Source organism: Bos taurus, chromosome 12 (genome assembly GCF_002263795.3).
Source record: "Bos taurus isolate L1 Dominette 01449 registration number 42190680 breed Hereford chromosome 12, ARS-UCD2.0, whole genome shotgun sequence".
Classification (NCBI taxonomy): domain Eukaryota; kingdom Metazoa; phylum Chordata; class Mammalia; order Artiodactyla; family Bovidae; genus Bos; species Bos taurus.
In genome coordinates, this window is record NC_037339.1 from 21,500,962 (window position 1) to 21,714,808 (window position 213,847).

The 213,847-nt window shown below is 42.4% G+C and overlaps 4 protein-coding genes, 2 non-coding genes and 1 pseudogene across 13 annotated transcripts; 3 read left to right on the top strand and 4 right to left on the bottom strand.

Annotated features, from left to right (window-relative positions):
• Positions 1 to 2,933: 2,933 nt before the first annotated feature.
• LOC112449028 (serine/threonine-protein kinase Nek5-like) lies at positions 2,934 to 46,839 on the bottom strand (annotated as a pseudogene).
• Positions 46,840 to 50,898: 4,059 nt separating this feature from the next.
• NEK3 (NIMA related kinase 3) lies at positions 50,899 to 74,224 on the bottom strand. 3 transcript variants are annotated; one of them, NM_001083643.1, is made up of 16 exons: positions 74,171 to 74,189; positions 71,093 to 71,263; positions 70,121 to 70,214; positions 69,929 to 70,026; positions 68,328 to 68,411; positions 67,584 to 67,651; positions 67,403 to 67,489; positions 64,951 to 65,005; positions 63,327 to 63,527; positions 62,862 to 62,934; positions 59,514 to 59,560; positions 55,536 to 55,638; positions 54,725 to 54,841; positions 54,313 to 54,447; positions 51,921 to 52,047; positions 50,899 to 51,486 (listed from the first exon to the last, which is right to left on the bottom strand). In NM_001083643.1, the coding sequence occupies exons 2-16, from the start codon at positions 71,207 to 71,209 to the stop codon at positions 51,405 to 51,407; spliced, it is 1,488 nt and encodes a 495-aa protein (NP_001077112.1). In that variant the 5' UTR covers positions 71,210 to 71,263; positions 74,171 to 74,189; the 3' UTR covers positions 50,899 to 51,404. The 3 variants fall into 3 exon arrangements, with proteins under 3 accessions (NP_001077112.1, XP_015329242.1, XP_010808974.1); XM_015473756.3 differs by lacking the exon at positions 63,327 to 63,527 and having other exon boundaries at positions 74,171 to 74,224; XM_010810672.4 differs by lacking the exons at positions 71,093 to 71,263; positions 74,171 to 74,189 and having other exon boundaries at positions 69,929 to 70,045; positions 70,121 to 70,194.
• Positions 74,225 to 80,340: 6,116 nt separating this feature from the next.
• On the bottom strand, positions 80,341 to 106,232 carry CKAP2 (cytoskeleton associated protein 2). Of its 4 annotated transcripts, none has more exons than XM_005213627.5 (9): positions 106,075 to 106,209; positions 105,064 to 105,148; positions 92,533 to 92,611; positions 91,551 to 92,410; positions 90,667 to 90,871; positions 89,071 to 89,241; positions 87,066 to 87,135; positions 82,055 to 82,307; positions 80,341 to 81,609 (listed from the first exon to the last, which is right to left on the bottom strand). In XM_005213627.5, the coding sequence occupies exons 1-9, from the start codon at positions 106,142 to 106,144 to the stop codon at positions 81,354 to 81,356; spliced, it is 2,049 nt and encodes a 682-aa protein (XP_005213684.1). In that variant the 5' UTR covers positions 106,145 to 106,209; the 3' UTR covers positions 80,341 to 81,353.
• An 8,256-nt stretch (positions 106,233 to 114,488) lies between these two features.
• On the top strand, positions 114,489 to 146,360 carry VPS36 (vacuolar protein sorting 36 homolog). Of its 2 annotated transcripts, none has more exon segments than NM_001098939.2 (14): positions 114,489 to 114,640; positions 123,540 to 123,608; positions 124,962 to 125,032; positions 128,603 to 128,717; positions 130,171 to 130,260; positions 131,004 to 131,090; positions 136,761 to 136,793; positions 136,914 to 136,991; positions 137,613 to 137,747; positions 139,371 to 139,436; positions 140,964 to 141,028; positions 141,633 to 141,717; positions 142,796 to 142,872; positions 142,966 to 146,021. In NM_001098939.2, coding segments are annotated over 14 exon segments (1,161 nt in total). In that variant the 5' UTR covers positions 114,489 to 114,544; the 3' UTR covers positions 143,060 to 146,021.
• Positions 146,361 to 150,446: 4,086 nt separating this feature from the next.
• THSD1 (thrombospondin type 1 domain containing 1) lies at positions 150,447 to 178,294 on the top strand. Of its 2 annotated transcripts, NM_001014967.1 has the most exon segments (5): positions 150,464 to 150,542; positions 153,588 to 153,726; positions 157,190 to 158,152; positions 171,224 to 171,382; positions 176,678 to 178,290. In NM_001014967.1, coding segments are annotated over 4 exon segments (2,550 nt in total). In that variant the 5' UTR covers positions 150,464 to 150,542; positions 153,588 to 153,668; the 3' UTR covers positions 178,048 to 178,290.
• LOC112449168 (U8 small nucleolar RNA) lies at positions 175,103 to 175,234 on the top strand. Its single transcript, XR_003037656.1, has one exon. It is a non-coding gene; the product is annotated as a U8 small nucleolar RNA (small nucleolar RNA).
• A 32,480-nt stretch (positions 178,295 to 210,774) lies between the features above and the next one.
• Positions 210,775 to 210,846, bottom strand: TRNAM-CAU (transfer RNA methionine (anticodon CAU)). The gene has a single exon. It is a non-coding gene; the product is annotated as a tRNA-Met (tRNA).
• Positions 210,847 to 213,847: the final 3,001 nt, after the last annotated feature.

Here is a 213,847-nt window from a genome sequence, read left to right on the forward strand (position 1 = left end):
CAAACTCATTATACACGCAGACCAGAAACCAGGAGTCTCTCAGGGCAGTTTCATTTTGTATTTATCCATTATGATCGAAGTTGAACATACTTTCCTATTTTCCTCTGTATAAGGGGCATTTGATCCTTCTGTAAACTTTTCCACTCATTCTCTGCCAAGTTCAAATTTAATTATCTTTTTCCTTCTTTATTTTTAGGGAATTCTTCATATGTTTGGGAAATGATGAGCTCTTCGTGAAATGAATTGAATTCCCTCCACCCGCATTTTTCCATTTGTCCTTTGACTCTACTTGTGGTATGTGTGCGTGCTAAGTTGCTTCAGTTGTGTTGGACTCTTTGCGACCCTATGGACAGTAGCCTGCCAGGCTGCTCTGTCCATGGGATTCTCTAGGAAAGAACACTGGAGTGGGTTTCCATGCCCTCCTTCAGGGAATCTTCCCTACCAGGGACTGAACCTGCGTCTCTTATGTCTCCTGCATTGGCAGGCAGTTTCTTTGCACTAGCACCACCTGGGAAGCCCACTTATGGTATATTTTTGCCTTATGAAGGTTTTACTTTTAAAGAAGTAGATTTATAAATGTGTCAGTGTTTCTAGTATGGACTCTAAAAGATTTTGAAATGCATGAAAGTAAAGAAGAATTTTTTACTATTATTATTCCAAACACCATCTTCCACAACTACTTCTGTCTCCCAAGGGAGTGGCATTCTTTCTCTTCAAAGTAGATTTTTTGGTAATCTCCCTAATGAATCCTGTAATGTGAAAAGATAAACCTCAGAGGAGTAAGGTGAAGAGAGGAGAAATAATTTGCTCTGCACAATGAAGTAAAAATTGTACATTTCCAGGAATACTTCAAATAGGGACTCAAGGGAGGAAACGAGAACTGACCAATATTGCTAAGTGGCCAGTGAGCCAGGAGCAGGAGACCAATGGAGGATTTTCCAGGTGGGGAGGGGGTTGTAAAGGCGGGGTGGGGGATGTGCAGTTTTATGTCCCTGCTATGCTGCGCTACAGTGTAACCCCTGCATTACTTCCAACCACAAAGTGCGGACAGACAAGCCAAAATGAAGAGAATGGGGTGAATGGGAGCAAGAGAGTAGAGGCCCCAAACAAATTTTCAGAGAGGTCAGGTGAGAGGCTGCAGCCAGGGTGACTCAGAAGTTATTCAGGAGACAAATTCTTTCCCCCAAATAGCCTAGAGCCATCATTTGCCAAACTCGGTTATACATTAGAATCACTAGCAGGAGGTTTTCAGAATCACAAACACCTGAATTTCACCCAGACCAATTAAAATGAGAGGCTCTGTAGGTGGGACCCAAGCTTCAGGAGGCTTTAGAAAGTTTCCCAGGTGATTCTGACATACAACCAGGGTTGAAAACTGCTGTTCTAGGTCAGTGCTTCCCAAACTATTTCAAGTATGCAAATAAATCATCCAAGAATAGTTATAATTCAATTACGAATCATTAGCAGGTGGCCCAAGATCTTGCATTTTTAACAAGCTTCTGGTTGATGCTGATGATGCTGGTCTGAGAACCATGTTTCAAGTAGCAGGGGATGGAGGTAATTGACATGTGGGTTAGTGGTAGTGCTCAGTTGCCTTCCAGGGGGTTCTAATTTACCCTGAGTTGAGACTGCTACTTTTCCTACATCTATCTTCCCTTCTCTCCTGATAGTAAACTCATTTTCAGCTGCACACTTGGCTAGATAGAATTTTTAGCTTTTAGCTGTCTTTAGAGCTGGCATACTAACGCTTGGCATACTAAGGTACGAGTAGAAGTCATCTTCCAGGGAGGAGATGTGGCTGATCCTCTTCTCACCCTTCTTCCCACTGGTCCAGGAGCAGTTCAGGCAGCAGTTGCTCAGGAAACCTTTCTGAACTGAGTGGAAGCTAAATGCTGAAGATGGCAGTGAAATAGAGAAGGAGCCTGGGCACCTGGCAACAGAGTCTCGTTCCAGCCTGGTGCCACCTACCACTACAAGTCTCTTATGTGAGAAATAACCTTCTTTCTTTTAGCAGACTCAGGTTTGGACATCCTGGCTCTTTTTTGTATATTTTTAAAATTTATTTAGCTGCACCGGTCTTGTGGCATGTGGGATCCAGTTCCCTGACCAGGGAATGAACCGGGGCCCTCTGCGATGGTAGCATGAAGTCTTAGCCACTGGACCACCAGAGAATTCCCCTAACCTTCTCTCTTTTTACAGCATTATTCTTTGGGGGTTTCACTCATAAGCAACTGAACCTTGTCCTAGAGATACTTATGCCTTCTGGCAGATTGTGTGTCTGTTCTGTATCTTCCCATCTGTGACAAAGACGAGGTGAAGCTGGATCTTGAAGAACAAGCGGGAGTGTTCCAGTGAGAGAAAGGCCAGAAGGCTGAGGAGAGAGCAGATTGAAAGACATGGAACTGCAAGAGGGCCTTGGCCTTTGTTCCTTCACTGTTGCTGTAGAACAGCCCCCTGGAAAACTCAGAGGCTTGAAATGAAAAGATATCCCATGATTCTGTGGGTTGGCTGGGCTCCATGCAATCTTGCCTGGGAATGCCTGTCCAGCTGCATCCAGCTGGTGGAGGGCTGGTCTAGGAGGTCCAGGAAATCCTCTTTCACACCTGTGAGGCCTTGGTGTGGGCTGGGGCACCTTGGATCGTCTCCCTGTGACCTCTCTCTTCCACATGGTGTCTCATCCCCCAGGGCCTCCCTCATAGCAGCATAACCTCGACCATGCAAGACAATTCTGAGACCTAAGAGGTGAAATGGCAGCTTGTCCTCCATAGTGTTAGGCCTGGGTAATGGCCGGCCTGCCTGCACCTCCTCCTCTGGGCTGGGCTGGCTTACAGTGGTGGGGATAGGGGCTACGTCTCCGTGGAAGGAGTGGCAGGGAGGGCAGCCGGTGGAGACTTACCCACTGCCTGTGCTTGTAGTGACAAGTTCCCTTTAGCCTACATCTCCTGTGGGATGTAGGCTAAAAGAAACAGGCAGGAAAAGAGTGAGCCTGTAGAGGCCCAGGCTGTGTCTGTTGATGAGTTCTGGCTTCCTCTATAGACAAAGCAGACTCCAGCCTGTGTGGTGGCCAAACCACACTCTGGCTAGAGAGACAATGAGAGCAAGTGCTGATCAACCACTCGCCCATGTTGTACAAGCATTATCTTTCACAATAAAGGCGGGCTTATCTCGGGGCTAACAGCACAGAGCCTGGAGCCAGATGGCCTGGCTTCAGAGTCCTGATTCATCATATATTAGCTGTGCAATCTCCATCTAGTTACTTGATTACCCTCTGTTTCTGTTTCCTTCTCTAAAAAAAGGAATAATCGTGGCAGACCTGCCTTATATCATTGTAAGGACTAAGTGAGATAATACATGTCACATTGCCCTCTGTAAGCATCCACTCTTGTCCTCAATAGTCTCAGTAATTCTGGGAAACAGGTGTTAATACTCTCATTCGGAAGAGAAGTAACTGAGGGACCAGAAGCTTAAACAAGATTCAAACCCAGACAAGTGATTCCAAAACCTGTTGCTTCCTAAAATTCCCACTGGTTGTGTTTTGATGTGTTCCCTAGCTCCAGGAGACAGAAGGATGGTGTTTTGTCTTTATCCTGGAGTTATATGAGCCTGGAGTCTCCACTTATTATTCCTCAAAAGCTCTCTGCTCCCTTAGCAGCCTCGCTCAATGTCCAGGCTCGGGCTGATGTTTGCAGAGGGACCATGTGGAGATCACTGTGAAAATACTAACACCTGGGTTTTTTTTTCTGAGCCTGTGCCAAGTGTGCATCTCAGAGGGTAGAGTCCTCAGGGGAAGACTGAAAGCCTCTCAGGTTGGAAGCTGCCTTGAGCATGGGCCGCCACAGAAGCCCTTGGTGCACGCTCTCGCCCATCTTTCTGCCGCAGTTTATTGACTGCCGCTTTGTGAACCCGTGAGTTACATTTGCAGCACTCTGAGGCTGAAAGGGTTCCTATAAATGGTCCACGTAATTAAGTATAAACAAAGCAGCCAGCCAGGAGCACAATGCCCAAAGAAATCTTAGCAAACCTCATTGTGTTCTCTTTATTTCTCCTCTCTGTTTCTATCCATCAAGAGCTTCAAAAGTGTAATCCTCTTTAATGACAGATTCATGATGATGAGGCTCTTATTTTTTGGTATTGCAGTTTTAAGAAGTGACCAGAAACAAGCTTTTAAAGTAAGCTTTTAAACCCACCCCTAACTCCTTTACCCCAAGCAAAGGACCAGATTAAAAGAGCCCTGGCTTATATGAATATTTATGCTAGACCCTCTACCAGATCAGATTTGAGGAGTTCATCCTGCTAAGCAACCACAGATTCTGTACTCAGATTTAATGAGAAAAACTGACATGTTAGTAGCATATTGATGCATTCATTTATCAGGAAATCTATACATTTGTCTCAGGGCCTAGGAGAAATGCTGCCTTAGTCATTTTTAGTTCTACCAGGAAAGCTTTTGTTGCAATGAGAGGAATTCCAAAAGACATCCCGCTTTACTCAAGAGATGAGGAGTGGGGGTTCTAGTCTAAATATACCTGGGAAATTCTCTCTGGATACTGCTGGTGAGTGTGTTAGAGGTTGATTCCTCTTCATAGCATCTTCCAAGGTGTTTCTGTAGACCATGATGCCCACCAGTGTTTAATAGCTCTCCTTTGAGGAGAAGGGGCTCTCGGTCAAAACTGCTGGGCAAATGATGAGCTAAGCAGATCTTTTTACTGTAGAACTTTCACCCTATGACTTCCCAGGAAGCAGATAAATTCTGCTGTGGCTCCCAGACATTTTAGACCGTGGAGTTCTTCCTTCTCAAAGCAGAACACCCCAGAATGTATGACTTTGTGTGTTGTCCATGCAGCCCTTTGGGAGGCTGGGCAAGCTGGAGATCCTTTCTCAGAATAACATTTTTAATTGCAAACACAAAGGATTACAAAAAGAAACCCTTCGTATCGAAATGAAAGTATCACAGTACTAAAAATATTTTGAAATATTTAAAAATGGGCGTCCATTATTGGGGTATAGCCGATTAACAATGTTGTGGTAGTTTCAGAATGAAACAGTGAAGGGACTCAGCCATGCATATGCATGTACCCATTCTTCCCATATGTACTTCTTTTACATTGGGTCTAATAACTACAGGTGTTTCAAAGTACTGATGGCCATAAATGATATTTCAAGATATGGTCATTCCGCATTATTCACAAATTCTGGATCTGTAAATTCACATACTGGCTAAAATATATTTGTAACCTCCCAATTAACACTCACGCACTTTTGCGGTCATTCGAGCAATGAGAATTTCCATCACCTAACCTGCATGTTCCCATTGCTGAGATTGAAAAAGGCAGGACTTTGACTTCTTGTTTCAGTTCTCCACACGGAAAACAAGAGTCCTTTCTACAACGTATTTACTGCCTCATTTTGGTCGTGTTTATGCTTTCTGTTGTGATTCCCACTGTTTAAAATAGTCCCTGAGTGCAGAGCTGAAGCGCTACATGTGTGCTTAAGTGCAGGAGACCAAGATGTGCCTTATGAAGAAAATAGATGGGTAATTAAGCTTCATTCAGATGTGAGCTCTAGGGCTGTTGGCTGTGAGTTCAATGTCAATCAATCAACTATAAATTTAAAAAGGTGTCTTTAAACGAAAAACCACACATTAAAAAAAGATTGTATATTGATTGATTCACCATGATGCTGTGACCAGATTCTCACAGGTATGTAACCCTGTATTTCCCCTAGGACCAGCAGTTCAGCATTTGCTAATTCAGTGTCCAAGGTGACTGTAGAACATAACTGTCCCAAGTAATGAAAATTGATTGCATCTGCAACAAAGTGAAGTGAAAATATTTGTGATCGACTGCTAACAATACAGCTATAAACATACAGTGTTTTGTTGCCCCATTCATAATTAAAGGAAATGGTGAATTTACCCAGAGGGTACTACAAACATTTTTCCCATTCAAGTTCAAAGGCCCTCTTAATTCTGGAAGAGGGTGGTTCCCATAGACTGCATTTCAGAATCCATTCTCTTGTGGGACTAACTCAGGGAGAGGGTGGAGTGGCGTAGCTGCTGCAAATTCCTGGGGACTCTTGTCCCATGATGTGCATGCATGCTAAGCCACCTCAATGGTGTCCAACTCTTTGCAACCCTATGGATTGTAGCCTGCCAGGCTCCACTGTCCATGGGGTTTCTCCAGGCAAGAATACTGTAGTGGGTTGCCATGCCCTCCTCCAGGGATCTTCCCTACCCAGGGATTGAACCCACATCTCTTATGTTTCCTGCATTGTTGTGTAACAAATCTCAGATAAGATTTTTTTAATTGATTTGCTCTTGCTTGGGGTCTGATTTTATTTTTCTACGAGAGCCTGAACCCAAAAGGCTCTACCAAATGAAAAACGCCCAGGAAGTGGGGATAGAAGTTCTTGATAATTATTCATGTGGAAAATGAGGAACCAAATTTCAGTAGCAAAGGATGAGAGAAGTCTTTGATCTGAACAAAAGAGAAACAAATTACAATATAGTGTTGGGGAGTTTAGATGAAGATCATGCCTCCCCACCAAGGGGGCCCAGAAAGGAAAGCATTCCCTGTGTTGATTGCTTTTCTCTTTTACCTTTCTCACCAAAAGGAGTGTGATTCAATGGGACTAACTCAAATGTGGCAGAAAAATGCTCCTTTTTTTTTGCCTAAATAGCAAGATATAAGGAAATGTATCCTGGAGAGCAACTCTAATATCTCATTCATTCTTTCACTCAGTAGTACAAATCGAGCACCTCTTCATGGACAGGTATTGTTGTAGGGCTCTGCATACAGAGTGAACCTGACTGGCCAGGTTCTCGTCTTGTGGAGCTTCTGTTCAGGTTCAGGTCCTTGTCTCTAGGAGGTCACTCCCGGATGGGGGAAGGGCATGGAGAGGGGTGCCAGCCACACCAATAAAGGGGTGCCTCTCAGAGGGCAGCACCCACATACTACGATTCTGAAAAACCAGAGGCTGACAATAGTAGCTCAAGGGGACAGCAGTACAGAAATACGGGATAGAAGCTGTCCCCCATGGCTCCACGATAAATTCTGGACACTCAGAAGTCATCAGACGTACACACAACACCTTACAAGGACAGGATATCTCCAAGCCAGAGAGAAAGCCACAGTGGGATCTCAAAGAAAGAACATGTCTGGATTAGAGCATATAGAGCATGCCCTAAGTGGACATGCCTCAGTCTGGACTCCCAGTCCAGGGAGTGGACCTGACTTGGGAGTCCAGTTCTTGTGGAGACAGTAGTGATACCTAGTATTTATTTTGTGCAGTATTTGTGAGAAAGGAGTACCATCTTCCCCCATCCTTTGGCTTCTTGGTGCTGTGCCCAGGAAGGAGGCCAAGGCTCAGAACCCAGGGGCCTCCATTCTCCCATCTGAACTGGTTCACATGGAGAATGAGAAAGATGGAACTGGTTAAATAATCCCTAAGGTGGGAGTTCAGTCTCTAAGAGAATTTAAACAGGAAAAAGGAGCAAGGACAAAGATGACATCTGGGGTGGGAGACAGGAGGTGATCAGACTCAGGACAGTCCTCCCTGGGAACCCCCTCCCGGGACCCTCTAAGTCTCCCTATACCCTCTTCTAGTTTACCCCAATAAAATAACTCCATTCCTTCAGGGCCTTCTGGAAAAAGATCAAGGCCTGAAATGAATTCTCCATGCCCCCAACAACAGCAAAAGCAATACAAGATGATCAACTTCACTGGTACTCTGGGAAATAAAAATTAGAATAGCAATGAAGTAACTTGGAAGCATTTTAAACAGAGGGGATTGAATAGAATTCTTTCTAAATGAATACAAAATTTTAGTGCAGTGTTCTCTGGGTATATTTTGAGACTGAATGATTTAGATTTCAGATTTAAAAAAACAATAACAAAACAACACGAGTATTGGTATTTTAGTGCTTAGAAGTAAGATGAAATGTTGAAACATCAGAACCAGGAGGAGACAGGTATACCAGGTGTCCACAGCGCAACACCTCACATCTTTAATCTATTCTCCAAGTTCCCTTGTAGTTCAGTGGGCAAAGAATCTGCCTGCAATGCAGGAGTCTGCCTACAATGCAAGAGACCTGATTTCAATTCCTGGGTCCTGAAGATCCCCTGGAGAAGGAAATGGCAACCCATTCCAGTATTCTTGCCTGGAAAATCTCATGGACAGAGGAGCCTGATGAGCTCCAGTCCATGGGGTCGCAAGAGTCGGACACGACTTAGCAACTAAACCACCACCACAGCCCAACACCTCACATCTTTATTCTCCAAGTTTGTATTTCCTGCTTCAAACAAGCAGCCTCCTGAGGAGACTTTTGGTCCCCTGCTGATCTACCTCCTGAGGACATGTGCTGGTCATTCTGAGCCAAGGATCCTACTTCAGGTGACAGAAATTAATGGGTTGAACAATATTTTAAGTGTGTTGGCCCTCCAAACACAAACCTGGCAGATTAATTGACTTGAGCAGAGATGGATTTACCATAAAATCTAAGAAAGATTAAGTTTTAGAGTTTCTTCCAAAGCCCTGGAAAGGGCCCCAACAATGAGTTCACAGGGTCCAATGCTTTGTAAAATTGGCAAAGTAAGATATTTTAAACACAATTGCTTCCTCTCTCAACAATTTCCCTTTTATCTGGTGGCTCTGGAAAAGCCATGGGAATTTTGGGGGAGTTGAAATGGAGATCCATTTAGGTTGCACTGTGTGTGTGGTTAGCTGTTATTTCTGTGCAGGTTATGCAGCCATCCTGGGGCAGGAAGGACTTCAGGTACGCTCCTACTGTCCACCAGCATGGAGACAAAGTGCAGGGCTGGTGGTCAGATCACACAGAGAAAGTGAACTACAGCTCCTGGCACGGGAAGTATGTGGATCATGGAGGAGAAATGAGATGTGAAATGCACAAATCTGGGAGCTAGTCTGGGGTAAGGTCTTCCAGTCATGGATACGATGACTGCAAGATGTGGTTCATGCTGGTGCCTGGACAAAATAGAAGTGTCTCCCTATCAGGAATAAATAAATAAATTAAAAATAGTAAAGTAATAAAGCATACACAATTATACACATACTGTCATTATAATTTCATCTTTATTAAGACAAAAATTTGGGTGCAGGTGGTTTATTTGGGGAGTGATCCCCAAAAGTGGGAAAGGAGAAGTGAGGAGAGTGACACAAGGAAGGAAGAAGAGTCATGTAGGGCGACGGCTCCTGTGAGCAAAGGAGGCTGATTCTGTCGAGACCCTCTGAGAAGCACACAGAGTATATTCCCAAACTGAGCACTAAACGGAGAGGCTGGAGCCTTTATTCCCCGGCCCCTGAGAACCCTGGTCAGAACTGGCCCACACTCTGGGCTGTGCCAAGCAAGCTCCTGAGGGCAGAATGTAGAAGGGCAGGCCTGCTCTGAGGTGGAGTGCTGGCGGCACACAGACTCTGAGCCCCATCTCCATTAGCGCCGGGAAGTGCCACATGGGTGAGAAGGATGTGCAATAGAATCTATCAGAATTCTTATATGTGTGCTTATATGAGCACAAAGCTTTACCAACACTACAGATAGGGTGTGTGTCTTTAATGACTCCTCCACAAAAGAAATCTGATCGAGGTCTTCCCAGTTGGAAAACCATCCTAGAAATTTACACAGCTTTACCAGTGATGAGTTGTGTAGCTGAAAGAAACTCTTCTAAACTATCAATAATAAGAAAAAAAATTTCTGTTCTACCTATAAACAATCATATTATAAAATCATTATTATAGGAAGAAGTAATCAGATTATGTAGCCAAAGAATGTAAGAAAATCTTTTAAAGTTGTCATTTTTTCCCTAGATTTTGTGGCGCTTATATTTGTTAACTTCTAAAAATTTGTAATTTGTTGTGATTTCTTCTCTCATTTCTTCTCTCATACATTTAAGTAAGTATTTAAGTTGTACCTAATTCTGTGTTGTAGTTGCATGTTCTGGTGTGAGAGGCCTTGGCAGCCAGCCAGCAGCCTTCCTGGGAAGAGCCATCTTTAAGGAGTCAGCCACAGAAGGAGGGTCACTTCCTGACACACCAAGACCCTGGGGAAGTTGCTGAATGTCACTCAAGCAGAGTTCTTATTTATTTTTTGGAACAACTAGCCATTCAAGGGTGCAGACAGATACGCTGTGACTCAGAATGGCACCCAAAGCACTTCATTCGGGGTCACTTGAGGGTTACAGGGGCACTGATCCTGGAAGCACAGAGTCACACCATTATTTAGATGAACTCTTAAATGAGAGAAAACCAAGATGATGCTATAGAGGGTCCTGTGAGTTTGTGACAGGCAGCCCTATAGCCATTTGTTGAATGAGTTTAGCCAAGTTGCTGCCTCCCCAGAAGCACATGTCCTTGGGGCCTCAGTGCCCCCCTTGGTCTCCAAACACCTGCTCAATCTGCGGATTGAATGGATTCTCCTTTCCCAGGACGTGGGGCCACTGGTGCTGCATCTTCTTCCAGAAGTGATCTGCCAACAGCTGTAAAACCACCTGCAAGCAAGAACCCAAAGGAAAAGGAAAAGGGGGATTATACCAAAGTAAAGAACTTATCGGCAAGATTTACTCTATTCTTTGAGTGGTGGACAGACCTTAGGCTGGCTCCCAAGGATTCCTACCTTTGATGTGGGTGGAACCTATCACCTGGTTCTAAGCAACAGAGCACAATAAAGGATGTCCTTTCAGTGACTGTCGTGTTATCTATGACTCTGCTTTGCTGGCAGACTTGCTCTCGAGACCCTCCTTCCTGGGATGATGAAGTTAGAAGCCATGTTGGGAAGCCACATGGCAGGTAACAGAGGGTGGCCTCTAGCTCACATCTAGTAAGAAGTTGGGCCTTCAGTCCTACAGCCACAAGGAAATAAAGTCTGCCAACAACCCAAGTGGGTATGGAATCAAATCTTCCCCAGTTGAGTCTCCAAGTGAGAACGTAGATGTTAGTCTGTGAAATCCTAAGCAGGGAGCCCAGTGAAACTGTGCCAGTACTTCTGACCCACAGAAACTGAACCAAGTATGTATTGTTTTAAGCTGCTACCTTTGTGGAAATTTGTATTTGGTAATAGACAGCAAATATACTTTCTCAGAAAGCCATTTATTCACTTACCTATGGGCAGCTAACACTTACTACAGGCGTAAGGCTTGGGTTTTGGAGATAAACAGGATGAATTCTTTCTTCAAGGAACTCCCAGTCTAGTGAGGGACTGAGACATGCAGAATGATGCTACCAAAGCCATAGGGAGGGCTGTGAGGGGTGCTGGCAACTCTGCTGGGTGGGAGGAAAGGATAGGTCCACTCTGTAGAGTGTGATAGCTGAGCTGAATTTTCAAGGAGGAATTCACCAGATGGATCAAGAGGGAAGTAATATACATGATAGAGGATGCAGCACACACCAAAGCTCAGAGGTACAGAAGAGAATGGCCCATGGGTGGGGACCCAGGGATGCCTGGGACATGAGGCTGAATGGGTGCCCTGGCAGGGCTGTGGGCATGAAGAGTGTGGCTGGAGTGCCAGGGTGAGGAACGTACAGGCTTAACTCACAGGTCTGTCCCTGGCTCTCCCAGCCCAGTGCCCACTCCCTGGTTCCATTGTTGTATGTCCCTTTATTCACAATGTCACCAGGATCCATTCTTGGTGTTCAGTCCTCTGGCCTGTCATTAACATGTCTTTGATGAGGAGTCTTTCTCTGCAGATAATGCCTTCATTTAGCAAATGGGGCTTGGACAAGCCTTCAGGCCCCAGATGGCTACATTTCCCTGGGGTTGGGTAGGGGGTGGTTAAAGCTGAATGAATAGAGGAATGTGATTGCTGAAGGCTTCAGAGGGGAACATATTGTTCAGCGCGGATGCTCAGTGATGTCCCTGACTTATTCAGAAGCACATGGACATTGTCTTCAAAGGGCACATCCTGTTCATCTTGCCAATAAGCAGTGCTGCCAGCTCCCTGTGGATGTGCAAAGCCCTCTTCTACTCTCTGGGCTGAAATTCTCTCGTTTGCAAAATGAGTGAATGATCTGATGACTTATCTGGGTCTAAACTTTGCATAAGATTTTAGCACTTAGAAAAAAACTAGAACTGGTTGAGTCGAGATATTAAACATCCTTGGTATTTTAATACATTCTGAGCCTTCTGAGGTGGATCCCAAATTCCATCCATCCACCAATGTAACCTGGATTATTTCTGTGTGGTGTCTAACACATACACACCCCAACTGCCACTATCACATACAACATGAACCACACACACACACACTCAGACCTAAAGAGGCTGTCAGGCCAGCAGGTTTACTGGACGATCTGATCATCTCTCACACACTAAATCAGTCAGTGTTTTTTCAAAAGAGAGGACTGGTTTCAGACTGTTTTTCCTGCCACTTCTCAACATAGTAGCCTCCTTCTAAGTCTGTGGAAAATTACGAGTTCTTATTTTTTGGTTTTTGCATTTTACCTTGATATACCTAAGCAGTCTTCCTAATAATTATGTGGTACCAAGGTATCTGTGGTCATTTATTTCCCGGTCTGAATTAATAAGGGAGGAGATGGGGATGAGGATAAGCAGAGGAAAGTTAAAAGGAAAGAACTCAGATTTGAGTATGGGTAGCTGTTTGGTTTGAAAGCAATTAGTTGGCTGTCACTCTAATGGAGATTAAAATATTCATGAGTGTGCACTGCTGATATTTTGGATCTAAAATGAGAATGGCATCATTATTACTAAACTAGAAATTTGTGATAAAATGACCCACTATAATTATTCATTGGTCTGAGAAACGTGTACTGAGCACCTACTATGAGCTTCTTAAAACCAACCTTCTCTGGTAACTCCCATGATACACTGCTCAGCACAAGGCTCAGCTATCCTTATTACCCTGGATGAGCTGGTCCTTAAGCACAAATATCTTTTGTGCTTCCCTATTCACAATTTAAAATATTAAGGCAATACCTATACAGTTGAGAAAAAATTTAAAAGACAGTTAAACAAAAAGAAAAACAGGATACAACACGTCTTAGTTGAATAGAGTCACTGTTAGCATTGAGCCTTTCTGAGCCACACACACATACATACACTGGATCCCTCTGTAAATATTTTATAATCTGTCCTTTTTGAGGAATAATTTACACACAGTAAAATTAACTCTTTTTGGTAAACAGTTCCATGAGTATTGACAAATGCATTCAGTTGAGTAATCATCCCACCAATCTTTAATCTGCTTTTATTAATTCGTTCTATATTACAAACCTATTTCCATGTCACTGAAAATAGATCTCTATCGTTTTTATTCATGGCACTATACTCCATCAGATAAATGTAAGCTAATTTATTTCACCAATAGAGATTCTTGCCACACATTTCCCTAACATCTGTCCTCAGGTCGGGTAGAGACAATTTCCTGCTGCCGGTGCGTACAACATCTGCAGCCCAGGGTGGGTTCACAGGCTGCCTCATTCACTACCCCTGCTAGACACGTGCACGGAATGAAACTGGTCCAGCGGAAAGCTAGGGGACATAGGGTCCTGGGTAAGTGGAATATTGTGGTGAACAGGGTCAGGCTCTTCCTTGTCTCTTCCTCGGCAGTGACTCAGCTGCCTGTGCTCTCGCAGGGCCCCAGCTGCAGAGTCCAGACGGTTGCCACAAGAGTGGTGCTGCTCTTGTCCAGGTGCCACTCAGTTCTAGCAGTGCAGCCCTTACTCTGGGTAAGTCCATATCAGATGGGCACTGGTGCCGGTCTGCAGGCCGCCCTGCAGCCCCAGTGCTTAGGTGGGGCACTGTCACCCACTCATCTGCCTGCTGCAGAAGCCTTCATGGTAGCAAAACCATGTGATGGCTGTTTCCTCTTTGAAAAGTTTGCAAAGTTTCCCACTGCAAAGTTTCCTCTTTGAAACTCTCACAGAAGGGGTGACCAAGCAGGGTAACTTAACCTCCCATTGTTTTATGTATTTTAGTGAGCAGCTTTTTCAGTTTTTACTTGCAGCCTTTGCTCTCTCTAGGATTTGGGCATGAGTCCATGGAGAGGGGAGTTGGAGGGTGGGGACTTGGTGCTGTTTCTTGATTCAGTCCTTGATGACAGTCACCATGTGATTTTAGAATTGCTCTCCCTTCTGATGACAAGTTAAAATTGAGCCACATTTCTTTGCCTAACCATATTTGTACTTATGATGAGTTCTTCCCAGGCAGTACTGGTCCTCCAGGCAAATACACCATGCCAGATTCAGCCCACATGCTCATGATCTGCTCACATATGCAGACATGATAGAAGCCCAGCAGTGCTCATAGCTGGACATCATCTGAGATTCCTCCACACTCCCACTTCAGAAGATATTTGTATATACTTTTTTCAGTTCAGTTCAGTCACTCAGTCGTGTCCAACTCTTTGCGACCCCATGAATTGCAGCACGCCAGGCCTCCCTGTCCATCACCAACTCCCGGAGTTCACTCAGACTCACGTCCATCGAGTCAGTGAGGCCATCCAGCCATCTCATCCTCTGTCGTCCCCTTCTCCTCCTGCCCCTAATCCCTCCTAGCATCAGAGTCTTTTCCAATGAGTCAACTCTTTGCATGAGGTGGCCAAAGTACTGGAGTTTCAGCTTTAGCATCATTCCTTCCAAAGAAATCCCAAGGCTGATATCCTTCAGAATGGACTGGTTGGATCTCCTTGCAGTCCAAGGGACTCTCAAGAGTCTTCTCCAACACCACAGTTCAAAAGCATCAATTCTTCGGTGCTCAGCCCTCTTCACAGTCCAACTCTCACATCCATACATGACCACAGGAAAAACCATAGCCTTGACTAGACGGACCTTTGTTGGCAAAGTAATGTCTCTGCTTTTGAATATGCTATCTAGGTTGGTCATAACTTTCCTTCCAAGGAGTAAGCGTCTTTTAATTTCATGGCTGCAGTCAGCATCTGCAGCAATTTTGGAGCCCAGAAAAATAAAGTCTGACACTGTTTCCACTGTTTCCCCATCTATTTGCCATAAAGTGATGGGACCGGATGCCATGATCTTCGTTTTCTGAATGTTGAGCTTTAAGCCAACTTTTCACTCTCCACTTTCACTTTCATCAAGAGGCTTTTTAGTTCCTCTTCACTTTCTGCCATAAGGGTGGTGTCATCTGCATATCTGAGGTTATTGATATTTCTCCTGGCAATCTTGATTCCAGCTTGTGTTTCTTCCAGTCCAGCATTTCTCATGATGTACTCTGCATATAAGTTAAATAAGCAGGGTGACAATACACAGCCTTGACATGCTCCTTTTCCTGTTTGGAACCAGTCTGTTGTTCCATGTCCAGTTCTAACTGTTGCTTCCTGATCTGCATACAGATTTCTCAAGAGGCAGGTCAGGTGGTCTGGTATTCCCATCTCTTTCAGAATTTTCCACAGTTTATTGTGATCCACACAGTCAAAGGCTTTGGCATAGTCAATAAAGCAGAAATAGATGTTTTCCTGGAACTCTCTTGCTTTTCCATGACATCACCAGATGGTCAACACCAAAATCAGATTGATTATATTCTTTGCAGCCAAAGATGGAGAAGCTCTATACAGTCAACAAAAACAATACCAGGAGCTGACTGTGGCTCAGATCATGAACTCCTTATTCCCAAATTCAGACTTAAATTGAAGAAAGTAGGGAAAACCACTAGACCATTCAGGTATGACCTAAATCAAATCACTTATGATATACAGTGGAAGTGAGAAATAGATTTAAGGGCCTAGATCTGATAGGTAGAGTGCCTGATGAACTATGGAATGAGGTTCGTGACATTGTACAGGAGACAGGCATCAAAACCATCTCCATGGAAAAGAAATGCAAAAAAGCAAAATGGCTGTCTGGGGAGGCCTTACAAATAGCTGTGAAAGAAGAGAAGTGAAAAGCAAAGGAGAAAAGGAAAGATACAAGCATCTGAATGCAGAGTTCCAAAGAATAGCAAGAAGATATAAGAAAGCCTTCCTCAGCGATCAATGCAAAGAAATAGAGGAAAACAACAGAATGGGAAAGACTAGAGATCTCTTCAAGAAAATTAGAGATACCAAGGGAACATTTCATGCAAAGATTGGCTCGATAAAGGACAGAAATGGATCTAACAGAGCAGAAGATATTAAGAAGAGGTGGCAAGAATATACAGAACTGTACAAAAAAGATCTTCACAACCCAATAATCACGATGGTGTGATCACTGACCTAGAGCCAGACATCCTGGAATGTGAAGTCAAGTGGGCCTTAGAAGCATCACGAGGAACAAAGCTAGTGGAGGTGACAGATTCCAGTTGAGCTATTTCAAATCCTGAAAGATGATGCTGTGAAAGTGCTGCACTCAATATGCCAGCAAATTTGGAAAACTCAGCAGTGGCCACAGGACTGGAAAAGGTCAGTTTTCATCCATTCCCAAAGAAAGGCAATGCCAAAGAATGCTCAAAATACCACACAATTGCACTCATCTCACACGCTAGCAAAGTAATGCTCAAAATTCTCCAAGCCAGGCTTCAACAGTACATGAACCAAGAACTTCCAGATGTTCAAGCTGGATTTAGAAAAGGCAGAGGAACCAGAGATCAAATTGCCAACATCCATTGGATCATCAAAAGAACAAGAGTTCCAGAAAAACATCTACTTCTGCTTTATCGACTATGCCAAAGCCTTGACTGTGGATCACAACAACTGTGGAAAATGCTGAAAGAGATGGCAACCAGACCACTGACCTGCCTCCTGAGAAATCTGTATGCAGGTCAGGAAGCAACAGTTAGAACTCGACATGGAACAAAGACTGGTTCCAAATCAGAAAAGGAGCACGTCAAGGCTGTATATGTCACCCTGCTTATTTAACTTCTTGCAGAGTACATATGAGAAACGCTGGCTGGAAGAAGCACAACTGGAATCAAGACTGCTGGAGAAATATCAATAACCTCAGATATTCAGATGACACCACCTTATGGCAGAAAGTGAAGAAGAACTAAAGAGCCTCTTGATGAAAGTGAAAGAAGAGAGTGAAAAAGTTGGCTAAAGTCAACATTCAGATAACTAAGATCATGGCAATCTGGTCCCATCACTTCATGGCAATAGATGGAGAAACAGTGGAACAGTGACAGACTTTATTTGGGGGCTCCAAAATCATCGCAGATGGTGACTGCAGCCATGAAATTAAAAACGCTTGCTCCTTAAAAAAGTATACAACCTAGACAGCAGAGACATTACTTGCCAACAAAGATCTTCTATTAAAGCTATGGCTTTCCAGTAGTCATGTATGGATGTGAGAGTTGGACTATAAAGAAAGCTGAGTGCCAAAGAATTGATCTTTGAACTGAGGTGTGGAGAAGACTCTTGAGAGTCCGTGGACTGCAAGGAGATTCAACCCAGTCCATCCTAAAGGAAATCAGTCCTGAATATCATGGAAGACTGATGCTGAAGCTGAAAATCCAATACTTTGGCCACCTGATGCAAAGAACTGACTCATTTGAAAAGACCCTGATGCTGGAAAAGACTGAAGCAGAGGATGTCGTACAAGGGATACAGAGGATGAGATGGTTGAATGGCATCACCAACTCAATGGACATGACTGAGTAAACGCCAGGAGTTGGTGATGACAGGGAGGCCTGGAGTGCTGCAGCCATGGACTTGCAGAGCGGACACGACTGAGCAACTGAATGAATGAATGAAAAATCCTGCTGTTCTATTCACAATGTTAATGCATTAGTAATTTTTCTCTTTAATGTCTGTCTCTCTTACACATACACACAAACACATACAGTATTTCATCAGCTGATTCCTCACACTGTCACTAAAGCAGCTCCCCTATTTCTCATTACCATAAGGTATCACCTGCTTTCTTTGGGGATCGCATAGTAACAATTCTCCTACTGTTACCAATTAGGTCCAAGATCCTAACTTCAGCTCAAACCAGCCTCTGCAAGAGAACTCTTAATCTCCAGTCCATTCTCTCTAGTTCAATAACACAAGCTTCATCTCATGATTCTGACTCTCTACCCCTTCCCTACACAAAAGTTAAGCTTGGATCCTGCCTCTTTGAGCATCTCTTTATCAGCAAATCCACTGCTTCATCAAGTTTTCCTGACTGATGAGAGAGAGGAGATGAATTTTCCAGGTCATGAATGAGCTAGATGTACAGGCACGCCCACAGGTCACCACTCAACAAAAATTTTCTCCTGTTTTATAATGCTCGTGCATGCTAAGTAGCTTCAGTCGTGTCTGACTCTGCGACCCTATGAACTGTAGCCCATCAGGCTCCTCAGTCCATGGGATTCTCCAGGCAAGAATACTGGAGTGGGTTGCCCTGCCCTCCTCCAAGGGATCTCCCTGACCCAGAGATCGAAACTTCATAGGCCGATTTGGCAGATTTTCCAGTGCAGCTAGTACAAGCCTCATAAAGTAGACTAGAATTGTCTGGGTTTAATATAAAGATGTTGTAGGTCTCAGGCATTAGATTAATAAGAAATCATCTATTGCTATAATAAATTCATCTCATGTCTCCTGCATTGACAGACGGGTTCTTTACCATGAACACCACTGGGAAGTCCTGCTTATAGGCTCATATTAAAATGTCACATTCAATAAATCTGAGGAATTTCCCTGCTAATGTTGTCAACATATACTATAAATCACTGCGTGAGACACACACAATAAGTATCTTTGGTTGCACAGTTAAGTCCTTCTTACCAGGGGCCACCTTCCCAGCAGGTCGAGAAGCAGATGGTCTTGCTTTATGTAAGAGTAGGTGACTGAATTCTTCGTGAATGACCTAAAATATAACAGTGTATCAGACTCACTAGACCACAAATATCTGTCAAAATCCAAACAGAATCACCTCCAAACTCACCTCGGGAGTCAGGTATTTGGCAATAAATCTCTAAAAAGGGCCTTTTCAAAATGGAATTGATAGATGGACGATCTCGGGGAGATACTTCAAAAGAGCTGGGATAGTAAGAACTGTAGGTCACGGGAAAACCTTGGTTGATATCGGAGGAACATGAGCTTGACAAATCTTCAGAACCAGCTGCTGTAAGTTGTTACCCTCAAACTGAAAGGATAAGCAATGGTGATACTAAATCAGAGAAAAATTCAATCGAATATTTAAAGGAATACCAAGAGGGACTTCCCTGGTGGTCCAATGGTTAAGAACCTGTCCTGCAATGCAGGAACATGGGTTTGCTCCCTGGCCGGGGCACTAAGATTCCACGTGCCACGGAGGGACCGAGCCTGCCTGGGGCAGCTACTGAGCCCTCCTGCCCACAACTAGAGAGTCTGTGCAATTGAAGATCCTGCAAGTCCCAACTTAAGACTGGACACCATCAAATAAGTAAATAAATAAACACTGAAAATAAATAAATGTTAAAAAAGAGGAGGGAGTGAAGTGAAAGTCGCTCAGTCTGTGTCTGACTCTGCTGCAACCCCATGGACTGTAGCCCACCAGGCTCCTCTGTCCATGAACTCTCCAGGCAAGAATACTGGAGTGGGTAGCCTTTCCCTTCTCTAGGGGATCTTCCCAACCCAGGGACTGAACCCAGGTCTCCTGCATTGCGGGCAGATTCTTTACCAGCTGAGCCACAAGAGAAGCCCAAGAATACTGGCGTGGGTAGCCTACCCCTTCTCTAGCAGATCTTTCTGACCCAGGAATCAAACTGGGGTCTCCTGTACTGCAGGGGAAATTTTTTTTTACCAACTGAGCTATAAGACAAGGCATTTAAAATCTTTTTAATTTTTAAAAAGTAAATAACTTTGAGAAACAAAACAGTGTTAAAAGGTTTCATTAAGAGTACCATGGTCCACCCTGAATTGTTTCCATCAACATGTAGCCAGTTATTCAATGAGACATCATATTACTTAAAACAAGGGGTTTTTTAGTTTATTATCAAAATGTTTACTCGTTTCCCAAAACTAGAAGGTATACGAAATTATAAACAGGGAAAATATATACAATTCCACCACCCAGAGATATATTTTCTTCTAGCCGTTTAAAAAATACTACTTATTTTACAAAGTTGAGATCATACGATATGAAATTTTTATATCTTGCTTTTTTAAATGACAGAGGAGCCTGGGGTCGCAAAGAGTCGGACACGACTGAGTGACTAACACTTTTTTCACGCTCTACGTACTATTCTCCAACTTGGATTTTGTACTTAATAATATAGCTTGGATATCATCCCATGTTGGTATACATGGAGCTATCATTCTTGTTAATATCTTGTTCATATAATTTTTAACAATCTAATGAAACCAAACAACCTTTTTCTTTCAGAGGTTATTTTAATTTATATACTTTTCAATAATTCAAGATAATCTGATGATTAATATACTTACAGGATGTCTGAGTGTGCAGAGCTCATATAAGACACAGCCAAGAGACCAAATATCCCTGGGAAAGATAAGAGTTTATATGCCAAGAAATATCGATAATTCTCAATTTAAACTTTTATCCTTACAGTCAACTATATTTGTGTATCTTTACAATTTTATATAGGGTGACCAGTTTTCACAAATGCTTTCAGTACATTATCAATTCTTACTCTTACTAAGACTAGAGAAAAAATTGTAGCTTGTCAGAGTCCCAGCAGAGAAAAGGTACACAAGCTTCGCTACAATCTGATGGCTCAATACTTACTTTAACTTCATGTGATGAGCTCAAAGAAAATGTGTGCGCGTATGGAATTTTGAGCAATTTGGAGGAGGGAGGAAGAACTCAAATGTGGATTACTTGATTCAACAGGTAACATTTGGTTGATTTAGAAAGGAACGTTCTACTCGAGGCTATAGACAGAACCAAAGTTAGATTAAGTGATAAACAGAGTATCTGGTACTCAATGAACTTAAAATGTGTTAAAACTGGGCCTGTGCAGGTGTCCAATAAATGACCTTTGACCTCAGAGGGCCAAAAATAACCCCTCCTCAGATCATGCTAAACACTTCCATTTTTGAACATGCATCCTATGAAGATTCACGAAACACCTATGTCTGCACAGAACACCAGTTACCTCACCCCTAATCCCCTTTCCTCATGCCTAAGACCATGCTGCATTGCAGGCGGATTCTTCACCACTGAGCCACCAGGGAAGCCTGCCTAAGACCACGATGCTTCTTCATCCCGTAAATATCTCAAATCCCTCGCCTTCGGGGAGGCAGATCTGAGACTTGTTCTCCAGTCTCATCTGGCTGCCTTTCTTCCTCTGCTGCAAACCTCAGTGTCTCAGCATTTGGCTTGCTGTGCATTACGTGAATTAACCCAGTTTGGTAATGATTTATTACTAGGAGCTTCCAATTATTCAAAGCATCAAATCAACATATTTAAATGTTGACTTAGATGCTTAAAAAGTCGTGCAAGGCAACAAAACAATGCTGCTGCGCTCTGCTCTCGAAAGCCTGCCCTTCCACCCTGGCGACACTAACTGCATTCCAGGTCAGCTTGAGGCCAACCCCCTTCTCTAGGTCAGAGGATATCTTTCAAAAATGCCCATTCTTCTACTATGTGGAGAAATGTTCACCACTCTTCTTTAGGGCTTTGCTTTTCAATTATCTCTTTCAAAGTCAGTCAAATATCTCTTGGGTACTTTTCTAAATAAATAGACAATGAACACCACAAAGGAACTTGGTCTTCCTGCAAAGCCAACTAGTTCAACTGGAAGACAGCCTTGAAAAGTGAAATGTTTTCCTTCTCCTTCCATGGAAGTAAAAACTATCTTGGCTTTATCTTTTACCACTGTGTATATTAACATTAAGGCTGCTTGTGAAGCTAGTGGTAAAGAACCCACCTGCAAATGCAAGAGATGTGGGTTCAATCCCTTCTCCAGGAAGATCCCCTGGAGAAGGGAATGGCAACCCACTCCAGCGTTCTTGCCTGGAGAATTTCATGGACAGAGGAGCCTGGCAGTCTACAGCCCAGGGGGTCACAAAGAGTTGAACATGACTGAGCGACAAACACTTTCACAAACTATATTAATATTACTCCTAAACAGTAGGCTCTACTACCACAAATGTCAAAGCTTGTTGGTTTTTAAAGCTGGAAGATGCCTTAACAATTACCTGGCCAACACCACCTTTGTTGAAGAAAGGGGAACTGAGACCCACAGAGACTGACTGACTTGGTCGAGTTGCTGACGGAGTCAAGGTTAGGATTTCTGGCTCCTAAACCTGTGCTGGTGACCTGGAAGGTCACCAGACCTTCCGCCTGACCCATCTACAACACTTTCCCGCAATAGGCCCAGCAGTGCTTAGAAAGCCTGATAATTGAACACAAAGATGGACATCACAGTGACCTCAACTTTCAATGTTATTCTATCACTTCTATCATCAGATGAAGAGACATATCTCTTTTCTAAATAAATTTGAAAGCTTTAGGAAACACTGAAGTGGTCAGAGGCAGTCACAGAGATTCTCGTTTCACAGGTGAGGAAAAGGAAATTATGAAGCACCATAAGAAAGAATCCATAAGATTTTACTGAGACTTTCAAACCAAAAGCCAGCAACTCACGTTTTATTGTTGTAGGGTTTATTCTGACAGATCTCTGGGGACAGGTAGTATGGTGTTCCAACGCAAGTTCTAGCAAGTTCCATGGTACTAGCAAAGTTATATTAAACAATAAAATAACATAGTGTATTACTGAAGTAAGAAAAGGCTTAAGACATACACATACATGTAAGAAAAATGTATAAAAAGTAACACAAAATTTGATGTATTCATATATTAAAATAAAATATTATTAAAATATAGTATATTAATAATGTAGTAATAAAATTAATTGATTTTAAGCTTATAATTCATTTCCCCAAAATCTACACAATAAAAAAAACTTATGGTTTAAAGACTGCACGAAAAGGTACCATTGTTATTTTGCAAACTCTCACATGTAAAAATTTCCCTCATTCCAATGACGAAAGTAATGCAATCTCATGATTTAAAATTTGGAAAACAGAAAAGGGAATAAAGAAGAAAAAAATTACCAAGAATCTTACTACCTTCAAACAACTAGTGCTAAAATTCTGATGTATTTCCTTCTTGTCTTTTTTCCATGCATATTTTCCACATAGCTGTGATTATAGTGTATTTGAAATACAGAATTCTTGTTTTTAAAATTTTAAATTTAATACAACAAACTTTGTTCTCACATTATCAAAAAGTCTTCAAAATCATAAATGTCAGTGGCTAAACAATATTCAGGTACATGACTGTGCCAAGTTTTATAAAATTTAACTATTTCCCAATTTTTAGGCATTTAAACTATTCCAAATTTCAAATTATTCCCTTAGAACAAATTCTCAGAAATAGAACATTTAAAATCTCTTGGCATTTATTATCAACAAACTGTCTTTTGAAACATTTGCATCAATATACACTCCTAAGCACGTGTTAATTTTCCTGTTTCACAAAATGCTCACTGACTTTACATACATTTCAGTCACATCTCATTTGATCAGCTTATATCACACTATACAGCATTGCCAACACTTCTACTATGCCAAGATATGTCTCGCAAATTTTAATCTCAACGTACCATCTGAATACTTTAATATACTTATATAAACAATTATCCAAAATTATTGAGAAACCAAGCTCTTAATACCTTCTTAATTCTTGATACCTAAAAATACGTATTTTGGCTGTTATGAACAGAAGGAAAAATGATTTTTAAAAGTACTTACTTGTTCAAGACCCTTGCAATACCAAAGTCCCCAAGCTTTGCAACCATTCCGTTCTTGCTAAGAAAAATGTTCTGTAAGTGCAGAAAAGGCTATGTTGTTGGAGATATTTCAAGAAAATAAAAGATCTATTCTTCTTGATTCTGTCTCTGAGCCGTTACCTGTGTTTTTATGTCCCTGTGTAAAACCTTCCTGTCGTGAATATGTTTCAGTCCTAGAGAAATCTGTACAAACCAACTCAGAATCTGTAGAGGGAACATAAAACAAAACTAGTGAGCAGTCTGCTGATCACTGAACTATCTTCAGTGATAGCATGCACAAAGAGAGAAATAATATATTTGTGTGTGGTTACACGAATGAAGTGAACAGATATACCATCATACCATCCTATGTTCTCCTTACAGCTGGAAAAACGGAAGTGTGAAAAGGCAATCCAAACATGTTGGTATGAAAAGGAACACTGCATACAGAAAAAGATAAACAGGGGACTTCCCTGGTAGTCCAGGGGCTAAGACCGCACTCCCAGAATGCAGGGGGCTGAGTTTTATTTCTTAGTTATGGTTTATTTCTTAGTTATAATTTTATTTTATCTTAGCTGACCATGAGCCTTTTTATTAAACTGATCTGCTGCTGCTAAGTCGCTTCAGATCAGATCAGATCAGATCAGTGGCTCAGTCGTGTCCGACTCTTTGCGACCCCATGAATCTCAGCACGCCAGGCCTCCCTGTCCAATACCAACTCCCGGAGTTCACTCAGACTCACGTCCATAGAGTCCGTGATGCCATCCAGCCATCTCATCCTCTGTCGTCCCCTTCTCCTCCTGCCCCCAATCCCTCCCAGCATCAGAGTCTTTTCCAATGAGTCAACTCTTCGCATGAGGTGGCCAAAGTATTGGAGTTTCAGTTTTAGCATCATTTCTTCCAAAGAAATCCCAGGACTGATCTCCTTCAGAATGGACTGGTTGGATCTCCTTGCAGTCCAAGGGACTCTCAAGAGTCTTCTCCAACACCACAGTTCAAAAGCATCAATTCTTCGGAGCTCAGCTTTCTTCACAGTCCAACTCTCACATGCATACATGACCACAGGAAAAAAACATAGCTTTGACTAGATGAACCTTTGCTGGCAAAGTAATGTCTGCTTTTGAATATGCTATCTAGGTTGGTCATAACTTTCCTTCCAAGGAGTAAGCGTCTTTTAATTTCATGGCTGCAGTCACCATCTGCAGTGATTTTGGAGCCCAGAAAAATAAAGTCTGACACTGTTTCCACTGTTTCCCTATCTATTTCCCATGAAGTGATGGGACTGGATGCCATGATCTTCCTTTTCTGAATGTTGAGCTATAAGCCAACTTTTTCACTCTCCACTTTCACTTTCATCAGGAGGCTTTTGAGTTCCTCTTCACTTTCTGCCATAAGGGTAGTGTCTTCTGCATATCTGAGGTTATTGATAATTCTCCCGGCAATCTTGATTCCAGCTTGTGCTTCTTCCAGTCCAGCGTTTCTCATGATGTACTCTGCATATAAGTTAAATAAGCAGGGTGACAATATACAGCCTTGACGAACTCCTTTTCCTATTTGGAACCAGTCTGTTGTTCCATGTCCAGTTCTAACTGTTGCTTCCTGACCTGCATACAAATTTCTCAAGAGGTAGGTCAGGTGGTCTGGTATTCCCATCTCTCTCAGAATTTTCCACAGTTTATTGTGATCCACACAGTCAAAGGCTTTGCCATAGCCAATAAAGCAGAAATAGATGTTTTTCTGGAACTCTCTTGCTTTTTCCATGATCCAGCGGATGTTGGCAATTTGATCTCTGGTTCCTCTGCCTTTTCTAAAACCAGCTTGAACATCAGGAAGTTCACGGTTCAAGTCACTTCAGTCATGTCTAACTCTTTGCCACCCCATGGACTGTAGCCCTGCAGGCTCCTCTGTCCATGGGCTTCTCAAGGAAAGAATACTAGAGTGAGTCACCATGCCCTTCTCCAGGGGATCTTCCTGACCCAGGGATTGAACCGAGAAGGTAGATTCTTCACCACTGAGCCACTGTAGACAGATTCCCAAGTGGTGCCGTGGTAAAGAATTTGCCTGCCCATTCAGGAGACGCAAGAGATGCAGGTTCGATCCCTGGGTCTGGAAGGTCCCCTGGAGTAGGAAAACACAATTAGGCATACATGCTTGCACTCAGACACCTACAGAGATTTATTTAAACAATTCTAAACTTTCAATGGTTCCTTGTCCACCAAAACAGAGAGAGGAAAACAATTGAGGGAAAAAGCTATATTCCAGATATGAAGATTCACTTGTAATTTTTTTTTTTTTTGGCTGTGCTGTGCAGCATGTGGAATCTGAGTGCCCAGGGCATGTGTGTTAAGTCGCTTTAGTCGTGTCCGACTCTTTGCGATCCCATGGACTGGATCCCATGCCAGGATCCTTGTCCTGGGGGATTCTTCAGGCAAAAATACTGGAGTGGGCAACCATTCCTTTCTCCAGGGATCTTCCTAACCCAGGGATCGAATCCTGGTCTCCCACACTGCAGGCAGATTCTTTACTGTCTGAGCCACAAGGGAAGCCCTTAGTTCGCCGACCAGGGATCAAACCCTTGTCCCCTGCACTGGAAGTGCAGAGTCTTAACCACTGGACCACCAGGAAACTCTATCAGTTGTAATTTTAGTTCTTTCTCAACAACGGGAAATGTAATTCAAACTTATGTAGAGAAAAGTATTTTTATTAAATGTGGCAAAATAATACCCAGATAAGAAGAAAGGAGGGTTTCTACAACTATAGAATTTAATATATAATGTCAATGAGCATAGGGAGAATGCTTGATTAAATTTACAGAGGTTAGGGATATTGATTCTTTAATCATTCATACATTCACGACATTGAACTTTAAATCAAAGAGGAGAGTATCTGGGCTGTTAAATGCTAAAAGAGAACAACGAAACAAAGGGCTTGAAGAAAGCTGGCGGGCCACTCTTGTGTCCTGCTTGTGGCCGAGGCCTTTCCCTTCAATCACACAGGCCGGGAGTCCATTTCTTCCCCGCTACAAACATCTGTCTCCTTCATGAATAAAAGTTCCAAGAGGGTATCAAAGGATGCTAAATGTACAGAAGAAAAATGTGTTTGTGCTCAGACAAAATCGGAATTGAGGCCATTACTCTTCACCTTTTCTCTTCTCTCTCTTAATAACCAATGAGACTAAATAGCCATTGCTAAAAAGAGCTTCTATCCTCCCCAGCAAAGTGGGAAATCTATTTTAAAACAGCATACTCACTGGTAAAAGGAAGAAGAGTGAAGCTATAAATACATCACATTTTAAGTGGCTAAGGAACATTCTCATTCACTTTTTTCTCAGCCATTAAGATCCATCTTAGGGGCATCCTACATGAGATTTTCCAAAAATAAGATACTGTCCTTTCTCAAGCAAAGTTCACTCTCAAACAGAGATTCAATTTAAGTTCAAATTCAAACATGTTCTCAGTTCAGTTCAGTTGCTCAGTCATGTCCAACTCTTTGCAACGCCATGAACTGCAGCACGCCAGGCCTCCCTGTCCATCACCAACTCCTGGAGTTCACTCAAACTCATGTCCATTGAGTCGATGATGCCATCCAGCCATCTCATCCTCTGTCGTCCCCTTCTCCTCCTGCCCCCAATCCCTCCCAGCATCAGAGTCTTTTCCAATGAGTCAACTCTTCGCATGAGGTGGCCAAAGTATTGGAGTTTCAGCTTCAGCATCAGTCCTTCCAATGAACACCAGGACTGATCTCCTTTAGGATGGACTGGTTGGATCTCCTTGCAGTCCAAGGGACTCTCAAAAGTCTTTTCCAACACCACAGTTTAAAAGCATCAATTCTTCGGAGCTCAGCTTTCTTCACAGTCCAACTCTCACATCCATACATGACCACAGGAAAAACCATAGCCTTGACTAGATGGACCTTTGTTGGCAAAGTAATGCCTCTGCTTTTGAATATGCTATCTAGGTTGGTCATAACTTTCCTTCCAAGGAGTAAACATCTTTTAATTTCATGGCTGCAATCACCATCTGCAGTGATTTTGGAGTCCAAAAAGATAAAGTCTGACACTGTTTCCACTGTTTCCCCATCTATTTGCCATGAAGTGATGGGACCAGATGCCATGATCTTAGTTTTCTGAATGTTGAGCTTTAAGCCAACTTTTTCACTCTCCTCTTTCACTTTCATCAAGAGGCTTTTTAGTTCCTCTTCACTTTCTGCCATAAGGGTGGTGTCTTCTGAATATCTGAGGTTATTGATATTTCTCCCAGCAGTCTTGATTCCAGCTTGTGCTTGCTCCAGCCCAGCGATTCTCATGATGCACTCTGCATAGAAGTTAAATAAACAGGGTGACAATATACAGCCTTGAAGTACTCCTTTTCCTATTTGGAACCAGTCTGTTGTTCCATGTCCAGTTCTAATTGTTGCTTCCTGATCTGCATATAGGTTTCTCAAGAGGCAGGTCAGGTGGTCTGGTATTCCCATCTCTTTCAGAATTTTCCACAGTTTATTGTGATCCACACAGTCAAAGGCTTTGGCATAGTCAATAAAGCAGAAGTAGATGTTTTTCTGGAACTCTCTGCTTTTTCCATGATCCAGCGGATGTTGGCAATTTGATCTCTGGTTCCTCTGCCTTTTCTAAATCCAGCTTGAACATCTGAAAGTTCACGGTTCATGTATTGCTGAAGCCTGGCTTGGAGAATTTTGAGCATTACTTTACTAGCGTGTGAGATGGGTGCAATTGTACGGTACTTGGAGCATTCTTTGGTATTGCCTTTCTTTGGGATTGGAATGAAAACTGACCTTTTCCAGTCCTGTGGCCACTGCTGAGTTTTCCAAATTTGCTGGCATATTGAGTGCAGCACTTTCACAGCATCATCTTTCAGGATTTGAAATAGCTAGCTCAACTGGAATTCCATCACCTCCACTAGCTTTGTTCCTAGTGATGCTTCCTAAGGCCCACTTGACTTCACATTCCAGGATGGCTGGCTCTAGGTGAGTGATCACACCATAGTAATTATCTGGGTCGTGAAGATCTTTTTTGTACACTTCTTCTGTGTATTCTTGCCACCTCTTCTTGATATCTTCTGCTTCTGTTAGGTCCATACCATTTCTGTCCTTTATCGAGCCCATCTTTGCATGAAATGTCCCCTTGGTATCTCTAATTTTCTTGAAGAGATCTCTAGTCTTTCCCATTCTGTTGTTTTCCTCTATTTCTTTGCATTGATCGCTGAGGAAGGCTTTCTTATCTCTCCTTGCTATTCTTTGGAACTCTGCATTCAGATGCTTATATCTTTCCTTTTCTCCTTTGCTTTTCCCTTTCTTCTTTTCACAGTTATTTGTAATGCCTCCTCAGACAGTCATTTTGCTTTTTTGCATTTCTTTTCCATGGGGATGGTCTTGATCCCTGTCTCCTGTACAATGTCATTAGGCTAGGTTAATTTCTCATTTAAATGTTTTCTTCTCTGCAGTCGCCCTCTGGTTTTTCAGTCTTCTAACTTTACTGAGGCCTTCAATGGCTAAGTTGAAGATCTCTCTTGGTAAATGTCAGACTGCACTCTAAAGTATGTGGGTTATTTTCAAATATCTTTTGATATTGATTTCTAACATGATTCCACAGTGATAACAGACTCTGTATGATTTTAATACCTTTAGACCATGAAATTTCTTCACTCTGTTTTATGTCCCTGGATCTATTCCAGTGGTCTCCCTGTTTATGGTCTATGGTAACTTGAATAGAATTTGTATCCTACTATTGTGTGAAAATTGTATAAATCTTAATTATGTTGAATTGGTTCTTCGTGCTTTTCAGGTCTACCGTATTCTTCCACTTTTATGTATATTCATTCTATAAATTTTTGAGAGTTTGATACTGAAACTCCCACTAAAAATCTTAATGTATCTGTTTAAAAAAATAATTGTATTAATAATATATAGAAGGACCATATGTAACTTTGCCCTGTATTTTCCAAGTCTCCTATAAATGTTTTATCATACTTTTCATAATTTAAAAGATAAGAAGAAAAAGAAAAAATAAATGAATATTGACATTGTAAAAAAAAAATACCAAGCCATTATTTTTATAGTTCAAATTTCTCTTCCACCAATCATGCTTCATATAAACACAGTCTATTACTTATGAAATTATAAATTTAATCCCCAATATAAATGAACAGGGAAATTGGAAGAGTTTCTACCTGATCTTCACTAAATAACACTCCCCGTTGTCTTCTGATCCTTTTCATGAGATCCCCGCCATCACAATACTCCATCACAATAAACAGTCTGTTGTTCTCTGTAAAAAAGGGCATCATTTGATGCTGTATAGGTTTCAAATATTTACTAATTACTTGCCTTTCAAGTTCTAGAAGGTGGAGAATGCAACAGAAAAATGCAGAATATAATAGCTAAAAACTGGCTGTAGAATCAAGATGGACTGGGCTCTAATCCCACTTCGCCACTTAAATTTCTTAGCTCTGTGACTCTGGGCAAGTTATTTTAATTTTTATGGGCTTCATTATCTCATCTGTCAGATGGCGATAATAATGTAGACACTCCTCTTGGGATCACCTCATCTTTGTTTACTTCAACTTTTAAATGAGTTAATCCATGTCACATATTTAGAATAATATCTGCACATAATGAGAGTTCAATAAATGTGAGCAACTATTTTTAATATGTCCCTGCAGGAGACCAGAAATGGGCTGTAACACAACAGCTGTGAATCTTTTTCAACACCACTAAAAGAATGATCAGACCCTTAAATTGAAGTATAAACTTCTATTTATACTGTTGAGTACTGGTGACACTCACTCTTTTTTTAATATTGTATTTATGTATTTGGCTGAGTCAGGTCTTACTGCAGCACTCGGAATTTCACTGTGGCCCATGGGCGCTCTAGTTGGGGCACATAAGCACTCAACCCTAGCAGTCGCGGTGCACGGGCTTAGTTGCTCCACAGCACGTGGGATCTTAATTCCCCAACCAGGAATCAAACCTACATCCTCTGCATCACAATGTGGATTCTTAACCACTGGACCACCAGGGAAGTCCCAGTCAAATTTCTTTTAACTGACCTCTGCCTGACCTACACACTAGATTGCTGGGCACCATCCATGACTGTTGCTGCTCAAGGTTACCCTGGTGGCAACTAGACTCAACTATGCTCCCTCTGTCCTCACTGATTCTTACCAAGATCATTGCATGCATTCCCAAATCTATCTGAAAAGATCCTGATGCTGGGAAAGATTGAAGGTAGGAGGCGAAGGGGACGACAGAGGATGAGATGGTTGGATGGCATCACCGACTCAATGGATATGAGTTTGAGTGAACTCTGGGAGTTGGTGATGGGACAGGGAATCCTGGTGTGCTGCAGTCCGTGGGGTCGCAAAGAATCGGACATGACTGAGCAACTGAACTGAACTGAACTGATACTTGTTATTATAATTTTTATATAAAGTGATGAGAGATGAATGGAAAAAGATGTGATTGTTTCCACAAGAACTACATTGAATGCCATGAAGTAAATGTGAGTAGCTTTAAAAATGTGAGTAGCTTTAAAAAGAAAAAGTCATTAAGCTAAATGCTGGGTGGGACAAATGGAAAATAACTGGGAAGCTTTCAAAGGAATGTACACAGAGAGAGTATCTGTGAATTCTTACTCCACTCTAAAGACCAGAAACTGGAAATTATAAATTGCAGATGACGGGCACCTATAAAAGAAAGGATACTCAGAACTCCAGTAAGTGGATTCATAATCAAAGACAAGGCTTTGATCTTACATCAAAAGTCTGGCAAATGATCGTGCATTTACAGATTAAAATAAGTTTGTATGGTTTTCTGCTTCATCAGCTTTTTTCTTTACCAAACAACTATTAGATGGGTTCTTATTAGGTTAAGGACTTCTATTAACTTGCTTGTTTCTCCCACTAGTTTGTTCCCTGAGGAGAGACTCCACACTGGGATCTTTTGCATTCCCTGTACCTGGCACATGGAAGGAGCTTAATAAAGGAATCACACAAAATCAGACTTGCTACCAATTGTTAATCTTTCTAGCATTTTGCTCTGTAGTTATTTGAGTATCCACTAAATGTCAGACTCTTCTTGCCAAATTCTATCATTTGCTACCTCTTTCTTTCAAGTAGCTTAAATCAACTTTAAAGGGGTTATCAGGGACTTCCTGGATGATCCAGTGGTAAAGACTCTGAGCTTTCAATGCAAGGGGCCAGAGTTCAATCCCTGGTCAGGAAACTAGCGCCCAAACGCTGCAACTAAAAGCTCACATACTGCGATGAAGATCAAAGATCCTGCAGGCTACAACTAAGGCCCCATGAGGCCATATCAGTAAAATATATTCTTTAAAAAAAAATTTTAAAAACAAACTACATAATGTACTTATAGTTGTATTTACATTTATTGCCTGTCTAGCGCTAGTGGTAAAGAATCTGCCTGCCAATGCAGGAGACATAAGAGACACAGGGTCAATCCCTGGGTGGGGAAGATCCCCTGGAGGAGGAAGTGGCAACCCACTCCAGTATTCTTGTGGGAGAATCCCACAGACAGAGGAGCCTGGCAGGCTACAGTCCATAAGGTCACAAAGAGTCAGACACGACTGAAGCAACTTAGCACACAGCACCCCTCATTTTACCCCTGGAAATGTGAACACCACAGCTGAAGAGCGGGTAGAACTCTCAGATGACCCTAATGCACACACCCTGTGAACTCTCTCCCCTTGAGTGAGAATGGAACCTGTAAATGTGGGATATCACTCCATCATTATGTCACATTGCATAGCAAAGGGGATTTGCTGATATAATTAAAGTTACTAAGCAGCTGACTTTGAGTTAATAGGAAAAGGAGATTATACACCTGGGCTTGACCTAATCACAAGAGCCACTTAAATCTGGATCTAGAAGTCAGAAACAGAGAGATGCCATGCTGGAGAGGGCCTGTTGCAGGGGCCACGTGACAGGGAGGGAGGCTGGTCTCTAGCAGAAGACGACCACCCCCAGTTAACAGTCTGCAAGAAAGCAGACGTCTCAGTCCTACAAGTGCAGTAAATGAAATCTCGCAACAACCTACATAAGCCTGGAAGAGTACTCTGCGCCTCGGGTGAGGGAGGTTGCAGACAGAGTCACCATCTTGATTTCAACTATGTGGGACCCTGTGCAGAGAATCCAGCTAAACCAGGCCCAGGCTTCTGGAAGAGCTAGAGAAATTGGGAGGTACCTATTTAAGCCACTAAATTCCTGTTCGCTGGTTATACAGCAACAGAAAAGAGCAGTGCGGGGATGTGGACCCATTTTGCTCACTGATTTACCCCCAAGACCCAGGCTGTGTTCAGCCTATTAGAGGTACTTGATAAATATTTACTGAAGGAATTTTAGTGGAATTAACTGAGCCTGATGGGGACTTCTCTGGTGGTCCAGAGGCTTACGACTCTGTGCTCCCAATGAAGGGGGCCCAGGTTCAATTCCTGGTCAGGGAGCTAGAACCCACATGCTTCAACTAAGAGTTCACATGCCGCAACTAAGACCTAGCACAGCCAGATAAATACATATTTAAGTATTTTTTTTAACTTAGCCTTAAGAAAATCTTACTGCATTCTCCTTATTTTCCTCATGCTGTTTCAAACTTATAAAAACTTCTACTTTCCATTGACAAACACGTAACGCACTAGAGCCGTGGCTCTTTTGTTTAGAGATGAGCTGTTGGAGGATGAACAAAGGCTTTCCCCATACTCTCTACAGCCAGGTGTTACAAAGACGTCTGAGGCTTTCAGACAAGCTCAGTGTTTCGAGTTCCAACAATCTGCCAGGCAAAGCACAAAGGCATCACAATAGCTCTGGTTTTCCTAAACACAGAGGTGCTCTAGTTATGAAAAGGAAGAGGGGGTCATAAGAAAGTTTAGGTTTACAACATAAACAAAGTCGGCGAAGATTACTGATGCTGTAAAAAATGACCTCTCATTTGATAAGGGTATCCAGCATAAACCAGCCTCAAATGTCCAAGTCGCATGGTGTAAGGTCAGACTCCACTCTCCTAAATGGTCCAGGCAGCCCCAGTATTCATTCCACTAATGTGCCTGAGCACCTACTACGTGCCAGATGCTGAGGGGCAAGTGGTGAGCAAAAGAGTCCATTCTGTTTCCTGTCTCAAAGGGAGACAAATATTAGACCACTTCCTAATGGACACACTCACGGTACCGAAGTGCTGGCGAGATCCCGCAGAGGGGACTGCAGCTTGGACTGTGCTCTCAGAGAAGGCCTGACAATGAGTGGAGACTTACCAGACGGAGAGAGCCAACAAAAACCCACAGAGTGAGGGAAAGGAAGGCTGTCGTCTGGTGTCTTTGTAGGAACCAATGAACAGGAATAGAGGGCACCGTACTCTGCGGCTGCCCCTTAAAGTTACTCGATACAACTCGGCTCCCCGTTCATGTGTACTGCCAACTCCCAAAGACCTCAGGAACGTCCTGAGCAGTCTTTTAGAGGCTGTACCCAGTTTTCATTTGTAAGAAACACAGAAAGCTATTTTGCATGCAGTGGTTTAATTTGTAAGAAACACAGTGCCCAGCAGAGCGCAAATGCTCAAAAAATAGCTTTTAAATTTTGTTGACTGGGGCTTCCCTGAAGCTCCAGTGATTAAGACACTGCGTTTTCACTGCAAGGGTGTGGGTTCAATCCCTGGTCAGGGAACTAAGGCCCCACATGCCACAATGAAGCCAAAAACAAACTTACTGATTTTTATGAACACACCCCTGATGGTGCTTGAAGATACTAGGTAATATTCCTGCTCCATGAACTACTTCCAACCTCTGAATTCAAGTACACACTGCCCCACCCCTTACCCCACCCCGTGCTGGGTGCTGGCCGAACTGTGGGCATATACAGCCCCGACGCAGCCTCGAAACACCTGACATGCTGCCTGTGTGTTTATGGTCTGTCTCTTCCCACTACAATGTAAGAGTCACAAAGGACAGGAATTTTTGTTTGTTTTCTTTATTCACGGATGTATTCCTGGTACCTAGAAAAATGCATACAGTAAGCACTCAGTAAATTTTTGTTAAGTGAATGAATGGTCTCTGACCATTGCTTTCTTTGTTTTTTTTTTAACCTCTGGAGTCGAATAATGGATGAAGGCAGAAGAAATGTGCTCAGGTGCACTGAGAGGAAGGCTTGCTTCCTTCAAGGTTCCCCTCTATTCCGGCCAGCAGCTTGGCTGCCTCTCTGAAAGAGGACTGCACTGCCCCATTTACTGGCCCTGGGCACACAAGGACTCTCAGAGTCAGCGCAGCCTCTGCCAGCACCACCCCGTTCTCAGGGTTGGCTGAGCGTCTGCTTTGCACCCAGAATTTGAGCATATGGGGGAGGTAAGAAACATGCCACATGCTAGCAGGGCTCTGAGAGGGAGGACGCGGCGGGCTCTGTGTCCTGCCCTTTTGTTCAGAACAGCCTGCTTCCTATCTGAGCTGCTCCTTCAGCTGGGGCCCCAGCTTTAAATTCCCCATCAGGGAATTCCCTGGCGAGACCAGTGGTTAGAACTTGGTGCTTTCACTGAGGTGTCCCATAAGCTACATGGTATGGACAAAAAAAGTTCTTAATTTTTTAATTAAAACATAAAAAAGACCCCCCTCAACCACAGCCAACATGTAACATGAGTGAGACACAGATGGTATTCTTGTAGGCCTCTGGAAGTTCTTACTGGAGCAAAGCTAAGACAACCATTATTAACTATTTGAGGGAGTAAAAATTAAAGACAGGTGGGAAAACTTAAGGAAATTTAGGAAAATTGTCTACAAAAACTCAGCAGAGTATAAATCAAGATGATGAAAAATAAATTTAAGTAAATGGGACAATGAATCCAGTCACAGAAATTAATTTATACACAGTTCTCAGGATCCTATCTTATATGGATATCTACATGCCGACACCTGATTAAAATACTTTAAGAATATAAGAAGTCAAACCTTGAAATGAATTGAAGAAGGTTACAATGTTGGGATGTTTCATCTTTGCCAGAAGAATGACTTCTTTCTTGGAAGCTTCTTTTTCTTGGATGGGCATCTAAATTATATTAAGAGACAAAGTAGTCTATAAAGATAATTGCTTTCATGAATAGGCTTTCTGCTCACCGTCATCGAAAATTCTCCAGGATTTCACTGACTTTAATGGCATTTCTGAAACTGATCTCTCAATGGCAGGAAATGACCTTTCTAGAATTAAGAGTGTCCTGTATCTGGTCAACGGTTTGCCAATGACAATCAGTAACAAGAAAATAATTCTGGTAAAGTTCTGCTGCGTTATAAGCTCACTTGAATTGGTGTACTGTGTCAATTATTTAGTCATCTCAAGGAAAGTTCTTTTAATATTTATCTTTCAGCAGCAAAAGAATTGGTTTAAAAAAAATGCAATGTTCCAGCAGCAATCACAGCTGAGAAGAAACAAATGAAATCTAAAAAAATTAAATGTCACACATTACATAAATCAGACCAGTAAAGTTCTATTAAGATTACTACATTTTTCGTTTTCAAATAAAATTTGTCTCTTGTGACTTCATTTTAGATTTGATATATTTCCTTTTCTTTATTAAAAAACTAATTAATTTGCTTTTATTGTTACCTTTCCTTCCAGTTTTATTGATATAATGATATATAGCACTGTATACTTTTAAGGTATATAGCATAATGATTTGACTTACACACACCATGAAATAATTAGAACAATAAGTTTAGCAAACATCCATCATTGCATATACATACAAAATTAAAGAAATAGAAAAACAATTTTTTTTACCTTGTGATGATAGTGCAGGATTTACTCTTAACAACTTTCATATATAACAAACAGCAGTGTTAATTATATTTACCATGTCGTACATTACATCTGTAGTTCTTATTTATCTTATAACTGGAAGTTTGTACCTGCTGACCACCTTCATCCAATTCTCCCTCCCCATACCACAATTTTGATCTAATTGACCTAAAACACTATGTCAGTTTTCATCACATAACATAGTGATTTAAAACTTCTATGCATTTCAAAGTGATCTTCATTAGTTACCATCTGTCACTATATGAAGATATTGCATAGTTCCTCATGACGTTCCCCATGCTGGACATTTCATACACATAACTCCTTTATTTTGCAACTGGAGGTTTGCACCTCTTAATCTCCCTCACCTATTTCTCTCCTGCCCTCACTCCCTGATGTATATTCTTATTCTATTAATCATCTATGGACAATATTTTTCAAATGTTTTGGTGCCAGTGCCAGTGGCCACATCTCATTTCTATCTTTTCTTCCTCATTCTTGATGCCTCATCATTTCTACACTGACTCCTGGTCCGGCTGTCCCACCTTCCGAGTCACTGGTCCTCTCCACTGTTCCCTCTGTAACGACCTTCAACATTTGGCTCACACATAATGTCGAGCTCCCCGATTTCTCATCCTCATTTAGATTTAACAATTTTTTAAAAAAAATTAACATTCTTAATCCAAGCTTTACTGTCTCCTAGCTATGTATCCTGGAGAGGGCAGTGGCACCCCACTCCAGAACTCTTGCCTGGAAAATCCCATGGACGGAGGAGCCTGGTGGCCTGCAGTCCATGGGGTCGCTAAGAGTCTAGAACGACTGAGCGACTTCACTTTCACTTTTCACTTTCATGCATTGGAGAAGGAAATGGCAACCCACTCCTGTATTCTTGCTTGGAGAATCCCAGGTACAGAGGAGCCTAGTGGGCTGCCGTCTGTGGGGTTGCACAGAGTCGGACACGACTGAAGCGACTTAGCAGCAGCAGCGGCAGCTATGTATCCTTCAGTAAATTACTTAAGTCTTCTGAGCTTCGGTATCTTTCTCCCCAATTTAAATTGCATAATTAGTACATATGAATTTCAAAATAAAAATAACTTGATTATGCCTATTGGATGAACAGATTTAGCTACTTAACTACGTTAATTTATAACTACTATTTTTTCAAAAGAATATTATAAACAAAATTGAAAGGAAAAGATAGGCATAGAACTGCATTTTTATAGTTAGGTAAAAATATTGGCAATATGTATGACAGATTTTTGTATTTATAACATTTAAGGAGTTCTGGCAAATAAAAAAAAAAGCAACTATGTATGCCAATAGAAATATGGGAAAATACATGACTAGACAACTCTCAAAAAAATAAAAGTTAAAAATGGCTCAGAAATAGAAAGATTCAACCTCACTCAGTAATCAGAAGAAAAAAGACTAAAACAAAATTTAATATAATGTTTCATCTGTGAAATTGGTGAAGACAAAAGCATGTTAATACCCATAGTTAACCAGAAAGCAGAAAATGGCACTTATATATTTCTCGGGTAAATATTTATATAAGATGGTAAAAATCTTTCCAGGAAAACAACTTTTTAATGTCTAAAAGAGACTTTAAAATGCTCCTATCTTTAACTTATTAATGCTTCTAGAAATTTATCCAAAGAAAATAATCAGAAACGTATGTGCCCAAGTGTTCTCATACAAAAGCCTTCATTACAGTGCTTTACTATTAGGTTTTTTATTATTAGTTTTCAATTAACAATATATACTTATGATTTGAAAAAACATTTTAAGTCAGATAGAAGTGAATAAGATGAAAGTTAAAACTTCCCTCTCTCCTTCGTATTGATTCCTTAAAAGTAATTGCTGTAAATTGTTAGACCTTTTTATTTAATGTACATGTAGATAAACATGAATACACAGTTTGCTTAAGAAAAGTAACTTCTTCTATATATTAAATGCTATTTAATCATAGCAAAAAAATCAAGCAATATAATTATCTGAAAATAGAAAAAGAGTTAGATAAATTATGGTACAATATTTTGAACCTAATGTCACACTATGCAGTCATCAACAATCCAGGGAAGAACAGTGTTACAGCAGAAAGAGCAGGGGAAGAGTTAGAAGGGTCTGAAGGAAACGGCAACCCACTCCAGTATCCATGCCTGGAAAATCCCATGGTGGGCTACAATCCATGGGGTCGCCAAGAGTTGGACACGACTGAGCGACGTGTCTGTGTGTGCGTTGGTCAGTAAGCAAATCACTTAGCCTCACTGAGCCCCACCCCTTTCACCTGAACAATGAGGACAGTGAGATCTACCTTTTAGGGTTGTTGTGAGGATTAAATAGATTAGTACAAGTGAAACACCTGCGATAACATGGCTTGCGCTAGGTGTCCACTACTACTGTACACATTTGATGTTACTGCGTGAGAACACTTTATTACATGAAAACATTGAAATGAGAAAATGTTTACAATATACTAAGGGTAAAAGGTGATATAAAAGAGTGTATCCAACATGACATCAATCATTCTAATATAGTCTAGTAACTTATAAGGTACGTTTATGCATTAAAAGTAGCCTAGAGAGAAGTTCACCATAATGTTAACAGTGATAAAGACAGTGGTTGTGATTTTTTATTTTCCTCTAAATAGTCTTATTTTTCCCTACAGTTTTTTCAAAATTTCTTCAATGAATATTTTAATATTCACAATAAAAAGGATACGTTTTTGAAGGCAAGATATAAAAGAATATGCTTGATAATGGTAGGATGATAAGAGAAAATGAGTTCGTTTCATGGAGAGGTGCTGGAGAGCTGAGAAGACATGTAAATTTTTCTAGATAAGAATGAAAAACTACAATAGGGTAGAAAGGAAGAAGTAAGAAATATTAATTCTCTGACACAGATGTTGCCAGGCAAATTTGATAACACAAAGAGATACAGGAAAACAATGATAACAACAGCCTCCCTCATATAAATTCTACTTATTTACAGCATGGAGACTAGGGTCTTCATGAGTGAAAAAATTCAGTGCTCTATTAGAAATATATAAAGTCAGTTTGTTTAATTATATACTAAAGAATGAGAGAGATGTTAAAAACGCATTAATATATATTTCTATAGCGGATTCACCTCCCACATGGCTTTTTCTTTACTTAGAATTTAAATGGTTTTATAATTTTTAACACTGGTGCTTTTGACACCGAAGAATTGATGCTTTTCAACTGTGGTGTTGGAGAAGATTCTTGAGAGTCCCTTGCACTGCAAGGAGATCCAAACAGTCAATCTTAAAGGAAATCAGTCCTGAATATTCCTTGGAAGGACTGACGCTGACACTGAAACTCCAATACTCTGGCCACCTGATGTAAAGAGCCGACTCATTTGAAAAGACCCTGATGCTGGGAAAGATTGAAGGTGGGAGGAGAAGGGGACAACAGAGGATGAAATGGTTGGATGGCATCACAGTCCATGAGGTCACAAAGAGTCGGACACGACTGAGCAACTGAACTGAACTGATAATTTCTAAGACGCTTGCTCCTTGGAAGAAAAACTATGACAAATCTAGACAGCATATTAAAAAGCAGCGATTTTGCTGACAAAAGAATGTATAGTCAAAGCTATGGTTTTTTCAGTAGTCATGTATGGATGTGAGAGTTGGACCATACAGAAGGCTGAGGGTCAAAGAATTGATGCTTTCGAACTGGAGTGCTGGAAAAGACTCTTGAGAGTCCCTTGGACTGCAAGGAGATCAAATTAGTCAATCCTAAAAGAAAAAACCCTGAATATTCATTGGAAGGACTGATGCTAAACCTGAAGCTCCAATACTTTGGCCACCTGAAAAGCCAACTCATTGGAAAAGATCCACTGAAGGCAAGAAGAGAAGGGGGCAACAGAGGATGAGATGGTTGGATGGCATCATCGACTTACTGAATATGAGTTTGAGCAAACTCCAGGATATAGTGAAGGACAGAGAAGCCTGGCGTGCTGCAGTTCATTGGGTCGCAAAGAGTCAGACACAACTGAGCAACTGAACAGCAACGACAAAGTATGTACCAGCTTAACAACAGAGCTAGAAGGCCTGCAAGTGTCTATGCATTGAATTATCAACCCAATAAGGATTTACGGAACCGCTGCTGGTGCGAAGCATTCTTAGCTGCTGTTTGGAATATCAAGATGAAAAAGACACGGATTCTGCCTGCAAAGAGCATAAAGTTTGGAGGAGAAGGTACAAAATAAACAGCTAAAGCACAGCAAAGTAGAACACATTCAGTATCATAACAGCATTATGAATAAAATCTATGGAGTTGACAAAGAGAGATTACTTAGAGTGGGAAAGTCCTGGAAACTCTCCTAGGGCTCAGCTCTGAACAAGTCAAGTCTTGTTGGGCGGGCAAAAACCTTCTTGGAAGAAAGAGCCCCTTGGACAAGCACAGAGGCTGGAGTGGGAGGGATCTGTACGTAGGAAAAAAGAAGAGGATGTGAAGAGGAGGTTGAAATGGAATTTGCGAACAAATCAGAGAGGACTGTCAAAACTAATCTGCAGAGTGAATTGATACAAAAGCACAAGGCAAAAATTACTCATAACCCCACATTCCACCTAGATAAAACTATCTAGTATGTTTCTTATACCTATGGGAATATATCTGTGGGAATATACATACCTATATACAGAGAGAATGCATATATTTTTACAAAAATTGCATCATTCTACACATGTTGTTCAGTTGCCCAGTCATGTCCGACTCTTTGTGACCCCATGGACTGCAGCACACTAGGCCTCCCTGTCCCTCACCATCTCCCAAAGTTTGCACAAGTTCACGTCCGTTGCATCGGTGATGCCATCCATTCATCTCGTCCTCTGATGCCCTCTTCTCCTTCTACCCTCTATCTTTCCCAGCATCAGGGAGAGAATGAAGGCAGACGCCCTCTTTTCCAGTGATCCACTGTTCACATCAGGTGGCCATTCTACACATACTATTTTCTTAATTAGCAAAAGTTTCTAGGGAATTTAGCCAAAATAATTCCTCTTAAATTAAATATATTTAATTATTCTCCAAAAATACCAGATTAATAATAATATATGGTTTCCTTCCATTCCTTCAATGCATTTCATATATATTTTTGAGCAATATTCTTGAGCAATATTATGTGCCGGCACGGTTCTGCATGCTGGAGGAGACAGATAAGAAATAAATGAACAGAGTAATCCCAGATCATTGTAAATGCTACTGAGAAAATAAACCAGGCTGCTGTAATAAGGAGTGATTAAAGTCAGGGAGTTGTCTTAGATAGGATGTTTGGGGAAGGTCTCCTTGTGGAGGTGACCTATATTAGGAGTGACAGAGGAGATGCGCCACCCTTATGCAAAATAGAGAAGTCAGAGCGAGGGAGGTGGGGCCTCCCATGCCATAGGATATTAAAAGATGTTATCACTGTAAGGAGTACTATAGCAGACAGGGTGATAACATTGTTTTTTCTTTTCTTTTGAAAAAAAAAAAAACATTTCAAACTTCCCTGTTGGTCCAGTGGTTAAGACTCCCTGCTTACACTGCAGGAGGCATGGGTTCAATTCCCGGTGGGGGAAATTATCCATCATGATCCCTCATGATGACAGTTGCAGCCAAAAAATAAAATTTTAAAATAAAAACAAGATCACTGGTTGCTGTCTGGACAATGGATTTAGAAGACGGAACAAACAAAAGTCAATTCACTCATACTTGTTAAAAAAAGAAAAAGATGTGTTTCCTTGACAAATTGGATTAAAAGCCAGCTGAATATAGCACTGAAAATGAACAGGAATTGTAACTTGTTAACTTTACCTTTTCAAAATTGATCTCTTTTATAACACAGTGCTCGCTGTCCGATTTCCTTTGGGCCAAGTATGCTTTCCCAAAGGCACCTTCGCCAATGGCTTTAATCATGTCATATTGATCCATGGTCTCCAATACGTGGAGTCACCTGAAATGAGGGCAATGGAGCTTTATTGCACATGAAGTCAGAAAAGTGACCACTACAATGTAACAGAACTTGTTTTGCTAAAACTTTGATTCTAATTTTGCCAAGACTAACTCATCTAACTTTCCTTGTGGCTACAGGTAAAACGACCAAAGTGCGACGGAGCCTCTTAGCAGGCCCGGAGGTCAGACTTGGGCTACAGCTCTCCTTTGATACAACCTAGTGTGGTGATCTTGGGCAAGTTACTTAACTTCATAAAACCTCACTTTCCTAATTTCTAAAATGGAAATAACAATTCCTGTTTTTCAAGTTTATTCTGAGAAAGAAAACATAATATCCTGATCTTGGCACCTCTAGGAAGCACAGAGCTTCTGCTTGTGTGGTTTTACAGTTGCCTTTCTCAAAGGGGCAATGGCACCCCACTCCAGTATTCTTGTCTGAAAAATCCTATGGACGGAGGAGCCTGGTAGGCTGCAGTCCTTGGGGTCAGATATGACTGAGCGACTTCAATTTCACTTTTCACTTTCATGCATTGGAGAAGGAAATGGCAACCCACTCCAGTGTTCTTGCCTGGAGAATCCCAGGGACGGTGGAGCCTGGTGGGCTGCCGTCTATGGGGTCGCACAGAGTCGGACACGACTGAAGCGACTTAGCAGCAGCAGCAGCAGTTCTCAAAGGGGAAGCACTGTCCCCTACGGGACATTTTGGAAACTTCCAGAGTTTTTCCTGTTCCCAGAGATGGGAGAGGCAGATACTACCTCATTTTGAAGCCATTGGCTTCCCTGGTGGCTTAGACAGTAAAGAACCCGCCTGCAATGCAGGAGACCTGGGTTTGATCCCTGGGTTGGGAAGAGCCCCTGGAGAAGGGAAAGGCTACCCACTCCAGAATTCTGGCCTGGAGAATTCCATGGACAGAGGAGCCTGGCGAGCTACAGTCCATGGGGTCGCAAAGAGTCAGACCCAACTGAATGGCTAAGCAAAGCACAGCAAGGTCTGAGATAGGACTTCCCAGGTGGCTCAGTGATAAAGAATCCACCTACCAATGCAGGAGACACAGAAGATGTGGGTTCAATTCCTGGGTCGGGAGGATCCCCTGGAGTAGGAAATGGCAACACATTCCAGTAATCTTGCCTGGAAAATTCCAGGGACAGAGGAGGATAGCGGGATACAGTCCACAGGGTCGCAAAGAGTCGGACACGACTGAGCACACACACACAAGGTCTGAGATACAAAGATTCTGTAATGCAAGGGATGGCCCTGCATAGTAAAGGATTATCCAGCAGCCTCACCACTTTAGAACGTCTCCGAACACATTCGTGTGCGTGGAAATCGGTTTATAATTGTCTGTGGCTACTACCAAACTATTTTACATCTAAATGCAAAATACGTTTAGTGCAATTTTAATTAATACTGGATTTTCAGGGAATGCAACTACGTGTCAATTGAGGCTTGATTGGACCTTGTTTTGCTCAGATATTTACCAAGAACTGTTCATCTTTTTGGAAAAATCATTCCTCCATTGGCCAGACTGCTCCTGGGAGCAGAGATCTAAAAGTTTGGGCTGTCCTTGTCAGGTGACTCCCTGCTGCCTCACTACTTCTTCTAGTGTAGTAGTACCAAGCAGTGACAGACTGAAATATAGACTTGATAATAAAGACAGGCACTATGGCATTTAGATTAATCTGATAAGATTCAGGATGGCAAGAGGACCCAAAAGCCCCATCCACGCCTGCTGGGTCAGTTATCTTCAGTTTTTAATATAAGGCCTGAAATTCCTTTTGCACTTAAGCTCCTTTGGTTTCGGTTTGTCATCCTCAGCCCAGGATCCTGGCTTCTTGAGAGGGGAAGGTGAATTCCCCCTGGGTAGTAAGTGGGGTGATCCCTTCTCCTCCACTAATCTCTTGGGAAACACTGTGCTTATAACACAGACACACCCTCAATAGCCCGTGGGCAAAAAGATGGGCCAGTGATTCCCTTCCGGTTTCTTTTCTTTTTTAAAAAATTTTATTTATTGTGGCTGTGCTGGGTCTTTGGTGCTGCGTGGGCTTTTCCCTAGTTGCAGAGAGCAGTGGCCACTCTACAGGGGCAGTGCACAAGCCTCTCATTACAGTGGCCTCTCTCATTGCAGAGCACAGGCTCCAGGGCATCTGAGCGTCAGCACTTGCAGGTCCCGGGGCTCTAGAGCACAGGCTCAGAGGTTCTGACTGATGGGTTTTGACTGCTCCCCAGCATGTGGGATCCTCCAGGGCCAAGGAGGTGAAATCGTTTACCTCCAATTAAGACTCAAACCCATGTGGCTGGGACTCAAACCCAGCCAAAACCCACAGTACCTGGTTTCAGGACTTAATGTAGCTCAGGTTCTTGATGCCTTATCGCTGAAAGAACTCAGTGAGAGACAAAGTAATAGGTAAGAAGTGGATTTATTCAGATTCAGAGAGAAGCACACTCCACAGACAGAGTGTGGGCCATCACAGAGGACAATGTGGCTGTGAAGTGTGGCATGGTTAGCTTTTACAGGTTGGGTAATTTCATATGCTAATAAGTGGGAGGATTATTCCAACTATTTTGGGGAAGGGGCAGAGATTTCCAGGACTGGGGACATCACCCACTCCTTGGTCTTTTGACGGTGCCTTGGAACTGTCATGGCACCTCTGGGTGTATCATTTCACTTGCTGATTGAGGATCAAGGTCTAGTCTTGTCTGCCATCTTGGTTCCATTCGATTCTAAATGGTTTATGTTGTATCCTTGGGCTATGTCATTCTTTCAAAAGTTGTGCCCTGCTCCTTTCTCTCCTGTTTCAGACGGACCAATCCCTCTCCTGCGTTGGCAGGCCACTGAGCCACAGGGGAGCCCCATAGGGTTGTTTCTGAACTGTCTTTGGCAGGTCCTGGAGGCCCAGGACTTGGCTCTGATCACCTCCCACCTCTCTGAAAGCTGCCTGGTCTGGCACCCCTCTGCCAGCCTCCAGCCTTGGGGGCTTTGGGTGAACTGTTCCTTTTTCCCATTAGACTATGGTAGCCACTACTTAGGAGAAGGCAATGGCAACCCACTCCAGTACTCTTGCCTGGAGAATCCCATGGATGGAGGAGCCTGGTAGGCTGTGGTCCATGGGGTCCGGAAGAGTCTGACACGACTGAGCGACTTTGCTTTCACTTTTCACTTTCACGCACTGGAGAAGGAAATGGCAACCCACTCCAGTGTTCTTGCCTGGAGAATCCCAGGGACGATGGAGCCTGGTGGGCTGCCGTCTATGGGGTCGCACAGAGTCCGACACGACTGAAGCGACTTAGCAGCAGCAGCAGCAGCCACTACTTTCTTTGTGTCTCAGAAGGCAAAGATTCTGCCCGCAATGCCAGAAACCTGGGTTGATCCCTGATTGGGAAGATCCCCTGGAGAAGGGAATGGCAAGGAGCCTGGAGAGTTATAGTCCGTGGGGACTCACACACACACACACACACACACGACTACAGTTAGGGCATCATGCTGATTTTCAAAAACTGAGTGAGCAGACAGGTTATGTTTCTGAGTAATCTGTGTCAGTGTAGGAAGAGGGGACGATTAGGGATATAGAGTGGCAGCCAGCTCCGCAGCCAGGGGACGCTGGGGACACCTGAGGGCCCAGTGTTGACGAAGGCGAACGCGGAATGGGAACTTAAAGCCACCAGCGTGGGAACTGAGCGACCGAGAGGCGCCCGCCCAGGAGGCACCAGCGGGTGGAAACCCGTAAGTTTCGGGGTGATGGGAAAATCTCGCTCCGTTAGGAACACTCCGGGTGGCGGCGGGCTGGAGGGCTGCAGACCTCCGAGGAGCCAGGAGCCAGGAGCCCGGAGCGCCGCGCGTTGCCATGGAGACCGACGCGGCTCGGGACCGAGGCAGCTTCCCCAAAGAGCGCGCCTTCCCAGGCGGGGGCTCCACCCTTCCCCGGGCTCCCGGAGCCCTGGGGGGCAGCTCCGGGTCCAGACTGAGGGCGCCGCCTGTTGCTTACCTGCTTCGCGGAGCGAGATAAGCGTCCTGCGTGGAGCAGGGCTCCCCGGGCCGAGGCGCCTCCGGGAGGGCTGCAGGGGCGGAGCTGCGCGCGGGACGGGCGGGGCGCGGGGCGGGAGCGCCTACAAGGTCCACCCGGAAGAGGGCTGGGGGCCGGGGAATTTGCTCGGTTGCTTTAGGTCCGGACTCCTCTGCAAACACTCCGCAAGCATTCGGCTCCCGCTCGCTGAAGGTGTACCAGATGCTTTGCATATATTATCTCTATACTTTGCAACAACCGAGCAAGGAAGGTAGTTTTACAATTGAATTTTCCCCAGTTTTAGAATTGAGCGGGATTTGGAAAACTCAGCAGTGGCCACAGGACTGGAAAAGGTCAGTTTTCATTCCAATCCCAAAGAAAGGCAATGCCAAAGAATGCTCCAAGTACCGCACAATTGCACTCATCTCACACGCTAGCAAAGTAATGCTCAAAATTCTCCAAGTGAAGCTTCAATAGTATGTGAACGGAGAACTTCCAGATGTTCAAGGTGGATTTAGAAAAGCAGAGGAACCAGAGATCAAATTGCCAACATCCATTGGATCATTGAAAAAGCAAGAGAATTCCAGAAAAACATCTACTTATGCTTCATTGACTATGCTAAAGCCTTTGACTGTGTGAGTCACAGCAAACTGTGGGAAATTCTGAAAGAGATGGGAATACCAGACCACCTGACCTGCCTCCTGAGAAATCTGTATGCAGGTCAGGAAGCAACAGTTAGAACTCGACATGGAACAACAGACTGGTTCCAAATCAGGAAAGGAGTACGTCAAGCCTGTATATTGTCACCCTACTTATTTAACTCATATGCAGAGTACATCATGCAAAATGCTGGGCTGGATGAAGCACAAGCTGGAATCAAGATTGCCGGAAGAATTATCAATAACTTCAGATATGCAGATGACACCACCCTTATGGCAGAAAGTGAAGAGGAACTAAAAAGCCTCTTGATGAAAGTGAAAGAGGAGAGTGAAAAAGTTGACTTAAAGCTCAATATTCAGAAAACAAAGATCATGGCATGTCGTCCCATCACTTCATGGCAAATAGATGGGGAAACAGTGGAAACAGTGACAGACTTTATTTTGGGGGGCTCCAAAATCATTGCAGATGGTGACTGCAGCCATGAAATTTAAAGACACTTACTCCTTGGAAGGAAAGTTATGACCAACCTAGACAGCATATTAAAAAGCAGAGACATTACTTTGCCAACAAAGGTCCGTCTAGCCAAGGCTATAGTTTTTCCAGTAGTCATGTATGGATGTGAGAGTTGGACTATAAAGAAAGCTGAGCACTGAAAAATTGATGCTTTTGAACTGTGGTGTTGACGAAGACTCTTGAGAGTCCCTTGGACTGCAAGAAGATCCAACCAGTCCATCCTAAAGGAAATCAGTCCTGAATATTCATTGGAAAGGATGATGCTGACACTGAAAATCCAATACTTTCGCCACCTGATAAGAAGAACTGAGTCAATGGAAAAGACCCTGATGCTGGGAAGGATTGAATGTGGGAGGAGAAGGGGATGACAGAGGATGAGATGGTTGGATGGCATCATGGCATCATCATGGACATGATTTTGAGCAAGCTCTGGGAGTTGTTTATGGACACAGAAGCCTGGCGTGCTGTAGTCCATAGGGTGGCAAAGAGTCAGACACGACTAAGCAACTGAACTGAACTGAACTGAATTTACCTTGATTTATGGACCTAACATTCCAGGTTCCTATGCAATACTGTTCTTTATAGCATCAGACTTTACTTCCATTACCAGTCATATCCACAAGTGGGCATGGTTTTTGCTTTGGCTCAGGCTCTTCATTCTTTCTGGAGCTATTTCTCCAGTCTTCTCCAGTACCATATTGGGCACTGGATGACCTGGGGAGTTCATCTTTCAGTGTCACATCTTTTTGCCTTTTCATACTGTTCATAGGGTTCTCAAGCCAAGAATACTGAAATGGTTTGCCATTCCTTTCTCCAGTGGACCATGTTTTTTTCAGAACTCTCCACCATGACCTGTCCGTCTTGAGTGTTCCACATGGCATGGCTCATAGTTTCACTGAGTTAGTCAAGGCTGTGATCCATGTAATTAGTTTGGTTAGTTTTCTATGATTGTGATTTTCATTCTGTCTGCCCCTGGATAAGAGGCTTGTGGAAGCTTCTTGAAGGGAGGGACTGGCTGAGGGGCAATCTGGGTCTTGGTCTGATGGGCAGGGCCTTGCTCAGTAAATCTTTAATCCAATTTTCTATTGATGGGTGGGGCTGTATTCCCTCCCTGTAGTTTGGCCTCCTTACCCCCAGTTAGGGTTAATGGTGACCTCCTTCAAAAGGACTCATGCCAGCAGCTCCCAGGTCTATTGTATTCAGTCCCCTTGGCCCTGCAGCAGGTCACTGTTGACCCAAGCTTCCACTGGAATCTCCTGGAAACTCACAGGCAAGTCTGGCTGATAGTCTTCAAGATAGTGATTAAAAAAAAAAGAGCTAACAAGAGCTAACATAAGTCATTCTGGGAAATGGTGTTTTGACTAGAAAGTGTAAGGCTAAAGACAATAGGAGCAAGACATAAACTTTGTATTTTAGTTGGTAAATTGTTCTTTCCAGGGGTAAGGGTTAACAATTTGGAAACTGCTTTATATGCATACTGGAGTTGAACAACTAAGTAAGTGGATGGTGGATGGTACAAGCCAAGTTTCTCACTGTCAAAGAGAAGATACAGAAAGGGGAGTGGGGAAGGGAAGGGAAAGATTAGAATGACCCCAGTGGTATTGAATCAGAATCCAAGACATCAGTAAGAACAAACCCATATTGAGCTTAAAAAAAAAAAATACAGATTGAGAGATACAGAAATCACCTCTGGATATGCATGAAAAGTGTTAGCTGCTGTGTCCAGCTCTTTGCGACCTCAAGGACTGTAGCCCGCCAGGCTCCTCTGTCCATGGGATTCTCCAGACCAGAATACTGGAGTGGGTTGCCATTCCCTTCTCCAGTGGATCTTTCTAACCCAGGGATTGACCCTAGGTCTCCTGCATTGCAGGTGGATTGTTTACCTTCTGAGGCACCAGGGAAGCCTCAAGACAGGGAAATGAACCCAGGCTTCGGCGATAAGAGTTCCGAATCCTAACCACTAGACCACCAGAGACTGTCACGTACAGGGATGTATATACATGTATTTCCTAGCTCTGTCTGCTTAGAGGGACTATAAGCAGTGACATCACACCCAGAACCCAGATCCTGGTTTCTAAACCCATGAAAGGAACCAGCGCTCCTCAGAGAAATGGCTGATTCTGGGGCTGAGGCAGAGAAGGTACTAGATGACCATCTTCTTGTAGTGCCAGAAAGTAAGGAGTTGCTCAAAACACAAAAAGGATGAGGGCATGTCAAAGGGACATAGGCGTCAACCTGAAATAATTCCTAATGGCCAAAGTTAGAACAAATCAAGCCACAAAGCAAATGACTTAGTATTGGATTATCCACCCTCTTCAGGAGGTGGGGCTTAATTCCTGTCAATGACACCCCACTCCAGTACTCTTGCCTGGAAAATCCCATGGACAGAGGAGCCTGGTGGGCTGCAGTCCATGGGGTCGCTAAGAGTCGGACACGACTGAGCAACTTCACTTTGACTTTTCACTTTCATGCATTGGAGAAGGAAATGGCAACCCACTCCAGTGTTCTTGCCTGGAGTATCCCAGGGACGGGGGAGCCTAGTGGGCTGCCGTCTATGGGGTCACACATAGTCGGACACGACTGAAGCGACTTAGCAGTGCTTGAATATAGGCTGAACTTAGTGACTCACTCAGAGTGACCAGAACATGGAAATGGAACATTAGTAACTGACACTGGAGACCCTGGTAGACCAAGGACAGCTAAATGTCTGAGTACAAATAATGGATGGGGGTGGGGGTGAGGTCTATACCAGTTTTTGTACATTAAGATTAAAAAAATATATTTAACTCTTTAAAAGATAGATGTATCCCATATTTCAGCAGATCTTTATTAATGATCCTACTGTAGTCTCACAACTCTCTCCCACTATGTTGACTTGAGCACTGTTCTGTACACCAGGCCAGGCTGATGCTATTCTCATAATTGCCTATGTGGGCCCCTGGAAAGAGTCAGTTTCTTTAGTAAAGTCTTCTCCCCTCACTAAAGCATCACAGCATGAAATGACACGCCCCAGAATACATGTGTCACGGTGACCCATGCATGTTGGGGTCCTGCCCCCTCCATGAGTTCCACAACACTCTGGCTTCCTGCTACTTCCTGTATGGACCCCTTACCTTTGGCCCCATTCCTTTCTTGTATACAGGACCACCAACTACTGGCCAGATCTGTACCTTACCCCACTCTTCCCATGGCTAATCCTCCGATCTGGGCTCTTTCGTACATCCTGTGAGAAGCTGTATTTAATGACAGCGGGTGATCACTGAAGATGATTGATGACTACCCAGAAATAGGTCTTATAGAAAAACACACATTTATGATGTTATAATTAAATATATTTAGATCCTCAAAAATTTTAGAAGATATAAAAAGAGCTACATAGTAATAAATCATAACAAGGTAATAAAGCAGAAATCATAACAACGCAAATAATGTTATGGGCTGTCGTGATGGTCTAAGGTCAGCACCCATATGAGGTAGGCATTGTTATCATCATTTTGTAGTTGAGGAAATTCAGTCTCAAAGAGGTTAAGTAATTTCTCAAAACCACGCAAGCAGTAGGTGATAGCATTCAACATCTGTTCTGACTGCAAAGCCTAAACCTCAGACCCATTGTGCTATGCATTCTCCTCTGAATTCAAAAACCTAGATTTTGTTATACCCTATCTTACTAACCAGGAATCATTTTAAATATTCAGTTTCCCTCTGTTCACTCTGTTTCCAAGGAAAATACGTATTCCATGAGTTAAGTATTATTCAAATATCAATTCCTCCTGTTAAACATCCCCTCCAGGTGACTAATGAATATTCCGTTGGGCGTTATCCATCAGATACTCCTTGCCAGCCAGTTCGCTGCTTCAGTTCTGACACCCAGTCAGCACTGTCGTCTTCCTCAAAGTCCCTGTGAAAAAACAATTTGGATATTAAGCTTCCATTTAAGAAGCACAGTAAGTATTTGTTGATGGGATCAAAACAGAATACCACCATACCAATACTGACATTTTTGAAAAATGAACTTCATAATGAAACTGAACAGAGGAAAAAAAAAATGGTTAGCCTTCCAAAGGTTCACTTCTATCATTGTTTCTCTAAATGTTTCAATATAAAATCTTGTCTACTAAAAAATAAGTCCAAGCTGATTATAAACACACAGCTCAGTCAAGAATTCTATGAAAATACCGTAGCACATTACCTGTGCCAGATAGACGATCAAGATATAAACATTCATTTATGATGTAAAGTAACATAACCAGCTCCTACTAAACCAGGAATTATTAAGGTACAACTTAAATGAACACGCGCACACACTGCCAACTGTCTGGGTACTTCACGTACGTATCCTCCTCATCCAGCCCATGTTCAAGTCTCTCTGGATCCAAAATGACAGAATCCCAACCTCCATCAACATCGTCCGATGCTTCTGTTTCCTCAGACAGGGGGCCTTTCAAGAATCCTTCTGCGCCTTCAGAGGAATATTAACAGAAATTATGCCAAGTTAAGCTGTCTTTATTTATTTCATGCATATTTTTGCATTAAATTCCTCCAAAGGTTTGTTGGGTAATTGAGAGCACTGCCATGCTCTGAGGTTTTCTATGCATGTGTGTTCAGTCTCATCTGACTTGGTGACCCCATGGAGTGTAGCCTGCCAGGCTCCTCAGTCCATAGGATTTTCCAGGCAAGAATACTGAAGTGGGTTGCCATTTCCTCCTCCACGGGATTTTCCCAACCCAGGGATCGAACCCAAGTCTCCTGCATTGATGGGTGGGTTCTTTACCACTGAGTCACCATGGAAGCCAGTTTATGAACCCATATTAAAGCATTAAAAGTTGTCTTTGGACAGCTGGATAACAGTTGACTGTTTTTCCTTTGAGCTCTTCCCTCTCCCTCAAGTTTTCCTAATGGAGGGAAATAAAATTAGGGAGTTAAGGGCATATGCACACTATAAAAAAGTTTTTCCAGATGGTATTATAATTACTTTCAGGTTTTTGCTTATAAAACAATAACCTAAATGTGGGTTCAGTCTCTATAAAAATCCTTTCACAATAGAGCTGTAATGCCTTTTTTATATAGTAACTTTCCTGAAATGACAAAAACTTTATCATTGGACCAGAGACAAAATCTGGGACCTATACTGCTAAAATGAAAGTCAATCATTGGGAATTCCCTAAACATTCAGTGCTTAGGACTTTCCAGGGTCCAATCCCTAGTCAGGGAACTGAGAGTCCGAATGCCAACAAAATAAAATAAAAGTGCAATCATTAGCCTTGCTTAACACCTGCCTCCCAGGCACCCACCTGTCCTTGGGGCCCATAACTGTCTTCACACAGCTCTATCAGAACATGTGACACACAGCTTTACAATGCTCTGCTTGTTTGCTGGTCCCCCAAATTACAAATGCTCTCAGGGAAGGAATTATATTCTTTTTTTAAAAAAAATCTTAAATCTTAACTTAGTATATGTTGCTGCTGCTGCTGCTAAGTCGCTTCAGTCGTGTCCGACTCTGTGCGACCCCATAGATGGCAGCCCACCAGGCTCCCCTGTCCCTGGGATTCTCCAGGCAAGAACACTGGAGTGGGTTGCCATTTCCTTCTCCAATGCATGAAAGTGAAAAGTGAAAGTGAAGTTGCTCAGTCGTGTCCAACTCTTAGCGACCCCATGGTCTGCAGCCCACCAGGCTCCTCCATCCATGGGATTCTCCAGGCAAGAGTACTGGAGTGGGGTGCCATTGCCTTCTCCGTAGTATGTGTTAGGCTCTCAATAAACACTGACCACGTAAACAATAAAGTGAATCTGTTATAATACGTAGAGTTGAGACTTGCCACACCATGACATGCTCTACTTGGCACAATTTATCTTAGATCTTAAACCAAGCAAGATGGCTTTAGTAACTGCATTGTGAAAATTACACACACATGTACCCCCAACGTACACACCCTTAATATAGTCCTTTGGCCTAGATTCCTAAGGGTAGTATCATAAAATGTTACGCTGTATAACTGTAGTGAAAATGTCTGTTGAAACAATAAAAAAAAAATTAAATCCTAATTGTTCACCTTTTTCTGTGTTCTATTCAATATAACAATTCAAGTACAGAACCAAAGAAATCTTGAAGTTCCTCAGTTTACCAGGATGGAGTCTGAACTGCAGAGCCAAGAAAGCAGGGTGTATTTGCATGATAAAAATGGACCACCCTCAAAGTGGCTACGTGATTATTAAAATAAGCAAACAGGGACTTCCCTGCGGTCCAGTGGCTAAGAATCCATGTTTCCAATGCAGGGGGCCTGGGTTCGATCCCTGATGGGAGAACTAGATCCCACGTGCCACAACTAAGACTTGGCACAGCCAAAGAAAATAAATAGAAATATTAAAACAAGCAAACAAATGAGCAAACAGAAGGAATGAAGCACTATAGGAAATTTTAATTATGCATCAAACTGGCTAGAAAAGAGTCAAGGAAATCAGAAAAGACAATGCTCTGAAATATTTTATAACTTTAAGATCGAAGGGTTTCTGGGAGCGGGGAACAGGGAATCATCTAATGGGTACAGAGTCTTCGTTTTGGAAAAGTTCTGGAGATGGACCGTGGTGATGGCTGCACAGTGTGAATGTACTCTGTGCTCCCGAACTGTACACTTAAAAACGGCTAAGATGGAAACTTCTATGTTACATATATAATTTTTTTTTTAAATCAAAGGGTTTACACAATTATGTAACAGACATGAATCACCTGGTCTATATATTGTGTATGTTTGAAAGGCCAAGCTGAGGTCAGCATTCTTAAGGATGTTCAACAGGGTTTCAGAGGTCTCCTTGAGCCACTGCTTACGGGTATTGTTTTCACTGTACTTTATTACAGAACCACCTAGTTGAGAAAAGACAAAAAAATTCGTGTCAAGTAAAAAAGATTTCCAGCATATAATATCTTCTAGATTATATTAAAGCCCATATTTCAAGCGAAACTAATTAACTCTCTACATAAATCTGTTTCACTTGCCTGTATAAGTGAAATACACGCACTCTCATGTGTGACGCCAAATACCCTTCAAAGGGTGACATTAAAAAAACATAACTCTAGCTCAATAAACAGCGATTAGAGAATGTTCTATGATAACATAATAGGATTCAATCTGACTACTCACCTCTGTCGTCTTCTGCCGTTGAACTGGAGGTGAGTATGGATGCGTTTTCCAAAGCTCTAAGAGCTGTACCGGGTACGTGTTTCTCCCACTGCCGCCTGAGAGGACCTGGTGACCTGGCTTTTAAAGTGTAAAGAAGAACTGCTGAGCATGTACTTCTACTTATTCATCTATATCCACACACAATTGTTCTAACAACACTACAGAAGCACTTCTTTTCTCTTTCAAATTCGGATCTAACACCCTTCCAAGGCTAAGTTCAGTTCAGTCGCTCAGTCGTGTCTGACTCTTAAGTAGTAAAGGGAATGAAAAAATCCAAATGGAAAGGTAAAGCTAATCATTAAAGTGAATTTAAACAAATATTATGTATATACTCACATATTACACAATATATAAGAATAAAGGCCCAAGAGGGCTTACAGGCACACACTGTATGCTGCACTTTTTAAAACACTTGGCTGTGCCCCACAGCATGTGGGACCTCCATTCCCTGACCAGGGATAGAACCTGTGTCACCTGCCTTAGAAGTCTTAACCACTGGACCACCAGGTAAGTCCCTGTACGCTGTGCTTTTTATGGTAAAGAGCACGACAAACATTATTAATGCTTTTTTCTGAAGGCTCTTATTAATAAATACAATTTTATCTTTTAATAGGTAAATAAAATATCTCTGTAACATTAAATAAATTACTGGATAAGCAAATATAAATGTCTACTTGCTTATGATATCTTTGACCTAGTAAGGCAGAAACTGGTATTCCTTCTATATCCCCAGTTTCCCACCTATACAATGATTAGAATTTGAATAACTTACCTTTCTCCTCTCTGTTTACTCTCCTCAGTGCACTTTCAACCAAATTTTTATTAATGCTTTCTAAGTCAGTGTGGCTACACTTTCCACCTGGTTCCTCCCTTTGCTTTAAAAGAAATTTAAAATAAAGATTAAGATATTCTTGAATTGCTACCAAAAAAAAGGTAAACAAGTAGAGATAAACAACTGCTTAAACTTTAAATAAAGACAAATGAATTAAACATTAACAACCACAGAACTTCATACACATATGTACATTAAGAGCTATAACATCATACATTATCTGTGTGTATATTAAAAACCATATATGTGTACATACATAGGTATACATATATGTATAGTAAGTCATATACTTTAATAGCCATTAATACCAGTCATTGCAAATATGAAGAAGATATATAAAAATGACAAATATTTGAGAGGTGTTTATAGAGAAAACAAGCACTGAAAAATTTCAGTATGATTTGCTACAGTGGGCTTCTCAGGATGGAAATACCAAAATGAAATATTTTATAAAGTTACTTTGGGGATTTGGCTCAGCAGTAAAGAATCTGCCTGCAATGCAGGAGATGCGGGTTCAATCCCTGGATCAGGAAGATCCCCTAATCGATGGATCAGGAAAATCCCCTGGAGGAGGGCATGGCAACCAACCCACTCCAGTATTCTTGCCTGGAGAATCCCAAGGACAGAGGAGTTTGGCAGGCTACAGTCCACAGGATTGCAAAGAGTTGGACATGACAGAGCGACTGAGCATGTATGTACACATAAAATTACTTTACAGATGGTCCTTGACTTATGATGGTCTAATTTATGATTTTTTTCACTTTATGATGGTGTGAAAATGATAAACACTCAGCAGAAGCTGTATGTCCAATAACGAATGTTGATCTTTCCCCAGGTTAGCAATACGCCATATGATACTCTCTTGTGATGCTGGGTGCTGGCAGAGAGCTGAAGCTCCCACTCAGCCATGTGATCACAGAGTAAACAGTAAACAATACACTTACAGCCGTTCTGCACCCAGACAGCCTCTGGTTTCCACTTTCAGTTCATCATTCAATTCAGTTCATGCTGAATTCAAAATTCAACATGACTATCTCATGTTGACACGACATAGTCAGCACTTTATTATAAAATAGGCTTTGTGTTAGACGATTTTGCCCAACTAGAGGCTAATGGAAGTGTTCTGAGCACATGTAAGGTATATTAAGCTAAGTTAGGAAGTTTGGTAGGTTAGGTGCATTAAATGCATTTTCAACCAGGGGATGGGATTTCTACATCTTGATTGTGGTGCTAGTTATATGACCACATACAATCTCCAAAATTCATCAAATTGCATGCTAAAAATGAGTAACTTTTATTGCATATAAATTAGGCCTCAGTAAAGCTGGAAATAAACAGATATTACACAAATAAAAAAAACACAGGGGCAGAATATAGTCCATTTGTAGCAACATAATGGGGTATGGTGTTATTTATTTACAACCTAAAGGTTCATTCAAAAATTTACAAGTTTAATTACTAGTATATTCCATAAACAGAATTGCTTGTTGTTACTACATCTTTTCCTTTGGGAGTTAAAAAAGGTGGGTCAAAATGATGAAGAAAGAAAAAATTATCAATAGGACATGAGTTACTGGGGTAGGTGTGGCAACTAGAAGTGGATTGGCTGTTACTATTCATGACTTAACTGCAGCTAACATGTAAAAGGGCACAGATGCTTAAGGCCAAACAAGATTAACAGGATTGTAAAAACCAGGCTAAAAAATTGTCCACTCAATTCATGGGATAATAGTGAGTGAAGTGAAAGTCACTCAGTCATGTTGGACTCTTTGCGACCCCATGGACTATACAGTCCATGGAATTCTCCAGGCCAGAATACTGGAGTGGGTAACTGTTCCCTTCTCCAGGGATCTACCCAACCCAGGGATTAAACCCAGGTCTCCTGCATTGCAGGCGGATTCTTTACCAGCTGAGTCACAAAGGAAGCCCAAGAATACTGGAGTAGGTAGCCTATCCCTTCTCCAGCGGATCTTCCCAACTCAGGAATCGACTGGGGTCTCCTGCACTGCAGGCAGATTCTTTACTAACTGAGTTATCAGGGAGAATGGGGAGGCACTAAAAGGTTTTGAACAGAAAAATGTCAAGACCACATTGTTGTTGTTCAGTCACCAAGTCATGTACAACTCTACGTGACCACATGCACCGAAGCTGGCCAGGCTTCCCTGGCCCTCACCATCTCCCAGTTTGCCCAAGTTTATGTCCATTGCATGGGTGATGCCATCCAACCATCTCATCCTGTTGCCTTCTTCTCTTTCTGCCTTCAATCCTTCCCAGATCACATTAGCGATCTACATATTATTTAGTCATAAAAAGGAAGGAAATTCTGATACAGGCCGTAACACGCATGAACCTTAAAAATATTAAGCTAAGCAAAAGAGGCCAGACACAAAAGGACAAATATTGTGTGATTCCACTTATCTGAAATATCTAGAATAAGCAAATAATGTTTCTTTCACAGAGACAGAAAGCAGAAAAGAGGTTATCAGGGCCTGAGGTGGGAGTCAGGGTAGGGAGGAATGGACAGTTACTGTTCAATGGGTTGCTGTTTGGGATAATGAAAAAGTATTGTGAATGTAATTAATGTCATTAAATTCTATGCTTAAAATGGCTGAAATGATAAATTGTATGTTATATATATATTACCACAAGGAAACCAACCAACCAAGGCTTAAACAAGACTTTCATGACTGTAAGCAGGGCTAAGTTGGTTCACATTGAGAGGGTAACAGGCAGGAAGGCCAGGGGTCTCCAAACAGAGGAAACAGCCTGCAAGTGTCAGACATTTTTATCTCCCTTAAGGGCAGGAGGAAACAAACTATCCCATATTTTTTTCTTCTCTATACAAACTTAAAAGGAGGTTTCTCTTAAAATATTGTGTTGCCATAATGATACCTGGTTTCACCTGAAGTTAACGATTCTCAAACCTTGAGTTAACCAATGCCTTTTCCTTATGGAAATGCTTGTCTTAAGCTATGCTAATGTGCTTTGCATTTACCCCAGACTCTGTCTTCAAGTCAGTTCCACCTCAAGGCTCAGAACCTACTTAACAAACCAGCATGTTATACTCAGATATTGTTCCCCTAATCTATGTAAACTTAACTATTTGTATGGTAATCTGTTCTTCTACAAGATTCAAGTTAATCATTTTATGGCCCAGGATGAACCATTTGGTGCCAAGATTATCCCAAAATGCATCTTATGGGTGAGGGGCCTGGTGCCATTCTGAGTTTTAAGACATTCCTTTCTTTCATTAACAGACTGTTAGTGACTATATAACATCCAGCTGAAGACTAGCAGGGGGATACTCTGTCCGCCCCCTTCTGATGCCCATGTCAGAAGCTTTCTCTCTCTCCTTTATACTTTAATAAAACTTTATTACACAAAAGCTCTGAGTGATCAAGCCTCATCTCTGGCCCTGGGTTGAATTCTTCTCCTCCAGAGACCAAGAATCCTGGTGTCTTTTCATTCAGCAACAACTTTTCAACATCTAGATTGAAACCACTTATCATCAATGATTAGAAACGAAAAAACAAAATAAAATAAATGCTGGTCTAAAGTGGCTTGGTTGGCAACACAGAAAACAGCCGTCAATTATTTCACAGGCCCAAAGACAAAAAACCTCTGAACCCAGGGACCAGGCAACAGACTTCCAATATCTCATAGCACCCAATGATGCCAGGTATCCCAGTAGACAGTTTCAGAAATTTAACTTTTTTTTAAAGATTTTTTTTTTGATGTGGACCGTTTTTAGTCTTTATTGAGTTTATTACAATTTTGCTTTTGTTTTCTGTTTTAGTTTTTTGGCCACAGGCATGTGGGATCTTTGTTCCCAGGCCAGGGATTAAACCCACATCCCTTGCATTAGAAGGCCCTGGACTGCCAGGAAAGTACCAGGAAATTTACCTTTAAAGCACTTACCACTGTGCTTGCTTCATTTTCCAAAGTTATTCTGGTTCTGCTGGGATCTGCTCAAAGAGAAAACAGAAGGTAAAAAGAAAACACAAAAAAGGCTTCTAATGTGATTTGCATAAAGCTTGAGAGACAAAAGGAAGTTTTTAAAGTCAAAGAACCGAAGCATGAGCCTGTATAGTGATATCAAGCTTTAATCACCTAGTAACACACCTCAGCTGTTAAAGAGATTATTTCTGCCGTTTTATTCTGACTGTGAACATCTGAAAGTTAAGACATCTCTAATTCATTTATGCCGACCCATTTAGGCATCAGGAGGTAAGACACTCTACATACTCGAAAGGTCCTTATCATCTTTAGCACAAGAGCTACCTGTCTGTGATTTTCCTGACAGCTATTATAGCAGGTGGAATAGCTAACCCTCCCAAAGCCAGCTGCTTATTCCCTGACGAGGAGCCAGCAGCAGTCAGGGAAAACCCCTGCAACGCACCCCTTGGGTGAGGAGGGCTCTTGCCTGATTTTCTGCTGCCAGAGCCTGGGGTCCGTGTTTCCCCATTTATTCAGCATTTTAAGCAATTGCTACTGAGCATCTATGATGATGGTACTGAGGCTACAACAGGGAGCACCTTGACACGCTCCCTACCCTCACCCAGCCTTCATTGTTCTGATGTCTGTCTACATTCTCGATGGAGATGCCACCCGACACGTGCTCTGGACATGGTGGCCCTCCCCACTGGCTTACTCTTTTTTTAGAAATTGTAAGACTACACTTTCCTATCTTGAAACTTTCCTTAGATTGTTTTTGGTGTTTCTGTTGCCCAGTATTTTAAAACTAATTTCCCACTCTCCTGGGATGTGAACCAAAGTTATGAAATGGTACATAAAATAAAATAAACACTAAAACAAACTGCTGAAGCAAAGGTAAGTGGCTACCTCTTACATAAAGGAGAAAAGTTCTTACAAAAGGAACATTTAAAATTTAACTTTAAGAAAATAGTATAGTTTAGAAAAGTTTCTGTTGAAACCAACAGGACACGGTAAATCAACTACACTTAAATTAAAAAAAAAAAAACTTAAAAAATAAATAAAAATGTTTCTTTTGTGGTATAGAACACTAAGATGCTGCTAAGTCACTTCAGTCGTGTCTGACTCTGTGCAACCCCAGAGACGGCAGCCCACTAGGCTTCCCCGTCCCTGGGACTCTCCAGGCAAGAACACTGGAGTGGGTTGCCATTTCCTTCTCCAATGCATGAAAGTGAAAAGTGAAAGTGAAGTCGCTCAGTCATGTCTGACTCTTAGAGACCCTATGGACTGCAGCCTACCAGGCTCCTCCATCCATGGGATTTTCCAGGCAAGAGTACTGAACAGGCACTAATAATGGAGGTTTTAAAACACCTCCCTACAGTGGGTGACCTTTTACTCATCTTAATTCTTCTTTCTTATTCTGGTCATTGTTAGATTTCTTCAGATGGAAGATCTGAGTCACTGATGTCAAAGGAAAAGGAACAAAAATAACTTTGAAAAAAGAGATGACAATTTCCAAGACATAATAAATTACATCTGAAATTTGCTCAGGATTGACTATCAGCTCAGTTCAGTTCAGTCGATCAGGCATGTCCAACTCTTTGAGACCCCATGAATCGCAGCACGCCAGGCCTCCCTGTCCATCACCAACTCCTGGAGTTCACCGAGACTCACACCCATTGAGTCAGTGATGCCATCCAGCCATCTCATCCTCTGTCGTCCTCTTCTCCTCCTGCCCCCAATCCCTCCCAGCATCAGGGTCTTTTCCAATGAGTCAACTCTTCCCATGAGGTGGCCAAAGTACTGGAGTTTCAGCTTTAGCATCATTCCTTCCAAAGAAATGCCAGGGCTGATCTCCTTCAGAATGGACAGGTTGGATCTCCTTGCAGTCCAAGGGACTCTCAAGAGTCTTCTCCAACCCCACAGTTCAAAAGCATCAATTCTTTGGCACTCAGCTTTCTTCACAGTCCAACTCTCACATTCATACATGACCACTGGAAAAACCATAGCCTTGACTAGACAGACCTTTGTTGGCAAAGTAATGTCTCTGCTTTTCAATATGCTATCTAGGTTGGTCATAACTCTTCTTCCAAGGAGTAAGCGTCTTTTAATTTCATGGCTGCAGTCACCATCTGCAGTGATTTTGGAGCCCAAAAAGATAAAGTCTGACACTGTTTCCCCATCTATTTCCCATGAAGTGATGGGACGACATGCCATGATCTTTGTTTTCTGAATGTTGAAATTCAAGCCAACTTTTTCACTCTTCTCTTTCACTTTCATCAAGAGGCTTTTGAGTTCCTCTTCACTTTCTGCCATAAGGGTGGCGTCATCTGCATATCTGAGGTTATTGATATTTCTCCCAGCAATCCTGATTCCAGCTTCTGCTTCTTCCAGCCCAGCGTTTCTCATGATGTACTCTGCATAGAAGTTAAATAAACAGGGTGACAATATACAGCCTTGATGTACTCCTTTTCCTATTTGGAACCAGTCTGTTGTTCCATGTCCAGTTCTAACTGTTGCTTCCTGACCTGCATATAGGTTTCTCAAGGTTTCTCAGGTGGTCTGGTATGCCCATCTCTTTCAGAATTTTCCACAGTTTATTGTGATCCACACAGTCAAAGGCTTTGGCATAGTCAATAAAGCAGAAATAGATGTTTTTCTGGAACTCTCTTGCTTTTTCTATGATCCAGCGGATGTTGGCAATTTGATCTCTGGTTCCTCTGCCTTTTCTAAATCCAGCTTGAATATTTGGAAATTCACAGTTCACGTTTTGCTGAAGCCTGGCTTGAAGAATTTTGAGCATTACTTTACTAGCGTGTGAGATGAGTGCAATTGTGCGGTACTTGGAGCATTCTTTGGCATTGCCTTTCTTTGGGATTGGAATGAAAACTGACCTTTTCCAGTCCTGTGGCCACTGCTGAGTTTTCCAAATTTGCTGGCATATTGAGTGCAGCACTTTCACAGCATCATCATTCAGGATTTGAAATAGCTCAACTTTAGGGACAACATTTCCTGTTATATTTTCATGGTTAGATTCCTAGGTGAGCCCACAGAAACCTATCTGACCCAAAACAAACTAAATACAGGTCTAATAATGAAGCATAGAACAACCTTTACATCACTACAATCTTCAAACTAGGCTTCTTTTTTGATCCCTGGCAAACTAAATGTGTAAGATTCAGTATAGATTTATGTCTGAAGGAACAAGTAGAAAATTTTGATTTGAGGAGTATCTCTGAAAATCATCTCTAATAACTTGAAAATTATATTTTTTTCTTTTTGTTATACTATATTTTAAATGAACACTTAAAATAAGCTTTTCGAAATTCTTACCCTTTTTTCTTGGTGTACTATGCATAGATTTTTTGGTTTCTTCTAACACCTGTTCACCGTATTCTGTGATGATCTGAAAATTTAAAGCAGAGAATTTAAAGACACAAAAGATGCTTTTCTTTAGATACCAACATAATGTCATTCAATTATCAATGTTCTTCCCCACGGTAATAAAGTTGAAAAGGAAAAATGCCATTTAAAAAATCCAAGTAATTTAGATAGACAGATAAACAGACATTCATATATGTCCAGGAAGATCTGGAGGGATAATGCAAATTATATCCATGATTATATTTGAGGAATAGCATTGTGAAAAGAAGAGGGAAAGGAAGCTTCAAGCTTTTAGTTTTTTTTAATACACATCTGCATTACTTGAATTGTTATGAGCATGTATAACATGTAATTGTGTTTAAAAGAAAACAAACGCTTGAAAACTGTTCACAGTCAGTTCCACACACACTGTACCTCTGGGGGCAGGCACTTCTGGATAAGCCGAGCTAAAGAGCCTCTAGAGAGAAGCGTGGTAGCTGAAGGACGATGTGAGGGATTCTTTTTAAACATCTGCTTGATCAGATGCTGCAGCTCATAGGAATAATGGGATGGCAGTGGGTTCATGGACCCCTGACATATTTTAAGGATAAGACTTTTCCAACTATTTGCCTGAAACTAAAAAGCAAAATTGAACTGTAAAAGCAAATACAGGGAAAGAGAATGGAAATAAGAAAATAACAGCTGAACTGAATTCATATGAATTATTTTAATTAAAAAAAATTTTCTTTCTAGAGGTGTTGTTAAGGTACAATTCTAATTTTTTTTTTTTTTTTGCTCATCATACTTTTCTTAGTACTTTAAAAATTGTATTTTATTGAAGTATAGTTGATTTACATGGTGTTAACTGCTGCTATATAGCAAAGTAATTCAGTTATACATGTGTATATATTCCTTTTTATTCTATTTTCCATTATGGCAAGCCATTCCAGTATTCTTTCCTGGAGAATCCCATGGACAGAGGAGCCTGGTGGGCTGCAGTCAACGGGGATGCACAGAGTTGGACGTGACTGAAGTCGAACTTAACACCAGCACCATTGTGGTTTTATCACAGGATACTGAATATAGTTCCCCATGCTATATAGTAGGACCTTGTTGTTTAATGCAAATGTAATAGTTTGCATCTGCTAGTCCCAAACTCCCCCACCCCTACCCCTGTACTATTCTAAAATCTTATGGTTGCTCAGGAAAAAGGTAAACATAAATAGTTAAAGATGCTCCCATCTTGAGGAAATCTTACCATCAGTCCCCGCGTGGGTACTTTATTACTCAAATCAATGTTTTTGCAGATACACATTTTTAATATATTTTAAAAATCAAAGCATCAATAATACATATATATGGGCTTTTAAAAATTCAAATAACCCTAGGGCTGACAGTAACTGCAACGTTTCTTCACTTCCCTCCTCCTCAAAAATCCCCAGGTCTGCTCCCTGACAAAATGCACTTTAGACTTTTCCCATTTTAAACTTCTGCTGCAAAATCCTTTTTACCTTGCACGTCACCAGGGTAGTTATTATGGTTTGACAAGTAATAGAGCGGGATATAAAATGACACACCAGAATAACATTTTAAAAGTTTTCACTGTATAATAAACATACTACAATTAACATCAGGTTTCAGCCTTAGCAACACTTATGTAAGAACATGATGGCATTCTGCCTTGGGGGTGTGCTGCTGCTAAGTCGCTTCAGTCATGTCTGACTCTGTGCAACCCCATAGATGGCAGCCCACCAGGCTCCCCCATCCCTGGGATTCTCTAGGCAAGAATACTGAAGTGGATTGCCATTTCCTTCTCCAATGCATGAAAGTGAAAAGTGAAAGTGAAGTCGCTCAGTCGTGTCCAACTCTTAGCGACCCCATGGACTGCAGGCCACCAGGCTCCTCCGTCCATGGGATTTTTCAGGCAAGAGTACTGGAGTGGGGTGCCATTGCCTTCTCCAGCCTTGGGGGTGTATCACTCTACTAATACATACAAGTGAAGATACGAAAAAGGACTTAGACCAAATGCTGCCTTTTCCATGCTGCATGCCATACTTACTGGATGCTTAAGGGTACAGAGTTCATAGAGAATGCATCCCAAGGACCAGATGTCACTGGAAGCAAAAGAAGCAATGTAATGATGAGTGGGTTATGAGTTATCACACAAAAATATGTGTATTTTCCAATACCCCAAAATGAAAAATTACTCTACCTTGAATAAGAACAGATATCATAAGGACTTCTTAGTTACTGAAATAAAATATGTGGCAAGTTTGATCGAACACTTAGACCACTTACTCACAGTGATATTCACAGAAAAACTCCCTGCTCCCTAAACCCTGCCCCACCAAATCCAGTGGTTCAGGTATCACTTCAGTAGGACTTGGGGTAAGAGGAATATCTGCGGACTCAGATTACCATAGTTGGAAGAAGGGCTTTAGAAGTCATCCTGTACAGCCTCCAGACCATCTGGGCTCACCAGGCCTTTGGGCTCACCTCCTGATTGACAGCTCAGTATTCTCCCTGGCTGCCTCTAGGGGGCGTATTCTTATTCTTCCACGAAAGCTCTTCAGACCTCAGCAGAGTTCTATACTTTGCCCTATGCACCCACCCTTATTCAAACTAAACACCTCCTCTTTCCTCATCATTCTCACCACCTAGTTGTCATCCTCCAGACTTTTTCTAGATGATTGTCTTTTCACTTTAACAAGGTTTTTTTTAAACCAATTATTTCCCCCAACTTTTAATTTTTCAAAGCTTGAAACCTACAGAAAATTTGTAAAGGCCCAAACGCTCCTTCCTAATATCCCCAGTCATTAGTATCTGCCTGCTGGCACCTCTTCTGTCTACATCTGAACCTCTTGAAAGAAAGGTTTCAGACGTCAAACACTTCACCCCTAAACGTGTCAGCACATACAGCCTAAAAGCAAGGACACTCTTCTGCATGAATACAGCACCATTATCACATCCAAGAAATCGAACCTTAATTCAATACTATTATCTAGTATTTTGTTCAAACTCAGGTTTCCCCAATTATCCCAGGAAGTTCCTTCATAGCTGTTCTGTCTCCAATTCAGTCAACTTCACCTTCAGTTCAGTTCAGTTGCTCAATGGTGTCCGACTCTGTGACCGCATGAATCGCAGCACGCCAGGCCTCCCTGTCCGTCACCAACTCCCGAAGTTCACTCAAACTCACATCCATCGAGTCAGTGATGCCATCCAGCCATCTCATCCTCTGTCGTCCCCTTCTCCTCCTGCCCTCAATCCCTCCCAGCATCAGAGTCTTTTCCAATGAGTCAACCCTTCGGGGCATTGTTGTCGTTTTTAGTTGCTAAGGTGTATCTGACTCTTCTGCAACCTCATGGACTGTAGCCGGCCAGGCTCCTCTATCCATGGGATTCTCCAGGCAAGCTGCCATTTCCTTCTCCAGGGGATCTTTACAACCCGGGGATCAAACCCATATTTCCTATATTGGCAGGTGGATTCTTTACCACTGAGCCACCTGGGAAAGCCCATAGTATGGACTGCCATACCCTTTTTAGAAAGCAACTTGGCAGGAGGTAACAAAAGCCTTTAGGTGTTTCTACCTTGAGGCAGTCATGCCAAGAATGTGACACTTTTATGTATTAAAAGGCATAGTAATGCAGAGTCAGTAGCAATTTAGGACACTGAAAACTAGAACCATATCAAGAAGCCAACAACAGAGGAATGTGAAATAAGTTTTGGAAGAGCCATATATTAAAATATTTTGCAATCATTAACAATAATCATGAAGAGTATAAATACAGGGTAAAATGAATATGATATAATGCAAGGTGAAAAAAATAGGATACTAAATTATATGGAGTATATAAACTAAGTTTAGGGAAAAAAGAGAATGGATGGGAAAAAAACCCAAAATGTTACTAGTAGTTTCTGTAAAACTGGGTGATCGCCATGTCCCTTCTTGTATATCTCTACATTTCCAACCCACCCACTGCCCATCCATTCCATCAATGAGCACATTTTACTTACATTCAGAAAAAATATTACATTTTAAATTATAAGGACTTCATACTATCTTCCCATGATCAATGAACCTATCAGTCAAGTGCTTATTATCTAGCCCTTTACATGTCAACTCAATGACATTTGGTTCCCAAATTTTGCTGCATGTAGGAATTATTTGGTGACCCTGGAAAATGTTTGCAACCTGGTTCCCACTCCCAGCCATTCATATTTAACTGGTATGGCTACGGCCTGAGCTTCGGGATTTTTAAAGTTAATAGCAGCAAAGTAAGAGAAGCAGTAATATAATTCATACTATCCCCAGAAATGATTCACTTTTCTTTCAGCATTTACATGTAGCTCCTCTCAGCTCTGATGAAAACAGCTGGAAAATTTATGACTTTCACCTAGAGGCCTGGGAACTTCAATTCTACACTGCTTTCTTTTAACAACTAAACTTCATCTGTAGGCTACGATACTATCAACAAACGGTCACCCCTTCACCAACTACATACGTCACTTACCTTTTATTGTTATAAGGCATGTTTTCCCAAATTTCTGGGGGCACATAATAAGGTGTTCCCACGTATGTACAAGCAAACGCCATGGGGCTAAAACCATAAAAAGGTACAGAACGATTACAGAGCATTTCTGAATAATGATGTTTTGGCAACAGTCACTACTACACAAGAGAGACATACATACCTCGAGAGAAGACGGGCAGATCCAAAATCACCCAGTTTTACTTTTCCGTCTTGGGTGAGGAAGATATTCTGCATTGAAAAAGAAGAGCTCAGATCACATCTGCCATATTTCAAACATAAGGCAGAGAGCTCCAAGAGAAGCTGTCTTTCAAAGCCTGCTGATGGTAGAGATTATATGTAGAAATGCTGACAACCGGGTCCCCAAATGGAACACAAAACGACGAGATATCCTCTGGACAGCGACACTCCCCTGCTTGGGAATTCAGGATGACTGCTTAGAAATCTAACAGGTGAGCGTCACACCGTACCAGCAGACCCTGATCAACCGAGCAGGGAGCCTGTTCAGGTAACTCCAGATGGCAGGCTCCAGTCTCAATCATTTTCCATCTGAGAATACATGGTCTTAGGAAGCAGTCTCTAAGAGAGCTGGAACATATTAACATACACTACTAAAGAGATTTACCCATTTTCAGGTCGTACCTTACTGTGCTAGCATGAATATTATATTAAGAAATTTCTGGAGTTCCTTGGCAGTCCAGGGGTTAAGAATTGGTGCTTCTAATGCAGGGCGCATGGGCTCACTCCATGGTCGGGGAGCTAAGATACCATGTGCCTTGGGGTGCAGGCAAAAAAAGAAATATTTCTAAAGATTAAAATGCACCCAAAAGAAAATAGAATAAAACAGAAAAAGGATTGAAAGAAATAGTTTTCAATTTTTTTTAGGCCCCAAATGTATTCCATTTACCTTGGACTTGATGTCTCTGTGTAACACACGTTTCTTGTGAATGTGATTTACTCCAAGACACATCTGTGTAAACCAATGAAGTATCTGTAAAGAAAAAAAAGCATGCAAGAATGCAATAACTGGGGCACGGTAACCCCAAATTCCTAAGAATCATCTTTAGGCCTTAGCTGACCTGGGTTTTACATAATGTAAATACAGAACTAAAAATTACATAATTCAACTAAGATTCATTGCTGTCTTGAGAAATTGAGAAAAGCTATGAATCAATCCCAGTGTATCATCATCTCATGAATGATCCAAATAACTATTTATTTATTTATTTGGCCCTGCCATGCAGCTTGCAGGATCTTAGTTCTCTGACCAGGGATTGAACCAGGGTCCTCGGCAGTGAAAGGGTGGAGTACTAACCATCAGACAGCCAGGGAATTTCCAAGACTTTATTTTAATAAAACTCCCACTATATTTTTCTTGTATTTAACCAAATAAAAATATTTCTTAAATACACATATAAAAATAGTTCACCACTTAAAATGAATATGCTATAACTTTTTATAGTGTAATCATAACATCAGATTTCATTCACTTTTTCAGAATATGCAGATATTAACATTAAAATATTTCGTTATATTTCCAACAATCTTTGGAAGCCAAGGCTGGCCTCCTACAATGGAACCCATATTCTTAGCAACACAACTTCGAAATAAAAAATATTTATACTAATATACTCTTAAAACATGTTATACCCTATATCAAACTTAGCCTCAGCAAAGCTGTTTATTTAAATATTTTCCTTGGTCAATTCATTCCAATAATATTTAATATGCAACTTTCCACTAAAAAGGCACTAAGCATTTAAAGAGAATATGCTAAACTGTAAAAGAAAAGAGAAGAAGAATAGAGACTCTTGAAAAACAGAAATGCAGGTTTCATCCTTCAGATGATGGACAATTACAAAAGAAATCCATGTGCCTTCTAAAATTTCAATACAAAAAGTAAAAATTTTAAGTATCTAGTACACAATATGATGGGTAACACAACTGTGAAATTCTAAACATGGAAGTGGTTATTCTTTGATATTGCATAAGCCTATACCTACTTTACCTCTTAAAAACATCCCAGGCAGTCACATCCTGACAACACACTAAAGAACATCATGGATACACAAAGTCATTACTAACTAATGTGCTAGGCAACCACAGACAGCAATGTTTTTAACTTATTCAAATTTTACGAGAAAAGTTGCTTGAGGGAAACTTGGGGACTTCCCTGGCGGTTCAGTGGTTAAGACTCTGCTCCCACTGAACTAAGATCCTGTATGCTGCCTGGTGGGCTTCCCTGGTGGCTAAGCTGGTAAAGAATCCACCTGCAATGTGGGAAACCTGGGTTCAATCCCTGGGTTGGGAAGATTCCCCTGGAGAAGGGAACGGCTGCCCATTCCAGTATTCTGGCCTGGAGAATTCCATGGACTGTGTAGTCCATGGGGTTGAAAAGAGTTGGACACAACTGAGCAACTTTCACTTTCATTTTCATGCTGCCTGGTATGGCCAAAAAAAAAATTAAAACAAAACTTTGAGGGAAACTTACGTAAGTTAGTCTCTTACCGTATCTTCAGGAAACAACTTCCCTTTCTGATGTTTAATCTTCTGCATTAGGTCCCCTCCATCACAATATTCCATTACAATGTACAGATGTCCTTCAGCTGCAACAAATTAAAGACTCTTAGGAAAGTCTCAGCGGCCGTGAATTCTGAATGAAATTCAGAAATACATGTATCGGGGGAAATTCATATTTACCTTCAAATGATTCTTTAAAGGCAACAATATTGGGGTGTTTCATTTTGGCTAACAGAACTGCCTCTTTCCTAGAAATCCGTGTGTCAGACAAAGACTAGAAGAAGGTTTAAAGAAGTGTAAATGCAGTACTTCATTTAAAAACTGACAGTAAAACAGTATTATAGTAGTTTGTATGATATTTTAATGTGACACAATTGAAAGTGTGTCTCTTTCAATCAGACGTAATTTTATAGCACTGTTCAGATCGGTTCAGTCGCTCAGTCATGTCCGACTCTTTGCGAGCACTGTACTTGGATCCAACTTAAGTTTATCAAACCCCACGAGGAAACATGTGGGAATTTTTCAACTATGGCTATACGTATTTCGCCTGCTTAAGCTGACCTCTTGTATCTTTACAAGTATAGAATGTAAACTAGTTTTAACATTAACCTAAGCATAGAGGGATTGGGGGCAGGAGGAGAAGGGGACGACAGAGGATGAGATGGCTGGATGGCATCATCGACTCAATGGACATGAGTTTGAGTGAACTCCAGGAGTTGGTGACGGACAGGGAGGCCTGGCGTGCTGCGATTCCTGGGGTCGCAAAGAGTCGGACACGACTGAGCGACTGAACTGAACTGAAGCATAAGCTGACTTATGCTTAGGGGCAGTATGCCATCAACCATAGGAGCTTCCTGGGTGGGCAATTCCCTGGAGGAGGGCATGGTAACCCACTCCAGTATTCTTGCCTGGAGAATCCCATGGACAGAGAAGCCTGGTGGGCTACGGTCCATAGGACCACAGAATCAGACACAACTGAAGCGACTGAACACGAGCAGAAGCACAGAAGATAGATCAAGACCTTGTAAAGCTAGTGAATAAACCTGTTAAATCTTTTGCACAAAAGAACGATCCCATGTTACATCTCAAGAACTTGCTTTCCGATACAAACAACATGTACTTTCGACATGAGCTAACTACTTTAGCAGTGACCTTGGGAAGCCTTATTTCCTTCATGGCAAACATCCGATTACTGCTCTCCTGCTGAACCAAAAGGGCTCTGCCGAAGGAGCCCTCCCCGATGACTCTCAGGACCCTGTAGCCGTCCATGCTGGGCACTGCACAGCTGGGTCTGCTCCCACAGTCACCGCTGGCTCTCCCAACCTGCATTCAAAGTCAGAAACAACGGGGAATTAAATTTATTTTCAAAAGGCAGAATGAAGTCAAAGTAGCTCTATCCCCAGGACAGAACAGCCTGTTCCCTTTATGCATTCAACAGGTGGACATGGAGTATCCATGCCAGGTTTTATAATCCTGAACAAATCTCTCACGGCCCCAGCATCACTCACGTTACAAGTGAGACCACGAACCTCAAAAATGCAGGATAGTGGGTCTTACACGAAGAGCCATGCTGGCCTCTGGTAGAGGTATGCTGGGGAATTAGGAAGATGATACTCAGGCTGAAGCCTGAATGGAAGATATCTAGGCAAAGAGGAAGAGTGATGGAGGCAGGAGGGAATAGCCTATTTAAGAGCAAAAGAGATTGTTTCAATTCAAGGAACTGAAAGAGGGCAGTAAGGCAGGTAAGGCAGACTGGGCCTAGTAAGCCAAGCTCAGCTTGGTGGATTTTTATCCTGTAGTGATGAACGGGCTCTCTGAAGGGTTTAAACTGAGAGAGCAGATTTACATCTTAGAAAAATTACTCATGTTGGCTGCAGAGCAATGGACCAGACAGGGGAGAGGGGAGGAGGGCCAGAGCAGGACTCCTACCATAGAAAAGGCAGGAAGATGATGACGGAACGGAATACGGTGGTGACAATGGGGATGAAGGGGGCTTTCCTGGTGGCTCAGTGGTAAAGAATCTGCCTACCAATGCAAGAGACCTGGGTTCGATCCCTGGGTCAGGAAGATCCCCCAAAGAAGGGAATGGCAACCCACTCCAGTATTCTTGCTTGGGAAATCCCATGGACAGAGGAAGCTGGTGGGCTACAGTCCATGGGGTTGCAGAGTCTGGCACGACTGAGCACACACACACACGAAATGGGGATGAAGACAATAGGAAAGAAACATGTGAAAGAACTGGCAAGGTTTTGGGTAACGGATTTCTGGGAGACAAGTAGGGGGAAGGGGACTAAGGAGACTCTGGTTTCTGGTGTAAACCAGGCAAGTATTGATACCATTCTCTAAGAAAAAGGAAAGCCATGATGGTTGCATGCCTGTTTTTTTGGTTTGATTTTTCTGACCGTGGGAGTCTGGTAGGGTGTAGTGGGGAAAGATGTGGAGGAGACGTGCTTCTTTGGGGATATGCTGAGTTGGAGGTGCCTGGGACAAAGAAGACATGTTAAACAGAGTCCTTGAGCCTCAGTCTTCCTTTATATTTCCTGGGTGAAGCAGCTTCTAGATCTCCTAGTACATTAGAGAAGATGAATATAAAGTTCCTAACACTTTACCTGGTACACGCTGCTAAATCGCTTCAGTCGTGTCCGACTCTGGGCGACCCCAGAGACGGCAGCCACCAGGCTCCCCCGTCCCTGGGATTCTCCAGGCAAGAACACTGGAGTGGGTTGCCATTTCCTTCTCCAATGCATGAAAGTGAGACGTGAAAGTGAAGTCGCTCAGTCATGTCCGACTCTAGCGACCCCATGGACTGCAGCCCACCAGGCTCCTCCATCCATGGGAGTTTCCAGGCAAGAGTAGTGGAGTGGGGTGCCATTGCCTTCTCCTACCTGGTACATAGCGGGCCCTGAATAAATGGCAGCTATTGTTAGTATTTGGGGGCTTCCCAGCCGGCACCTAGTGATAAAGAATCACTGTCAATAAAGGTCACAGGAGACGCAGGTTCCATCCCTGGGTCGGGAAGGGCCCCTGGAGAAGGAAATGGCAACCTACTCCAGAATTCTGGAAAATCCCATAGACAGAGGAATCTGGTGGGCTACAGTCCCTGGGGTCACAAAGAGTCAGACACGACTAAGCACACATTATCAGTTTTAAACCTTAGAAAGGTGATGCTTTTTTTTCATTACCAAAACACACTGGAATGAACTTACTCAATTGTCACAAAACTTACTTGGAGTGTTTTATTTTCATAAAAATCATACCACAAAGATTTATGAGGTCCAGAGAGCACAGGCCGGTAAAGCAAAACCACAAACCAAAACCTACAGTTCTCACTAGGAAATTCTAGAAGTATTTTCTCCATATAACGAAATCAAGTGCACGGTCTTCAAAAACAATTCCTTTCTAAGACAGTTAGGTCTCTCAGCATACGACCTGAAGGGAAAAAGTTCTTTGCCGCTCTTCTAAGAGACCCCTGGCATTACACGCTTTGACAAGGAGATTTAGTTTTCCCATATATTTTGTTGTTGTTGTTGTTAACTTTGGGTCTTTATTCCATGAATGGACAATAAATAAGCAAGAGCAGCCTCTGACTTTTCTTAGTTGAACATTACATTTGGTCCTTGCTACCCACATTTGCCCCTGTTACTCAGTGATACACCCCTAAACTCATTAAGGGCTTCCCCAGTGGCGCAGCCAGCGGTAAAGAATCCGCCTGCAATGCAGGGGAGCGGGGTTCGATCCCTGGGTCGGGAAGATCCCCTAAAGGAGGAAATGGCAACCCACTCCAGTGTTCCTGCCTGGAGAATCCCATGGACAGAGGGGCCTGGCGGGCTACACAGTCCACGGGGTCGCAGAGTCCCACACGACTTAGCGACTAAACAACAAACTTATTTAAAAAACAAACAAACAAACTGTACAGTATATGCTCTGAATGTGACAAACAGCGTTCCTTCCCAAGACTACACCGATCAAAAGCTAATACAGTGATTTGCAAATGCAAACATAAGATGCAGTATAGAAGGTGTGCGCGGTCCGATTCTCACTGCCTTAGAAGCCGCTCCGCCTCGGAGCCCGGCCCGCGCTTCCCCCGCGACCCCCGGGCCTGGGTCCGCAGTCCCCGAAGGGGATTGTCCCGCTTGCCCCCTCCCCGCGTGTGCACCGCCCTCTCCCAGCCCCACGCCCGCCCGCCGCTCTCGCGCCGGCGGAGGGGGTTGATCCGGCCGGACCGCTCACCCGCTTCCCCAGCGACCCGGGTCGGCTCCTGGGTCCCGAGCCGGGAGCGCTTCCGGAGGGCGGGCCAGCGGGTAGTCTCTCGGGTTGCCGGCGAAGGAAGAGTCCCGGGTCGGTCGGGCGGGCGGCGCTGTTCTCAGCGCAGCCGGGCCCACGAAGGGTGCGTGTTCAAAGAGGTGTTCCACGTCGTTCCAGAACAATGCCAGTAATATTGAGCAGAAGTGTCCTTCTCATAACCCAAGTTCTGTCTCCAGTTTAAGCCAACAGTGCATGTGGGTAAGTTTCATGGGCGCAGCACTCAAGTTCACCAGTTGTGTGTCAGAGACATTGCAATGATAGTCTCAAAAGTTGGCCGAGTTACAAAGTCTGAAGAGAGCCTGTTGTGTTCAGCAACAGAACGTCATAGGTGATCTTGAAGAAAGCAGTCTGGATGTGATGAGGGAGAAGATTACAATGGTTGAAGTGGGACTCTCGGAGGAATCAAGGAGCGTAGGATATTTTCAAGATACTTGGCCATAGGGATTGTCTATGTGGTCCAGTGGTTAGGACTCTGAGCTCCCAAAGCAGGGAGCCGGGATTTGATCCCTTGTCAGAGGAATAGATTCCACTTGGCGCCACTAAGACCTGGAGCGACCAAAAAACAAACAAACAAACAAACAAAAAGATACTTAACCATAAAGAGAAGGAGAAAAGGGGATAACCATGGGGTAGGGGAAACCACAAGCTTATATACAAGTATTCTGTTAATGGGGAAATCGTAGTTATGTGTTGACGGATAATATAAACCAATGGAAAGGAAAGACAGGCTGAAAACGCTAGAGGCAGGGGAACCAGCAAGGTCTAGCTGAGATGAAGAGGTGGCTTCCAGAGCCCAGGTAGAGGATTAGCATTGGACTAGATGAGGAACAAACACGTTTGCTTTGGAGACCAGCAGAGGAAGTGAAAATGTGGATGGAGGTACATAATATTAGAGAAAAAGAAGGAGAAGGAATCATTTTCTCTATGAAATAGAAAATTGTCATCTATAGACTATGGAAATCTTGAAGCAGAAGATTTTTTTAAGTCAGGTTTGTGTTTTTTTTTTAACTTATTTATTAGTTCTTATTTTATTCAGTAAAATTCTGAGTGGTGAAGTTTTGAGTATTGTTTTCAGAACACAAGGTGAAGCTATTGTGGGCAAAGGTGATGGAGCAGCTAAGAGCTGGTTCCAGTCCACAGTTATGTAGTTGTTTCCAGGAGTGAGCATTTTGAATCAACCTGAACCTGGGATTATGCAGTTAACAGATTAGGACTGGGCTTCCCCAGTGGCTCAGCGGTAAAGAAACCGTTTGCAATACAGGAGACCCAGGAGACGCAGGTTTTCAATCCTTGGGTCAGGAAGATTCCCCTGGAGAAGGGCATGGCGACCCACTCCAGTATTGTCGCCTGGAGAATCCCATGGACAGAGGAGCCTGGCAGGCTACAGCCCATGGGGTCGCAAAGACTTGGACACGACTGAAGCTACCGAGCATAAGCATATTAGGACTAGGGAGCTAAGGGTGCTGATATTAGGGTGACTGGCGTGACACACCTCGGGGTCTAGACCGAATATCCCTGTGAAGGAAGTGAAGTGGAGAACGGCATCATCCAGTCTGTAGGCTCTAGACATGCATGGCTCCTGAGCACATGAAAAGTACTGCTGGTGCAAATAGAAGTGTGCTGAAAGTGTAAAATACACACAGGATTTCAGAGTGCCCCAGCACTTAAGAAAATAAAGTCAGGTGGTGATGGCTGGCCACAGAATTCCTCCCCGCTGGTTGGGAACAAGGCAAGAGTTCTTTTTTTTTTTTTAAGGCAAGAGTTGTTGCCAGCCCATTCCTGTCAGCGTTCTACTGGGGGGATTTTAACTTGCTCATAAGAGAAAGAAAGAAAAGGCATAAATATTAGAATGAAAGAAATAATATTATCATTGCTCACAAATGATAAGATTATATGTGTGAAAAATAACCTACAAACATTAGTTACTAAATGAATTTGGCGAGATTAGTAGATGAAAGATAATGCTCAAAATATTATTGCATTTATTTATGCCAGTTTAGAAAAAAGTAAAATACCAAAGTGAAAGCGTCAGTTGCTCAGTTGTGCCTGACTCTTTGTGACCGCATCGCCTGTAGCCTGCCAGGCTCCTCTGTCCATAGAATTCTCCAGGCAAGAATACTGAAGTGGGTTGCCATTTCCTTCTCCAAGGGGATCTTCTAAACGCAGGGATCGAACCTGGGTCTCCTGAATTGCAAGCAGATTCTTTAACATCTGAGCCATCTGGGCCCAAAATTTAAAAAAAAAAAGAGTAAAATATTCCATCGATCATTTTGTGTATTGATTAGTGAGCTTCCCTGGTGGCTCAGACTGTAAAGAATCTTCCTGCAATGCAGGAGACCTAGGTTCAATCCCTAGGTTGGGAAGATCCCCTGGAGAAGGGAACAGCTACCCACTCCAGTATTCTTGCCTGGAGAATCCCATGGATAGAAGACCCTGGTGGGCTACAGCCCGTGGGATCACAAAGAGTTGAACATGACTGAGCAACTTCACTTCATATTGATTAATACTGAACTGATATTTTGAATAAAACATGATCAAATTTAATTGTATCTGGGTTTTTTTGTTTATCTTGTAAAAAATACTAGAGGGAATTCCTGATGGTACAGTGGTTAGGGCTCTGTGCTCTCACTGCCAAGGGCTCAGATTTAATCTCTGGTTGGTAAACTAAGATCCCACAAGCTACTTGGTACAAACAAAAAATAAATGAAAATAGAAATCGGCCTAAATGGTCTCGATGATGAACTAGAAGGTTTGAATGAAGTCACAGAACCACCATGGAGGGAGCAAGGGAGACAGCTGGCAGGAGAGGAGTCATGAAGAGAAAGGGACCATAGTCTTAAGATTTCAGAGGTGGTGCCATTCTTTGGGACCCAAAATCCATGTAGGAATCTGTGTAGGAACTGCTGAAATGGGAGGTGCAGTTCATTGAAGAGAGAGGTGAGGTTCATCGGAGGGCATTACCGGGGAGAGACGAGCTGGTTTGGGGTTTCTGTCAGTCTTGTTGACAGTTTGGACTGGATTCTTTGTTACGGGGGTGGGGGAGGGGTGGTTGCCTTGTGCTTTTTAGGTTGTTTACAGTATCTCTAGGACTTCCCTGGTGGCTGAGGTGGTAAAGAGTCTGCCTGCCATGCAGGACACCTGGGTTCGATCTCTGGGTCAGAAAGGTCCCCTGGAGAAGGGAATGGCACCCCACTCCAGTATTCTTGCCTGGAGAATCCCATGGACAGAGGAGCCTTGTGGGCTACAGTCCATGGAGTTGCAAAGTCAGACACGACTGAGTGACTGAGCATGCACTCAGGCAGTTGCAGGCACCACCTTCAGCTTTGCAGCAAATGGGTATACAATGAGCAAGTAGGAACCAATTACAGTCTAGTTTCTGTCCTGATAAGCCATGCAGTTACAACATTTTCAAAATATTAAACTGATATGATGTCTAATGACCTTTGAATCTCAAAGTTAATTTTCCTGAGTTCCTCATGAGATAATAGTTTCAAACTCCAGGACTTATTGAAAAAAAAAGATTGTCTTAATTTTATAAGCTCCACCCTGTGTATCAGGTGAGTTAGGTGATAGCATAGTTTCACTGGAAGCCATGTATTCAGAAATGAGGAAGGTTAGAAGGGCAGTTTCAAGCAAGCATGAAACTTCTGTACTTCTGAAACACTGACAAAAAGGAAGAGAATTGTTCAGACTTGAGGATCAGCTCCACTTGGTGTCAGCTGGGGTAGCTTGAAGGCTGGGAGTTACAGCCATCTGAGTGCTTGCTCACCCATGTCTGGCACTTGGGCCAGGGGGCTAGAGTGGCTGGCACTAAGCCTTCTGGCTCTGTGTGCTTAACTCTGGAGTTGAAAATCCCATCACCCATAATACCTGCTGTTCCGTAGTGCCTGGAGTTACATTTTTATTTTTCGGTTGGGATCCTTGTATTTTTAAATATAAGGGTATACTCTTTAGAGGTATTGTTGTTTTAGTCACTAAGTCATGTCCTCTTTGCAACCCCATGGACTGTAGCCCACCAGGCTCCTCTGTCCATGGGATTTCCCAGGCAAGAATATCGGAGTGGGTTGCCGTTTGCTTCTCCAGATCTTCCTGACCTAAGGATCTAACCCACATCTCCAGCATTGCAGGTGGATTCTTTCAGTCAGTTCAGTCGCTCAGTCATCCAACTCTTTGCGACCCCATGGACTGCAGCACACCAGGCTTCCCTGTCCATCACCAACTCCTGGAGTTTACTCACTCATGTCCATTGAGTCGGTGATGCCATCCAACCATCTCATCTTCTGTCATCCCCTTCTCCTCCCACCTTCAGTCTTCCCCAGCATCAGGGCTTTTCCAATGAGTTAGTTCTTCACACTGGAAAACAGGTGGATTCTTTACCACTATGCCACCTGGGAAGTCCCTTTTGCGGTGTATTTTACATATAATAAAAAATACTCCCATCTTAAGTGTAGACTTCAGTGAGTTTTGACAAAAGCATAACTGTGTAACTACCATTAAGGTATAGAACACTTCTATTTTCACACAACTTTCACCTTGTCCTTTTGCAGTCAGTCTCCTGTCTCAGCCTCTGGCATCAGGTAACTTATCTGCTTTATCAACATGCTTTATTCTATCTTTTCTAGAATTTCACATAAATGAAATCACATAGTATGTAATTTTTCTCACTTCTTTTACTATGTTTTTGAGATTCACCTATATTGCTGTGTTCAGTAGCTTCTTTTTCTTAATGTCCGTTTTCTTTTAATTTCCATCAAATGGATATAGCATACAATGTTTTCTGTTTTCTCAAGCACCAGTTGATGGGCTTTTGTTTTTTTCCAGTTTGGGCTAATATAAAACAATTATGAACAGCTTTGTGTACAGCCTTTGTGAGGGCATGTTTTCATTTCTCCAGATACTTGGGGATGGAACTGAGGGGTCTTACCCTTTCATTTTATAACACATTAAATCGCTACTAGATGGTGAGAGTAAACTTGAATTTCTGTATCCTGCACCTGAACATGACAAGCTTGTTGGCAAGATAGTTTCAATTCTTTCATTTCTTCTTCCACACCTCTCCTGTTGAAATCATTGGAGTATTTTCATAATGTTTTATAGTCTACAGTTAGATAGACTTCATTTTTTTTGATTTGGTGTACTTAATGATTTTTTTAAATTTCACGGGAGGAAAACCTTTAAGGAGACTTTCAGGTAAGATCATGAGTGGTCAACTGAATCTTCGAATGTTTGAAAATGCCCTCAAACTTGAATAACTTGGGCATAGCATTCTAGCTTCAGACTCCAGAGGAGAGATTTTGAATGTAGGTCTGTTGGGCTCCAAGGTTCATACACCATCCATCATATTCTTGGGAGATATTTAGCTTGGAACAAACCCAGATCAGATAGGTGTTAACTGTTCTTAAACTGAAAGAAAGTGAAAGTGAAGTCACTTAGTCATGTCTGACTCTACGCGACCCCGTGGACGGTAGCCCACCAGGCTCCTCCGTCCATGGGATTGTCCAGGCAAGAATACTGGAGTGGGGTGCCATTTCCTTCTCCAGGGGATCTTCCTGACCCAGGGATCAAACCCAGGTCTCCCGCATTGTGAGCAGATGCTTTAACCTCTGAGCCACCAGGGAAGCCCCAACTTCTTAAGCATATGAAAAGAAGTTATATCTCTTAAGTGTTAGAATTATGACTATTTAGATAGATTTCCCCTCAGTTGAAGGAAAAAACCCACTCTACGAAACCTGTTCAAACAGAGAACAGTTTAGCTCTCTTTCACTGAGATATTATAAGCTATGTTACATGGCCTAACGAACCATACGGTATGGATTGTATAAAGGTGACAGTATAGGCCAGCAACATTTTGAAAATTTCTTTCAAAATGGCATGTTTTGCACCATTTATATAAAATATGAAAAAAGAATAAGGTAAAAGTTTTGATAAACAGATTAATTTTTCAAAAGGAAACACACCATTAAACACACACTTTTTTTATAAGTGTTCAAAAGCCTAAAGTCCAGTCTGACTGTAATGTATTTCAAAGGCAAGGGTTCAAACACTCACTGTGCTTAAACTGCATTTTATATTTGTTGAAAGAAATATCATTCCAATATTGTTATATAGATGTTTTACTTTATTGTATACATATTAGATACATATTAGATACATATTAGATTTAAAAAGAATAAAAATCCTACTCTCTAGAACATGAGACAGTAAATAGAACAAAGATTGGCACTATTATATAAATGGAATCCATGAACATAAATAAGTAGTGATTTTTAACTATATTTATATTATGCAGTTTTAAAACTATCTAATCTTTTACAATGACCAAATCCTTACTTGAAACTGTAGAGTTGATAAAGGATATATGCCACTTAAGTATTAGTTTGGAGACTTACAAAACAGTTTTACTGGTGGTATTTATGTGTGAGAGGAGTCCTACTACTGTGTATGATTATCATGTTTTAGGAGACATGATTTAATGGTGAAGTTTTTATATTAACATTACAAGGAAGAAATCAGTTTTAAGTTATTAGTTATTTTAGAAATACTAAACTAGAATGACATTTATGAAATAGTATATATTCCTTCTCTAATTCCATTTTAATGGTCTATATAAACTGTTATCAAACGAAGCGATGGGGTTAAAATTTTTTTAGTATTTTAGATAGTCAAGTTAAAAAAGGAACTTAAGAAAGGAACTCAGATTTAAAGTTCCAAAGACCCATCAGCTTTGGCACGTTTTCTTTCTTACCACAAATCATTTTCCCTTAGAAATGGAGTAGTTAACTATCCTTCTTATGACCTTGGCTATAATAAAAAGAAAGCGGTTAAGAGACCACAGATGCAGCCACCGGCACTGATGGAGAGCGGCAGTGAGCAGGTAGGGACACAGGAGACCGCAGAACTGGGCGACAGAGTGAGCTAACTCGGTCTTAACAAATCACCTATCTCAGAGAAAAACTTGGTCTGTTGAGATCAACAAGGCAGGATTAACTTTCTGCCGTGAATACTTAGGTACTTGGCAACTCCTGACCTAAAGGACATGCAAAACCACAACCAACCAACCAGCCAACCACTCTTGGAATATAATATAACTCCATTCCTTATTAGAACTTCACTCCTCTTCTGTTGGGTCAGGTTCAGAGAACATTCCGCACAGGGCTGTGTTGGGGCGGCACACAAAAGCATCAGTTTCACAGCCCAACTCTGTTAACTGTTCCAGTGAAGACACGCAAGGATAATGGTCTTTTAACATATCTGGCAATTTAGAGGTCTTCTCTTGAAGACGTCGAGAACGTCTAACTGGTGTTAGAAACTTTAGCTCTTTATATGCTGAATTTGTTTCATCAAACTGCATCTTCTTTTTTACACTAAAAAAGAAAGACCCACAAAATTATTCCCATTTTCACTTCATATTTTTATACTAAATATTTATCCATGTGACTTGTCCTACAGAAAGAGGGCCTGCCAGCTCTCTGAAGTCAGGAACTTTTTCATTTCTCCCTTTGTTGTTTGTTACAACTTGTACACACTAGATACTTGAATACTAGATACTTGAATACCTATAGAATTGGCTAATTGCTCAATTCCAAAACCCACTGTTATTAGTAATACCCAGAAATTAAAGTTTTTCTTTTTTAAAATGGTAATATTTAGGAAAAAGCAAAGCAAGTACAGGTGAAATGTTCCAATCCCATTTTGTTTGAAATCTTTCTATTAACAAATAGTTCTAATCGGGAGCTTAAAGATTTCAAAATACCACATGCATGATCCCTAAGCATAAAAACAAGAGCACATTACATTTTAAAAGTTTACCTTTGCAAGTATGGTGTAGTAGACACATTATATTTAATTAAGCAACCTGCCCTAGTGTTTGTACTTGGGGTTTTAACATCACTGGTTGGGTCTTTTACTTTGTCATCTTGCTCTTTTTCACAGTCTTGAAACACATTTCTAGGAGGGTTGTTTTCCATTTCCAGTTTTCCTGATTCTAGATCAACACCTGTATCATCAGTATGGGCTTCTTGGATTTTTTCTTCGGCTGCACTAGTCTCCTCAATATTTTCTCCTACAGAGAGATTTATAGATGAAGCTTTTGTTTGAATATAAAGAATAAATTTAGAAGACAAGTTTATTTACAGTTAGCTGAATTTGCAAAATCAAAGAACCACACTGCCATCTTGTAACCATTTACTTTTTCTAAGCAGATACTAACAATTATTTACCAAATACCTAATATTTCCTATGTGTCAGGGATTACAGAAATGAATACCAAAAGGAAATCATCCACACCCTTTAAGAAGTTCACATTCTGTGGAAGAGACATGCTTTAAAATAATTAGGTGAAAAATGCTATACAGGAGGTTAAAAAAACAAAGGGTCACGAGAACCCATACAAAGAAATAACTGAATTTGCTTGAGGACAGGGAGATGGCAAAGGAAGGCTTCACAAATGACATTTACATGGGGTCTTGAAAAATGAGTACAAGACAGAAGGAAGACAATCTTGGTATGAAGCTTAAAAATGATCTACTAAGACAAAATTAAAGGGCCAGTGTGCTTAGAATATATAAATTTTAAAAAATTGCGGGATAATTGACATATAATATTTGTTTCAAGTATACAACATAATGATTTGATATTTGTATATATCGTGAAATGACGACAATACATTGTGAAATGATAACATCTGTCCCCATACAGAGTTACAAATCTTTTTTTCTTGTGATGAGGACTTCTAAAGTTTACTCTCTCAACAACTTTCAAATATGCAATACAGTGTTATTACTTCAGATACCACACTGTACTTTGCATCCCCAGGACTTACTTATTTTATAACTGGTAGTTTATATCTTTTGACCTCCCTTCACCCATTTCAGTGGGTTAGGCTGTTCTTAGACCTTCCTCTGCCTTTGGTTTGTGATACGGTCATGGTGGAGAGGTCTGACAGGATGTGGTCCACTGGAGAAGGGAATGGCAGACCACTTCAGTATTCTTGCCTTGAGAACCCCATGAACAGTATGAAAAGGCAAAATGATAGGATACTGAAAGAGGAACTCCCCAGGTCAGTAGGTGCCCATTATGCTACTGGAGATCAGTGGAGAAATAACTCCAGAAAGAATGAAGGGATGGAGCCAAAGCAAAAACAATACCCAGCTGTGGATGTGACTGGTGATAGAAGCAAGGTCCAATACTGTAAAGAGCAATATTGCATAGGAACCTGGAATGTCAGGTCCATGAATCAAGGCAAATTGGAAGTTGTCAAACAAGAGATGGCAAGAGTGAATGTCGACATTCTAGGAATCAGCAAACTAAAATGGACTGGAATGGGTGAATTTAACTCAGATGACCATTATATCTACTACTGCGGGCCGGAATCCCTCAGAAGAAATGGAGTAGCCATCATGGTCAACAAAAGAGTCCAAAATGCAGTACCTGGATGCAATCTCAAAAACGACAGAATGATCTCTGTCCGTTTCCAAGGCAAACTATTCAGTATCACAGTAATCCAAGTCTATGCCCCAACCAGTAACGCTGAAGAAGCTGAAGTTGAACGGTTCCATGAAGACCTACAAGACCTTTTAGAACTAACACCCAAAAAAGATGTCCTTTTCATTATAGGGGACTGGAATGCAAAAGTAAGAAGTCAAGAAACACCTGGAGTAACAGGCAAATTTGGCCTTGGAATACGGAATGAAGCAGGGCAAAGACTAATAGAGTTTTGCCAAGAAAATGCACTGGTCATAACAAACACCCTCTTCCAACAACACAAGAGAAGACTCTATACATGGACATCACCAGATGGTCAACACCGAAATCAGATTGATTATATTCTTTGCAGCCAAAGATGGAGAAGCTCTATACAGTCAGCAAAAACAAGACCAGGAGCTGACTGTGGCACAGACAATGAACTCCTTATTGCCAAATTCAGACTTAAATTGAAGAAAGTAGGGAAAACCACTAGATCATTCAGGTATGACCTAAATCAAATCGCTTATGATTATACAGTAGAAGTGAAAAATAGATTTAAGGGCCTAGATTTGATACATAGAGTGCCTGATGAGCTATGGAATGAGGTTCGTGACATTGTACAGGAGACGGGGATCAAGACCATCCCCACGGAAAAGAAATGCAAAAAAGCAAAATGGCTGTCTAGGGAGGCCTTACAAATAGCTGTGAAAAGAAGAGAAGCAAAAAGCAAAGGAGAAAAGGAAAGATACAAGCATCTGAATGCAGAGTTCCAAAGAATAGCAAGAAGAAATAAGAAAGCCTTCTTCAGCAATCAATGCAAAGAAATAGAGGAAAACAACAGAATGGGAAAGACTAGAGATCTCTTCAAGAAAATTAGAGATACCAAGGGAACATTTCATGCAAAGATGGGCTCGATAAAGGACAGAAATGGTATGGACCTAACAGAAGCAGAAGATATTAAGAAGAGGTGGCAAGAATACACAGAACTGTACAAAAAAGAGCTTCATGACCCAGATAATCACGATTGTGTGATCACTGACCTAGAGCCAGACATCCTGGAATGTGAAGTCAAGTGGGCCTTAGAAAGCATCACTAGGAACAAAGCTAGTGGAGGTGATGGAATTCCAGTTGAGCTATTCCAAATCCTGAAAGATGCTGTGAAAGTGCTGCACTCAATATGCCAGCAAATCTGGAAAACTCAGCAGTGGCCACAGGACTGGAAAAGGTCAGTTTTCATTCCAATCCCAAAGAAAGGCAATGCCAAAGAATGCTCAAACTACCGCACAATTGCAGTCATCTCACACGCTAGTAAAGTAATGCTCAAAATTCTCCAAGCCAGGCTTTAGCAATACGTGAACCGTGAACTTCCTGATGTTCAAGCTGGTTTTAGAAAAGGCAGAGGAACCAGAGATCAAATTGCCAACATCCACCGGATCATGGAAAAAGCAAGAGAGTTCCAGAAAAACATCTATTTCTGCTTTATTGACTATGCCAAAGCCTTTGACTGTGTGGATCACAATAAACTGTGGGAAATTCTGAAAGAGATGGGAATACCAGACCACCTGATCTACCTCTTGAGAAACCTATATGCAGGTCAGGAAGCAACAGTTAGAACTGGACATGGAACAACAGACTGGTTCCAAATAGGAAAAGGATACGTCAAGGCTGTATATTGTCACCCTGCTTATTTAACTTCTATGCAGAGTACATCATGAGAAACGCTGGACTGGAAGAAGCACAAGCTGGAATCAAGATTGCCGGGAGAAATATCAATAACCTCAGATATGCAGATGACACCACCCTTATGGCAGAAAGTGAAGAGGAACTCAAAAGCCTCTTGATGAAAGTGAAAGAGGAGAGTGAAAAAGTTGGCTTAAAGCTCAACGTTCAGAAAATGAAGATCATGGCATCCGGTCCCATCACTTCATGGGAAATAGATGGGGAAACAGTGGAAACGGTGTCAGACTTTATTTTTTTGGGCTCCAAAATCACTGCAGATGGTGACTGCAGCCATGAAATTAAAAGACGCTTACTCCTTGGAAGCAAAGTTATGACCAACCTAGATAGCATATTCAAAAGCAGAGACATTACCTTGCCAACAAAGGTTTGTCTAGTCAAGGCTATGGTTTTTCCTGTGGTCATGTATGGATGTAAGAGTTGGATTGTAAAGAAGGCTGAGAGCCGAAGAATTGATGCTTTTGAACTGTGGGGTTGGAGAAGACTCTTGAGAGTCCCTTGGACTGCAAGGAGATCCAACCAGTCCATTCTGAAGGAGATCAACCCTAGGATTTCTTTGGAAGGACTGATGCTAAAGCTGAAACTCCAGTACTTTGGCCACCTCATGGGAAGAGTTGACTCATTGGAAAAGACTCTGATGCTGGGAGGGATTGGGGGTAGGAGGAGAAGGGGACAACAGAGGATGAGATGGCTGGATGGCATCACTGACTCGATGGATGTGAGTCTGGGTGAACTCCAGGAGTTGGTGATGGACAGGGAGGCCTGGCATGCTGAGATTCATGGGGTTGCAAAGAGTTGGACACAACTGAGCGACTGAACTGAACTGAGTCTTTCCTGGTTTTTCCTTCTGTCACCCTGATCATTCCCTCTTACGTGTGGTTGTATTAGTTGCTCAGTCATGTCTGATTCTTTGCGACCCCACAGACTGTAGCTTGTCAGACTCCTCTGTCCATGGGATTCTCCAGACAAGAATACTGGAGTGGGTTGTCATTCCTTCTCCAGGGGATCTTCCTGACCCAAGGATCAAACCCAGGTCTCTGCACGGCAGGCAGATTCTTTACCATCTGAGCCACCAGGGAAGCCCATTCCCTCTTAAGCTCCTTCATTAAATACAGCCTTTAAGATCAGATCATATTCATTTCCTGTATGTCCCACTGGTACTTATTAACAGCAATCATAAATAGAAATATTCTCTGTTGAACTAAAAAATCTTTATAGAGCTCATTTAGTCAAAAAAGTGAAAGTCATGTCCAACTCTTTGCAACCCCATGGACTGTAACCTGCCAGGCTTCTGTCCATGGGATTCTCCAGGCAAGAATACTGGAGTGGGTTGCCATTCCCAACTCCAGGAGACCTTCCTGACCAAGACAGGAAAAGGAAAAGGCTTAGAGAGGTAAGGTAACTTTCACAGATACATGGTAACGATTGAACAAGATCTCCTAGTTAAGAATTATTTATACTACGTAGAGTCAATGAATTTCAGAGGTAAGTCAACAGAAGTATGAGGAAAGAACCAACTTAAATATTAAAAAAAGTTTAAAAAGATAAAAATAATTCAGCAAAGAAATTTAAAATTAAATCACAATTTACCTGAAGGAAACAAAAGAAACTAACTTACCAAATTTAAGTTTTTCTTGACTCTTCCTTGTCAGAATGTCAACAATTGTATGTCGCATCTCTTCGATGGGCTTAATTTTATTTTAATCAAGAAAGCAGACCCATATAAGTTTTATATTCTCAGACATTAACTAGGTTATCCAAGTTGAAAATATTAAAACCAGTGATTACATATTTTAAAAGAAAGCAATGGTTCTTAGACCATTTTTCTCAGAATTCTTGCTACTCAAGTTGAAAAACATAACTGTCTTTTCCAAATAAAAATGAACTTAAAGAAAAGGAAGAAAGTGAAGTTGCTCAGTCGTGTCCGACTCTTTGCGACCCCATGGACTGTAGCCCACCAGGCTTCTCTGTCCATGGGATTCTCCAGGCAAGAACACTGGAGTGGGTTGCCATTTCCTTCTCCAGGGGATCTTCCGGACCCAGGGATTGAACCCAGGTCTCCCACATTGCAGGCAGATGCTTTACCCTCTGAGCCACCAGGGTTAAGGGATAGAATTTTATCAGTTTAAAAAATTTCTGTTAATTTTTCTTAAGCCTATGGTAACTATTACTGCTTGCTTGACAGAAACAAAATGAATGAACAAGTAGCAAATTAAGACTATTAATATCTATCAAAGAGCTGATTATATTTTTTACTCTAAATTTGTATTACTTTATTCCTTTTCTCCTACATTCCAGCCCATGGTTATATTTTTGTTTCACATGCTATTAAATGCATCTTTGAAGAGTTCAAGGTAGATTAGTCTAACATTTCATTTATTCAAAAATTCAGCAGCTCAGTAACCATGCATTAAACGTCATATAGTGTAAGTACTTACTACATTCCCTTGAAGCACAGTGCCTGCTAATGGAGTATATTCAAAGTATGGTACAAAAGGGAAGCTCAGGGTCACAGTCTTAATTCTTGAATTTGGTCCTAAAGGACTCACCCATCAGGTGTTCAGTTTTCTTGTCCAGTTTTGATCCCTGTTCCCCAACTTCTGCTCTGGTCTCACATCTCTTTACTGCTTTCTCTATGAATGCCTGGCTCTAGTTTTGCATCTTAGCTATACTGTCATAAGCACCATTAAGCAACGTCCCTTCTGACTCAATGTAGTAGGGACCTAACATTCTCTTCCAGGTAAAGTTCGGTGGAATATAATTATCCTTCAGCAAAGTGCCTTACATATTTAGAGAGAATACCTGCTGAATATATGATATTTTAATTCAGGTGAAAGATCAGATAGTATTTGTTGGCTTTGCTGATACTAAAGGATATAGACCTTTCTTAAGGAAAGGCTGAAAAAGAAAAGTTTTTAAAAACTCTCTTTGTAAACAATTTCCAAGAATGCACTTCTGAGAAACTTAGCCAGAAGGAAATACATTTAGGAATATCTGCCCATAAAAACAAAAAAAACAACTAAATAAAAACTCAAGATACGACTTATTCTATAGCCCAGGGCTTTTTTGTACCAGCACAATGGGAAAAGGTAACAGATACAATATTAAACCACTGCTAATAATGTCAGACAAATTAGTTTATTGCCATTTTCTATATGTGACTGGACCAAACATATGGCATGTAAATGTGAGTCCATAAAGATAGACTTGTAAAGTGAGAGTTCTCTGGTCAGAGAGCTTGCTAACATTTTAAAAGTTAATTTAATTCCATTTGCTTTCTGTTAAATAAATACTTTTTAATACTGAAAATTCAGTCTTTCAGTAGATTTCTCCACTAGAGGATGTCCAAAATGACATGTTGTGGTAAACTATTTCTCATATCACATTTTAGGAAACACATATTTCAGCTTATATCCATTTTCTAAGGTCTGACTATCCCTAGTACATGAGCAAGCTTTAGAAGGGTGAGAAACAGCCTCTATAATATGTAATTCTGTGGTCTTTAAACATTCATTATTGCCACATAAATAAGCAAAATTGTATCAAGTTATATGTGATGTGTTCCAAAATAATTCTGAATTATTTACACTGAAATAATAATGGCCCGTAAGTTATCATCTCACCTGAGCTCCTGACAGAATGGCCTTCTCATAGATTGCGATAATACTTTCAATAGGACTTGTGAGTGATTCAATATGTGCAAGGCATATCCAATATTTAACAAGCTTTTTGGCATCTGGAATATTTTTAATCAGGTCATTTAATGTAACTAATACTTCTTCTTTTGGACACCCCTAAAACAGCAAGAAATAAAGTGAGTGATGCTGTTTAGTCTACAAACTATGAACAATTAAGTAAGCCTACTACAATCAGGATCAGTGGTAAAGAGAAAAAAAGGGTGGTAGAAAATTATTCATAAAATAGTCACCATTGTTTTCCTTACTCCAAACTTATTCTGAATAGTTAGCAAGAAGTAGATCAGTCAAGAGTCAGAAAAATGAAACCCTAGTTGAGAAAAAATTAGTAAACAAAACGGCTAACACGCTGCTCAGTCTTCACGTTTGCCCTCGTGCGTGTAATGGAGTACATCTGTTGGTGTGTGCACGCATATACACTTTTCCCGCCTCTGCCTGGTCACAGTTGTGGCTTGCAGGCTCTTCTCATTGCAGCAAGTGGGATCCAGTTCCCTGACCAGAGATGGAACCCAGGTTCTCTGCCATTGGGAGCGCAGAGTCCTAGCCACTGGACCACCAGGGGAGTCCCTATTTGTTATTACTTTACTTATAATTTTTTAACCTACCAAATGCTTATGGAACCAGCTCACTAGTTTTTTTTTTCCCCTAATTATCTTTGTCAGGTTTTAATAGTAAGATTAAAAAAATGAATCTGTAATGGCTTATGTAATTAACAGCTATATACAAGTAAGTAGTAGGGCAGAAAATTCCACAGTATCAATAAAAAACCCCAGTAGAGTAGATAGGAATAGAATCAGTTTCCCTGACCATAATTTTCACTGGCTGTCAGAACTACAAAAAGTTTAAAGATATTCATAAAGACTAGAGAAAAGGTTTTAAATCACACTCTGTATTCATCAGTCTTGCTGTGTTTAGACACTAGTGAGTGACCAAAGCAAGATTAAGGAGACATCAGGAGAAAAAAATACACACACACACACTCCAAAGTTGATTATCATACCCATAGGATTCTGGTCCAAATCATTAAATTCTACAGTTCAAGACCATGTTGGTTTAGATTAATGGGATTTGGTTTGCAAATATTTTAGTTAAATTTAATCTGTGATAATAATTTGTGTTGCTAGTCTTTGGTACAGTGTAGAATGAGTAGAAAAAATAATTTGTAAATACATTGATTGAATGTAAAAAACAGAAGTATCAGAGCAAATACCCAGCCCCAGCCTACTCTATAATAATATCTTAGAGAAATACAATATTTATAAACTCAATGGAAAAAAAATCTAAGTATCCCTTTGATTCATTTATAGGAACTCAATTAGAATGTAGCCCATTAAAGGCTAAAGAGAAACAATCTCACATTAAGTCTCCATAACACCGCTGACACATTAATTGGTCATAAAAGACTGATGATATAATTTAATGAGATAACACTGATGAAGGTAATTTGTAAGCTATAAACTTAATTTGTAAGCTATTAAGTTATAAGCTATAAAGCTGTAAACAAATATAAGATAAAGACTCTACCTCATTAATCAGGTTCAGGCATTCAGAAAATGTCTTGTTTACTTTTTCAGTAAACAGTCGTTGCTCATCTTCTTCTGCCATGGTAGTCCAGAAGGATCCAACAGGTTGTTCATTTTGTGTTTCGGGCTCAGGCCGGGTAACTGCTGAGCTCGGAGGCCGTTTCAGAATTCTTCCTTTGCCAGCTTTCCACTCACTCAGACGAGCTCTACAGTCAGAAGCAGCATATAAACATTACTGTGACACTGAGGACAGAATTCTGTCAAACACAGCGAAAGCTGAACAACACTTCCAGTCTTTAATTCTACACTAGTGGCACATATATGGTTCACCTGTTTGAAGATAAACAGGGAACATATCAATGTTAACTATATGCACAAAGACCTCAAGAATGCATTTTTAAATGGAGAGGTTATAAAACATTTCCCAATTTCATTAACCATTTTAACTCTGATTACATAAAACAACCTAATTAAACATGTTTTGGTTTGGTTTTAGTCGCTAAGTCATATCTGACTGTTTTGCGACCCCATGGACTGTAGCCCACTGGGCTCCTCTGTCCATGGGATTATCTGGGCAAGAATATTGGAGTGGGTTGCCATTTCCTTCTGCAGGGTTTCTTCCCGACCCAGGGATCAAACCTGTGTCTTCTGCATTGCAGGTGGATTCTTTACCACTGAGCCACCAGGGAAGCCCAATTAAACATACTCAAGCATATGTATACTTAGGATATACTGTTCCACAATATAAATAGGCTTAGACTGATCTACACATGAAGAGAATCCATGTACAAAAAACTTGAATACTCTAATATCAAGGAAATGATAAGCTGAATTCACAAATGAGACTCTACTGAAAATTGAGCTAATAAAATTACATCTACTTACTTTCTCTCCTCCGCAGTTTCTTTGGGCTGAGTCCATCTACTGTCAACAGCTGCTTTCACCGTAGTGTGGCTGCGCTGGCCAGCGCTTTTTGACTTTTCTATCAGTTTAGTGTTAGAAGATGAAGCAGGCCTGGCTACCATTCCAGCTGCCATGCTTTTTGATAGTGTCTTATCTCCTTTTATGTCCTGCGAAGAACTGGTCTTGATGCCAGACAAAACTGTATTTAACTCTTTCTCTCGAGGCCCTTTCTGAACTGTGACATTGGCAGACATCCTGCTGTTGCCGGGTTTCATGGCGTCCTGGGCTTTATTGTGCTGACTTCTAATAGGAGGTCGCACAAGGTGTCGGATCTGAGATGTAGTGCTCGCAAATTTAGTGGTAGACGTCATATGTGAGGCTCTATCACTTTTCACTGTTATGCTGCTGACGTCTCCAGGCTGAGGCTTTGTGGCTTTAGAGACAGTCGCTGGAAGTTTCTTGGTTGTTGCAGAACTCTCATCTTTGACTTGCAGTGGTTTTCTAAAGGAATTAATCTTAGACTGAACAATTTGGCCACGATACGCTCCAAGCACAGGTTTCTTGGGCACGTTAGCATCATGCTTTGGTTTTTCTGTAATCACTGGTTTTTTTTTACTGTTGTTTTTGAGGTGAAATGTTTGGCTTAATGTTCTATGTTGACTTTGGGGGTCATCTTTAACTGGTAACAATGGCAGAGTTTGATTATTATCCTCAGAATTAGGTGGATCCGTGGCTAGAGTTGAATTGGTTAATTCATTAGAAGGTTTTAAAGGAATACAGTTTTTTTCCACTGTTAAATTATTTTTGATCCCGGTAGGTCTACCAACATTCTCTTTATCAGCCTAAAAGAGTTATTTAAGACAAATCAGTATTTTAGAATTCCTTTCTTTCAGAAAGAGTTTAGGGAAAAAATACCTTCTTTAGGGATGAGGAAAAAGGGATGGAGAGCTACTCCATATCTTACCATTTCTGTCTTTATTTTCAGAACTTTTTTCCCTTCTTGGATCTGGCCTTCAGATGTCCTGACTCTCTGATCTCCATCACTTAAAAAAAAAAAAAAGAAAATCCACATGCTTTTAGATAATGCTTCCTTTTTGGGGGGAGGTATAAGATCATGTAACCACTCTCAGACTTGGTAGTTCTAAACTGAGACAAGAACTGAGCTGAGATTGACTTGTTCTAAGCAAAACTTTTCTTTATTGTAGGGTGATTTAAAGCGTAAACAACATGGCTAGGGAAAGTAAAGATATTTTCTTATAAGATCTTAAACCCTGCCATAATCTCATTCTAAACCATTCTCTAGTTGTTCAAACGAGTCTTCAAAAATCTTTGTTAAGCAACAGTTTCTTTGGTTAGTTTTAAGTATCTGGTACCAGACTTTCCTTGAAAAAAATTATTTTGAAACAGCTCTCCCAAAAGAAAACCAAAAATTTTCAAACATACAATTTATTAATTAATGTGGATTTTAGTTTCTAGATGGCATTGCATTTAGACTATACATCCCAAGCAAAAGGTTCTTCAAGAATTAAACCTAGGAACAAGATGGCGGATGAGTAGGTGGACGTGGAGTCTATCTCTCTCCATGGATACATCAGGAATACACCTTCAGACACAGAAGTGCATGCAGAACACCAGCTGAGAGCAGACAGGAGGACCTGACCAGCGTAAAAGAATATACAGACCCATGCAAAACTCAGTAGAATGAAGGAACTAGAGGGAAAAACAGGAGTGTTAGTTAGGACTGAGCCTGACCTAGGCGGGTGGGGGAACTGAAGCAGGGGTCTGATCCCCACACTGGGGCAACTGTCTGAGTCAGAGGAGAAACATTTAAGGCTGAGAGTGAAACAGCTGATCTGTGGCAGTCTAAATGGAATGAGACTCAGACAGTCCTTGCTGCAGCCATACATACCCCAGACAGGGCCGTAGATGCCCTGGAAGGCACAGCGGCTGGGAGCTGGAGTTTAGGGATTGTGGAGCAATCCCAGGGTGAGGGTTGCTGTTGACTGTAGAGAGATGGGTTGAGGGGATATGAGGGAGGAGACTATGGTCGGAAATGTCTGTGGAGGAAAGCCAGGCAGCCATGGAAGCAGGGCGACACTGCTGAGTCACATGTAGGGGGTGGAGCCATCACCATAGCCTCTCTCCCCCCACACACCAGAATCCACAGCAGAACAGAGAGGCTGGCCCATCAAACACCGGAGGCACTGAACTACAGACTAGGACCCCACCCAGGGTGCCCCTTTAAGTGCCTGGCGTACCGGTCTATAGAGTAGGGCCCCAGCCAGGGGGGCCCCTCTATGTGCCTGATGCACCAAACAACAGAGAAGGACCCCAGGCAAGGGAGCCCTCTAAGTGCCTGAAGGAGCAGAGCTATAGAGAAAGACTGGCCAAAGAGGCCTTCTGATTGCCAGCTACAAGAGGCTTGAGAAAAGACTCTGATAGGGCCATAACTCCTGCAACAGAGGTAGTCCATGTCGCTGCACACTTGGCACCACCAGGGTCCCCACAAGTCAAGCAGCTGCGCCACCTTCACGCTCAACTCTTACGGGGGCAGAGCTGCCACAGGCAAAAAAAGCCTTGCGTCTTTGTGCACAGGGTTGCTTTAGTAGTGTCCAACTCTGCGACTCTGTAGACTGTGGCCTTCCAGGCTTCTCTGTCACGGAGGGGTTCTCCAGGCAAGAATACTGGAGTGTATTGGCCAGTGTGGGTGGCCATACCCTTCTAGAGCACGATATTCCCTGCTGCCCTCGCTGCCAACTCCCGAGTACCTGGTGCTGCCAGAACCCCTGTGACCCATGCACTACCTCCACACCTGGCCCTCACAGGGGCAAACCCAAGTCCTCCAGGGCAGCCTCAGGAGCAAACCCCAGTGGACGACCCACATGCAGAGGTGGAAATAAAACCACAATTAAAACCCAGGGGCAATGCGGCTAAGGAAGAAGGCCCAAAACCTCCCACCAGCTGTACAAGTGGCAGATTAAATCCACAGGATCAACTATGTAGACTCTATCTACGGAATATATAAAAGGTCATTAAGAGCTCCCACAAAAGAAAACGTACTAGTTCTGATAGCTGTGGGCATTGGAGGCAAAAACACAGAGGAGTAAGACCAGGTTAGAGTCTGAGCCCACAGCAGGTGCAGGGATCAGCGCAGTGTTGGAGGGCACCCTAGGGAGGCGAGGCGGACTGTGACTCCCAGCGAGAGAAAGGACTCTGACAGCAGTGACTCAAGGAAAACATTTATTATTCTTATGTTTTGACTTGTTCTGTAGATTCTTTTGTATTTCTTTTTTCTTTTCTTCCCCCTGTGTTATAGTTGTCGATTTTATTGGCACTATGAAATCTAATTAAGCTTTTGAGCTTTTTTTTTCTTTTTCTTCTCAGTCACATTTTTTATTGCTGTGTAAACCTCTGCCTCTACATTGGGCTTTTGCAGTTCTGGGGAGTTTCCTTTTTTTTTTCTTTTCTCTTTTTAAAACTTTTTAAACCTATTATTATTTTTCCTACATTTATTCCTTTATTGGCTTTTCCTATTGTTTTTTCTTCTTGCAGTTAATCTTTAATGTATATAAATCTTCTTTATCTACCTCTGTTTAGCCTTGCATATCTATTCTTTCTTTTCCTCTCAACATATTTGTTAGTTTTATTTTCATTGCTTTATTCCCCAATTGGCACCTTGCTTTAGTTTTGTTTTCCAGTTTGTTCTTTAGATAGTTAGTTTTGTTCTGGTAGAGATAATTTTTGGTTTCCTTTGTCTGCAGGGTCAATCTGTTGTACTTTTTGTTGGACTGTTTTCATTTTGCTTATGGGTGTTTATGTGTATATTCAGCCACACTTTTTATTTTTATTATTGTTATAAACCTCTGTCTTTGCATTGGACTTTTGCAATTCTGTTGAGTTATGCTTTTTTTCTTTCTTCTTTTTTTTTTTATAATTTTAACTTAAATTTTTTAAACCTATTATTTTTTTCTACATTTATTCCTTTGTTTGCCTTTCCTACTGTTCTTTCCTGTTGCAATTAATCTTTAATACATATAAATCTTCCGCATATACCTCTATTTAACTTTGCATACCTATTCTTTCTTTTCTTTCCTCTCAACATATTTGTTAGTTTTGTTTTCATTGCTTTATTACCCACTTGACACCTTGCTTTAGTTTTGGTTTCCAGTTTGTGCTTTACTTAGTTTTATTCTTAACTGGTAAATATAATTTTTTATTTCCTTTGTTCTCTGGGTCAATCTATTGTACTTTACTTTTGTTGGACTATTTTGACTTTGCTCATGGGTGTACATGTATATTCCATTATTTTAATTATTATTTGACTGATTTTGTAACTGCCATTTGTCTGGAGTTCATCTTTGGTCCCTCGTTTTTGGATATTTGTTTTAATCTCACTTAATGCCATAACAAACCATTTGTAGAAGCTTTGATCCTGACCAGAGATCAAGCCTTGAGCCTTTAGAGTGGGAACACTGACCCCCAGACCCTAGACTACCAGAGAACTAACCTTCAGTTCAGTTCAGTCGCTCAGTCGTGTCTGACTCTTTGCGACCCCATGAATCACAGCACACCAGGCCTCCCTGTCCATCACCAACTCCTGGAGTTCACTCAGACTCATGTCCATCGAGTTGGTGATGCCATCCAGCCATCTCATCCTCTGTCGTACCCTTCTCCTCCTACCCCCAATCCCTCCCAGCATCAGAGTCTTTTCCAATGAGTCAACTTTTCACACGAGGTGGCGAAAGTACTGGAGTTTCAGCTTTAGCATCATTCCTTCCAAAGAACACCCAGGGCTGATCTCCTTTCTTCAGTTCAGTTCAGTTCAGTCGCTCAGTCGTGTCCAACTCTAGTATCAGACAGTGAGAACTCACACAAAGGAAACCACTTGAATACAATTCCCGGCATCACCCAACCAACAGTAGCACACTGTGCAGGAGGCCTCATCTAAACAACAAACAAAACAAAAATACAAACCCAATCATCAGCAGACAGGATTACCACCTCACTCAGCCTTGCCCATCAGAGGAAAAACAAAGACTCAGCACAAATCTCACCCTATAAGAAGCTTACACAAACCACTGGACCAACCTTAGGAGAGCAGAAACCAAAAGGAAGAAAGAATTCAACCCTGAAGCCTGGGAAAAGGAGACCTCAAACACAATAAGTTAAAAAAAAATAATGAAAAGGCAGAGAAATACTACACAAATAAAAGAACAAACTAGAAACACATTAGTCCAAATAAATTAAGAGGAGATAGGCAAGCTACCTGAAAAAGAATTCAGAATAATGATAATAAAGATGATCAAAAAACAAAATGGAGAAAATGCAAAAATCAATTAACAAAGACCTAGAAGAATTAAAGAATAAACATACAAACAACACAATTAATGAAATTTAAAATACTCTAGAAGGAATAATAGCAGAAGAACGAATCAGTGAGCTAGAAGATAAAATGGTGGAAATAACTTCTGAAAAGAACTGATATTCTCAGAGACATCTGGGACAATATCAAACGTACCAACAATTCAAAGAATTATATGGGTCCCAGAAGAAGAGAAAAAGAAAGGGTATGAGAAAATTTTTGAAGAGATTATAGTTGAAAATTTCCCCAACATGGAAAAAGAAATAGTTAATCAAGTCCAAGAGGCATAAAGAGTCTCATACAGGATAAACCCAAGGAGGAATATGCCAAGACACACACTAATTAAACTAACAAAGACTAAACACAAAGAAAGAATATTAAAAGCAGCAAGAGAGAAGCAACAAGTAACATACAAGGGAAACCCCATACATTTAACAGCTGATCTTTCAGCAGAAACTGTGCAGGCCAGAAGGGAATGGCAGGATATATTTAAAGTACTGAAAGGGAAAAAGAAAAATCTACAACCAAGATTACTGTATCTGGCAAAGATCTCATTCAAAATTGATGGAGAAATAAAAAGTTTCTCAGACAAGCAAAAGTTAAGAGAATTCAGTACCACCAAACCAGCTTTACAACAAATGTTAAAGGGGCTTATGTAGTCAAGAAATACAAGAAAAAGAAAAAGATCTACAAAATCAACCCCAAACAATTAAGCAAATGGCAATAGGGACATATGTATCAATAATTACTTTAAATGTAAATGGATTAAATGCTCCAACCAAAAGACACAGACTGGCTGAATGGATACAAAAACAAGACCCATACAAATGCTGTCTACAAGAAACCCACTTCAGACCTAAAGACACATATAGACTGAAAGTGAGAGGATGGGAAAATATATTCCATGCAAATGGGAAGCAAAAGAAAGCTGGAGTAGCAATCCTCATATCAGACAAAACAGACTTTAAAATAAAGAAGATTACAAGAAATAAGGAAGGACACTGCATAATGATCAAAGGATCAATCCAAAAGGAAGACATAACAATTGTAAATATCTATGCACCCAACATAGGAGCACGTCAGTACATAAGACAAACACTAATAGACACAAAAGGAGAAATGGACAGTAACACAATAATAGTAGGAGACTTCCCACTCACACCAATGGAGAGATCATCAAAACAGAAAATTAATAAGAAAACAGAAGTCTTAAATGATACATAAGATGAGATGGATCTCATTAATATCTTCAGGACATTCCATCCAAATGCAGAAGAATACACCTTCTTCTCAAGTGCACATGCAACATTCTCCAGAATAGACCACGTTTTGGGTCACAAATCAAACCTCAATAAATTTAAGAAAACTGAAGTCGTAGCAAGCATCTTCTCCAATCACAATGCTATGAGACTAGATATCAATTACAAGAAAAAAACTGTAAGAAACACAAACACATGGAGACTAAACAACACGTTTCTAAATAACCAACAGGTTCCTGAAGAAATCAAAAAATTTCTAGAAACAAATGACAATGAAAACACAAATCAAAACCTATGGGAGCAGCTTTTGCTGAAGTTCTAAGAGGGAAGTTTATAGCAATACAATCCTACCTCAAGAAACAAGAAAAACATTGAATAGACAACCTAACTTTACACCTAAAACAACTGGAAAAATAAGAACAAAAACCCCCAAAAATTAGTAGAAGGAAAGAAACATAAAGATCTGAGCAGAAATAAATGAAAAAGAAATGAAAGAAACAATAGTAAAGATTAATAAAACTAAAAGCTGGTTCTTTGAGAAAATAAACAAAATTGACAAACCTTTAGCCAGACTCATCAAGAAAAAAAGAGAAGAATCAAATCAACACATTAGAAATGAAAAAGGAGAGGTTAAAACAGACAATGCAGAAATACAAAGGATTATAAGAGACTATTATGAACAACAATATGGCAATAAAATGGATAACCTGGAAGAAATGGACAGATTCTTAGAAAAGTTCAATCTTCAGGACTGAACCAGGAAGAAATAGAAATTATGAACAACCCAATTACAAGCACTGAAATTGAGGCTGTGATAAAAAATCTTCCAAAAAACAAAAGCCCAGGATCAGATGGCTTCACAGAATTCTATCAAACATTTTGAGACGAGCTAATGCCTATCCTTCCAAACGCTTTCAAAACATTGCAGAGGAAGGAACACTTCCAAACTCAATTCTATGAGGCCACCATCACCCTGAAAACCAAAACCAGACAAAGACAACGCAAAAAAAGAAAACTACAGGCCAATATCACTGATGAACACAGATGCACAAATCCTCAGCAAAACTTCAGCAAACAGAATTCAGCAACACATCAAAAAGCTCATACCCCATGATCAAGTTGGGTTTATTCCAGGAATGCAAGGATTCTTCAATATACGCAAATCAAACAATGTGATATACCATATTAACAAACTGAAAGATAAAAACCATATGATAATCTCAATAGATGCAGAAAAAGCCTTTGAAAAAATTCAGCACCCATTTATGGTTAAAACTCTTCAAAAAAATGGGCATAGAAGGAACCTACCTCAACATAGTAAAGGCCATACATGATTAGCCTACAGCAAGCATTATTCTCAATGATGAAAAACTGAAAGCATTGCCCCTAAGATCAGGAACAAGACAAGGGTGTCCACTTTCACCACTATTATTGAACATAGTTTGGAAGTCCTAGCTACAGCAATCAGAGAAGAAAAAGAAATAAAAGGAATCCAGATCAGATAAGAAGAAGTAAAGCTCTCACTGTTTACAGAAGACATGATACTATACATAGAAAACCCTAAAGATAGTATCAGAAAATTACTAGAGCTAATCAGTGAATTTAGCAAAGTTGCAGGATACAAAATCGATACAAAGAAGTGACTTGCATTTCTATATACTAACAGTGAAAAATCAGACAGAGAAATTAAGGAATCAATCCCAATCACCATTGCAACAAAAAGAATTAAATATCTAGGAACAAACTTACATAAGGAGACAAAAGAACTGTACACAGAAAATTATAAGACACTGATGAAAGAAATCCAAGATGACATAAGCAGATGGAGAGATACTCCATGTTCCTGGGTAGGAAGAATAAATATTGTGAAAATGACTATACTACCAAATGCAATCTACAGATTCAGTGTGATTCCTATCAAATTACCAATGGCATTTTCCACAGAACTAGAACAAAACATTTCACAATTCATATGGAAACACAAAAGACCCTGAATAGCTGAAGTAGTCTTGAGAAAGAAGAATGAAGCTGGAGGAATCAACCTTCCTGACTTCAGATTATACTACAAAGCTACAGTCATCAAGACTGTATGGGACTGGCACAAAAACAGAAATATAGACAAAATGGAACAAGATAGAAAGCCCAGAAATAAACCCATGCACCTATGGGTACCTTATTTTTGACAAAGGAGGCAAGAATACACAGTGGGGAAAGACAACCTCTTCAGTAAATGGTGCTGGGAAAACTGGACAGCTACACGTCAAAGAATAAAATTAGAACACTTCCTAACACCATACACAAAGATAAACTCAAAATGGATTAAAGACCTAAATCCAAGACCAGAAACTATAAAACTTTTAGAGGAAAATGTAGAATACTTGATGACATAAATCAAAGCAAGATCCTCTATAACCTACCTCCTAGGGTAAAGGAAATAAAAACAAAAGTAAACAAGTGGGACCTCATTAAACTTAAAAGCTTTTGCACAGCAAAGGAAACTATAAGCAAGGTGAAAAGACAACCCTCAGAATGGGAGAAAATAAAAGTAAATGAAACAACTGACAAAGGATTAATTTCCAAAATATACAAGCAGCTCATATAACTCAATACCAGAAAAACAAACAACTCAATCAAAAAGTGGGGAAAAGACCTAAACAGACATTTCTCCAAAGAAGACATACAGATGGCTAACAGACACATGAAAAGATGCTCAACATCGCTCATTATTAGAGAAATGCAAATCAAAACCACAACCTCAGACCAGTCAGAATGGCCATCATCAAAAAGTCTACAAACAATAAATACTGGAAAGGGTGTGGAGAAAAGGGAATGCTCTTGCACTGTTGGTGGGAATGTAAATTGATATAGCCACTATGGAAGACAGTATGGAGACTCCTTAAAAAACTATGAATAAAACCACTATATGACCCAGCAATCCCACTCCTGGCATACACCCTGAGGCAACCAAAATTGAAAAAGACACATGTATCCCACTGTTCACTGCAGCACTATATACAATAGCTAGAACATGGTGGCAACCTAGATGTCTATCAACAGATGAATGGATAAAGAAGTTGTGGTACATATACACAATGGAATATTCAAAGTTCAGTTCAGTCGCTCAGTCGTGTCCAACTCTTTGCGATCCCACGAATCGCAGCACGCCAGGCCTCCCTGTCCATCACCAACTCCCGGAGTTCACTCAGACTCACGTCCATCGACTCAGTGATGCCATCCAGCCATCTCATCCTCTGTCGTCCCCTTCTCCTCCTGCCCCCAATCCCTCCCAGAATCAGAGTTTTCCAATGAGTCAACTCTTCGCATGAGGTGGCCAAAGTATTGGAGTTTCAGCTTCAGCATCAGTCCTTCCAATGAACACCCAGGACTGATCTCCTTCAGAATGGATCGGTTGGATCTCCTTGCAGTCCAAGGGACTCTCAAGAGTCTTCTCCAACACCACAGTTCAAAAGCATCAATTCTTCGGCGCTCAGCCTTTTTCACAGTCCAACTCTCACATCCATACATGACTACTGGAAAAACCATAGCGTTGACTAGACGGACCTTTGTTGGCAAAGTAATGTCTCTACTTTTCAAAATGCTATCTAGGTTGGTTTTAACTTTCCTTCCAAGGAGTAAGCATTTTTTAATTTCATGGCTGCAGTCACCATCTGCAGTGATTTTGGAGCCCCCCAAAATAAAGTCTGACACTGTTTCCACTGTTTCCCCATCATTACTTAGCCATAAAATGGAACGCATTTGAGTCAGTTCTGATAAGGTGGATGAACCTAGAACCTATTATACAGAGTGAAGTGAGTCAGAAAGAGAAAGATAAGTATCATATTCCAATGCATGTATACAGAATCTAGAAAAATGGTACTGAAGAATTTATTTACAGGGCAGCAACGGGACTTCCCTAGTGGCTCAGAGGCTAAAACGTCTGCCTGCAATGCGGGAGACCCGGGTTCAATCCCTGGGTTGGGAAGAGCCCCTGGAGAAGGAAATGGCAACCCACTCCAGTATTCTTGCCTGGAGAATCCCATGGACGGAGGATCCTGGTGGGCTATAGTCCACGGGGTCGCAAAGAGTAGGACACAACTGACCGACTTCACTAACGGAGACATAGAGAAAAGACTTATGGACACGGGGAGAGGAGAGGAGAAGAGAGGGTTAGATGTATGGAAAGAATAACATGGAAACTTATATTAGCATATGTAAACAGCCAATGGAAATTTGCTGTATGGCTCAGGAAACTCGAACAGGGGCTCTGTATCAACCTAGAGGGGTGGGATGCAGAGGGAGACGGGAGGGAGGTTTCAAAAGGTAAGGGATATATGTGTACCTATGGCTGATTCATGTTGAGGTCTGACAGAAAACAACAAAATTCTATAAAGCAATTACTCTTCAATTTAAAAAAAAAAAAGAAGAAGAATTAAACCCAAACTTCTTTTTACAGAGATAGGTTAGTTAGTACAGGCCATGAGACCCTCTTAGCAAGTGATTTCGTATTCTGTGAACAAAGTGGGGAAAAAAGGGTCAGTTGGACATGCCTTTGATTCTAAGTCAGATTTCAACTTCATAGATACAAAAATGTGAACAAAATGTATATTTTAGGGTCAACAGAGTTTGAGAGCTCTATAGTTTAGAATGTTCTTCCCGTTGTGTATAAGAGTACTCTAAACCCCATAACCCAGTTGGATCCCTTATTTAAATAAGTACTTGAGAGTCACAGTCACATTTGAATTAATGTTCTTTCTCTGCTTTCCCTCTATTAATTTCATTCCACCTCAAAGTCTTAAATAAATACCATCTACACACTGACAACTTGCAAGTTTTTATCTCTAGTCCAATTCTCACCCCCGGAACTTCAGACACATCACTGTTTGGCATCTCCACTTAGATGTCTTCTTGCTACCTCAAACTTATCATGGTCAAACAGAGCTCTGGATTCTCCCACTCTTCCCTCACGCTTCCCATCTCAATATACAGGATCACCATCCACCCAGTTATTCAAATCAAAAGTCTAGGATCATCTTTTTGTCTTGAACAAAAAAATTGGGATTTGTAAAGAAAATGTTTATTCTAAAGTAAAGAAACTATATATGCAAGTCAGGAAGAAACAGAACTGGACATGGAACCACAGACTGGTTCCAAATAGGAAAAGGAGTACGTCAAGGCAGTATATTGTCACCCTGCTTATTTAACTTCTATGCAGAGTCCATCATGAGAAACGCTAGGCTGGAAGAAACACAAGCTGGAATCAAGATTGCCAGGAAAAATATCAATAACCTCAGATATGCAGATGACACCACTCTTATGGCAGAAAGTGAAGAGGAACTAAAAAGCCTCTTGATGAAAGTGAAAGAGGAGAGTGAAAAAGTTGGCTTAAAGCTCAACATTCTGAAAACTAAGATCATGGCATCTGGTCCCATCACTTCATGGGAAATAGATGGGGAAACAGTGGAAACAGTGTCAGACTATTTTTCTGGGCTCCAAAATCACTGCAGATGGTGATTGCAGCCATGAAATTAAAAGACACTTACGCTTTGGAAGGAAAGTTATGACCAACCTAGATAGCATATTGAAAAGCAGAGACATTACTTTGCCAACAAAGGTCCGTCTAGTCAAGGCTATGGTTTTTCCAGTGGTCATGTATGGATGTGAGAGTTGGACTGTGAAGAAAGCTAAGCGCCGAAGAATTGATACTTTTGAACTGTGGTGTTGGAGAAGACTCTTGAGAGTCCCTTGAACTGCAAGGAGATCCAATCAGTCCATTCTAAAGGAGATCAGTCCTGGGTGTTCATTGGAAGGACTGATGCTGAAGCTGAAACTCCAATACTTTGGCCACCTCATGCGAAGAGTTGACTCATTGGAAAAGACTCTGATGCTGGGAGGGATTGGGGGCAGAAGTAGAAGGGGATGACAGAGGATGAGATGGCTAGATGGCGTCACTGACTCGACGGACGTGAGTTTGAGTGAACTCCGGGAGTTGGTGATAGACAGGGAGGCCTGGCGTGCTGTGATTCATGGGGTCACAAAAAGTCGGACACGACTGAGCAACTGAACTGAAAGAAACTAATTAATGTAAAAAATATATATTTTTTAATTTTTATTTGGGAACAATGCCAAACTTATATAAAGTTGCAAAATTATAAATAATTTAAAGAATATGCATATATTCTTTACCCAGATTTGCCTGTTAACATTTTATCTCATTTGCAATATCATTTGCACTCTTTCTGAACGTATCTATGTGTAGAATATATACAACTTTTTACCTGAACCTTTCAAGTTAAGTTATATACATGATGGCTCTTTACCACTAAATGATTTGATGTTTATTTCCTAAAAACAGGAATTTTATATACTCACAGAACAGTTATCAAATTCATAAGTTTACTTTGATTTACCACCTTATTGTTCACAGTTGAAAACTGAGCTAATAATGTCCTTCACAGTATTTCCTTTTCCACTATCAAACACAGTATAAGGGTCAGGTATTGAACTTAGCTGTCATATCTCTTTAGCCTCCTTTAACCTGGATATTCAGGATCATCTCTGACTCTATTTTTTCTTTTATATCCCACAGCTAATCCATCACCAAGTCCTGCCAGCTCTATCTCCTAAATATAAGCAGAAGTTTCCACCCTGGAGAAGGGTATGAAGCATTCATCAAGACAAACTATATCAATAAATACAGTACCTATTATAAAGAAATGCAAATTAAAATACTGGATTAAATAAAATGTTATTAAAATTCATTTCCTTTAAAAAATGTGGCCACTAGAAAATTTTAAATTACACATGTGGCTCACATTACATCTTTACTGGACAGCTCTAATTTGACAAATGTGAATTGAAAAAAATTTGACCTCACCTGAGTAACATCTGATTTTCCTGTTTGCATGCAAAGGAAGTTTTTCTTTTTAACAGATGCTCCTTGAGTTTTTGTCTTCTTTGCTCTAAATAACAAAAGAGCTACAGGTCAGCATCAGCTACAATAACACCAAATAAAATACTGATTTAACTTCGAAAAATATTCTACTTGAGATCACATACTGTCTATAACCGAAAATTTCCCATTTCAATACTGCCTTTGAGAAATAATAATATTTTTAAATGACTGTTACTATACCTGGTCCCCATAACCACTCTGTACAAGAATAACATTCCCTACTGTCCGAAAGTGAAGTCTGGAGAGCATCACTGTCGACATACAGTTCCCGAAAGCCAAGTTTCAAGAGCTAAATGGTAGAGATGAGACACCTGACTCCAAGTTCTAATTTACCAGAAGTGGGTGAGAATTTGTTTTCCCATCCATAGGCCAAGAAACAGCTATTATTTCTGAAGATCCGGACAACCCGGACAACAGATTTCTCTGAACTCGAAGGGAACATGCGTTCAATCTGAAGCATCAAACGCGCACACCCTTCTCTGCAGAAAAGAACTCCCGACTCCGGAGGTGGGAGGGGCCTGCGCAGGCGCAGCTCACCCGGGCGGGCGCGGCCCCGCCCCCGCGGGCCCGGAGCCCTGCACACTCGCTCCTACCTCGCCCCCGGCTAAACGGATTCTCTCACCTGAGGCGCGTCTCCCCCCGCCAGCGTGTCTCGACCGCACGCAAGGCGTTCAATCCGTACACTAACACCACACAGCGGGCACCACTCCGATTGTCCCGTTCATAAACGCCGAGAACGCGGCCGCGAGAGGCCAAGCGCCCCGTGCGGGCTTCTCACACAACCGTACCGGGGTTGGGGGCGGGGGAAGCCGGTCTGCGGCCCCGCGGCCCTGACGGCCTTGCCCGAGCCATCCCGCGCCCGCGGGCGCCCCGGCCCCTCAGGCAAACGATCCACCGTCCGGCTCGCGCCACTCCCGCCACCGCGGGCCTCACCTCTGAATGCGGACTGGGTCCTCTGACTCGGGTTCAGCTGCAGGTCCTGGGGGATGGCTGGGGTGCTCATCACAGCTCGGGGAAGCAGGGTACGCGTCTCTGGCGTAAACTTCCTCCGGACGCCGCTGCTCTTCTCTGCCTCTGGGCGCGCGGGCTCTGCCTTAGACAGCGCGGCCGCCCATTGGTGCTCGGCGTGAATTGAACGAGCCAATGGGCATAGAGGGGCGGGGCCTGAGCTACGGTTGCAGAGGCGGGGCTTGCGACTCCTGACTTCGGTTAGGACCGCTCTGGACTGAGTCCGTGGGTTTTCAAACTTAAACAGCGTGCTTGGGCTTGGGCTTGGACTTGGACTTGGTCATGTGAGAGGAGTCGGCCTGCTACGTCTCTGCTCAGTAGCAGATAGATCTCTTCTTTAGACTCTCACACTGCATTGACGAAGGCAGAGGAGAAAAGTGTTGTCTGGTGTGTTTCAGTTCAGTTCAGTTCAGTCGCTCAGTCGTGTCCTCTTTGCGACCCCATGAACTGCAGCACTGGGATTTCTTTGGAAGGAATGATGCTAAAGCTGAAACTCCAGTACTTTGGCCACCTCATGCGAAGAGTTGACTCATTGGAAAAGACTCTGATGCTGGGAGGGATTGGGGGCAGGAGGAGAAGGGGACGACAGAGGATGAGATGGCTGACTTGATGGACGTGAGTCTGAGAGAACTCCGGGAGTTGGTGATGGACAGGGAGGCCTGGCGTGCTGTGATTCATGGGGTCGCAAAGAGTCGGACACGACTGAGCGACTGATCTGATCTGATCTGATCCTCATTTTAAACTTTTCTCTTCCTCTCCTCTTTTTCGCATCTGATAATTGTGTAGTACAGAGGAAAAAATGAAAGAAAAGTGTTAGTCGTTCAGTTCAGTCGCTCAGTCTTGTCCGATTCTTTGCGACCCCATGAATCGCAGCACGCCAGGCCTCCCTGTCCATCACCAACTCCCGGAGTTCACTCAGACTCACGTCCATCAAGTCAGTGATGCCATCCAGCCATCTCATCCTCTGTCGTCCCCTTCTCGTCTCCCCAATCCCTCCCAGCATCAGAGTCTTTTCCAATGAGTCAACTCTTCGCATGAGGTGGCCAAAGTATTGGAGTTTCAGCTTTAGCATCATTCCCTACAAAGAAATCCCAGGGCTGATCTCCTTCAGAATGGACTGGCTGGATCTCCTTGCAGTCCAAGGGACTCTCAAGAGTCTTCTCCAACACCACACTTCAAAAGCATCAATACTTCGGCGCTCAGCCTTCTTCACAGTCCAACTCTCATATCCATACATGACCACAGGAAAAACCATAGCGTTGACTAGACGAACCTTTGTTGGCAAAGTAATGTCTCTGCTTTTCAATATGCTATCTAGGTTGGTCATAACTTTCCTTCCAAGGAGTAAGCGTCTTTTAATTTCATGGCTGCAATCACCATCTGCAGCGATTTTGGAGCCCAGAAAAATAAAGTCTGACACTGTTTCCACTGTTTCCCCATCTATTTCCCATGAAGTGATGGGACGACATGCCATGATCTTTGTTTTCTGAATGTTGAGCTTTAAGCCAACTTTTTCACTCTCCACTTTCACTTTCATCAAGAGGCTTTTGAGTTCCTCTTCACTTTCTGCCATAAGGGTGGTGTCATTTGCATATCTGAGGTTATAGATATTTTTCCTGGCAATCTTGATTCCAGCTTGTGTTTCTTCCAGCCTAGCGTTTCTCATGATGGACTCTGAATAGAAGTTAAATAAGCAGGGTGACAATATACTGCCTTGACGTACTCCTTTTCCTATTTGGAACCAGTCTGTTGTTTCATGTCCAGTTCTAACTGTTGCTTCCTGACCTGCATATAGGTTTCTCAAGAGGCAGGTCAGGTGGTCTGGTGTGCCCATCTCTTTCAGAATTTTCCACAGTTTATTGTGATCCACACAGTCAAAGGCTTTGGCATAGTCAATAAAGCAGAAGTAGATGTTTTTCTGGAACTCTCTTGCTTTTTCCATGATCCAGCGGATTTTGGCAATTTGATCTCTGGTTCCTCTGCCTTTTCTAAAACCAGCTTGAACATCTGGAAGTTCACGATTCACGTGTTGCCGAAGCCTGGCTTGGAGAATTTTGAGCATTACTTTACTAGCGTGTGAGATGAGTGCAATTGTGCGGTACTTGGAGCATTCTTTGGCATTGCCTTTCTTTGGGATTGGAATGAAAACTGACCTTTTCCAGTCCTGTGGCCACTGCTGAGTTTTCCAAATGTGCTGGCATATTGAGTGCAGCACTTTCACAGCATCGTCTTTCAGAATTTGAAAAAGCTCAACTGGAATCCCATCACCTCCACTAGCTTTGTTCATAGTGATGCTTTCTAAGGCCCACTTGACTTCACATTCCAGGATGTCTGACTCTAGGTCAGTGATCACATCATCGTTATTATCTGGGTCGTGAAGATCTTTTTTGTACAGTTCTTCTGTATATTCTTGCCACCTCTTCTTAATATCTTCTGCTTCTTTTAGGTCCATACCATTTCTGTCCTTAGTTAGTTTGGGATATTGTGTAGTTTTAATTTTTCTCGATGAAATATCCCATTTTTAGTGTAAATTTGCCTACACTTAAGGCCATCTTTGGGAGTACCAACAGTCAAACAGCACCATCACCAGCCCAAAGACATCACTGCTGTTTAGATATTACTGTGAGTATTGCTGATTATTTACTAAAGTTTCACCAGAGAGGTTGGGTCACCAGGGATTCCCATTAAGTGACATAAAACAGTTTAACAAAATAGAACAGTTAAAAAGTGACTTGACCTTCCAAAGCATTATGGTAAATGAAAGAAGCTAGCCACAAAAGGTCACATACTTGGTATGATTCCATTTACATAAAATATCCGGAACAGATAAATCCATAGAGCCATAGGGCTTCCCTGGTGGCTCAGATGGTAAAGAATCTGCCTGCAATGCAGGAAACCAGGGTTTGATCCCTGGGTTGGGCAGATCCCCTGAAGAAGGAAATGGCTACCCACTCCAGTATTCTTGCCTGGAGAATTTCATGGATAGAGAAGCCTGGCGGGCTACTGTCCAGGGGGTCGCAAAGAGACATAACCCAGACTGGGGGCTGCCAAAAACTGGGGTCAGAGGAAAGTTAGGACAGACAACAGGTTAGGGGCTTTACTTTGAAGTCATGGAAACGTTTTGAGACTAAGTAGAAGGGCTGAAATTTTCAAGCTTTTATTCATGGCTCAGTCTTTCTGGTGATCAGCCCTCATTCAGGAACCATCCAGGAGCCCACCTGGAGTCATCTCATTAGAACAAGATATACTCCTACTGCTGTCATCACTATGGAATTTACTAGGGTTTCAGTTCTATGCCAGGTACCTGGGGCAGAGACCAATATGTATTTTCTATCTGACAATGGATGCATCTCAAAAACATGACATTATGTTTAAGAAGTCAGATACAAAGGACTACAGACCTTATAATTTTATTTATATGAAATGCTAGAAAAGGTAAGACAATAGTGATAAAAAGCAGATCAGTGATTCTTAGATGTCAGGAAGTATGTGTGGGGGGATCCGAATACAAAGGGATCCAAGGAAACTTTCTGTTGTGATGGTAATATTCTCTACATAATGTCTACACACACACACATACATATATATGTATTGGTAGTTAAAACTCATCAGATTGCATATTTAAAAACTGGTAAGTTTTATTGCATATAAATTATACCTAAATAAATACAAGAACCCAAAAGAGAGGAAGAAAGGAAGGAAATTGTGCTCAACTGCATTTTTGGACAAGCATCTCAATGTTGAATTGCATCAAATGTCTTTTATGATTCTTTGGTGATCATTTGATTTTCTTCTGTGATCTATCAGTGGGTTAAATTTTTTGTCTGTTAACTCTTCTTTAAGAACTTTTTATTTTGAAGTATAGACATTTAACAATTTTGTGATAGTTTCAGGTGAAGGGACTCAGCCATATATATGTGCTGTGTGTGCTCAGTCACTCGGTTGTGTCTGATTCTTTGGGGCCCCTGGGCTATAGCCCACCAGGCTCCTCTGTCCATGGGATTCTCCAGGCAAGAATACTGGAGTGGGTTGCCACTTCCTACTCCAGCGGATCTTCCCAACCCAGGGATCGAACCCGAGTCTCTGTGTCTCCTGCACTGGGAGGCAGGTTCTTTACCACTACCGCCACGTGGGAAGCCCCAGCCATATATATACACATATTCAATGGGTTAAATTTTGATAATAGGTTTCCTAATACTGAACTGTATTTGTTACTCCTTGGATAAACCGCACTTGAATTGCACTGTCACTCTTTTATTATTCTGTTTACTTATTTTTGCTATTAATATTTTAATATATACTTTTGCATTCATACTAATGTGACTGTTTTTTAATGTGGTATTTTTGTTGAGTTTTGGGATTAGTGTTTCTCTGGCTTCACAAACAGAATTTGAAAACTTTCCTTTTTTATGCTCTGGAAAACTTTAACTGCTAAAAGATTTATTTTTTTCTGTCAAGGTTTTAAAGAATTCACCTGTGAATCTGTTTGGACCTGAAGTGTTTTCTGGTTTTCTTTTTTTGGTAACTCTTTGATAACTTTCTTTGATAACTTTCTCAATTTTAGGCTTTAAAAATCCTTTTCTGGGGTTAATTTGAATGTTCACGGTGTCCCAGCACCCACTGCAATCAAGTTTTCACATTCATTTGCATAGGGCTCTGAAAATCATCTTTTATGAGACTCGCAGATGTTCAATCTGAGTTTGTGTCACTCTTAGGGTCTCCAGTAGCCGATGCTCACGTACAGCCTGGAAAAGAAATCGATGATTTCAGAGGCAGTCCTTTCCCATGTTGAAATTTCCAAGTAGGATAAAGCATTTTGTTGTAGTGATCCAAACTGTATCTTCCAGAAACTCAGATCATAGAATTTATCACTGGGAAGGGCATCAAGAAATGATCTGGACTCTGGGAATTCCCTGGCAGTCCAGTGGTTAGGACTCTGTGCGGCACTGCAGGGGCAGAGGTTCGATTCCCCATTAGGGACCTAAGATCCCACATGGCGCAAGGCCAGGCCAAAAGAATAACAACAACAACAAAAACCAGCCCAACTCTCACACAATCTCACTTCCTCTTCTGTTTTTGAGCAAAGAAACCAACCCATTTCTTTGCTTTCCTTGGCAGCAAAATTCCTCAAAAGGAACATCTATGCTCCCTGTCTATAAGTCCACTGCTCTTTTTCTCTTTTAAAATCAGATCATGAAGATTTTTTCTTCCACCACCCCATTGGACCACTCCTGCCAAGGCCACCAAAATGTCCACATGAGAAAAGCAGGGATCAGTCCCCCAGCACCTGCCCCATCAGCAGAATTGTCACAGCCCAGCTTTCCTCCTCACAGTACCCCCTCTTCTCTTGGCTTCCAGAACCCCACACCCTCCTGGTTGTCTCCCTACCTCACCAGCAAGCAGCTCCTTCTCCATCTCTTTCTCCACACCCCTTCCTCCCCTGACCTGTATGCTTCGCTGTAAATGAATATTCCCCAGCTCTTGAGCAGGAGTTGTCCACAGTGTTAGCCACTCTTCAGGACAAAGATCTTCTTTTGATTAAAAGGTATTGAGAAATTGTCTCATTGGTAAGTGAAAACAAGAAAAAAGAATAGAGGGGAGGAAGGTGGGAGGCGGGTTCAGGATGTCGGGGACCCATCTATACCTTTGGCCAATTCATGTTGATATATGGCTAAAACCAACACAATATTGTAATTATCCTCCAATTAAAGTAAATTAATTAAAATAATAATGGTCAAGTGGCAAAAAAATAACAAAAACATCTAATGTAGCCAGGGTAACTTGGCTTGGATGAAGAACAATTTGCTGGTGGCACTACGGCCTGCCTCAATAAGTTCCCAATATGTAGCAGCTTTGCGAAACATGGGTTCAAACTCTTAAAAGCAGTCCTCCTACTTTGGGAAGACACTCTAAGAAAATAATCCTAAAGGGGGAAATACATATCAGTTGTAGAAGTAGAAATGCAGGTGCTTCATTTTTAATGCAAGATAGAGAAATGAAAAGGACAGCAGCCAAGGCCCAGCAGGTGGGAGTGGCAGTCAGGGACTGGTTTGCAGAGACCCACCCACAGGTAAATTATCATAGATCGATATAATCCTGAAATACTGTCTAGAGTAAATTTGTGAAGTCTGTGTCAATACTGGAAATGTTTAAATGAAAAGGATTTTAATTGGAAAAAAAGTGGGGCACAAAATAGTACCTTTTTTTTTTTTTTTTACAAAATAGTACTTACATATTGATTGAACTGGAAAAGGTCAGTTTTCATTCCAATCCCAAAGAAAGGCAATGCCAAAGAATGCTCAAACTACCTCACAATTGCACTCATCTCACACGCTAGTAAAGTAATGCTCAAAATTCTCCAAGCCAGGCTTCAGCAGTATGTGAACCGTGAACTTCCTGATGTTCAAGCTGGTTTTAGAAAAGGCAGAGGAACCAGAGATCAAATTGCCAACATCCACTGGATCATGGAAAAAGCAAGAGAGTTCCAGAAAAACATCTATTTCTGCCTTATTGACTATGCCAAAGCCTTTGACTGTGTGGATCACAATAAACTGTGGAAAATTCTGAAAGAGATGGGAATACCAGACCACCTGACCTGCCTCTTGAGAAATTTGTATGCAGGTCAGGAAGCAACAGTTAGAACTGGACATGAAACAACAGACTGGTTCCAAACAGGAAAAGGAGTATGTCAAGGCTGTATATTGTCACCCTGCTTATTTAACTTCTATGCAGAGTACATCATGAGAAACGCTGGACTGGAAGAAACACAAGCTGGAATCAAGATTGCTGGGAGAAATATCAATAACCTCAGATATGCAGATGATACCACCCTTATGGCAGAAAGTGAAGAGGAACTCAAAAGCTTCTTGATGAAAGTGAAAGTGGAGAGTGAAAAAGTTGGCTTAAAGCTCAACATTCAGAAAACAAAGATCATGGCATCTGGTCCCACCACTTCATGGGAAATAGATGGGGAAACAGTGGAAACAGTGTCAGACTTTATCTTTTTGGGCTCCAAAATCACTGCAGATGGTGACTGCAGCCATGAAATTAAAAGACGCTTACTCCTTGGAAGGAAAGTTATGACCAACCTAGATAGCATATTGAAAAGCAGAGACATTATTTTGCCAACAAAGGTTCATCTAGTCAAGGCTATGGTTTTTCTTTGGTCATGTATGCATGTGAGAGTTGGACTGTGAAGAAGGCTGAGCACCGAAGAATTGATGCTTTTGAACTGTGGGGTTGGAGAGGACTCTTGAGTCCCTTGGACTGCAAGGAGATCCAGCCAGTCCATTCTGAAGGAGATCAGCCCTGGGATTTCTTTGTAGGGAACGATGCTAAAGCTGAAACTCCAGTACTTTGGCCACCTCATGCGAAGAGTTGACTCATTGGAAAAGACTGATGCTGGGAGGGATTGGGGGCAGGAGGAGAAGGGGACGACAGAGGATGAGATGGCTGGATGGCATCACTGACTCGATGGACGTGAGTCTGGGTGAACTCCGGGAGTTGGTGATGGACAGGGAGGCCTGGCGTGCTGCGATACATGGGGTCGCAGGGAGTCGGACACGACTGAGCGACTGATCTGATTGATTGAAGCTGTGTGAAAACAAATCAGATCATAAATATTCATCTGGGAAAAAAGTTATCAATGACAGGCTTTAATGAACAGGGCAGCATGCTGGGAAGTGACAAGAAAAGGGCACAAATATGCAGGAATAGTGTACAATCGGGAAGTCCAAGCTGCGTTCTGGGCTCCCTAAAAGTCTCTTGCAATCTCTGGGTTTGCAGCTGAGGACAAAGACTCTTGAGAGTCCTCCGGACTGCAAGGAGATCAAACCAATCAATCCTAAAGGAAATCAATCCTGAATATTCATTGGAAGGACTGAAGCTGAAGCTCCAATACCTTGGCCACTGGCTGCGAAGAGCCGAAGAGCTGACTCATTAGAAAAGACCCTGATGCTGGGAGACATTGAAGGCAGGAGGAGAAGGGGACGACAGAGGACGAGATGGTTGGATGGCATCACCGACTCGATGGACACGAGTTTGAGTAAGCTCCGGGAGATGGTGAAGGACAGGGAAGCCTGGTGTGCTGCAGTCCATGGGGTCGCAAAGAGTCCGACATGACTGAGCGACTGAACAACAAGGACAAAGGATGGGGTGGACGTCCTCATCGGGACTGTGTCCGATGGACCGCTAGAGGGCGCATCAAGCACATCTCCACGTCCCCGGGCGCCCCGGGGCCGCGCGCGCTCCGCAGGGCTCCGAGGTCAGACATCTCCCTCCCTGCCGGCCTCCGCCCCGCCCGCCGCCAGGGGGCGCCGCAGGCTGCCCGGCGGCTCGGCTCGCCGTCCCGGAGCGCCAGCGCGGGCAAGCGGCGGAGGCCGGCCAGGCGGCGGCCATGGACCGCTTCGTGTGGACCAGCGGCCTCCTGGAGATTAACGAGACGCTGGTGATCCAGCAGCGGGGGGTGCGCATCTACGACGGCGAGGAGAAGGTAGGGCGGCGGCCGGCCGGGCCTCGCTCCGCGACCCCAGCTCCCCAGCTGGCCTCGCCAACAGGCGCCGCCCCCGCTGTCCACGCCCGCCCGGCGCCGGGCTCTGGCCCGACTCGGGAACGGCTCCCGCGGGGAGCGCGCGGACGGCGCCCCGCTCCCAGCCCGGGCAGAGACCCCCGCTGCGGGCGGCACGGACGCGGGCAGGGAACCCCGAGTCCTCGCCCCCGATCGCGCCGGGCAGGCCGGTTCCGCCTTTGTCCCGAGGCCGCCGGGTCCTGAGCTCCCGAACCGGGCGTGGCTTCGGGCGCCGGGACCTGGGGGAGCCCGGGGGACAGGGCGGTCCTGGCCGGAGCGGGAGCGGGGCGAACCGAAAGGATTTCCGAAGAGAAAAGCCCGCATCTCCTGGGACGCCTCGGCCAGAGGCTGTGTGTGTGTTGTTGATTGCTCTTGGTCCGGGAGAGACGTTGGAAAGGAGGTTTGATTGTTTGTCGAGTGATGGAACAGGCCGTGCCTGGTAATCCAAGCGTAAACCATAAAGAGGTGTGTTGCAGATGGCAGGGAGAAATACTACCTGTGTTTCACGGACACGTTAACGTTCACTGGAGACTACCGTCATACTACGAACGATCATTCTGTTCTGAATGAAATGTATGAGCTGGAATTGGGGGGGGGGGGGAGCGGAAATTGCTTATCAGCATTTTTAGTTTCCAGAACTTTTCTCTTGCTACCTTCTCCTTCCTTGTAGTTTCCTTAGAGAGAAACTTCCTCCTGTACTTTGGAACTCGTTGCCTGACCCAGAGCTTTTCCTGTCTGTACTGGAGAGAGTAGCTTGAGGCCTCCTTCCTTCCAGGGCGGGGCTTAACTCAGCCACCCGAGGCACCGCTGATACGCCTGGGGACCCCGGTGCCCTGCCTCCTCGAGGGCATTTTTGCATGTTTTTATTATTGGGTCGAGATTCCCTTTTTTTTTGTTTGGACTTAGAAACTCTGTTTCGGAGAAGGCAATGGCACCCCACTCCAGTACTCTTGCCTGGAAAATCCCATGGACGGAGGAGCCTAGTGGGCTGCCGTCCATGGGGTCGTTAAGAGTCGGACATGACTAAGCGACTTCACTTTCACTTTTCACTTTCATGCATTGGAGAAGGAAATGGCAACCCACTCCAGTGTTCTTGCCTGGAGAATCCCAGGGACGGGGGAGCCTGGTGGGCTGCCGTCTATGGGGTCGCACAGAGTCGGACACGACTGAAGCGACTTAGCAGCAGCAGAAACTCTGTTTCCTGGCTTTCCTCCGTGGCTCAGCTGGTTAAGAATCCGCCTGCCAAGGCAGGAAACACGGGTTCAATTCCTGGGTCAGGAAGATTCCTCCAGAGAAGGGAATGCCTACCCTCTTCAGTATTCTTGCCTGGAGGATCCCATGGACAGAGGAGCCTGGCAGGCTACAGTCCCTGGGGTCGAAGAGGCGGACACGGGGTATGGAACTAAACAACAGCTCTTTTTACTGCTTCAGTATTTTTATGAACTTGATTACAAATTGGGTTTGCATCTTTTGCTTGGCATGATTAGCTAAATGTCTTTGTTTTTGTAAACGGAGGTACCACCACAGTATAGAACTGTGGTGACTGGGAAGCTTAATCAACGTCCCTTTCCTCAGGGGATTGGAACTTCCCCAAACAACTGGTCTTCAAACACAGCTCCAAAGTCACCCTCTGATAGCAGTCTTGCTTTTGCAGATCACCACAGTGTTGTTCTACTGTAATTCCAATATGCAAATTAGAGACATCTTGGCTAACACACAATATAACTATAATATCTTTAAAACAATAAAAAATCAAAACTATTAGTAGTTGGATATAAAAAAAAACCATTGCTGAATCAGCAAGTTTTAGTTTTTCCTTTTTTTATATTTCTGCTTGTTTTTGGGACAAGTAGATACAGGTATCAGGATTAAGAAAAAAGTTATGGGAAAAATTTAGTTGAGCCTTTTAAGTCAATTATTATTATTATTATTTTAAATAACCAATTCTTCTTACTGAAGTATAGTTAATTTACAATTCTGTGTCAGTTTCAGGTGTGCTGCAAAGTGATTCAGTTGTTATACTACAGGTTATTTGTTGTTGTTCAGTTGCTCAGTCATGTCAGACTCTTTGTGACCCCATGGACTGCAGCCTTCAAGGCCTCCCTGTCCTTCACCATCTCCCAGAGTTTGCTCAAATTCATATCCATTGAGTTGATGATGCCATCCACCCATCTCATCCTCTGTCGCCCTCTTCTCCTCCTGCCCTCAATCTTTCCCAGCATCAGGGTCTTTTCCAATGAAGTTATTACGAGATACATAGTTCTCTGTGCTATACAGTAGGTCCTTGTTGTTAGTCAAGAATTCTTGACTGTTCTGCAAGTTGAGGGTGCTGCGGGAGGGCTGAGCTCTAAGGCACTGTGGTCCCCAGGCCAGATCTACTCAGTCACTGGCTGAGCCTTCTCGAGTGTCACCTGAGGCCAAACTGAGTCCCAGGGGCAGTCTTGTGTCCTGGCTTCCTCGCTCTGCTGGAAGGTGTCCACATGGCCCGTGGTATGAGGCCTCCAGGAAGCTGCACATCAGCTTCCATATGTGAGCAGGAGCCCTTTCAGAATCTCTCACTTGCCCCCTCGTCTCAGCACCGCAGTGCAGACCTCCCAGCCTTCTCAGCTTTGCACTCAACCCATTCCTCCAGCCAGTGGGCGCAGGGCTAAGACCAGTGGGTGCTCTCTCTTCAACCTTGTGTCTTCTGGCTCTTTGTGAGTGTGAAATACATTAAAGCAAGCACACCTTGAATAGACATAGTACCTACTATGTGCCAGAAGCTTTTCATAATTTAATCATCTCAATGGGCATATGAGGTGACTATTTTACTGAATGAGAAGAGAACTCTCAGAGGTAACATAATTTGCCTAAGATCCACTGAAGTAGATTACCAGAAGCGTGTGTGCTCAGTTGAGTCCAGCTCTTTGAGACCCTATGGACTATAAGTGGCCAGGCTCTTCTGTCCATGGGATTTCCCAGGCAAGAATACTGGAGTGGGTTGCCATTTCCTTCTCCAGGGGATCTTCCCGGCCCAGGGATTGAACCTGGGTTACCACAGAGCCAGGGGTTAAATCTCTGCTGATCAGATTCCCAGAGCCTGTGCTTTGTTCCCAGTGCTGGAGTGCTTGAGAAACACAGCAGTCACCAGTGCCAGCCCCTTTCTGTCGTGTAATGTGTATCTTCCACATGCAATTTGTTTATGAAACAGCGTATCCTCTGAAAATGAGGACGCCGAGACCTTCAGTGGGTGGTTGAGAAAACTGCAACCTGTGCAGGGTCACACAGTTGGTAATGGTGGAGCCAGACCAGTGCTCTTTCCACCGCCCAGGTGCCTTTTGCTTGTTTATACAGGCACAGTTTTCATGGGCCCCTTATGACCGGATAATGTGTTTTCGTAAGCATTGTAGACAGGTCATTTGTTTCAATTCACAGAAGCGTCTGTTAGCCTCAGCTAATTTAAAAAGTAATGTAAGAAGGTTAGTGGTGTGTAAAGTGTCAAGTTGCTAGCTTATACTAGAAGATTTAGAAAATGTATTTTCTTAAGTTGGCTGTTTCACTTTTTAGGAATTTCAGGTTAGTTCAGTTGCTCAGTTGTGTCCGACTCTTTGCTACCCCATGGGCTACAGCATGCCAGGCTTCTCTGTCCATCACCAACTCCTGAAATTTGCTCAAACTCATGTCCTTCAAGTCAGTGATGCCAACCATCTCATCCTCTGTCATCCTCTTGTCCTCCTGCGTTCAGTCTTTCCCAGCATCAGGGTCTTTTCCAATGAGTCAGTTCTTTGCATCAGGTGGCCAAAGTATTGGAGTTTCAGCTTCAGCATCAGTCCTTCCAGTGAATATTCAGAACTGGTTTCCTTCAGGATTGACTGGTTTGATCTTCCTAAATTTTAGGAATTTACCCTTGGGAAATAGTCAGGGACACATAAAACTATAAAAACTATAATGAATGCATATGTGCATGTCAGCAATATTATATGTATATATAGAGACATATCTCTCTCTATGTATAGATATACATAGGCTTCCCAGGTGGTGCTAGTGGTTAAGAACCCACCTGCCAATGCAGGAGACATAAGAGACAAGAGTTCAATCCCTGGGTTGGGAAGTTCCCCTGGAGGAGGGCATGGCAATCCACTCCAGTATTCTTGCCTGGAGAATCCCATGGACAGAGGAGCCTGATGGGCTACAGTCCACGGGGTCACAAAGAGTCAGACTCGACTGAAGCAACTTACACAGCACATAGCGTATATATGCTGGGAGGGATTGGGGGCAGGAGGAGAAGGGGACGACAGAGGATGAGATGGCTGGATGGCATCACAGACTCGATGGACGTGAGTCTGAGTGAACTCTGGGAGTTGGTGATGGACAGGGAGGCCTGGCGTGCTGCAATTCATGGGGTCGCAAAGAGTCGGACACGACTGAGCGACTGATCTGATCTGATTATTCTGCAATATAGGGAAAAATTGGAAGCAATCTGAATGTCCACTATGGGGCTTGGTTAATTAAGTATGACATGCCCTAACCAGCTTGAGGAATGACTAACAATAGGCTGCTAAGTGAAAAAAGCAAGTTATAAAATTATAAATATCATGGCCTCATTTTAAGTTTATATCCACACATCCTGGCTGTCTAATTATGAATGATTTCATTTTTGTTTTCAGACTTAAAAAATTTTTTTTCAACAGCATATTACTTTTATGACAGACAAATGTTAAAACAGTAAGAGCTTATTCAGTGAATGCCTAAGTTATTTTAACTACTAACTTTTAAGTAGTTGAAATTATTCTAGCTCTGAGTGGTAAGCACAAACCAGCCTAAACTTGTCTGTGGGCTTGAGCTCGTAATCCCTTGCAATCCCTGAAGCCAACGATTATTACACAATGTCTTCACTGAGGGCAGCAACGCTTTACACATTACGTGTGCGCATTGTTCACCCCATAGAAATGAAACGTCCTCTGGCTTCAGCTTAAAACTCGCAGCCTTATGCTTGGATTTCAGACAGATGAGGTGCAGTTTCTTAATCAGGACTATTAGGTAGTTATGCTGTGTAATGTGGCATCAGGTACTCTCAAGCTGACAAAATATTTGCTCCTGGGAAAGGGCAGTCTTACTCATTGGCAAAAAAGAGATTTTTTAAAAATAGCTTGAACTCAATCGTTTGGTTTTGTGTATGCCACATTAGCCAAAACATTCATCGCCAGACCAAAATAAGTGCCAGGAATGAGTCTGTGTTACTTCAGATGTTACTTCTCTGAGGTGCTGAAGTGCTTGGTGGAGTAATCTCTCTCAGAGTGTCTTCAGCCAGGCAGTGCAGGTTTCTTCCTGCGCATGCTTGTTAACCGTATTATTTAAAGTCACTAATGTTAAGATATTAGTAATATAGTCAGTCAGAGAAGGCAATGGCACCCCACTCCAGGACTCTTGCCTGGAAAATCGCATGGATGGAGGAGCCTGGTGGGCTGCAGTCCATGGGGTCGCTAAGAGTTGGACACGACTGAGCGACTTCACTTTCACTTTTCACTTTCCTGCATTGGAGAAGGAAATGGCAACCCACTCCAGTGTTCTTGCCTGGAGAATCCCGGGGACGGGGGAGCCTGGTGGGCTGCCGCCTATGGGGTGGCACAGAGTCAGACACGACTGAAGTGACTTAGCAGCAGCAGCAGCGATACAGTCAGTGTTACTCTTAGAAAATCATTTTTTAAAATTCATGTTATGTATTAGGAGAAGCCCCTGGTGGTTCAGATGGTCAAGAATCTGCCTGCAATGCAGAAGACCCAGGTTTGATCCCTGGGTTGGAAAGATCCCCTGGAGAAGGCAATGGCACCTTACTCCAGTATTCTTGCCTGGAGAATTCCATGTATTAGAAAAGGACTTCTGACAAAGAGTGTTTCTGCTTATGTTTGATTTAATAAAAAATAATTTATATACATTTCAGAGTTGCATGAAGTCATATATACCTGTAACAAATTCCTTTGTCTTTTCTTATTAGATGAATAATAAAGTTGTTAAAGATGGGTAAGCTGAAAGAAGTAGCTTGAGATAATCAGTATTCCTTTCCTTTTGGCACATTCTGTCTGTGTGATTGTGCACGTGTGTGTGTAAGCTATGTGTGTTGCTTCCTTCTTTATTAATATCAAGAGTATCTTGTTGGAAAATCCCATGGACAGAGGAGCCTGGTAGGCTACACTCCATGGGGTTGCAAAGAGTCGGACACGACTGAGCGACTTCACTTTATTAATATCCAGAGTATCTTGTAATATATTGTCAAGTGCCTATATAAGTACATTTATGTATATTTTCACTTAAGAATGATACATAATAATGTTCTAATTGGTTATTTACTTGATATACATTTTTTAACCACATTATTTTAAACTCAAAAGAATTATTATTGGTAATAATCTGGACCCTTACTAAAATCCTTTAAGTTTCTATTTTATACATAGGATCAAGCTTGTATCTTTTGAAATAACTGCTCCTCAAAAGGGTATGAGCACGTCCTACCTATGGCCAATTCTACTCTCTAGCAATTAGAGTGAATAGAAGCTTCCAATGTATTTCTTGCTTTCAACAAAAATGGAGAGGTTTGGCTTTCCAGTCTTTTGGGGTTCCAACTCCAAAATTTGCTTATTTAAATAATTTACAGTGTATATCAAGAACCCACCTTGTATGTGTTCGTTAGTCACTTAGTCGTGTCTGACTTTGCAAAATACTTCCAGTGCATAGTAACAAATTATGAGGATTACAGGTTTGGTCCTAAAGACCTAGCTGGCTTTTTTTGTGATTGTATTTTAGTTTTTAAAAACATTTTAACATTTGTGTTTTGCATAAATGACACGATTCCATGATAAAAAATAAAAAGCTAAAAGTGTCCCTCCCATTCTAGGAGGAGACTTTGTCCCCAGTGCCCGCTCAGAAGTCACCAGCGCTTCACTCTAGAGTTATGCATTTGTGTTATACACAGGTGTTCACGTAGAATACAGTCTCTTGCCTTTTAAAGTGTCAATTCATACTATGCATACAAAGCTCTGACACTTTGCTTTTTTCACTTATCTATGTAGAGAATTTATCGTATTTCATTCATTCTAAATGTACATTTCCCCTCAACCCCCTCCTCCCCCACACACATTTTAACAACTCTAGAAGCCAGATGTATCTTATAATTAATGGCATCTTAGATTTTATCAGATACAACAAATACATGAAGAGTCTCCTCATTCTTTTTTAATGACTAAGTTGTCATTCCTTGTGTGGGTGTGCATTTCCTTGGTGATGGAATTTAATTTGTTTCCTATCTTTTGCTTTTAAAAAACAGCAATGAGTAACCTTATATACACATGTGCAAATTCATCAGTGGGATACCTTTCTAGAAAGACATTGATTGAGTCAAAGGGTTGGTGTATTTGTATTTTTGACAGATGACAGTACACTGCCCTCCAGTGATATGTGCAAATGCTTATTTTCCCAACGTGTCAGCCGCTCAGTGTTACCGAACTTGTGAACCTCTGCCAATCTCATGGGTGAAAAGGGTAGCCTGGTGTTCTCTCAATTTGCCTTTTTCTTATCATCAATGAGGTTAACCATCAGTTAATGTGTTTAGGAGGCACGTGTAGTTCCTTTTCTGTGAACTTTCTGTTAATAGTCTTTGCCCATTTGTCTAATGGATTATAGAATATTTTCTTACTGATTTGTAAGAGTATTTTATATATTAAGGAGATGTACATGTTTGTCTCTGATGTGAATTGCAACTATTTCTTCCAGTCTGCCGTCTTTGCTCTTGATGATTTTTGCCATGAAGAGTGTGTGTGTGTGTGTGTGTGTGTGTGTAGGTGAATTGTTCCATCTTTTCCTCTAATGCTTATGGGTTTACTATTTTTCTTAGAAAGATTTTCTCCCCTCCGATGTGATTTTAAAAATTCTGATTTTTCTAGTGCTTTTATAATTTTTAACTCAAATAATTTTATACTTTTTTGTAATAAATTTTCAATTTTTTAACTCTGTCCAGAATTTATTTTGGCACGTTGTGTTAGGTGTAAATCCTACTTTGGTTTTTTTTTTTTTTTGTCCCTGCTGAGCAATGCAAGTGTCTTGGTACCATTTACTGAATCTCCATCCACACTCATTTTGCATGTGTTTGTGTCTTTTTCTGGATTTTCTTGTTATTTAAAAACCATTTTAAAAATTTATATGAGTGTTATGCACCTTCAGTCTCATGGTAAAAATTCAATCAATAGTGAGATATATGGTTTTGGAAAAGAGCCCTTTGCTTCTCTTTCTTCCATTCCTTCATACTTTTTCTAAGATAATATTAACAGATCATTGAGTATGGATCCCATTTAGACCTTTTTCTACTATTTATCTGTGTTCATAGTACATATACACATCTATCTGTCTATTTATAGATATATCTCACATGTAGTTTGAGAAATATGGAGTTTATTGATATCTATATCTGTCTGTCTATTTGTCTAATTACATTGTATGCAGTATCCTTTGATTGCTTTCTTCCCCACTCATCCTATGTCTTAGAGTTTCATGATAGTTTATATAGCTCCACCTCATCATTCTTTTTCATCTCTGCCTGGATTTCATAGTATGAATATATCACTCCTGATTTAGCCACTCCCCTACTGTTACATAGCTAGGTGGTTTGCAATTTTTTTTCCTAATTTTAGCAAGGTTTATGAAGTGTGTAGCATTGCTTCTCTTTGACTTATGACAAACTTAATTCTAAAATGTTTATGTGATTGACTTACTATCGTGCAGTTCATGGGGAATAAAATCTGGACCATGTTGTGTGACATGTTATTAACATTTTGTGATGATCTTGTTTTTCCAGATAAAATTTGATCCTGGGACCCTCCTTCTTAGTACGCACCGTTTAATTTGGAGAGATCAGAAGAATCATGTAAGTTTGAATTATTTGCATCAGTTCTAGGTTTTAAGTAGGAGAAGGCAATGGCACCCCACTCCAGTACTCTTGCCTGGAAAGTCCCATGGACAGAGGAGCCCGGTAGGCTGCAGTCCACGAGGTCGCTAAGAGTCGGACACGACTGAGCGACTTCACTTTCACTTTTCACTTTCCTGCATTGGAGAAGGAAATGGCAACCCACTCTAGTGTTCTTGCCTGGAGAATCCCAGGGACGAGGGAGCCTGGTGGGTTGCCGTCTATGGGGTCGCACAGAGTTGGACACGACTGAAGTGACTTAGCAGCAGCAGCAGCAGCAGCAGGTTTTAAGTCACTAATTTCTTTTCTTTCATTTTTTTCTTTCTGGCAAAGCTATAAGTAGATGCGATAAATTATTGCTTTCAGATGTCAGAAGAATGTGTCCCATAGTCTCTATCGATGGGGTGCAGATAGAGGAATTAAGGTCTAGCATTCAACCCTGAAACAGACGGTAATTACTGTACAGAGAGTCGTGGTGACTCCTGGATTTTAAGCCCAAATCAGATCCTCCCCCACATTTGAGTGTCCCCATCAGTCAGCAGTCCTTCAAGCAACCCAGTCTCCCTGATTGTTGTTGAGAAATAGGAGGAGGACGCCTGCTGCCAAGGACATGCTTCCACCTAGATGCTGAGGGGAGCTGCCTCTGGGTCACTCAGCAAGAGGAGAGACCCCCTCCCGCCCCGTTTTTGCATTTCTAGGGGGAGAGGACTCAGTTATATGTATAGACCTGACATCTTTATCTCAAAGAGCTTTAACTTGAAAGTGTGTGTGTGTGTATCTGTGTGTAAGTTTCTGTCTTGTAAAAGAAGCAACATAGCATGGCCCCTAACCCCATGAACTTTTAGTTCTACAGGTAAACTACGCATTGTACTGAGGCTCTTGGAAAGGTCACTAACCACTGCAAATTCTGTCTCTTTTTGCCCTGCAAGAACCAGTTTTTCCCCCTTGGTGGTAATATTGCCCTTACTGATAACGCATACCTCAGAACTGGTAATTTGCCTAATCCTTTCTTTTTAAAGAAATAAGCATTCAAGAAAGACATCTTTTTTTGGAGGGATAGCTGTCCTCAAGCCATATATTTATAAATTATTCTTGGTATAATTTTTTTTTATTATCATGGAAGGAAGCTAATATGGCTATCATTAGACCTATTCAATGCCAATCATTCATAATGAAACAAAAACTCATTATAGAACTTTATTCCTATTTCTAGTTGATCATAAGTTTCTCAACTTGCCACACACCCCATAAATTTATAAAACAAGGATTTTTGAGGAATCTTATGGATCCTGTTTTCTCCTGATTCCCTCCCAGGAATGCTGCATGGCCATTCCTCTTTCCCAAATCGTGTTCATTGAAGAACAAGCAGCTGGAATTGGAAAAAGGTAAGGTCTGTATATGACAGTCTTTATGCACAAAAGCGTTTCCCATCAAGCCATCCTCATTAACTTGGTTGTGTCATTGCCCAGTCAGTCATGGCCATGACAGCCTATGTGTGAGCGAATCTGTTGGTTGTGTTTACCTTGAGAAAGTATTGTCCTGGGGGAATAGAGAAATGGGTGAGGAAGGTTAAGAGGCATAAACTTCCAGTAACAAAATAATTGAGTCATGGGTATAAAAGGGACGGTGTGGGGAATATAGTACAAAATTAGGTCATATCTTTGTATGGTGTCATATAATAGGCAGACTCCTACTCAGGAGTTTGCTTACAGTGTGGGAGACCTGGGTTCGATCCTTGGATCGGAAAGATCCCTGGAAAAGGGCATGGTAACCACTCCAGTATTCTTGCTGGAGAATTCCATGGACAGAACCTGGCAGACTACAGTCTATGGGGTGACCAAGAGTTGGACACTGAGCAAGTTCTACTTTCATATAATAACTAGACTTATCATGGGATGGTTTTGAAATGTATAGAAACATCAAACCTGTCTGTTGTGTAACAAACTAACATAGTGTTGGAGGTCCGTTATACTTCAAAAACAACTAAATTCATGGAAAAAGAGATCAGATTTGTGGTTGCCAGAGGTGGGGCGGGGAGGGAAGGGAAAACTGGATGAAAGTGGTCAAAAGGCACAGACTTCCAGTGATAAGATAAATAAGCAATAGGGGTGTGATGTACGACATGATGAATGTAATTACCACTGCTGTGCACTATATATGAGAGTTGTCGAGAGTAAATCCTAAGAGTTCACCTCACAAGGGAAAAAAAATTTTTGTTTTTCTATTTCTTCAATTTTGTATTGGATGTTCACTGAATTTACTCTGGTAATTGTTTCATGATGTGTGTAAGTCAAATCATTATGCTCCACACCTTAAACTTCTAGTATTGTATGTCAGTTATATCTCAAAAGTGGGGGAAAATATCTATGTTTACAAAGAGATGTTATCCTACTTTAAACTCATTGATAAATGGAAGTCATTCTTAAAGCATGAATCAAGTACTAAGGTTGTTGTAGTATCCTCGGGTCATAATAAATAAGTGTGGGTCAGCTGTCACTGAATATATTTTCAGACAGTTGAATCTTTTTTTTGCCCTGACACATGGCTTGCAGGATCTTAGTTCCTCGACCAGGGATTGAACCCAGGCCCCTGGCAGTGAAAGTACAGAGTCCCAACCACTGGACCACCAGGGAACTCCCCCGACATTTGCTTTTATGCATCTGTGTATCTCTCATGGTCACCTGATGCGAAGAGCTGACTCCTTGGAAAAGACCCTGATGCTGGAAAAGATTGAAGGCAGGAGGAGAAGGGGACAAGATGAGATGGTTAGATAGCATCACCGACTCAATGGACATGAGTTTGAGCGAACTCTGGGAGATGGTGGAGGACAGAGGAGCCTGGCATGGTGCAGACCATGGAGGCACAAAGAGTCTGGCATGACTTAATGACCGAACAACAATAACATTTCTCATTCAGTACTTAAGATCAGAAATGACCCATCTGAGAAAAATGCCTGACTTTACTCCTAATTCTAGTTGACCATAAGTTTCTCAGCTTCAACTTTTCAGGCATCAGTGTTGAATAGAGTGTCACAAGAGTTAGTGTCCAAACTGGGACATTTATTAGAATAATAGGGGACCCTACTTATCATTAGACCAGGCGAGTATAAAAAACAGGACTGTCCCCAAGCAAACCAGGAGATGTAGTCACCCTATTTTAAAGCCAGAGGTTGAAATGTTTCTGTTTATTCAAGTATATAAGACATTTTGGCTTATATATAGTTGCGCACATGTAATTGAGGACAATTTGCAAACAAATATTGCTGGTAAGGAGTTTTTCCCCTACCTGGGCTTATCTTTAGCTTTCATGTAGTCAGATCCTGCAATCAAAGAACTGGGTCCCTCAGCAGTGAGAGCACAGGGTCCTAACCTCGAGACTGGCAGGGAATTTCCAGCATGACTCTTATGCTTACTTTGTTTACACTTCATTTTGTATCATCTTTTAGCTTTTCATTGAGTTTCCTTTGAAAAGTCCTGATAGGGCTCCAGGTTTTTTTCAGTTTTAAAGGTTGTATGGTGCGTATGCTCACTCCTAACTGATCCTAATTGTCATAGTTTGTTTGTTTCCCTGACAGTTCATTTCAAACAGTCTTGGGATTCTGCTTACACGGTTTTATTTGCTCACTTCACTTAAAGATAGTCCCCAAGAAGGAACCCATGGAGAGTCCATCCACGCCTAGCCCCAGTTCACTAACCAAAGCGTTTGTGACGTCAAGGAGGCCCCACATGTGGTTGTTCAATTTTAGGATGATATTTAGGCAGCTCTATGGGTCTAAACAAAGTAATACTGCGTAATCGGTATATTCCTTGTGTTGGCCCAAAAGTTTGTTTGGGTTTTTCTAGAAGATGTTATAGGAAAACTCGAACGAACGTTGTGGCCAAGCCAATATAATGTGGTCATAGAGAAAAAGGTCTAAGCTAGGTACGCAAGATACTTTGAGTTTTTCGTTTTGCTCATGTTGATAGGAGATTGTTTATTGAGCTGGTGGGGGGGAAAAAGACACAGAACTGAACAAATACAGTGGTGTTTTTAATGGCATAGAAGATAGCAGTTGTCATAAAGATCATGGCAGTTTGTGATCCTGGGGTAGCAGCGTTTTGAGAATTGTTTTTGCTGCAGGATATCTCTCTAAATCATGTCATTGACTGAGTGGCATTTTCCAAAAATGACACTGTGGAATGTTAGTTTTGGATGGAGTTTTAATAAAATGTCAGCTGGCCAGTTTTACGCAGATAAGTTTTCACATTTTGTTTTCAAATGAGTATGGTCGTATGCCTTGGCAGAGATGATCGGCCCCTAGTCACCTTTGGAGATGACTCTGTGGGTGGAAAACCTGATTGTCAACCAGCATCATAAACCACCCCACATTCTGCAAGTTTATTTTGAACTGATTTCCTAAAACCACATTTTTATTTAATCTATAGAGCTGGTAACTTTAATTTTTTTGGTGCACAGCATATACGTGTTAAGTAGAGAAATTTTTGAGAGATTCATTAATACTGAATTGATACAGACTTTAAAAGGATTCCTTTCAGGATGTTCTTTGTTTCTACATGAATTTTTTAAGTGATCTGAAATACGTTAAAAGTTACAAAAATAGAATTAGTGGCTTTTTTTTTTTTTGGCTGCGCTGGGTCTCCATTTCTGCATGTGGGCTTTCTCTAGCTGGGGTGAGTGGGGGCTTCTCATTGCGATGGCTTCTCTTGTTGCAGAGTACAGGCTCTAGGGCACGTGGGCTTCAGAAGTTGGTGCTCCCAGGCTCTCGAGCACAGGCTCAGTAGTTGTGGTGCACGGGCTTAGTTGCTCTGTGGCACGTGGGGTCTTCCCGGACCAGGGATCAAACCCGTATCCCCTTAGTTGCATGGTGGATTCTTAGCCACTGGGCCACCAAAGAAGCTGCCAAATTAGTGATTCTTAAAAGGCAATTCAATACATTCCATCTGCTTTTTCTTCAGTGCCAAAATAGTGGTTCATCTTCACCCAGCTGCTTCTAACAAAGAACCCGGCCCATTCCAGAGCAGTAAGAACTCCTACATCAAGCTCTCCTTCAAGGAACATGGCCAGATTGAGGTAAGTCTCCTTATGAATAAAACTGAACTAGAAAAGTGGCTTTGTATAAATTCTGGTTGTTGTTTGTTTATAGGATGGAAGGCAGTATTGCTCAACATACCCGTTTTCACCATAACTTTCCAATGAACTTTTCATCATCTCTTAAACCTGATCAGTGAAGAATATGAAGTTAGGTTTCAGTGGGAACAGGAAGCAGGAGGATGTGGGAACAGGAAAGATCGGAGGCTGGAAATGAGCTAAGTCGTGGCACTAGGTGACTAGTGAGGATTCGGTGCTGTAATTTGTTTGGATGAAGGGACAGAGGATGATGCAGTGAAATGTGTAACTTCCTCTGTGCCTGACAGTTCACCAGCCTTACACCAGGCAGTCTACCTTTATTAACTCCATACCAATCTAACTGTTGTAAGTTCTTATTCCACAGTATCATGGTTTATACGTTCTGGCTAATAAGTTGGTATGTAAATATTCTTTAGACATTGATAAGCCTGTGTTTATCTCCCCACCAGGATCATAAAGTATGTATGTTCTTTTTCTTTATAGCATCTGACTCAGTGTTCTCGATCCGCAGGCTCTGAGCAAATTGAAGTGACTAACTCAAGTCATTCTCACTGTAGTTGAAAGATACAGTTGTTGTTTTTTTTTTTACGAGCATAGGCATGTTTTGGCCCTAATATCTGGCCTCATATTTTAACTAGACAAATTATTCTCTGCTTCCTTCGTGGATAATGGTTGTGTATTTTTCTTGGCACTGGGTCAGTTTCAGTATGGATCGAAAACAATCCACACATGCAGGATTGTTTAAAGTCAGTCTATTTATTTCATTGTCACTCATCTCTTTGTTGAGAATAGTTCACTTTATGTAGAAGGTCAGTTCCTTCTTTTTTTTTTTCTTTGTGTTTTCTGAAGTTGATCCAAGAAAAGAACTTCCTTTGATTTCCTTTGATGTCTCTGAGAATTCTAGGCTTGTCACAAATGACCGAACAGACCTCTCAACTAAACAAATGTTAAGTAATGATGTGTATGAGGATGGTGCAGCCTGCCTGATTCAGTATCGTGTATTAACACATATATATGGAATCTTGAAAGGCGGTACTGATGAACGCATTTGCAGGGCAGCAGTGGAAACGCAGACTTGTGGACACAGATGGGGAAGGAGGGCTGGGACAAACTGAGAGTAGCATTGAAACATATGCGCTCCCATAAGTAAAATTAGATCGGCCGTGGAAATTTGCTGTGTGACGCAGGGAGCTCAGCTCAGTGCTCTGCGGCAACCTAGAGGGGTGGGATGGTTGGGAGGTGGGAGGGTTCGAGAGGGAGGGGACATATGTATACCTATGGCTGATACCTGTTGATGTATGGCAGAATCCAGCACGGTGTTGTAAGGCAATTGTCCTTCAATTAAAAAGAATTAAACAAATTAAAAAAAAATAAAGTGTTTGTATGTGCATAACAGTTTTACAGGCGTCTATCAGAGGAGATGACACAGCGAAGATGGGAGAATATGCCAGTTCCCCAGTCATTACAAACAAATCGAGGACCCCAGGTATTTTTTTAACTGTTTCCTAATCCAGTGTTTTCAGCTCTGTCTTTGCATCTTCATTAAAGGAAAAAGAGTTCTCTGATTATAGAGCTCGCCAGAAGCAAAATGATGATGTTCTAATTAGAACCTTATTTTCACAGAACCTGACTTAGTACTCTCTAGACAGTAGACACTTGGAAATAACACATGATTAACTACTTACTAACGTAATTTCAGGGTGGCAGGAGTTAGAGTCCATCTTCTGGCATTATGTTTTTCATAATTAGCATGGCATCTGACAGAACAGACAGCAGTACCACGGGGTGACATTTTCCAGGCCAGTCTCATTCACCACCAACTCTGGACAGGCACTCAAATGTGTAAAAGTAGCTTGTATAATAACTTTCAAGTACCAGAATTTTAACTCTTAATTTTTTGCACATTTGAGGCCCTATTAAATATCTGATACATGCATGATGACTTGCCAGAAAACAAAATTGAAGAGGAAATTTAATTTATACCTGAAATACAGAGTAAAAATATGCCATCTATTTTTGTGTTCAGTCTTTATTTATAATGATTTGAAGGTCATTATGTGTGGCCATAAACCGACAAACGTTTTGAAAGGAAACTGGATGTAATTATGTGCTGTTTTTCTTGGGTTCTTTGCGTGTCCTCTCTCGCCATTGAACACACAGTATGGTGGGGTTACAAAAGAGTGTGTTCTTCCTATTTGGGACATTTTATTTTCTACTTTTGTTTTTTAGCCAGGAAGAATACGGGCTGTAGGAATCGTAGGTATTGAAAGGAAACTGGAAGAAAAAAGAAAAGAAACTGACAAAAACATTTCTGAGGTAATTCTTACACGAGTTCCTGTCAGCTGTCTTTTTCAGCCATCTTGCTTATTCTTTGGGATACAGCTGTGGCTGCCTCCATTCTGTGTATTGGAATATAGCATTCCTGAAGCCACAGTTCCCATTGAATGCATCTACTTCAGGTTGGCATAATTAAGCCCAAATGTGTTTTAAAAAGGTTTTCCAGAAAGGAATAAAAAAGAAATACAGATTGATTTTGTGATGTTAGAAAATGTCATGAATTATTGTCCATATATTTTAAAGTCTAGGTGGCATTGACTGGATGGTACTCATAAGGAATTCAAGGTCCCCTGTATAATTATTTTGAATGTTTGATTAACTTAGTTAAGGGGCAAATGCTGTTCTGCGGCCCTTGAGTCTGATTGGGCACCCCCACTTGAGCACTGAGGACCACTCAGGGACCAGGCACGGAGATAGTAAGAGTGGTTCAGACCAGCACATTACGTCTTCTAGGAGCACAGCTTGCACTTTGGTGTTTCTGAAACCTCATCATATTTGAGGAAATTCAAGTAAAGGGGAGGAGAAGGCAATGGCACCCCACTCCAGTACTCTTACCTGGAAAATCCCATGGACGGAGGAGCCTGGTAGGCTACAGTCCATGGGGTCGCTAGGAGTCGGACACGACTGAGTGACTTCACTTTCACTTTTCACTTTCATGCATTGGAGAAGGAAATGGCAACCCACTCCAGTGTTCTTGCCTGGAGAATCCCAGGGACGGGGGAGCCTGGTGGGCTGCCGTCTATGGGGTCACACAGAGTCAGACACGACTGAAGCGACCTAGCAGCAGCAGCAGCAGCAGCAGCAAGTAAAGGGGAAGGAACTCTAGTTTAAAAAATGAGCAGTGCATTAGATTTGGGCAGTCAGTTAATACATTTACAACATCATCAGTTTTCCCATGTTTATATGAAAATGGTCTTGCATTTTTATGAAATGATTTTATGAAGTAATTTTTATAATTTTTTATAATAGTTTGTAAGTAAAATTCCATTGATGAGTGCTGTTTATGGAATTTCAAAGATTTACCTCAATCAAATAAAGTCCAAACTGCAAATAGTTACCAGATACTTGTGTTAGTCAAGGTTTCTTTTAAGGAGAAGTAGTATTTCAAACGGAGAGGGCAATGGCACCCCACTCCAGTGTTCTTGCCTGGAGAATCCCAGGGACAGGGCAGCCTGGTGGGCTTCCGTCTATGGGGTCACACAGAGTCAGACACGACTGAAGCGACGCAGCAGCAGCAGCAGTATTTCAAAACCATAATCTGCCTGCTAGAAATTTGCATCTCTATTGAGTTGATGTTTATTTGTAACCCTTTCCACTGGAAAAAGCTAGGGTTTTTTTTTTAGTAAAAGTGTGTCAAGAGGTCACACTAATGCTTCTTATTCAAATTCAGGACTACACTAGTGAAGAATTACTAAAACAGTTAAAAAGTATATATATATATATATATATGTTTTTTTTTGTATATGTTCTTCCCTTTCTTCCCAAATGTAAAACATAGGTGTGCTGTATCTATTAATACACTGTCTGTGCATTCAGCCACCATGTACCCTCTTCCATTTCCCCTGTCATTCAGTCTCATTCGTGAAAATAACTGTGTGTGATGCGCCTGGTCCCTACATTCACTTCCCTCTGTTCATTTCTGTTGTCTGACGCTCATCCTCTCATAGATGTTTGAGAAAGTGCTCATGGGAATAATACTCCCTGAATTCTGGCATCTCCGTGTTCCTTGTACACGAAGGTCAGTTTTGCTGGATTTATAGTCCTTGGCTCACATTTTCTTTCCTGAGTGCCTTCAATGTGTGACTTTCACTTTTTCGTCTGACATGAAGTGTTGCCGCCAGAGTAGTGAAAACCTCATATTCTCCGTTCTTTAAAGTCACTTGCTGTTTTTTCTAGATGCTCAACAGATTTTTTTTTTTTTTTTATCTTTTGTCATTTTACTAGAATGTTAAGTGTTAGTCATTCTGGATTGTTATTCTCAGGGACACAGTATGCTTTCAGTATTTGGTTTCAGACATGTTTTCTTTTCATTTCAGAGATGTTTTTCTATTATTTTCAATAATCGCTTTGGTATCTTTTTCTTCTGAGACTGTATGTTGCAGCTTTATTGCCAGTCTTCCCTCTTTGTGACTTTCTTCCCAACCCTTTTTGGCTTTTTTATTTTAGAAAAATGTCCTCTTTTTCACTCTTTTTTCTCTTAAGATATTATCTGTTGTGTTTATTCCTCCTGTGTTCATCTAGTAGTATAGTCTTTTTTTTTTCTTTAACTTTTCATTGTATGTATTTATTTTTGGCCACACCGCATGGCCTGCTAGATGTGGGATCTTAGTTCCCTGACCAGGGGTGGAACTTGGTCCCCTTGCGTTGGAAGCACAGAGTTTTAACCACTGGACCACCAGGCAAGTTCCTAGTATAGGCTTTATTTAAAAAATGATTTAAAAAATTCATTCCTGATTTATGGTGTTCTTTCACAACTTCTATCATTTTATCAACATCTATCAGCTCATTTTGAAACCGAAGGTTAATTTTCGATCCGATCTGTGAACATGTCTTTCTGGCTTTCTTTCATTATCTGTAATGTTACTCGGCTCCTGATTTTCCTTTTTTCTTGTAGTAACCTTGTGTGGGATTTGACCTTGATACTTTGCTGTTGCTAATTTTCATGTGAAATTAGTTTTCCTGAATTTTTAGAGGAAGGCCTAGCTCAGGGCGGCGTCTCTTACTCCACAGTGCTCACTCTTGTGCTGTTCATGTGGGGCACACGAGGGAGGTGACTTGCCGTCCGTGGTTTCCTGGCCCCATGCCCACCCCTGTCTTTAGCTGACCCTTTCCCCGCTTCCTATGTTACTACTGCCTCACTCAGGTTTTGATTCCTGTCTCAGTAGTTTCTCCCCAATGTGGGCTCCTGTCCTGGCCGGGAAGCCTGGGGGTGGGGGGCCCTTTCCAGAGTTTACAGGCTGCTTCAGCCCTGCCTGAGGACCCCTTGCCCGCATCCACTGCTGAAGTGGGCAAAGCTCTCTCCGTTTCAGTCCCTGACCTCAGGTTTGCCCGTCTGCTCTCTAGTGATGCCTGCTGGCTGGGTCGGGGTCTCCTCTCCTCAGGTCTGTCAGTTGCTCTGTTGCCTCCCTTTTCTCTCTCTGCCTCACTGTTAAGATGAGGAGCTCTTGGGGCTCTCGGTGGCTTGTCTCCACTAGCTTGTGTCTTGGGGTTCTTGTGGAGATCTCGTCACTCAGCTTCTTTGTATATGCTGCCTGTGGGTCTTAGAGGTTTTGAGATCTTGTTGGCCCATGTTCATGGTGGGATTTGGAGAGATTCAAAAACGATGCTGCCACAGCCCCCATCTTCCCTGAATCCTCTAGTCCCATAAAATTCCAGCATTTTCTCATGAGAGGGCTTCTTACTATCCAGAGAAGGGATCATCTCAGGGCTGGTGACGAGACTTGGAACAAGGGTTATGAGGACTTGGGTTTCCTGATTTGCGGACGAGTGTGGTCTGCTATGTCCCAAGCACTCTCTGCCACCCAGAAGGTGCTGTCGCTGTCCTCTTGCGGTGGTTTTTGTAGTCACCCTTCTGTGTGACGCTTGGAGGTGGCATGGAGCAATGAACCAATTTTGCATTATCAGTATTCCCTTTTCCAAAGGCTGCCATACTAACGTGGTATTCAGAATAGCGTTTTTCTTAGCTTATGAACTCTTATTCCACTTCAGTGTGGTTTTCAGAGTTGCATAGTCAGGGGAGTCCACACAAGCATCGGGCTCTTATGCAGGTCATTGATTTCTTCACCAGATGGTCCCAGGTGGCGCAGTGGTAAAGAACCCACCTGCCAATGCAGGAGACACAAGGGGATGTGGGTTTGATCCCTGGATTGAGAAGATCCCCTGGAGTAGGAAGTGGCAAACCACTCTAGTATTCTTGCCTGGCAAATTCCATGGACAAAGGAGCTGGTGGGCTACAGTCCATGGGGTCACAAAAAGTCAGACACAACTGAGCAACTAACATGTTCAATGCTAATACCAAATTTTAGAATAATAATAGAAATAGAAGTGAGGACGCTTTTAATTATGCTTTATAATTACCTAGAATTTTTTTATAGGTACTTCTTCCAAAATACTAAAATATTTGTATTTATTTTTTATGGACTATGCACATTAAGGGTTAATTTGTGTATTCTACATAGACTTACCATTATTTTCAGCAGACTTTTTCTATGAAAATATAATACAGTAAATACAATGACTTACCATATAAAAATTTAGAAATGTTGTCTTTTCTTTTCACTTAGGTAAAAGAAATCTAGTAACTGTATATGCAAAGTAAAAATCTAAGTGTGTAAAGTGTCTGCATTTTAATTTTATTTGAAAATGAGGTTGGTATGCGATTTGCCCTCCATTTAAACATTTGAATAGCCTTAGTTTCAGGGCCGTTGCCCAAAGTTTCCCACAAAAGGTTTCCTGCATCTGCTGGCCGCTGCTGATAAGAATCCAGTGTTTAAGCCTTTTGTTTATCTGAGGAAATTCCTGTTAGGTGTGTGCACATTCGTTCCCCTTTGTTTTCGGTAGCAGCCCAGTGAGTTGACCATAAGAATTGTACACAGCACTCTATTCTTTCAGCAAAGTCTTTCTGCAGATGGGGGATACGTTCCTGCATGTCATTAAGACGGGCATCAGCCAGGCTGAACCCGTGGACCGCTGTTCTCGGTGGATTGAAAGAGTTTTCAATTAATGATAAGCTGCTTAATTGGTTTTAAAAAGTAACATCTGTGCACATGAGTTAGATGCTATTCTGCACTGGAAGTGTGTGAGTGTGTGCTCATTTGTGTCCGACTCTTTGTGACCCCATGGACTGTAGCCCGCCAGGCTCCTCTGTCCATGGGATTCTCCAGGCAAGAATACTGGAGTGGGTTGCCATGCCTTCCTCCAGGGGATCTTCCTGATCCAGGGATCGAACCTCCATCTCCTTCATTGGCAGGCAACTTCTTTATCATTGAACCACAAATACTTGAATTATAAATATATCTGATCAAGTTTGAAGAGGCCTTTGGAGGGGATGGATGTTCATTGTAGTACATCAAACAGTTGATGGGTTTTATTTAGATATGCTTTGGTGGTATTTAAATGTTCTCTTGTGATATCCAGTTTAGCCAAGGCTACAAGTATAATCTGTGTAATATTCAAGGCTGAGGTTTATGGTTTTGGTTAATCACACCTGCTATTAAAGCCGAAATTGTTGGACCCAAAGAAGTATTCCTGCAGCTGCATGTTGCCATTTTCGGCCAGGAAAACTGTACGACACCTGTGATTCCTGACCTCTTATCTGGGAAAAACTGGTGACAAATTTTCTTACTTGTGTCAAAGAGATAATATTTTCTAAACTATTGTGTCACCTTTTGTTTGTTTAATCAGTAACTGTTTTCTTTCTGAAAATTTGTTTTTTGTAGTTGGTTTTGGAAATTTGACAGCTTCTAAGCTAAACTGAATTCTTTAGGATAAGGTAGATTTATGACTATATAACTATTCCTATAAATAAGTTGATATTTGTCAGAAAATTTCATAAATTTCTATCATAGGGAAGAAAATAGAGTGCTTCATTGCTTTAAAACGTCTCAGTTCTTTAGACAAATTCCAACAAAATCTCATTTCTCATTTCAGGCCTTCGAAGACCTCAGCAAGCTAATGGTCAAGGTATATGTCATTTACATGTATTAAATTCATGCCAGTTATGATACACTTTTGAAAATTTATTTTGTTAGCAGACATTTAGGGACATTATTTCTTTTTGCTCTTTTTCTGTTCTCTTGACAGGCTAAGGAAATGGTGGAGTTATCAAAGTCCATTGCTAATAAGATCAAAGACAAGCAAGGTGACATCACAGAAGATGAGGTAAATGGGTGGCCTCTTTAAGGCTTTGAGAACTAGATTACAGAGATAACACAAGGGCATTCTGGTGGTTTACCAGCATGCTGTTTCTTAAAATAGTGTTTGATTTCTTGTAGGACTTGAGGATATATGACAATGTGGAAGAAAAAGTCAGCCATAAAAACTTTGTTAGCTCTAGCAGAATTAAAGGATATTTCAGTACTTTTCCTGGAATGTAGAAAATAAGAGATACTGAAATGTGGAAGTTTGTTCTTGACATACCTTAAGTTTGATATGTTTCATTAAATTTGTCTACAATCTGGTCACAGCTGTTTTCCTAGGTTTTTGGTTTTATCATTTGGTTGACATTAAGCAGAAGGATGGTTGTTACCTGAGTCTCATCTGCCACCAAACCTGTGGGGTAAATAGAAACTGAGATACTAAGGCAGGAGGAGAGTAATGATCCGATTTATGCCAGGAAATACTAGGAATTCACTCATATATTTCACAGCATAGAAACACAGTAGAAGAGATGGGTAGATATAGAAATAATCGAGTGGAACTGAATGTCTGATGGATTTCCGATGCTGGGTAGAGAGACTAAATCTGCATAGTCTTTTTGTGTATCTTTCCCTCTCCTTATAGACCATCAGGTTTAAATCCTATTTGCTGAGCATGGGGATAGCTAACCCGGTTACCAGGGAGACCTACGGCTCCGGCACACAGTACCACATGCAGCTGGCCAAACAGCTGGCTGGAATACTGCAGGCACCTTTGGAGGTAAAAACAAAATCTTAATGGTCTCTTTAAATTGTGTTAAATTATTTTTGTGTCATCAGAGGTCTTAAGAGCTTAACTCCTTTCATGATGTGGCTTCTATTCAACCAACATGTTATTTTTCCTTGCAGTAATAAACTAAACTAGTTCAGTGATTCTTTGGAGAAGGCAATGGCACCCCACTCCAGTACTCTTGCATGGAAAGTCCCATGGATGGAGGAGCCTGGTAGGCTGCAGTCCATGCTAAGGGTCGGACATGACTGAGCGACTTCACTTTCACTTTTCACTTTCCTGCATTGGAGAAGGAAATGGCAACCCACTCCAGTGTTCTTGCCTGGAGAATCCCAGGGACGGGGGAGCTTGGTGGACTGCCTTCTATGGGATCGCACAGAGTCGGACACGACTGAAGTGACTTAGCACTTAGCAGTGATTCTTTGTCAATAATTTTCTAAATTGTTTTTAATTTCCATTTCAGATATCTAAATCTGTTTGATACAAAAAGTCTTTCTTATCTCTTATTTTCAAAAGGAAATATATAATCTGTATATATTTTAGACACATTTTTTTCATATACCGTGTGCTATTAATAACTTCATAATAAAGTTTCATATTCTAGTTTAACATTATTCAGGGAATCAAAACTTTATTAAAGCACCTGTATTAAGAAATATTTCAAACAGATGACAGAGTAGGATAGCATAATGAATCCTTATGTCCCCATCATCCAGCTCCACTCAAAATTATTTTAAAGTGAATCCCAGACATCATATCCCTTTACCTGTAAACATTTAACTATGTAATTATAGTGATAAAGATGCCTTTAAATGTGATTATAATCCCATTTCACACCTAAAAATTAAAAAATAATTTTTTAGTATTATCGGATACCCAGTTAGTATTCACATTTTCTGCTGCAGTTGATTTGTTCAAGCCAAGATACATTGCAAATGTTTGATTTCTTTCAAGGTTTGTTTTTTTTTTTTTTTTAATTCTATGGGTTTTTCCTTCTCCCATCTCTTTTTTCCCATCATACAATTTATTTACTGAAGAAGCTAGTAGTTTATCTTACAGTGTTTCAGAGTTGGATTTTGCTAACTGTAAGTTACCATGCTTCACCATCTTGTGTGTTCCCTGTAAATTGGTAGTTATATCTAGAAGTTCTTTTTTTTTGTCCTAATAAAAATATTCCATAGAGGGTTTTGTGCGTTTCCATCAGAAGGTATGTTATATATGATTATCTTTTTTGTGTGATATTAACAGCTACTGACAGTCATTATCTATATCTGTTACTTCATTAGGGGTTGCAAAATGGTGATATTTAATTCCATCATTTATTTAGTTATTAGCTGGAATAACTTAAAACATTTAAATACACTTTTTGAAACATAGTGTCCAACCCCTCTTTTTATTTAAGTAAATGTTAAAACAGTAATTATAGTATTAAAGTCCAAATAGGGAATTTGAAGTGCCTCCTGGTATCTGAATAGGTTCCTGGTGTGTAAATATAGTTTTCAAAAGCTTCTTAAGAAATTTTATAATTTATGATTTTGCTCTGATTATGATTTCTATTAGGAAGTGCTAACTAGTGCTAATTATAATGTTTCTTTTTATTTAATATTTTAACAGGAACGAGGGGGAATAATGTCACTTACAGAGGTGTACTGTTTAGTAAACCGAGCTCGAGGAATGGAAGTAAGAATTTTTAGATATGCTTTTGGCTAAATATAGACTTTCTTGATAGAATACAAATTCTCCTACAATGAATACAATCTGAGGAAGGGCTGTGAATATCAAAAGTATTGATATTTTGAAAAGCAGTGTGGTGCAGTGAAAAAGAACACTGCCCTGGGATCCAGAGGGTAGATTCTGTTCCTGGTTTTGCTCAGTGACTTTGAGTAGCTTCCTTAACCTCTCTGGAACTCAGGTTTTTTACCTTTAAGATAGGGTTTAGATTGAGTGATACCTCAGCGTTCTAATAGCCTGTGTTTGTGTCGTGATGAGCAAGACTATGCCTGGTGACCTTACTCTGTGATTGTTAACTGTTTTGAATGAACCTGGCTGGACTCAGATTGCCTGTTGATAACACAGTGGGGAAGCCCTGTTCCTTTGGCTTAGAATCAGCCCCAGCTACACCTCAGCTCTCGCTGTCCTTTCCACTCACATGTCCTTGGCCTCCAAGGGTCTGTCTGTGCAGTCTCTCTGCCCTCCACGCAGATAGCTCACACATGTGTCTCCAGTGCTCACCCAGGTTCCCCAAGTCAAAGCTCTGCTCTGTATTTTTTTGTTTTTTTGAAATTTTTGACTGTGCCACACGGCATGTGGGATCGTAGCTCCTCAACCAGGAATTGAACCCACATCCCCCTGCATTGGAAGTGACCACTGGACCACCAGGGAGGTCCCTCTGCTCTGTGTTTTAATTTGAACAGTCATAGTAATCATCCCGGTGGGTACTTATTATCCACCAGGCGCTCTGCACGTGTTCTCTGCTTATCCTCCCCATCACTCAGTGTGGTAGCTACTTTTACTCTCCCCATCTGGGGGACAATTAGGGGATGAGGACACTGAGGCTCAGGAAGATTCAAAAGCTTGACCACGGCTCTACCAGGAGACAGTCTTGTGACAGAGATTGGGACTCAGGCTGGACTGGCTCCGGAGCTATTCCGTGTGACTCACAGCTGCTGGTCACCACTGTACTGAGCTGATTCTTCAAGGCCACGTGAGCCAGAAGGGTAGCCACTACGTAGCTACAGGTGACGATCGTGAACTTGAAATGCAGGTAGTCCAAATTGAAGTGTGCTGTAAGTGTGAATTACACCCTGGATTTAGAAGACTTTGTATAGAATAGAGAAGTGTTAACTATCTTATTAATGATTTTTATATCAATTACAGGGCAAATTTTTGGCTCTTTTGGGTTGAATAAAATATATACATTAAAATTAATTTAATCTGTGTATTTTTTAACGTGGCTACTAGAAGGTTTTAAATTACCTATATGACTTGTGTTATATTTCTTTGGATAGCACTGCTCTAATGAATAGATGTCTTTGCTTCTTTGTTAATCCTTTTTGCCTTGTAAGTGAGTAAGCCACCTAAAATCCTTGATGCATGATCATTTTACACTTATCTCTTCTGTTTGAGTGGTCATCATAATTACATAGCATCACTCTATTAAATTTGCAGTGTAAATGGTAAACTTGTATTTTTCCCCCCCTTCTCTAGTTGCTTTCACCAGAAGATTTAGTGAATGCATGCAAGATGCTGGAAGCGCTGAAACTACCTCTCAGGTAAAAGAACCTTGTGGGAAGTTTGCCGTCGGTTGTCACAATTCCACCCTGAGTAGACAGAACAGCCCTGTAGGTCTGTCCTCTTGCGTGGTGAGCCAGCATATACATCACTCTTCTGGAAGTTTGTTTCTCACGTGGGCAGGAATCACCTGGTACCATGGGCATCTGTCATCCCAGCTTCCATCCTTCTCAGGGCTGTGCAAGGCCTCAGGGGCAGGTGGTCAGACTCTTGCCAATGTGGGCTCCTCCCATGAGGTCACCGTGACCAGTCTTTCTGTCCTTACACAATTTTTTTTGTCTTAGTCTCTGGAGACCTGGAAGTACAGTCAGCTGTGAATTGTGTTTTCCTTATCCTCAGGTTTTAAAAAAAGTAGCCAGGCATATTTTACTTAGCATGTGGATTACAGTTCAGAATTTCATTCACTGTTTATGAGCTTTTTTGGTTATGCTTTAGTCACCCATGGTCGTTATATCTGAAATGCTGTTTTGTGTTAATATTGCCCTCAGACCTGGGCATAAATGAAAGTAAAAAAATATTTTCGCCTCCCCGAGGGTCCAAGATCCCAGATGTTCACGGCTTTGTTCTCCCTTCTGCGACTTTTAGACTCCGCGTGTTTGACAGCGGCGTCATGGTCATTGAACTTCAGTCCCACAAGGAGGAGGAAATGGTGGCCTCAGCCTTGGAGACGGTACGGGGACCCCGTTTCCTCCCTCCCTCGTTAGAGCTTGCCCCCCGAAGACCCCAGTGCTTAGCAACTTGAGAAACAGGATTTCCTTTTGAATTTAACTTTGCTAAAAAGTAATGTTCACAGACCCAATTGAAAACGGTTGATCATTAACAATGAGTGACTATTCATCACATTTATACTTTGAAAGCTCCTTGAAACTTGCCAACACTCATAACATTTTGTAAGTAAGGGGAGCTAGAATGAGGGAGGTGCTTACTCCCTTTCTGTTTGAAACTCAGCCTTGAGAGTAAGTTTTTAACTTTGTCAGAGTGTTACCCATGATTGAACTTTTTCTTTTAGTCATACCCACGTAAGCTGCATTGTAAACATTGCAAATTGTTTTGTAAAATAATTGCTTCAAAAAATATGGAAAGCAACTGTAGTTTAGGTGGATTTTGCTGGCCAAACTGATTATTTGTTAGGACCTTGAAATATTCTTATTTTAAATTTGATGAAAGTTTCAAGACTATACATATTCCGATCACATACTTAAAACCAGTCCTGTGTATAAGGGTCCTTCGCTGGAGCATGTACTATGCACTCAGTTAGAATTTGTTGTATGTTCCTTTTCAGACTATGAAGTACATTGCCCTTATTGGGCTTCCCAGGTGGCGCTAGTGGTAAAGAACCCGCCTGTGGATGCAGGGTACTTAAGAGACACGAGTTCAATCCCTGGGTCCGGAGGATCCCCTCGAGGAGGGCATGGCAACCCACTCCAGCATCCTTGCCTGGAAAATTCAATGGACAGAGGAGCCTGTCGGGCTATAGTCCGTGGGTTCGCAAAGAGTTGGACAGCACTTAAGGGACCTCGCGCACACACGCACACACTCCCTATTACACAATGTTTCAGTCTACAGTGTTTGTTTTGGGTCCTTCCACTTTTGTAGACTTAAGCATTAGTGAAAAAGCTTTAGTTCTGGAGTGATTTTAGTAGAAAATTCAGTCAATTATTTCCTGAGTATACACATAGATATTCTCAGGTTAGTACCGAGGTGGCCTAAATGATCACATTTTTTTTCCTGCTCTGTGTTTCTGTTAGGTTTCAGAGAAGGGATCGTTAACATCAGAAGAGTTTGCTAAGCTCGTGGGAATGTCTGTCCTTCTGGCTAAAGAGAGGTAAGCAAGGTCTCTGCTGCTCACTTGTAGCTATCATTTGTGTTTCTGAATGAATGGATGGATGATGGTGTTTTTTTTCCCCTTGACTCCTAGGTTGCTTCTTGCTGAGAAGATGGGCCATCTTTGCCGAGATGATTCAGTGGAAGGCTTGCGGTTTTACCCAAATTTATTTATGACACAGAGCTAAGAGTTTTGTATCTGAAATAACTTGTTATCCATATACTTGCATCATGGAGAGGTTGAATGCCATTGAGCTAAGGGTAAACCCTGATAAACAGAATTACTGGAACTTTGTAGTATCATACAAGACCCTTTTAATTTCTCCCCAAATATTATGATCCAGGAAGCTTCTCTAGGATATATATAGGAAAAATACAGAAAGCTGAATGCCAAAATGAATTCAAAATCATGCTACCGTTGTATAGAAACCCTCAGAGTTTAACTGGAAATTTGGTGGATTTTAACTCGATCTTCAAATCTGACCATTTTTTAAAGAAAAGAATTTAGTTCATTGGGGGAGAAGGAGAAGTTGCGTGTTTGGACAGTTTAGATCGTTATTTTGGTTTGACTGAAATTCACTGAATTATAAAAGAAGTTTTCTTTGCATTTAGTGTGCACCTTTGAGGGGTTTTCATGAAGAAGTTTAGACCTACAGTGTAGTTTAAGAACCTGACAACATCCAACTGCAGGATGTCACGTGAGGCTCTTCCTAAGGGCTTTTTAGAAGCAGCCATAGGCATGTCTTCAGCAGACCAAATAAAGCAGCTTAAAAAAAAGAGAAGTTTTCTTGACTTCCATATATATAGTCTGACTAGTTTCTTTTTCTTTTTTTTTAAGTGATGATTTCATGGCTGGCATTTAAAGAATGCAACTATGTCATTCTGTTTTAAAAACTGCTGTGGATTTTGCTAGTGAATTAAAGAGCTGTATGGACATGCCCGGAGATAAGGTGACAAATTTGGGAAGTAGACTGTTCAGGATTTCCCTCAGATTGTTGTGTGGGTGGAGGAGCCTGGAAGAACCTTTAACTAGCTTTACATGAACCTTGGTGCTCTTTTACCTCAAAGCCAAGGATGGACAAATAGAAAGTGGAAATGTTAATATGTCTCCTTTTCCTTCCCTTAAGGAGTTTTACTGCTGAACTTTAAAAAACTCTTTCTATCATCCTCTAGCAATATTTTTTTCCTTTGCTCCACACATTATAATTTGTGTGGAGAAACTCTCACTAGGAAGTATTACTGAGATGACTGGCAAATATTGAATCCAGATCGCTTGAGTTTTGTAGTGACCGCCTGACTTCATTACTGCAACACGGCGTACAGTCCGATGGCATTACCTCAAACTCAGGGACACCACAGGGAGAGCCCCTTTCAAGGCTGAGTTGGCAGTGGAAGGTCACTGATAGGTTTTGGCCAAGCCTCTAAAACGGGTGGTATCTGTACTGAGAGAACCTTTGAGACCAGGAGGCAGGAACCCTCAGGCTGAGCCTCTGGGCTCCCTGAGACATCCTCACTAAGAAGTGGAGGACCACTGCCGGGCTGCTGCAGATGCCCTATGGGCCAGGTCCGGGCACCCTCAGCTGCAGACCCAGGGAAACCCTCCACGTGCAGCCAGAGTCGATCCCTGACCCCTGCCTGATCCCTGTTGCTGCTTCACGTCCTCCAGTGTCACGGGAACGTCGTGGCTGAAGCATCCTGACTTAGTTCCAAATCTGTCGCTGATTGCACGTGGTGATGACACACCCCTTAACATCCCCTCTCATTTGTCTGGGGGGAAATTCAGTGTCTGGCTGCCCAAGTCTTTGGAGCCATTGTGTATGGTTTTTGGCATGTCACTCCTCTCTGGGAAGCACTCTGTCTCACACACACACACACACACACTCATCTCATTCACTCCATATCTCATCTGGCCAAAGTTTTTAAAAATTACACCGATGAATAATCTGTTTCACCAGTTGGAATGAGTTGCAACTAAGATCGTTAGAGCTACTGGGTCTTCTAGCTCTAATGGTGTTGATTCATTACAGCAGACTCATGAGTCAGCATATTCATTTATACTAGTGTGACAACACATTAACAAAAATGGAGCAGTCTGAATTATATAAAGTGAACTAAAGTGACATGAATCTAGTTTTGCAAATGTCACATTAATTAAAAAACAGGTATGATTGATTTTATTGTTTTAAAGTGGGCATTCTTCACTGTTTCCAGACCTCTATATGTATATTTTTGTTCTTTGTGTTTTGTTTTTGCCAAATAAGGTGTCATTTTCATTCCTTTGTTGGTAGAGGTTATGTTTGAATACAACCAGTCAGGCCCTAAGTGCAAAAAAGTTCCGTCTTCTTGGTGCTTATCACTGTTAGATTATTATTTTTGCTTTCTAACTTTGCTCTTCAAAGCACAAATCTGTAGCTTTATGATAATGGAGTATTTCTAGTCACATACTGTCCAATTTTTTACATTGTACAAGTGAAGAATGTTTTTAGGGTTAAATGATTGGTATTAATGTATACAGAGTAAAATTATTGCAAAATTTAAAAATGATTTTTCTTGACTTGGTGTTCTTTTTAAATACTCTTTGAAAATGTATGAAAATGATAAAGGTTTAGTCAGAATAAACCCATATATTAAGATTTTTTCTTTTAGATTTTATAATCAAGTTGATTATAAATATTTTTGACCTCAAGGTCTTACTATTTTAGTTGTCTTAAAAAATGGGAAATGACTCATGAACTGTTCTTTTTTATTTTTTTTAATTCTTGATGTGAATTCCACTGTTGATTGACCATGTGTATATATGTGAAGGTACTATCTCTTGTTCCCTGTTACCAGACTAAGCCAACCAGACATGGATTTATCATGTCATTATTCTCATGTTCAGATACTTAGAATGGTTCTTCCTTGCCCAACAACCTCCGAGTTTCCATCTGATACAGTAGAGTCACAACTTCTATGATGGGTAGGTTTTAAGGACTATGCTTAAGGATGGAATCAAGCATGCTCAAAATGATCCGTGAAAATCTCTGAAATTGCCAATAAAGTTCTCTATATAATCTTACAAGTAGAATGGCTGTAAAGTGATACATGGCTATGAATATTTTATGACTATAGCAAGTAAAATATATAATAAAAGACTATATATCAACAGTAGACTTTTGTAGTACCAATAATTAAAGTACTTAAGTGTGTCTTTTTTGTTTTCCTTTTTCTTCACTATGCTGATAGGTATGGCTGAATTTATGTAAATGTATCGCTGATCCTACTCCTTATGATAGATCTTAAGTGTCAGCTCCACGGGGGCGGAGATTTTTCTCTGCTTTGTTCACGGATGTGCCCTCAGCCTAGAGTGAGGCCTGGCACACAGTAAGCGTCCAACGAAATGACAACCAAATGAGCGACCGCCCGTGTGTGTGCCTGCTTATAAATGGGCTTCACTTCACCCTACTTTCATCTCTCATTGAATTCAATAAAAAGAAACATTTTTGAATACCTGTTGACTTTGTGTGAGGAACTGGGCCACTGGGGGATACAGAAGCGAATAAGATGCAGGCCCTGCTTTTAAGAGGGTAGCCTCACTGGGACATAGACATGTGAGCAGCCTTAACTGAAGATGGGAATGAAGTCTGTGCCATGGCAGGGGCACGGGTGCCATGCTTGGAGGACAGAGGAGGGAGGCTTCTGTTCTGATGGAGGACAGTCTGAGAAGGTCTGGTGGGAGAGGAGGAGCTGATCCACTAGGCTCAAGAGAACCAAGAGATGGTCAGGGGAAGGCATTGATCAGGCCCTTCCTCTTCCTGGGCCACATTGCCCTTGTTCAGACGTCCCTTTGTTATTTCCTCCCATCCACCCACCCCTATCCTAATAAGCAAAACCATACTTTGCTCATTCCCACCTGCTCTAGAAAAATCTGTTTCCAGGACACAACTACTATTCCGAAACCCAATTAACCATATATTGGGTTGGTCAAAAAGTTCATTTGGGTTTTTCCATAAGCTCTTACGAACTTTTTGGCCAGCCCAACACTTGACTGTCTTTTATCTTGTTCTCTGTTATCTCGATGCCACAAGAAAATAGAGAAATTAGATTTCTTTAAGTTATAAGGAATATCACACAACACCTCTTTGGAATTCCCAGTGACCTACATCAATAATTGTACAAGGTAAATTCCTAGTTAAGTATTCACTCAGTTGAGTGGCTTTTCAATTATAGTGTGTCTTGAGTCTGAAACTTTAGTCTGTGTCCTTTACTCTCTTTCCAAGAGGCTTCTTATCCACACTTGTCCAGCCTCAGCCTGTCTGAGATACGCTGTCTTATTCAAATTCCATAACATGGGCCAGGTCCATGATGTGGGAAGCGTTCCAGAAAAGTTAGATTAACACACACATAAGGTCTTATTTTCACAATGTGACAATTGGGTCAATCATTTTCTTTCTTGTGCTCTAATAATCACAAGTCAGTTAAAGCTTGTCTCTCAGAGTGTTATCTAGGGGGAAAAAAATCTCCCTATTTATATAAAGGGTATTATTGAGATAGTGAACACATTTTACACAATTTGCAAAAGATCCCTTGACCAGTCACTTACTCAAGATATCTTTGTCAGCCAGCTTGTTTTAGTTTAATACAGCTAAGACCATACCACGGTTCTTTTGAAAGTTTTTTCCTTTAAATTTCTGTTGGCTTCTTTTTAGAAAGGATTAAACTGTCTTAACTATATAGTAAACAGTTTGGCAAGAATTCAAATTAAAGCAAAAATGACCAAACATCTCAATAATGCTCTTATTTAAAAATTGACCAAGCACACTGACCCCAGGCCCTTGCAACTTCGATTGAGGCAGAGTGGGTTTCTAGGGAGAGTGTGTGTCTGAGAGATCAACACTGAGCAAATTGCTTTCTATACATTTCACTCATTCACCACAAAACTTCAGTATGACTACATTAGATGTCTTGCAGTGGAGGAAAGGAGGGGTTAAGTATTTGCCCGAGGTTATGGAGACAAAGTAAAGAGGAACTTAAGAGCCTCTTGATGAAAGTGAAAGAGGAGAGTGAAAAAGTTGGCTTAAAGCTCAACATTCAGAAAACAAAGATCATGGCATCTGGTCCCATCACTTCATAGCAATAGATGGGGAAACAGTGGAAACAGTGTCAGACTTTATTTTGGGGGGCTCCAAAATCACTGCAGATGGTGACTGCAGCCATGAAATTAAAAGACGCTTACTCTTTGGAAGGAAAGTTATGACCAACCTAGATAGCATATTCAAAAGCAGAGACATTACTTTGCCAACAAAGGTCCGTCTAGTCAAGGCTATGGTTTTTCCTGTGGTCATGTATGGATGTGAGAGTTGGACTGTGAAGAAGGCTGAGCGCCGAAGAATTGATGCTTTTGAACTGTGGTGTTGGAGAAGACTCTTGAGAGTCCCTTGGACTGCAAGGAGATCCAACCAGTCCATTCTGAAGGAGATCAGCCCGGGATTTCTTTGTAGGGAATGATGCTAAAGCTGAAACTCCAATCCTTTGGCCACCTCATGTGAAGAGTTGACTCATTGGAAAAGACCCTGATGCTGGGAGGGATTGGGGGCAGGAGGAGAAGGGGACGACAGAGGATGAGATGGCTGGATGGCATCAGCGACTTGATGGACATGAGTTTGAGTAAACTCTGGGAGTTGGTGATGGACAGGGAAGCCTGGTGTGCTCCGATTCATGGGGTCACAAAGAGTCGGACATGACTGAGTGACTGAACTGAACTGAACTGACTGATGGAGGCAGGCTGGACTTTATTTCTGCTGCATCTAACTCCCACTCTTAAAATGAGCTCTTGCTTTCAAAACCAAAAATGGCAGGGCTTGTGGCATGTATTTAAAAGGAGTTCTCACTTGGTTAATGAATAGATGTTGGATTAGATCATTCTGACCGTGAAATTGGATGGTGACCTTTGCCAACTAAAAATTGTCCCCTGCTACCTGCCTCTGTAAGCATTTGGTAACCTGTCCCTGCAATCACTGACCCTAACATACCCTTGAAAGGAGTTTAGGGTGGAGATCAAGAATGACACTGCCCTGGAAGGCTACCTGGGTGGCAAAGCAGTAAAGAATCAGCCTGCCAATGCAGGAAGCTTAGACGCAGGAGATGGGGGTTCGATCCCTGGGCTGGGAAGATCCCCTGGAGGAGGGCATGGCAACCAACTCCAGTATTCTGGCCTGGAGAATCCCATGGACAGAGGAGCCTGATGGGCTACAGTCCATGGGGTCACAAAGTGTCGGACATGACTGAGCATGCATGCATGCATGTGCGTTGGGAAACAATGCCAGAACAGGCCTTCAGACAGGTATTTTACAGATTTTATGAGCTCAGTTTCTTGCCTCTTATATCTAGAATAACAGTAAAATTATCAACAGAGACATCTGTGCCTGGTGACTAGCACAAACCACGTATATATACAGACCTCCCACCCTACCTCTTGGGAGCATTTCCTCGGAGCTATCTGAGAGGTGAATCCTGGGCTTTAGTCTTCATTTTGCTCCAAATAAAAACAACTCTCAACTCTCACATTGAATATTTTTTTCATTCCACACATTAAAGCCTTTTTTGAATCTTTGGCTGGATTGAATCAGTACAGTGCTTTGCAAATTTGGTACCTCTGATAAGCTCTGATAGCTCTAATAACCGAATAATTGGGCTACCTTTTAAAAGATTAAGTGATAGATTCAAGGACCTGCAAATGGTACATTTCTGAGTTAAAAATGGAGATAAAATTTACAAACAGTGAAATGAACGGATATTAAGTTGGATGTTTTGACAAATACATAATGAATCCGTGTAATTCACACCTCAACCAACAGAATGTATCTATCCCCACTCCGCACACACCACCGCCCCCTTCCCCGCACAGATTCCTGGAGCCTCGTTCCAATCACCTGCTCCCCAGGGACCACCAAATCTGGGCTCCGATTTCCTTACCACATTGGTATGCTAATGGTAAACTGTCTTGCACATTTCACTCTATTCAAAAACAAGCCCGGCTGTTAAGGTGGAACTCTATCCTCTCCTATTGTTTTAAAAACACAACTTGAACACTTCCGGATTCGAGTTTTTAAAACGTTATTTTTAATGTAAATAACCAATTCTGGCTCCGGAGAAAAATGAAGAGGCACCTTCGTGAGCTCTTCTCTTTTGAAGCTCTTCAATGACGTCTGGGAAACCAAGCTTACAGCCAACTTCAATGACTGCCTCGTGATCCCCCAGAAGATAATGACAAGGGGGCGGTGGAGGGGTCGGAGGAGAAGAGACTGGGTCGCAAATGCGGGGAGACAAGGCGGCTCGCCCTGAAACCCGGCTCCGGGTAGCGGGGTAGGGGTCCGCGGCTCCTCCCCGCAGGCCCCGGCTGGCCGCGCGTTTCCTGCAGGGTTTCCTGTCCAGCCGCGGGCCAGCCGGGCGCGGGCAGGAAAGGATGCGCGGCCCAGAGCGGGCGGGGCGGCTCTGGCGGGCTCCCGGAGGTCCCCGCCCGCCGGGTGCCGCCCTCCCCGCGCCGTCGGGGGCGGTCCCGGGCGGGGCTGCGGGAGCGGCGCGGCTGCCCCGGGCACAGTCCCGGGACGCGGGATGCTCCGCCAGCTACCTCGCCGCCCGTGAAGTCGCTCGCCCTCCGCCCGCCTCGCCGTCCCGCCGGCCATCCCAGAGGTAAGCGGGACCTTCCGGTAGCGACCTGGGGTGCGCCCTCGCCGCGGGGTTCCCGGAGGCTCCTGGCACCTTGCTGCCCAACTCCCCGCCGCCGGAACGCGCAGGTGGACGGTACTGCCCCCTCCATGCACCCAGTCCGCGACCCTGGCTCCCCGGGGCTGAGCCCCGGGGACGCGCGATAAAAAGTGTCGTCTCCGCCTCTCCGAGTCCCGACTTCAACCTGCACCTGGCGCAGGCGTGGCCGAGGAACCCAGGCTGACCGCAGATAGATGGGCGTTAAGTCCGGACAGTTTGGGACCCTTGAAAATCAGCGTCTGGGATATTCTGCGTTTCAGAACTGGCTTGCGTCTTTCCAGAAAGAAATCCTTTCTGGGATACAAGCAGTATGAGATACGTGCGGTTTTAGGAGGACTTTGGGCTGAGGACACCGGCCGCCTTAGATTTCCAAGCGTGACCTTGACTTGCGGGCCTGGGAAAAGCTGGGTGGACGCGGCGACCAGGCACCGCCGACTCGGACGAATACATAAATGCACCCTGCTGGAGTTTAGGGATTTCCTTTTAATAAATATCATTAGACGTACACACGAGCGTGTGCACGTTTGTCAGAAGGGATAGAATCACTTTTCCTTTTATTCTTTCCTAAGTCATTGGTCTCATGAACCTCAGCGTAATTCAGTGTCTTTTTCTGAGTTCTGAAGACGCCCTAGGGGGGCAGATAAGCGTTTATCTTAGCAGATTTCAGCAAAGTACTGGGATCGGAGTTCTGCGTCATGTCATTAGCCACTGAGAATATGCCCCTACCCTGTAGCTGCTATGTTTAGAATGTCTCTAAACATTTCTGTATGTGAATGCTCTACATAAGTTTTTTTTCTTTAAATCTGTATAAAGGATGCACACGTTCTTATTTTCTCAAAAAACGATTATCAAGCCAAACACTGTAAGTAGCCAGTCATGGTATTGGGAACACCTGTTGAAAGAAAATAAGCAAGGTTTAAAACAAATTAAAGAAGCTCGCTGTTTTCTTTAAAAAAAAAAAAAAAAAGTAATGCTTTTTTAAACCCATCATTCCATGATATTCTGGGGTGCTCTGTTAACATCTTCATATTAATGAAAAAATCGGGATTTATTTTCAAAAGCTTGAGAGTATTTTTTAAAAATCCATAGTATGCAAACCATATTATGTTTTATAAAATAAAACAGCCTGGTTTCAGATAGCCTGGATTATTTTATAATTCCATTTCCATATAGCTCTAAATATTGATTATCACTATCCCGTTTTACTGATCTTTTTCATAAGAAAGAAAATGTGTTATAATCAGAAAATCAGTTGTGGTTAAGAACTTCTTTGAAAATGTTTGTCATGGCATGGTGAAGTGAAGTGTTAGTTGCTCAGTTGCCGGCCGATTCTTTGGGACCCAGTGAACTAGCCCGCCAGGCTCCTCTGTCCATAGGATTTCCCAGGCAAGAAGACTGTAGTGGGTAGCCATTCCTTTCTCCAGGGGATCTTGCCAACCCAGGAATCAAACCCAGGTCTCTTGCATTGCCAGTGGATTCTTTACCATCTGAGCCACCAAGGAAGCCTGTTTGTCATGTGGAAACAAGCAATTTGGGAGGAGTCAGTTCCACTTTTGGGGGCCAGAGATTGCTTGTTTCTTCTTACCTGGGTTACTGAGTATCAGTGACTTAAAGGAAGCATTTTAATTGCCCTGTGTGCCCACGCTTGCCCCAGAGATGCGGTGATGCTCATCTGCTGTCTTTGGCCAGGTTTCCCAATTCATGTTAAAGGAAAGGATTGGGTCAAATCTATGCCTTATTCCAACAAAACTGAATTTTCTTTTTTGGTTGTTTTTGGAGAGGGCGAGAGCCCTAATTGTCTGCATAATTACACTTTATATCTCTGCTTCTTGAGGAAGTTCAGCATTTCCTTTTGCTCAACCAGCTCCTACAGAGAGAAAGATAATAGAGACAGACCTGTTTCCTTTCCACCAAATTTCTGATTATTTCAATCAGTCTTCTTAATTCCCTTAATTCCTGCCTTATCTGAAGGGATGTGACATACATATATTTTGAATATAATATGCTTTTTAAAAACTTACTAAAACTAGATTAACTGTGCACAATAGGGGGGAATGTAGACATTAAGAAAAATATCTATTTGGTAATGTTTAGTATCCAATAGTTTCCTAGACTCAAGTATGAAAAAAACTGGCTCTTAAATGCCCTGCATTTCATTCTGTTGTGTAATAGTGTGTTTATATCAAAGTGCCACTTCTCACAAATCATTCTGAACCACGGGCCATCAAGGTCTTCCCTGCCCTCCTAGGTGGTCTGGGAAGATTGCTGCCTGAAATCATACATCTCCTGATGCATGCCAGCCAGCAGCAACAAGTATTGGAAGGCTGCCAAAGATGATAGCTGTTTTGTCTTTAGAATGCCCTAACCAAGGGAAGTCAGGGCCACATGAAGTTCACATTTAATTGCAATAATCTGAGTACCTTTTTTTTTTTAAGGCTTAATAATTTTGATATAGCTCCTAGGCATTAAGAAATGGAGCAATCCAGATAACACACCAATTGTGTAAGACAGACAATGTTAATATAAGTCCATTTGTGGAAGCAGGGAGGGTCTACACAACAGATGCAAAAATTTGGCAAAATGTTAGTCAGTTGGTTAGCCTTCTATGCCATGCATATAAATGTGCGAAGATATATTATCAAGGTTGGCTATGAGCTTCAATAAAATTAAGCAGAGAGCAACCAACTGTCCACGTAAGGGTCTGCTATAAAGGTAAAAGACATGGAGTTTTGCAGAGAAAGTCTTGCTGTGGGCAGACCTAAATGTTCTTAGCAGGTGAGCTATAATGAAAGGAAAGGAACGTGTATAATGACCGATCATTTCCCTGGGGGCAATAGTAATGTCCTTCCTGTTTTCTTCTCAGTATTAACTAGGAAGTCTGACTTCTTAGAATAGTCTTGTCATCTCAGGGTTACTATTTTATGAATCACATTGAACAGAGCCAGTATTTCTTTGCGGTTCTCCTTGCAGGTGTTTTTGAAAGAAGACTCCACAATTCGGATGTGAGAAAGGACATGAGGAGACCAAAGACCTGGGATTTTGCTGATCAGAATGAAACAAACGTTGAAAGACTTTTCAAATCTATTGCTGGTGGTGCTCTGTGACTATGGTAAGTGTTGAGTGTACTTATGCTGTGGGGCTCAGTGAAGAAACAGAAATGGGAGGTTTTTAAATGCATGAATGTTGATGCCTCTCTATGAAGGAGGCAGGGCAGGGACTCCAGTTCAGTGCCTTTTAAACCATGATTCTTGCAACCCTAGGTTCTCTTAAGGTTCTGCATTATTAAATCAAATTTCATTTAAAATATATTTTAAAGTTTTTTTTTTTTTTAAACTCACATTTCACAAGTTGGAGACAAACATGTTGCCCTCACTTTGATTTCCTAGTGTTTCGGTATTATACATTTGTGTGTGTACTGTTTTTTAGTTTTATTTTTGTTTATTGTTTTGTTTTCACTGTGTCTCAAAGCATGTGGGATCTTAGTTCCCCAACCACGGATTGAACCCACACCCCCTGCAGTGGAAACACTGAGTCTTAACTGCTTGACCGCCAGGGAGGTCCCTGGGATTCATTTCTTTTAAAGTCTTTTGTGCATACTCGTGTATGCTCAGTTGCTTCAGTTGTATCTGACTCTGTGCAACCCCATGGACTGTAGCCTACCAGACTCCTCTGTCCATGGGATTCTCCAGGCAAGAATTCTGGAGTGGGTTGCTATTTCCTTCTCCAGGGGATCTTCCCAACCCAGGGATCGAATTTGCGTCTCCTGCATTGCAGGTAGATTCTTTACCACTGAGCCACTGGGGAAAACATTGCTCTGCATCTAACAGCCTTATACAAAAAACTATAAAAGGGTACTTTGTTTCATAAAGATAAAGACATCAAAAATTTCTCTTTAAATAGTCTGCAAGGATGTTTGTTATTGTTGAGAACAGAATATTTTACCGGCACATAAAAAAGTTGATTGAGCAGAAAATAAAGCATAAAAGTTGAGTGCAAAGGCTGCTACTAAAAATGGAGGTATTTTCATATATGTGGGGTTTTATCCCCTTCTCCATTTGAAATTGATCAAAACAGACCATTACCAGTTAGATTTCTTTTGAAATCCATATGTTTATATTGAGACACCAGTTCCTTTAAAGGAATGGGAGAGAGGAAATGAATGAATGGAGAAAACTGAACTGTAGTAGTCAGTTTATGGTATGACCAATTGTAGTTTTCTAAATGAGAATATATTCTTGCCTGTAGAAACTAGAGTTCAAGTGTAAAGCAGCCAAGTTCCCTGTTCAGTACACACCTTCTTTCTGCTGCTGTTGAGATTCATCAGTTGTCTCTTTCCTGTCCATTTCCAAAGGGACATGTGTGTCTCTTTCATTGACTAGCTGCCCAGCAAATTAGAATCTGATCTGCCTCTGTGGTAACCGTATCCTTGACAATAGGTTTTCATTAATTAACTAAGTGTGGTGTGCTTCTCAGTCTAAAAATGCATCACAGAACCATTCTGCCCCATCGGATGCAAATGAATACAAGCTTTGTTCTCAGTCCTTACTCCTTCCTTGGGCTGCAGTGAGCACTGGAGGTCAGCTCTGAACCCGCACAGAAGCTGCATCAAAAGTGACCGCCTTCCTTAACCCTGAGTCACCTTCATCCAACAGGGAGTATTCCTCAATTTGTATGTTGATGAAAAAAAAAACTATTATGGTCTTTCAAGTGTCCAGATCTATCCGAGTTTTATACATTTTATTTCCCCTTATCTTAAATAAGAAATGAGTGAAGTGCTGAGGCGATCAAAACAAACCCACATGTGACAGTATTTCATGTGCTGATTCTAATAAAAATAACTTCATTTTTTAATATCCTTGAATAGTCTACTTTTTCTTTTTTTAAAAAAATTTTATTGGCGTATTGTTGATTTACAGTGTTGATTGTTTTCTGCTGTATAGCCAAGTGAATTTAATTTATTTTGTATTGATGTATAGTTGATTTACAATACTATGTCAGTCTCTGCTATAGATTGAATGTATTTAAGGACTACCAGCCCAGACAACACAGTGAGGTCCTTTGGGCATATATGACATATGTAATTATTGTTATTATATTAATATATTTTATTATCATGTATATATAAGAAGACTTACAAATTCCTACTTACACATGTTGTTTTTCAAACCAAAGGGCACTGCACTTTCTTAAATCTAGAATGCTTCTTACCCTAGCCACAGGCCAGTTGATTGTTGTATTGCCAAATTCCGTCTCTTTTGGTATGTATTTGGATAGGGTTCAAAATAGAAACAAGGATTCTTGTGTGTCTGTGTTCTTTCTGCTTTTTACTTCAGCTGCTCCAGTGGGTCTCTTTTTTAAAAAAAGATATGATTATCCTAAACTAAGTGATACTTTTGGGCTAGTAGTCATCTATCTTGTCTAGGCCTGTTACTATAATGTCATTAAAATCACCAAGGACATGCTTAGCTATTCCATGAATATTCACTCTGTCCCCTGGATTAATCCATGTAGGATAGAATGTCAACATTTCTTATTCATCTAAAAATTTCTGCCTTATACAAATGAAAGGCAGTTTCTTTATTGGTAAAAATACTCACACACTTGTCTTGAATGTCAGAAAGCAGTAACTTACAGGTACAGCTGATCATTGGACAACGTGGGGTTTAAGGAGTCTGATCCTCTGCACAGTGGAAAATCCTGATATAACTAATAGTTGGCCATCCATAACTGCTGTTTGCATTTGCAGATTCAGCCAACCGCAGATCATCTAGTTACTATTTATTGTTGGAACAAATCTGGGCGTAAGTGGACCCTTGCAGTTCAAACCCGTGTTGTTCAAGCATCAACTGTATATTTAGAATCGTCCATGTTAAGTAATCTAGAGTACTTCATATTCTGCCATTTAAATCAGGCTTTCTTTCACTTCACCGTAAATTTGTGGATGTGTGTGTGTGTGTGTGCATGCACATGCTAAGTCACTTCAGTCATGTCCGACTCTTGGCAACCCTATGGACTGTAGCCCGCCAGGCTCCTCTGTCCATGTGATTCTCCAGTCAAGAGTGCTGGAGTGGGTAGCCATGCCCTCCTCCAGGGGATCTTCCTGACCCAGGAATCAAACCTGCACCTCCTGTGTCTCCAGCATTGCAGATGGATTCTTTACCACTGGGGAAGCCCTCACTGTAAACCTATTTCCTGCAAATACCTAAATACTACAGTATGACTAAAGTGAGCAAAGTGAAGTGTTGGATTTTTATCATGAGAATTGTCAACTGTTACTCTTGCCTTATTAGGTTTTCTTCACGGATAGATTCCATTGTTGACTGCTGAGAATTCAGAGTATCCATTCGTTATTTTGAATGAGAATCATGAAAGATGGAGATGAAGGACCTGAGCCATTTTAGAATGGAAGAGGCTCAGGGCTCAGCTCCCAGGGTTAGCACTCAACATCATTTTATGTCATCCTTTGCTCAGTTCAAACTTCTCCTGTGTCTAAAATGCTGTTTTCATCGATGTCATCAGTACTGCCGCTCAGATGTCCCTTTTTAAAACTCACTATGACCATTTCCTTTCAGTTCTTGGAGAGGCTGAGCATCTCGTGCTGGGGGAGCCGGGCCATGTAGCACTAAGCAACAGCACAGTGACGGTGGATTTCCATGGTGCCAACGGGACGCTGAGGAATGTCTCTGTCCTGCTGGTGGAGGCCAGCTCCAACCAGACTCTTACCACCAAATACCTCCTGACCAACCAGTCCCAGGGGACCCTCGAGTTTGAGTGCTTCTACTTCAAGGAGGCAGGCGACTACTGGTTCGTGATGACCCGGGAAGCGACAAACAGCAGCCTCCCGGTCCCCCCGAGGGAGAGGAGCGCCTTTCTCAAGGTGGAATGGCCCGTCTTCCACGTTGACCTGAGCAGGACGTCCATGGCGGCCGAAGGCACCTTCCAGGTGGGCCTTTTCACCAGTCAACCACTGTGCCCGTTCCCCGGGGACAAGCCCGACATCTTGTTGGAGGTCACCTTCACCAACAGCCTCCCGGAGGCGAGGGCGGGTCAGGCCCTGCCGCTGGAGATTAGGGCCAGCAAGAGGGTGGAGCTCGCTCAAGGCCAGTGGGTTGAGTTCGATTGCCCCCCTGTGGGGCCGGAAGCCTATGTCACGGTCACCGTGGTGCTGAAGCTGCTGGGCCGAGACTCCGTCATTATGTCCACAGGCCCCATTGACCTGGCCCAGAAATTTGGGTACAAACTGGTGATGGAGCCGGAGCTCACCTGCGAGGCCGGGGTGGAGGTCACGGTGCTGCCTCCACCTTGCATCTTCGTCCAAGGGGTGATCGCCGTCTTCAAGGAAGCCCCCAGACTCCCCGGGGAGAGGACCAATCGGCTGGCTGAAAACAGCCTGGCCTTGGGAGAGAGGAGAACAGTATTCAACTGCACTTTGTTTGACATGGGGAGGAATAAATACTGCTTTGACTTCGGCGTTTCAAGCCAAAGCCAGTTTTCTGCAAAGGAGAAGGAGTGCATGCTAATTCGGAGAAGTATAGGTTGGTATTGCGATTTTAAAACCGTTTTTTTCTTTTAATGAAATTGGTATCTTCATGCAATCAAAATTATTCTTTTGAAATTAGATGAACTTGATTTTCTATGAACTTCAGTACAGGTGCTCAGTCATGTCCGACTCTGCAACCCCATGAACCATAGCACTCCAGGCCTCTCTGTCCATCACCACCAATTCCCAGAGTCCACGCAAACCCATGTCCATTGTGTCAGTGATGGCATCCAACCATCTCATCCTCCGTCATCCCCTTCTCCTCCTGCCCTCAATCTTTCCTAGCATCATGGTCTTTTCAAATGAGTCAGCTCTTCACATCAGGTGGCCAAAGTATTGGAGTTTCAGCTTCAACATCAGTGCTTCCAATGAACACTCAGGACTGATCTCCTTTAGGATGGACTAGTTGGATCTCCTTGCAGTCCAAGGGACTTACAAGAGTCTTCTCCAACACCACAGTTCAAAAGCATCAATTCTTCTGCACTCAGCTTTCTTTATAGTCCAACTCTCACATCCATACATGACTACTGGAAAAACCATAGCCTTGACTAGACGGACCTTTGTTGGCAAAGTAATGTCTCTGCTTTTTAATATGCTATCTAGGTTGGTCATAACTTTCCTTCCAAGGAGTAAGTGTCTTCTAATTTCATGGCTGCAGTCACCATCTGCAGTGATTTTGGAGCCCAGAAAAATAAAGTCAGCCACTGTTTCCACTGTTTCCCCATCTATTTGCCGTGAAGTGATGGGACCGGATGCCATGATCTTCGTTTTCTGAATGCTGAGCTTTAAGCTAGCTCTTTCACTCTCCTCTTTCACTTTCATCAAGAGGCTCTTTAGTTCTTCTTCACTTTCTGCCATAAGGATGGTGTCATCTGCATATCTGAGGTTATTGATATTTCTCCCGGCAATCTTGATTCCAGCTTGTGCTTCTTCCAGTCCAGCGTTTCTCATGATGTACTCTGCATAGAAGTTAAATAAGCAGGGTGACAATATACAGGCTTGACGTGCTCCTTTTCTGATTTGGAACCAGTCTCTTGTTCCATGTCGAGGTCTAACTGTTGCTTCCTGACCTACATACAGGTTTCTCAAGATGCAGGTCAGGTGGTCTGGTATTCCCATCTCTATCAGAATTTTCCACAGTTTATTGTAATCCACACAGCCAAAGGCTTTGGCATAGTCAATAAAACAAAAATAGATGTTTTTCTGGAACTCTTGCTTTTTCGATGATCCAACGGATGTTGGCAATTTGATCTCTGGTTCCTCTGCCTTTTCTAAAACCAGCTTGAACATCTGGAAGTTCACGGTTCACGAGTATTGCTGAAGCCTGGCTTAGAGAATTTTGAGCATTACTTTACTAGTGTGTGAGATGAGTGCAATTGTGTGGTAGTTTGAGCATTCTTTGGCATTGCCTTTCTTTGGGGTTGGAATGAAAACTGACCTTTTCCAGTCCTGTGATCACTGCTGAGTTTTCCAAATTTGCTGACATACATATTGAGTGCAGTAGTTTCACGGCATCATCTTTTAAGATTTGAAATAAGTCAACTGGAATTCCATCACCTCCACTAGCTTTGTTCATAGTGATGCTTCCTAAGGCCCACTTGACTTCACATTCCAGGATGTCTGGCTCTAGGTGAGTGCAAGTGATCACACCTTCGTGATTATCTACGTCTTGAAGATCTTTTTTGTACAGTTCTTCTGTGTATTCTTGCCACCTCTTAATATCTTCTGCTTCTGTTAGGTCCATACCATTTCTGTCCTTTATTGCGCCCATCTTTTCATGAAATGTTCCCTTAGTATCTCTAATTTTCTTGAAGAGATCTCTAGTCTTTCCCATTCTGTTGTTTTCCTCTATTTCTTTGTATTGATCGCTGAGGAAGGCTTTCTTATCTCTCCATGCTGTTCTTTGGAACTCTGCATTCAAATGGGTATATCTTTCCTTTTCTCCTTTGCTTTTTGCTTCTTTTTTTTTTTTTTGCTTTTTTTGCTTTTCTTCTCTATTTGTAAGGCCTCCTCAGACAGCCATTTTGCTTTTTTTCATTTCTTTTTCTTGGGGATGGTCTTGATCCCTGTCTCCTGTACAGTGTCACAAACCTCCGTCCATAGTTCATCAGGCACTTTATCTATCAGATCTAGTCCCTTAAATCTATTTCTCACTTCCACTGTATAGTCATAAGGGATTTAATTTAGGTCATACCTGAATGTTCTATCAACTGCCATCATTTTTATGGTTCACTCCTCGTAATGTTCCAAATGATGTTAACATCCTTATCTGAAAAATGAAAAATATTGGAAAGCATACCCAGCTCACTGCTAACTGCTGTAGGTCTCAGCTTCCCCATCAATAAAATGGGGATAATAAGAGTATCTGCCTCGGAGAGTTGTGAGAATTAAGGAAAATCAGTGTGTACATTTCTTAGCATGGTGCCTGGCATGTAGGAAGCACTGATAAACTTCAGCTATTACTACACTGTATTTTATTTTTTAGGTATGTTTGTCCTTTTATTTTATATTGGATAGCTGATTTACAATATTGTGTTAGGTTCAGGTGTACAGCAAAATAAATCAGCTATGTATGTATGTTTATCTCTATTCTTTTTCAGATTCTTTTCCCATACAGGTTATTAAAGAATACTGAGTTCCCTGTGCTATGCAGTAGGTTCTTATTGATCATCTTTTTTATATATAGTGTGTACATGTTAATCCCAACCTTCTAATTTATCCTCCTGCCACCTTTCCACTTTAGTAACCATAAGTTTGTTTTAAAAGTTGGTAGGTCTGTTTTCTGCTTTGTAAGTAAGTTTATTTGTATCATTTTTTTTAGATTCCACATATAAGTGAGATTATATGATGCTTGTCTTTCTCTGGATTTAGTTTGCTTAGGATGATAATTTCTAGGTCCGTCCATGTTGCTGCAAATGGCATTATGTCATTCTTTTTTTGCGGCTGAGTAGTATTCCATTGTATATATACTGTTGCTGTTGTTCAGTCACTAAGTCATGTCCAACTCTTTGTGACCCCATGGACTGCAGCACACCAGGGCTCTCTGTCTCTCACTTATTTCCCAGAGATTGCCCGAGTTCATGTCCGTTGAATTGGTGATGCTATCCAACCATCTCAACCTCTGCTGCCTTCTCCTTTTACCTTCAGTCATTCCCAGAATCAGGGTCTTTTCTAGTGAGTTGGCTCTTTGCATCAGGTGGCCAAAGTATCCGAGCTTCAACTTCAGCATCAGTCCTTCCAATGAGTATTCAGGGTTTATTTTCTTTAGAACTGGCTGGTTTACATGAGCACATCTTTTTATTCATCTCTCTGTTGATGGACATTTAGGTTGCTTTCATGTCTTGGCTGTTGTGAATAGTACTGCATGAACTTAGGGGTGCATATATCTTTTGAATTATAGTTTGCTCCAGATACATGCCCTGGGGTGTGATTGCTGGGTCACATGGTAGTTCTAGTTTTAGTTTTTTAAGGAATCTCCATACAGTTCTCCCTAGTGGTTGTACTAATTTATGTTTCCACCAACAGTGTAGGAGGATTTCCCTGCACCCTCTCCAGCATTTATTATTTGTAGATTTTTTGATGATAACCATTCTGACAGGTGTGAAGTGATAACCTCATTGAAGTTTAGGTATGCGTTTCTCTAATAATTAGTGATATTGAGCATCTTTTCATGTGTTTATTGGTTATCTCTATGTCTTCCTCGGAGAAATGTCTATTTTGATCTTCTGCCCACTTTTTTGATTGGGTTGTTTGTTTAATATTGAGCTACATGAGTGATTTGTATATTTTGGAGTCAGTTGCTTCATTTGCAAATATTTTCTCCCATTCTGTGGGTTGTTTTTCATTTTGTTTATGGTTTCCTTTGCTGTGAAAAAGCTTTTAAGCTTAATTGGGTCCCATTTGTTTATTTTTGTTTATATTTTCACTACACTAGGAGCTGGATCCAAAAAGATATTACTGAAATTTATATCAAAGAGTGTTCTGCCTGTATTTTCCTCTAAGCATTTTACAGTAGCCTGTCTTACATTTAGGTCTTTAATCCATTTTGAGTTTGTTTTTGTGTATGGTTTTAGAGAATGTTCTAGTTTCATCCTTTTGTATGTATTTAAATATTATGTTACTACATCATATGGCAAGTCAGGATTCACAGCTAAATCCCAAATTGTAGTGAGTAATGTTGTGTTTCTTCTAGAAAGTGTCTTCAAGGTTGTCTCTTTGCTGTCATGAGTCCCTTGTTATAAGAATGATGCTTCTTTAGTGAGAGTTCACAGCCAGATTTCTAGAAACGTCTTCAGATTCTTAATTCTTTGCACAAAGAAGTAGGGTTATTATGGTTCCACCCAGGCCCCAGGCTCCTCTTTGCATTTCTTTCCCTTTTCCTGGGTGCAGGCCTGGTCTTGGCAAGAGGTTAATCCAGCAGAAATGTTCCTGATACATACACATTCCCTTATCTACTTTCCCACTAGGCCCTGTGCCCCCTGATGGCCCAGGCCTCTGAGGATCTTCGGTGCCCCACGTGTTTCTTGCTCCAGTTGTGCTTACTTCTCCTGAGGGATGCTTGTGACTCCGTCCCTACCACTGGCGCGTCCCTGCTTGTGGTTACCTCTCTAGCTTACGTTCTGCAGCCTGTTCCTTTGACAACTCCTCTACCAATACCCCAAACGCCCCTGCCTCGTTGTCCTGATGCCCCTGCCGCTGCCCTCTGCACCCAGGCGGAGCAGGGCCACTAGGGGTGCACGTGCCTCCTCTCCTGCTGGACCCAGCGTACCAGCCCCTCCTGCTCACGCCCCTGCTGTTCTGCTCTGCTCTGTTGGCCCTCCCCTGTCCTCACGCCCACCCCTGCCTCACACCCGGAGCTCACGCAGACACACAGAGCAGCTGGAAGCCATCAGGGGTGTGCCTTCTCACTCACCTACCGAGATCCCCATAAGCCTGCAGGCAGCCGTCCTGTCCTCTCCTTTGCTGTCCCCAGAGAAGCAGCGTCATTCCTCCAGTGCGAGGTCAGCCCTCCCCTGCCCTGGGGATCCCAGCCCCTCTGCTGTCTCCGGAACCTTCTGTTAATCATGATTACCCTCCTCTCCTCTGTCTCTAACTGTCCCTTCTTTACTGGCTCATCCGCATCCACTTTGAGATGTCCTTAGTCGTCTCATCTGAGAACAAAACAAACTTGCCCCTCGCCTCTGCATTCTCCCCAGAACACACCGTCTTTCTCTCGTCTTCCTTGTGTAGCCCTGGGTCTTGAAAAAGGCACCTGTACTTTGGGGTTTACTTCCTCACCCCCGTTCACTTTGCAGCCCACTCCTGTCTCTCACGCCTGCCCTGCAAATGCTCTCATTAAAGCAGCCAGTGAATGACTTCTAGGTTCCCAAACCTGGGATGCTTCTCGTCGGTGTCTTCGTTGACCTTGATTCTGTGACATCACACTCGCCTTGTTTGCCTCCTACCTCCCTGGCTTTCCTTCCTTTGCCAGCCTGTTCTACACCCATCGCATCCCTTAAGCCTTGGACTTCTGAGTCTTCTGTTTGGCCTTCTGCATCTTCTATTGGAACCTCTGCGTTTTTTCATTCTTCTCACAGTTGCTAGGTGATTGCTGTCCTGTTGCTGATGGCTCCAGGCTAGCGTCTCTCACCTGCATCCAAGAGCTGAACAGCTGTTGTCCCCAGATGTCTTCCAGGCCCCTCAAAAGCAGCGAGGAATTGGACTCATCAGCTTACCCCCCAACACTGCTCCTCAGTACGAGACTCCACCATTTCATTATTTGAACCCCAAACTCAGGAGCCTTCCTCTTCTTCACCTCCTATGAACTAATCACTAGGTCCTATGGATTTTGTCTCTTCAAAGAATCCCTGAATCTCTCCGTGTCTCTTCATTTCCACCGACACCCCTTGCTTTAAGCCTCCATCATCTCCCCGCTGGACTCTGTTTTTGGCTGTGCTGTGCGGCTTGTGGGATCTTAGTTCCCAGTGTGTGTGTGCTCAGGTGCTTCCATCCTGTCCAACCCTGTGACCCCATGGGCTGTAGCCCGCCAGGCTCCTCTGTCCATGGGATTCTCCAGGCAAGAATGCTGGAGTGGGTTGCCATGCCCTCCTCCAGGGGATTTTCCCCACCCCGGGATCGAACCCACATCTCATCTCCTGCACTGGGAGGCGGGTTCTTTACCACTAGCACCATCTGGGAAGCCCCCCACTTGGGCTCTTTTAATAGATCCCTAATTGTTTTTCCCTCGTCCCCTTCATTCTCTCAAGGCAGCCAGGGATTATTGAAAATTCAGGTCGACTGAGGGCTATTCTCTTGCTTAAAACTTGTCAGTCACCTCACTTAACACCTCGCCTATGAGGATGAGCATCCATGCTCCCTCCGTGGCCAGCTGCCCCCCACCCCCTACAGTCCCCATCCATGGGCTGGAGACTGGGTACCTCTCTGCCCACCTTCACTTGGTTACATTAACCCATCCCCCAAGTCTCCTCCTGGTTACTCTTCCTCGATCCCAGGCTCGGTAAACTCCCTGGTATAAACTGGCGCAGCATTCTTAGACCCTCCTTCATGGCATTTATCCCTCGGTCACTGCTTGTTCAGTCTTTATCCCACATTTCTACACCTCCCTGAACTCCAGATTACATAAGCTCATTTGGCGACAAAAGCCGACTTGTGCTGCCATGAAGCTATTTATGATCTTTGTTTGGCCCACTTCATATACCTGGCACATTAACAGGTGCTCAGTACATATTTAGTAAAGGGAAAGTTGTACTCTGATATGACAGGTCTCAGCTAGGTGTCAGTGGAAAAACAATTACATTAATTTAATCATTCAAGATGTGGTTGCCATTTCAAAAGAAGTTGCTAAGAGAGGAAAAAAAATTTTAATTGACTGAATTTAATGGAAGCAAGGGCTTCCCAGGTGGCCCTAGTGGTAAAGAACCTGCCTGCCATTGCAGGAAACATAAGAGACTCGGGTTCAATCCCTGGGTCAGGGGAGAAGGAAACGGCAACCCATTCCAGTATTCTTGCTTGGGAAATCCCACAGACAGAGGAGGCTGGGCTGCAGTCCATGGGGTTGCAAAGAGTTGGACACGACTGAGCGACTGAGCACACACACAATGGAAACAAACCATGGCCAGGCAGAGGAGTTCAGGCCACTTGATGAAAGACCTTGGGAGCAGGAGGTCTCCGTGTTGGTTCGTTCTCCCAGCTGTGGGGCTTCCCGCTGACTCCTCCACTGGTGTCTAAAGACTGAGTCCCTCCCAGCAGCAGAGGGAAGACCCTGGGGTCGGGGGTGGGCAGAACAGGGAGTAGAGCTCTGTGTCCAGGCTGAGGGTGCTCAGGGTTCCCTCTGGGGCTGCAGCCACTAGACACAATCAGGCATTAGGGCTGGAAGGAGAACCTTGAGGGGCTAAACGATCCTGGAAACCTCAGATTCTCTCTCTTGTGTGTGGCCACCCAGCAGGGCTTTGCTTGGCTGGTCGATGAAATTTATGCTAGTGACGGAAACTCGGTGCCTTTGTGTTTCTAGTATAAAAGTTAATGAATAAATCAAGTTCTTTTCCCTTTCCTTTTAAATTGCTGGCTCTGACAAGTAAAGACTGTCCTTGTTGCCAAATGGCATCATTCAGGAACCCTCCCCGCCCCTCACTGAACCCACCGTGAGCTGTGACTCACTGATGCACAATGAATTTCCCATTAGTTCCTTTTGAAAAGGGAAAATGTGTTTGATATGTTTGTCTGTTTTTCCAAATATGTCTTAGGACCTTAAACATGTACATACTAATTTACAGGAACAGGATAATGTCAAAAATGATTATTTGCGATCTTCATTTATCCTACTTAGTGTGAACGTTTATGAGTTTCTCTGTAGAAATGTTATATGTGTGGTTATGAGATGCTGTGAGAGGAGTGTTAGTAATATCAGGCACAGGTGCTGCAGTAATATGCAAAAATCTAAATTGAGAAATTCTGAATTCTGTGCTCATCTGCCCCAATGGTGTCAGATAAGGGATAATGGATCCTGTTTCTCAAGGCAAATATATATGTAATACATATATTTAGGGCTAAATTGAGAATTACTGATAGAGGGTATAAATTCAGAGTCACACAGTGTTTTTGACAAGTAAAAATTGTAAATATTCAGCACATAGTTTTCTTGATAATTTAAGTCTGTTGCCTATCTTCTTCTTTCTCTGATTGGTTAGTTGGTCTTATTTTTCATTCCCAGGGTGACTGGACAAGAGCTTTTGTCAAGAACAGGAGTACTGTCCTCCTGTTATTGTTGTTTATTTGCAGGTGCTTAATTACTGTTTCATCTTTAATTCTTTGCCAGAATCTTTTTAAACTACTCATCCAGTTAGTTTACCTAAAACTGGAAAATATGATTTAATATAAGCAGGCCCTTAGATGCTTAAATACTCTGCAGTTCTCTGACAATGAAGGAACCAGTAAACCCTTCCACTTGGCGGAACTCCTGCTCTTCCTTTGGGATTTTTTAAGAATAGCTGACATGCCCTATTTGACCATTTGGCATAATCACATTTATACAGTGATTACTTGGCACCAAGAGCTGTTTTGGGTGCTTTATGAATATTAGCCCATTTAATCCTTACAATAATTGTATGAGTTAGGTTTATTTTATTGTCAACTGTATAGGTAAAGAAAGGGAGGCATAGAAAGGTTAGGTTGATGGCTTAAAAACTGCTGGTGATTAGACTGGCTTGAGCACTTTCTTTTTGGCTGTGCTGGGTCTTCATTGCTACGTGCAGACTTTCTCTAGTTGTGGCACGTAGGGGCTGCTCTCTAGTTGCAGTGCACAGGCTTCTCACTGCAGCGGCTTCCCTCTTGCGGAGCACAGGCTCTAGGGTGCAGCCTCAGTAATTGTGTGACACAGGCTTAGTTGCCCTGTGGCATGTGGAATCTTCCTGGACCAAGGATCGAACCCATGACCCCTGTATTGGCAGGTAGATTCTTAACCACTGGACCACCAGGGCAGTCCAGCATTTGCTATATTACCGATATTACATGCTGCCTACCATACAGTCATCTATCAATCTGGATATTAAGTAATAGGAAACTCTTTGAAAAAAAGTTCCAGTATTTTCCTCCTCACTTCATTGGTTCATCTTGTGCTGCCCTCCCCCTCTTGAAGACATCTTACCCACTTGGGAACCCACTGGCCCAGGTATGAGCATGCGTGGTCTCATGTGAATGAGCCTGTGTCAGGCTCAGAAAATCTGAACTGCTGACCCAAGAGTCTTTTCTCCCACGGCTGCTCTTAGCTACTCACTAAAGTCTCTTGAATTTTCTTATAAGCATGTTTTGTTTCGTTACATTAGACTCGACAAAATGTCTTGCAAATGTGAAGATTTCCTACTCTTCAAATATGCTTGAAGTGGAAACAAATCTCCCTTTTCCTATTCTGAACACATTTTGCTCATTCAGATTTAATATCCTATAGAGTGGCCTGTAAAGCATTTATCCTGGCCAAACAGGTTTGCTATGTAGTATGATGTACGGACATCTAAACAGGACAAAACAAACAGCCTGTCATTCATGAAGGAAGACTATTTAGAAAATTGGTCATCTTACTCTTCATTTCTACCACGTTTATTATAGCTATCCAGTCAGTCCCCATTTTGCTAAGTATTTTCTTCAGTGTTAACAGAAATCTTTAGGGAACAGATAGAGTTATTTAAGGCATTAAAAATTTTGCCTGATTAAATTTGTTTATTGCTTTGAGTGATTTCTCTTATTTTCTGTTCGATTAATTTGGTTTAGAAGTTTAAGAACTAAAACTTAGTTTAAATGTTTATTTTTTTCTAATGGCTAATGATCCTACCGGTCATGATTTTACTTTCAAAGGAAAAAAGCACATTTCATAATGAGATTTTTGACATTAAGATTCATGCTTTTACCAGAACTTTGATTTTTTTTTTCTGGTTCCTACTAATGGAATTTTTGTTTTTGGTTTGACATATGACTATATATTTAAATAATATCTATGTAATATAAAGGGTTGGCTTCCCTGGTGGCTTAATGGTAAAGAATCTGCCTGCCAGTACAAGAGATTTGGGTTTGATTCCTGGTTTGGGAAGATACCCTGGAGAAGGGAATGGCAACCTACTCCAGTGTCCTTGACTGGAAATCCCGTGGACAGAGGATCCTGGCAGGCTACAAGTCCATAGCGTCCCAAAAGAGTCGGAGGGGACTTAGAGATTAAAAATGAAAACAGCGCATATAAAGTAGAAGAGTTAAGAAAGAATAACAAAAGGATTCTTGGCTTTTGTAGTCTACCTTTTGTAGTCTTAAATACAAGCACAAGAGAAGGATAAACTATACATTGACTTAATTTGCCATTTAGAGGTCACAATAGTGGAATTCCCAGATTTTTCAGAAATAAATCACAGTACTTTAGCTCAGAGAGACTTACTAGGAGCTTCCCAAAGCTTTATAAGCACTGGAAGCTTAGTGTCTGAACAGCTCTGAAGCTCGAGGACAAAGCTGGCTTGTTGTTCAGCCATTTGAGGAGCTGCAGTGTGAATCTGGGAGACACAGAACCAATATTGTGTTCAGTTGGAACTCTGGATGGAACATAATTACCACACCTCACTTGACATTGGTCCAGGATACTGGTTTGTAATGCTCCCACTCTTGTGAAAATCCAAGACTTTTAATTGCCGTAAAGAACTCATATTCCATGACTCATCCAAGGATTGCACCACTTGGCTCTCCTGAGAATGTATCTGCCCTGCATGTTCTCCTTATGTTTTTGTAGTGCTTTGTAGACCCTTGACTGCATGATGAGTTTTTGTCTGTAATGATGAAGAGAGACTTTTATGCACAGGATGTTTTGGTGCCTAGTGTGGGCATGACCTGATAGATCTTGGGATTGGATGGGTGTTGATAGAGAAGGGACGTAGGATAATTATTTATAGGGGGTTATTCAATTATTCTATCTGGCAGTGATTACATATATGCTTGGGGAAGAAGGTTGCATTTGCCAATCAATAATGACTGCATTGGATGTGTTCTGTATGTATTTTGAAGCTCTGAAGTTAGTGCATGCGTGCTCAATCACTCAGATATCTTGACTTTTTGCAAGCCCTCTGGTGTTCGGTGTATCCCTATTTAGGGTTGTTAGGTCTCCTTGCTGAATTGACCCTTTTATCATTATGTAAACATCTCTCTTCGTCCCTGGTAATACTCCTTGTTCTGCAGTCTAGGCTTCCCTGGTGGCTCAGAGGGTAAAAAGCATCTGCCTCCAATGCGGAACACCCAGGTTTGATCCCTGGGTTGGGAAGAGCCCCTGGAGAAGGAAATGGCATCCCACTCCGGTACTCTTGCCTGGAAAATCCCATGGACGGAGAAGCCTGGTAGGCTACAGTCCATGGGGTTGCAAAGAGTTGGACACGACTGAGCAACTTCACTTTCTTTCTAATACTCCTTGTTCTGCAGTCTACTTTGTCTGATATTAATGTAGCCACTGAGTTTTCTTTTCATTAATGTTTATGAAGTATAACTTCTATCCTCTTACTTTGAACCTGTTTCTGTATTTATACTTCAAGTGTGTTTCTTTTAAACAGCATATAGTTGTGTCATTTTTTTTTTGGCCACGCTGGGCAGCATGCAGGTGTCTTAGTTCTCTGATCAGGGATTGAACTCGTGCCCCCTGCAGTGAAAGCGTGGAATCTTAACCACTGGACCACCAGGAAGTCCCTGGGTTATGCTTTTTTATCCAACCTCACAGTCTTTGTCTTTTAGTTGGTCTTTAGATTATTTGTGTTTAATGTTATCACCACGTGGGGTCTTTGTGATGATGCCGCCCCTCACCAGTGGTAGATGCTCCGTATTAGTCTCGGCCCTGGGTCTCCTCTCTAAGGGTGAAGCTTTCTCTTCTTCTTCCATTCCTTGGCAGCACTAGGTCTCAGCTGGTGCTCTTAGAGTGACGGGGTTTCCCGGCCTGTCCCTACTGGTTGGGGCTCTTGATGACAGATGGAGAGGAGGATCTGGATGAGGTCTGTCTGTGTCTTTCCCACAAGCTGCTCCTCCCCTCCTTGGCCTCCACCTCAGGGAGGCTCTCTCAGGTCTTGAACCTACCCTCAGACCTCCTTGTGAACGTCTGATGAGCTCGGTGGCAAAGAGCCTGCCAGTGGGTATAAATCTCCCGTGGGTAGTGTGGCTCCCAGGGGTTCCGTATTAGCCTTCACCAGGCCTCTGATAGTTTGTTACTTTTTTTTTTTTAATTTAATTAATTAATTTACGGCCCTGCTGGGTCTTCGTTGCTGCGTGTGGACCTTCTCCAATGGCGGTAAGCTCTGCTTGGGCTTCTCACTGTAGTGGTTTCTCTTGTGGAGCACGGGTTCTCGGGCGTGCGGGCTTCAGTAGTTACAGCACGTGGGCTCAGTAGTCGTGGCTCACAGGCCTAGTGTGGGATCTTCCCAGACCAGGGATCAAACCCATGTACCCTGCATTGGCAGGTGGATTCTTCACCACTGAGCCAACTGGGAAGCCCCTTCATTACATTTTTAGATGACTTCTTTTCACCAGCTTGTGTGAGGCCTGGCGTCTGCCCCAGGAAATAATGTTTGCATCCTGACTTTCCTTGGAGGAGTCTGTCTTTACTTGTAATTCAGGCCATTTGGTTGTCCTGTGACCTTTGCTGTCTGATGGGTTCTAGAATGGTTGCTATTTTATAAATTATACAGGCTTCCTTGGTGACTCAGATGGTAAAGAATCCGCCTGCAATGCAGGAGAACTTGGGTTTGATCTCTGGGTCGGGAAGATCCTCTGGAGAAGGGAATGGCCACCCACTCCAGTGTTCTTGCCTGGAGGATCCCAGGGACAGAGGAGCCTGGTGGGCACATGGGGTCGCACAGAGTCAGACACAAGTGAGCTACTCACATTGTCACTTTCCTTTTCGTAAGGGTAGCAGCAGTATTCCAGCTTTGCCCATCTTTAGGAATGTTCCACGTTACTGACTTTTCGTGGCCTGAGATTTGAGTTTTGCCGCTTCCTTTGGGTGTGCTGACATTCTGATTCTCCAAGTGAGTTAGTATTAAAAGCCTGGCCGGTGTCCTTGCAGAAACTTGGGGGCTGTGGCAGCCGTGGAGTCAGTGTAGCGCCTCGTGCGGGGACGGTGTCAGAGAGCGTCGCCGCGTGTGCCTGACCTCCTCCCCCTCCCGACCTGGCTGCCCCGGAATGTCCTCGGAGACCTCCCCGTGTTCCCTGGAGGACTGTGCTGGTAGGTATCCATCCTCCCGCCCGAGCCTCTCCTGGAGGGGCTGCTGCACTCAGGCCTGCCTGGCAGTCGCCAGTCTGAGTTCAGGAGTGGACTTAACTGCATTGTTGCTGCTGCTGACTGTACGGACTCTGTGCCCCTCAGTGTGTCTACACTGGGGCTGGCTTGCCAGCAAGATGACCGGGGACTTAACACTGTCAAAAATGGGAACATGACAAGGACATTGGTCTAAATGAAAGGTTCAGACATACAAAATCATTTTTAAAAATGCAAAAAATGGGAGGGATGATCATTTCTTTCCAAGATTTCTTGCTGTTTCTCTCTCCTTTAACTTCTCTCCATCAAAACTGTGGGGAAACATTAAAAAATTGTTTTTCTCCTCCTCATCTCCAAGAAGTCCCAGGGAACCATATAGATCAATTGTCCAAAATGGGGCAAGACGCCCTGCCTTATCCCCTGAAGGGCCCTATATTTATTCTTTACTCCCCTGCCCAGGAAGAGAAGGTGGGGCATTTCACGTTACCATCACCTGGAGACTAGCCCGTCCTTCATCCTCCTGAGCATCTCGAAGGCCCACACCAGCAGGTGCTCAGTGAGGACTTGATGTAGATGGTCTGTGGTGGGGTGCTCAGGTCACTCAGCTGGGTTTGCCGCAGCTTATGGAGCTGAATCCCATTCATTTCCCACAGGTTACAGTAAAAGGGAATCTTTGCTCTTTGCACACACTATCCCCCATCTGAGACACAGCCAGCTCTCCATTTAGTTGACCAGCCTTTGCTCTGGTCCTGACCCTTAGGTGAGGCCCCTCTCCAGTCCTGACTTCTTCCATTCTCCAACTCCAGGTTGAAAACCATCCCCCGGTTCCTGTCCCTTTGGGACCTGGAGGAGTTCGATGTTTTCTGTGTTTGATCTCAGAGCACCTTGTTGAGCAAACCACCAGCATCTGGCAGTACCTTGACCAGTGTCCCCACCTGTGACCTTCCAAAATCCTGCTGTCTGGTCTTTGCAGCCCGTGCTGTAGGCCTTGTTCCCTTTATTCCAGCATCCTAAGGCCATTCTCTCTTCTGTGATTTTCCTATTACAGCTTCAGACACAGGCTCTCCTCCCAGGCCCCAGCTTTCCCCTCCTCTTTCATCAGCTCTGGGCCCCACCCCAAATCTGTTTCTCCAGTTGTGTTTCATACTGTCTTCTAAGGCTTTCTTCTGCATCTATCCTTTGCTTTATAAGTCCCCTTACTCTCCATAGCTCCTTCCTTGTGTGTAACTTCTTGCTTTTCATTCTGGGAGGGCATGCTGTGTTAAGCTATTCCATCTAGAGTTCCATGATACTCAAATGAAGTAAAAATCAACTGCCCCTGACTTCTACTGCACCTTTAGCAATGACAGCAATATCAACCATTTACTACATGTCTCACTCAAAACTCATAAAAATTCTACAAGACAAGGATTCTTATGCTGGGCTCAGATTTTGAGAGCTTGGTGCTGCCAGGCATTTTTTTAAAGTGCCTTGCATGTATAAAGTCGGTCCATCGTTATCTCCATATACCGGTATGAACTTTGTAGCAGAGAAAGGATAAGCCACCTGCCCAAGACCATAGAGCTAGAAAGCAAGGGACTAGATCTGGCCTCACCCTAAGCTCCCTAACTTGAATACTTTGCGTCTATATATTACAGGTCAGTCTAGCTTTCTAAAAGCATCCTGGAATTAGCAGTCCGTTTTTGCGGCTGTGGTATTATTTCATGTTTTGGCATCTTAATCTCTTTAATCCTGGGTGGGAACTAGAAATTTGTGCATTATAAATTAGCAAAAAGGGTAAGTGTTACAGACACCCCTGCTTCTACTGTCAGTGGTCCTCAGATAAATGCTCATGTGGATAAAAATGATCATTTCTCCCAAGTGTTTCTGTTTGCGGTTTAGGCTGTTTTCCACTCCTTCAAAGTGTAAAGACCTGTTTGCAGGCTGCTTAGCATCAGGAAGCTCTCCTTCACTTCAGGGAAAGACGAGATGAGGCAGAGATGGGTGAGGTCAGCACCTCTGGGGCTTTTCTCCAGCTGTGGTTTTAAAGGATTCCAACCAGAGTCCAAGGTGACAGCTAAGAGGTCTGTCATGTACGTTTGCCACTGACGGGGCAGCCGATCATGTCTGCAGACGAAGACCTGATCATCCAGGAAACACGTCTTTCATCATGCAACTGTTTTCACTTGTTTGAAAGTCTAGAGTTCTGTTTGGTTTTGAAAGGATGTTTTTATGCCAAGGTCTAAGTGAGGTTCTACATTAATTTGGCCCTTCTTGTTCGCCGCAGCAGTGGGTGGATCCAGTTGCCATGTACCCACATTCCATCAGATGGGATGTTGAACATTTTGTTACTACCTTTAAAATAATGAATCAATTACTGAATATAACATTGATTGAGTACCAGCTCTGTGCCAGTTATTGACTGGAGTTGGAAATATATAGGTAAGCCATGTCTCTCTGTCTGGAAGGGGCGTATGATATAGTAACTTAGCAGACACGGGTGTGCTAAGCAGGTGTAGCGTCCAGTACAATAGAAGATATCCACAGCTTGCTATGGATACTTGGCGACAATCCAGGCTAGGAACACCTCTGTTCATGGAAGAAGTGATACGGGAGCTGAAGTTTGAAAGCTGAATAAGTGTCACCTGGTGAACTAGGTGAGAAGGGGAGTTTTAGCAAAGGGAGCAATGATGAAAGCTCGGCAAATGATGGGCACCTTAAGAAACCCAGAGAACTGACAACAGTTTGATGTGGCTGGAGGACAGTGTCAGGAAGGAGGGATAAAAATGAGGCTGGACAGGGGGATTCCCTGGCAGTCCAGTGGTTAGGACTCAGTGCTTTCACTGCCAAGGGCCTGGGTTCAATCCCTGGTCAGGGAACTAAGATGTTGTAAGCCGCATAGTGTTGCAAAACACACACACACACACACACATACACACTGAGGCTGGACAAGCCAGATCCTGAGGGCCCTTGAAAGATTGGACCTGTGCTGTAGAGGGCTCTTTCTGCTGCAGTGTGGAGTAGAAATCAGAAGGGGCAGGAATGGCTGCAGGGAGGCCTGTTAAAAGAGTTTGTCAGTGACCCAAGGCAGTGGGATGCAGAGGAGAGGATTTACCAAGTCTGGATGTGGCAAGCGTGGAGAGGGGAGCATCCCGATGAAACTTAGGATTCTGTTGCTGCCAACTGCATGGATGGGTCCCAGCTCTGGGATGGTGAGGGAGACTGGACCTGGGTACCGCTGACTGATGACTGCCTGGAAGTGGGGAGATGACAAGAGTTGAGGAGAGGTAGCGGGGTGTCTGGGTGGATGGACATGGGCATCAGAAGAGTAGAACTTGTACACGGAGGTGAAAGAGTTGGTTGAGATGTCAGCCAGGGATGAGGAGGCTGAGGGACACGCCCTGCTGCTGGCTCTGCTAACAAAGCTCCCACCCAAGAGTGGGTGGAGGAGGCTGTGCCCTGCGGGAGGGCCCATCCTCAGGTCAGACAAGGAGACAAACAGTGTTTTGTGGAAAGTTTCTGGATGGTGAGGTCTTTGGCTATAGGTGTCTCATAGGGTGCAGTGGAAAGGGGAGGGGAGCATTGGGGATGGGTCCAGGAGATGACTCACGGAGCTGGGGGTAAGACTGGGGAAGAGAGACACCGGACAAAACCAGCACAGCGTTGTGGTGAAGCAATTACCCTCCAATTAAAAATAAATTTAAAAAATCATCTGGTAGGCTAATCCTTACCTGTTCCCCCTTTTGGAGGGCAGAATAGAATGTGGTGATTGGAGCTCGCATGATTCATGATTAATGGCTCTGCATGATCACGACTTGCAAGACCCTGATTGCTCCTGATACATACATTAACTCAGTCCAGTTCAGTTCAGTCGCTCAGTCGTATCCGACTCTTTGCGACCCCATGAATCACAGCACGCCACATTAATTAGTTTAAAAAAAAAGAGGGAACAGGTGACTGGAAGGGCTTAAATGATGGACAGTGGCCTAAGAGTTGAAAGAGAGGTCCTGCCGGGTGGAACTGGGTGGTCTCAGGTTCCTGGGTACTTTAGCGGCAGTACAGGCTGAGGTCCCAAGTGGCGTCTGAGTCTTGGTGAAACATTCTGATGACCGTGGGACACACCAGACTGAGAGACCAGGGAAGAAGGAGGAAAATCAGCACCACATGGAAGGGAGGGAGGAGATAAGAGAGCTAAGAAAGCAGAAGTGGGAAAACAGAGGCTCCAGTACCTAGGAAAGGCAGTTCCCGGACACGGGAGAGAAAAATTGAGTTGTAATATATTGCCAAAAGACCTATTTTCACCTACTAATTTCTCTTGAGATGTGCACATGTAGCTGCAACCTGCCTAAATTACTTTGCACTTCAAGTGTTACTGAAAATTTTCCAACATTCATCTCAAAGGTACATTTAACTGTCGATATCCCATGTTCACCTCTCTCTAGTGCTCAGTTGCGGAGAAGGCGATGGCACCCCACTCCAGTACTCTTGCCTGGAAAATCCCATGGACGGAGGAGCCTGGTAGGCTGCAGTCCATGGGGTCGCAAAGAGTCAGACACGACTGAGCGACTTCACTTTCACTTTTTACTTTCATGCATTGGAGAAGGAAATGGCAACCCACTCCAGTGGTCTTGCCTGGAGAATCCCAGGGATGGGGGAGCCTAGTGGGCTGCCATCTATGGGGTTGCACAGAGTCGGACACAACTGAAGCAACTTAACAGCCGCAGCCGCAGCCCAGTGCTCAGTTGTGTCCAACTCTCTGCAACCCTTTGGACTATAGCCCACCAGGCTCCTCTGTCCAAGGAGTTTTTCAGGCAAGAATACTGGAGTGGGTTGCCGTTTCCTCCTCCAGGGGATCTTCCTCACTTAGGGATTGAACCCACATCTCCTAAGTCTCTTGCACTGCACACAGATTCTTTACCACTGAGCCATCGGGGAAGCCCTTATTTACCTTACCTTAAGTGAAAAACCTTGATTTTTTTACCTTGAAACGCTCCTCCTGAGGCTTCTATGTAGAAATTTGGGTTCAAGTGTCAGCAGACACTGAATGTGCCCAGGAGTCACCCTGATGTGGCCCATCTGGTCACCGCACTTCTTTCTACCAGTCTCTCTTTTTCCGTTTGACTTAAGTTGTCTGTAGAAATATGCACGACCAGAAGTCCTAGTCCTTGTTTATTTCACTTTAACTGCTAGATAATTAGAGCAAGCCACCCAGAGACCTTAGACCCATGCAGAGAGAACCATACCAGAGGATGCATTTGTTCTTTTTTTTTTTTTTTTTGGTAGCTTTCCAACCATCCAGCCCATCTCCTCTCCAGCCCCAGGCTCCCGTGAAGTCCAACAACGTCGTGACGGTCACTGGCATATCCCTGTGCCTGTTCATCATCGTGGCCACCGTGCTCATCACGCTCTGGCGGAAGCTGGGCCGCGCCCCCAAGTGCAGCACGCCCGCCCGCCACAACTCGCTGCACGGGCCGGGCTGCCGGAAGAACTCCGACGAGGAGAACATCTGTGAGCTGAGCGAGCCGCGCGGCAGCTTCTCGGATGCGGGTGATGGGCCGGCGGGGAGCCCCGGGGACCCAGGCATCCCGCTGACCTACCGGCGGAGCGTGCCAGCACCCCCCGATGACGAGGCCTCGGGGAGCGAGAGCTTCCAGGCCAACGCCCAGAAGATCATCCCACCCCTGTTCAGCTACCGCCTGGCCCAGCAGCAGCTGAAGGAGATGAAGAAGAAAGGCCTGACGGAGACCACCAAGGTGTACCACGTGTCCCAGAGCCCCCTGACGGACACGGCCATCGATGCCGCCGCCACCGCCGCAGCAGCAGCAGCAGCATCCCCCGGAGGGTCCGAGAGCCCCGAGGAAGCTGCGGCTGGCAAGTTTCGGATCAAATCCCCGTTCCTGGAGCACCCCCCCACCGTGGGTGCTGGAGACAGGCCCCCCTCCCGGCTGGACCATCCATTCTCGGCGGCCAGCTGCGCCGTCAGCCCCAGCCAGACCCTCCTCCGCAAGTCGCAGGTGAGGAGCCACTCCCGGGGATCCCACTTCCGCAGGACGGCGAGCTTCCATGAGGCCAGGCAGGCCCGGCCGTTCCGGGAGAGGAGCCTGTCCACACTGACCCCTCGGCCGACCCCCGCCCATGGCCCCAGGGCCCGGACCTGGGACCAGGCCGGAGAACGAGGCCGGCCTCCGAGTCGAGGCACTGCCCTGTTCCCGGAGAAACGGGACCATGGCCCAGGGGCAGCGGGGGCCAGTGGTCCCTTAAGCCCTCTCCCCAAACCCCACTCCCTGGGACCGCCCCCAAGAAAACCGGACCTGGGGGATCGCCAGGCCGGATTCGTGGGGGCAGGTGAGAGACCGGAGCCTCCCCGGGCTCGGAGGGGGCCGTCCCCCAGTCACAGGAGTGTCTCAAGGAAGCAGCCTTCCCCGCCGGCGCCCAAAGATGGTTACCAGAGGGTCAGCCCTCTGAGTCCTTCTCAGGGCAGAAAAGACAAGTGTCAGAGCTTCCCCGCCCACCCGGAGTTCGCCTTCTACGACAATACGTCCTTCGGCCTCACCGAGGCAGAGCAGCGGATGCTGGATCTCCCGGGATACTTTGGGTCAAATGAAGAGGATGAAACCACAAGTACGCTGAGTGTGGAGAAGCTGGTTATCTAGCCTGACATCACCCCGGAGACTTCCCACAGCGGGGTCCTGGGCCCAGATCCAGGGATCGGCTGCTTACAGTGTTCTGTGGACTCTTCAGTACAGCAGGGCAGGATGTGGGCGAGGTGGTAACTCACAAGTGTGCACGTGTGTTTCAGTTCATAAGAAGTTATTTATCTCAAACGTTTCCCCTTCCTTAGCCTGTTTATGTCAGCTTATCACTACTAACTATGATAATAAAATTTAAACAAGAGCAAAACAGGGCTTGGTCTCTCATGTGAGTATCAAAAATGACAAGATATAGCATGTGAGTGTGAAATGGTATGAACACTTCATTGGCAGCTTCGAACTGGAAACACATCTGAGTGTTTCAATGTAAGAAGTGCTGGAACAAAGTAAGCTCACTAACACAACTGTGAATTGTAATTTATTAAGTTATAGATAATTCAGAATTTGATTCCTGCACAGGCGGAATTAAATAGGTTTCATATGTGGCTGATTGTCAATGATGGCTATTTCTAGGCTACCTAGAAATAATGATACCATAGATATTCCAGAATAGTTTTCAGGCGAGAATTGGGTGATGTCTGAGCCTCCCTGGTGGCTCAGACGGTAAAGAATCTGCCTGCAATTCAGGAGACCTGGGTTCAATCCCTGCATTGGGAAGATCCCCTGGAGAAGGAAATGACTACCCACTCCAGTATTCTTGCCTGGAGAATCCCATGGACAGCGGAGCCTGGCAGGCTACAGTCCATAGGGTTGCAGAGTTTGACACAACCAAGCAACTTAACACACATGTTGTCACTCAGTCACGTCTGACTCTTTGTCACCCCATAGACTGTAGCCGCCAGGCTCCTCTGTCCATAGAAATTAGCAGGCAAAAAGGCTGGAGTGGGTTGCCTTCTCCTACTCCAGGGGATCTTCCCAACCCAGGGATCGAACCCATGTCTCTTGTGTCTCTTGCACTGGCAGACAGGTTCTTTACCACTAATGCCACCTGGAAAGATACTCAGTTTTTATAGGGGTGGGTCATTTCATAAGCTAAGAAGTGGAAGGAGTTTTCCAGCTATTTTGGGAAAGAGGCGGGGATTTCCAGAAATTGGGCCACCACCCACATTTTGATCTTTATGATCAGCCTTGGAACTGTCATGCCTGTGAGTGTGTCATTAGCATGCTGATGTGTTACAGTGAGCATACACTGAGGCTCAAAGTCTAGTGGAACTGGACTCATCTGCCATCTTGGACCTATTTGGTTCTAATCAGTTTGTGTCCAGTCCTCGGAGTATGTCATTCTTTTAAATGTTGTGCTTTGCCCCCTTCCCTCCTGTTTGAGAAGAACCTAGAGGTTGGGCTCCGTCACTGGACTGTCATCAGGTACCATGTGGACACTGCAATCTGGTGTACTTCCTCTCAGACCTTGAACTTGACGCCTTATCTGCATACACTTGAGTAATTGCACTTTCTTCTTTGTTCATCTTGACCTTTGTTAGCTGCCGCACCTACCCTGCCTCTTAGACTCTGTTTTCCTTCTTCCTTTTAGAGTTTATCAGGCTGTCAGCCTGCTGGCGAGGTTTCAGGGACCACTGGAGAGAGTGCAATTAGATGGGGAAAAGTAAAAATCACAAATGCAATTACTGTACCTTAAAAAGTTTATTTTGTCGCAGTACCACTTCATTTGTTCCATTATTAATGAAAACCAAAATATATTTCCTTTTGGAAATGCTTTAATAATAGCTATCTACTTTTCAGGAACAGGAGAAATTGATTATTCAATGGTGTCTGACAACTGATGGGAAGAAGAGGAAATCAGACTTCTTAATCTCCCTTTTCTTTGTTTGTCCTACTGGAAAGCTCTGTTCTCTTTCCGAGTTCACAGGATTATGTGCCAGCCTTTAACAGAGGGTGTGCTTGCTTGTTCTGGACTTCATGATGGATTTCCAAAAAATTGTTTTCATCTGAATGAGATAAAAACAGCTATGGGGAAGGTGAAAATTAGAGGAAAACACTGTGAATGGAAAGATTTTCTGTTAACTTATATCTTTCCCTTGTATATCACGCATCTAAATTAATGTCACAGTGAATTAATAACCACATGTAATATGTTCACCAACCACCTAGCCCAGTTTTCTGTGGGTCAGTCTCTACATTTCAGAATTAAGCTAATTTGGCCTCTGTCTCTGAGAAAGAGAAAAGTGGATGTTTCAGCACTGTCTTTGATGGAGAAGTGTTTAACTTCCTTAGAAATAATCTCCTATTCCTCACCACAATGTCCCTAGGTCCTAGCCCCAGTGGCTACCATAGAGTAGAAGCTCCATAAAGATTTGTTGAATAAATGACAGCAATTCAAAAGCCCTCAAACTATATTTGTGGTTGAATTGGGACAATTCTTATGACACTTTAAATCTTAAACCATTACGAATGGGATGGGTTCCTGTGAGATACTGTGGGGTTTTTAATTTCTGGAAGCATTCCAAAATGAAGAAATCCTTAACTTTTCAGGATAATGCTTTGGCAAAAGATGAAGGCATCTGTAGAGCCTTTTGCAGTGTCTGTGCAAGTAAGTAAGTATTGAGTGTATAGGAGAGAGTGGCTTCCACATGGACAGGGTGCCCTGTCTTCCTAGCAAGTCTTCTTTTCACCCCACTGCCTGGAGTCCGCACCATCTCATTTGGTCAATTGCTGCCCAGATGTGACTTCTAAAGTGGATTTATTTCATAGACCTGAGAGCACTCAGTGTGCCAAGCCCTTGCCACTACCGCCCAAACGATGACTAGGCTTCCTCCCAATTTTCTCTCCTCGAGGTCTGTTCCACTCCAGACTGACCCACAAAATATCAAACTGCTGTTTTACTACTTTTATGATTTTTTTTCATTTTACTCTAGATACATAACTTGTAAAAATTGTACAATTTTTAGTCCGGGAAGTTTATGAGTCATTTTTATACACAGATGACAGTGTATTTTAAACATATTGTATTATGTAAGGGCTTGTTTCTCCAGGTCATACCAGCTGAGTCATGATTTGTACAAAAAGAAGTATTTGGCACAATCAAAAGCACACAGGTTTAATTCTGGCCCTTCCCTTTCTAGCTGTGTGATCTTAGGTAAGTCACTTAATCACACGAACCTCTTTTTTTTCCCAGTGTAAAATGGAAATGTTCATCCCTGGTTCAAGATGGGGACTTGAGTATATATATTTATTTCCTCGCCCTCCTAGGATTCGAATATAAAACATACAATACCAAAAGCAGTTGAGAGAATAAGAGATGAAGTGATTTACATGGATTTCTAGAGGACAAAGTACATGGAAGAACATGGAATGGAAGAAGCTTTAGCCCAGGATATGTTTAGAGGGCCTTGCAGAACATGGGGGCCCTGCCTCTGTGCCAGCCCCTCACTGAGGTTGGGGACTCAGAAAAGTCACTGGAGTGAAGAGAAGACAGAAGAATAGTGAAGATCTCTATATGAAACGGTCATCCTCCATTCCTACTCTTCAGCGCTGGTGCCAAGAACTCCCAGCAACTGGATGTTCAACCACAGACCAAACCAAAACCAACCAACCAACCAATGACCAGAGGGGACTTTTATAAAGACAGCGAAGCCTGTTTCCAAGGAAACTTGAACAGCAGTAGTTGTCGTTGGTAACCTGGCACAAAGCCATCTCATTCCAGCACTTGAGAAGTCTCAGCACTCAGATCTTGGACTATTCACCCTCAACTGAAGCCTGCCGCTCAGCACGTCCTGCGCATGCACTGTGTCCTTTCTCCTCTCTCAGTCATAAGAAGAGCCTGACAACTGGATTCATGAAACATTTGAGAACAGTATGACAAAAGTAAAAAGAGAAAAACTGACCCCAGAAGAAATGTATAATTCAGGGAATATGAGAAAAATCAAATAAAAACCCTACAAAATGAATTACTTATCACTAAAGTACAGTAGTATTGCGAGAGGGCATCAGAGGGCAGACACACAGAAACCATAATCACAGAAAACTAGTCAATCTAATCGCACGGACCACAGCCTTGTCTAACTCAGTGAAACTAAGCCATGTCATGTGGGGCCACCCAAGACGGGAGGGTCATGGTGGAGAGGTCTGACAGAATGTGGTCCACTGGAGAAGGGAATGACAAACCACTTCAGAATTCTTGCCTTGAGAACCCCATGAACAGTATGAAAAGGCAAAATGATAGGATACTGAAAGAGAAACTCCCCAGGTCGGTAGGTGCCCAATATGCTACTGGAGATCAGTGGAGAAATAACTCCAGAAAGAGTGAAGGGATGGAGCCAAAGCAAAAACAATACCCAGTTGTGGATGTGACTGGTGATAGAAGCAAGGGCTGATGCTGTAAAGAGCAATATTGCATAGGAACCTGGAATGTCAGGTCCATGAATCAAGGCAAATTGGAAGTCGTCAAACAAGAGATGGCAAGAGTGAATGTCGACATTCTAGGAATCAGTGAACTAAAATGTACTGGAATGGGTGAATTTAACTCAGATCACCATTATATCTACTACTGTGGGCAGGAATCCCTCAGAAGAAATGGAGTAACCATCATGGTCAACAAAAAGAGTCCAAAATGCAGTACTTGGATGCAATCTCAAAAACGACAGAATGATCTCTGTTTGTTTCCAAGGCAAACCATTCAGTATCACAGTAATCCAAGTCTATGCCCCAACCAGTAACGCTGAAGAAACTGAAGTTGAACGGTTCTATGAAGACCTACAAGACCTTTTAGAACACCCAAAAAAGATGTCCTTTTCATTATAGGGGACTGGAATGCAAAAGTAGGAAGTCAAGAAACATCTGGAGTAACAGGCAAATTTGGCCTTGGAATACAGAATGAAGCAGGGCAAAGGCTAATAGAGTTTTGCCAAGACAACGCACTGGTCATAGCAAACACCCTCTTCCAACAACACAAGAGAAGACTCTACACATGGACATCACCAGATGGTCAACACCGAAATCAGATTGATTATATTCTTTGCAGCCAAAGATGGAGAAGCTCTATACAGTCAGCAAAAACAAGACTGGGAGCTGATTGTGGCTCAGATCATGAACTCCTTATTGCCAAATTCAGACTTAAATTGAAGAAAGTAGGGGAAACCACTAGACCATTCAGGGATGACCTAAATCAAATCCCTTATGATTATACAGTGGAAGTGAGAAATAGATTTAAGGGACTAGATCTGATAGAGTTCCTACTGAACTATGGACAGAGGTTTGTGACATTGTACAGGAGACAGGGATCAAGACCATCCCCATGGAAAAGAAATGCAAAAAAGCAAAATGGCTGTCTGAGGAGGCCTTACAAATAGCTGTGAAAAGAAGAGAAGCAAAAAGCAAAGGAGGAAAGGAAAGATATAAGCATCTGAATGCAGAGTTCCAAAGAATAGCAAGAAGAGATAAGAAAGCCTTCTTCAGCGATCAATGCAAAGAAATAGAGGAAAACAACAGAATGGGATAGACCAGAGATCTCTTCAAGAAAATGAGAGATACCAAGGGAACATTTCATGCAAAGATGGGCTCGATAAAGGACAGAAATGGTATGGACCTAACAGAAGCAGAAGATATTAAGAAGAGGTGGCAAGAATACACAGAACTGTACAAAAAAGAGCTTCACGACCCAGATAATCACGATGGTGTGATCACTGACCTAGAGCCAGACATCCTGGAATGTGAAGTCAAGTGGGCCTTAGAAAGCATCACTATGAACAAAGCTAGTGGAGGTGATGGAATTCCAGTTGAGCTATTTCAAATCCTGAAAGATGATGCTGTGAAAGTGCTGCACTCAATATGCCAGCAAATATGGAAAACTCAGCAGTGGCCACAGGACTGGAAAAGGTCAGTTTTCATTCCAATCCCAAAGAACGACAATGCCAAAGAATGCTCCAAGTACCACACAATTGCACTCATCTCACACGCTAGTAAAGTAATGCTCAAAATTCTCCAAGCCAGGCTTTAGCAATACATGAACCATGAGCTTCCAGATGTTCAAGCTGGTTTTAGAAAAGGCAGAGGAACCAGAGATCTAATTGCCAACATCAGAAAAGCAAGACAGTTCCAGAAAAACATCTATTTCTGCTTTCTTGACTATACCAAAGCCTTTGACTGTATGGATCACAATAAACTGTGGAAAATTCTGAAAGAGATGGGCATACCAGACCACCTGACCTGCCTCTTGAGAAATCTGTATGCAGATCAGGAAGCAACTGTTAGAACTGGACATGGAACAGACTGGTTCCAAATAGGAAAAGGAGTATGTCAAGGCAGTATATTGTCACCCTGCTTATTTAACTTATATGCAGAGTACATCATGAGAAACGCTGGGCTGGAAGAAGCACAAGTTGGAATCAAGATTGCCAGTAGAAATATCAATAACCTCAGATATGCAGATGACACCACCCTTATGGTAGAAAGTGAAGAGGAACTCAAAAGCCTCTTGATGAAAGTGAAAGAGGAGAGTGAAAAAGTTGACTTAAACTGACTCAACATTCAGAAAACGAAGATCATGGCATCTGGTCCCATCACTTCATGGGAAATAGATGGAGAAACAGTGGAAACAGTGCCAGACTTTATTTTTTGGGCTCCAAAATCACTGCAGATGGTGATTGCAGCCATGAAATTAAAAGACACTTACTCCTTGGAAGGAAAGTTATGACCAACCTAGATAGCATATTCAAAAGCAGAGGCATTACTTTGCCAACAAAGGTCCGTCTAGTCAAGGCTATGGTTTTTCCAGTGGTCATGTATGGATGTGAGAGTTGGACTGTGAAGAAAGCTGAGCGCCGAAGAATTGATGCTTCTGAACTGTGGTATTGGAGAAGACTCTTGAGAGTCCCTTGGACTGCAAGGAGATCCAACCAGTCCATTCTGAAGGAGATCAGTCCTGGGTGTTCTTTGGAAGGACTGATGCTAAAGCTGAAACTCCAATACTTTGGCCACCTCATGCGAAGAGTGGACTCATTAGAAAAGACTGATGCTGGGAGGGATTGGGGGCAGGAGGAGAAGGGGATGACAGAGGATGAGATGGCTGGATGGCATCACCAACTCGATGGACGTGAGTTTCAGTGAACTTTGGGAGTTAATGATGGACAGGGAGGCCTGGCATGCTGCGATTCATGGGGTCGCAAAGAGTCGGACATGACTGAGCGACTGAACTGCCCGAGATGTGAAATGATATTGCATCTGTTAAACAAAAACATCATGTTACGAAAAGGAAGAGTCAGAAAATGAGAAGGAACCCTTGGAAAAGGAAATCTAGCTCAACAGCTAGATCAGTAGATGAATGAAACAAGTATAGCAAATACTTGTTAACAGTTGTTGAAGTCTCGTGGATATATGTGTTACTGTATTATTTTTTTCCAGCTTTTCTGGATACGTGGCAATTTCACTTATAACATTTTGAAGTAGCAAAATTTAAAAAGTAATAGTTTCACATAAAAATGCACTCTCTTGCTTTTGACACTTAGCAGCTGTATGACAGGACTTCCCAGGTGGCTCAGTGGTAAACAGTATGCCTACCAATACAGGAGACACAGGTTCAATTCCCTAGGTCAGGAAAATCCCCTGGAGGAGGAAATGGTAAGTCGCTCCAGTATTCTTGCTTGGAAAATTTCCACGGACAAGAGTTTGGTGGGTAGCAAAGAGTGGACACAACTGAGCATACACACACACAGCTATATGACAGCAGTGATGCCAAGGGAAGAAGATTCTTGGGGAGGGAAGGGGAACTGGGGGACGCTTGATTCTACCCAGATCCTCCATGGAGCCCCCATGATGCCTCCCCAGAAGCATAAGGACAGCATGTTTTGGAATAAACCTCCTAAACACTAGATTTTGGCTCCTAAAGCCCACCCACCAAAATCTGTGTCACCTGGGTGAAGTACTTAATGTATCCATGGACCTGCTGCTGCTGCTGCTGCTAAGTCGCTTCAGTCGTGTCTGACTCTATGTGACCCCAGAGACCGCAGCCCACCAGGCTCCCCGATCCCTGGGATTCTCCAGGCAAGAACAGTGGAGTGGGTTGCCATTTCCTTCTCCAATGCATGGAAGTGAAAAGTGAAAGTGAAGTCGCTCAGTCGTGTCAGACCCTCAGCGACCCCATGGACTGCAGCCCACCAGGCTCCTCCAATCCATGGACCTAGTGTTGAGCAAATCTGAAGAGTGAAGAGGAAAGGATGGCTTCTAGATTTCTGGCCAGCATGACATCTCAGGAAGAGAAGGTGTAAGCATCCAAAGCGGGCTGGGAATTATTTCAGGACACAGGGCTCAAAGAGGAAAGAATGACCTCTTCTGTAAAAGTGGTGTAGGGACTCCAAGTCATCTAATTTTAACAAAACAGGATTTCTGCTTGTATCCCAAGCTGATGGAGAGGAATGAAGCAATTATGTTTCTTTTTCAAATGTTTGATAGTGAGCTTATATTGCTTTATTTGTAAAGAGAGATTCTTTTAAAGCAGTCCTTTGGGGTAAAGTTCAGAAACAGCAAAAACTGCTATGAAGTGTTGTATATTATGAGCTATATTTTTAATTGAATATTTATATGATGGTGTGGAGGAGGAAATGGCAGTCCATTCCAGTATTCTGGCTGGGAAGATCCCATGGACGGAGGAGACTGGAGGGCTACCATACATAGGATCGCAAAGAGTCGGACATGACTTAGCAACTAAACAAAATGTTTGTGCGCTAAAGTTAAATTTTCAAGTGCCTGCATTTGAAATGATAAATTTATATCAGTCGATGTGTAATAATAAGACACAGCTTGATGTGTGTTAGGAGGGAGAAAAGTGACAGGAGCTGTAAGCACAGGATGGGAACTCGCCCCAGCAGCGGAGGTGGCATCCGGAGTAGAGGTGGGCAGTGAGAAACCATTCTTGAAGCTGGAGTGCTGCAGAAACAGTAGGCTTGACAGGGCAGCTGGGCAGTGGAGCCACCTGGGATCCCCAGGGAAGGAACAGATCTAGGAAGAGGGAGGTGGGACGTCTAATAATAACACTAGGAGAAAATCCCACTCGTAACAGTTACAAGAGGGCTCACTGATTAAATTTCCAGGCTTTCATAATAGGTTACCCCTGACTGTCACCGTAACCCTGTAGGATATGATTGTTATGTTTGGTTTGGTCTGGTCAGAGCTTTTAAAAAGACAAATAGTACAGGAAGATTTACAACAGGAAGCAATGGTTCCTTTTAATTCCATAGCCTCGGTTCCACTTTGCAAGGGCAACCACTGCTGAAGCTTTCCAACTGTGTTAAAATGATGGAGCTGCTATTTCATGACATTGCTTACTGACTCTTGTTGCTAAAGATTCATCTTAACTTCATATCACCCCTGTACACGTGATTGTTACATCACTATTTTTAGCTCTGTTGTTCACTTTTGCAACTTTAATTTCCTTAAACTTTTGTTTTTAGTTCTCCTAAATATAAACAACATGTCTTGGCTTTCCATTTCATGAGAAGAGGGTATTTGAGCTCCTGACTTCTCCTAGGCTCTCCACCTGTGCTTCCACTTCCAAACTTTTCATCAAGATGTTCTCCAACTCTTAGATTTCTGTGGCTGAGGATATTTGCATTCTAGTCTGTAAGCATAGTTAAGTCTTATAAAATTTGTCCTCAGGTGAGAGTCTAGTAACCTCTACTGTCAGAGGTCTAGTCTGACAGTAACCAATAAACAGCATGAAGGCTAATTTGTTTATGATATAAATTCATCACAGAGACAAGAAGTATGTTTCCTGCTCTGTAACGTATCACAAACCTATGCTTCTCAATTGCTCAAAATCAAGGTTAAATTTTTTTTTCTTTTCCTAGTATTTTCTTGTTGAAAGAGGACATCTGTGCCTTCTCCCCATTCTATCTATTGCTTGGAATAATTTTTTTTTCCTTTTTGAAGTCCATTGATTTCTTCTAACTTGATTCATATTTGTACTGGAACTTTTGTCTAGAGTCTTTAAAAAAAATTTCTAGTTGCTTTTCTTCTTTCCAGGCATCCTCTGCTTGTAGTGCATCTGTAAGTTCTTTTGATTCTTTGTCTTATGAAATCCCTTTCTTTCCTGGAGCCCTTCTCTTGGCTCAGATATAAACTGGTGGCTCATCCATTCAAACAGCAGACGATCTTGGTCACATTGTTTTGCTGATGGCGTACGTGCTCAAATAACTTCTTAAGAAAAGGTTTGTGGCAAGGAAGCTTTCTGAGTATTTGCACGACTAAAAAAAATCTTCATTTTGCTTTCGCAAGTAATTTGACTAGGTATGGGTTTTCCAGATTGAAAACCAGTTTTGCCCCTGAATTCTGAAGCTATTACCCCTGTGCTTCTAGTGGAGCTAGTGAGAAATCAAATGCCACTATTAACCTTGTCTCTTGTTGTCCAGTCGTTAAATTCTGTCCAATTCTTGCAACTCCCTGGACTGTAACTTGCCAGGCTCCTCTGTCCATGGGATTTCCCAGGCAAGAATACTGGAGTGGGTTGTCATTTCCTACTCCAGGGAATCTTCCTGACCCATGGATTGAATTTGAGTCTTCTGCATTGGCAGGCAGATTATTTACCACTGAACCACTGGGGAAGCCCCTTCTTTCTTGTAGAAGTTGATTTTTCCCATTCCCAGGAAAACTCTTAAGACCTCTCCTGTATAACCTCCTTAATATCTTCCAAATGAAATGTGGCTTTTTCCATTCCCCTAATTAAAACTCAGGAGGCCCTTGTTAATGGAAAGCATGTCTCTTTAGTTCTGAAAATTTTCTTTGTGGTGTATCTTTGGTGTCTTTCTCCCCTCAGTCTTCTCTATTCTTCCTGGAATTGTTATTTCTCTTATTGGACCCCCTCTGGAGTGATCTTGTGTATATGTCTATTTCATACTTTCATATTGTACATATTTTTGCTCCAATTGGGAAATTTCTTCTATTTATTAGGTTGGACCATATGAAATTGTAATAGAAAATGGTTGAATATAAATAATTTCCTATAGTTCAATCGTGTGTGTGTGTGTGTTGCTGAACAATTTAAAAATACGTTACAGGGAATTCCCTGAAAGTCCAGTGGTTAGGACTCCACACTTCCACTGCAGGGGACAGGGGTTCGATCCCTGATCTTGGGAAACTAAGTTCCCACAAACTCTAAGGTGTGACCAAGAAAGAAAAAGAAAAGGAAAAATAATATGTTGCAGATACACATGACCCTTTAAAATGTATCTTCTAACAATAAAGACATTCTTCTACAAAACCCATATTATTATCACACCTAAGAAAACAAGACCCTGATGCTGGGAAAGATTGAAGGCAGGAGGAGAAGGGGACAACAGAGGATGAGATGGTTGGATGGCATCACTGACTCAATGGACATGGGTTTGAGCAAATTCTGGGAGATGGTGAAGGACAGAGAAGCCTGGTGTGCTGCAGTCCATGGGGTTGCTAAGAGTTGGACACTGAGCAACTGAACAACAAAACAATTCCCCCAAATAATATCCAGTCCGTGTCAGATTTTCCCCAGTTGTCCCCTAAATGTCTTTTTCTGACTCAGAATCTAGTTGAGATTCTTGCTTTGCATTTGATTATATTTTCTTGTGGCCTGGATTGTTCCTCCACATACGTAAAAAATGACACTGACTTTGCCAATTGTCTTGTCAAATGTAGATTTATCCGATTGCCTGCTGACAGTGGTAATGTGTTCCTCTTTCTGTATATTTCTTGTAACCAGAAAGTCGTATCTAAAGCCCTGCTTGGATTCATTTGAAGACTCCTAAGGAGTTTGGGTCAGAGAAGGCAATGGCATGCCACTCCAGTACTCTTGCCTGGAAAATCCCATGGACTGAGGAGCCTGGTAGGCCGCAGTCCGTGGGGTCGCTAAGAGTCGGACACGACTGAGCGACTTCACTTTCACTTTTCACTTTTCTGCACTGGAGAAGGAAATGGCAACCCACTCCAGTGTTCTTGCCTGGAGAATCCCAGGGACGGGGAGCTTGGTGGGCTGCCGTCTATGGGGTCGCACAGAGTCGGATACGACTGAAGCGACTTAGCAGCAGCAGCAGCAGCAGCAGGGAGTTTGGGTATTCTCTGTCACATCACAGCAAGAGGCACAGGTGTCCCATAATTAGCAATGCTTAAACACTTGATGAAAGTGGTGATGGCCACCTTCCCTCTCCATAAACTCATGGAGTTTTAAAAATTCAATATTTTATAATCATTTATCCCTTTCTCACTCTCCCTCCCTGCCAACCATAAATATACAGCTGCCTGGGAGAATTTCCAAACCTGTGTTCCCACAGTACTTTGCTCATAAACCAGTTTTGCATTCATCTCATTGCTTTATGCTTATTCATATGCTGTTGTTCCCAACAGCATGTGAGAGCTGGGAGCAGGGATCAGATACACTATTCCTCTGTGTCTCAAGCAGCACTTGAAGCACTCAAAAGGGGAAGGTTCATTGTCTCTGGAGTCTGGGCTCTTCCACGTTCCGCACTGTGTGAGCTTGTGTGTGGACTTCACCATTATGGACTTCAGGTTTCTTACAGGTTTCTTATCCATAAAGGAAGAATCATCTCTTCTTGCTAGACTGTTGATGGTATTGAGTGAGATGTTATGAGTGAAGGACCCCGGCATGTGGTCCAGCCATTTTCGAAGCTCCTGGTGTTCCTTGGCCACCATTTGACTTGTCCCAAGATTCAACTCCCCATGTCCTCCCATGACATCAACTCTTTTGATAGATTTGACATATTTGAAAGTGTAGTTTTAATTGCTTAGTTGTGTCTGACTCTTTGCGACCCCATGGACTATAGCCCACCAGGTTCCTCTGTCTGTAGAATTCTCCAAGCAAGAATACTGGAGTGGGTAGGCATTCCCTTCTCCAGGGGATCTTCCTGACCCAGGGATCAAAACTCAGGTCTCCTACATTGGCAGGAGGATTCTTTATCATATGAGCCACCAGGGAAGCATGGAAGAGATCATATTTCGTTATTACCTTGTCCCAACCAGGCAACTCCCATCATGATTGTCCCTGTGTTCTCTCTGTTGGAAATAGGTGTTCTTGCTTCTTAATTCAGAGCTGCCGCTGCTGTTGCTAAGTCACGTCAGTCGTGTCCGACTCTGTGCGACCCCATAGACGGCAGCCCAACAGGCTCCTCTGTCCCTGGGATTCTCCAGGCAAGAATACTGGAGTGAGTTGCCATTTCCTTCTCCAATGCAGGAAAGTGAAAAGTGAAAGTGAAGTCATTCAGTTGTGTCTGACTCTTCTCGACCCCATGGACTGCAGCCCACCAGGCTCCTCCATCCATGGGATTTTCCAGGCAAGAGTACTGGAGTGGGGTGCCATTGCCTTCTCCATAATTCAGAACTAAAATGGATTTAATGGAGAGAGTGAGATGGAAACACCCAATTTCACAACGCCAGGGCGCAACATGCCCACTGTCTACACCGTGAACCAAGTCCTCAGGAGCTGTGCAACATTGAAGCCCTGCTTCCTGGTCTCCAACTACAATCTATCTGCTTCCAAACCCTTCTCAGTCTACATTTCTGCTGTGCCTTCCACCTGTGCTAAGGAGCGCATGCCTTCTCTGATCCCACTGGGCTTCTTGGAGGAGTTATCTCTGCTATTTTCTTCCCTTTTACCAGCTCTTTTCTTCTCTCTCCACCCCACTCCCTCTTCCGTTTATTGCATCTAGCTCTTGCCTCCAGTAGACTGAAACTGACTCCAGTAAAAAATCACTCTAATTTCAAGATCTTTGCCCTTGCTCACTGGAACTTTATAATCATTATTTTACATTGCATCCCAAGAAGTCTATTGTGACAACCAGTGTATACATTTTACCATTCTAAAATCTCTGTATTTTGTAGGCTTTTGTAGGGCATTTATAATTCCTTTTATCCATTTTGTGTTCACCAGAGTCACAGGTGGTCATGTTAGATCACAAACTCCAGAAGGGCATAAAGCCTTGCAATGCTTGAGCAGAGTGCCGGGTGCATCGTTTCTACTGGCTGGGGTGACTTAAGCAGAGTTCAGAACAACTTTCAAGCAAGCTCAGAAAGGGCAAGATTAGGAATTTCTCTGGTGGTACAGTGGCTAAGACTGCGCTGCCAATGCAGGGGGCCAGGGTTCGATCCCTGGCCAGGGAGCCAGATCCTACATGCCCCAACTAAGCATTCTTCTGCCGCAGCTGAAGTTCATCTACCGCAGCTAAGACCTGATGCAGCTAGATAAATAAAAGAAATATTTAAAAAACAAAAGAATGACAAGATTAAAAGCAGATTTGCTATGATTCTACTTACAAATAACAACAGTAAAACATTTTGCTGCTGATAACTGGAAGGTGCCTGTTTATTTAAAGGAATAAGAAACTGATGACATGACTTGCTAAATCTTGCTAAATCCAAACCCTTGGAGTAAAATAGGGGCTGAAAAGTAGGAAAACCTGCATGTGTGGTGTGTGGTTCTTCTCAGGGTAGGTGCTCTACAAATTCCTGTTGAATGAGTCCAGTTACTCTGCCGGATACGGCTTGAATGAGCTCCCAGGAGCAGCTGGCCACACATCCTTTAATAATGTCTTCCTGCTGACAGCTGCAAGATGTGTTAGCATACTGGCTAGATGATGGAGGAGGAGAAAGGCCAAACCTGAGTAAGCATCTAGGAATGTAGCACTCAAAGTTTAGCAAAGCACTGCGTATGACTGCAAGACTGAATGTCAGCTACTGCCCACTTTGTTCTGTTAAGATGTACCCAGTAAAGAACAAAAGCGGGCCTTCCCTGCTGGTCCAGCGGCTAAGAATTCTGCCAACGCATTGCATGCGGGTTCAGTCCCTGGCCCGAGAACATCCCATGTGTCACAAGACAACTCAGTCTGTGTGCCACAACTACCGAGCCCATGTGCCCTAGAGGCCCGTGCTCCTCGACAAGAGGAGCCACCGCAGTGAGAAGCCTGTGAATCGCAACTAGAGTAGCCCCTGCTCGCCACAACTAGAGAAAGCCTGAGTGCAGCAACAATGACCCAGTACAGCCGTAAGTAAATAAAAAATTTTTTGAAAAGCTAATGTCTGCTTGCCTGAGATTTGGCTTTAGCCTACAGGTGAGTTTTGGACAAAATATTTGAATTAGAATCTTTTGGTTTTTTTGATGGGGCCAATACAGTCCAGATTTCCACAGTTCCTAACACTCCCTGTGATCTTGCTTCACTCGTTTACAGATTTGCACGAGACCCCTGAAGGCAGGAAACCCAAGCTTACAGCAAGCAGAAACCAGAGAGGGACCCCTGGGCATTTAACTGGCCTAAAGTTAGAATTTAGTCTTCAACATTGGTTTAGCCGAGATTTCAGAACTTATGGGCGTTGTGTCTTTATCTGATTTCTCTTAAGAGCTTTGTTGACTGCTACAACAAAAGAAGGGCTTGTTATGAGTGATTTCCCAGAAGACCCTACAGAGACGTGTTTTTTTTTTTCCAGTAATGAAGAAGCACTTATTAGCTGCACAGGTGTATGCTGTCTTATTGAATTTTGTGACCGTGGAAGGCTCAGAGAACAAGAACTTGCTCAAGGGTACACAACCATCATCCAGGCCAGGAACTATCTCCTGGACCAAATACCGTGTCCTTTCCACAGGTCCCTAAGGCAGCACATGATTTCCCATCATTCTGGGGGACACTGAAAAGTAGAAGTTGGTGATGGACAGGGGAGCCTGGCGTGCTGCAGTCCATGGGGTCACAAAGACACCACTGAGTGGCTGAACTGACTGAAGAGCAGAATAGTAATTTTATAATCTATATGTGGTCAGCAGTGCAAGAGCCCCAGCGCTGCTCCCAGAAGGTGACCAGCTGTTTCTGTCCAACCATCGCTGAGTCCAGATGCTCCAAACCTCCGAGCACAAGCCCTGCAGTGAATGTTTTCCAATTGAAATTTCTTTGTTCAAGAACATCCAGGCAGAGCAGTATTTTATGGAGGTTGGACTTTGGCTATTTTGAGCCATGCTTTATTAAAACACAATTCATCTGAGGCATTTGTGCTGTGTTCTCAATCAGTCATGTGACCCTTCATTCATTATATTAAACTTTGGGTTTTAGCATGACAGAAAAAAATATTATTTTATTATTATTATTTTTTAAAGATTTTCTTTTTTTTGATGTGGATCGTTTTTGAAGTCTTTATTCAACGTGTTACAATATTGTTCCTGTTTTGTTGTTTTGGCTGAGAGGCGTATGGAATCTTAGCTCCCCGACAAGGGATGGAATCTGCACCCCCTGCGTTGGAAGGCGAAGTCCCAAACACTGGACCACCAGGGAAGTCCCAGGAAAAAAATTTAAATTTCTAGTCTGAGCTATTGCAGGAAAGACATCTTCTAAAACAGAAGGGGTAGCAGGAACTTACTATGGGTTCCTTGCTCACTGTCGTAAAAAAAAAAAAAAATGTTATGACAAGGATGTTTGTTTGACCTACCTTTAAAAAAAACCAGTTGATTCTGATGTTTAAAGAGGTGAGAGTCATGAATAATGAATGTTTGAAATTTACATGGATCAAAAGAGAAAAGTCATTATGAGTAATTTTAACTTAATTTCCATATATTTAAAATCTGGTTTAAGACTCAAAGAAGCTTTTGAAGAAGAGAAAAGATATCCCAGACCCCTAACTGCTTTTCATTTTGGGGTGTTCCTTTCCAGCCTCTAATAACATCAGGAAGTGATTAGTGGATGGAATACAGGATATACTTTTGGTGCTAGGGTGACCTATCCAGAGCTCTATTATCTAGTTTAAGTTTTATGACCCATCCCATAAGAAACAACTTAAGTGAAAGAGGAGGCTTTCCCCCATTTAAAAACAATTTTAAAGCACAAAATTTACTATCATGGAATTTGACTGTTTTCTGGAGTTTAAAAGGGTGTGGTGACTATAAAAACAGCTGCTTATTAACTGTAGGCAGAAGTTATACAAGCTTGGCAAAAGCAGAAATTCTGAGAGTATTTTTTAAAAAGCTAAGCAAGTAGTCATGTACAGATGTGAGAGCTGGACCATAAAGAACGTGAACACCGAAGAATTGTCGGTTTTGAATTGTGGTGCTGGAGAAGACTCTTGAGAGTCCGTTGGACTGCAAGGAGACCAAAGCAGTTAATTCTAAAGGAAATCAACCCTGAATATTCACTGGAAGGACTGATGCTGAAGCTGAAGCTCCAGTACTTTGGCCACCTGATGTGAAGAGCCAGCTCACTGGAAAAGACCCTGATGCTGGGAAAGACTGAGGGCAGGAGGAGAAGAGGGCACTAGAGGATGAGATGGCTGGATGGCAATACTGACTCAATGGACATGAGTTTGACCAAATTCCAGGAGATGGTGATGGACAGGGAAGCTTGGCATGCTGCAGTTCATGGGGTGGCAAAGAGTCAGACATGACTGAGCAACTGACCAACAACAAAGCTGGGAAGAAAAAAAAACCCAGTAGCAGCAGCAGTACTAGGCAACGTTTGAGTTTGGAAGGGGCTGGAAACCTTCCGGAGGTAGTGTCTGGCAGGGATGGGCCAGTGGCTAGAGATAAGAATGGAGGACAGGAAGGAGGCTCTAGGCCAAGTTGGAATAAATGGGGCTTTGAAATTAGAACGTAGAGTTACAGTTCTATGAAAAAGTAGCTGCAAGGCGATATACTATAATACTTGGATTTCCAGAATGTTAAAGAAATAACCTGCCAGTGTTTGTACCAGAGATCAATACCACTGTTTTTATATCTAAATGTTAGAGCTCAATGGGTGTAACTTGGACATTTAAAGGTTAAGTCCAAAGAGGCTTGTCTGCTTGGGGTTTGTTGCAGGGACCAGTGTTTGAATCTAACACAGTTGATATCTGTTGGGAGCTTGCTACTTATGAGACATTGGTAAAGGCTCTTACATGTGTTAAATAATTTAATCTTTACATCAACCTTGTGAGGTACATGTTTTCAGACAAGGACACTGAGACTCAGGGAGGGTCAAGAGCTCATCCACGTTCACGCTGGGAAAATGATGGAAGCAAGCTAGTACTCCAGCCATTTCCTCCAGAGCTCTCACTATTAACCAGGGTTAGAGCTGCCTCTCTGATACATGGCTTTTAGAGTGGTGAATCAGGGATGCTTACCCCTAAAAGGATTCGCAGCAAATTTATTCACAATATCCCTTCCTAGGGGCTTCCCCGGTGGCACTAGTCATAAAGAACCTGCCTGACTGCAGGAGACATAAGAGACGCGGGTTTGATCCCTGGGTTGGGACGATCCCCTGGAGGAGGGCATGGCAACCCACTTCAGTTCTTGCCTGGAGAATCCCATGCACAGAGGAGCCTGGCGGAGTTGGACACAACTGAAGTGACTTAGCACACACACACATTCTCTCCTAACAGATTTACGACCAACATTAGCGTGGTGCGTGACCTGGTTCGTTCACTGAGATGCCTTCTTCAGCCTGACTGTGTGGAGTACAGTCTGATTCCCACCCGCTCAATCCTCGACTGTGTCTGCTGGCTCCCTGGGATGTTCCAGCCAGCAGGATTAGTGTGAACATTAGCATATCCATTGGATTTGTTTTCTAGTCCTTTCTGGTCCTCTTACTAATTTTATACCAGTCTCAATTTAGTTCAGTCATTTGGTCATGTCCAACTCTTTTCGACCCCATGGACTTCAGCTCACCAGGCCTCACTGTCTATCACCAACTCCCGGAGTTTGCTCAGACTTGTGTCCATGGAGTTAGTGATGCCATCCAACCATCTCATCCTCTGTCGTCCCCTTCTCCTCCTGCCTTCAATCTTTCCTGGCATCAGGGTCTTTTCCAATGAGTTGGTTCTTCACATCAGGTGGCCACAGTATTGGAATTTCAGTTTTAGCATCAGTCCTTCCAATGAATATATCAAGACTGATTGGATGGACTTTAGGATGGACTGGTTGGATCTCCTTGCAGTTCAAGGGACTCTCAAGAGTCTTCTCAATTCAAAAGCATCAATTCTTCAGCGCTCAACTTTCTTTATAGTCCAAATCTCACATCCATACATGACCACTGGAAAAACCATAGCTTTGACTAGACGGACCTTTGTTGGCAAAGTAATGTCTCTGCTTTTTAATATGCTGTCTAGGTTGGTCATAGCTTTTCTTCCAAGGAACAAGTGTCTTAATTTCATGGCTGCAGTCACCATCTGCGGTGATTTTGGAGCCCATCTAGCCATCTAGCTTTTAAAATTATGTTTTCTGTTGTAGCATATTTACAGTTTTTGGTAGCAGCATTTTTAGATACTCTATACTGGAAAAAGTGACTGAATGTTTATTCCTCGATATTTCCCCTCAATTATCTGACATGCTCTTCTCTAATATTGCTGTGAAACAGCTTGGATTCATCAAGATATAAATACATTACCCCAACAGCAAAAGGAATTCAGGCCAGAAAGGAATGGTGGGTGTTACTGCTTTGCAGAGGCGTGCATTAATTAGAGCAACGCTTCTCAACATTGTCTGGGAATTATCATCTTCTGGAGAATAGCTTAAAATGCAAATCCCCACCCCCAGCCTCCTTGAGGCCGAGGTTCATTAGCCCTAGGGTGGAACTCAGAATTCATATTTAAAATAATCACATCCAAATGCTTCTGATACAAGTGGGCAGTTGATCCACTTTTGAAAAACATGATACTAGCAGAAGGTTGGGGAAAGCATATTAATATATAGAGAGAAGTATAGCAATTACATCCACACACGTTGGGAGATGCTTCTTCTTTGGGAGGAGAGAGCATAGACTTTGTCACCAGATTGACTAATTTGAATATTGTTCCAATATAATTATTAATATCTATCCCACCTTGAGTAGGAATTGTAACCATGCTTGTACCTTGGTTTCCTTATGTTCAGTTCAGTTCAGTCACTCAGTCGTGTCCGACTCTTTGTGACCTCATGGACTGCAGCACTCCAGGCCTTCTGTCCATCACCAACTCCCAGAGTTTACTCACACTCATGTCGATTGAGACAGTGATGACATCCAATCATCTCATCCCCTGTCGTCCCCTTCTCCTTCTGCCTTCTATCTTTCCCAGCATCAGGGTCAAGGAGAATGGAAAGGGGACAGTGGTAAACAAGAAATGTTATCAGAGTTCAGAGGAAAATAAGTGGATGGAGGAGGGCAGATGTATAGTGGTACCCACAGTCCATGCTGCTGCTGCTACTGCTGCTAAGCCGCTTCAGTCGTGTCCGACTCTGTGCGACCCCAGAGACGGCAGCCCACCAGGCTCCCCGTCCCTGGGATTCTCCAGGCAAGAACACTGGAGTGGGTTGCCATTTCCTTCTCCAATGCATGAAAGTGAAAAATGAAAGTGAAGTTGCTCAGTCGTGTCCGACTTTAGTGACCCCATGGACTGCAGCCTACCAGGCTCCTCCATCCATGGGATTTTCTAGGCAAAAGTACTGGAGTGGGGTGCCATTGCCTTCTCTGTATGACCCCATTGGTTATCTATAGGCAGTGTCCATGCAGTGCTCATGCCCTCCCAGGGGTTAAGTGTTTTTATGGTCACTGCTGGACAGAGGAAGTTCATTTGTAGAGCATGTTTGTGATTCTTTAGATTGTATATTTTGGGGGGAGCTTTGATAGGGGTAATGAAGATTATGGGGGAGACGAAAGCTTCCTTGGAGAAGGCAATGGCACCCCACTCCAGTACTCTTGCCTGGAAAATCCCATGGATTTTGATTGGAAACACTTATTGCAAAGCGATTGCCACCATAGCATTAGTTAATACTTGCATCCTGTCACATAATTATCATTTCTTTTATGTGATGCCATTTTCTTTTTTGTTTTGCGGTGAGAACATTTATGATCTACTTTTTATCAACTACCAAGTATATACTACATTATTATTAACTATAATCACCAAGCTGTACCTTACATCCCCAGAACTTACTCATCCTGTAACTGGGAGGTTATTAATGCTATTTGACCAACGCCTCCTTTTCCCCCACCACTCAGCTCCTGGTGATCACCATTCTAGTCTGTTTCTGTGAGTGCAGCTTTTTTAGATTTGACATACAAGTGATACAATATAGTATTTGTTTTTCTTTGTCTGACCTATTTCACTGTAAAAAAAAAAAAAGTGTTTTAGAGTGATTTCAGATGCACATGCTATAAATGTATTTTGGGAACATCATCACTTCTGCACCACTGTGTGGTAAAGGGCTTGGATGTTTCCCTATCTCACTGAAGATGCAGATGTGAAACCAAAAGAAGAAATAGGTCTCTGAGCCTGTCCATTTAGAAAACCTAATGAGCCTGGGCTACAATAGGGTATCATTCATTGTCATCCCACTTCTCTGTTTTAGTACTAGCTTCCTAATACTTGAAATTAAATGAGTAATCTCTTGCTCTCTCTCACTCTTTGCTCTTTTATTTACTTTTTCTCCTTAGTCTCATTTGTTTTAGCTGTCCTGGCAATACCTTTAATGTCTCACAGAAAATCAGCCCACACCAAAAATGATGGTGAATTTAAGATTTTAAAAATAGTGCTTGGAAATTTTCTTGAAATTTTGCTCTATTTTTTTTTTAACATCGAAATTTACTTGGTAGATGCCATGGACCCAAGTTCTTTTTCCAAAATGTCTCCAATAAGCCCATATTTCTTCATCTCTAGCCCAACTATGGCCCTGCCCGTCTCTCCAAAGCTTTACTAAGGAGCTTTGTCTGCTTCTTCCTTTATATACTTCCATCTCCTCCCCTGAAATATTATTTGACCTCCTGAAATCACTGGTTGCATGCACTTATCTTAAGATAAAAATCTAGCTTTTTTTTTTTTTGGCCTTGCAGCTTAGTTCCCTGAGCCTTTGGCAGTGAAAATGCAGTCTTAACCCCTGGACCGTCAGAGAATTCCCAAATCTAGCATGCTTAATGCAACCTACTAAACCCTATGTAGTCTGACCCCTACCATCCCATCAGCTTCGATTCCTACTGCCATTTCCTTCAGACGTTATTTGCTCCAGCCACAAAGCTTTCACGCAACTCCTTAAATACATCAAGTATTTTCTTCCTTGGGGCCTTTGCAAGTGTTGTTCCTTCTACTTACTATACTCTTTTCTCTGCTGTTTTCTGTCTCCTGTAACTCTAGTTACATTTCACTGGCTTTGTTATCGATGAACTAAAAATTAAAAGCCAATCAATAACATTTAAGAAATGAGTATGTATATGAAGGCATTATAAATACAAGTAGTAAGATTGGCCTATTTAAAAAAATGCCACTCCTAGGTATTTACCCAAGAGAGATAAAAACATATGTCCACAAATGACCTATATTTAAATATTTATAGGGCTCTCGTCATAATAGCACCAAACTAGAAATAAACCGAATTCCATCAACAGAAGGATGGATAAACAGATTGAGCTGTGTATGTATAATGCCCTACTGTGTATGCTCAGTCACTCAGTCATGTCCAGTTCTTTGCAATCCCATGGACTGTAGCCAACCAGTCTGCTCTGTCCATGGGATTTCTCAGGCAGGAATACTGGGGTGGGTTGCCATTTCCTTCCCCAGGAGATCTTCCCGACCTAGGGACCTAACACATGTTTCCTGTATTGCAGGCAGATTCTTTACCACTGTGTCACCTGGGAAGCCCCGTAATTCACTACTACTCAACAAGAAAAAAGAATAAGCCACCAATACATGCAGCAGCTTGAACCTCCAAAACATTATATTAAACAAAAGAAGCCAGACATAGAAGAGAGTATATTGCATGATTCCATTTATGTGAAGTCCAAGGACAGGGAAATAAATACTATAGCACCAGAAATCAGAACAACTGTTGTCTTTGGGGATGTGTGATGGCAGGGGGAAGGGCATTGGCTTGAAAGGGCACAAAGGAACTTCTGCGTGTTGGAAATGGTCTGAACCTTGCTTTGAATAATGGGGTTACATAAGTATATACTGGACTTCCCAGGCGGCACTAGTGGTAAAGAACCCACCTGCTCGTGCAGGAGACATAAGAGATGGGGGTTCGACCCCTGCGTCAGGAAGATCCCCTGGAGGAGGGCATGGCAACCCACTCCAGTATTCTTGCTCGAGAATCTCATGGACAGAGGAGCCTGGTGGGCTATGGTCCATGGGGTTGCAAAGAGTCGCACACGACTGAAGTGACTTAGCAGGCACGCACAGGTGTATACATTTGTCAAAACATTAAACTATATACTGAAGATGTATGCATTGTATTGTGTATGAAATACACCTTAATTAAAGAACAATGCAGTCTTATGTTTTTGTAATTTGGCTACTCAAAGGGATTTTTCCATAATCAAGTCCAACGCATCATTTTATTTCCTTTCTAGCTTCCGTCACTCCTTTTGAATCATACTCAAATCTCATGTATGTTAATAATGTGAGTGGTTACCAGGCCTCCCTCTGGATCTATAGACTTATTTTATTAATACATGTGGCGTTGTGATAACAGACGTCTCATCCCTCACCCACAGGGGATAAGAAGTAGCTGTAGTGTACACTGGAAGGCACCCTGGTCACAGTGACACCTTGGCAGTGAAGGAGGAAAACTAAAAGTGTGACCTAAGAATCCAAAAGAGTGTGAGCCTGGAAAAGCTGAAACAAAATCAGACCATGTTATACATTTCCGTAGTCACAGGGCATCATGTTTTGTAGTAGGGTTCATCCAGAAATGTTAAATCATATGCAGTATATATGATTTATATTCTATTTAAACCTAGTTAAATCATATGCAGTATATTCAAAGCTATGGTTTTTCCAGTGGTCATGTATGGATGTGAGAGTTGGACTATAAAGAAAGTTGAGCGCCAAAGAATTGAACTGTGGTGTTGGAGAAGACTCTTGAGAGTCTCTTGGACAGCAAGGGGATCCAACTAGTCCATCCTAAAGGAGATCAGTCCTGGGTGTTCATTGGAAGGACTGATGTTGAAGCTGAAACTCCAATACTTTGGCCACCTGATGCAAAGAACTGACTCATTGGAAAAGACCCTGATGCTGGGAAAGATTGAAGGCAGGAGGAGAAGGGGACAACAGAGGATGAGATGGTTGGATGGCATCACCGACTCAATGGACATGAGTTTGAGTAAACTCCAGGAATTGGTGATGGACAGGGAGGCCTGGTGTGCTGCAGTCCATGGGGTGGCAAAGAGTCAGACACGACTGAGCAACTGAAGTGAACTGAACTGATCTTCTATTTTAAAAGCAAAGAAGGGTAAATACATGAACATTTCATAGAGAACAATTTAAATCATATTTTTGTTTTGGTGCATGAAGGGATAAATCTTCAAATAGCCAGATTAATCCAGTCTGGGATGAAAGCCAGTCCCCGGTAGAACCAGGACTGGTGGCAAAGGAGCTGCCTTTGGGTAGATGGCTATTATTACACAACCAGGCGGAGTCCCAGGCAACTGAAAGGGTCACGTAATCCCAATAAGCTCTGATTTAACACCCTTATCACCAACATGGAGATTTCTTACCCTATAAGGATGCTGAGTAATGCTGCAAACATCCACTTTCTGGGCCATCTGGTTATGAAAACCCCATAGGGTAAGACTCATGAGAAGGTCTTGCTAGTTTTTCTGAAAGTAAATAATTCTAAATGGGCTCCTGGAGAGTTTTCTGGGTAATTCATACTCTACAGAGATTTGATTGCAGAAAATTTCCAGTAAACTTAAAACTCAACTTCCTATAACACTTAGAAAGTGTACAAAAACAATTGGCTTTTGTTTGATTGAGGAAGACCCCGGAGGAGTAGAACTTTGAAATTTTGAAAGAAACAGGTAGATAAATAAAACGGAAATTTCTGACTGTCAGTGACTAAAGAAAACCTTGCTGAATTTGGAAAGTGTAAGAAAAGAGGGATCTTGCCTAGTTTGAGGTGTCGTACGTATCCTTGGGCTTCCCTGGTGGCTCAGTGGTAAAGAATTTGCCTGGCAATGCAGGAGATGTGGATTCAATCCCTGTTTCAGGAAGATCCCTGGAGAAGAACTATTCTTGGGTGGGAAATCCCATGGACCGAGGAGCCTGGCGTGTTGCAGTCTATGGGGTCGCAAAGAGTTGGACACAACTGAGTGACTGAACTGAGCAACTAAACAACATCTTGAGTTCAGCTTCACACTTGGATAGAATGCCGTGTGTTCTCAGGGATGAAGGGCCCACAGGAGAATGAGAGTGGGGAGGCAGAGGCCGTTGGAAGGAGAGAGCTTGGAATGTCCTAGTGGTCAGGAGAAATGCATGTGTGGGTGTGTGGGAGGGTATCAGGGGAAATGAACACTGCCAAGTTGATTTGTATTTTAACTACCAAGGCATTCCTAGGACATTCTTCCAAGATGCTGGGATTAGAGCAATGGCAAGTTTCAACAGTGTGTTTATCCATTACAAGTACAAGCACTAAGAAAAAAATTTTGGCAGATGTATCTATAATTCTAAAAAGACAATGGTGACATTAAGGAAACTTTGAAACAAAGTGACTTCTCTTTACTCTTCAACAGCTAATATTCCTTTACTCTTCAGTAATATTCCTTATATTCAGTATATAAGGAATATTCAGTATATAAGTGTATCCTTATATTCCTTATATTCAATAATATTCCTTTACTCTTCTACAGCTAATATTCTATTTTTCTATGTTTTCTTCTGGACTAAAACTAAAACTCTTTCTTTAGCAGTACTTTTGGGCGAGTAAGTTTCCTCTTGGCATGAACTCTATTGAAGCAGCTTCTAAACCCTAATGAGCTGGGAACAATTCTCCAGTCCTGTATCATTCTGCCTTAAATTGGACATTTGAACTGCAGAGAGAAATTATCTGCAATTATCATTTCACGACTATTTTCAAGATTCTCCACTTTCAACATCAGCATGTGGTCTGTGGAAGTAAAGCAAGTCAAACCCCGTGGGCAAGAAGGCAATTCTGTTGTTCTTCAGAATGAGCTTCCCTGATAGCTCAGTTGGTAAAGATCCACCTGCAATGCCGGATACCCCAGTTTGATTCCTGGGCTGGGAAGATCCATTGGAGAAGGGATAGGCTACCCACTCTAGTATTCTTGGGCTTTCCTTGTGGCTCAGCTGGTAAAGAATCTGCCTGCAATGTGGGAGACCTGGGTTCAATCCCTGGGTTGATAATATCCCCTGGAGAAGAGAATAGCTACCCACTCCAGTATTCTGGCCTAGAAAATTCCATGGACTGTATAGTCCACAGGGTCACAAAGAGCCTGACATGACTTTCATTTTCACTTCACTTTCCAGAATGGGCTTAGGGATCATCCTTCCTAACTCCCTGTTTATAAGAAAAATGAGGTCCAGAAAGGTCAGAACTAATAAATTCTGTAGTTGAGATTTGACACAAAGTGTTAAAATATTTTAATTTTAAATAATTTTAGATTTTTAGAAAAAAGTTCAAATCTACCTTCCTTTGCTGCTGCTGCTAAGTCACTTCAGTCGTGTCCGACTCTGTGTGACCCCATAGACGGCAGCCCACTAGGCTCCCCTGTCCCTGGGATTCTCCAGGCAAGAACACTGGAGTGGGTTGCCATTTCCTTCTCCAGTGCATGAAAGTGAGGAGTGAAAGTGAAGTCGCTCAGTCGTGTCCGACTCCTATCGACCCCATAGACTGCAGCCCACCAGGCTCCTCCGTCCATGGGATTTTCCAGGCAAGAGTACTGGAGTGGGGTGCCATTGCCTTCTCTGCTACCTTCCTCTAGCCCCCTCTTAATGTTAACAGACAACCACAGTTCAATGATCAAAATCAGAAAACATTGTTATAGTACTATTAATTAAACTACAGACCTTCACATTTCATCATTTTTCCTTCTAGCATCTCTTTGTCTGTCATTCTGGGATCCAATTCAGAATCTCACAGTGCGTTGAATTATTATGCCTTCTTAGTTTCTTCCAGTTTGGGAGAACTCCTCAATCTTTGTCTTCCATGACCTTGACACTCTTGAAGAGTACTGGCCAGATATCTTGTAGAATGTCATTCATTTGGGGTTCGTCTAATGTTTCTTCACCATTAGACTGAGTTTATGTTTGAGGCAAAGTGTCCTTCTCAGTGCATTATATTAGAAAATACACAACGTTGGTATGTCCTGTTACTGGTGATATTATCCTTGATCACTTGGTTAAGGTGGTATCTGTCAGGTTTCTCTACTCTTATTTTCCCCTTTGTAATTGATGGATATCTTAGCGGAGCTACATTGAGATGATGCTAATATCCTAATTTTCCTCAAACTTTCACCTGTAGATTTTAGTATTTATCAGTTGGAGAAGGAAATGGAAACCCACTCCAGTATTCTTGCCTAGAGAATCCTGTGGACAGAGGAGTCTCAAGGGCTGCTGTACATAGGGTCGCACAGAGTTGGACATGACTGAAGTGACTTAGCATGCATGCATGCATTGGAGAAGGAAATGGCAACCCACTCCAGTGTTCTTGCCTGGAGAATCCCAGGGATGGGGGAGCCTGGTGGGCTGCTGTCTATGGGGTCGCACAGAGTCGGACACGACTGAAGCGACTTAGCAGCAGCAGCAGCAGTGGATTTTACCTGCAACAATTATTATGATAATGTTTACCTAATAGTGATTTTGTTATAGATAGATGGAAATAGAGATATCTTTGTACTAATAGCTGGATGGATATTTATTTTGTTCTGTGGATCATAACCCAATGTTATCATTATATACTTTGTTGCTCAAATTGTTCCAACTTTGGCCACTGGGGACTCCTTTAGGTTGGCTCACATATCCTTTTGTCGTACCTCATCATTGTGGGGTTATGTTGCTTGTGGGACTATGTTGCTGGTTTGAGTACTTCATTCTTTTCTTCATTTTTTTTAAAGACTATGTTTTTAAAATTTTAATTTCTTTATTTGGCTGTGCTGGGTCTCAGTTGCAGCATGGGGGACCTAGTTCCCCGACCAGGGATTGAATCCAGCCCCCTGCATTGGGAGGACAGAGTCTTAGTCACTGGAACACCAGGGAAGCCCGAGTACTTCTTTATTTTCTGACACACAATTTTCCAGGCTCAATTACATTCTGCCTACCCCAGCCCTAGAATCAACTGCTTCTCTGAAGAACCCTCTGAGCCAAGACTTTGTCATAAGCGTCTCATGCCCCTTCCATCAGCTCATGTTATGTCTTAAACACATTTGACTTGACTGTTTAGTACACTTTTCTCAGAAACACACTGTACAGATAGGTGGAGTTTATACTTGTCATTCAGCATCGGCTTGTGGTTACTCCTGATGCTCCTCTGTCCACGTTAATTGTCCCACAGGGATGATCCAGGCAGGAGGTAGCAGGAGGGTGGGAAGACAGAGAAGTGGACTGGAGGGCAGAAAAGGGGATGGAGTGGATATTGATGAAGAATGGAGAGGGAGGCTGGGAGACGCTGGACGGGACTCAAATAGGCACATCTGAGTTCTTTCTGCTACACGACTAGGCAAATCCGAAAACCTACAAACATTTCAAAAGGAAGTTAGAATTTTTGAAGTTTTAAGTTTTTGTTTTGTTTTGTTTTTCAGTCCAAGGTTTTTGTTTGTTTAAATTGAAGTATAGTTGATGTACTTTCCTCAGTGATTTTCAATGTATTCTTGACTCCGTGGCTATAATTAACAAACTTGATCATGCCATTCTATTGGTTTGGTTTTTCTTGGGGTGGCGAGGGGAGGGCCACGCTGAGTGGCATGAAGGATCTTCCCTGATCAGGGATCGAACCTGTGCCCCTGTAGTGGACGCATGGAATCCCAACCGCTGGACCACCAGCGAAGTCCTTAATTTTTCTGGCACTTAATCCACTCTGCCTGAAGGGAAGTTGCTCGTTGTGAGTTTGGCTTCTTTTCCTTATCTCCCATTCTCTCTCTTGCCTCCAGCAGCTGTTCGGACTGATTTATGGGGTCGTGGCGAGTTGGTTTCGGGCTAAGTCTCACATGCTCATTGAGGATGTGTTATTACACTCCCTGTGTTAGGGGATGGATAAAGTTATACATAGCGATGTTAATTGAAAACAGAGCTACGTTCACAGTGGAAATTAAAAGGAAGACTGGAAACAGAAATGAAACTTCTAGTTTTCTAATCTTTTTCATAAATAATGTAACTTAAAAACAACTTAGAAAACTTCAAATAGATAAATATATATCATAATGTGAATATATGCAGTAAAGCCCACATTCCATTCCAAGATTCAGAAACACTTAAGGATATCAAATACAGTACTTCTGGGGGTTTAGTGAGGGATTATTTTGCTGTTATAGGAACAGTGCTTCTATATCTTTTTAACTGTCTACAAATGACTCTGCACTTTTTTCTACATACTTGCCCCTGTGTGTGTGTGAGAGAGAAAGAGATTCAAAGAGAGAGAGGACAGAGAGAGAGAGCAGTGAAAGAGATATGACACACTAGTTTCTTACAGGAAATTTAATACATGTCAGCACAAATCTGACACTGACTCATTTGGCAGAAAGAACAAATTCACACGCCACAGTAAACAGAGAATGGGGTGAGATCTCAAGAATAGGGGAAGGGTGGGGAGGCTGTCTACAATTTAAGATATGAAAGAGGTGCTTTCTTAAACTCATTTTCAATTTCTCAGAGTCATGTTGAATTTTTATCCTGACACCCTCAGCACTTGTCTTAAAGGATTTAGGAAGGATTTACGAAGTTTCTTCCTCCCCTCTGATCCCCACAATCATTTAGCCATTATGTCCAACATAACCTATCTCCTTCTCATCATCTCCTTTCTGTCCCCATGAGTACTCAGTTGGTTCAGCATTCACCAAGTTTTCTTTCCATCTTTGACTGTTCTAGGCATGTCTTCCTACTTGGTCAGAGCTAGCCATTTCTTTCTTGATGCCACCACTGAATCTTGTGTTAACTGATTCTCTCATTCTCTCCCAAATGTACTGTAATTGATGGCTTTGTGTACTCACCTCCCCTACTTGACTTAGGCTGTGAGGTTCCTGAAGACTGGGATTGTGTCTACAATCCCAGTAGGGTTTATTTCTATATCCCCAGTGCCTAGCAGGGCTGGGCACACTCGGTGCTTGATAAATGCTTGGTCAGTGAATGAAAAAATAAATGCCCAGGTGAATAAATGAAGGAGTCCGCTCAGTTCATTAATGAACTGTTACTAGCTGGTAAACTCCTCATTGTCAACCCCAAAGCAGATGTTTCTCCCTGGAGCGGACAATTCATGACAAACCATGTGATAGAAGATTATATCCTTTAAAATGATATCTACAAGTGATAGTTTCTCTTCTACAAATAATTATCTTCTCAGGATATTGAGTTATTTTTACTTTCTGAAGGCATTTGTAATTATTATACCTCGTGGTTCCATCTGGGCTTCCCTGGTGGCTCAGATGGTAGAGAATCTGCCTGCAATGCGGGAGACCTGGGTTTGATTCCTGGGTTGGGAAGATCCCCTGAAGGAAGGCACAGCAACCCACTCCAGTATTTTTGCCTGGAGAAGCCCATGAACCAAGCAGCCTGGCTGGCTACATGCAGTCCATAGGGTAGCCAAGAGTCGGACATGACTGAGCTACTACGCACAGCACAGCCATAGCTCCATCTAGTGAAGCCAACTGGTAATACAGTAATTAAGATTACTGCATGAATATGAGAAACAGTGAAAAAATCATTTACAGAAAATGACCCTTCCCTTTCTAGGTTCAAAAACCTTCATTTGTGTCTACTTTGTACTTTCTAGAATTCACCAATCTTTTTCTTGCCAAAAGAATCTATTTCTAAATATATGGGCAGTATCATGTCACTGGAAAATAATGTGAATATATGGAAAACTTTTACAATTAGCTTATATTTTACTACCTTTAAATCAAAGAGCCACTGATATTTATTAACACAAAATACTATTTAGATATTTTATGGAATAACATTTTTGTAAACAATGCAAACAACCCCAGCAATTTAAGAGTTTTTTTTTTTTTAATGTGGACCATTTTTAAAGTCTTTATTGAATTTGTTATAATATCATTTCTGTTTTATATTTTGTTTTTTTTGGCCACAAGGCATGTGGGATCTTAGCTCCCCAACCAGGGATCAAACCCACACCTCCTGCATTGGAAGGCAAAGTCTTAACCACCGGACCACCAGGGAAGTCCCCAATTTAATTAATATTTATCAAGTGGTTTTTAGTGATCAAAATGTGCTTCAGGATAAATATCATCGCATCATGATACCCATTATTGTAAAACTTCAGAATAAATATTATAGCAAAATGGTGTATTGTTTAAATACCTGTCTACTTAGATTATAAAGCAAAGCAAGGGAGTCATGAACATAGAATACTTCAGAAGAGTGACTTACCTCGTGGTCCACTGGTTAGGACTCCACGCTTCCACTGCAGGGGACTCAGGTTCGATCCTTGGTCAGGGAACTAAGATCCTTTATGGTACATAGCGTTGCCAAAAAATTAGAAACAACCAAAAAACAAACCTTCGGAAGAATGGTCTCCTCTGTGGAGAGACAAGAGGAATGGATCAGAGTAAAACCTCCAGCGGCTTCCACAGGATTAGAAAGTTTTCATTCTGTGTGAGGTCATGGGCATGTGGATTTTTATTTTATTGTTATGCTTCAAAACGTCAATGTACATATTTTTTGATCCAGTAATTCCACTTTTGAGAAATCTTCTTGCAGAAATGAAAGACCAATATACAAGGATATGCACAAAAAAGAAAGAAAGAAAAATTAAGCAAAAGAAATAAATAGTTACTATGTAAGCTCCATATATATTCTACTTTGGGACTCAGCTAAGTGTGATACATATTGGTTTTTCATAAATGCAAAACTTGATGATAAATATTATGAGCATTACCCTATGCTATGCTTCAATAAAAACTATGTTTTAAAACAAAAAAAAACTTTAAGTGATATTTTAACAAACATTGTTTGGTACAAAAAGATACATACGCATACTTATAATAAGGTATATTATGCTAATAAAAGAACACTGAATATGACAAAGTGGAGAAAGTCTGCTGCTGCTAAGTCACTTCAGTCGTGTCCGACTCTGTGCGACCCCATAGACGGCAGCCCATCAGGCTCCCCGTCCCTGGGATTCTCCAGGCAAGAACACTGGAGTGGGTTGCCATTTCCTTCTCCAATGCGTGAAAGTGAAAAGTGAAAGTGAAGTCGCTCAGTCATGTCCGAGAATTGTATTTGCCTCTTTTTTTATGCTACTAGAGAAAAAAGAGGCAAATACAGTTCTTTCATACCGCACTTTAAGAATGTTAAGAACAGAATGTTCCATAGGATTTTCTTCAGTCCAAAATTTTAGTATATTTTGGTAGTTGTTCCATCAACAATATTTTATTTCTTTTTAAATGTTTTTAAGGTTTTTATATATTTTTATTTATCATTATTGATGTGTAGTTGATTTGCAATATTATATGAGTTTCAACATAGTGGTTCAATTGTAAAGTTACATACTTCATTTATAGTTATTACAAAATATTGGCTATATTCCCTGTGAAAAGTGAAGTGAAAGTGTTAGTCACTCAGTTGTGTCTGACTCTTTGCGATCCCATGGACTGTAGCCTGCCAGGCTCCTCTGTCCATGGGATTCTCCAGGCAAGAATATTGGAGTGGGTAGCCATTCCCTTCTCCGGGAGATCTTCCCAACCCAGGGATCAAACCCTGGTCTCCTGCATTGCAGGCAGATTCTTTACCATCTGAGCCACCAGGGGAACCCCAAAAAAGTGACCTAAACACTTGACTAAAGAAGATATATACTGGCAAATTTCCTAATAAACTCTCTTCTCTACTCCTAAAGATCTCTTCAGGAGGAAAAGAACCCCACCTTAGCAGAGGATGGTTTCGATCCATCGACCTCTGGGTTATGGGCCCAGCACGCTTCCGCTGCGCCACTCTGCTGGTGTACTGTACCATACATCCTTGTAACGTATTCATTCTGTACATAGTAATTTGTAGCTCTTAATTTTCTAACCCCATTAAACCCCACATCCCCCTCCCCCTGCCCAGCTGCTGCTGCTGCTGCTGCTAAGTCGCTTCAGTCGTGTCCGACTCTGTGCGACCCCATAGTTGGCAGCCCACCAGGCTTCCCGTCCCTGGGATTCTCCAGGCAAGAACACTGGAGTGGGTCGCCATTTCCTTTTCCAATGCATGATCCTGCTAGTAATCACTATGTGATTTTCCCTAGTGGCTCAGATGGTAAAGAATCTGCCTGCCCATGCAGGAGACCCAGGTTTGCAATGCAGGAGATCTGGGTTTGATCCCAGGGTCAGGAAGATCTCCTGGAGAAGGGAATGGCTACCCACTCCAGCATTCTTGCCTGGAGAATTCCATGGACAGAAGAGCCTGGTTGGCTACAGTCCATGGGGGTAGCAAGGAGTCAAACACGACTAAGCAACTAACACTTTCATTTCTTTAAGTCCCTACATCATTCTCTATATCTGTGTCTTGTTTCTTTTATGTTATATTCACTAGTTTGCTTTATGTTTTGGATTCTACATATAAGCAGTGTCATACAGTATTTGTCTTGCTCTGACTCGTTTCACTAAGCACATCCTCCAAGTCCATCTGTGTTGTGCAAAAGGCAAAATTCCATTTTTTTTTATTTTATGGCTGAGTAGTATTCAATCTTATATATATATATATATATATATATATATATACACACACACCACATCTTCTTTATCCATTCATCTGTCAATGGACACTTAGATTGCTTCCATGACTATTGTAAATAATGCTGCTGTGAACACTGCGATGAATTTTTTTTAAATTAGTGTTTTTTTTCTTCTTTGAATATACACCCAGGAGTGGAATTTCTGGATCATATGGTAGTTCTATTTTTGAAGGTGGAGTACACTCAAATCCCAGCATGAGAGTAAAGCTAGTTACAAAACATTGGGGAAGATTATAAATTTATTAATACTTTTAAATCCACTGTCAGCAGAGAGAAACTGATTTGTTTGTTGGTTCACTTTGCCACCATATCCTGGTGGCACCTGGCTGGTGCTGGGTAAGTAAGACATCAGACTCCCAAGGTGGCCAAACAGGAGAAAAAGATGGGCCGGGCCAAGAGGCATATGCAGTACAACCGGAGCTTTGTCAATATTGTGCCCACCTTTGGGAAAAAGAAAGGCCCAGATGTCAACTCCCAAATCCTTTGTAATCCTGGCTTTCTCTAATATAGCCATTTAGCCCAATCAAACAACAATAAAACACGCCATTAGAAAAGTATGCACAGAGGAAAAGCCATGCACTTTGAGAACCAGAAAGAAGGTGTCTGCAAGCCAAGGAGAGAGGTGTTGGAGAAACCACCCTTGCTGACACTTTGACCTTGGGCTTCCAGGCTCCAAGAAAATATACTGAAGAAATTAACATATGTAGCCAATTTGGGTGCCTGGATCTATGTGAAGGTGTTGGATTCAGCTGCCCACTTTGTCAGGTTCAAATCCTGTTACTTGGTTAACCAACAGAACTCTGTATTTCCAGGAATATGTCAAAGTCCTCTCTTTACATCTCATTTCACATCTTTTTGTTTTTTGTAAGCATTATGTTTACAGGCATTCAGGCAACCACAATATTAAACCACAGAGCTCTAGATTTGGGGTTTTAGAACACTTCCAGGACATTCCTGGTTTCTGTGTTGATTTACCACTTGAGTAAGTATAAGTAGAGCTTCCCTGATAGTTCAATTGGTAAAGCATTCACCTGCAATGCAGGAGACCCTGGTTCGATTCCTGGGTCGGGAAGAGCTGCTGGAGAAGGGATAGGCTACCCACTCCAGTATTCTTGGGCTTTCCTTGTGGCTCAGCTGGTAAAGAATCTGCCCGCAATGTAGGAGACCTGGGTGGGGAAGATCCCCTGGAGAAGGGGAAGGCTACCCACTCCAGTATTCTGGCCTAGAGAATTCTGACACGACTGAGCGACTTTCAAGTATAAGTAAGTGTGAATATGTCCGTGTGATTATTTAGTACTTTGCTTACTTTCTTGTGAATTTAGTAATGTATTTAAAAGTACTTTTGGAAGTAGTTTCAGTAAAAATGGCAAAATAGGAAATATAGCCAATATTTTAGAGTAGCTATAAATGGAGTATAACCTTTAAAAATTCAATCACTATGTTGTACACCCCAAACTCAAAATGTTGTAAATCAACTAAATGTCAATAAAAATAAAGATATATAAAACCTTAAAAAAAACTGTTATGTAAAGAATTTGCTTCCAGTGGAAATGGATGATAGTGATATATGAGAGTTAAGAACAATATGGTGTCTAGGTAGAACAATGTTATTTCTTGTTCAGAAGTCCTAGACAAACTTCTACCCTCACCCTTAGGTTTCCCCACAGGTGAAATAAGAATATTACAGGGATTAGTAAAAGAGAGAGAGAGACTCTGAAATCTGTAATCTTCTATTATGGGTTTTGTGCCTTGAAGGGCTTTGCTGCTGCTGCTGCTAAGTCACTTCAGTCGTGTCCGACTCCGTGCGACCCCATAGACGGCAGCCCACCAGGCTCCCCCGTCCCTGGGATTCTCCAGGCAAGAACACTGGAGTGGGTTGCCATTTCCTTCTCCAATGCATGAAAGTGAAAAGTGAAAGTGAAGTCGCTCAGTCCTGTCCGACTCTTTGCGACCCCGTGGACTGCAGTGCACCAGGCCCCTCCGTCCATGGGATTTTCCAGGCAAGAGTACTGGAGTGGGGTGCCATTGCCTTCTCCCGGGGCTTCTTTTCTCATAGGCTATTGATTAATTCTGGGGAGTTTTTCAGGGATCTCTCTGAATCTTGATGGGAGGTACACTGTGAATTTTGCCAATACCAGTGGAGATTTTGTCTGTAAGGAGGGTGATGGCTGATTCAATAGGGACAAATAATCAGTGTTCCCAGGATCAGCTCTAGATAGAGCAAAT

Coding starts and splice junctions, on each gene's coding strand:
- NEK3 (NM_001083643.1), bottom strand. CDS start 71,209: ATGGACGGCTACAGGGTCCTGAGAGTCATCGGGGAGGGCTCCTTCGGC. Junction 67,652..68,327: donor ACAGAGACATCAAGTCCAAG/GTAAATGGAATA, acceptor TTTTCAATGCAG/AATATCTTCCTCACCCAAGA. Junction 63,528..64,950: donor TCTGTACCCTTAAGCATCCA/GTAAGTATGGCA, acceptor TTTGCTTTTTAG/TTTCAGGCAAATAGTTGGAA.
- CKAP2 (XM_010810702.4), bottom strand. CDS start 105,601: ATGCTTCAGATTGAACGCATGTTCCCTTCGAGTTCAGAGAAATCTGTT. Junction 105,149..105,474: donor CAAATTCTCACCCACTTCTG/GTAAATTAGAAC, acceptor TTTGTTATTTAG/AGCAAAGAAGACAAAAACTC. Junction 87,136..89,070: donor CCATTCTGTCAGGAGCTCAG/GTGAGATGATAA, acceptor AATAAAATTAAG/CCCATCGAAGAGATGCGACA.
- VPS36 (XM_005213609.5), top strand. CDS start 115,136: ATGGAACAGGCCGTGCCTGGTAATCCAAGCGTAAACCATAAAGAG. Junction 128,718..130,170: donor AGGAACATGGCCAGATTGAG/GTAAGTCTCCTT, acceptor TGTGCATAACAG/TTTTACAGGCGTCTATCAGA. Junction 139,437..140,963: donor ACCGAGCTCGAGGAATGGAA/GTAAGAATTTTT, acceptor CCCCTTCTCTAG/TTGCTTTCACCAGAAGATTT.
- THSD1 (XM_005213675.5), top strand. CDS start 153,669: ATGAAACAAACGTTGAAAGACTTTTCAAATCTATTGCTGGTGGTGCTC. Junction 153,727..157,189: donor GGTGGTGCTCTGTGACTATG/GTAAGTGTTGAG, acceptor ATTTCCTTTCAG/TTCTTGGAGAGGCTGAGCAT. Junction 158,153..176,677: donor GCTAATTCGGAGAAGTATAG/GTTGGTATTGCG, acceptor TTTTTTTGGTAG/CTTTCCAACCATCCAGCCCA.